At 42.3% G+C, this 243793-nt stretch overlaps 4 protein-coding genes and 1 long non-coding RNA gene across 6 annotated transcripts; 4 read left to right on the forward strand and 1 right to left on the reverse strand.

Moving 5' to 3' along the window:
• Positions 1–23576: 23576 nt before the first annotated feature.
• LOC119731412 (sushi repeat-containing protein SRPX2-like) lies at positions 23577–32319 on the forward strand. The gene is made up of 5 exons (XM_038204583.1): positions 23577–23596; positions 25537–25655; positions 25995–26171; positions 29120–29302; positions 31994–32319. Exons 1-5 carry the CDS (start codon positions 23577–23579, stop codon positions 32317–32319), a joined length of 825 nt encoding a protein of 274 aa, XP_038060511.1.
• Positions 32320–40348: 8029 nt separating this feature from the next.
• Positions 40349–88345, forward strand: LOC119731477 (sushi, von Willebrand factor type A, EGF and pentraxin domain-containing protein 1-like). Its single transcript, XM_038204659.1, has 47 exons — positions 40349–40557; positions 42101–42295; positions 43023–43223; positions 44626–44832; positions 45252–45352; positions 47094–47262; positions 48648–48872; positions 49011–49199; positions 49987–50184; positions 50522–50657; positions 51668–51786; positions 52329–52520; positions 52735–52923; positions 53797–53997; positions 56691–56927; positions 57164–57352; positions 57964–58167; positions 59566–59817; positions 60289–60537; positions 63370–63564; positions 63767–64375; positions 64912–65073; positions 65572–65733; positions 66273–66434; positions 68035–68244; positions 68647–68788; positions 69593–70113; positions 71888–72115; positions 73292–73445; positions 73932–74461; positions 74901–75088; positions 76602–76746; positions 77203–77329; positions 77737–77870; positions 78036–78255; positions 79131–79321; positions 80016–80219; positions 80525–80758; positions 81457–81627; positions 81918–82124; positions 82466–82641; positions 83201–83339; positions 83660–83848; positions 84025–84195; positions 85095–85218; positions 86264–86370; positions 87096–88345. The coding sequence occupies exons 1-47, from the start codon at positions 40527–40529 to the stop codon at positions 87203–87205; spliced, it is 9396 nt and encodes a 3131-aa protein (XP_038060587.1). The 5' UTR covers positions 40349–40526; the 3' UTR covers positions 87206–88345.
• Positions 88346–110414: 22069 nt separating this feature from the next.
• LOC119731231 (sushi, von Willebrand factor type A, EGF and pentraxin domain-containing protein 1-like) lies at positions 110415–242248 on the forward strand. 2 transcript variants are annotated; one of them, XM_038204320.1, is made up of 56 exons: positions 110415–110573; positions 137745–137792; positions 141390–141522; positions 163785–163903; positions 164243–164419; positions 167372–167462; positions 167811–167902; positions 170836–171084; positions 171799–171978; positions 185537–185734; positions 187596–187790; positions 188416–188616; positions 191853–192059; positions 192478–192578; positions 194170–194338; positions 195724–195948; positions 196087–196275; positions 197063–197260; positions 197598–197733; positions 198750–198868; positions 199918–200109; positions 200326–200514; positions 201066–201266; positions 202229–202465; positions 202704–202892; positions 203512–203715; positions 204662–204913; positions 205420–205668; positions 208613–208810; positions 209063–209671; positions 210209–210370; positions 211558–211719; positions 212242–212403; positions 213821–214030; positions 214457–214598; positions 215327–215847; positions 219125–219352; positions 220527–220680; positions 226523–227052; positions 227491–227678; positions 230909–231053; positions 231510–231636; positions 232043–232176; positions 232342–232561; positions 233437–233627; positions 234233–234436; positions 234727–234960; positions 236227–236397; positions 236687–236893; positions 237235–237410; positions 237970–238108; positions 238429–238617; positions 238794–238964; positions 239853–239976; positions 241021–241127; positions 241847–242248. In XM_038204320.1, the coding sequence occupies exons 1-56, from the start codon at positions 110513–110515 to the stop codon at positions 241954–241956; spliced, it is 10716 nt and encodes a 3571-aa protein (XP_038060248.1). In that variant the 5' UTR covers positions 110415–110512; the 3' UTR covers positions 241957–242248. The 2 variants fall into 2 exon arrangements, with proteins under 2 accessions (XP_038060248.1, XP_038060247.1); XM_038204319.1 differs by lacking the exon at positions 167811–167902 and having other exon boundaries at positions 167372–167554.
• Positions 113724–120115, reverse strand: LOC119731232 (uncharacterized protein K02A2.6-like). Its single transcript, XM_038204321.1, has 2 exons — positions 118703–120115; positions 113724–118201 (listed from the first exon to the last, which is right to left on the reverse strand). The coding sequence occupies exon 2, from the start codon at positions 117527–117529 to the stop codon at positions 114086–114088; it is 3444 nt and encodes a 1147-aa protein (XP_038060249.1). The 5' UTR covers positions 117530–118201; positions 118703–120115; the 3' UTR covers positions 113724–114085.
• On the forward strand, positions 120128–122670 carry LOC119731234. Its single transcript, XR_005271441.1, has 2 exons — positions 120128–120559; positions 121613–122670. It is a non-coding gene; the product is annotated as an uncharacterized LOC119731234 (long non-coding RNA).
• Positions 242249–243793: the final 1545 nt, after the last annotated feature.

Genomic DNA, 243793 nt, shown 5'->3' on the forward strand with positions numbered 1-243793 from the left:
TGAATTACATGTGATACGTGAACTGGTCTATTGCCTTTGGTTATTAGATAACGACAGGTGCCCTTCCTAAGTAGCAGAGAGGAGTCTTTAGCAACATTGCATGTATCTTCGTCTTATTAGTACTTTCTTCTTCTTTTTTTACCTCAGAGAGCTGGCGACGACGCAGAAGACGAAGGCGTTCCCCGCCCCCACCAGGTAACCTATAAGTGCAATTATAAGTTGAAAATATAATCAATTTCACGATTACTTTTGTTTAAAAGTAAGCTGAGCTCATGCTCTTTCGGGACTAAAATCACAAGTCGAATCGCAAGTCAATCGCAATCAGTTTGATTCAAATTGATTGCGACGGAGGCATTCCGTTGCTAATATTGATCCCCATCCTTATGATTTGGCGTGTGATTTGATTTTTGATTGAGTTGTGATAAATTGTTTTGATTACGACTCGGCAATGTACATTTTTGTGTTTTTATGTCTACTACACTCATCCTACTCGTATAGCAACTACATTGTACCACTGTATTTTCCCTATAGAGGGCGCAATTCATTCTCTAAAAGTGAACATCCACTGATCTCATGGAGATCAGTGGTTCACACACTGATCAGTGTATTCACTCGATAGCCTACCCACAGTTCCCCGCGATAAAAGCGACGTTCAACAAGGTGGACGTTTAGGATGGCGGATTGTTTTTTTAGTAAAATATCCTTGCCTAATTCTGGCATTTGTGTAGGAGTTTTTCTAGTTTGGAATTATTGTCTTCATTCTTTTTAGTCTTTTCCGTCTTCGTCTTAAATGTGAGTTTTGTATCCATACCAATCATGAACACTATATCACTTAATACAGTAATAGTGTACAAATGCCCCCTTCTGACATGTCCGTTGATCCAGTGGCGTAGCCACCGGGGGGGGGGGGGGGGGGGGGGGGGGGGGGGGGGGGGGGGCGTGGGGGTGACCGCCCCCCCATGGAACCTTGTCACCCTCCCCCCAGTGCCCCCCCCCCCCAGTGCCCCCCCCCCCCCCCAGTGGCCCCCCCCCCCCCCACTGAGATTTTGAGTTTCTGAAAAAAAATTATCATTGATCTAAATCTAAATAGTCGCGAATGATCCACATGATGACCATTGAGAAACGACCCTTCGACCGGCGACCGCGGACCACTAAGCTGACAGTGAACCGGCGTGACATAGCGCATAATGATAATCTAAAATGAGTATTAACACCCACTGCACTGCTCGCTCACACCACGGAACACGTATTATAGACAGGTGGTCCATGGGTCACACAGTTTCAGTCAGCGATATCACGCGAATCGGCCACGCACAAACTTTTTCCTCCATTCATATAAGCTAAATAATAATAATAGACCAATTAACATTCCTTGAAATCAGTGGCGTAGCCACGGGGGGGGGGGGGGGGGGGGGGGGGGGGGGGGGGGCGACAGCCCCCCCCATGAAACCTTGTCGCCCCCCCCCCCAGTCGCCCCCCACTGAGATTTTGAGTTTCTAAAAAAATTATCATTGATCTACATGGCGCCATGGGCGTCAATCCTGGGGGGACAGGGGGACTGGTCCCCCCCCCCCCCTACTTTGGGGTGGGGGACACAATATCAAATGCCCCCCTCCCCCATTTTTGAACTCGTGTCTCATTAACAGGGCCCTATTATGTACTACAATGTATCTTTTGCTTAGAAAATATTGGTTAAAGTGGTCAGAAATTGCCTCAGATAGCACCACAGAGCATTTCCTTAAGCGGGCCCCGAACCCCCACGCCGTAAGGGCTTCGCGCTTCGCGCTCGCATCAGTTCTGATCAAGGTATGTCCCCCCCCCCCCCACTTTTGAGAAGCGATTGACGCCCCTACATGACGCCCCCCATGAAATGTTCCAGCCCCCAGCTTCGTATAGGCCCTTTATAGCACCATACAGTGTTCGTGGGCCCTCCACCCTAGGCACTGGCACCGAATTCATGTTGATGCAGTTAGTTAAGTACAAAGCACTGTTCAAATCAAGCCAGGCCAAACTGGTGAAGGCCCTAGCTTCCTAAACGTGGGGACTGTTACGTACATTGTGTATTTTGATCAGAACTATTGCGAGTCTAGACGCCCTATAGACGCTCTGTCGTGCGATCTGAGGCAATTTCTGACCATTTTAACCAGTTAAAAGCAAAAGATCATCATTTAAACATTTTCGAGTTAAGAGTCAATGGGTCGTCTGTATAAAAACTAGCATTTGCTTTTACTACCCATTTTTAAGCATTTACTTGCATTTGTATGAATAAAAATGAAGCAAATGCTTTTACTGGAAAGCATTTGCTGAAAGCTAAAAGTATTTACGTTTTACTTGCTAGCTTTCGCTAGACTAGAAGTGTTTACTTCATTTCGTATGAAGAAAAAGGAGTAAATGCTTCAGATTTCAAGCATTTACTGGTAATTTTTCAAGGCTGGTTTGGGGCAACCTTGAAAATATCAAGCAAATACTTTTGCGCAAAAACTGCTGCATTTTTATATTAATCGCCCCAAAATTGACACAAAACGTTAATAAACTACATATAATACCATACACTGTATTTTGACTATCATTTATGCGCAATTTAAATACTTTTTTATTATGTATTTTATTACTACAAAAGTACAATTAGAAACGATAATTTCGCATTTTGTTCACGTTATGAGAAGTGTTAGCGTAAAATTCAGTGCGGCACAGAATGATTAAGGATAAATTTTGTCCAACGGCACCCTGGGGACTGAACAAAATTAAATCATTTGTTTAGTTTATTAGGTCACCAATCTTTGCAAACTATTTTTTTTTTAATATTTCAATAAACAAAACTCTTCTTGTGCATCGAATGTTGGTATGATTTTACCCACTTTAACACGTCTGTGATTTTTATGCAATTGTGACGTCTACAGGACACTGTGACCTTTACAATTTTCATGAATGATGAAAGTATACTTTTTTGTATTCTGCAACTGCCGAAAATGTCATCATTTTTGCTGGATTTGAGGATCAAAATGTATGTACTACTATGGTACATGTACTGCATGCATCACCTTTATTTGGACTATTACACCGTCATGTAAACCCTGTGTGTGTAATCATTCGTCCATGAAAACAATCCAACAGTAAGAAGCATTTGCTACCTGTTGTCTAGTAAATGCTGAACAGTAAAGGAAAACTTTTATTCATACGAAATCAAGCATTTGCTTTTCCTTAATGCTTGTACTCCAAAGTAAATGCTTTAACTTTTTGCTTAAACTTCCTAGCATTTACTAGTTTGTATACATACGGTCCATTGAATCAGCTGTTCTGAGCTATAGAATCTACGGAAGCGTGTATGACCATTTGCGTTACTGCGTTACTGAGATAAAATATCTTGGAAACATGGAATTCCCTGAAAGGCTATCACGGAAACGTGGAATACTGTGATAGCCTACCACAGAAATGTGAAATTCCGTGACAGGTTATCGTGGTACCGTGATAGCCTATCACAGAAATGTGGTATTCCGTGACAGGCTATCATGGAAATGTGGAATACTGTGATAGCTCATCACGGAAACGTGGAATATCGTTATAGCCTATCACAGAAACATAAAATTCGGTGATAGGCTATCGTGAAAGCATGTAATTCCACGATGGGCTGTCGTGGAAACGTAGAACCTTGTGATAGGCTAACGATATCATTGCATTTCGCTTTGTCACGATAAAACATCACGGAATGCCCAGTGTTGCTTAGATACCCTATCGCTGCATTCCACGTTTTCTTGATAGGCTATCACAGTATTCCGCGTTTCCATGATATCATATCACGGAATTCCACTTATTCATGATAGCCTATCACGGAATGCCACGTTTCCACGATAACCTACCACGGATTTCCACGTTTCCATGATAGGCTTTCATGGAATTCAGCGTTTTCTTGATGGGCTATCGCTGCATTCCGAGTTGTAAAGATATTTTATGATTGAACTCTATGTTTCCAAGATATTTTATCTCAGTAACGCAGTAAATATCATTACAATGCGCCGTGAAAATCGGCACATATTTTCCAGTGTGAATAATAATAGTCAGTTTGAAGATGGGTCCCCCCCCCTGCTTTTTAATTTGACGAAGGGCAAGTGGCCGGAAAAAAAAGAAGATGTACGAGTGCACAAAAACGGATATGCCAGTGCCCGTAATGTAATAATTGACCACTCGTGTTATGCCGACCCGATTTACTTCAGATATTTCATTACTGGTCAATTTGTATGTGTACATATCGGGTCGGTATTACACTTGTCAATTATTACATTACGGGTCGTAACACGAGCGCCCTAAAATTCACATTACGTTAACCATCATTGTCACAGACTAGTGCAGGGCCAGTTGAAAATGTGCCTGTTCGGGAGGGGCAAGTGGAAAATGTGCCTGTTCGGGAGGGGCAAATTGCTTGACCGCTGGTATTGGTTGCTTGCAGCGTTTTTGAGAACTGCCCATGCAAACAACGCACACGATTCAATGGTATAGTCACAGGTTGAACGCACACTCACATGTGCAAGTTGAACGCACATTTCTTTTTACATGTGGACAGACAATAATAGAAATGAGAAAGAAAAGTGTGATATTATTTATTTACCCATTGTTGATAATGGAATAGCCCCCCAGTGAGGTACCCATTGTTGATAATGGAATAGCCCCCAGTGAAAGTCAGCCAGCTCTTTCGCCCGTACCCCCCGTTCGTGATTCGAAACGGAGCCTGAGCAAGTGACGGAAAGTTTACAACACAGATAAGTTTTACAGAATTTCCTACATTATAACGCTTTTCAACGAAAAAAAAATCTCTAAACTGGAATAAAAGAGTAATGAATCAGTCTTAACGGCCGTTTTAAACCTTGCACAAAGTTGCAGAATCATCCAGTACTAAATGGCTCTCCGGTACGTACGATGAGTGCAGTAGACTCCACTCGCGTCCATTCCTCCCACTGAGGGCTCTCTCCAGCTGGGCCCAGTTTCACGGCGCTGCTAAGCACACGATTTTCTGCTAATACAGCCTCCGTCTATTTCATGGAGACCATATAAGCAAAAGCACAGCAAAAGGCACGCTTGAGAGGAAAAAATTGCCTAATCCAGTGACGTACAATAGAAATCTCCATGCTCGAGCGAACGTTAGCTCATCCTCGCCGTAAAAGAGTGCTTAAGGTTAGCAAATTTTTCTGCTATGCTAAGCACAACTTTTCTGCTAACTGTTAAGCAGTGCCGTGAAATTGGGCACTGCAGATCCTAAGGCCGACTTGGCTATGGCTGGAATAACACACGGCTCTATGGAAAGTGGCTGCAGCCGCTTCCATATAGGCGCGTGTGTAATTGCAAGACAGTCATTTGATAACGGCCGAAATTTTACTCAAGAAAAGAGGCAGAATGGCGGGTGCATTGTGTGGCATTGTGGGTAGGCTATTGCGTGAACCCATAGCGAATGAATTGCACCCTATAGGGATTGGCAGCAGACAGTGTGGTGGTGGACGGTGTCAAAATGACAGAACGTTTTACTGCATTATCAACCCTAACCTTTTCTGCCCAGTCTGCACCCTAGTTTGCTTGATTTAGACTAAATGTTTTTTTTTACCAAAATATCAGACACTACCCCGCCGTCTTTTGGTTCAACATGCCCGGGACCCGTCACCTATACCACTAGCGAGGCAGACGGCCGTCGTGTAGTCACCTACAGTACTCCTCGGGCCACCGACGACCGGGAACAGTCACCGTCAGGTAAAACAAAATGAAGATTGCATTGCATCAGGATCAAGAGGCTGACAATTGACGTTTACGTGCTCAATGCCAAAGTATAAAGCCTGATTGCCGTGAAAAAAAATTGTTTGCAGTTTGGCATTTTGGAGTCCTCCTTCTAAGAACCATTTAAAGGTGTATGTTCGTCCGGATATTACCAAAATTAAGTGCTTCCTAGAATTTATTTTATAGGTTTTCCCAACTATTTTAACACTTGTATCACACGAATTCCCTATATCGCTACTTTAATTTCGTCCCCGATCATCGCCCAGCTCACATCTCAATTTGAATTTCAAAAAGTCACCATATTTCATTTAATGTTCGGTGTATTTCAAATTTTTAGCATACCGATTCGTCCAAAATCTCTGAAATTTGTCTCGTGAAGCAATCGGCGTTGAATTGACAAAGCAAATTCGTTTTTTGTCAGTCATTTTCATGTTGATATCATTACATTTCGTTTCTGGTGACTTAAAACGTTACGATTAAAAATGTGCCCAATCTTTGGACTAAAGAATTGTTGCACATTAATTAAATTTTAATTTTTAACAAATAATTCCTTATAAATGAAAGAAGTTACCTGTAAGTTTTGAGTTTTCTTTGACAATTAACATTAAAATCAGAATTGGAACTTTCACAATATGCTCATTGTTTAGCATATGGAAATTAAGCATTGACATCAAACACCTTCGCAATGTTTCTCTTTGATATATGTATATGAATAAAACAACATAAATAAGATATGCCTATCAAAGAGCAATTAACATTAAGAAGGTGTTTGACCTTAATGCTAAGTGTCCATGTCTTATTGTGAAATGTCAATTCATGACTCTAATGTTAATTGTGAAATACAGAAATAAAAATTCATACCTTATACAGCTAACAACTTTTATTTATGCATAATAAGGCATGTTGAATTTATCATTGTTTTAATACGCACAATTCTTCAAATAAGTCTAACGATTGGGTGCATTTTTTATTCGTGTGCACTTTAAAACACCAGAAACGAAATGTAATGACAACATGAAAATGACTGACAAATAACAAATTTGCTTTGTCATTTCAACGCCGATTGCTTCACGAGACGAAATTCTAAGATTTTGGACGAATCGGAATGCTAACAATTTGAATTATACTGAACCTTGAATGAAATCTAGTGGTGGCTTTTTGAAATTAAAATTGAGAAGTGAGTTTGGCGATGATCGGGGACGAAATTAAAGTATTGATATGGGGAATCCGTGTGATATAGCCGGGAAAACCTATATTAGCCAGATTTTAAAGGTCTACATGGGTCACAGGAAATTCAGATAAAGTTTTTATGGACTTGCGTTACTCGAACTCAAAATGAATACTCATCTATCTAAAACAACTAATCTCCATTTGGGGTTCAGAGTCCTTAATAATTTATTTACAATTTTATAATATTTTATATAATTTTATGTATTATATATTGTATATTATTTCATATCTATATATATAAGAGAGAAGTTTACTCGCCCCCGAGACGATGTTTGCTCCTGAAAGGATCCGAGACCGCGGGCTCCCGCGGCCCCAAAATCGCTCCACGTCCGTGGAAAAATGCGGAGGGTGTCTTCCGCCGGGTCGGACGCTTCGGGTCGTCCTAATTTTCCCGTACGGACCGGCGATCCGTTTCGTCGATTTTTCGTGACTGAATTTTGCACAGGAATTTGCCGTCGTGTGCGCTTTCACGTTGACTGCCTGGTCGCCCCCCGTGCTGGCTTTTCTGCGTGTCTAGACTGTGCGAGGTCAGCGAGGTCAACGTAGGGGTTTCGTTTACGTGTTAGCCGTCGAGTGCGCTTTCACGTTGACTGCCTGGCCGCCCCCTGTGCTGGCTTTTTCTGCGTGTCTAGACTGTGCGAGGTCAGCGGCTTCGACGTAGGGGTTGCGTTTACGTGTTCTACTTGACTGTTTTGCAAAAGAGTCCACCAAACGGTAGCATGGGGTATGGTGGCCCTGAAGGGACATCGCATATCGCAAACGTGTGCGCATACGTATGCGATGTCGCGAAATTTATCGCGAATGTGTGCGCACACGTATGCAATGTCGTGAAACAATTCGCGAATATGTGCGCACACGTATGCGATGTCGCGAAATTTATCGCGAATATGTGCGCACACGTATGCGATGTCGCGAAATTTATCGCGAATATATGCGCACACGTATGCGATGTCGTGAAAGTAATCGCGAATATGTGCGCACACGTATGCGATGTCGTGAAACAATTCGCGAATATGTGCGAACACGTATGCGAATTTGTTTGCAATGTCGTGAATTTTATTGCATACCTTGTCGCATACCTTTCAGTAAAATTCCTAATGAACTGGGGAGTAGTAGCAGCTTGTCTGGAATCAAGACGTACTGTTAGATATAAATAGGGTCTGACTAATAAACCTTCGCGCGCACGCTGTTCTTCGTGCAATCGTTACTACTAGTACTCTCGAGCGCAAACTTGCTACTTGCGCAACTTTGAAACTTGCGCGCGCAAGTTTCAAAGTTGCGCGCGCAAATTTCAAAGTTGCGCAAGTAGCAAGTTTGCGCTCGACAGTACTAGTACAGTAGTAACGATTGCACGAGGAACAGCGTGCGCGCGAAGGTTTATTAGTCAGACCCTATTTATATCTAACAGTACGTCTAGATTCCAGACTAGCTGCTACAACTCCCCAGTTCATTAGGAATTTTACTGAAAGGTATGCGACAAGGTATGCAATAAAATTCACGTCATTGCAAACAAATTCGCATACGTGTGCGCACATATTCGCGATAAATTTCGCGACATCGCATACCAGTGCGCACATATTCGCGATAAATTTCGCAACATCGCATACGTGTGCGCACATATTCGCGAATTGTTTTACAACATTGCATACGTGTGCGCACATATTCGCGATAAATTTCGCGACATCGCATACGTGTGCGCACATATTCGCGAATTGTTTCACGACATTGCATACGTGTGCGCACACATTCGCGATAAATTTCGCGACATCGCATACGTATGCGCACACGTTTGCGATATGCGATGTCCCTTCAGGGCCACCATAATGGGGTGACCTTGGCAAAATATTTTTTCTCCATGGTGCGTGGCCATCAAGTGTCTTTATTCTTTCATATGCTTCGCTTGCCGCCCCTGGCCGAGTGCAACGAATACTCAGAAGGACCACACATTAGTATGCCTTGCGCGGTCTGGCCAATCGAAAGTCTACACTGCGTAGTACTTCCGAGCTATGCGTAAAACCGTCGATGGCAACGCGTACTGCAACCTGCTACACACCCTGGAAACGAGGTTGGGTCTACGGTGCTCGCTATTTGCAGCGCAAGCATGTGACGTGGTATAGTGCTCTGTTGCTTCCATCATGACATCTCCATGTATCAACCAAGGCTGACCGTTGTGAGTTCGCTGCCCGCCACGAATAATTCAGTGTCGCGTTATAATTTCAGGGGCCTGTTTTGGATCAACGAAGGATCGATGCATTGCTTCAAATATCGCGATCTTAAACGCAGTCACAAAAAAAATCGACGAAAAAGTGTCCGACCCGGTGCAAGACACCCTCCACATTTTTCCACGGACGTGAAGCCGCGGTCTCGGATCCTTTCAGGAGCAAATATTTCTCGGAGGCCGAGTAAAACTTGCTCTTATATATATAGATGGTTGAACCAACTTGAATAAAAGTCAATCGCAGACGGTCTCGCAAATTGTAAGAAGTTCAAGTTTACGTTTGTTGAAGAGTCCAATACTGAAACTTAATTATGACCTTCCTCCATGATTCAGACCGTTTGTAATTTTATGGTAACACTCAACATTTTCATTTCAAATGACACCTTCACCTTTTATTGCATTATGATTTATTGTCAAAACTGTACAACCAGCCTTCGCCTGTGTACTAAAGTAACCTTTTCACTACGTTTTCCAAATGCGACTGCCTCACAAAATGCCAATTTAACAGACCAAGGGCAACATTTACTGACAGTTGCCACGGTACATAATTATCATGTGCGTAAATCGACGGGGGACAGGGGACCCCCCCCACACACACACACACATTTTGAGGCGGGGGACATTGTTTGGTCCCCCCCACACTTTTTCTTCCCCGAATAAAAATATTGTAGCCTACAATAATGATTCTATTGCTCAGAATACATGTAGCTGATTCAATTACTCCAAACTCAAAACTTTAAAAGATTATCTTTTGCTCAAATTGGTTTTATTGGTCAGAAATTGCCTCAGATCACACCACAGAAATTGCTTTTCTATAACTGCATGTCTCCCCAACTTTATCCCCCATTTACATTTAACTCCCCACATTTTCATCCCCAACACTACGCCCTACCCGATCTATGATCGGGTAAATCAGCTTGTATTATATATAATTTAATAACATTTGCAGTTTTATGCAGATTAATACATGGGCCTACATTGCACGAAAATGTTCCTTTGAAAGTTTGAATTTGTTTCCAAGGCAATGTTACATTTTTCAATGTAAAGCTTAGTTGCAATAAAACGTCAACACAATATTACTACTTCCCACTCAGATTCAAGACGTTTGGGATTTAACTAAATACATATATAATTTTCTTTTAGTTTACAAATAATTAAAAACTTCCTTTGAAGTACCAGAAAAATCAAAATATTAATATTTCATATTATAACCTTGTTAACAATTCAGAAAACAATATAAAACTGTTTGATAGCATTTCCAGGAATAAGCTGAGATAATTGCGATGATAGACAGATAGAACAAATACAAGAAAGTTGAGCTTCTGAACCCAAAAAGAGAGGAGATAAGGGGAAAAACGAAAGGCTAATGGGATGGTGGTGGGTTACTTTTCATCGGCAAAAAAGTTTGCCTTTTCTCCGGTCATACGTCAGTGCATGGTGGAATCGAGAATGACGCGACGCCAACTTCCTGGGGTAGTCATGATGCCCCTGTAAAAAGTTGTGCCTACCTTTCATAAATGAGTAAACTTTACACAAACTTCGTGAAAGAAAAACAACAACAGATGTGGTGCCACCACAAACTCATCGTTTTAGAGGCGTCAGGGGCCTACTAACTGGCCACACATGTTGATTGGCCCATAAACCTATATAACATTATTTGGTAACACTATGACTTGCACCAAAGGACATGGGTAAGTATAACGGTAGGCTAACCAGTTATATAGGGTTCAACGTGTGTACATGTACCGGTACCTATATTATCATGCACATCTATTTAATTCCAGAGTGATTTCATAATTACAAATACACAACACACAATGGTAGCCCAAAACTCTAACATTAATTTGGACATTATTTTAAGGGCCAAGGGAATCCAATTTTACGGGGGGGGGGGGTGTCATATGACGCTTGGGACGCTGAAACAATTTACAATCACATTTTATGGCAATTTTAATAGTTTTCAATATAAGTCTTTCTTGTTTTTCTTTTCAATTCATCAGTTCTCTTTTTCTCCTGGTGGTGGGGGTGGGGGGGGGGGGAGGTGCAAAATCCCCTACCCCCTACCCGTTGCGCCACATTGACAGCAGATTGGGTCACAACACGATGTACTCTCCTCACAAAGTGGTGGTCATGTCCACTGTGACTTCACATTCAATGAATCTGTGCACCCCCTCCATACACCCCGCTGTTCACTAAACAATGGCATATCAATATCTCTGAATCCACTAAAAAAGTTAGTAGCCCTGACAACATTTTATACTTATACAGGTTGCGACACTGCATATGCCGTTGGGTCTGTCAGAAAAAAAGGCATAGGAAACACACAATGTATTTGTAGAAGTAACAACAGTCTTTCCAAGACTAACTGTTTGCGATAGCTCCACGTCTGATTTTTTTTCTCGTGAATATTAATGTCTGTAGGAATTAGCTTCATTCGTTTTATTATGTGGGCACATTTTCCCCAGGGTAGGCATAATAAGAATCCCGCCCCTTTTTTTTTTCAAAATGGCTGCCACGCCCCTAAAAGTGTATGTTCGCGATGGCGGTACTTCGTGGTGCATGTCGCTGACGGTATGTTGGCACACGGAGCCCATGGGGCATAAAGGGGGCCATGCACTGCTACCACTGATCCCTAATTGCATGTAACTTGGCACTTGATAGGCCAACTTCGTGCCCAGGGTGTCGAGCAGTACGCACCCACTACTACCTGTTCTTACTGTTGGAAACGAGGTCCGAGATAAAGCATCAAATTAAAGGTTATCTCATCATCTTTCATTGTCTGTTCAATTTATTGGGGGTAATGCAATTACTTTTGGGAGAAATTTCTTTCCGAAAAACAGGGGACAAGCACAACAACAAGCAAACAACCGAAGAAAACAAAGAAATACTGTTAAAAGAAATAAAATCACAAAAAGAAAAAGGAAAAACTATACAATTAAAAACGGCCAAAAATTATTGCACTAGCATAATACAAAATATACAGGTGAACTTTACCCAAATTACACATTACTGGCTAGTGAGCAGTGGTCAAGTAGGCCCGGTTTAAAAAAAAAAAGAACTTGTGAATTTCTCAGGTTAGATGGAATTTCGTTCCAGGAGTTTGTCCATTGTCAAATTTGTCCATTGTCCAATTGTCCATTGTCCTTGTCCATAAGTGGCGGCCGCGAGTTAATAAGTGGCGGCCGCCACATAATAAGTGGCGGCCGCGAGTTAATAAGTGGCGGCCGCGACTTAATAAGTGGCGGCTGCCACATAATAAGTGTGAATATATATTTTTGTATGTGTGAAAATATTTTTTTGTACAGCGACCGCCACTTATTATGACGACGTATGCCGCTGTACAAAAAATATTTTCACACGCACAAAAAAATATATATTCACACTTATTGAGTGGCACTATCCGTCTTCCGTAAGATTCCCAAACTCTGGACATTTTAAAAACCAGATTGAAAACACACGGTTAAAAAAAGTTTGCCTAAAAAAGCCAGTTTAACATTTGTTGGGAATAAGAGTGGGAGAATCGGAGGATCTCAGATTGTGGAAATCAGTGTTGCGGAAGCTGACCTTATCATTAATTGTGATAGACGTCAAATTCTGGAGGCCCTTGAAAAAGAGAACATTGTCCTTGAGTGTCAAATTTGTCCATTGTCCAATTGTCCATTGTCCTTGTCCATAAGTGGCGGCCACGAGTTAATAAGTGGCGGCCGCGACTTAATAAGTGGCGGCTGCTACATAAAAAAAGTGTGAATATATATTTTTGTATGTGGGAAAATATTTTTTTTAAGTGGCGGCCGCTGTACAAAAAATATTTTCACACGCACAAAAAAAATATATTCACACTTATTAAGTGGCACTATCCGTCTTCCGTAGGATTCCCAAACTCTGGACATGTTAAAAACCAGATTGAAAACACCTATTTAAAGGGACACTAGGTCCTGAATCATTATTTTTTATTTTATTTATATCAGGCTGACTTGATCCGCAAGAAGCAAAATTCAAGACACTGTCTTCATTACATCTTTTTCGTTTACATCAAACGTTTAGAAGCTGTCATTATAACACCTCACCCACAGATTCTGTGTCTTGATTAGCCGAGAGCGAGTCACATGTCACTTTCTAATTTTGCTATCTTTCTGTGCACGGCCACAAGTACTATGCGCATAGCAACCAAAGTACTATACCATTAGCAACCAAAGTACTATTTCCACGGCGCGGTATTTGTGTGCAAATGCATGCTGGTGTGCGCGTTGCGCGTTGTGCGTAGCACGTATTATTCCAAAGAGAGCGCGCCGCAGACTTGGGTTCAAACATTTCGTGAAGGGGTAGTTTTTAAGAGAGAAATACATTTTCCACCAATTTTGTATTGAAATTAAAGTTTATTTCAACTGTGTTCAGATTTAAATAATTTAAAATATTAAAATCAAGCAGAATCTGTGGGTGAAGTGTTATAAAACAAATATTGAACGCTTTATCTCGTGGTGAAGTAAAACTAGCCTCCCTCGGTGATCCATGGACCATTCTATTTTCCCTCAGCTTCGCCTCGGGAAAATAGAATGGTCCATGGATCACCTCGGGAAGCTATTTTTACTACACCACTCGAAGCATTCAATATTTGTATACTGTAATTGTTAACATAGTGCGCGTATGCCTGGCCTTCTGCGCGCTGCATGCGCGTGGCGTGCTCCGTGTTCGACGGTACGCGCGCGCTACGCTCTATTGAGTGGTTGACAACTGTGATTTTCCATGCTCTTGATCAAGCGGGAGCCTGCGAAAATGCCCGGATTGACTGCAGTAACAATGTTATTGCAGTCAACTTTTTATGAAAGCATACAATTTTATGCTGATTTATTTTTACCGCCGGAAGCCTGATATAAATAATAATACATTGTATTTCATGTTTTTGTTAATACCTGTATATTTTGGTATATACTACATACTTAACGTATACATGTTTACTTTTTGTAAAGCGCTTAGAAACACTGCGTATTAAGCGCTATATAAATGTTAATTACTGCTGGGCGCATCCATGTTTGTGCACAAACCTATGGAGACCTAGAAATTTTGTACGGCTTTTGTACGGCTATTTGCATATCTGCGTTTGTATTCTATACCAGTGCGTTATCGAAGGCAATACGCCCAAAACCGAAACGCAAGATCAGCAAATGAGCGTGTCATTTTGCTCTACGCAAACAGCGCAACGCGTGCGCGTATTCGCTGCAGATGCTTTTTGCCGTCACGTTTTTTTTGAACCGCCAATGATGTTTGCGTATGTTCTACTTGCGCGTTGCATGTAGAGTACACTTTCAAAATTCAATCCATCTAATTTCATTATGTTCTTCAAACACGCAAATGAATTCAAAATGTCTGCGCCCAGGATGGCTTCAAAGCGTCTCCGCGCGCAGAATACGCGCTACGCGCACACCAGCATCCATTTGCACACAAATACCGCGCCGTGGAAATAGTACTTTGGTTGCTAATGGTATAGTCTTACGGGTATAGTACTTTTGGCCGTGCACAGAAAGATAACAAAATTAGAAAGTAACATGTGACTCGCTCTCGGCCAATCAAGACACAGAATCTGTGGGTGAGGTGTTATGAAGTCGAATATTCACGCTACAACCTGACAACGTTCTCACTGAGCCAATTGCAGCTACGCGATGTCGCGAAAAGATCTGACGCATAGCAACTGGGCGTGCGTGTGCGTCGTGCCGCGCCAATGAGGGCGCGCGCTTCGCCGAAAAACAAAACGAACTGCTAATTTAAATTTCGTACGGTGCGTCTTAAGAAGCACCGTTGGAAAGGCCTTTTTTCGTTTATTACTTCAAAGTGACAGCTTGCCAGAGAGAATAATTTCGCAGGGAGTTTAGTCCTCTTACTATCTTTCAATCAAGTATGTTTTTCAACAATAATTACGCCAGTTACTTTTCGGATAGCTGCAAATAAGGGAATAAATGTGTGCTCCGGAGGTTTTTATCACTCTGTTTAAGACCGCTAAGAGTCTGGGTGCTGATAATTACCCGAGCCGGAGGCTCGTTTATTACTTCAAAGTGACAGCTTGCCAGAGAGAATAATTTCACAGGGAGTTTAGTCCTCTTACTATCTTTCAATCAAGTATGTTTTTCAACAATAATTACGCCAGTTACTTTTCGGATAGCTGCAAATAAGGGAATAAATGTGTGCTCCGGAGGTTTTTATCACTCTGTTTAAGACCGCTAAGAGTCTGGGTGCTGATAATTACCCGAGCCGGAGGCGAGGGTAATTATCAGCACCCTGACTCTAAGCGGTATTAAACAGAGTGATAAATTTCGACCGAGCACATATTTATTCCCATTTTATAAATACCTTTTCGGTAAACAAAAATCAAATTATTCGTTCAAAAAATCCCGATTTTGTTCAACAAGTTCACTTCATGCTTTTTGAAACATCCCTCTAGCAAAATAATGGAGTGTTCAGCTGGCGAGTAAGATGTAAACAACCCTTTTATGGAGATTGACGCGCGCGTAGCATGTTCTGCGCGATGTTGCGCAGAACGCACCTGGGGCGTTGCGTTTTGAATTTAGAACTATAAAATTATGACTCGCTGGTAGTGTTGCGCATGCCTTCGTGAGGATTGTGAACGTTCAACCAATGAAACAGTAAGAGGCACTGGATTTTTAGGAGTCCACATTTTATTGTGACACTGGAAAAGTGTTTAAGACCAGCTAGCCATGTCTTTATTATCCATTTAAGACCGGCCACGTGACGGGCTCTCGACCAATAGGAATAGCTAAACTGTCTGAGGTATTTATGAATGATGGATTATAGCTTTAAAGATATAGTCCATCATTTGTAATTTGTGCGTTTTGTTCGTTTGAAGCAACAAAAGTGCTCACTAAAGGGAACTGAAAAACTAACCTGATGAGGTTTCAGCTCAGCTTCAGCTGTATATTCCGAGAAAAACAGCATTCTAGGATCTCAATTTCAAATCATAAGTTGCTTAAATCATGTTTTGAATTGCGCCTGAATTCAGCGTCCGAGACACATTCTCGCTGAGCCAAATGCAGCTACGCGATGTCGCGCACTGATCCGACAAATTATAGCAACCGGTGGTGCGTGTGCGTCTTGCCAATGCTTGCGCGCACTTCGCCGTTGAACAAAACAAACCACTAATTTAAATTTTCCTACGGTGCGTCTTAAGATGCACCGTTGGAAAGGCCTTCTTTCGTTGATACTTCAAAATGACAGCTTGCCAGAAAGAATAATTTCACAAGGAGTTTAGTCCACTTACTATCTTTCAACCAAGTATGTTTTTCAACAATTATTACGCCAGCTACTTTTCGGATAGCTGCAAATGATGGACTATAGCTTTAAGCTGAAGTGTGCGTGCTCAATATGACGCAAACAATGCAAAAAGGACAGGCACACTCACGTGCATTGTAGGGCGATACCATTGTCCAGTATGGGTAAATAGCACTGCATACCATATTTCCGTATGTACACGTGATTGGCTACACAGGCACATGCATTTTGTAGTCGACTGAGCGACCATGGTAGGCGGTCGAATGAGCAACCTTAATTTTTGCAGGGCGATACCATTGTCCAGTATAGGGGTGAATATCTGCGCTATTTTTGGCAGCTTTTTCGAGAACCACTCGCCCAAACAACTTCAAACCCGGGAGTGTGCGTTCAACCTGTGAAAACAACACCATTGAATCGCGTGCTTTGTTTGCATGTAGTTCTCCGACTCTGTAAGCATGCAACCAAAACCAGCGGCAAAGCAATTTGCGTTCCCGAATAAGCACATTTCAGACGGGCACTGCACTGGTTTGTTTTACTGATAGATACATACTGTGGCGTCCGTGCCGGTCGGCCGCCAGAGGGCACCAGCGCGGTTCCACGGTGGAGCCGCGCAGTGGAGCCCCTGGTGGCCAGCCGGGGAAGCACGTTCTTCCAGGCGGCGCATGGGCAGGAGTATTGTTGTGGCCTCGTTGCTGAAGAGAATAGTTGTGTTTTGCAGTGTACTTTTTTGTGAGGAATAAACAGCCTAGAGCCAGCAGAAACGAGTATACCTGTGTTGGAGTCCTTTTTGAGTGCGTGTGAGGAACCCCAGAATCGATTTACGTTACATTGGTGGCAGCGGCGGCACGCAGAAGGCGGAAAACAGGTACTTTTTCAGAGATTTTCTGCAATGAAATCAGGAGATCACGGAAGTCTGGCACCCAACTCGCCACACGGCGAGGAGGCAGGCTGTAGTGCGGGCTCACGGAGTGGGGGTCCGTCTAGTGGAGCGGCCGGTAGTGCTTTCGTCACGGTGGACGAGTTGGAATTCTTCTTGCGGGATAGTCCGGGGAGTTTTGGTGGGAAAAAAGGGGAAACAAAGGGGTTTCTGGGACAGGATTTGCTCGTGAGGGAGGATGTGGGGAATGGTAACCTGGAATTTCGGCGGATATGACACCGGAGGCACGGAAGGAATATTCCTCCATCTTGGAAAACTTCGAGCAACGGTTCGGCGTGACAGCACAGATTCCGCTACACCGGGCACAGCTGTCTATGCATACGAGGGGCCGGGACGAGTCACTTGGTAGCCTAGGACAATCAATCCGACGATTGGTCTTGAAGAGCTACCCGAAGTTGCCCACGCAGGCCCGTGAGGATTTGGCGGTTGAGACTTTCCGCAATGCCCTGGGAGAAGAACAGCTGCAGCGTCACATCTTCTCCAGGAAAGTGACGACTTTGACCGAGGCAGTCACTCTCGCGACCGAAATGGAAGCATTTCTGGAGTCGCAAGCGCAGAACAGAAAAAGGAAACCGATGGCTAGGGACGTGAGGTCGGTAGCCCAGCCTCCTCCAAGTGGAGTGCTATGGGTGCCACGAATTTGGACACATCAGACGGTACTGCCCCCATCAGAAACGGCAGTCTGCCTCCTTCCAGCCACGACCACAGAAAGAAGAAACACCGAAACTTCCTGTGCTGGAGCCGGCTGTTCGGGCCAGACCGGCCTCGGGTGGGACGTCTAAGGCGAATTACGTGGCGGAGAGGATCGCGGGGTAACCAGTGCGTTGCCTCCTAGACACCGGAGCAACAGGGAGTCTGATCTCGGAGCAAATCTACAATGCCTGGCCCGGTGCCGAGAGACCGAACCTCCTTCCGTCATCTCCAGCTCTGAGGATGGCGGACGGCAGCCCCATGCCCGACAAGGGGGGGGGGGGGCAACTTCAACCTACAAGTGGGGGATCTGCGTGCAAACCACACCTTTACCGTGGCCGATATCGAGCTAGACGTGATACTCGGAATTGATTTCTTGTTAAAGTATCACTGCGAATGGCGATGGGGAGACAACGCCGTTATCATTAATGAGAAGGTGGTCCCCTTGGGAGGTGTTACGCACAAACCCATGGTGGCGAGAGTGCAGGTGATGGAGAACATGATAATCCCAGCTGGTCACGAGGCGATCCTCACGGGGCAGATAAAGACTGAACCACGGATGGGAGTCGGGATGGTTTACCCCAGCTAGGAGGCTACGGACCATTGCCAGGTCGCGGTCGCTACCGGCCTGGTTGACACAAACGATGGAACCGTGCCGGTTCGGGTTTTCAACCCGACGACCGACCCTGTAATGCATTGACCACAGCACCCGTGTTGTGTTATCCGAATACGACACATCGCTACGTCCTGGACACAGATGCCAGCTACTGCACCATCGGAGCAGTGCTGTCGCAGGAGGGAGACGATGGTGAACGAGTGGTTGCCTATGGCAGCCGCACCCTGTCTAAGGCCGAACGCAACTACTGTACCACTCGGAGAGAGTTGCTAGCTGTGGTCCATTTCGTTCACTATTTCAAACATTACCTTCTTGGTAAACGGTTCCTGCTCAGAACGGATCACGGGTCGCTGCGATGGCTGTTCAACTTCCGCAAACCCGAGGGGCAGACGGCCAGGTGGATTCAGGGGCTTGGGTGCTACGAGTTCGATGTGGAACATCGGGCGGGTAGGAAGCACACGAACGCCGACGCCGTCTCTAGAATCCCGTGTGGCCAGTGTGGGCGATCCAAGGAAGCAAGTCAGGAATGCTTTACTAAAGAAGGCCCCCTTGCTCAGCGGGACGCTGACTTGCAGTCAAGCCAGTCGCACGATGGCGGGAAGGCGCAACCAAGGGAGGTGCTGGTGGGAGCCGTTGCGGGGGCTGGGCAGGATGAAGCCACCACCACGGAGGGACTCCTGAAAGCCTGGGACCAAGAGGAACTCAAACGGGAACAACAGAGTGACCCTGAACTGGACAGGATCGTGCAGTGGCTGGGGGACGGGGTCCCCAAACCCAGCTGGCGGGACGTCTCGGCGCTGGGTGAAGTCCCAAAGTACTGGTGGGCTAAGTGGGAGACACTGCGGCTGTCCCAAGGTGTATTGCAGGTGAAGTGGGAGCAGCCCAATGGCGAACCACCGGTATGGAAGGTCGTGGTACCACGAGTGAAAGTAGACGACGTCTTGCGACTAACGCCTGACAATAGGACTTCAGGACATGTGGGGATCACCCGGACCATCGCATGGCTGAGACAGGCTCCGGTTTTCTGGAGGGGGATGCGACGCCAGGCAGAAGAGTGGTGTCAAAAGTGCCACAAGTGTGGGTCCAAGAAGTCACCTCCTCGACCTCTCAAGGCCCCACTTCAACAGTACCTGGTAGGGGCTCCGATGGAGCGCCTCGCGATTGACCTCACGGGTCGACTCCCGAGGACGAGGACAGGGAATTCTAGCATCATGGTGGTAGCCGACTACTTTACGAAGTGGGTAGAGGCATTTCCGATCCCAGACCAGACTGCTCGGACGGTCACCAGAGTCCTCGTCGAACAGGTCATCACCCGGTTTGGAGCTCCCCTCGAGATCCACACGGATCAAGGGAGGGAGTTCGAAGCCGAGCTCTTCCAGGGCACCTGTAAGCTGCTTGGCGTCCAAATGGCGTCCAAAGAGGTTCAACCGCACAGTCAAGACGATGCTGAGCCTGTTTGTTCATGAGAACCAGGACGATTGGGACGAACACCTACCGCGCCAGACACCACCGTTTCTGCCAAGGGGACAGCGTGGCCGTGGTGATGGTGGAGGCCAATGCGCTGGAGGTGCACGCCAGTGACGACGATCTCTCCTGGCAGGGGACCCCGGACCCACCTCCATTCGGACGATGTGGTCCGGCAGGACGGTCCCCGTTGTTGCTGCTGCCACTAAGAAGACGGGTAAGTCCCGTGTTGTCAGGGGGGCTGGGGGGCCGCGACCACCCGGAGCGGTCCTTCCGGCCTTCCCGCCCTGAACAGGACAGGTCGCCCGGAGCCGGGACCGGGCCGAGCGACCCTGCCAGCCACCACCCCGGCGGAGTCCTGACCGGCGGTTCCCCTGGAGCCGTGCCCGGGGCAGGCGTCCTCGCTTCAGCAGGGCAGCGGAAGCAAGCCCTGGTCGCCCCCAGCCAACACAGGCGGCAGCGGAATGCAGACGGAACCCCCGATGTCCCCCGAGGTTCCGGTCCAACCGTGGCATGGCCAGCGGAGGGTTCTGCCGGCCGGGTCTCGGGTGAGTCTTCCGGACGGGACCTCGCTGTGACTGGAGACGGCCGGCGCCCTCCACCCGGACAACACCACCAGGGAGGCCGCCACGCGCATGCTGGAACCCCTGTGCGAGCATGCGCGGGACGAATGGCGGCTAGAAAGGACAGTCCATGGAGCAGACGAGGTCGGCCACCGGCTGATGCGGACACGGGTGGTCCAAACCTATGAAGTGCCTGGGCGTCTCCTGCAGACGTACCAGGGACAGCAGTACCGCCAGCACTTCGTGGATCCCTCCGTGTCCGCTCAAACTTCACTGGGAGGAATGCTGCCCCCTGGAGCGCCTCCGCCTCCGCGCTACACCGATGGCGTCCCCCGAGAGTTCTGGGAGCAGCTGTTCTGACAAACGGAGTTCCAGCGCCGGCCGCCACCCACCAACTAAACCTTAGACTTGTTCTTTGATTTCTTGTTCTTTCCTTGCATTTTCTTTTTGTTGTTGTTTTTGTTTTGAATGCTGTAGTAATTTTGTTGTGTCATGCGCCTCCGGGCCGGGTCTTCCTGGTTGTCCGGTTGCGGATGCCGGCGCCCTGTTTGGGGACAAACAAAGTCCTCGAAGGGGGCGGTGTGGTGTCCGTGCCGGTCGGCCGCTAGAGGGCACCAGCGCGGTTCCACGGTGGAGCCGCGCAGTGGAGCCCCTGGTGGCCAGCCGGGGAGGCCCGTTCTTTCGGGCGGCGCATGCGCAGGAGTATTGTTGTGGCCTCGTTGCTGAAGAGAATAGTTGTGTTTTGCAGTGTACTTTTTTGTGAGGAATAAACAGCCTAAAGCCAGCAGAAACAAGTATACCTGTGTTGGAGTCCTTTTTGAGTGCGTTACATTACATTTATTTTGATGCTGCATAAAGGACGATACATAATTTTTTACAAAAACAAAATCCACGTACGCATATGTGTGGGCTAGGAATTCTTAAAGCTGTAGTTCATCATTTTCAGCCATCCGAAAAAGTAACTGGCGTATTATTGTTGAAAAACATACTTGGTTGAAAGATACTCAGTGGACTAAACTCTCTGTGAAATTAATCTTTCTGGCCAGCAATCATTTTGAAGTAATCGACGAAAGAAGGCCTTTCCAACGGTGCATCTTAAGACGCACCGTAGGAAAATTTAAATTAGTAGTTTGTTTTGTTATTCGGCGCAGCGCGCGCAAGCATTGGCACGACGCACAGGCGCACGCAGTTGCTATAATTCGTCGGATCAGTGCGCGACATCGCGTATAGCTTCAATTCAAAACAATTCAAAACATGATTCAGCAACTTTTGGTTTGAAATTGAGATCCTAGACTGCTGTTTTTTTTTCGGAATATACAGCTGAGCTGAAACTTCATCAGGTTAGTTGTTCAGTATCCTTCATTAGATTTTGAACACTTTTGTTGCTTTAAACGAAGAAAATGCACAAATTACAAATGATGGACTATATGTCTAACATAGCGAGCCTCCACCGTAGACCCAACCTCGTTTCCAGGGTGTCGAGCAGGCTGCAGTATACAAATATAACATGGTTTGAGGGTGGACAGTCGATATTCGCTCCCCGAGGTATTGGAAGTTGACAAACTAGTTCCCTCGGCTTTGCCTCGGGAACTAGTTTGTCAACTTCCAATACTGAGGGGAGCTAATATCGGCTGTCCACCCGAAATAAACCATGTTATATTTGTTTAATTATACCTCATACATATTTAGCGACGATTTGTTTGGTTTTTTTTCCGTTTCATAAAGGAACCTCAAACAATATTTTTTTGAAAAACTTGTCAAGTTCACCAAAAGAATCGTGTTGCTCAACTTCACTAGTTCAATTATGAAAGGTTTGCGGAAACACCATGTGTGCATAATTTCTCAACTAAGAGAATGGTTCTGAAAAGAGAAAACGGTCAGAGCATACTGACCAGAACGTCGAGTTTATACCTCTGGTTCTTTTCAGAACCATTCTCTTTATAGTTGAGAAATTATGCACACATGGTGTTTCCGCAAACCTTTCATTATTTAGTATCTCCACCATGCAAAGCCTCAAATCTTACTTCACTAGTTCAGTTCGTTTACCATACAGTGCAGATGTAAATACTATGAAGCCCGGGAAGGGACAGGGTGGAATTTTTTTTTTAAATTTCCTAATTCGTTCGCACGAATTACTAATTCGTTCGCACGAATTGCTAATTCGTTCGCACGAATTGCTAATTCGTTCGCACGAATTGCTAATATATTTGCACGAATTCCTATTTCGTTCGCACGAATTCCTAATTCGTTCGCACGAATTGCTATTTCGTTCGCACGAATTCCTAATTCATTTGCACGAATTACTAATTCGTGGGAACGAATTAGTAATATGTTCCCACGAATTAGTTATTCGTTCGCACGAATTCCTATTCGTAATTCGTGGGAACGAATTAGTAATTCGTTCCCACGAATTACTAATTCGTTCACACGAATTAGTAATTCGTCTGAGCGAATTACTAATTCGTTCCCACGAATTACTAATTCGTGCGAACGAATTAGTAATTCGTGCAAACGAATTAGCAAACTCCAAAAAAATTTCCACCCTGTCCCTTCCCGGGCTTCATAAAATACAGTAGTTAAACCCCTATGTATATATTCTTTGTACAATTTTTTTAGGAGGCATCTTTATTGCCATAAATATTCTCTAGTTTGGCATCATTGAGCTCGGGAAACTGTCGCATATGGGTAACCCATGCGACAGTCTACTACGCGTGCATATTCACGTACCCTGTGCGTGAATCCTCGAGCGTGCGCTCGGTGAAGAGCAAAAATAACATCTGGCACGTGATGGTGAATTGACCAGTGAGAGTTCGGCTATCGATCATGAATGTGTATGAGGTATAGTAATACACATTGACATCGACAGTTTTACGCATATCCCGGAAGTACGCAGTGCAAACTTCAGATTGGCCCGATGCAGACCGCGCAAGGTAATGTGTGGTCCTTCTCTGAGTATTCATTGCATTCGGCGCAGGGGCGGCAAGCGAAGCATAGGAAAGAATAGGGGCACTTGGTGGCCACGCACCATGGAGAAAAAAAATATTTTGCCAAGGTCACCCCAGACTACCGTTAGATGATATACAAATAATAAATGTTTGTTAGTGCAATGGTAAGAATAATTTCATTCGGTGACAGATGAAATGTTCCATTCTACGAGGCGAAGCCGAGTGGAATGGAACATTCACTGAATGAAATGATTCTTTCCATTGCACGAACGTGAAACATTCATTATTTGTTTTATATATCACCTGAATAAATCCTTGTCATCTGATTGGTTGACTTCTAAAAAGCCAGTTTATTCAGGTTAAAAACTGTTTAAAAGTTCGACAAGTTCATTATATTTATATAAATGCAAAATGTTCGACAGGTTAAGAACAATCAGATTCAATTTATCTCGATTTAAAACAGTGCCACCACCAGCAGAAGTGACACCGTGCAATGGAAGTTATATTCACAGTGCAATAGAACTTCCATTGCACTGTGCGCTGCGCGCCACGCGCGCGCCGTGCGTTGGTACAAATAATTCAATGACATGTGATCAACGATCCACCAATCAGATGACTGGGATTTGTTCAGGTGTTGTATAAACACTTTTGTAGAACGGCCAAGTAGAACACGTAAACAGAACCCCTACGTTGAAGCCGCTGACCACGCACAAACTTGACGCGAAGAAAAGCACAAGGGGCGGCCAGGCATTCAGTTATGAAAGCGCACACGACGGCAAATTCCTGTGCAAAACGCAGTCACGAAAAATTGACAAAACGGATCGCCGGTTCGTACAGGAAAATTAAGACGACCCGAAATGTCCGACCCGGCGGAAGACACCCTCCGCATTTTTCGACGGACGTGGAGCGATTTTGGCGCCGCGGGACCCCGCGGTCTCGGATCAGGAGCAAACATTTCTTGGAGGCCGAGTAAAACTTGCTCTTATAATTATAGATAAAATGATCGTCATATAAAACTCATCTGCATGCTGAGATGGAGTTATTGGCTGATTGTCTTGTTGAAAGTCTGGCAATAGTCTGTTGGTGATTGGAACGAAGGATGAGTAGGTTGGATGTTACTTGGCATATTTGATGGGCTGTGGCCTAAGCTTATTGCCTTTGACAAAGATCCTACTAGAAATAAAATGTTTGGACTTGTGTGATTTGAGAATATATATTTCGAAATACATTTGGGTTTGTGAAGACCAATTACTCTGTCTCAAAGGGGGATCATCAGTTGACACTAGGAGTAGAACTGTCCACGCTACAAACATGTCAACCTTCATGCAATTCAGGCATCGTCCACTTTTCATTGTGTTTATGGGCTTACTAGCTCAGAATGTTTGAAATCTCTATCTTTATTTGTTGTTGTCCTATTGGCTTTTAAGGAAGAAGAATAGGAGTCTTGAAGTGCTGATTTAGGAAAACTACATCTTTAATTAGCCTTCAAATGGCAACATGTGGGCTAATGCTTTTAAATGCGGATGCTTGACCATTCTAAAATCTAAAATATTAATTGCTTGATATTTTGTCTTGGCACTGAAATTTTTTACCTTTTGGTGCACAGATATTTTGGTTTGGATGCACAGATTCTAATGTTTCTTGGGTGGTCGCTAACAACTGCCCTTGCACCAAAGGGTTAACCGAGGTTGCAGCCAAAATGCCATTCTTGTGTGGCTGGATTCCTAGTCTGTGGAAATTACTTGTTTTTTGTTACAATCATCTTCATAAACTTTGTCTACTGTGCCATTAACACTGGCAAAGGATTCATAGTTTTATATTTTGGTTTATTAATTTAGTCGCACATCTGGGCCCACGTCTGGCAGTCGATTCAATGAAGGCCTGACTACAATCACCTACCAAGCCAGAGATGGAGCTGGGAATGTTGCTTATTGTTACATCAGGATCACTGTTAATGGTATGCCAATAACCACTCAGTCAGTTAGTAATTTGTGAATATGTACTGCTTTTTACCAATGATCTCCAAGTGCTTATTCCCCCTATTCACCAGCCAATGAGATCAGTTTTCGGCAGTGTACTTATTTCAGTGCAACCTATTCTCTGCACTTTAGGTACGTTATGTGGAGAGAGATATGTCTTGTCCAAGAATACAAAGACGATTCATGAAATTCTATTTGTAGATACAGCTATGAAAAGACTCAAAATTCAGAACTTGGATTCAGATTCGGGAGGTTTGTGGAGACCGTTTGTCTGTTAAATATGACATGAGTAATAAACGTAATTTTTTAACCTACAGTGCTGCGATGTCCAAGTGTTGGATCAAGCAGTCATAGGTCACATAGCTGCTCCAAAACAAACATAGCTGGCTCAGTCTGCACCTTCCACTGCTCGACTGGATACAACTTGGTTGGGTCATCCGCTGTCACTTGTCAGACCAACCGTGTCTGGAATAGGGGATTTCCAACATGTCAAGGTAAAGAAATAAAACCTGGATAAATTCTTTTAAAAAGCCATCTTTATGACAACTGAAGGAAATGTTGTCATCAGCAAGCATTTGAGATTACATTTTCAGGTCAGCACGTCATCTGAAATTCCCAGTTCAGTAATTTGCTGAGATCCTGAGCTCAACATCATGTCAGGATCCCAGAAGAATCACACAGGTAGTGGACTAGTCCAGAAAATTTGGACTCAATACTGTGTATGAGTGTCCCAAAATTTAACGTAAAACATGGAACAAGAAAATAGACTGGCACTTGAAACAAAAAGTCAAACACCCATTTGGTACTGCATCAGTCAACTGTGTCAAAAGAAAGATATGGTACTTAGTTTTGATTTCTACACATCTCTACATGGTGGTGCCACCAGACCACTGAATGGTCAAGCTTTTCAAACAGTTGGACATGCACTGGTCCAGTTTTACGCTTTAAAACAAAATTGCTTTGCTTCACCCTCAGGTGCAAAATTTTGAAGAAAAGTCTCCTTTAAAAATTGAATGCAGACTTCAAAATTGGCTGGTGAAATTGACTGAGGACAATTGACTTTGCCTCCAGACAATTTTTGAGAATTTTGTCCACTAAAGAGTGAATAAAGTTAGCTTGAATTTGCTCTGCATGTTTCTCAGCATTCTAGGTCCCAGTCTGGTGGTGGACCCAGGATGTTCCAAAATTAGGGTGACTAGTTGGAATCCAAGGCCAATGAACCAAGATTAACACACTTGCGTGATTCAGTGAGCTTTAATAAGGAAATTGTTGATTTTTCCATTATGTGAATACAGTAGAACATCACCATAATCATAGAGAAATGACATGATGGGGTCCACAAGAGAATGTTCCATGCGACCAATGGCATGATACTAAAAGTTTACAAAATTGAGTCCACATGTACACGTACTTGTATACATGCATTTCCTTCCATTCAATGGCAAATGAATCCAGAATGTCTATCATTCAAATGTGCATTCATTAACTCTCATTAACTGCCTGAAGATGAAGGAAACTTCCAGCAACGTAAATGAACAGTCATGTGACAAAAATGACCAACATAGCTGCTACCGCCTGGTTGCAATGTGCACGGACAGCCCACTCCACATACACACACCAGCAGCATCTTTTCCAAAAATCATGGTGCTCTTTCGTTAATGATACGAGCAATAAAACTTCATAAACAAAATACCAGAAAATGCCAAACTTTAATGCACAAAAGGGGAGAATATATAATTGTCCTGAATTAACTCTTTGAAATCTTCATTTTATATCATTGATGATTATGTATAATTTTTACGTTTTGGTGAACAGTGAATTCATAGCCATCGTGGTGTTCCTCAAGGACCGAAACTCAGCCCCATTTGTTTCCAAATTTTGATTAACGATGCAGCTCAAGGTTCCCATTCAAAAATCTGGAAATACCTGGACAAACTCACCCTCATTGAAAATCGCACAGCCTCTTGTGAAAGTCTCATCCAAAGTGACCTAAATTATCTTAAAGTGTGGGTTGATAATAACAGTCTTAAGCTCAATCCTTCGAAATGCCAAGCTCTGCAGGTGTGTTTCAAGAAAACGTCACTGTCGTTAAATGTTCTGAAAATTGGTACTGATTCACTGCGTTATGTAAGTTCTGCTAAGGTTCTGGGTATCTGGTTGCAAAATGACTTAAAATGGAACACCCATGTGAACAACATCCTTGTTAAGGCCAATAGGAAACTGTTCATGCTGAGAACATTGAAAAGATTCGGTTTTAATGTTGATGAACTGAAAGCAGTTTATATGGGTTATTCCTTCCAGTTCTAGAGTACTGTAACGTTGTCTCAAGTCTTACACGTAAACATGTCAGTGACATTGAAATTATACAAAAAAGGGTGTGTTGGGTCATACTGGTAATAAGTACACCTCTTACAGCAATGCGCTCAAGGTCGTTGATATTGACTCGCTAGAAGACAGAAGGATAAACCATTGTACCAAATTTGCTGTCGGGCTCTTGCAAAACACGAGAACATGTCCCATTGCCTTATGCAAACACATTTTCTTCCTTACCAGTGCTAGTACGTCATGATTTCAGAGAAGCCCCATACCATATTTTTTTACGCTTTTAAACGAATAACCCTTTTTTGGGAGTTAAGGATTGCGTGTTTGGGACACACACTTCCAGGTGTGTGTTTGCCTGCAGTCGGGGACCCCTGTTGTCCCTCTTTTGTTTGTGCTTTGACTTTTTGGGAAGGCCTCTCGCCTGTTTTGCGCACGTTGCCATGTTAGGGACCTCCGGGAGTTGTGGACCCTGTTGTCCTCTATTGCAAAAACAAAAACAAAACAAAACCCAATGCACTAAAAAATATAAAAATTAAAAAAAAATCTTAATCTTTTAAAACGTTCATAATGATATAGTGTAATTCATGCTAATTATTGTTGTCAATGTTTGAACATAAGGTTTTACTTAATGATTTTAATTTTAAATAAATACTGAATTCACATGCAATTTGGCCTTCGGGCCACGATTTGTGGATGAATAAACCGATCTATTTATCTACAACAGCTAGTGTTCATTATATGAAAATTTTACTGTAATAAACATTTGTCCGTTTTTTTTGTATCCACCTCAGTCCCCCCACCATCCCCTGATTCCACTGTGCACACTGATATTTCCAGGTCAGCACTTTGCATAAATTAATTTTACACATTCTCCAGGTGCACCCCAGGTCAGCATTTTGTGAATATCCCCAGGTCAGCATTTTGTGAATATCCCCAGGTCAGCATTTTGTGAATATCCCCAGGTCAGCATTTTGTGAATTTTCCCAGGTCAGAAATTCTTAATGTTCTCCTACCCTCCAAGATTCTTGGAGTGCACATGGGCTTGATGGCCCTCGAAAGTTGGAAGTACAAATATATCCTCCATTATTTTTCCTCATTTTGTGTGAAATTTCAACCCCAGTGCGAACTTGCAGCCCGTCATTGACAAATCTCGCTAATGGACAAATTTCCTGTACCAACTCCAACCGATGGAACAGTGTGTGTACGTTTAGGTGCAACACAGGGTATGGGTTGTCATCTGGTGGAAGCACCTACACAAGAACATGCAGTAACAGTTGGTCGGGAACGTCTCCAACTTGTACAGGTAAAATTCAATGATGTGCTACAGCTGTCCTGAATATACGGAATACTCAAAAATGTTTGATCATCAACCGAATATTCAAATAGCTTTTTGATGGTTTGAATATTTTGAAAACAAAAAACTACGCAGGTACATGTATGCACTAGACTGTGATACTATTTTATTCTTAAAGGTGTAGTCCATAATTTGTGCATTTTGTTCGTTTGAAGCAACAATACTGCTCAAATTCTAAAGAAGGGTACGGAAGCTTGAATTGCCTTCCGCGATACCGCGTTACCGTGATAATTTATCACAGAAATCCGGAATTCAAAGATAAATCCTTCCTCGATACCGCGTTACTGTGATAATTTATTGCAGAAATCCGGAAATCAAAGATAAATCCTTCCTCGATACCGCGTAACCGTGATAATTTATCACAGAAATCCTGAATTCAGAGATAATTCCTTCCTCGATACCGCGTTACCGCGATAAATTATCACAGAAATCCGGAATTCAAAGATAATCCCTTCCTCGATACCGCGTTACCGTGATAATTTATCACAGAAATCCGGAATTCAGAGATACCTTTTCCTCGATACCGCGTTACCGTGATAATTTATCACAGAAATCCGGAATTCAGAGATACCTATTCCTCGATACCGCGTTACCGTGATAACTTATCGCAGAAATCCGGAATTCAAAGACAAATCGGTAACGAGGAAGGAATTATCTTTGAATTCCGGATTTCTGTGATGATTATCGCGGTAACGCGGTATCAAGGAAGGAATTATCTTTGAATTCCAGATTTCTGAGATAAATTATCACGGTAACGGGGTATCGAGGAATAGGTATCTTTGAATTCTGGATTTCTGTGATAAATTATCACAGTAACGCGGTATCGAGGAAGGATTTATCTTTGAATTCCGGATTTCTGCGATAAATTATCACAGTAGCGCAGTATCGAGGAAGGATTTATCTTTGAATTCCGGATTTCTGTTATAAATTATCACGGTAACGTGGTATCGCGGAAGGCAATTCAAGCTTCCGTAGAAGGGTGCTGAACAGCTAACCTGATGAAGTTTCAGCTCAGCTTCAGCTGTATATTTCGAGAAAAACAACACTCTAGGATCTCGATTTCAAATCAAAAGTTGCTGAATCATGTTTTGAATTGGGCCTGAATTCAGCATCCAAGACGCATTCTCACTGAGCTGATTTCAGCTACGCGATGTCGTGCACCGATCCGATGAATTATAGCAACCGCGCGCGCGTGTGCGTCATGCCATCGCTTGCGCGCACTTTGCCTATTGAAAAAAAAACGAACTACTAATGGAAATTTCCAACAGTGCTTCTTAAGATGTACCATTGGAAAGGCCTTTCGTTGATTTCTTCGAAATGACAGCTTGCCAGAAAGAATAATTTCACAGGGAGTTTAGTCCCCTTACTATCTTTCAACCAAGTATGTTTTTCAACAAGAAATATGCCAGTTATTTTTGGATAGCTGCAAATGATGGACTCTGGCTTTAAGTTGCAGAGCATTATTGTCAGGTGCCACTTTTTCTTTTTAAGGTAATGATTTTGTCGACGGTGGTTCATTGTTCACATCCTTTTAGTTGGTTAAAGCCCTTAATACAGTTATAAAAATACTTAATGCAAATCAGTCTAGCACCCATATCAATTGCCACATGTACATTTTAACTGGCGCACTCTTCTTGCAAATTGACAGGCGCATACTAAATTATTCGAAAATGGACAGCCCTATGATGTGCATATGAGATTGATCATGGTTTCAATTGGTTTTTATTGTTACACATTTTTAATGTCAGTTCCTTCAATATAGGGGTGCATATTAAAATATTTATATTAAAATTTGTTTCAAGTTTCCGTCTGAAAGGTGAGATGTTTTCTGTCTCTCTGAGAACTACTGAGAAACAGTTCCAGAGCTGGGGTTCAACATTTAAAAAAGCTCTGTCACCGTAACTGGCAACGCAAGCTTAGGCAAGTTAAAGCAGTTGGTCAGATAACCTTGAGTCACATCTGACAGTGTGAAGCTCAGAGGCTGTAGGTTTGTAGGTAGGTTGGAGCATAAACATGTGATGAAGTTGAATTTGAAGAGAATGATCTGTTAAAAAAGTATAGCTTTGAAGCAAGCTGAGTTCATCAATGTGTTACGAATCAGTCACAAATTGAAGATTTGAAACAGGTGAGGGCCTGGTCTCAGATGTCTGATAATGGCCCAAGCTGAAGGTGAAGTCCATTATTGGAGATGCATCTATTTAGGTCTGTAATGATTATTTGATTGACTATTCAGCAACATTTTTCTGTTACATTGTGGCTAATTCCTTTCAGAAGCTGCAAAAGCATGGGCTTCCTAAACAAATGACAAAAAGAAAGCAAACCTCTAATATTCCACAAACGAAACTCTGGGACAAACACAGTGGAGGATGTACATGCTGAAAATAATAACTAGACCAATTATACTCCGACTCTTGAAAGCCTCTCTAAGGTCCCTCTTTCTCTTCTTTTCCCCAGGGAATACAGGTCTAGAGCTTGCAGTCTTTCTTGATGATGTAATGATGGCTGGCAAGGATTTTTTGTCAATAAAATATCAGCCACTTGATTAACTGAAACTGTAACTGAATGATTTAATCGCTTGAATAACAAATGTAAACGTCTGTGCTGCCTAACCTTTTTCAACATCGCCATTGTCTCTTTTAGATAACCGGGCACCAAGTATAACCTGCCCAAGCTCTATCTCTGTCGAAGCAGAGGACAGACTGACCAGTGCTGTGGTTTCCTGGGTTGTACCAGTGGCTTCGGATAATGTACCGTCAGGCTTGACAGTTACTCGGACACAAGGCACAGCCCCAGGCAGTCGCTTCAATCAAGGGTCTCATGCAATACGGTACAGGGCTGCAGATGCTGCAGGCAATACGCGAGACTGTACTTTCTCTGTAACTGTCAGAGGTATGTACTTGTGTATAGACCCAAATGAGATGCATTTCTCAAAGTCAATTTCCTATTCAGTTCTTATGATTGATTGATACCACAATGTGTTAACCTATACTACATTGTATTACATTGTGTTTTTTTTTTCACTGAAAAATCCATTAAACCATATAGTGCTGAGCCAGTTTTGAGTGCTACAGTTAGTAATAGGCAGAGTGGTTTGGCGAGGGTTAAAAGATTATCCAATTCTCAGAAGAGATTCTACAGAGCTTTAACTTGCAAACATGGCTATAACAAAGCCAGCTGATCGGTTTCATGTCTGTGAAGTATATTAACCCTAACTCTACCTAAAGCTACAAAATACTACTGGTAGTAAACTGTAGTATGCAGTACTTCAGCTTATAAGTGGGCACATCAATCATAGTATTTTCTAGTATTTGGTACCTGCATACATAATTTGTGTAGTACTTATATGTGGTACTTTACCCCAAATGAACTTTTTTTGGGGTTAGGGTTAAGGTGGTAAATAATATCACACCTTAACCTCATACAGGTGATTCACTACAAATGTTCATGAGTGAATTATAAAGCAGATTTCCTTTTCTTTCCTTTTTTTGTGGCCGGGATATTTGGAGTTGTATATCATTACAGTATCATTACTCCGGACAGAATTGGAATTGATTCCAAAAACATGGGACTCATCCAAATGACTTGACTTGGGTGACTTACTTAAACAACATTTTCTACATCCACAGTGATAACATGCACACCAGCCCCCCATAGTGGAAACCACCTGCAGGTCAGCTGTCCCCATGGGCATATCAAGGGGGCTACCTGCACATTTGCATGTGACACTGGGTACCAATTAGTTGGTACTGTGAGCTCTACCTGCCGGACTAGTGGATCATGGAGTGCATCTCAACCAAGCTGTCAAGGTAAATCAGACAACCAAACTGCATTATTAATTGCAATAGGAGTCTGAAATGTAGTACAATTAGCCTTATTTGTACATCTGCATTTCTATTTAATCTCTTTAACATTGAGCAGCAGAACAGTGATGTAATCTTGAATGTATAGAACAGAATAGAATAGAAAATACTTTATTAATCCATCAACATCAAGGAAATTACATTTTCTCACTGGTACAATAAAAAAAGAATTAGTATTTGGCCTATACAATTAAAGTTATACAATGGAAAACATAAACTAGAACTATGTCTGTTCGATGAACAGAACATCAGCTTTTCTGCAATTTAAAAATATATATATATATATTTAAGAAATATAGCTGAAAATGCATGAAAATCGTAAAGTAATTGACCGATTACATGATTATGACGTAACTTCGGATTTTGCATACAAATAACATTATCTTACAAAAAAGGAAATCTTCACAAAGAGATGTTGATAATTACACCAAAAAATAAATATATTTATTAACACTATCAGAGTACTAAATACACGGGTATTCAATGAATGGGGAGGTACGTATTTAGCCAGTGCGATTATTAGCCTCTAATTACTTTTCAATATAAAACTATAACCTGAGAGTTTCCTGAAGGTCAGTTCTAAAACAGTTCACTGTTGGTGAGTGTCGGTCCAGTGGCCCACGAAGGGATCGTTGCACTGACAGTGCGGTGGTGGATGATGCTCCTATCCTATACCGGCGACTTGGAGGGTTGGATGTCCTTGACCTTCGCCTAGGGCAGGAAGGTCCCAGCCAGTGGGTGGATCCGGTCAAAATTGTCAGGCCTGGATTGAACTCCTCAACAAGGAGCCCTGAAAATATTAAATACAATCATAAACACCTATCCTAGCATTTTCAGGCTAAACTTAAGTACACTTAAGTACATCAAATGGACCACAAAACAATGTGCTTATCCTCCCAAAGGGGCGTGTCTCAAAAAGCAGATTTGCCACCTTAACACATCTTCATATGCATGAGCTACAGTACATCAAAATTGATACATTCACCAATGTTTGAAATGAAATAATGGCATCAACGAATAAGGACAAATCATTTTCATACTGGCTCCTTAGACCTGGAACACCGTCAAGGGGTGCACATTTATTGACTCAAGCAGCTTGTGGTAACAGGCACCAATTCAGGCTAAAAATGTCGAATAAATCTCTAAGCAGCTACCGTAATGTTCGGAATATAAGCCACGGCTTATACCGTACGTTGATTTTGTCCATGAAAATGTTTACTGCAGCTTATACACAGGGCGGCTTATACGCCGAGCCTTGAAGAATAAAAATGAGATTTAAATTTGTATTTAATGTACTGGCACTTTAAGAAAAGATCTATTGCTGAAATAAATTATCAATCGTTACCGGACTTGAGGTACCGACAGTGGAAGCACGTCCCAAAAATGTACCAAAAGTGCAGCCTGCCGGCCGGCCGCGCCATGCTTGAGTAAAAGCTGTCTTTGTTGCATGCTGTACATTGATGTGTGGGCCACACCATTTGTTGTCATAAAGGGGTGTATTTTTTTGGGAACAATAATTACCAATATTTCTGCTGTTTCAAAAAAAAAAAAAATTTTTATGGAGTTTTTATGGATTCTTTATTTGACAATCAGTTGTTCAACATCACAGTATAAATTTTTTTCTTCTGAAAATGTATTAAAGAAATGATGTAAAATGCGAAACAGGGGCTAAATCACCCCTTACGAAATTACGTGTGGCTAATACCAGGCGCGGATCCAGGATTTTTTTAGACGGGGGGCACACTTTTAGAGCATTTGCTCTGATGACTAAGGCGAGCGCGGAGCGCGAAGCCCTTACGGCGTGGGGTCCGGGGCCCGCTTAAGGGCCCCGGGAAATTTTGGATTCTAGATGCTCTGTGGTGCAATCTTAGGCGATTCCTGGCCCGTTTCCCCCTGAATTGTTTGAGCAAAAGTTGCTAAGCTTATAAGAACTTTTTAAAATATACTCTTGTTTTTACACATTTTAAGCTACTGTGTACTTCAAAGTTGCAAACCATGTATTTTCGTCTTCATAATTTCTTGCATTGTATTTACAAAAAAAAAAGAGGAATAGCATTGACTTAGGTTGTAAACTGTTGCAACGATGCGCTGGGGCATTTGCTCCACGGACTAATTCGAACGCGGAGCACGAATGTCTTAAGGCGTGGGGTTCGGGGCCCACTGAAGGGCACCGGGAAATTTTTGATTCTATGCATTCTTTGTGGTGCAAACTGAGGCGATTCCCTGCCCCATTTCAGCAAAATCTTGTGAAGATTATGAGGATTTTTTTTTCATTATCGCTTCGGTTTGCGGTTTTCTTTATTTTTGGTTCATTAGTTGAAAATTGTTCCCTCGTATTTTAATACAAGCCTTTTAAGTTTCTTCTGTTCTTCACTTGATAACCAAGTATTTTTGACTGCATAATCAATTTCCTGCATGTTATCTTTGAAAAGGAATTGGATAGCATTAGTTTGTAAACTGTTTTAAGGATGCGTAGGGACATCATGACCCGAGGACTAATGCGGAGCTCGAATGTCTTACGGCGTGGGGTCCAGGGCCCGCTTAAGGGCCCCGTGAATTTTTTTGATAACTAGCTGCTCTGTGGTGCAATCTGAGGCGATTCCTGGCCCCTATCTCGAGTTATTTGAGCAAAATGTTTTAAGTTAAATAAGGATTTTTTTCAATGGATTAATATATGCTCTTGCTTTAACAAGACTTTTAAGTTTCTTCTGTTTTTCACTTGATAACCATTTTCGTCTGCATAATTATTTTCGTGCATTTTATTTTTGAAACGGAATTGTATAGACTTAGTCTGTAAACTTTTGCAAGGGTGCTTTCTAATGTTTTGTATCAAGTTTAATTTTTTAGTTTATCAATAAGATAACAATTTCTACGGAAATGTTCTACGGAAACGGACATGTTTTGGACTCCTTTAAAGCGCGTGGAGGTTGCCCTCCTCCTTCCCTCCATTTCTCTCACCTTCCCCTCTTTTCCCCCGTTTTATTCATTTTTTTAAACTTAATTTGACGGGGGGCACGTGCCCCCGCGGCCCACCCCTGGATCCGCGCCTGAATACGCTGACTTCAAATCTTAATTGCAGATTTTTGCGTGCTGCGGCTTATACTCTGCGCGGCCTATATTCCGAAAAATACGGTAATGCTGAAAAACCAGGATTCTCGAAATCCATAGTCACAAAATAGTAGCTGAGCTAATGCTGTAATGCTTGGAGCTATCGCTGTGTATGTGCTGTCACACCTCAAGCCTGTTGCTTCTCCCTAAAAAAGTGTGCCCAAAAATCTACAACCCCCGGTGTAATGTGAACACTTCAGTGAGCCAGTACTCTAATGCTACTTACTCAGCCTTAGAAATCCCCATACCAAACACAGGTTTAATAACAATACAAGACCACACCTTGTTTTGCATAAAATGTACATATAAGGTAACTGGGTCAAACTAAGCAGCACGTAGTTGAAAAAACTTTGTAGGACGTACACTTAACGTCACTCTGACAAGATGACAATACTAGTTAATGACTATTCAGTGTAAAAAAAGAAATTGCTCCCTCTTCTGACAATCGCCCTAGCAGCATGCAGCGGCTACATGAAAAGATAGGACACAATATTTTGCTATGAAAACTTATGAACTTCATGATTTTTTTGTGAATATGTATGAGGTATAGTAAAACAAATATTTATCATGGTTTAGTTCGGGTGGATAGTCAATATTAGCTCCACTCGGTATTGGAAGTTGACAGACGACTAGCTAGTCTGTCAACTTCCAATACCTGGGGGAGCTAATATCGACTATCAACCCTCAAACCATGTTTTAATTGTATACTACAACATGGGATGGTGACAAGGTCCTTACCATTAAGTGTGTGTGGTATTTATGGTAACTCTGCGACTCACATGTAGCACGATATGTAACAGAGGGGAAATTCCCCTTTCCCTCTTTTGTGTGGGTCATTGTGTTACCAGAATCTCAGGAATGGAATTGTTTTGAGATACAAATGTATATCTAGGGGGGATCTGTTTGGTAAAAAAAAAGTGTAGGGCATGTGTAGGGTAAAGGGAGATGGGGGGGGGGGGTACCCCTCTGTCACATATTGTGCTGGGTATACTATGCTGTAACTGTGCCAGACCCATACAAGTTGGTACATAATTAGCTAGTACATACTTTACACCTAGTACAATGATTGTAGTGGAAGTTGACATCCCAATTTTGTTGAAGTGCAAAGCATTTGCTATTGAATCATTGCATAGTGATTTTTTGTAGATTCAGAGAAGCATACAAGTAATTAATGTCAGTTTTATTCAACACACTAAAAAGTAATCTTTGTCATGACACCAGTTCTGCGATGCACAACCCTGAGTGCACCCTCCCATGGCAGCTACAGAGATTCCTCACCATGTAGTAACACCTATGGAACCTGGTGCCACTTTGAGTGTGACACTGGCTATAGCATCACTGGTAGCGCATCCAGACGTTGTGTGGTTGCAGAGGGTCAGACTACTGTATCTTGGTCGGGATCAACTACTGCATGCCAGAGTAAGTTTCTAAGATTTTCTGAGATTTTGTTTAATTCCTGGCGAGTGGCTCACAACTCTTAGTGGTAATGTTTGAAGTAGCTTGGAAATCCCATTACATTTCAGGAAAATCCCCATGGAATTAGTTAGAAACTGAAAACCAAATCCATATGTGTGACCTAGGTAAGAGTTGAACCTACGTTGCAAGCCTATGTGGAAGGCTAGGAAATATATTGTTACTTATATCAGGCTTCCAAGTTGTAAAAATAAATCAGCATATTGCATACTTTCGGCGAATTACCCGGATGACTATACAACATCGTTTTTGGTATTTTATCCAGGCATTTTGTGGCATATTGAATCCCAATTTGTGGTTCCCACTCAATCAAGAGTGTAGAAATGCATAGTTGTCAACTTTTCTACAGAGCGTAGCACGTGGTATGGTTGGTTATCGTACGCACTGTTTTTCATCAACAAAAAATGGCTGCTTTGAGCGGCACAAGATTCTAATAGGTAAGCGAAGAATAATTCAACAAATTTTCAGAAATGAAGACGCTGAAAATACCTTGAAAGCAACCAAGAAAATATTCTGCGAGTGTATCTGGCTGAGAAGAACCTACCGACAGATTTTGATATGCTAGAAAAGCTTATGCTCGCGGGTATTTTGTCGAAGTTTCAATTTTATTTGTTGTTTTTTTACATTTCTTTACCCAGGGTATGCCCAAACTGGTTTCCCATTGGGGCCCTGTATACATTACAAAAACACACACACGTACACAATGCAATTCAATGTGATGTGATGTGATGCAATGCGATTAATGCATAATTGTTATCAAGCAACTACATGTATTATAACTATTGTAAAACTATTACAACTACTTGTACAGTGTGAAGCAACATTGGTAACAGGCTTTACTATAAAGTGAATTGCAAAGTGAACACAAAGAATTTGACATATCTTGTGCCATCAACAAGTTATGGCTGTATATTGCTGATTACGGGAGGGTGAAAAGTGAAAAACAAATCCCTTTGGGAGAAAACACAGGGAAATTCCCATCCTGCTCATTATTTTTATGGCAACCAAGTTTGTTAGCTCTGTAGATCAGCACAGATTTAGATCTACTCAATGAAGACAATGAACAAATACACAATTTGCAGAAATATTACTGACTGTACTTTTTATGTAGTTCAGATTTGAATGAGGTTGGAGAAGTTTTGGTTCTGAACTGTGCATGCAAATTATTTCATATGATTGTACCAGTTACAGCAAAGCTTGAGGCATAACATTTTTTTTTTGCAAAAGGAATCTCCAGTGCCAAGTCAGCGGATTGTCTAGTTTCACAAATCTGAAGAGTGGTGTGTATAGATTTGTCACAGGCCTTGATCTTGGGCAAAAAAAGGGGCAGGCCACTTTGGCCTTGCCCCCATCAAAATTCCACAGGGTACCAAGGCCAACTCAAGGGGGCACCAAGGCCAATCATTTCAAAACCTTTAATTTACATTTATTTACATCCAGTGTATACACGCCTTTTTTCTAGGTCACATAAACAATCAAGAGTATTCAGTTCTTGTACAAATGTACACCATGTCCAGAAAAATCTCCAAAAGTTGTATTTTTCATTACAAAACTGTATTTTTCAAAAATATGCATATAGACAGGCTATACGAACAAATAAATGTGGCTGCAATGCTCCATTTTTAATACCTCTTAATTAAAGTTATAAAAAAAATGACCAGAGGTCTCCCTGCGGGTGGTAACCCAATCAAACAGTTTGCATGAATAAGGATATTGATCATATACCTTACTTATAAACAAACTGCTTTAAAAACTATTCAATGCAAGCCTACTTAAACATAAACTAAAGACTAGACTTCCTCATGTTTGAAATAAATAAACCTTTAATGCAGGTGAAACATTCATTTGGCCATGTTCAGACACCGTGTTAGCTAAAACGGTCGCTCGCCACGGGAGGTCCGTCATAAAAAATAAAACTACCAAGCGTCCAGACATCGTTTTAAGTATAGGAAGTTCAATTCGAAGCAGTTTTTCTCAGTTTCTAAGGTCACGTACAACATCCGCCTCAGCAAAAACCGCGCGCTAAAAAGAGTCTTCACTCTTCCATGTTTACAGTTCGCTACACATGGTCCGAGCCCCTCACTGTGTGATGCGTGTTGCCATTCCGTGTTTGACATCGCAGCCCTGGCCGGTCATGTAGCGTGGCACACGGTAAACATGACGACGGTCACTTGTCCACCGCGGCGATTTCCCCATTTTTTTAAGTATCGTATCGGCCTTACACCATTTGTGTTTACATTATTGGGGCTATTTTCTGTACCTTTCGTGGTGCAGAAAGACATAAAAAATGTTCTAAAAAGTTGATTGAAAACAAACATGTCATTGAACAGATTTCACTGCACTCATCAACTTGACAACTTGCCCGCAATATGTCAGTCACGTGAAAATACACGTGATATTAACGTTGCAATATTGACCAATCAACGCCAAGGTTTTCCTGGTAGTTGAATATATTAGTGTATTATGATAATTACGCTCCGGTTAGCGGTTGTTGCGTTGGCATATGTGCATAATGTACATCGTACAGTGGGATGCACCGCACCGTATCTTGGGCCGGCCGTAGCCGGGAGATCGGGAAGGGCTGCGCGCCGGGGTAGGGTGTATGAGATGACCCGCGTGTGTACGTACGAACACATCAACGATAACCATAAAAAGACGTGTATTATTTTCGCCGCGACTAGACGTTTGTTGAATGGTGTTTGTATGCACAGATCCTCTACACAATATCCGTGATGTATGATTGTCATGACGGGACATCCAGAGGTAAAATACAAACATGACAAAAGGGCACGCTGGCCAAGTTGGCCGGGACATGTGTAATTTTTGAAGGGGCATTGCGGCCAAGTTGGAAGGGCATGCGGCCATTGGCCGCGGTGGCTGCGGTATTAAAGATCGAGGCGTGTTGTCATATGCAAAGGAGCAATGTCGTAAATACATTTGTAAACAAGAATAGCCTTTTTATACCAAAGTCTTTCAGAAAATGACAATAAGTCTAGCAAACATATCGACCGAGGAGTTAAAGATGCACACATTTATTGAGAATATTATCTTGAGATGTGTACCGTCCTCCCCATACACTAGATTATTGTACTGTATGATACAGTACTACAATAATCTAATGATGACATAACTGAAGGAGAGTGTATAGGCATACCTAATCTATGTTTTCTTCACGTATTCAACGTGTGGGCCTCAACTTAAAAGTTCATCAATAATAACACCCAAACATTTACAAGAGTTCACTTTTACAACTACCATTGATACCGGTATTGACATTAGGGTCAGAACTGCAGACTTCTCATTTAGTTCCTATGAGCATGGATTTGGTTTTGCTGGCATTTATTGTAAGTTTGTTTCTGACACAACAAATTCTGACACACTAAATTCTAGTAGTTCTAGGACTGTAGTCAAGTCGTTCTCTGTCTCATTAACACTGGTAGAACTGAAGAGGGGGGGGGGCAAAAATATGACTTAACTGTATCAACGTCTGAACTAGTGTTGTGTAAACCGGACCCGAAAACAAAACCTTCGGGTCGGTTTGTCCATCATTTCAGTCAGATCAGGTCTGTTTCTGTTTTGCGTTATGATTTTTTGGTCGGATAACGGTGGTGAAGCAATTTTGGAAAACCCACGCATGGTCTGTAACATGTAGGCCTACCAGTAGGTCACATTGTGAATGCCGTACGGTGTGATTCAGTTACTGTGAGACGACGATTTTCACGCCACGCAGGTAAGTTCAACAGGCTTAACTTCAACAGACCCAAGCCAGATATTCAGGGGGTTTTTCCGGGTCAGTTTGGGTCGATTTTCTCAGGACCGGGCATAGAGGAAATTGCTTAAGGGTCCCGGTGATCTGCTTGTGGAAGTCATGGTGCCACTTTAAGCTTATTGATGAAGTGCATAGGTGGATGAGATGTTGAATATGTTCCAGTGATAGGCTGGTGTGGTCTAGGAGGGTGGAGATTTGGTTTACCCACAAATTAGTTGTCACTATTCATTTTTGCTGTTTTCTGACAGCCCAGTGTTCACGATGTTCACTTGTTTTGTATGATTTGAACCAATTAAGGACATACTGCTTGTCAATGCAGATGGTATGACCACTCAATAACATGCTGCCAATATTTATCACAGGCAATGGCAGAGTCTTTTGCCAAAGATAAATCATTGTGATACGCTTGCTTGTTTACTTGACAGATCAAGAACATGACCAATGTTTCAAATGCTCAAATCAGTTACAATATAAATGTGGATTCTGGGTTATTTCCTTCATTTCTTATCATTGTTGTTTTTGTTGTTAATTTTTTAGTCAATACTTGTCAGACGCCCACTCCAGGTGAAGGACTTGGACCGACTGATACCAGTACCTGTTCAGCTAGTAACAGTGTACCGTATGGTACCACATGTACATATGAATGTTCTGAGGGCTTCAGGCTAGTCGGCACTTCAACTATAACATGTGGACCTGAAAGTCAGTGGCTGCAAACACTGCCACTGTGTCAAGGCGAGTGGTAGACAATAACAAACTTCTTTTTGAAACATCAACATTTCTTGATCGGTTAGATCATGCACAAAAGAAAAACTGAAGTTATTTTGCCAGTGTGTTTCTGCACATCAAAGCAGGGCTGGACCACTGCAAAAGCTTTGTATCAACAGGGGACAAGCAAGAATGGTTTTTTTTTTCTTAAATACAACATAGTCCCCTAAAATGCCAAGTTGGTTTAAATTCTCTAATTTCAGTAATGAGAAATAAAATCGTATAGTCAAAATAAACGTGTTAACTGCAAATTAAACTTTTTGCCGCATTTGATCAACGACATCCATAACATGTGGCTTGTTGACAAGAACTTGGGATATGTCTTATTTCTGCATGTCTCGAATGAAAGGGAGTTCAATATACGTATATCAATTTTTTGTTCATGTTAGGTGGTCAAAATATTGATAATTGAAAATTCTGACACGGAGCCTAATTCTAAGCTCATTTGGACACATGGAGTGTTCTTGTCGGACCACTAGGTTAGTAATTGTACTGTGGATCTTCGCCCCCATGACATTTTTCCCTCTGAAAATTTCCATTCTTTCTTTTATTTTGTTTCACAGCAACCACAGAAATTCTTCAATTCTCTATGCTATTTTCCATGTAGGCCTACCTTTTATTGCCACATTTTTACATCCAATGCCAAAACTCTTTTCCGCAGTCTCAATATTTAGTGGAATTTCATTGTTTGCAGAGATAACCTGTGCAAGCAGCGACCTGCCTACCCCAGCCAATGGCATAAAGACTGGCTGTTTCAGAGACCATGTACCTTTTGGAACCACCTGTAGCCTTTCATGTAACCGTGGTTACAGGCCAACAACAACAACACAAAGGACTTGTCAAAGTGACAGTAGCAACAATGGAGTTTGGTCAGGTGGTACCATAACATGCAGCGGTAAGAAAAAGTCATCCACTTATTGTGGCAACTTCCCAGCTTTTAAATATTAATCTAACCAACAAAAACTGTTATTATCTGCCAAAGGCTGGTCAGTATAGTCAACCGTAGGTTCTTGTTTTTGGTTGTTTTTTTTCCAGCCTTTGTGCTGGCTGCTGTCGCTTTAAAGGGAATGTACAACATTTGCTTTTGCTGCAATTTTCAGAAATAAATGGATTTGGAGGATTAGTATGTTGTAGCAAATATTGTTAAAATGACTTTTTTTCACATTTGGGCTTGTAGATGCTGGAAAAACCAAGAAAACCAATCATGTTCTTGCAGTCTGGTTCCCTGACCCCACTTAAGATGAAACGGGGCAATTAATAGACTTTGGGGAATTGTAAGGTCAGAGAATCAGTCTAGCAGACTTGTACCTCTTCACAGGTGTGTAATCAATTGCAAAGAAAATGCAGAATAACTAATTATGAAAAATTCGGAGCAATTTTTGAAAATTAGCCAGTTTTCTCCAACGCTGGTCGGCCGACCAGCGTTGGAAAAATACATTTTTCTTGAAAATGTCAGCACACCAGGAGCCATGATTTTACAGGATGCTTTAGACAGTCATTCCCTAACAATCCAGTAAGGTATTTCGCGATAATTTGATCATTTCGTTTTGTGATGTTTGCAAATGTTGTATCTTCCCTTTAAGCAACTGCTCCATTTCAGCTTTCTGCCACCTGTACATTGGTCTAGTGGCCAGTTCTACCATTCCGGCCACCTTCCCATTCCGGCCACCTTCCCATTCCGGCCACCTTCCCATTCCGGCCACCTTCCCATTCCGGCCACCTTCCCATTCCGGCCACCTTCCCATTCCGGCCACCTTCCCATTCCAGCCACCTTCCCATTCCAGCCACCTTCCCATTCCGGCCACCATCCCATTCCGGCCACCTTCCCATTCCGGCCACCTTCATATTCCAGCCACCTTCCCATTCCAGCCACCTTCCATTCCGGCCACCTTCCCATTCCAGCCACCTTCCATTCTGGCCACCTTCCATTTCAGCCACCTTCCCATTCCAGCCACCTTCCATTCCGGCCACCTTCCCATTCCAGCCACATTCCCATTCTGGCCACCTTCCCATTCCAGCCGCCTTCCCATTCCGGCCACCTTCTCATTCCGGCCACCTTCCCATTCCAGCCACCTTTCCATTCTAGCCGTCTTCCCATTCCAGCCACCTTCCCATTCCGGCCACCTTCCCATTCCAGCCACCTTCTCATTTCAACCATCTTACATCCAACATCTGAATCCATGGAGCCACCTGTTAATTCCAGCAATCTTCCCATTTAAGCCCTCTGCTTGTTCCAACAATCTTCCTATTCTGACAATGTACATGTACATTAGAGATCCATTTTTTCTTCTTCTCAGTTGTAACCTGCCCACCCCTGTCAGCACCTGCTTTTGGCGCAATCTCAACCTGTTTGCGCAATGGACAAAGTAGATCTGCATCTGCACAGCAGCCCTTTGATAGTGTGTGTCAGCTGACATGCAACACTGGCTACACCCTATCTGGATCAGCCAGTCGGACTTGCCTTGTGTCAGGGACGTGGGATGGAAGTACCACCGTCTGTACAGGTCAGTCTTTCTTGGAACTATTAATTTGTGGATTGCTTTATAACGTCTCTTTTTAATCATATCTTCCACCAGAATTGTACGGCTGAAGTCCAGGATCCATACACAAGGTTGTCTGGATTTTGTTATTCAGTGACTTGATTTAACAAAAGACTTGGACTCGGACTTTGACTCAATAGTCATGACCCAGACTTGACACTGAGGACTTGTGACTCCCTAGTAACATTTTTTTTTTAAATTATTGATTATATTAAAAATAAGAAGAAAATTGTTGTTCCTAAATGTGTTTCTTTTTCTTTCTTTTTTGAGGGAGGGGTTTATCTTAAATTTTTAAGTTGTCAAAAACTCCAACATGATTTTCTTTCCTTTGAGACTAGTACCATATCCAAATGTCAGTAACTCCTGATTCTCCTTGCACATAGATGTTACTGAGCCAGTGTTGCTGTGTCCTGCAAATCAAGTTATATTCGCCAGGGAAGGGCATCGACTTGTCTCAGTCTCTTGGAACTGGGAACCCTTCACAGTAAGGAATTATGTCAAATTTGTTAGTTATAGAAATTAATTACTGGAAAAAAGAAAAGAAAAGAGTTTTGACAAGGAATTCTAGACTTCCTTTCAGGAAATTCACGTTGTGGTGCGCACACATATTCTATTTTGTTTGGCATAGCGTGGGAGTGAAGCCTTTTTGACTTCATGTGTACAGATGCCTACTGTGTTTCATAAGGGGAACACATCTGAGCGCTGGTTGGCAATATGTACTCAAGTGTACTCAGATAAAAGCCTAGCTGCCAACTATTACAATTTTTTTGTAATTATTACAAATTTTTTGTTAAATTACAAATATAAGAATTGCCACTAACAAATTACGAATTTCCCAATTTCTACCTAACGAACATAAATACTTAAGTATCGTTTTTGCCTGTAAACTAATAAGTAATGCGGCCAATGTGTTGTGCGCAGTGGAGAGGACCAGTACATGTGCGCCTCGTATTTATCACGTGTGGATGTGTGTAAGTCGACTACTTTTCAGTGATGATCGTGAGCACATTGGTCACTTATTGCCGGGATGAGATCCATCAGTGCGAGATTTTGATCATGGAATTTAATAAGAGTATGGTTGGAAGAATGTTAATAGAATTTGAGTTTATCACAACGTCCAGAAAAGATAAATCAGCATACGTTTGCAAGGTGTGTTGGCGGTAGCTTGAGTTACTCCAGCTAACATGCTCATCAGGAATTCACATGTAACATTACATTACATTAATGTTACATGTGAATTCCTGATGAGCGTGTTAGCTGGAGTTACTCAAGCTATGTTGGTGGGATATTTTTGTCGCATACAGTGGCCCTAATTTAAATGTGTGTAGAAACATATGAACTCGAAATTCAACATCGATAGCATGCATCTCAGAAAAATAGCACACATGCTATTATTGTTATTATTGATTTGACTTCAACAAACAAATACAGACAGTAAAACAAAATCAATTAAAAAAAAGATTAAATTTATTTTTTAAATTAAACTTAAAAAAAAAAATTATCCTATGGCCTACAGTACATAATTAATCACAACAAGAACGGTATGCATCTATGTGTATGTGTATACCATGTACCTATATTTGATGTTGGTAAAGCTGGTACATACACTGTTAATGTACGCGCAGTTGAAAATAACTGCGCGGGTTGATTACTAATTTGGATTTTAAAATGTTGGCAGCTATGTAAAAGTGCTGTTTTGCATATTTACTGCTGAAGGGCATAGTAAGGAAATGAATCCAAAGAGTGCATAAGATAATGCGCATGTTTTTAAAAACACTGTGTGAATTGGAGTTTATGTTTGTGCACCATTCTGTGGAAGTTTTAAGAACTTGCCAACAGTTATATTTTTCATATCTTCACTTGTATTCCTCTCCACACCATGCATTATAGAGTGAAGGATCTCAGCACTCTAAGTCAATCTGGGGGATACTTTGAAAAGGAAACTAAGAATTGAAAAATAAATGAAAGATGCCAGTGTGAAAGGACACATTCATTGCATCCCCTGGATGGTGCGTATATATATGGCAAGGACTACACACCATCAATTTTATCTGAAAGATCAAAAACCCAGTGCAGCAGTTTCCATTTAAACAAAATGTTGATGGCTGCACTAGCTCTCAAACGTTCCTTAGCTACAGTCTTGTTTAAATGGCACTAAGGACTGATTTATTACAAATTCATATGAAGATACATGTAGCTAATCTAAGAGGTCATTTTACTTTTAGGGCACAGATGCTGGCCACGAGATCACCGCTGTGTTGCTTTCCATCAACTCAGAACCTGTCACTGGCTCTAAGCCCACCACCTTTGAAGAAGGGATCTACAGACTTGTCTACGAGGCTACTGACAGCGCTGACAACACTGGGTCATGCTCTATGCAAATGGAGGCCAAAGGTCAGAGCTTGCTTTTCTTACAATCTCTTTGTTTAAAATGAATCGGACAAGAAAGTTTGGTCACAAATTTTCTTTTAATGAGTGATGTCAGATTGATATGCTCAGTTTTAACTCTTTCAGCATGGAATTGATAAATATATGGCACTATTTTAAACAGATTAATTGGATTGCCAGTGTACAGAGTAAAGTGACCTTGGTTCTTGAAGGGAGTATATTTCTTCCGCACCTTATTTGCCAGCTAGGTTTAAAAAAAAGGTAAAGGGGACAAACCTGTGTTCACAGGAACGGAATGCCCATCTCTCGAAGCGATTGGGCCAGACTTGAATCCATGAAATGCTGCTGTGGGGGATCGCCGCACCTCCTCCACAGCGAGTCTGTTGCCTTCCCAGCATTGAATAATGCCAGTATCCATTTAACACCTGTGTTGAGAGGAGTAATTGAGGTAAAGCGCCTTACTCAAGGGAACAACACGCATGGCCAGGGCGGGGCTCATGAGGCCTGTGCTCAACCGCTAAGACCACAAAGCCAATTTGCAATGGATGGAAGAAATCAGAAATCAATTTGTCTTTTCTTGTTTTAAGTTCTGTTGCTCTTCATGAAGGTTACGCTCCAAGTGCGCATTGATAAAAAAGGGTATTGAAACTTGCTTGAAGTGGGAAAATTGATGCCCTTGTGGAACAAAAGAGCTAAGGAATTGACTCTGATTGTCACCAAAACCAACAAACGAGTCAAATGTCAACAGAGATACTTCTGACAGTCAGTACTTGTATAATTAAGGAATTTTGTGACCGGGGGTTGTAAATTTAATAGGTTTTGCCCTTCACACGTCAACGTAATTTAACAAACACTGTTTATTCAGTGTCATTCAAGGCCTTGCAAGAATAAAATTCACAGGTTTACTCAGATGGGAATTGAACCCATGACCCGGTTGATGTAAGTTTGTGCTGCTATATCAGATTCAATCCAGCTAACAAATCCCACAAAGCTTGGTGGTTGAGTGGTAAGACATCTGCACTTGTGGGTTCAAGTCCCATCCCTGTAAGCTTGTGATTTTTCCTTGCAGGCCTTCGGACAATAAATCCAGAATGTTTATGAAATAATATCAGTGAAGGGTAAAACCCAATATTAAAAGAACATAATAGTCACCTATAAAATACCTGTATACATGTATATAAACATACCAAACAGAAGAATGTATCAAAATACAGAGCAAAGAGTACTCTCTACTGCATAAACATTATGTGATAAAAAGGTCCAATGATTTTTTTTATCGGATCTGATCACATTTTTAATCCAGTGGAAAGTCCGATGGCCAAGAATTTGTTTTTAGTTCAGATAAAATAGTCTATCTTGCCAAACTGATGCTTCTTTTTATTGTTCCACAGTGACACGATGTCTGGGTCTTCAAACCCCCACCAATGGTGAGCTGCGCCTGGCTACCGGGCACGGCTCATGCAGCGAGGGCGTTGTGTATGGCTCCCAGTGTGACATCAGCTGCGAGACTGGCTACTCTCTGTCAACAGGGGGCTCCAGTCTCAGGAGAAAGTGCCTGCGCCAAACAGTCGATAGTACCCAAGGCTACTGGAATTCCTCCCAGCCAACGTGTGAAGGTTGGTTACAAAGTTTGTCATCATTTGAATTTTTCTATCCAATCTGAGTTTTGTGATGCTCGCTAAGCCAAATCTATAGTGTGTAGAACGTTTTCTTCTAGTTTGAGCCATTTTTTCCCCGTTTATATTCAAATGCAGCCAACACTTGTCCTTACCATGCCATTGCCAATGGCTACATCAGTGGTTGTGCTGGGGACTCTGCCACCTATGGAGACTCGTGTCAGTTTCACTGTGACCTGGGTTATAGGACAAGCAATGGACAGAGTTACCGTGTACGCCAGTGCCAAGCTGACAGCTCCTGGAGTGGTCCTCACTTTCAGTGTACAGGTAAGAATGATGAGACTTAGGCCCAGGGCCCAATTTGCTCTAGTAAAAAATCAAACAATTAAAACTAGTTGCACACCACATGCATTAGATGATGTTTTGGTTTGTAACCTTTTATTTTTTGCTAAGCATGTATCAGGCCTCACAGCGAAATCTTTAAAAGAAGTGTTTCAGAATTTGGCAGTTTGCAAGAAATGTGTAAATTTATCTAGTGTGGAGAACTTGAGGTAAGCAGTGCGCTATATTTCTGCTAGCTCATGCAGGAAAATAGCACGGTTTTGCATTCTAAAAGTAGTCTGAAAATTTGGGACTCTCAAGATCAATACTGTGTATGAGAGTCCCAAAAGTTAAGATAGTGAAAAATAAGAAAAAAAATTCAAGAAAATATTCTAGCACATGAAACAACCAGTCCTATACCCTTAAGTACTGCATCGATCACTCTCTGGTGCAAATTGTTGAAGAAAGGTGTCTTTTAAAAATTGTGTTGAGACCTCAAAAGTGGGTGTTGAAACACTGAGGACCTTATCTTTGCCTTTTGAAAAGTTGAAAGTTGAAGAATTTTGTCCGCTGATGAAGGGCGAGTAAAGTTGGTCAGATCTTGTTTTGCATGTTTTTCTGCACTAAAGGTCCCAGTTTGTCTACAAAACCTATAAATGCCTATATTTTGGCGCTTGAAAAACCTTTAAAAATCTACATTTTGTTCTGTTTTGTAGTAATCCCCCAAATGTCACCTTCATGATATTTGTCATGGCTGATAACATTTCACACATTTTTTTCCTGTGCCCTCCAGTGTTAGTGACATGTGCTGGTCTCTTCTCCATCCCTCATGGTATGGTAGAGCCTGCTGTCTGTAGCCAATCACAGACATTGCCTTACAACACCATATGCCACTTCACCTGTGGTGATGGATTCCGTCAGGAGGGGCCCAATACTAAAACATGCACGGACCATGGTTCCTGGGACAGTCTTCAAAATGTTGTCTGCATTGGTAAGTGTTTAAGACAAATGATTCACAATACATCAATGCACCACCAAGCATTTGTCTACCTTACAGTCAGCATTCTGCATTTACTATGCTGCAGTTATTTATTTACCCATTATTTTTTACAGTAACACATAAACACGTTTTGCGTTCTCTCTGCAATGAAAAGTATTTGTCAAGGCTATAGTCATTGCTTATTCCTACAAAAAATATAAGAACCCGTTGCACTTCTGCCTGCTATTTCTTGCTAGAAATCTGAGAATTCTAACCAAAACATATCTTCCTTGTGAATAACTAATAGTTGTGATCAAAATGAATAAGTAATTTCTGCAAATAAATTCAGATGAGCAGAGGCCCAGATTCACCGTGGACTGCCCACAACACGTTACTGTCAACAGTGAATTGGGGACTACCTCAGGGACAGTGACCTTTGACGTACCGACTGCAACAGACAACTCAGGTTTTGTTACAGTCACAAGGTGAGCTAGGCTTATAACCAGGCCTCTGCAGATTTATTGTGGAGTCATTTCCTTCAGGATTTGATGTATTAGAAGTTTTAAACTGTAATTTAAAAAAAAAAAATAAAAAGTCGATGAAAACGGCATGTAAAAATTATCCCAAGCATAGTTTTAACCTCTTTCACCAGTCGTTAATGGAGTGTTTCGACAGTAACACTGATCGGAGCCTTTTCCGGCTGGATAAATGTAAAACATGCAAAAATCACTGTGTCGCACAGTAATACAGTGTGTGTGTGAAGCGTGCGTGTAGTACATAGTAGTGCACATGATGATATGAAACGGAACATACGTACCGTGCCGCCCACTAGCACACGGCGGGTCAGGTACGGGTAGCCTCATCTGTTTACAGTGGATAAAGTCCAACATGTGCAATTTTCAGAGGGTTCAGATTTAGTTGCATAAAATGCAATGCTTTAAAAATCCTGATGATTATCTTTAGGATAGTGAAGAGAGCTTTTAGGGATACATTTTACTGGCATTTGTTGGAAGAAAAAGATGATAAAGCCCGATTCATTTCCCATGTACGTTACGAATACAAGTGAGGTAGTGGAGTTGTGTGGTTGAATCATGGACATGATTGAAGTGTGTCATGAAAGGTACCCTTAATTGTCTTTCAGACTTTTTCCTCGACTTTCTCAATTAAGAAGTGAACTTCTTTGTTGATGAGTCCGTTATGCTAACTGTAGTTCAGGCTTTTTGATTTTATGAAAACACTGACCATTGTTTTCATCGTAAATTTCCTTTGGATCAAAATGAAAACAGGTGTCGGTGTCCAGAAACTGGGCATGAAGTGTATTGTACATACCATTTTATATGTGTAACTGCAGCGTAGCCCAGATTTCAGACACATATTTTTGTTGGGCCTATTTCCCAATTGTTCTCCCCATGCCAGTCTCATCTTTATCTAACATTCTTAAGAGAGTACTCCAGATATTATGTGTTTTAAAGCTACCCTGATTTGCCTGTTGCAGACAAACTGGACACTTAGCACCAGGCAGCAGCTTCCCAGAAGGTAGAACTACAGTCACTTACTTTGCTGCGGACCCAGTGGGTCTCTCTGAGCAGTGCGATGTCATTGTTACTGTTGTAGGTGAGAAACTGTACATTGTATAAACTGTATCTGTGATCTTGTTAACCTGTATGTCTGAGGACTTAAGATGATGGGTTTCCTATAATAACAATAACCTGAGGATCTGAGGCAAGTCCTGAGGAGGCTTTTGTGTACAAAATGTATGGGACAATACTGGACAATATGTGATCCCAGCTCCTGTTCCTGCTGTTCAAATAGCCGCAGGCAAAAGATGGAGCTTTGATGTTTGGCAGACTGCGGTTATTAGCAGTGGAGGGAGGGGATTTGTACATTTTTGAGGATTTGGTTGCCATCCACGTTGATTATGCTCCACTTGATTGAGCTCTTGTCGGATGTTTTTGAGGCATATTTGATCCCTTCACGTGCGTATGACTCAATCCTGTTGTGTATATCAGGGATGTAGTCCATCAATGTGTTGCAAATCATGGCTCACATTAACATTTACAGAGCCCTTTCTCACCCTGTCCCTCACCCTGTTTGGCTGGAGTTTTATGTCTCTTGTTATAACCTTCTTTGTTCCCACTTTCTCTCCCGCCTCCAAGTGTATCGTTGCGAGAGACTCCAAGCACCACCTTCAGGCTCTATTCACTGTGATCATGCTAGTTCCATCGCTGGTACCCGATGCAGCTTGGAGTGTAATACTGGTTATATCTTGAGTGGAACGCGTAGCAGAACCTGCCTGTTAACCAGTGACGATACAACCTACTGGAATGGAGAACCTACTGTATGCACAAGTAAATAACTTCCAGTATCATTGTGGATTGTGCAAACCAAGTTGACGGTTGAGTAGGTCATTGGTTTGTCTTTGTCAGAAAAGGTTTTACAAAATTTATTCTAATGCCTCCTTAAAGTAAATTGATTATTGAATATTGGTGTTCTTAATCCCAAGTGTGACATATTTTTTTGCCACACACAACTGATAATTAAACCTTTGACCTTTGTTTTCAGTTGTGAGATGCCCGTCTCAGCCGGCCCCACCCAACTCTGTCAAGTCTGGCTGTAGCCTCCCATCAGAGCCATACGGCACTGAGTGTTCTTTCTACTGTGTGAATGGTTATGAGGCTCAGACTAGTGATGATGGAAGGTCTCGCTGTCAGGCTAATGGCACCTGGTCTGGAACTGACCTTGTCTGCGAGGGTAAATAAGTCCAAACAAATTATCCTGAGCATGATTAAATTGTACTAATCAAAACATTGATTTTCACTCTTTGGTTCTTTCCATGCTATCTTTTTACACATCAGGGGATACCAGTTCATGGTGTTTTTAATAGCAAATCTCTAAGAATGCACTTGTCACCAAACTTTGTAGGTCAGGATCCACCCACATAATAATACCAGAGTCTTGTATTTTGCACATATCTACCAACAATTAAGTACTCAAGGCGCTGGAAATGAAGTCAGTTCTACATGGAATTTTTAGGTTGTGTGTTATATATTAAATTAATCAGTTTTAAGACATGATTCAAAAATGTGATTTTTTTTCAGAGAAGATAAAGTTGACAAGTTTGTGCCTTTTTTTACAGTTTGGCAAAATTTGGGATATTGCTGGTAAACACTGCAACAAGTTTGCTCGATTACAACAATATTTGTGGGCAATGTTGGTCACCAACAAAAGGACAAATTTAGCTATCATATAAGTGTTATAATTTAAAATTTTTGTCATTCATCTCTCCCATACCCCCCCCCCTCGCAGAAATTGAACTTCTTTATTGATGACTCCATTACTCTAACCGTAATTCAGGCATTTTATGCAATGTTAACACCGACCATTTTTTTTTCATCGTAAAATTTTGTTTGAATCAAAAATAAAGCAGGAGTTGGTGTCCGGAAATTGGGCATGAAGTGTATTGCACATGCATGTACATGTGTGTAGCTGCAGCGCGGCCCAGATTTTGGACACGTATTCTGTTCGGCCTATTTTCCGATTTTTTGTCATATGCCAGTTTCATCTCTGATAACTGATTTTGCCCCCACTCATTCATCTCTCCCATACCTCCCCCCCTCCTTGCAGAAATTGAATGTCCAGTCCTGACATCTGGTTCTGGCATCAACGTTTCCCCACCATCCTGCTCAAGCCGACCTGTGTTTGGCAATAGCTGCATGTTTTCCTGCTCACAAGACGGCTTCAGAGTTGAACCAGTGGAAAATGCCTATGTCCACTGTGTGGGCAATGGGAGATGGTCTGGGGACATATCCCAAATTGTCTGTGTAGGTAAGTTAGGACATAGGAAGGCAATTCTGTACCGACTCTTGACATAGTTGACTTTTTTTTGTTAGGTTTAGTCAGTATCACCATCTCTCTGTTTGACCATCATACTGTGTCTGATTCCTCAAACATTGTAATTATCAATAGACAAATCCGGCGGCAGCCATTTTCTGCGGTAGCACCAGGCTCGCGAGAGTCACGCTCAGGTAGTACACACGCACTCCACGCTGCATCGACCAATAGGAATACCAAAATGTGCGCACGCCTTGTCTTTAAGAACGTGTGCAGCTTCCGCTTTTAATAGCGTCACACCACCGCAGAAAAAGCTTTAAATTGTGGTCACTGGATTCCAGTATACCTTATCTATATATATAAGAGAGAAATTTACTCGGCCTCCGAGACGATGTTTGCTCCTGAAAGGATCCTTGTCTATATATATAAGAGAGAAATTTACTTGGCCTCCGAGACGATGTTTGCTCCTGAAAGGATCCGAGACGGCGGTCTCCCGCAGCACCAAAATGGCTCCACGTCCGCGGAAAAATGCAGAGGGTGTCTTCCGCCGGGTCGGACACTTTGGGTCGTCCTAATTTTCCGGTACGGACCGGCGATCCGTTTCGTCGATTTTTCGTGACTGCGTTTTGCACAGGAATTTGCCGTCGTGTGCTCTTTCACGTTGACTGCCTGTCCGCCCCCTGTGCTGGCTTTTTCTGCGTGTCTAGACTGTGCGAGGTCAGCGGCTTCAACGTAGGGGTTCCGCTTACGTGTTCTACTTGGCCGTTCTACAAAAGTGTTCACCAAACGGTAGTCTGGGGTGACTTTTGCAAAATATTTTTTTTTCCATGGTGTGTGGCCACCAAGTGTCCCTATTGTTTCCTATGCTTTGCTTGCCGCCCCTGCACTGAGTGCAACGAATGCTCAGAAGGACTACACATTATTAGTATGCCTTGCGCAGTCTGACCAATCGAAAGTCTACACTGCGTAGTACTTCCGGGCTATGCGTAAAACCGTCGATGGCAACGCGTACTGCAGCCTGCTCCACACCCTGGAAACGAGGTTGGGTCTACGGTGCTTGCTATTTGAAGCACAAGCATGTGACGTGATACAGTGCTCTGTTGCTTCCATCATGTGTTTACAGCTCCATGCTTCCACCAAGGCTGAGCGTTGTGAGTTCGCTGCCCGCCATGTATATTTCAGTGTCACGTTATAATTTTGGGGGCCTGTTTGGGGTCAACGAAGGATCGATGCATTGCTTCTAATATATCGCGATCTAAAACGAAGTCACAAAAAAATTGACGAAAAAGTGTCCGACCCGGCGGAAGACACACTCCACATTTTTCCACAGACGTGAAGCCGCGGTCTCAGATCCTTTAAGGAGCAAATTTCTCGGAGGCCGAGTAAAACTTGCTCTTAACTTGAATAAAAGTTGAATCAACTTTTTCTCGCAGACGGTCTCACAAATTGTAAGAAGTTCAAGTTTACTTTTGTTGAAGAGTCCAATACTGAAACTTAATTATGACCTTCCTCCATGATTCAGACCGTTTGTAATTTTATGGTAACACTCAACATTTTCATTTCAAATGACACCTTCACGTTTTATTGCATTATGATTTATTGTCAAAACTGTACAATCAGCCTTCGCCTGTGTACTACAGTAACCTTTTCACTACGTTTTCCAAAAGCGACTGCCTCACAAAATGCCAATTCAACAGACCAACGGGAACATTTACAGACAGTTGCCATGGTACATAATTATCATGTGCGTAAATCGACGGAGGACAGGGGGAACCCACCCCCCACCCCCATTTTGAAGCGGGAAACATTGTTTGGTCCCCCCCCCACTTTTTCTTCGCCGAATAAAAATTGTAGCCTACAATAATGATTCTATTGCTCAGAATACATGTAGCTGATTCAATTACTCCAAACTCCAAACTTTAAAAAATCTTTTGCTCAAATTGGTTTTAGTGGTCAAAAATTGCCTCAAATCACACCACAGAAAGTGCTTTTCTATAACTGCATGTCTCCCCAACTATATCCCCCATTTACATTTAACTCCCCACATTTTCATCCCCAACACTACGCCCTACCCGATCTATGATCGGGTAAATCAGCTTGTTTCATATAAAACAAATACCATTTGTTAAATAGAATTTGAGATGGTGGTTGCTCATGAGCCTCAAGTCTAATGTATGCTTGGTAGGAGAGGGAAAATGGAGTTCATCATAATTCATAGTACCAGCATTTTTGCTTGGTCAGGCACTGTATTTGTTAATTTTAACTGGTTGCAGTGAACAGGGCCAAATTGAGGTGATTATAGGCCCAAAGCACCAGTTCTTACCTGGGCTAGCTGTCACAGGAGGTTTGCTTTGGATTTTGATGACACATTGTGCCTTTGTTTTTCGTCAGCCCTCAGATTTGTCATAGGCTCTCGATACACTGCCTACTGGATAATCTGGCCCTGCCTGTGATGGTGCAAGGATCATCATAACTCTAAAAATTGTGGCTTCTGGTTTGCAGATTGTTTGACCTGCAGCAGTGCACATTTATACCTTGGGCCTGTGAGTAACTAAAAGAGGGTATGTTTTCCTCAAACACTTGTGTCGGGAAAAAGTATTCTCCTTTTGTCACTCACAGTCCCTCTGGTGCACATATGTACACTTGTTACTATATCGCCAGTCAGTAAAATTTATTTACATCACTAGATGTGGACAGTCCTGACCTTAACTGCCCATCTGCCTTGACTGCCTATGCTGAGAGAGGGTCCACTGCAGCCCAAGTCAACTTCCAGGTCACCGCTTCAGATAATAGTGGCCAGCAGCCTACAGTGACCTGTGACCCCGAGTCAGGACAATTTGACCTGGGTCAATATTTGGTCTCGTGCATCGCCTCAGATCCAGCTGGTAACGCAGCGACTTGTTCCTTCCAAATTGAAATTGTGGGTGAGTTATTCTATAGTTGTTTCCTTTTTTTGTAACATTTTTGTGGATTCATGGGTAGTAGAACCAAAATACTAGGCCCAGGTTTATCAACTTAACTGTAGTACAGTACATGCACTCACTATTCATTGTTCTAAGTTCTTTACTAGAAGAATTGCACTAATTCACACTCTGCACCTGAACAAAGGTGAAGAGAGCATATTGTTGGAAATGTTAATATATGTTTTATCATTGAACAGAGCGCACTTGCACAGCCCTGCCCATCCCAGCATATGGGGATTACATAGGGGACTGTTGCCACGTCTATGGCTGTGTGTGTAGCCTGAAGTGCATCAATGGCTACCAATTGATCGGGTCCAGGCAAGCCTCCTGTGAGTTCAATGGCACCTCTACATACTGGCAACAAGATGACACACCGCACTGTCAGTGTAAGTTAGAAAATTCTTATTTACCCACAAGAATCTGACATTGGTAAATGCATTCAATAAAAGCGTTGCTTGAGTTTACACACTTTGAAGTTTAGCGTATGACAGCATACAATCATTTCAGACTCGGGTACTCACTCAACAAGAAAACAAAAGAGATGATCAGTGCTCAAGTGCCATATAACAGCTGTGTGCCCGCACTTTCTAACATCGTTTTTTTCTTGTTCCTATACCGGTAGCTAAAAGGCTGTTGTTTTATGTAGCTCTTAGCCTATGTGTAAATCGTTGTTTGACAATGTCTGATATATGAAAACAAAAAGCAAAGATGAAAACAAAATAGAAAAAGCTTAACTAACCTCTGAATAGATGAGAGATTTGATGAGTTACCACCAAATCATATTTCATGCAGATTTGAGTGAAGCAAATTTGTTAGGGTGATGGTGTGTCATTATTCATAGTAACAGATTAGGATAGGTGTCAATGTAACAGGGACAGGAAAAAATGGAACCCATATGAAATATTTAATGTTGACAACTCTAATTCATACTGAACTTTGACCTGTGAACTGACTCGCCATTAACAAATAACCGTGTTTGTTATCATTCAATTTTCAGTGATCACTTGTGAGGCCCTGTCACTTCCCGATGCCGTACAGGTCACTCCATCCATATGTACTGCTGGTAGACCGTTAGCTGGTACCCTGTGCTTTTTCTTTTGCCCACATGGACTCAGTCTGGTTGGGAGCGTGTCTCAGGTGTCCTGTGGAGGGGAAGGACTCTGGGACGTGGAGGCTGGAAACTTGCCCACAGATTGCGAAGGTTTGGGAGACTATCATATTCTAGATAAGAATGTGACATTTACACGTTGAAATGTTTAAATGAAAAAAAATTCCAAATCCGTTTACAAATTTTCCAAAACATTTAAACGAAACCCAAATTGTAAAAAAGGACCTAAATTCACCATTGAATGCAGTCTTCCTTTGAGATAAACATACATAGCACAAATGATTTACAGTGTTTTCAAACCTATTTAATTTACTAAACTGAGCACTTCAAAGCTTGATTACATTTGGGGCACACATACCTAGTTAAGTTGTTACTTTTTCAATGACTGCCAATGTTGATTTACAGGTATCATGTCAATCACACCGGTCAGCTGACTATCACAGCCTTTGTGAATGGCTAAACGTTTAAACGGTTCTTAAAATATTTGCCAAATGTTTATAAGTCACATCCCTAATTCTAGAGAAAGAAATCAGGATTGTGAACCCAATGCATGTGGAGTTAACAGTCATTTAATTGTGTATTGTACTCGATCCAAATATCCATAAGGGTTTATGTACAATAATTAAGAACTATTGCTGATGTGGTACTGAATTATGCAGGTGGTTCACATACATGTACTTTTGGGGTTTGGCTGATGGAATAATGGAATACACACGATGTTGGTCGTACAGCGACTTTATTCGAACAACTAGACTACCGTAATTACAAGAGAGAATTCGGAGACATGTGTCTCGTTTGATGGTTGAAAGAAGAGTGAGCGAAGAAAGTAATAAAGGAGAGTGAGTGAAGAATCTAATAAGTAAGGTGGGGCTGACTATCCAATTTAAAAGCAATAAAAACTAGAGACCAAAGGAATGTACTAATGGACTTTGTGGCTAGGTGATAAAATGTGGTAAGAGGGACAAAGTAATAAAAGTGGGGCTTGGCTCAGTAATAGTAATCAATCAATTAGGGAGATTGATACCATAGGGTCATAACTTTTACCCACCACTGGACTGTTGCTGGGGGCAATGTACGAGGGGTTAAAAGTTCACAAATTAAGCTATAATTATATGGAAGAAAACGCTACATACTCTTTGCTCTTTCAAACAATGAGGTTGCAAAAGTGTACTTGCGCCTTAAATTTAAGAACATGTGCAACAGACATATACAATTGTGGTGCCACCTCAGTAATTAATGTCTTCTATGAGTATATGGTCTCCAGTGAGCCTATACTAAACTACCATTTATATGTAAGACAATAAGCTGATATTTACTTGTGTCTGGACTTGATAAAGCTGCTCAGAGGAAGTATAGCTTGGCAACTTGTGAGCAAAGAGTAGCCAGCAACATGTTCCAGGCAGTATACATGACCAGCCCTCTTGGCTTGTAACCCTAATTTTTTTGCGGAGACAAATAATTTCTTACAAATTACCTTTTTTTCAAAAACAGATCGCATTCCCCCTGTGCTCACTTTCTGCCCTGGACCCATCTACGCCACCCGAGGAGGTGAGGCTGGAGTCTCGGTGACCTTTGACATCCCAACAGCCCGGGATAATGACCTGTCTGGTACCCTGACTCTGGAGACCTCACCCTCCGGCATCACCTCACCACACTCATTCAGTGAGTCCACTGAGGTGTCTTACACATTCACAGATGAGGATGGTAACTCCGTCACGTGTACCTTCAGAGTTTACGTCTTAGGTGAGTGCTTGGAACCAGTAGAGTATGACAATGGTGGATTTCAAGATACGTCCTCCCCCGCAAAAAAAATGCTCACAACAGCAACTTAATTTCGGGGAATGTTGAGGAAACTGTAGTGATCAGAAGCTTACATATTTAGCATACACTGTTTTTTTTTACACAGCACAAACATTTGCACGACATAGATACCTTAAGTTTTAGGTAGAAGGTGAGATTAGTATTCAGGAGGTCCCAGGTTCACATTTGGCTCCCGTCATTCTTTATTCTCATTTTGACCATGTTAGACTAAAGGCTTGTTGATGCTTGATGTGAGCAAAAGTCAGTTTGTGATGTCATGGCAAGTATTCCCAGTGTTGATTCTCAAAAGCAACACATTTTAACTTGGGCCAAATTTACTTCGCATTTGTAGTGTGGGATGTGGAACCGGCTTTCAGGTTACATATTTCTTATCTCTACTTATACATAATATAGATGATCTTGAGCCTGAAGTCATCTACTGCCCAGACGACTATGCCATCACAGCCCGGGACATACTCACCGAGGTGACCTGGGATGAGCCCATTTTCCGTGACCCCTTAGGTCATGACCTTGTGGTTAGCAACAATGTGGCAGAGGGGCATACAGCCATCTTACCGTGGGGGCGACACACAGTGGTGTACACGGCTATCAATACAGACAATGGACAGAAAGCTGCGTGCCAGTTTGCTATTGATATAACACGTGAGTAACAATTGTGAATGATGGTTTGAGTTATGTGCTTTGGGCACATTTGAGTGACTGGCATTGATCAGTAAGACTTGTTGATTTTGCGTAACACTGAGTAAAACCAAGTAACAGATATTAAGCAATTCATTTGGGACTAACTGTTACAGATATTAAAGATGCGTTCCCTGTGCTATTTCCAAATTTCACCTCGAAAGTTTTTTCACTTGCTACTTTCCTAGCAATGTAAAAGTTTGTCCCTTTTGTATGAGACATTGAACGAAAAAAATGCACCGACATTTATAGTTATTGAATTATTTCTTCACAATATTTGAATTATTGGCTGCCAGACAATATTTTGGCTCTCGCAGGGCGGGTTCTTTTGTGCACAAAATTAAAGCCCTTTTTCAGAGGATGGCAGACGCCCAAAGTCGGAATAAGGTTGGGGGGGGGGGGGAGCAAAGCAAATTTTTTCCCAAATATCCTTAACTTTTTCATTATATTCTCAATTTATCATTTTTCCGAACGTGAGCAGGGGAGCATTTGCCCTACCCCCCCCTCCCATCATAGTAACAGCAATATGGCTTGGCACCTCTTTTTCCCTTTTTTTTTTTTGTCATTTTCCAGGCCCCCCCCCTTGCCCCCCCCCCCTCGCGACACCCATGAGTGAAGTTGTAAGTGTAAAAGAGTAAAACTTTGAAAATTAAAAGCAGTGTATTTCAATACTGAGTGTAACACTTTAATGATTAAAAAGATTTTTTTTTTTCCGATTTTTTTTTTTTTCTTTAAATTGTTCTATCCCAAATCCCATAGACTTTGTACACGTTTTGTTCCTCGCGGCATTTTGGACCTAAAACAATCTCATATTTTAATGAAACTTGTCCCATGTAAAGACCCCATACATGTAGTGCCATTGTGTACCGAAGTGATGTCACGATGACGTTATCATGGGTCACGTGACGTCATCTTCAATATGCAAACTTTAACACCCTATATCTAGAGAACTGTAAGTCCGAATGAGTTGAAACTCGGTGTATAGGTAGACCGGAATGTGTTATAGACGAAAATTAAAATGACGTCATCGTGTGATTTTACATCAATTTTTGAAGTTTTGGACCTTTAAGCCATATCTAATGAACGCAATATGCTAAATTCAAAATTCTTTTTATATTATGTTTGTTAGGTAACAGGCATACTCTCAAAATTGTGAAAATAATGTGACGTCATTATGACGTCATGAAAATGCTATTTTTTAAAACTCATATAAGGGAATGTCCAATCATCATGAAACTTAGTGGGTGGGTAGATAATAGTACTAGTACAAAAAATGTGAAATGATGTCATGATGACGTCATCGGTAGATTTTCTAAGATTTTTTAAATATTTACAATTTTATTCTGCTTACAAAACACTTTTATTCATCGTATTGGCTTCAAACATACTAAATTCAAAATTCTTTTGTATTAGGTTTTTTATGTAATAGGTATCTGCACAATCTTTTTTTGAAAAATATGTGACACGATGACATCATGAAAAATGTGATTTTTCAAAACACATATAAGGGTAAGTCCGTTTGACTTGAAACTTGGTGGGTAGTTGGATAGTGTTAATAGTATGCAGAATCTGAAAGTAATTTATGAGGATGTCATCATCAAAGTTTTTTTTATTAATTTATAATTTTTTAACATTTTCTTCTATAATGTTTTAATGCATTTTCAAATATATATTTCTTGAATATAAATATTAAAAAAAAGAAAATGCGGGAAAGCACATGTCCTGTTCATCGAACAGGCAAAGACCTCTGGTTCTTTTTATTCCACCCCAAATCCTATTGACTTTGTACACGTTTTTTAACTGGGGCACTTTGTAACTCGTATTCAAATGAAACTTTACCTCATAGGCCCCATAGTGAGTTTATCATGGGTCACGTGACGTCATCTTAATTGTGCAAACTTAAAACACAAGAAAATGTCCGATCATCATGAAACTTGGTGGGTAAGTAGATACTAGCACAAGTACTCAAAATCAGAAATGACGTCACAAAGACTTTTGTTCATCTGTTTGGCTTCAAACTTGGTATAGACTAAATCACAATAAAATAATGAGCACTGCCAAGTGACATCATGATTACTTCATCATGGGTCACGTGACATCATCTTAAACTTACAGACTTGAAGACCCTATATCTGAAGAACTCTTAGTCCGATTGGGTTGAAACTCGGTATGTAGGTAGATCGGGATGTGTTAAAGGTAAAAATTGAGGTGATGTCATCATGTAGTCATCGTGTGATTTTATAGCGTTTTTTAAGTTTTGAAGATTATCACCATACCTCATGGACCCAACATGCTAAATTCAAAATTTGTTTGGTATTAGGTTTATTTAGTGATAGGTATCTGCACTTTCTTTTTGAAAAATGTGTGACGAAAACGTGATTTTTAAAAACACTTATAAGGGTAAGTCCGATTGTCTTGAAACTTGGTGGATAGGTAGATACTGTTAAAAGTATGCACAATCTTAAGTGACATCATGATGACGTCATCACCTTTTAAAAAAAATTAATTTATCAACTTTTTAACATTTTTTTCTATACAATAATTTGACAAAGTATTTTTTTGAAAGTATTTTTTTACACGTATTATTTTTAAAATGCGGAAAAGCCTGTGTCCTGTTCATCGAACAGGCATAGCTCTAGTTGTTGTTTAATTTGTTCATAAATGGACAATTTGGAATTCTTGATAAACTAGCAGAACCTTACATGTGGGCCAGTAATACCCCACAATTTTCTCATCAGTTGGGAGTTGTCATGCGCTTATTTTCTGTAATGTTGCCCCTGTTCCCAATGGTCACAGCCAACAGCTGTCCGCCTTTGCCCAGACCCATGAATGGTGCCCTGTCCTGTGTGCCATCTGGTCTCATCTGCAGTGCCTTCTGCAATCAGGACTACCAGTTTGCCCGATCGCGTGGCCGGACTGTCCCAGACCAGTATGCCTGCGGAGTGATGTCAGGAAAATGGATACCCCATGGCCGGGTTCCAGATTGCTCTAGTGAGTAATCATTTCAAACAAATATTTTATTAAAATGATTATTTCTGCAGATTTTTTATGGATTTCTACATATTGTATTAAATCTCAAACCTGCTCTTCTAACCATTCACAAGATCCTAGTCAGGCAAAATAAGGCTGTGGTTGACATGTAATTGATTTGTTACCGTATGATTATAACTTTGCTCATTGTCAAAATCACCAGGACGAAGGGGTGATGCTAACCTTCCCATGAGCCTCATGTACTTTTCTGGAGATTGCAGCGACCAGTCCACACAAGACAGCATTGCATCGGCATTTATCACTATGATTGAAAATTCCCTTTTCATGGACGCCTGCACACTCACTAACAAATGCAACATTGAGAATGTGCAAGTGCATTGCGGGGCAGGAGGTCAACGTCTTGGGCAAGGCCCCGGGATGCACCGGCGTCGCCGGAGGGGCACTATCACAGATGACCAGCGTAGGAGCGAAGATGCAGTGTGGGGCAAGCTGTTTGCAAGATTAGATGCCACGCATATCCAGAGGCAAAAGCGAGACACTGATATCAACTTTGGTGTTTTGATCAGCTTTGACCTGAGCAATGAGATTGACTATGAGACAGGGATGGAGAGCCAGGATGCTGTCATCGCTGCAGAATCTGAGCTGAAGGACCGAGCTGATGGTCTGATGGCAGCGATAGGAAATGGGAGCTTGCTGGCTCTGAATATGACGGGCATGAACTTAGAAGTAGACACAGACACGATGTCATACGGTGACTCAGTGGTGATCTGTAAGCCAGGCTATATTCTCAGTAATGATTCGCTCTACTGCAGTAAGTATCATTGAGTTGTCATTAAGTCATTTTTGTAGTTGTCTGTGTTATTCTATATATTCAACTCGAATTCTTGAATTTGTGTTTTTTGGGAAATAAATTTTCATTTGTGGATATTTCAAAACCAGATCAATGGTGACAAGATTTCATAAATACATTAAACTTCTAATTGAAATTTGAGTTTTTTCTAAAATGGTTTTCAGTTTTATGAAATGACATATTGATTTTTCCTTGAAGTTGTGAGATGTATTGTGACATTCAGACACATAAGTAAATGAAATGCTAGGAGTCACTTAGTGTAACTGATTTGTTGTTCACAATGTTTGTAATAAATACTTTTCTTCTGATATTCAAAAATATAAAATTGACACCACATTGTCATGCCATGTTTGGTTAATATTTCAAGTAAATTTAAAGAAAAGTCATGGTAATATTCTTTAATTGAACACCAAGTGTCACACTTACTTTTGCACAATATTGTTAATATTATGAAATGGTCGCCCATCCTTATATTTGACTTGTATTTTTTTCCTAAGCTGCGTGTAGTTCTGGGACGTGGTACAACAAGCTCACAGGGGAGTGTGATTACTGTTCCAGAGGGAGTTATCAGAACCAGCAGGCTGCACAGTCATGCATAGAATGTCCCCCTGGAACAACAACAGCTACTGAAGGGGCCAAAAACAGCTCCTCGTGTGTAGGCAAGTGCAATGTTGGTGGAAAACTCTGTTGAAAGTTCACCAAAAATGAAGCGATGTAAATTTCCAAAACAACTGGGAGTTAATTTTAGACTGAGTTTTATAAAAATGAGAGTACTTTGCAAATAAAGAGAACTGCAAATAATTGTGAAAATTGAAAATACTTTAATAAGATACATGCAGTTGTTCAAATTGACTTAAATCAACACATGGTTCTAGGCCGAAAATCTGAGTACTGTGGGGGAAAAAAAACAAGAAGAAAATCACAAAGTGAGAATGAAACAATTTTCCGGTCCTGATTTTGTACTTGATGTTTTTTTCCCAAGTTCTGGTGCTTTAGCTCATGGTTTTTGCGAGTGTGACGGAAGTTGGGGGCAGCATTGGGGCAAGTCCGCTGTTTGAGGGTATTCTTGGGGCCATTGGAATCCTTCCAAGATCTGGCCATTCATTTTATGACTTGAATTGATTATAATGGGACATCATGCCTTGATTCTCAATTAGAGGAGTGCCCAGTCGGTACCTTTTCTACCAATGGTGTCATTCCTTGCTTCAAATGCCTGATTGGTCATTTCCAATCCCTGCCTGGCCAGACGTCGTGCCAACCATGCCCAACTGGTACTACAACCCTCGACTATGAAGCTCAGACAGTGGACCAGTGCCTTGGTAAGTGGACAGATTTCATCAGGTCATACCTTGCTGTGTAACTATGCATAGCCACCTAAATCCTGCACATCATTTATAGAATGAAACTACAAAACATTTGGGTAGTATTTGGCAAGTGAGGGGCAGGGTATCAATCCAGTTACTGTTTCGTTTGCCAAGCCAACAGTGAGTAAAAGTATACATTGGCACTGACATTGACTTACAGGAGTAGCCTTCGATGGGCTGACAACCCTACCGGGGGGGGGGGGGAGAAATGTTGTCAGTAATTGTGGTATTCTGAGGAAACTGAAGATAAACAGCAGCCTGATAAGCCATAATTGATCCACACGCTTGACTTACTACTATAAACTCGGGCAGTATACGCAGCTTCCCTAGTTTGAGTCATTCTCAATGTTTGACCAGTGTACCTCATCCCCTCTATTTAACATTGCAGTAAATGAAGGGATGGGAACCAACCTACTGTGGTCCCGCAGAACATGACCTTTCTCTGCATGCATGCATGCATAAGTTCTTATATGTAATTCCTTCTGTCTGCTCAGAAATCTGCCCAGCAGGCAGTTACTCCGACACAGGACTTGCCCCGTGCCATCCATGTGAACGTCGTTACTACCAGCCTAATAACCAGAAGCGTCACTGTGTACTATGCCCTGGAAGGACTACCACATCGGGCAACGGGTCCACCAGTCTAGAACAGTGTATTGGTAAGCACCCTGACTAAACAGTCAAGGCACCACACTGGTCAGTTCAAAAGCATTTTTTAAACTGACCAGCATTAGAATAATCTCTCTTTTTATTTTTTTAATATTCAATAAAATAAAAAATTGAATGAGTAAATGAGCTTAGAAACTTTTCAGTTCAAAATGTGCTTGATGGTCCAAGGGTTCAGTTTATGTTCTGACTTCTAACTTCTTTCATCGCTCAAAACACCTATATTTGTGATCAGTTAGTTTTTTATTTAGAGCAACTTTGTCTATAGAACAGATTAAATTTTTATGCTGGGATCACTAAGCAGATATCTTCTAACAGAGCTACGCCTGAAACTAAAAAACCCCAAAATATTCTAATCCTTCTCAAACTTGACAAGTAATGTACCAAAACGATAACCAATACTTAACCTTTAAAAAAGGGAGTCTTAAAAAAACAACAGTCTTTCCAAATTCATATCATGATAGGTAATAATTGAACCCTTTCTGAAGTGTATACTAATAGCAGTTGGGTTCCGGGTCTTGCTTCCTCTTAGCGTTTCTTGTCTTGAATGGTTTAGTATGAGTCAATGAAAGACAGGACAAAGGGGCAGCTTTTCAAATGGTTCTTCCCTCATCTCTGGTCAGCATTGGAACTGATTTACAATAATTCTTTAACCGTAGTTAAACGTTTAAGTTTAACAGCTTAAGCACATTAAATGGATTGAAGCAAAAAGAAGCTAGTAACTTGACGATAAATACAATAGAAGAAAATGGGAAATGGCAGCATTTGATGATTTCCCATGTACGCTTGTGTGACAACTGCCATCTTAGAAATATCGTGAAATTCAATATTAAACATATCAAACTCGATATGTCAGACTAAATCTTTGAAACAATAGGATACACCATCCCATAATCTAGATCCTATCTTAGTATTAATGTTACAACACACAAAGTTAGATGGTTGAAGTGATACAACTGTAATTATTATAACCAAGAAGTTGGATTAAAAACTTGATCAAATCATGAATCTCTAAATAGTAATATATATAAAGTGATAAACTACTATTAATTCCAATAATAGGAGGTGTGATAAGTGAATCATGACAGAACAAACCAGAGTTATGTCCCCCATAGGTATTGAGATTAGCTGTAGAGGTCATGCATATTAAGAACAGGTGACATGGGAACTAAGAAAGAAGTATAAAGGTACCGGTATATGGACTCAGTGCGCCTGCAAGCATTTTCACCACTTTTGGGAGCCCCATGGACGAGACACACGGGTGTGCGTACTGGGTGACGCATATATAGCTCCAAGTATGCATGACTTTATTGTGAATGTGCACAAAACCACAGCGTATTCGCATGAGCATCAGCCATCGTTGGTAATGCCTTCAAATGCCTCTTCTGATGTCTCCCCCCGCAACTCTCCCTTTCTTGCCTTTGAGAGGGTACTCGTGCACGGAGTGCATAGTATAAATCTATAAAATAGGGAGGGGAAAGTTCATTCATAGCTGTGACACATGCATAGCTTGGGATATCCCGGAACCTGAGGATTCGACAACTAATCTAGGATAGGGTTAATCTGTAGACAATGATCAATATGTCATTATAGATATGGATGAGTGTGCCAGCTCACCGTGTGACCACCAGGCTACTTGTGTGGATCTGATTGATGGTTACCGATGTGACTGTCCACCAGGCTATGAAGGAGTCCACTGTACTGATGACATTGATGACTGTACAGACCATCGATGTGTCAATGAGGCAACATGTGTGGACAGGCTGATGGGTTACTTCTGCCAGTGCAGTCCAGGATTCATAGGTCAGACAGTAGTCCAGACATCACTCCCATATATATGGCAGCTTGTTATAACAGGACTCTTTTTAGTTGCGTTTCATTTTTTTTTTCTTTCAATATGAAAGTTGAACCATACTGAACACTTTGTGAAATCTGTGATGTTCATTGCAGTGAAAATGGCAGGCAATGTATTTGATGATCACATGCTGTAGTTTATGCTCTTCAGCAAAAGTATTCTTGACATTCAGAATTTACATTTCGTGCAAAATTGTTTTTGACATCAACTTCTCATGTCTAGTGAAATCATTAAAAAGATTCTTTTGAAGAAATTTAAAAATGAACGTATCACACATGGACGGTTTGAAAATCTACCTAATTTGCTATGCCAAATGCAACCCTGAAAATTTCTCTGCATTGTGTTCTCAGGCAATTTTTGTGAGATGAACATTGATGAGTGTGCATCCACACCTTGCTTAAATGACGGCATGTGCCTGGATGAAGTCAACGGATATCACTGCCAATGTATGCCAAACTACCACGGGCTACATTGTGAACTAGAAATAAACAGGTGAGAATCACTGATGACATCTGTCAATTTACCAAGGGAACCAATCTGAATGGGTTTGCAACCCGTTCAGATTGGTTCCCTTGGTAAATTCTGTCAGAATCAACCATGTCTATAATATACACAGAGTCAAGTTTGAACTGGTGACAAGCAGGTGAGAAATACTGACGACATATGTGACCGTAAACTTTAGATATGAATGTGAGAATCAGCAATAACGTCAATCAATTTACTGTGAGGTCAACTTGTAAATGGGATGTAGAGAGGTCGTAATCACTATGATGGTGTAGGTTGTTTTCTGAAACCTTCACACTGAGACATTTCATGGGAGGGATTTCAAAAGGGATCTTGTCAGTCTTTTGATTATCGGTTTAATATGTGTGAGGTGTAATAAAACATATACAACGCGGATAAAGGGAAATAGTGCGAAGTTCCTGGTTCCTTGGTGTTGGCTGATTTTGACAACCTGCCAACAGGAGTTGGACAGAGAGTCAAAGCAGCCAATACTTCCTGGTTCCTTGGTGTTGGCTGATTTTGACAACCTGCCAACAGGAGTTGGACAGAGAGTCAAAGCAGCCAATACTTGTTTGTATAATATTAACATGTGTTGTTATCGGAATGTTGGATCATACTGACTGGTACAATGAGTTTAGCCTCTGGTTCTACCAACTATTTTCCTTTTAGAGTTAGTCCCTTCACTTGGTGTACCTTGAAATCTATCCCATATTGCATTTGCCACCAGATAAAGCTTCACATTACATTGATATGTGTATTGATCCATTCAATACACTTTGATTTTGTCCACAGCTGTTCTCCTAGTCCTTGCCAACATGGAGTATGTCAACTCCGTGATGGTGGGTACCAGTGCCAGTGTGCTGCAGGATACAGTGGCATTAACTGTACCCTTGACATCAATGAGTGTTTCAGTGGTCCATGTTGCAATGGAGCAACGTGCCAAGATATGGCCAATGGTTACAACTGTGTCTGTGCAGTGGGTTATGAAGGCACTCACTGTGAGAATGGTGTGGACTGGTGTGCTGAGTCGCCGTGTCATGATGGCTCAACCTGTGTGAACCTTGGTTCGACATTTAGCTGTGTCTGCCCTGCACACCGATCAGGCGAGTTGTGTGACCAGACCCCTTGCCAGAATGACGCTGTCTTTCAGGTGAATGCAGACGACACATATAGATGTTATTGTGAACCCGGCTTTATTGGCCACAACTGCCAGATTGACATCGATGAGTGTGCGTCACAACCTTGTTCCAACGGAGGTACTTGTGTCGACAGGCTCAATACTTACCTGTGTGATTGCCCTCCTGGATTTGAAGGTCAGTTTCAGTGTTGTACTCGAGTACTACTCAAGTACTTTTTTTGGAGTACTCGTACTCGTACTCGTACTCGAATGTCAAAGTACTCGTACTTGAAATGACGGTACTCATACTCGGGCAGCAAAGTACTCGTACTCGACATGTCGAAATTGTACTCGATCATTAAAGTACTCGTACTCGAATAGCAGTACTCGGGGGAAAAAATGTTATAGCTTCGCTTACCATGGCCTTATTTGATCGATTCTTTCAGTTGGAAATTGTTGATTGGCGTGTTGAGATTTCCTGATTTTCCTCTGTGCAAGTCCGGACAAACACATTTAACAGCTAGCCGTGAGTGGGTCTGTATATCGGTCTGACTGGGCCTGGGCCAATTACGCACAATAACCATTTGCCGTGTGGCCGTATTCGGAAATGCAAGTACTCGTACTCGTACTCGTACTTGGAAGTACTCGTACTTGTACTCGTACTCGTACTGGTACTCGGAAGTACAAGTACTCGTACTCGGAGATCCGTTCTTGTACTCGGAGGTACAAATACTTGTACTCGTACTCGGCAACCTTAAAGTACTCGGTACTCGGAAAAATGTACTCGGCTACAACACTGGTCAGTTTCCGTAATCCCATGCTCTAGGTGTAATGTTTGACCAGTCAGCCTGATATGCATACCCTCAAGATGGGGAGCAATTAGAGGATAGAAAACCTAATCAGTAGAGAATCCAAAGAATTTGGAGACTGTTCTTTGCTTATCAGAGGATTATCTTGGCATATTGCTTGGAATTTGTGGCTGCTTACGCCTGGAAATAGTGTCTGTGCAGTAAACATGGGTTGTTCTCAGGCGCGGTTCTACGGGGGGGCTAGGGGGGACTTTAGCCCCCCCCCCAATTTTTTTGTCTAGCCCCCCCAAAATAAAGTCCGTAAAAAAAAAAATTGCATTAGCAAAAAGAAGGATTGTGATGTACATGCGAACGGTCTCCCCCTAAAGAAATAGTCGTGACAAGGGTGCATTTGTAATTAATATAGTGTGAATGATTTTAGGATTTTATTGGCGCTCCCCATTGAAAATATGGCATGAGGCCCCCCCCCCCCTCCCCCCACCTATTGATTTTCGGAGGCCTAAGTGTCTGGAGAAAATAACCGGTCTACATTTCACCCACCCTGCTAGCCCCCCCAAAAATATTGGTTCTAGAACCGCGCCTGGTTGTTCTCTTACAGAGAATATTTTAAGGGTTTAGGAGGGTCTTCTAAGAGCAAGGCTTAAATCTTGTCCCCTGCAGTAAGATGACAGACCATAAACATGCAAACTTAAAAATTGCGGCAAGTAGGCTTTAAAATCAAAGAAAAAAAATCACCGAATCAAGATGTCAACACAAACACCAAACCAGTTTATTCTTTCTTTGAATGCCAAATATAAACGCATAAGTCATTTCTAATAAAATACAATGTTTAGCTCCTTATACAATCATTGCACCTAAAACATTCTAAAGTGTGTTGTTTCAAACTCAGTCGAAGTTACTTCACAAATGCTGTGATGAGTACAAACTCACCATCTGAATCTGAAGGCTACCTGTTTCCTGTTACTTAAATATCAAGTCATGAATGTGAGAGGGCTTAGTTTTTTCAAACCAATGACCCCAACAGGCTGGCAGTCTTAAGAAAGAGAAAGAGAAAGGTCCTGCTAGACGCTAGGCCCTCTATGATACAATTTGTCTATTTCAAAACATTCCAGACAGTAAGAAGTTTGCAACAGCTTTATTATTATTATTATTATTTTTAAGGAGAGGCATGCACAGTTGACGTCAACGAGTGTTTGTCTAATCCCTGCGGAGCTGCTAACACCTGTGAAGATGACATCAATGGCTACGCCTGCCTGTGTGGACCAGGATTGACTGGTACCCATTGTGAGGATCACCTTGACTACTGTGACCCCTCTGCATGCCAGCATGGGGCCACATGCAGTAATACAGGCACAGGGTACCGGTGCACATGTGCTGCTGGTTTTACAGGTATGGGTGTGTGGACATTCATGGTTGAAGAACTTCATGTGAACATGTTTGATGTTGCAGCTAGGGGCTGGTATCACTGCAAGAACACCATGATATTTTCACCAACCACTGAAGTGATTGCCCAACCAAGTGTCAGACTCAAGTGCAATATTTGTGTACTTACACATATGACGCATGCAGCTGGGACAGGCAGTGTGACATTTGAGAGGCACACAAGCTGTTGTGCAAGATGGTCAGGCTTTTGATGTCCAGCCACTGCTAAAATGAACACTTGATTTTTGGTCGACTGAACTGTTGCCATTTTCTCAGAGACTTTAAGCGGAAGATGCAGCACAGGCAAGACCATAGCCATTGGTTTGGCAGGGGGATGGGAGTTGAGAGCTAGGGGGATATGTACCTCCACATTAACTGGTGGGGTGCGCCATATCATTAATCTCCTACATTTTTGTGCTTATCACAAAAAACCTTGATAATGACTTCCTCCTTTCAATATGATGACTAGAAAGTAACAGTAGTTGCTAAAAACACAAAACTATGCCTACGTAGTTGCACTGAATCCCAAAGCTTCAATTTAGGACATTATTTATACCCAGTGACTCGGGCAGTCAGGCAGTCAGTCAGTCAGGCAGTCAGTCAGTCATATGGGTCATTAATTCAGTCCTTCAGAAGGCAGTAAGTTGGCCCTTTGGGTCCAGCAACAAAATACTGATAAACAAAAAAAATGGAAAGAACACACAAACAGTTGTTCAGTAATGTCAAAAGTGCAGATATGTACATTATGAATACATGCACAAAAGTGTCAATTATGAACAGTGCCTAGAGTCCAATGGTATCCAGCTAATGACTGTGCAACAATGTAATGTGGAGGCCATGATATATGCTCATGGTTTGTGATATTATAGTTAACAAATTTCTGCTCAAGTAACCCTGAAGGCAGTGGATCATTAGTTGCTAGTAGAAAGGCACCATCCTGTGCTAAGAACGATATGAAAGAATGCATGCATCTGCAAGTGTCTTGTCAATTGAAAGGCAAGACTAGAGGTCTGCCGTGTAGGCAGCGTGGACATTTTTGATGGTTAACTGCAAAGAGCCCCACTCAGTAAAAGGGTCATTAACTGGCTTCACTTTTAATTTTGACATGTTTGTTTTTCCCTGTCAATTCTTCATCAAATGTAGGTCCAGACTGTGAGACCAACATTGATGATTGTATTTCTAGGCCGTGCCAACATGGTGGCTTCTGCGTGGACCTTGATAACAGCTTCATGTGTTTCTGCTTAGCTGGATTCATGGGACCACTGTGTGAAATGAACATTGATGATTGTACACCAAGGTAATGGACTAGTTCCCTCCTCACTTCTGATAAAGACAAAATAAATGACATGTACTCAGACTGTTGAACACCTGTGCCACTGTATGTTTAGTGCCTATGTGAAGAAGACACTATGGGTTTGTTTATGGCTTGTGTGATTACGAATATAATAAGCCATGCCTCTTTGCACCATGCCCTCATTCACAGTTTAATAAGTACAACAAGATTTTAGGGGAAGTGGTGCAGAAAAATAGGGACTCATGGAAAATAGGAAAGCTTGGGATTTTCACCGGGAAATTTCTTGTTTAAATCATGGGACACATTTTATTCATGCTCTAATTTTTTTCCTTTGGGAACTAACTTGGAGTTGTTGAAGCCAACAGACTGTCTGATCTCTGATCCTGCTTTTTGACCTTTGATGCTTTGACCTGATATTGATTTATGAGCATTTTTTATAAAGTAAAACTACAAGAAATATTGCCTAAAATCTTGTCCTTATCTTTACAGTGCTTGCCATAACAATGGCACTTGTATGGACAGCATCAATGACTTTACCTGTGTCTGTCCGGATGGTTTCACTGGTGCCCATTGTGAGGAAGTGGTCAATTATTGCCACAGCAGCCCATGCCAACACCAAGGGGTATGCCAGAATGACCCACCGGCTGCCTATAAGTGCATGTGCTCACCAGGATTTGTTGGTCATGACTGTGAGGACAACTTTAATGAATGCTCTTCCTATCCATGCATAAATGCACTTTCCTGCGTAGATGGTGTCAACAGCTACACATGTGTCTGCAGTGAAGGATATACTGGCCCCAACTGCGAGGAGGAAGTTGATGAATGTGTCAGCGGACCGTGTGAGAATCATGGGACGTGCCTGGACTTGGTGGCTGGGTACAGGTGCATGTGTGTTGCCGGGTATACTGGGGTTACCTGTGAGCAAGACATAGATGATTGTGCGGCTGTTTCATGTCACAACGGGCTGTGTGTGGATGAAGTTAATGGCTTTCAGTGCTTTTGTCTACCGGGTTGGACAGGTAACTTCTACACAATTCCTCATAGCTTTTTTAATGCTGAGGAAATAGCTTCTTTTTTTATTTTATCTAAAGTTGGGCCAATTTCATGGCTAGGGTTCTACAAACTAACAGTGTAAGCTAACTAAAGCAGACAAAACATTTGCATATTTCGTTGATGAGCAAGAAATATTGGCTTGTATATTTGCATAAAAACTGGTTATCAGGCTAAAAACCTTATTATGTAAATTACTTGGGAGTGGTTCCAATCTTAGAATGTAATTTTTGTGAGGAAATCATGTTTTGCTGAGCAGCTCATTACAATTTGGTCACTAATTTTCCACCATGCTCCGATACTCCGATTATATATTTATTGGTAGATATTGTAGCCACTGTTGTATTTTGTTGACAACTACTCTTTTCCTACACTTGACAACTGGTGCTTTGTAATTTTGATTTTCAGGTCAGCTTTGTGATGAGGATATAGATGAGTGTGACTCAGCTCCCTGCCTACACAGCAGTGAGTGTCAGGATCAGCTCAATGCCTATATCTGTCAATGCTCACCAGGCTACAATGGTACCAACTGTGAAGAAGAAGTCAATGAATGTGTCAATGTTCAGTGTCAGCATGGAGGCACTTGCATGGATAAGGTGGGTCTGCTTGGGTGTTAGTTGATTGTATACAAAAGTGTGACACTGGTGGTCCTTGGGTATTGGCTGATTTAGACTACCTCCTGATGAGGAAGTCAATACAAGGGATCATTCATTTTGTACTATTTTCCTGAAATTAGCCACGTTGTAGTTGTGTCAATGGCGTAAATCTGTGTCGTAAATCTATGTTGAGGACTCGGAGGATGACACGTGAAGATTTTGTTTCGTTTTTTCGTAAGAGTGTGCCTGAAAATGTAGGTAAGAAACTAAGGGAATTTAATGTTTAAAAAGAATTAGGGTGTAATTTTTGGGGGGTTTTCTTTTCTTTTTTTTTGATGGGGGGGGGGGGGGGGACAGCAATCACACAATCCGTTCATAGTAATTGGCCCCCAATATGGATAGCAATATAACATAGAGTTCTTGTACAAAACAGTGTCAGAATTTTGTAAGTTTTTCTACTTTTTAAAAAGTTTTTGACCAAAAAGGTATTTGGGAACGTCTGGTTGAAACCAGGTAGGGGCCTGGTCGCCGATAATGACCCTTGCAATCACATTATTGCCAACCAGGCCCATACCCGGTTTGAAATCAGATGTTTAAAAGTGTCCTACCACACTATAATTCCCTTAATTATGAATTCCAATCATACATAATATACAGGGTAAGTAACAAGAAATGAAACCCAAATGGCAGGACCAATTCTTGAATGAAGTTTTGCCTGTGGCACTTTCAAAATCTAGGATATGAAAGCCCAAATAATGAGCTTTCTTTTACAGGGCGTCCTGAAAACAATGGTGCATGTAATCCCCTCCATTTTTGCTAATTTACAACCAAAATTTTCTGTGGATGTTTACACCATCTTCAAGGTAATAGATTTAGCTTGAGAATATTGTTTGTTTCATTGAGATTGCTTTTGTAAATCCAAAGATATGTTTGAATAACGGCAAAGCCAAGAAACCCATTTTGTGCCACTTTCTGTGAAGCAGTTAAAATCAGTATAGTCCTAGTCTAAAACCAAATCACTTTACTGTTAGTGATTTTAACATTTTTAAGGAGAGTGTGCAATATTTATTTATATTTAATTGAACTCTTTCATTGAAGTTTTAAAGAAGTGAACCTGTCTGTACTATTAAATTGTTTCATCATAAGAACAAAACCCTATATTGTCGTGTGAACGGAATGTTTGTCTCACACCCATAGGGATAATCTTATCAAAAGAATGTCTGATCTTTGAAGCACTCGCTTCCTAAAAGTGGCACAGAATGGGTTTTTTTTTTGGTTTTGCGGTTATTCAGCATATCTCTGGATTTACAAAAGCAATCTTAATTAAACAAACAGTATTCTCAAGCTGAATCTGTAACCTTGAAGATCATGTAAACATTTGCAGTAAATTCCGGTTGTAAATTGGTGAAAATGGCGGGTTTACATGCACCATTATTACATTTTCTTGTCCATTTTATGTCTACAAGTATATAAAAAGAAGTCAATATGAACATTTGAATGATTTACTCACTAGGTTGCCGCTTTTGATTGCGCTTGCCTCTATGGCTATAGAGGGCGCTATTGTGAGGAGGAAATCAACGAGTGTTTATCCAACCCATGTCAAAACGGAGCCATCTGCCTTGATGAAGTTGCCGCTTTCTCCTGTGATTGTGTAACTGGTAGGTTCCAGTTTAGCAACCAGCTAAGGTTGAGTATCATGTGCCTGCAGTGCACTCACAACCCAATTACAGCTGAATGTGCACAAACCAGTAGTATCTGTAGGTGCTGGAAGCTTAGGACAACGTCAAAGGCACTGAAGTGTTTGGTCCCTTTCTCTTTTTTCACTGTTGACTTCGAGACAGAGTCCATTGAAGGTCTTTTACAGTCACCTACAGACTAAGGGTTGTTCTTAAGTACCATTTCTGGTTCTCATAAATGCCATCTACAGCTCCTGCATGTGCCCCTTCATGTTAGTTTAGACATCTTTGTTTTGTAGCTCAATGAAATTGGCCGTTGGTCAAAGTGAAGACTTGTGTTGTGTAAGGCTTATTCCTTGGCACAAAGACAAATATTAGACATTGCATTGCATAGCCATGTAGTTCTGATTTTTATTGAACTGTCTGCTTTGTCTACAGGTTTCACTGGTCCCCTGTGTGATGTGGAAGTGAGAAGTGACCCGTGCACCAGTGCCCCTTGCAGTAACGGAGCTTCCTGCGTAACCGAAGGCAACAGTTTCTTTTGTACCTGTGTAGATGGATACAGGTGAGCTTAGAACACATCAGCCACTGTCTCTTGATTGGCCGATTTTTACTATTTTACCTGGACTACCCACAGCGGCATTGTTCTGAAAAGTACTGTATCCATAGCAACTGAGTTTTTATAAATTAATTGGCAGCATTTGTACAACCATGTGACCCTTACATTTATATATCAGTACAGTTGATGCGATGTGATGTAGTGACATAAAATGAAAATCTAAAATGTTATTTTTTAAACACGTCCCACCTTGATGTGATTGAAGATCATGGCAGGATCCCCATAAGACAGACTATATTACTGGTTGAATAAACTGAAATGGAATTAGATAGGAATCTTAAACAAGTGATACATTTTTTGACATAAAAATAAATCCAAATAATTATGCAAATGTGTGTGTTTTTGTTCAACAGTGGGGAACTATGTGATGTGAACGTTGATGAATGCATGAGTCAGCCATGTGAACATCATGCATTGTGCATAGATGACCTCAGTGCTTACCAGTGTGCTTGCCTACCAGGATACGTTGGCGTTCATTGCGAAAATGGTAACATTCATTCACTTAAATGCACAGTTATAATGGGAATTAGCAATGACCTTTAAAGGCTTTGAATAGCATTTCTTCAAAATTATTTCTTCAAAGTGAAATGAGAAAAACGTCTTGATTAACTTACCAAGTATTATGGCTCTTTTTCTTTCTTACTATTGATAGAATTATCAACGGATTTTGACCTGGTATTCTCCAACAACACTGCATCAGACATCATCCAAGTCACCGGCGTGACCTCTGCTGGACTGTCTGAACTGTCCCTTACCCTGTGGTTTAGATCATCGGCCTGCACGGATGACATCATCATGGCAAAGTTATCCACTGCAACGACCAATGTCCTTGAGATCAGAAATCCATGCAGCCTGCTGCTGTTGCTTCTTGGGTGAGTTACAATGGGTAGTCTGACATTTCAAAAACAAATTCTCCTGTAACTTCATTCTCTCGCTAAAGCGTGACATACCTTTTTGTAAAGGCTTTGTATTTTAGCTAATTAAAGAAAAAGAACTACAAAGTTGAGAAAAGTTATTGACTGGAGTGGGGTTTGAACCTGCAACCTCGAGATTGCCTTTCCAGTGCTCTACCATGTGAGCTATCCAGCCGTATATGTTGGCGGTTCCCCATTTTGTCAATGAGTTTGTTCAAGGATCACTATTCAGAAGCCATAGACCCGTATATGCCATGTAGCCAAGGATAACACCTTAATTCACGATGCTAGCAACAGTAGCCATGTTGGGAACCCGGGAAATAGCAAACGGGCCTTGAGGATCATTCAAGAGGATTCGCTGCTCTTTTATTCATTTTCAAATAAACCACAATGGGAAACTGATCAGGTGCATTATAATAATTTTTTTCAATGTTGAACAAAGAAAATGAATGGAGCAGTGTAATGGCATATAATGAAACGTACATCACATTTTATTGCATAAGTTACACATATTATGATGCATTTCACAAAAGTTACACCTTGCGTTAGGTGTTGATAAATGGATGATGTTACTGTCTAGTTATGATGGTTTTAACACCCATCGTTGCTCAAATTAAGATTGATACCAGCTGTATATTTCAGGTTCATGAAATTCTTCAACATTCAGCAACAATTCAGTAACACAAAGGCTCCTTTGCACCCCTTTTCCCCAGCCTTCACTTGTCTCGTCTGAGTAAGCCATGATATGTCCTCTTCCATTCCTGCAGATAGACATTTCATCAATGCCATTGATGTAAAGAACATTGCCATTCCTCCCTATGTTTTTATTCAAGCCGCAATGTTGGTGTGGGGAGCCGGAGAGATTTCTGCGAGGGACGTTGGCACAACATCATGCTGGTCTTGAAACACCCGACTAATCTAGAGTGGAAGCTGTACATTGACCAGTCATTGGCAGCAGAGGGCACTGTCTCAACCCCCACAGGAAGTTTTCCAAGTGGCTTGTCATTAACCATTGGCCCTTCGGGTGAGATTTCTATGGAGTTTTGGAAAACAAAACTGTACTGCAAGGAAAATATTGAGCAGCTGATATATTACAGATGAGATATGTGAAATCCTTTTGGGCTGCTTGAAAATTGCAAGGAAAGTGATCACTAATGTAAAGTTGTGAAGTCACGACTAGTAGTTGCACCTAACATTTTGCAAAGTCCAACACACTTGAGTTGTGGACATTTTGTAGTGTCTATTTATTTATGATATGAAATAAAGGTGTGCATGATGAAGTTAGCAATTATTGTTTTCAATGTTGAATATGAGTCTTTTTTGTAATGATTAATTGAAATCTTGCTTCATTGAGGTTTTGATGACTGCAGTACTTGGGAGGAGGATATTGAGTTTTTAGATGCACAGTGAAATGTTTAAATAATTCCTAATATTTCCCACACTATATAGTTTCTTCAGCTTCCGAACTCTACCATATTGTATACTTGTAGAATCAGAACAAACCTCATCGCCAACACTTTAAAATTATCAATTTTGTATTTATGCTTATATGGTGCACACTACAGCAAAAGTTTTTAACTTGGGATTCTAGGATACCTATAAACGAAGGTGTGCTGCAAGTAAATTGTGTTGCAAGTCTAGTAGTTCCTGATGACTTTTGTTTGCATCAAGATTTGAACATGTATCAGAATTTGACCAACTACAGATGTTGTTTTCAGACTCTGAGACTGGTCCTGGTGATTGTCAGTTGGAGCTGAGTGGCCTGAACATATGGCAGGAGGCCCTAAGTGAGGTGGAGGTGACAGATGTTGCTGCCTACTGCGTACCGATCACACCTGGCAATGTGTTTGCATGGGGACAAATGATGGCGCTTCCTGGGGCTGGAATCACACACACATTGAGGGCGCCATCAATGTGCGATGGTAGGTAGAAACCATTTCCCTCCACAAAAGTGGGAGAAAGTTTAACACATTTTGAGGACATTGATTTGTTGGACATTGATTTGTAGGAACATTTATCCTTAAGATATTGTTTTGTGGGAGCTTTTTTACATTGAATAATTTTTGCAAACATTAAATTCACTTCCATTGTTGCTGTCCTCGCTTGGTGATCATAAGGGTCAAATGCAATTGTATTTTGCACATGACTGTTTTCAGCTGATTTAGCTTTTGCTTAGTTTAAATTATGTCAACTCTAACAAACTGTCCTCGTTTTTCTGTCACTCAAGATTATAATGAATGTTCCAGCACCCCTTGTGAATATGGCGGGTTGTGTGAGGACCGGCTTGATACCTTCTTCTGCCATTGTACTGAGGGTAGGCTAGGAGACAGGTGCCAGACCATGCTTGATTTATGCCTGCTGAACCCCTGCCTTAATAATGGCATGTGTCAGAGTGACTTGTTTGGGTTCAGGTGCCAGTGCCCTGTGGGATACACCGGCAGGGTGTGCGCAAACCAGATTGGTAAGTCCTCCTTGGGCCACGTCCCAAGTATAGAGCACTGTCAATACGGTGTGTTGAGAGTATCACAACTATAAAAGCTTGTGAATATGTGCAGTGCAAGAAAATAGACCTGCATATGTAACATTCCACTCCAGGACTTTTTAGAGCTTCACAAATAATGTACATCTCAAGGACCATCTGTTATGAAGTGTCTATTTCTATACAATCTTTCTACAGTCTTGCCACTATGTGCTGCTTATTTGATCCACATGACTTGCTTCTCTGATGCTAAAGATTGACTAAAACTCAGTCGTAAATATATCCAGGATATTTACATGAATCACGCTTATCCTTGGGTGTAATGTTCATAGGAACCACCCAGAAATACCCAACATCCAACAATGGGCAGTGACCAGTTGTCAGCCCACATAAAGACAAGAAAAGTTTCACTGCTTAGAAGAGCTTTTAAGACTTTGAAAGTAACCAGAATAAAAAATTGTTTAAATGACAAAATTGCCTATAAAAATGATGGTGTTGCATTAAAAGGAGGAAGTTAAGTAAAAAGATGAAGATAGTGAAAATAATTTCCCAGCTTAAATTGTTCATTTCCACAGTGCAATGCGAGTTCACTAGGTGGGGACTGTTTTCATCAATATAGTATATATCTTCGCAGTGTTTAAAGTAGTAAACCACGAGAGGATTTTTTGTTAATTTCACAGTTGATGGCCAGTGGAGTGTATGGATGTCTTGGTCCCCATGTTCAAAGACATGCGGGACTGGCAGTCAGCTCCGATTTAGGTCATGTGACAACCCGGAGCCCCAGAATGGAGGGGCACAATGTCTGGGGGCATTCTACCAGTCAGAGGAGTGTAACACAGACAGATGCCCCAGTAAGTCATGAGTAGTATGTTTGTAATCCACTCTGGTGAAAAACATGTCATGAATGGATATTGTGTTCACAAACTTCAGCACTTCTGGCATTTCCTGGTTTTACTTAGTCGTTAACAAATCAGGAAACTTAATTTTAAAAATGAAACAAGACCTCAAACTTTACTTGTAACTAATCACAAGTAGGGATCTATTTTTCATTTTCTTTTTGATAATTTACCCCACGAACCAATTTCAGAATTGTCATCAATTTCTGGCAAACCACATATAACTGAACAATTTTCATCCTTAGCCTGTCCAGTTCTGCGGAGTCCGCTGCGTGGCTTCATTGATTGCAATGAAACCGACGATGGGGAATTTTCGTGTCATATCTGGTGCCGGGACAGCTATGTTTTCAGTACACCACCACGGACCGAGTACCGGTGTGGTCCCAGTACTGACTACCTGTGGGACCACAATCCTGAGAACAGCCGCTCAGTTCGACTGCCAAGCTGCAGCTGTAGGTCTTTTTGTGTCTTTTCGCATGTAGACAAGTACTTTCCAAAATCCATCCCAAACACCAGTCAGAAATATCAGACAATCGGTTTTAAACATAATGACAAAATTGAAAAATGTTCCCTGATAATCTACGGGTTTTTTATGCGTCTTTAAATTGATCAGACAATATTAGAATGGCCAAATTGCCATTAAGAGTTAATTTGCATTTTCTTGTTGCCGGGTAACACAACACCCTGTACGACTCACAAGTGAGTCTGTAGGATCACTTGTTGCAGCACAGAGTCACTCTCATTATTGTCATTGCTATCCATACTTGTCACTTTCCTTTTTATCACATGGCAGTATTGGTTCCCCGCGTTGCCATTGCTGCCAACATCACCGTGACATATCCTGATCTGCACTGCGGCTCACTGAGTGATCAGCGTGACATCTACGATGGGGCTTCTGCTACCCTGCACAATTCCACGCAGGGGGCCTCAGGATGCCTGGCACTAAACACCTGTGCTGCTAACATCACCGTGAGTATATCCATTAACCCAGCAGGCATTTGTGCTTGGGATCGTCCTTCATCCTCAGACATCCTGCACTGCATAGGATACCAATGACACATTCTACACACTGCCATCAGACAGAACAGGGGTTTAGTTAAGTGTTTATTAATAGAAGATTCTGGAAACTGATTAAATTCTCTTTACCATACCAAGACCACATCCCGACCATTGAAGGAGTGTGATGCTGTTGTATTGGTCTAAATGGAATATTCAAAGACAGTAGCCATTTTTTCCAAGTTGAAAAAAAGCAATTACTGGCAAAATGTCTTACCCTGAAACACATGCACTATATATATGTAGGACCTTTTCAACAAAGTTACCAGCTAAGGACCACACATTTTCACAGAGCAGGCCATAAACAAAATGTGCGTGGCCACCAACATGAGATTTACACGTAGGAGAGTTAATGAGTGAAAGATTTTACAAAAGTTGACTTGATGTTTCGAATCGTGTGCTTTGCTTTTTCTTCAGGAGAAACTTTCCTCCGTTTTATTATGCAAGCCTTGTTTTTCTAACCTTGTTCCAGGTCTCCAATTGTGACACACAAGATCACCGCACCACCAGGGCTACCGTGCGGAAGAGAAGCTCACCATCCCCAGTCAAAGTGACTATTTTGTTCACCATGGCTGACCATACTTCAGTTGGCCATAGTGGTGTTCCTGACAGTAAGTGGCTATTCAGCCTTGCTTTGCACATTGCTCCCCTTCAAATTTTTGGATCAAGTTTAAAGAGTTGGGTTTTGGTTTTATTTAAAATCAAACATGAATTAGGAAAGTTGAATAGATTTCAAAATCAAGAATATTTTGCTGCCCCCTGTTTTGTGAAAAGGGCTGGTTTTTAATAGATGAATAGTATCACCACACATTAACAATCATTTATTCATGGGGAAGTGTCCAACATAATTGGCAGTGAATAGCACAGACAGGTTCTGTTCATAGTTTTCCATTAATCCTTTTGACCTTTTCTTCCCCTATGTCTTATGTAGATAGTTCAGTATTAACAGAAATGGATATCAGATCCACCCTTGATGAAGTGACAGAACTCATGCAGCAGGGGCAGTTTGGCATCATGTACCATGGAGAAGTGTCACAGCCTGACATTGAGACTATTGCTGAAGATGGTTGGGATGTCTGTCCACAAGGGAGTGTGGAAAGTGAACAAGAGGGGCTGTGTGGTGAGTACAACATTTCACCAGCCTTGTGTGCATTGTATATGATACTAGTCTGGGACAGTGCACTTAATGTTTCTGAAGCTTGGACTAGTTCACTATTTATTCACTAGCATAATTAGTGCATTGTACGTCATTTTTGTTTTGTGCTTTTCCTCTTTTGTTCGCTTGAATTTCTGCAGTTCAGTGCAGCCAAGGTTTAATCTGGGAATGGGATGCCTTCCAGCTTGACTACGTCTGCAAACCATGCCCTGTCAACACCTACAAAGTTGAACAGAAGAACGTCTGCACAGACTGTCCACATGGAATGGTGACAAGTGGTCCTGGAGCTACCAACATCAGCCAGTGCTTTGGTATGCATTCCTTTGTTGTCAGGGCTTAGAAGTCCTGGAAATGGTTATCCATGCTTAGGAGTCTTGTTGCACTTATACTGGACTGCTAGCCTGTGCTGTTCTCATAATTGTGCATAAACACTTACTCACATTCAGACTCACTCAGTGTAACCAATTACAATCTGAGTGTTCAAGTACTCAAGCTTGCACCACTGTTCATACCCAAATACTAGTTTCTGTGCTCATTCTCATACCCAGGTCATATTCTGTTTGTCAAAATGTACAGCCTAAGGAAAGAAGTAGTCACACACATTTTGACTCATACTCCAGAAGAGTTTTACTGTTCTATACTTATACACTCGTACTCATCAGAACCCAAAGGGTTACAATCGCGCTTGATGTGTACTATTGGCAAAGTACTCACCTGTTGATTTGTTGTAGCATTGAGTAGTGATGGCCTGTTCATGTTACTGTGTTTCATACCCCCCCTTCTTGTGTAACTGTTAAGTATACAATCAATGATTTATTTGAATTTGTTTGATTCAAAACTTTATCTTGATTGTAGATGTTTTGTACACAAGTTCTGACCCGGTCGCTCTTGAGAAGCTTACTCTATAAAATGTGTTAATAACTTTTTAAAGACTTCAACACTTAGTCTAAATTGTCATATTTTTTTTTCATTTTTCTCCTAAATTGAACTGACCTGAACGGTAACATTGCCTCAACAGCTATTGGATTTTTGGTAAATGGACGCAACTTCTGTTTTAGATTGAGAATTAAACATGTGCCCCACTCATTTCATTTATATACTAGCCTTTTGTATCAGAATGCAGCAACCTTTGGAAGTCTAAACTGTCAGATGGTGTATACTGCTTTGAATAATTCTGTATGTATATTTTCATTTGCATTTCCTTACACAGAGACACAGATTGGCAAGGATCCTGATACTGAGACAGTGAATTTCGAAGTGGTTGCCATTTCCATGGCCTGTGTTGGGCTCATTCTGATCATTGCCACTGTTGGACTGGTTGTCTGTAAGCTGAAGTGAGTTGAAATATGCAGGATACCATCATTGCTTGAAACAAGTGTAGTAGTTTTACCAATAATGGCTTCACTTGATATGGCATGGTGGGGTATATGGTGAACTGGCTCAGTTCTAAACCCACGCCCAAATGTAAAGCACTGTTTGCACTCATTGCTACTAATAAATCTGTCCATTTTGCTGAGACCATAAGCAATAAACACAACAAAGAGCATGCTTAATTTCAAAGGCACAATTTACTTTAATATATGACAAACAGTAAATGATCTCCATGTGTACACAAGTGTTAGCAGATCATCCCTGCTTTGATGATTTTCTTGCACAATAAGTCAGTTCGGTATTCCAACTGCTTGTGTGCACATCAAGATGTGACAATTTTTCTTTTGGTATAAACATTTCATTGTATCCGTGCAAAAGCATAACGGGGTACCAGCAAAATTGAAGAGATTGTCGTGTTCTGAAGTAACATTTTCCAAAAATGTTTTGACAGCGAAGTGTTATGAGGTGTCTGGTGTCTTCAATCTTTCGTGGGAACAAAAGTTTCCATCTCTTTTCGATAGCACGAAAAATTACACAGAATGCAGATTCAGTTACCATGTCCCCCATAGCCTTGTGTGCATTTATCTGCCGCGTTTATCCCAAAAATAAATCGTCAAATCTTGTTGTGTACCAGACTATTTTGGAATACCAAACTGGTTTATTGGCACAACTTCTTTTTTGCTGCCCATTAGGCCTTGGCATGAAAATGCCTCCAGACCCCCCAAAAAATGCAATTGAAAGATTCAATTCCAAAGTTCTTATTTAGAATTTAACAAAAACTTAATCATCCACTCACAAGAACTGCTTCTGTTCCTTGCTGAAAACAACTGGAGGAAGGTTTAACCTGGTTCAAACATTTATCTCAGGCTTTTTTATGACTTATTTTGTCATGTGACAATCGCACGCACTAGATTAAAATAGTTGCTTGTCTCCAAGCATTCTAAATGCATTCAAAAATGTTGTTTTGTACATAACCACAAGTACAAAATTTGTACATTTTTTGTATAGGAAGCAGAAAGTGACCAAGAAATTGTCCATGGTTGACAAGACTTCCCCAGTTCATGTCATCCCTGACATATTCCAGACAAGCTCAGCAAGTCTTGAGATCAAGCAAGGTACTACTTATTATCAAAAGCAGCTAATGACAAAATGTTTAATTTCCTATCATCACATTAAAGACAATCAAACAACAAGTAATAGTATCCAGGGACTGATCTAGCTTTCAGGAAGGGGAGGGGGGGGGGGGGGGTGAGTGAATGCGTGCTAGGGGGGTGCGGGGGCATGACCCTGGAGAATGTTGAAATCTGTGATGCTTTCTCCTGCATTCTAAGGCAATTTGAGAAACATTTCAGAACTTTTTTTTTGGGGGGGGGGAAGTCCGCCATTGCTATCATACATTCATTGAAATTGAGGGCCAAAACAATTTATAGGGATCTTTACAGTAACGTTCTTAATGAAAAAACCTGAAAAAAAAATATTAAAAACCTCACACAACATGCAATATGGATGCATGGAAGCAGCGGCATAGCCAGGGTTGTCATCCAAAGTGGGGAGGGGGCAGGCTTGATGTTGCAGTGAAGGGGCGCCCACTTTCATACCATCTGAAATGTAGACAGGGTTTTTTTACCGGACGCTCGGCTCTATAATATCTAAAGGTGATGGGGGGTTCACATCACCATTCAATCAGGTCTGGTTTTTATGTTACATGCATCGTGCAATTGGGACAACTGAATTATACAACTTGATTTTAAGACATCATGAACAGTTGATAGGAATAACTTCTACTCAACCAAGGTGTAAGCTTATTCAGATTTCAAAGAAGTTTCTCATTTATATGTAGATGAGCCAGCTTCTAGCCCTATTGGTGAGGCCCTTCCAGGAGGCACACACACCTACTCAGATGAGCAAGACTTGAGTGGAATACTGAAACTCACCCAAACCAAACTGTAATCGGATCTCCCGCAGACTGGACAGACAATATTCCTGGAAATTCAACATTGCTCAAGTATCGTTTAGTGCAAAACGCATGTACTGCATGTCTAAGCTTTATCCATCTATACTTAGGTAGCTCTGGCTTTATTTTGTATCACTGTTAGACATTTTATAGTCTTTGCCAGTCCAATGAATATTTACAGTCAACATAAAATCATTGCAGTATAGCTGTCATTGGGACAAGCAGATAATTATGCAAATTAAGACATCTCTGGAAATCTGAAGAGGATGTTCATTATATTTTATGATTAAATAAGAGATGGCACTGAGAAACCTGACAAGTACAGTCAAGTACAGTAGGTGATGAAGGACACACTTCGCACTGTTGATCTTTTCTATGATGTACACAAGGCAAGAAATTGCTTAATGGTCATTCTGTGTCTGCGCTACTTGTCAGTTTGTACCATTGAAGGAGTACTTGTGTACAGGGTCCAGAGCCAATTGTTTGTTTGTTGCTAGATTAGTTCTGTAAAGGATCAAGTAGTAGTACATGTCATATTAATTGCAGTAAAATTGATTGCTGTTGTACACATATTAAATTTTGTAGTATTCAGAATGACTTGCAGTGTCAGCCAATTCGTCAAGGATAGATTATGTTCAATTTTTATTAGATACTTTTTATTTGAATATGTAGTTGTAGTCGACTGCTAAAATAGCTGCCTTTTCACTGTAAAACTTTTGCCTTAAAAAAACTTTTGCCTTCAAAATGTTCTTGTGTATGTTTCAATATTTTTTTAGATATAAGATACAATTAGTTTTGTGTACAAGTACATTTGTATCCAACCTTTTAGTAATTCTTATGATCTAGACTGCCTTATACATGATTGTGCGATTTTTGTTATACAGGGTGCCCCCCCCCCCCCCCCGTCCTGCAATCAACCCTCTTTTTTACATCTTTTAAAAAAAATCATCACAAATATTGACATTTGACAAGTTTATTTCATTAGCTTTTCAACACCGAAAAAATCCATCTAAATTGGAGAAATATTTATTGAGTTATGGCCAATTCAAAACCACGTTTTTTATTTTGTCCATGTCTCAATTGTCACTTATTAGGAATGTAATGGATTTGGGTTGAGGGTAGTTTTACTTTTTTTTTTTACATTTTATAATCTTTATTTGTTTCTTTAAAATGATTTTTAAAAAATCTTTTGCAACAATGGTCAATTATCTTTTTAGAAAAGGACTATTTTGTTTAACATCTTAGATGTTTACTTTCTGCTCTGCCCTCTTCTAATGGATGTCTCTTTCACGGAAGCAAGTTTTGGCCGTTATTGTGGCAGTCAAGCATCAGTCACAAAAAACAGATAAAAGTACAAGACTTGACAATCACATAAGAACTGTGGTAAAGGAAACAATAATGGCGATGATCAAAAGTGCTGTAATAGAGCACAGGAAAAGAATTTGAATGTGAACTGGACGAATTAGGAAAACCTGTGGACACATAGGTCTAGCCAGCATTGGTAGGGAGGTATTTGCACACTATTGTGCGATAGTGTGCAAGATTGACGAATTTGAACAGCGCCCCCATTGGAATATGTACCAGGCCCCCCCCCCCCCCCCCCCCAACTTTGTGATTTTACGGAGGCCAAGTTTTTTTGGGAAAAAACCTGTCTTCATTTCAACACTGATTTGCTGATTAAAAAAAATCTGCCGGGCCTGACCCTCCCCCCCCCCCAAAAAAAATTCCTAGATCCGCCCCTGTAATAATATGGATTTATTTCAATTTCAGTTTCAATTCTTTATTACCCAGTAAATGACATATCGTACGAGGCACAGCACCTCCATTTAATTAACCTAGCCAGCTTTACCATGCAATTAGATTTTGCCACTTAAACATGTACACAGATATTGCCACCTATGCATAAAAATATATACACAGTTTTATATCCGCAATAAATGAAGCATATCTCAGAGTTGACGTTTTTGTGGATAATTTCCCCTCTCATGTAGTTTTGTAGTTTGAAGCATTTAAATTAGCATGTACGGTTTTCATTTTTTAAAACCACATTGAATTTTGAAGACGTTTAAAACCTTGAATGTCCTTGCACGATAGAAATGACAGATTTTTGCCATGTTTTAATATTTTGAGCTTTTAATTGCCCGTCAATTTGTCTTCAAGAACAATAGAGGACATCTTTAAGTTTGCAATTAACTATTTCCGCTCTCCGTAAACACGTGGATTCGTCCCTAATCAAATTTCGCGCCAGATAATGGGTGATGATGTAGCCTAACCATTTTTCTTGGATTTGTTCTTAATTTGGAAATTCCAATGTAAATCAGTGCTATCAATGATCATCAATTTTAAAAACTTTTTTTGATTAATAACAAAAACGAAACCCACCAAAAGTGGGAATAAACACATATTCAACATACTGGTTCAATAGACTGGCTGCTAGCTTGTTAAAACCGAGAAATATCGCGCCCGGCATAATATCAATAGTGCGCCAGCTATACTGAACACCCCCGGGATATAGTGTGACGTCCCACAACTGCTGGATGGGGCTAGCTATGTAATTTTGTATACGAGTTTAATTCTGTGTACGAGTTGGACGAGTTTAATTCTGTGTACGAGTTGGACCACGTACGAATTGTCCTGTGTACGAATTGGCCTGTATTCGGCCTATGTACACGTATACATTCATGCATGCATACTCGCCGTGGCCAAGCTGTGGGCACAGGTGACATCAGGGGCATGTACGAGGGGATAAAGCAAGCCACAGGTCCCTCCATTAAAAAAAATGGCGCCTCTGAAATCCAAGTCCGGAGAAGTCATCACCGACAGCAGCAAACAGATGGAAAGGTGGGCTGAGCACTACATGGAGTTATATGCCACAGAAAACACAGTGTCAGAGGAGGCTCTGAATGGCATCGTAAGCATGTCTGTGATGGAGGAGCTTGACAAGGACCCCACGCAAGGGGAGCTCAGCAAAGCCATTGACAGCCTCGCTTGCGGCAAGGCCCCGGGTGCTGATGGGATAACTCCTGACATCATCCAACTTGGGAAACCAACCCTTTTGCCACATCTTCACGACCTCCTCTGCCTTTGCTGGAATGAAGGAGCCGTCCCCCAGGACATGCGTGACGCCAAAATCGTCACCCTGTACAAGAACAAGGGCGACCGCAGCGACTGTAACAACTACCGCGGCATCTCTCTGCTCAGCACTGTGGGGAAGGTCTTCGCACGCGTTGCCCTTATCAGGCTCCAGCTTCTGGCGGAGCGCGTCTACCCTGAGACACAGTGTGGCTTCAGGGCAGCAAGATCCACGGTGGACATGATCTTCACCCTTCGACAACTGTAGGAGAAATGCCGTGAACAGAGGAGACCTTTGTATCTCGCTTTCGTCGACCTCACAAAGGCCTTCGACCTTGTTAGCAGAGATGGTCTCTTCAAGCTGCTTGAAAAGATTGGTTGCCCTCCAAAACTTCTCAGCATCGTGACATCATTTCACAACAACATGCAGGGTTCAGTCTGTTGTGATGGAGAAACTTCAGAGGCCTTCCCAATCCGCAGCGGAGTGAAGCAGGGCTGTGTTCTTGCACCGACCCTCTTCGGAATTTTCTTCTCTCTCCTGCTGTCGTTTGCATTTGGCTCATCCCCTGAAGGTGTCTATCTACACTCAAGAGATGATGGAAAACTCTTCAACCTTGCCCGCCTGAGGTCCAAGACGAAAGTGACCAGTGTACTCCTGAGGGAAATGCTATTTGCAGATGATGCAGCTCTAGCATCACACACAGAGACAGGGCTCCAGCAGTTGGTGGACAGGCTCTCTTATGCATGCAAGGAGTTCGCCCTCACCATCAGCATTAAGAAGACCCATGTCATGGGCCAAGAAGTCGAAACCCCACCCTCCATCTCTATTGACAACAAGACCCTAGACTGTGTGGGCACCTTCACTTACCTCGGATCAACAGTCGCCAGCAACCTGTCACTTGACGTAGAACTGAGCACCCGTCTTGCCAGGGCCGCCACAGTGATGGCCAGGCTGGCAAAGAGAGTGTGGTCTAACAAGAACCTAACTGTGCGCACAAAACTCCAGGTCTACCAAGCATGCGTCATCAGCACTCTGCTATACAGCAGTGAGGCCTGGACCACCTACACCAGACAAGAAAAACGGCTGAACAGCTTCCACCTGCGCTGCCTACGCCGCATCCTTGGCATCACATGGCAGGACAAAGTCCCCAACACGGAAGTCTTGGAACGTGTCCACTACACCAGCATGTTCGCCATGAATTGAGCCAGCGCCGCCTCAGATGGCTCGGTCACGTCCACAGGATGGACTCCGGTCGTCTCCCAAGGGCCATCCTGTATGGCGAGCTTTCGTCAGGCTCCAGGCCAATTGGTCGTCCGAACCTACGCTTCAAGGACGTCTGTAAACGCGACATGAGGCAGGCTGGCATAGACCCCAACAGCTGGGAGGAAGCCGCCAAGGATCGCAGTGCTTGGAGGCAGACAGTCGCCGCAGGGATCCACCGCGCTGAGGAGAGGCGCACCTCCTTGCTGCAGGAGAAGAGGCAGAGGAGGAAATTGCGAGTAGCAGCCCCCACCCCTGAGTCAGTCCCCTCTCCTTTCGTCTGCGCTAACTTATTTGTAAAAAAAAAAAAAAGTCAAATATCAGCCAGATAATTTTATAAGCATGAATAAAATTGTTAGTTATATGTTTTTTACCCTCGCAAATCTTTTTTTTTTGGTTGCTATCATGCTTCAAATTCAAAATGGGGGCCAATGTAGTGGCCCATATGGGCGCCTTATTGGGAAATAGAAAAACGTCATTTACCAGCCATATACATGTAATGTAGCCATGTGCTCTCTAGGAGGTAGAATTTCCTGCATGGGTACATCTAATTCTACCTCCATGATCTGACTTCTTCCACTGCGCTGCCCTGTACCGGCCTTTTGAGTATGATCCTCAGCCGATATGTTTGCCGCTCTCGGCCGGTACAAGGCCGGTCTTGCTCCAGTATTTCAACGGCAATTCACTCACTGAACGAACAACCTACTGGTATGCAGCCTGTCAGCCTCCAAAGTTAAACAAAGAGTTCTAAGCGGATTAGTGTCTATTGTGTAAACATGGTGTAAACAAGCTTCTAGACTCTATTTTTCCCATAGATGGATGGCTGGCATATATTTATTCATTACATTTCGTTTTAGCGCATAACCTAAGAGTTTGGTTTCTATGAAAGTAAAATTTACCAAAAGAAAAAGGAAAAAAAAACTTCTCTCCAAGGGCCTCAATTTTTGTCCCGCTCCCCGTTCTGTGAACCAGGTTCAGCTCAGCCAAGATCTCACGGAATACTACCGTAGAATCCGTCTGCGTGAGTTTTTCCTGGACAGTGAACCGTGCGAGCCAGAGCCTTTTCGAGTCAAGAGTTCATGGGTACCCCCCAAGAATCGTGTGCCAGCCATAGAGACATACGTTCAAGTTATCAATTCCCAAGTCACTAACCCGGACAACTTCCCCCACAGGACTCATGATAATCTCCCCAGAGAGGAGCGCCTGGCTCTCAACTCCTTGCGCTCTCGCACCGACATCATCATCAAGCCAGCAGATAAAGGTTCAGCTGTGGTCATCATGGATCGTCAGCAGTACATTGATGAGGCCCATCGCCAGTTGGATAATCGCACTAACTATACCCGCCTTGACTCTGACCCCGCAGGCACTTTCTGTCGAGATATACAACAGGTACTTGACGATATGCGATCACGTGACCAGTTGTCCAAGAAAACTCACAAATTTCTTTCTCCCTGTGATTGTAGGACTGCCAGATTTTACCTTCTACCCAAGATTCACAAGGCTGGCAACCCCGGTAGACCCATCATCTCCGGTAATGGCTCACCCACGGAACGCATCTCCCTGTTCATTGACAGTTTTCTCAAACCCCTTGTCCCACAGATTTCGTCATACATTCACGACACCCCAGACTTCCTACGCAAGCTTGAAGGAATCAAGGACCAGATTCCCAGCACAGCCATCATTGGGACTTTCGACGTCTCATCTCTGTACACCAACATCCCACATGAGGAGGGTGTTCGTGCTTGCTCCTTGGCTCTGGCCAAGGCAGGACACACGACTCCTCCCATCAGTGATGTTGGCACCCTCATGAGACTTATACTAACGAAGAACAATTTTTCCTTCCTTGGTGAACACTATCTACAGGTACACGGCACTGCAATGGGCACTCGCATGGCCCCGTCGATGGCTTGCCTCTTCATGGGCGACCTCGAAGAACGCATTCTTGCCTCGGCCCCATGTCGCCCTTGGATCTGGTGGAGATATATTGATGATGTTTTTTTCATCTGGACCAGTGATGAGGACAGTCTCTTGACCTTCACTAACCACATCAATTCCTTCCACAGAACCATCAAATTCACATCGGAGTTCTCGGCTCACCAAACCCACTTTCTGGATGTCACCATCCGCAAGCAAGGCAACTCACTAACCACTGACCTGTATTCCAAACCCACAGACACCCACCAGTACCTCCACTCCTCCAGCTGTCACCCCAGGCACTGCAAAACTGGCATAGCGTTTAGCCAGGCACTCAGACTCAGAAGAATTTGTTCTAATGATTCCGATTTCTCCCGCCATACACAGATACTGAGGAACAACTTGGTGGCCAGGGGTCACAGCTCTCGCCAAGTTCATCGTGCCATTGCCAGAGCTAAAGCTATCCCCAGAAATCTAGCTCTCACGGGAAAGGCCCCTGATGCCATGGCCAAACCCATGATTCCCTTGGTTACCACGTTTCACCCCAATCTCCCTCCCCTTCGCAAAATCACTAATGACAATCATCATATCCTCCATACTTCAGATCGCCTTGCCCGCGCCATCCCCAACGGCCCCACATTGGCTTACAGGCGTCCTCGAAATCTACGGGACTTGATTGTTCGAGCTGAAGTCCCTTCCTTAGATGCATCCCCTCCCACCCAGCATGGTACTTTCAAGTGCAGTTCCAGATGTGTTGTCTGCCAGATTCATATCCAGGAGTCTGACTCCTTTTCTGGCCACTCTTCTGTCACTACCCACAGAACCATTGGTAACATCACTTGTAACACCTCTAATGTCATATATCTCATTTCTTGCAGGGTCTGTGGAGTGCAGTATGTAGGTGAGACTAAGAATACGCTCAAGAAGCGTTTCTATGCCCACCGGTCAACGGTCAACACCAAGAAACTAGACACCCCTGTTGGTCATCACTTCAACCTGCCTAACCACTCCATTTCTGATATGATTTTGCAGGGCATTGAATCTCTTGGCCATCGCAAGGACTCAGTTCGCCTCAGCAGAGAGAAAGTGTGGATGAATCGTCTTCGAACTATTCAACCACATGGTCTCAACATCCAACTTGGAAACGACTAATCCTTTTCTTCCTCCATTGTCTTCTGTTACAGATAATCCACCTGGTCTTCCTTGTTTGTGTTTACCCATCTTCCCCCATCTTTCATACCTTTCCACCTCCATACTGTTCCCCCCCCCCCCCCACATCATCCCTTCACTCTCACACTCTTTTGTCCGTTCCCACTCCCTGTGACCTTTGATCCTTCCCCTTTCTGGTCCCTCCCCTGTTTACACAAGACCCCTTGTGGTTTGCCATCTCCCTTTGTTTCTTTGCTCTCTCATCCACCCTCCCCTGCATCTTTCCACACCTTTCACACCTAATCCTCCTTTTGTGTTTCTTCTTTCAGCCCTGCATGTTTGTGTGCACCCCCATGTTAATGTATGTACCTCTGTCATTTCTGTTTTAGCCTCTGAAGAAGAACTTGCTAAGTTCGCAACGTCAGGCCACATTAATTTTAAGAAAAGAAAAAGGAGAAAGTAACCCCTAATTATAACCATTCGCCTGTAACTGACTCCCGAGGAAAGTGGCCAGTTAATCTCTATAGCAGTTCCGCCCTTAAGGCCTTTTGTTGACCGTGGAGGATTAAGCAGATTAAATACCCCTCATTGTTGGGTCCCAGATGCTGGACCTGCAATTATCAGGCATGAACTCAATATGTCACCTGGGTGGGTGGGTGCCTCAGCCAGAGTCTGGCTGGTTGCTCGCCAGTTTGAAGAGGATTAAACTAACCGGCCGAGCTACCGGCTGGCCTGTACTTAAGCCGGCCGGTGATGGAAGCTCGGCCTTACTACGGTCACTTAGACCACCATCTTGAATTTGGAACATGTTCGCAAGTAAGACAAATCCAGATATGCAATGAAGTCTCAAGTACATAATCTCGGCAGTTTTCATTCATACACATCATTTACATCTATGGCCGATATATGGCTATTCAAATTTGACCGTTTCTGGCAGCCATATTGGCAGCCATCTTAAATTTGGTTCATGGTAGCAAAACGAAAGATTGCTTAAATAAAATTTGTAAGGGTTAAGAGCATGTATTTAATTTTTATATGTATGCATTTATCATATTATTTGGCTAATATATATCATTTTTCTCACATTTGACCGCTTTTCGAGGCCATATTTGCGGCCACATTTGCCGCCATCTTGATTATTTTTGAGGGGGGGGGGGGTTTGCGGGGGAGGGGGGGGGGGGGGGGGGTGTGCACGGGGGGTCCCCATACATACTCCCCTAATAGGAGTTTTTCTAGTTTAGAATAAAGTGTACATTATTTTGTTTCTGCTCTATTTTTTTTTCCGTCTTCGTCGTAAATGTGAGTTTTGTATCCAGCCTAGCTCTAGCTCTATATGCTTTAAGAGACAACGTAACGTTAGGCGATAACTAAAAGATTGTCTTGGAGTTCAGTGACCTGTAACGTGGTACTCGCACTGGTCTTGTTTCGTGCCAGCATCCGGGGCGCTGGCCACACGTCCAAGTATGATAGCCACTCGGGCCTTGACTAAAGGCACCCTCAGTGGGGGAGTCCATGGAGACTGTCTCTTCTCAGGGATCTACTCCAGACTTTGAATCTGCTGGGCCGTCCCACAGTGGGCCAGAATCGCCTCAAAGTGTGTCAAAATTCAAATTTAGTGAATACCACATTTTCAACTTTTTAAACTTGTTTTGGGAAGAAAACATCCTAAAGAATATTTATTTTGTTGTAAGTGTTGATAGTGTCTCATACCCCTGTAAACATAAAAAGTGCGAAATCTGCTCTTAAAATGATAAAAGTGGCAACTTTGAAAAACGTGTTTTGATTTATATGAAGGAGAAAGTCAACTTGTTACTGCCTGCAGTTCTTACCTATTTGGTTCTTACCAAATTAGAAAATGAAATATTCAAAATGTTAAACAAATTTACTGTTTGGAAATTATGATCAGTAAATTTGACCAAAAAACACCAAAAAGTGAATTTGTTAAATAAAATTTGACTGATAGTTAGGATTCCCGCCGATTCCTGCCAACGTTACCACCCACGCATACGCTTTACAGAGATGCCAAGTTTTTTGCCAAGGCCCAAGGGCAGCTCCAAGCACTATTTGACTCGGAGCACCACCGTCTCAATCATCAATGCAATATATGACCTATTTTCGATAGGCCGAACTGAAAATTTATTAAGAAAGTGCCAGGAAACTTCATATCACCACAAAGCTTAGTACATGTATGTTCATTCATTGTATGACGCGCCAATTAAGTCCACAAAAAGATTGTCCATGCATGCACCGTTCTTTCTTCGCTTGCACTCACAGAAGAAGGAACGGCTAATCCTCCCCTGTTGCACTGACTCAGGGGAAGACATGTTGACAGCAAAACTACCCATCAAATTACTTACATAATGTTGCACACTGTGCTGTGTCTAACCCAAGTATTATTTACAAAATCGTAATGGCGGGAGTAAAATATCATTAATGAACCATGGGGTATTTTATCCGCTTCGAAAATTGGAGAAGGAATGGAGGAGGAGGGGAAGGTGGCGGAGAATTAAAATCTGTGAGGTAAAATTGACTATACAAGTTGTTTCTTCAGTGACTGCATAGCAATTTTTCCTTCCCGCCTAAACTTTCTACCTCTAGAATGTAAATAACCAACCCTACTTCTCATTGGCCCATAGCCAGGCCTTGTCAAGTGTCGCAGAACAAGGTCTCTTATTGCTATTGTGGCAGGCGAAATTGCTCATCGTATTGTCGAACCCTGGAAACTGGCGGACAGCAAGCCTAACAGTTTCGGCGTACTTTAACAATTCGGGGGCACGCTGCGGATGTTTTTGCACAAAAATGGCCATAAAGGTATGGAAAGAGGAGTCCCACTTATCAAATGTGTCGATCTTTTTGCGCTGCAGGGCAGAGGATTTGCGGACAACCTTTTGGTTGCCCTCAACTACAAGGGCGAATTCCTCGTCCTCTGCCCGAGCAATGGCGGCTGCTGCAGGCTCCTGCCATTACGATTGTATTTGTAAATATTACTTAGGTTAGACACAGCACAGTGTGCAACATTATGTAAGTAATTGGTTAAAATTTGTGGCTGTTGATTGGCTATTCTCCTGTTTACAGGATCCCACTTTTGTCACAAAATTGTCTATGGGTTTTCATGTACAAAGTTCTCCATAAGATTTATCCAGTACCATCATAAATTGGTACGTTTGGCGTTCTTCCACTGGCGCGTGTGTAATTGCAAGCCGTAGCCAAGACAGTCATTTGGATACGGCCAAAATTTTACTCAAGAAAAGAGGCAGAATGGCGGGTGCATTGTGTGGCATTGTGGGTAGGCTATTGTGTGAACTCATAGCGAATGAATTGCACCCTATAGGGATTGGCAGCAGACAGTGTGGTGGTGGACGGTGTCAAAATGACAGAACGTTTTACTGCATTATCAACCCTAACCTTTTCTGCCCAGCCAGCACCCAAGTTTGCTTGATTTAGACTAAATATGTTTACCAAATACCAGACACCACCCCGCCGTCTTTTGGTTCAACATGCCCGGGACCCGTCACCTACACCACTAGCGAGGCAGACGGCCGTCGTGTAGTCACCTACAGTACCCCTCGGGCCACCGACGACCGGGGAACAGTCACCGTCAGGTAACGCGAAGATGTGATTTTTTTCACCCTTTTGAGTTTTGTCAACGTCTTCTTTATGCTGCATAAATTTACATAAAATAGGTATGCATGTTATGTAATCTACGCTGCTTCAGGACGCCATACTTTATAGCTCTAAAACAAAACGAAAATAGTCTACGGGTGTTTATTAAGTGGACGATCACGTGCCCCGTAGCTTACTGACCAATAAACATCCACAAACGTGATTGATGATGGGCAAATACCAATTCGCAATGTATCACCGTGGTATAACAATTGTACTTGTTGCACATGACTGTATCCTGCACTCTCCCCTTCGGAGCCAAAACCGCTTATTTAAGGCCAGCAATTATTTTGTTGGCAGTTGATGTTTCTGGCACAGAGTAGCGTTTAGGCCGAGCCGCTGAATCTGTTCGACTGATTCCGGATCCGCCATGGTTCGCCCATGGTTCGACGGAGAGTCCGCCGGGAGCCTGCGAGCGAACGTCTGATAAAAAAGCGACCTCGTCCGCAAGCCAATCGGAGCTTACAGGCTGTATGTCATTACAATCTTAGGCAGAAATGTGTCAAAGACTGCTACTGGGCCAAAACAAAAAAAGTCAGCTGACCTATTAATCAACATGGCGGCCTCCAGAGAGCGAAAGATTCTGATCTGGGTGGGTCAGGCATGTTCGTCAGTTTTGAAGTCTTCCAGCGTGTCGACAGAGGAACACAAGACTGAGGCCGGTTGTTGTTTGTGTAGGCCTAACCCTTTTTTCAGCTCTCCATTGGTTACGGGTAAAGTTGCTTTGGTTACGGGTAAAGTACTTGCGGTCCTGTGTCGAAGATTATGTTCATCACCTACGACATCGGTTTGCCAAAGACACGATACTATAGCCCCACTGAATGAGCACAATAAATTTGTGGTTTATTTGAAAAAATTTGGAGAGGTAAGTTGTCTATGGTAAATTGCCAAATCAACTCGCATTAAAAGTTGATGTTAAACCTCAAACTTAACCGCGTCCGAATCTGTCTTGCGCTGTTAACTTGGTGTTCATCGATTATACTACATAGCGGGAACATGCTGACATAGACCATAGATGAATAACGTATAGCCGTATATAGCTGCAGAAGCCGTCTCGGACACGGCCCTTTCATAATCCATGGGCTTTTCTTTTCCCCTCCCCCCTTTTTCCGGGGGGGGGGGCAAGCGCCCCCTTGCCCCCCCCCCCCCCCCCCCCCACGCCCATGCATTCATTGGAAAGTCCACTGGCAACAAGCTTCGAAGCCCGTCGCATCAAGGCTGAGCCTGTATACTGCCAAATTTACCAATGCCCTACATTTTTTCGGGCAAACAGGACCCATTTTGGACCCTGATTTTATCAAATCTGCTCTTAGATAATAGCCCAAAAGCTAGGGAGATGATCCTCGGCTTTATTCGCACTATTTTTAAACTAGAATGTCTCAGTTTTTACAAAAAATTGTGGGGTCACTTTTTATGCAAACGACTCGCGTAGAAATGTTTGAAACCCTAATCAAAATTATTGCGCCCGCTGTCGGTCTTATCGCGCCATTCTGATATATCTTCTGTCTAGCCCCCCCCCCCCCCCACCACCACACCGAAAAAAAATAGTAATTAAATACTGTTTAAAAATGTGCTCCTTTATTCAGAAATTCATGAAGCATAATATCCAAACTGATTGGATGTTTCCAAAGTGTCTTTCCCATTTGCAAAAGTTCTTTTTAAAAGCCCATCAACAAGCTTCGAAGCCCGTCGCAGCAAGGCTGAGCCTACTGCCAAATTTACCAATCCCTACATTTTCTCGTGCAATTAGGACCCATTTTTGGACCCTCATTTTATCAAATCTGCTCTTAGATAATAGCCCAAAAGCTAGGGAGATGATCCTCGGCTATATTAGCCCGATTCGACCTATTATTAAACTAGACGGTCTCGGTTTTTACAAAAAAATTGTGGGGTCACTTTTTATGCAAACGGCTCGCGTAGAAATTTTTGAAACCCTAATCGAAATTATTGCGCCCGCTGTCGGTCTTATTGCGCCATTCTGATATATATCTTCTGCCTAGCCCCCCCCCCCCACCACCACACCGTAATATAGGTTTTCTCGGTCAATTTCGGCAAATGAGCAGCCAATTTAACCACTACGCTATTCTATTTCGCGCGAAATCAAATGCTACTGAAAAGGGTCATTCGATTTCGTTTTATGACCAGTCAAATGTACTGTTGCGTCATTTGATTTAACAAAATAATCATGCAATTCAACAATTCAACAAAGCAGCATTCAAATTCGCAGGAGCTTTTTGTTTTTGAGGCGTGTGTTTAGTCATTCAAATTCATTTTTGGGCAGTCATTTCTGGAATTTGTGCAATCTAAAAAACGCTTTGTTAAATTTTTGTTTCCTTAAGAATGTTGAAGGCATAAATACGGTTCACTTTTTGGCACTTGAGTCACTTTGCCGATGTACTTCGAAGACGAGCTTTCGCTACAGTTTTACACGCATATTTCTAGAAATGGCAGCTCGTGGTCGCTACGCTAGAGTGGCCCAGGTAGATCGAGAAAGGTTGATTGAGGCCTTCGAGGGAAACGAGCAAGACTACCTTCAGCTTGCGGTCAATTTGAACATCAACAAGTTCACAGCCAGATCAATTGTTGCAACATATTTGAGGACTGGTAGGCGAGAGACGCTGGCAAGAGGAGGAGCAACCCACAGCAAGATGGATGATGACATGCGAAACCATCTGCAAGGCATCCTTGACGCTAATCCCGTCTTGACACGTCAACAAATGAAGGCTAGTTTGAGTGAGCATCTGCCAGAGAAGCCCCAGGTTTCTACTGCCACCTTAGCCAGGGCCTTGGATGGGATGATGATTACACTGAAACTAGTGGAGGACGTCCCTGATGCAAGAAATTCCCCTGAAGTTCTTGATCAACGCGTCCAGTATGGTGAGTGGTTCCTGCAGCATGGTGTTCTGGCGCATCTAGTCTTCATTGACGAGACATGTTATAACGTCTGGACTCGACGCTCCCAGGGTAGAGCTCCACGAGGGATCGCTGCAAGACGAGTCGTCGACAGACAACGAGGGAGAAATTGCAATGTCACCTTCGCTGCTTCTAGTGAAATAGGCTTGGTGCACCACCGAATCGAATTCGAAACTGTGACGCGAGAGAGATTCGAGGAGTTTCTTGAGGACACAATTCAAGAGTGTGATGCAGTTTTCCCAGACGACGAACCCATTTACCTCATATACGACAATGCGAGGCCTCACGTGCGAGCCCAACTCCCTGAAGGTGCCAACCCAATGATCCAGCTGAAGCACCTCCCTCCCTACTCCCATTCCTGAACAGCACGGAGATGGCACACTCTGCATTCAAGGCTGCAGTTAAACGCATCCTTGGGTTACCTGAGTGGCAACAACGTGTCGGAGACAGACAGGCTGCCCAGCAAGCAGGAATGAACATGCAGCAGTGGAGGTGCGATCTCCTTCAACAAGCAGCCATCCAGAGCGTTGATGCCATCACCCAAGTGAAGTGCATGCAGTGGTACAACCATACCCAAACATATATGCCAAGATGTCTGGCACGCCAACAGATTGATGGTTGAGGAAGAAACAACATGAACAATAAAAAAACCAGGAAAAACATAAAGAAACACCCCATTCAAACACAATACAAAATTAGGTCTTGGTCAGTTAAACAATAAAGATCCCCCCCCCCAAAAAAAAAAGAATGAAGAAGAAAACAAAGAAGAAGAAAAAACCTCATTGGCCCCATGTAAAGTCTACTGGAAGCATAAATAAAGAAAACAAGGTTTGCCTGAATTAAAGTGAAGATACGAAACAGTTGCCTAGTACAGTTTATCTGTTTATTCGTATTTCTTTAGTCGTACTTATTTGAATTCTCTTTAAGCAAAATTGATTGCCTCTTTACGAAATTGAAAAAAAATAAATCAGTAAAATCTCCAGTCGAACCAGCTTTGCTAAATTGAATGATGATTGTGTGTCACGAAAAAGAATGAGATATGATAAATTGAACACAGTGCTAAAGAAATTTGAATGTCTCAAAACGAAATTGAATGGCCGAATTCTGAATTTGAAACGCAGTAACAACTGGAGAGTCAAAACAGCTTCAATTCGAATGCACGAAAATTAAATTGGCTGCTCATTGGCCGAAATTGACCGAGAAAACCTATAGTAATTAAATACTGTTTAAAAATGCTCGTTTCTTCAGAAATTCATGAAGCATAATGTCCAAACTGATTGGATGTTTCCAAAGTGTCTTTCCCATTTGCAAAAGTTCTCAGTTTTTAAAGCCCATCAGCCATTACTCATTAGAAACACACTCTTGGAAAAAAATGGTCCAGTTAACTCATTCTTTATGATGGGACTTGCGGTTTTGCCGAAGTCAATTGAGCGTGATCGGCTGACTGATAAGGTTTACGCACAAAACCACGAGCCAATAAGGTTTTGTATAGAAAGCTGGCCGAACCCAACCTCGTCCTCAGGGCTTACTTTATTTCCAACCTGGTTTCCAAAAGTAAACCCTGGATAGGAAACTTTCTTCCTGTATCCTGATTCGATACCGCAATTGGCCAGTAATGGATTTTTATCGTGTACTTGGTGTTATTATTCACAACGTGCAGTACGTGTTTTCGCGATCATTTGTCCATGCCTTCTCGAAAATACTAATTTCCTTTCCAATATGGTCATATTAATATGAAATATAATACTGCATGTTGTCTCGATAAAATCGTAACAGTTTAATTTGAAAAATCGTGTTTTTGTAACTCACGCCATGCTCGCGCTGCGACGAATTGACTCTGTTTTTACCCCAGACGCTGCATACAAAAACAAACGCTAATGTAACGCATATCCAGGCACCAGACTATTCCTTATTTGCATACATGTTCAAAAATCTTGCACATGCAAATGATCCAATACCAGGGTGAGAGAGCAGGTAGTGATGGGCGCGTACTGTTCGACACCCTGGGGACGAGGTTGGGCTGAACCACTTTTTGCGTGAGTGTGCCGGTAATGCAGCCCTGCGGATTACTGAGCCTGCGAGGGTATTAAGGGGCCATTCAGAATTTTCAATGTTTTAAAATTTCGATCTTTTTTCCAAATTGTGGGTGGGTGGGTCAAGCTAAATAATTGAAAATCGAAATTCACTTTCCATGGAAAAAAGAAAAAAAAGAAAAAGAAAGAAAGATAGATCTCTTGACTTGTCTGAACTACGCGCAAGCGTTCCGATATCGCAATGCGTGTTTCTTTTCCAACCTCGTCCCCTGTATGTACTGTCAGTGGCGTAGCCAGGAATTTTTCAGTGGGGGGGGGGGGGGGGGGGGAACATTTCATGGGGGCGTCATGTAGATCAATGATAATTTTTTCAGAAACTCAAAATCTCAGTGGGGGAGGCGACTGGGGGGGGGGGCTGTCGCCCCCCACGGCCCCCCCCCCCCCCCCTGGCTACGCCACTGCAGGTCATACAGTTAAAGTTTATGTTAACTTGTATGAAAAGTCAAAGAAAAGTAACTCCCATGATTTATTTGACACCAGGTTTGTGTTAACTTGCCGGTAACGCCCTAAAAAATTATCCAGACAAATATGTTTATTTTGTAACATTTTCTGTTCGTCTGTCGGTCTTCTATGCTGTTATGTTTACTTTTAGGTACCTTCAATGGTACTATGTTTAATTAACCTGTTCATTTGTGTAATTAAACTAATAACGCACATATAGTTGCCAAATATGGCACTAACAAGTTTGAGGTCGGCAATTTCCTCTTTAAAAATCTGGGTACGTCGGGTTACCGTACACACAATTGTCCTGGAAACAACAGTACCAAAGTACAGAAAGTCGTACGCAAGAGCTCCCCAGCAAGTATCGTTGACGCCATTATGATTCCAAAATTTCTCACTGTGTCACACAGCTCCAAAGGTGTCGAATGTTTTGGCTGTTCTCATTATGCACCCTCCCGCTGATGTTTATGGCATGTTGACGCAATCCGGCGGGAGGAAGCACTCGAGATGGTTCGGAATAAATCAGGTATTTGTGACGTCTGGGTCTGCCGGGTTCATTCTTTAATTATAATATCAATGCCGTTGCCATGGGGATGAACCCACTTTATGATTACGTGAACTTGGGCTTTTGTTCGTCATAAATATTGCCAACTTGTATGCCTATTGCTCATCGAGGGTAGTTTCCCTAACCTTTTTGGCTGCTATTTTGAACCACATCACGCCAGCCCATGAGTAAACAGACCTCTCTATGGCCAGGCTATCATGGCTGAACATACACGGAAATGGAACACTGTAAAGGAAACGAAATATTCCCCATGAACTTGTGATTTCCAATTATTTTATTTCCTCAATCAAATTTGTGATTGGCTTTTCAGAGACAGCATTAGTCCACGATCAATTAGGGCCTAAAAAGCGATATTAAATGCTCCGTTTTGTTCCACTACATTTTGTTGATCATCGTTTTGCGTAGTCTGGTTCCCAGACCAAAAGGTTCCGACTATTCCTGATGAATCTTAGGTCAGGTAGCCTCCGGTAATACAATGTATTACAATTTACATCACGTGACTAAAACGGGAGGAATTCCTCCTTTTTCCGAAAGTTACCGGAGTTTGCCGAATTCATTTCGTCGACAATCGGATAGTGTCAGAGTATTTCCGAGTATAATATATGTTTTATTAACTGCTAATTGCTTATTAAAAACTAAAAAAAACTAGTTGATAATTAATATCCATTGCTTTTATTTAGAAAACTTGAAATTCAACGACGATTTTGCACTCGGATCGTATACGAGGGGCAAACTTTTTGCTGCGTCGTGCACTAGTTTGAATTTGACGACCGTTACCGGCATTTTCCAAAACGCGGCTTGGCCTCAATTCGGCTCCGCCTGCTAACAGTGCTGTTTGGGTGTCCAACATTGAAGATTCCAGGTTAAAATTAGTCAATGTTTTTTTTACAGAAGTATTAAACTGTATGATATATGAAGCAAGCGATTTATTTTTAAAACAATTATCGGAACATTAAAAGCTTTATGTGATAAAGCGAATTCGGAAACGAAGTCGAGCTTTAAAAAAGGGCCGTCAATGTCGTCATGTTTCTTTTTAGCCACGGAGGCTGCCTGACCTACAATTTAGACGTGTAGACGTCGGGGGAAATTGTCAGGTCGGGGAACCAGACTATTTTTGCGCAATTCGGCGCGTTCAATCTTTTTCAATTTTTTTTTGATTTGCGTCAGTTTTGGCATTTAAACAGTAAATGTCAAAAACAGCAACTTCAATGCAGTCAAGTATTGTGAGTTTACGTGAAAAGTGTTTTTAAGAAATTGAAATTGTTTCCGTTTTTGCATGAGACAAATCTGTGTCTTTAATGCTGTATCAATGTCGGATTCAGATTATTCATTTCTTCAAAGGCAAAGTGTGTTAGCATAGATTTTTTATTATACCCCAAATTCTAGGTATCTAACTAATTCTTTTGCTCTTTTTTGGAATAAAGATGATAATTTTTTTGATATGTGGTTGCGAGAACCATTATTTTGTTTGGCGCCAAATGCATGATTTATCACTCCGGAGTTCAAGTGCGCAGTGGCGCCATATACTTGGCGTTCGCTGATTGGACGAAAGGCATGAGCTCAGCGCGTGATACCAACGTGATACAAGCAATAGTAGACAAAAACCACGCCATAAATAAACTGGGGAAAAAATGTTTGCGCAACGATGGCACAAAAAGGACCTTTGTTTTGTAGGAATGCTAACTGCCTGGGAATTTCCAGATGTGAGAAATTCCGTGGCTGAGAAAATTCTAGAAAGATATGGATTGCGGAACACATCCGGGGGAAAACCGGCATTTTTTAAGCTTTCGCAACAGGTTGACGTGGACAGAAATTGGATATTTTTTGCTGCCAGTAAAACTGAACCGAAGGCTGAGTCATTGTAGCCAAAATCAATATATCGTCAACGAAATAATAACCTTCCATATGGATACTAAACTATACATCTGAACCATTTTTGTTTTAAAGAGCATTAGACTGGAAAAAAAGAGATACCTCTATCCAGATTCATGCAGTGTTATAGGGGATACAACATGACGAATCTTTTTTTAAAGAAATGTATAAAAAAGTCACTCTTTTTACCATTTTTGTGTTTTTGTTTTTGGTAAACATTTACTATTATGGCCTCGAAATTAAAATGGTATTTCTATTAAGACGAAAGCCATGGGTACAAGACTGATAAATATGACAGATCTTTTAATGCAACTAACTTCAGAACAAACGCTTCCTATACGGTGAATTATGGTGAAAATGCCACAAATTTGTGGTTATTTTGCAAATTACGAAATAACGCGGATAATTACTTACTGGAAATGGATAAAAAAAAAGTCACATAAAAAGTTATGTCCGTCTCCTACTTCAGTATTTCCTTCCTTGAACGAATGTTATATTTTGGAGTCTTAATATTGCAATTTCTTTGCTGGATTGCTAATTATTTCTGCATAAAATGGACAAAATAAATAAAGAAAAGATACATTTAAAACGTGTGTATATTAATAACCAACGATCTATATTAATAAAAATTCCATCATATAAAAAAAAGTTGATTCAGTAAAACCGTAAAGATGGACAAATGTACTTAGAAGTATCCGAAATAGAGCATCAGCTTTTGTATGAGGTTGGAAAATGCAGTCACAAAGCACCCCGACGTTCCTTCGTTGGAGGAAGTGCAATCCATGCAAGGGAGCCATACTAATGGTATAACAAATATGATATTTATGTATTTTGTTTTGAAAATAAGGGCTTCGAATCGTGAATGTTGAAATGTATTTCTTATGGTTGAAATAATTAATGTTCAGGTTAATGTATAAACGAATGAATATCGAAATTTCTTGATAATATTTTGTTATATCATATATTTTGTGTTGTAATTTAATTCGGATTCAGTGACTATTTTCAAATGGTTTAAACATCTTCAATTATTCTTAAGTTATTTCAAATTATTTAAAGTCTAATAAAATATTTTACTTTAAGTTTATGGGTAATGGGTTTTAAAATTCAACGTGTTAGCATGTACACGTTCAATAATTTATTTGGTCCAAATTATGAAATGCCGAACATTTCGTTATGAACTCGTCTACACAAAACTGGTGTATTGTACGTCCTTCAATTCTTACAGACGGGGGGGGGGGGGGGGGGGGGGCAGATCGTAGATATTGGCAAAGACTCTGCTGGCGAAGACAGAGAGACCTACGACCCACGTCTGTGACGTAACGTTCTTCAGAGATTGTGCGCAATCACGGCGTTTTGCGTGGAAATCGCGAGTGCCGAAAAATGACGCGCCGCGTCTTTTTTCGGCACGTGCACCAGAAAAGGTCAGGTGTGTGTGTGAATTCAACCGGGAGGCACCATTCTGTATACAAGACACAAATACCGTCTAGAAAACCCAAGTAGAGAGATATTACCAAGTGTTCAAACAAAACGTGCAGCACAAACTATATGAACTGGAAAAGTTGTTCAACTTAGCATAGCTCGGTTGTGGTTTTTCATTAAAAGGAAGAAATTAATATGAATTTGTTTTGTGTTTCAAGATCGAACCTAAACGAATCATCTCAGATACGTTTCATACATCTACAATAGACAAAGTTATGACAGTGTCAGATCGGTATCTTTTTAGAGGCTCGACCTATCTGTCAGTATATGTTTCTACATTTGTATCATCATTAGTAAACACAGTGACTGCATAATAATGTACACATGGTTCAAGGAGCAAAATGGAAGTAAAGACAAATACAAGCATTTTTTTGCAAAACAAATTTTGCCCCGCTCTAGAAAAAAATCCTGGCGACGCCCATGCATATTCATAATACACAAACCGACAATTTTCATTTTCAGACGAGAAATGAAACATGTACGTCATGTAGGCCTACGTGTATCCAATCGCTATAAAAACTGGACTATTCAACCACTTGACTCCAAGACTACAAGGACCGCAGCCTGTGATGTGATGTCTGCCTAAACCTGATGTTTCCTTTCGCTCGTACCCCCCGCCCTGCAAACAGGGCGGGGGGGGGGGGGGGGGGTTACGAGCGAATTTGTTTCTCAGCTACCTCACGTGACAGGCACAACCTCGTATGTCACATGTCATCCACCTCATCCAGAAAACGACAAAACCACGGTCATCTTCGTTGCTTCCAAAACTGCAACCTGTCATTCCCCAACAGCATATCAGCTGGCAAAACACAAGAAAACTGAAGGTCACCAGTGCAAAAGAGGAAGACCGACAACTTCACGCCATCACTGAACTAGACACACATGTACATGGTGTTCAAGTACATGTACATGCAAGTGCATGTACATGTACATGTTCAGTTTTTTATTAATCGAAATTCCGGAGAGATCAGGCCACCGGATAACTGAGACCGTTACATCGGGTAATGTTATCGTATAGCGATAACCCCGTTACGCCAATGAATGGGCTAATCCGGCCCACTGTGTAGATAGACCAGATGCATGAAAAGGCTTCCAGTGAATAGCCACTTTGAATCATTTGAATCATAGAGGAATAGGTTCCTCCATGTTTGAACATCATTTTGCACGCTCTGGGACCAGCTTTACTAAGCTTGTCTTGTCTTGTTTATAAAATAATGGGGACAAATGGCTGTGTAGTTTGTGACTTAAGGAGACCACACGAGAGACCACAACAACAACAGTAAGTTTCATCATGCTTCAGCCTTGTATATAAGGGACATTGCGTCCTGGAGGGCGCCCATTTGGGCTACAAAACGCGTTTTAAACGAAAAGATGTTACTATTGGAACACGGATCATTTACAAATGGTCAGTGATTGGAAAGAGCCGTAAACGTCCACTCTGAAAAGGGGCACTTCGTCCTGAAATCCCCGAAAAAAAGTGTATTGGTGATGTGTGTATTATGTGTCACGTACACACACAACGTCTACCGTACATTGAATGGACACGGCTGGAAATACGTATGCAAACAACCTTGTCCCCAGGGTATTGAGCAGTACGCGCCCATCACTACCTGCTCTCTCACCCTGGTATTGGATCATTATTTTGCATGTGCAGGATTTTTGAACACGTATGCAAATGAGGAACAGTCTGGTGCCTGCATGTGCGTTACATTAGTGCTTGTTTTTGTATGCGGTGTCTGGGGTAAAAACAGAGTCAATTCGTCGCAGCGCGAGCATGGCGTGAGTTACGAAAACACGATTTATTTTAATTAAACTGTTACGATCTTATCGAGACAACATGCAGTAACACATTTCATATTAATATGAACAAATTGGAAGGGAAATGAGTATTGTCGAGAAGGCGTGGACGAATGATCGCGAAAATACGTACTGCACGTTTTGAATAACAACACCAAGTACACGATAAAAATCCATTTCTAGCCAATTGCGGTATCCAATCAGGATACAGGAACAAAGTTTCCTATCCAGGGCTTACTACTGGAAACCTAGTTGGAAATAAAGTAAGCTCTGGGGACGAGATTGATATGCATATGGCACAAATCCTCCGCCGCGTCAGAAGTAAACAACCGGGATATTTCGTCTTTTCTCAGGAACAGTGCGACATTAGGTTAGTTTCCTTTTAACCAGACCTTTGAAATAGGATATGTAAACAGAGTCCAAAACATACAAGTTTCGGGAATTTCAGGCCATAATATATCTCTTTCAAGGCATACTTCCTACATTGTGAAATAATACTTGATAGGCCAGCGTGCCGGGACCTGCTTGCTCTATGCAATAGATTGTCGCTTACATGTTATGTGGCGCCAATCTTTTGTTGACAAAATTCAATGATTGAAATATGATGCATATACATGTAGACAATGGCCCAAACCGGCAGTGCCGTGTCGAACAGAAGTAAAAGCAAGGGGATTTCCAAAGCCAGACATGTTTATTTGCTATGTATGACCCGGATCGACATTGAATTCTTGTAATATGGTATGGAAAACAATCATTTTGCCTAATGTGCACGAAGGGCTTCCGGAGTACTTTTAGGCCGGGTGATCCAGGCGAAACACGTGACATCTTTGAACCAATTAGATGGCGGGCCAGTTACCTCACATCCCTTGCCCAACTCGGCCGGGAAAATCCCCTTTCGTCAGCGGGGACGCCTTGGCATTCTTCCAATAGTCACGAGATCAACGCGAGGACTCGGTGCGGGGCAACTCTTGAAATTGTTGGGCAGTTGTAGGCTTGAAGAGATTCCAGCGGTGAGGTGCAAGCAAGTGTCTGCGCCCCGTGAATAAATGCGCAGCCATAGCTGTATCCTAACGAGTGTCAGGAGATGGATTTGAAGACACTGATCATCGCGTCGTTGATTCTGCTTCTCTTGATAGCTCCTGCAGGTAAGCTGTGTTTTGTAATGTTTTATTCTTGTAACCTTAATAATGGCTTTTATATGTCGTTTGTTGACTAGGTTATGGAAGGTTGAGTTTTCTATGTAGAAACAATAGATCGAGAAAAGAGTCATTGTGGGCATGGAGGTAAGAAATGCTGTGGGCAGGTCAAATGTATCTGTTGATGAAGGATCAGGAAAGAAAACAGTTAATACCAACTGAAGTGATCGAATGGCCCAGCTTGTAAGTTGGGATGCAGGCAAACCCAATCACACGTTCCCCATGTTCCCGGAAGTATACGACATTCGATAATTGAATTGTTTTATGGCTTAATCTTATTAAAACCCCGTACGTACGTAGGGTCATTAGCAATTACCCTGAAAAGAAACTGAAACCGATTATCGAAACCTTGCTCAAAGTAAAGATGTAGGCCTACCCTGCAAATTTATTCTGCTTGGAATGATGTGGTTTGGTTTATGGAGGAAATACATAGAAGTTATAGGGGGCCAGCGGTTGGGCGCGCAGATAGACTTTATTGTATGTACCATATAGAGCAATTTTTGTACGTGCATTAGCTATGATATCCAGTTATAAGACCTAACAATGTGTGCGCTGCTGCTTACGTTTTCTCTCTTTTCTCAAACTGTTAGTAGCTACTAGCTTTAATAGCTTAGTTGGACTATACTTCAGATTTTGAGCAATTATGTTCCGGTGTCACATGAATATCCGACTCCTATGAAAATCGGACCCCTATTTCTCTATTATTGGTTGATCCCTCGCACGTGACAGGTCACTCTCCGGAAACGATCCTAAAAATAGCGTAGTGTCGTACTCACGCGTGCGCATTACTACCAATGAGTCCACATTTCATGGAGTCGGATATTCACGCTACACCGGAAATAATACACAAAAATTAAATGGTGTTAAGGCGGAATATCTCGTGATGCCAGTTGACTATTATGCCGCGGCAGTTATAGACGCGGGTCGAGGCCCGAGGGTAGGATAACTATTATTAACAAGCTGATTTACCCGATCATAGATCGGGTAGGGCGTAGTGTTGGGGATGAAATGTGGGGAGTTAAATGTAAATGGGGGATATAGTTGGGGAGACATGCAGTTATAGAAAAGCAATTTCTGTGGTGTGATCTGAGGCAAATTCTGACCACTAAAACCAATTTGAGCAAAAGATCATCTTTTAAAGCTTTAAGTTTCGAGTAATTGAATCGGCTACATGTATTCTGAGCAATAGAATCATTATTGTAGGCTACAATTTTTATTTGGGGAAGAAAAAGTGGGGGGGGGAACCAGACAATGTCCCCGCTTTAAAATGTGGGGTGGGGTGGGTTCCCCGTCCCCCGTCGATTTACGCACATGATAATTATGTACCATGGCAACTGTCTGTAAAGTTCCCGTCTGTTAAATTGGCATTTTGTGAGGCAGTTGCATTGGAAAACGTAGTAAAAAGGTTACCGTAAACACAGGCGAAGGCTGATTGTACAATTTTGACAATAAATCATAATGCAATAAAACGTGAAGGTGGCATTTAAAATGAAAATGTTGAGTGTTACCATAAAATTACAAACGGTCTGAATCATGGAGGAAGGTCATAATTAAGTTTCAGTATTGGACTCTTAAACAAACGTAAAGTTGAACTTCTTACAATTTGCGAGACCGTCTGCGAGGAAAAAGTCGATTCAACTTTTATTCAAGTTGGTTCAACCATCTATATAAGAGGAAGTTTTACTCGGCCTCCGAGGAATGGTTGCTCCTGAAACTGAAAGGATCCGAGACCGCGGTCTCCCGCGACGCCAAAATGGCTCGACGTCCGTGGAAAAATGTGGAGGGTGTCTTCCGCCGGGTCGGACACTTTTTCGTCGATTTTTTTGTGACTGCGTTTAAGATCGTGATATTTGAAGCGACGCATCGATCCATGACCTTCGTTGATTCCAAACATGCCGGCCTAGGCCCCCTAAATCATAACGCGACACTGAATTATACGTGGCGGGCAGCGAACTCAAAACGCTCAGCCTTGGTGGAAGCATGGAGCTACAAACACATGATGGAAGCAACAGAGCACTATATCACGTCACCGGCTTGTGCTTCAAATAGCGAGCACCGTAGACCCAACCTCGTTTGCAGGGTGTGGAGTAGGCTGCAGTACGCGTTGCCATCGACGGTTTTTACGCATAGCCCGGAAGTACTACGCAGTGCAGACTTTCGATTGGTCAGACCGCGCAAGGCATACTAATGTGTAGTCCTTCTGAGTAGTGCACTCGGCGCCGAGGCGGCAAGCAAAGCATAGGAAACAATAGGGACACTTGGTGGCCACGTACCATGGACAAAGCATATTTTACCAAGGTCACCATACTACCGTTTGGTGAATACTTTTGTAGAACGGCCAAGTAGAACACGTAAATGGAACCCCTACGTTGAAGCCGCTGACCTCGCACAGTCTCGACTCGCAGAAAAGCCAGCACAGGGGGCGGGCGGCCAGGCAGTCAACGTGAAAGCGCAAACGACGGCAAATTCCTGTGCAAAATGCAGTCACGAAAAATCGATGAAACGGATCGACGGTCCGTATGGGAAAATTATGACGACCCGAAGTGTCCAACCCGGCGGAAGACACCCTCCGCATTTTTCCACGGACGTGGAGCAATTTTGGCGCCGCGGGAGACTGTGGTCTGGGATCCTTTCAGGAGCAAACATCGTCTCGGAGTAAAACTTGCTCTTATATGTATTATAGAGAGAAGTGTCCCACCCGGCGGAAGACACCCTGCGCATTTTTCCACGGACGTGGAGCAATTTTCGGGCCGCCCGCGCGGTCTCGGATCCTTTCAGGAGCAAACATCGTCTCGGAGGCCGAGTAAAACTTGCTCTTATATATATATAGATGGTGGCGCTGTTCCTGATGCCGCTGTGGACGGTGATTCTGTCCCCAGGAGATAATGTCCCCAGACTACTTTGCCATTCGCTTGTACCCCCCCCCCCCGCCCTGCAAAGAGGGCGCTGGTTAGGGCTGATGAGCTTCACAGAATGTTGTGATATGTGAAGGAGGTACAGATTGACCTTCGCATGCAGCTAGCTTCGCTCGTAGGGCTGATGAGCTTCACAGAATCTTGTGAAGGAAGTGTTTAACGTGTGGACTGACACAAGCATGTAACAGTCTAGTAACGAACAGTGCTGCTTTATTGTATGCTCTAGAACGTATGGAACACAGGGATGGCTTGGCTAAAACTACGGGGCACTATAATTGCCATATGATCTGTCTAATGCCATAACATCTCCCTTTGTTTGGAGTTAAATGTCTTGCCCATACATTTTTTCCATAACAACTCCTTTTTTTTCTTTTTTGAACGGCAACAACAATATTTTGCAAACAGCTGGATAAACACTAAAGCTAAGAGTAAACACTTCACATGCTAATAAGTACAGAAAATGCTGAAAAAAAAGCATAAGTAACAACAAATGTCTGAGTTCATTTGTGGGAGTTTTGTAACAGTTCTCCTTATGACCGTGGTCGTTTAGGTCACGTAGTCCTTTAGATATTGAGGACGCTTGGAGATTCTGCCGGACCTAGTAACCACCTGTGGCTCACTGTGAGAGTCTAATGATTTTGCCATTGGGTCAGGTGTTGTGGGAGCTATGTCCATGATCAGGGCTTCACTGTCAGATGGCTTTCTGGTGTCGTGTGTAACCAGTGTGTCCCTGAGGTGAACTCTGTTTCTGCGGTACCGTCGCCCATCCACCTCAACAATGTAGCTTCGAGGGGCAACCTTGTCTTTGATGACCCCAGGTTTCCAAGGAGCATGGTCGACCTGAGGGCGGGTTTTGACCCTTACAGTTTGGCCAACTACCAGCTGTGGGAGTGGTTTGGCAGTGCGGTCGTAGAATTTCTTGGCCTGTTGTCTCTTTCGCGCTATCTGGTCTGGCACAGCTTCCTGGATTTCTGGTTTGTACAGTGTGTTGTTGCACGGCATAAGGGTTCTGCTTCTGGGTGACATGAGGCGTTGGACCGGAGAGCTGTCCATCCTGGGTGTTGGAGTGTTACGCCACTCGAGAATGGACTGCCACATGTCTCCACCATCGCGTTTGGATCTTCTGATGAGACCTTTTGCGATCTTGACGGCGGATTCAGCTTTGCCATTGGCTCTGCTGTGGTGAGGGCTTGTAGTGATGTGGCGAAAGTCCCATTCGCGAGCAAACTGCCTGAACTCACGAGAGGCAAGGTTTGGCCCATTGTCACTGATCAGCGTAGCTGGTATGCCGTGTGTGGCAAAGACTGGTTTGGTTTTCTTCACCAGAGTCTCCGTGGTCATGTCCTCCAGTTCCACAACTTCTATGAAGACACAGTACGACTGACCGTCTAGCTCGAAACAGTCAGTGGCAACAACTTGCCACGGCACTGTGGGTAGGGGATGCGTCATTAGAGGCTCTTTGCAGTTTGCTGGTTGGGCCTTCTGACAAGTAGGGCACTTCTGAATGGCTTCAGTCAGTTCCTGGCTCATATGTGGCCAGAACATTATCTCACGGGCTTTGTTGATGCTGCTCTGGATCCCTAGGTGTGATGCATGGGCTCTGACGATAAGATCACGTCTCATATTGGTGGGTATCACAACTCTGGTGCCTCTGAAGATGATACCATTCTGTGTGGCTAGCTCATCCCGGTAGGGCCAATACTCGCGGATACATAGGGGTACCTCCTGCTTGTTGCTTGGCCATCCCGTAATGACCATGTTTGCCAACGTTTGGAAAGTTGTGTCTCTGAGAGTCTCCTCTTGGATACGCTGGAGTCTCTCGTCTGAGACAAACACGTCAGCCTCCATGTTGATTTCTGCCAACTCCTCCTGGAAATGGCATTCTTCTGCAACCTGGAAGATGACATATGGTGGCGTGTCACTTGTGACTTCTCGTTGAGGCAGCGATGCTCGTGAGAGGGTGTCACTGATGTACATTTCAGGTCCAGGCTTATACTCCACGTTGAGTGAGTATTTCTGCAACCTGAGCCGCATCCTCTGTAAGCGCTTGGGATTGGTGAGGATGGGTTTGGTGAAGATGGGCATGGGCGGCTTATGGTCAGTCTGGATCCGCTCGTTGCTACGTCCTAGGATGTACTGGTCGAAACGCTCTGCTGCGAAGACAATGGCTGGACATTCCTTTTCAATTTGGGCGTAGTGGCGTTCACTTGAAGTGAGGCTGCGTGACGCGTATGCTATTGGTTTGCCCTCTTGGGTGAGGACGGCTCCCAACCCCACGTCCGAGCTGTCACACTCGATGGAGACCTCTTTCTTGATGTCATAGAACTGCAGTACAGGGGCATGTGTGGTCAGTTGTTTGATTGTGTCCAGCGCCTTGTCATGCTGGGGCATCCAATCAAACATGACATCTTTGTCCGTAAGCCGTCTCAGTGGCTCACAAACTGCGCTGAGTCTGGGCATAAACTTGGCCAGATAGGTTACTACTCCAAGCAACCTCTGTACTCCCTGTACGTCTGTGGGTTTGGGCATCTCTTGCACCGCTCTGACTTTGTCAGGATCGGGTGCCAGTCCTTGGGCGCTGATGACGTGGCCCATGTAGGCAACACTTGGCATCTTGAACTTGATCTTCTTGGCGTTGAGCTTTAGCCCACGCTCTCTGGATCTGTTCAAGAGGGCTATGAAGGCAGTGTCGTGTGACGCTTCTGCTTCTTCCTCTGTGTCACCAGTGCCGTATATGATGATGTCATCAGCGATGACTTCAACGTTGTCTAGCCCCTCTAGGGCTACATCCAATCTCCGCTGGAACTCTTCAGGCGCTGAGGAGATTCCAAATGGCATTCGAAGCCAACGATACCGACCATGGGGTGTCCAGAATGTGGTCAGGTAGCTCGACTCCTCGTCTAGAACGACTTGTAGGAAGCCGTCTTTGGCGTCAACGACCGAGAAGACTTTGGCCTTTGCAAGTCTCGGTGCCACTTTCTCAATAGTCGGTATTGGGTAGTGGTTCCTCTTGATGCCTTTGTTCAGGTTCTGGGGGTCGAGGCAGATGCGGAGCTTGTTGGGTTTCTTCACGACCACCATGCTGCTTATCCAGGAAGTTGGCTCTTCAACTTTCCGGATGATTTTCTCTTGTTCCAGACTCTGGAGCTTTGCTTTCAGCTCCTCTCGTATTGGGATAGGAACTCTGCGTCTGGTGTTCTGTACTGGCTTTACCATCTCATCCAACTCGATGTGATAGTGTCCTGGAAGTTTGCACAAGCCTGTGAATATGTCCTTGTATTCTTGCAGTATGTAGTCCTTAGTCAGGGTTGGTTCTTTCCTGACTGTGTGAACTACATGCTCCTGGCTGAATTGCAGCAGTTCCAATGCCTCGCTGGCTCTGCCTGACAGCAAGGATGTTGGTGCTTTGTCCACAACCTCAAAGTGAATGAGTTTTGTCGTTCCATTGTCTGTCTTACACCGGAGTGTAGTTGCTCCAGTGGGCTTAATGACTGACTTGTCATACAGCCTCAGTTTTGCTGTTGATGGCTGCAACGGCTCTGTTGTCACTCTCTGGTAATCCTGAAGTCTCAGTGTGCTGCATGTAGCACCAGTGTCTATCTGGAACTTCAGGACTGCTGGTGTGCCACCTGAGCGAGGTCTGGTCTGCAGATTGACAAAGTACTGGGTGCCCTTTGAAACCGTATGTATGTTGTAGATGCTCTCATCACTGCTGAGATCATCTGCGTCAGCGGCAACTTGATGAACTTTCTGCTTAGCGTTCTTCTTTGGCCATGCTTTGGGTTTGCCACTTTTGTCTGGTCCTGCTGATTGGCACACCTTTGCAAAGTGGTTTTGCTTGTGACATTTAAGGCACTCGTGTCCGTAGGCTGGGCACTTCCCACGTTGGTGGCTCTCTCCACAGTACTCGCATGTTGACTGCTTGTGCTGCCGGCTTTGTGATTTGGGCTTAGATTTGACCTGATGCACTTTTTCCTCTGTCTTCTCCATCAACTGGAGACATATGAATTCCTCGAAGTCAAATTCGACACTTAAGAAGCTTCAACAAATGCTGTGCATCTGCCCTTAGAGTTACGTGTGTGCCCTTATCTCATACAAGGTCTGTGAGGTGTTCGTTCATCCATGAAGAAGGGCAATGAGCTGATGGAATATCCCACTTTCAAAGCAGGGGTGGGGGAGTAGGCTGCATAAGAGGAAGTGGTTGTTGAACATAAACAATTGGCGACACAAGTACTGATATGGTGACTTCCTTTATGACTAAAAAAAAACAATTTATCTGCATGTATTCCTGTTTTATTTTATTTCACACACGTCAAACAAGGCGTATGGATAAGACAATTATAACATACAACATAAAACATCAAAGTACACAATACAATTGCAATGGCTATCAGGAACAACTAACATACGTACATGTACATTCATATACATGATTTTTAACATAAAATAGTTCGAATTTGTTGGCAAAAGTAAGCTCTGGCAATGAGATAAATGTGGCTAAAGATATGGCAGCTCTGACTTCCTCTGATTGGGCGGTCTATTGTCTCAAATCACCACAGTTTTTGCTGTTGGCCACGTCTTCTCCGCCACAGCTTTGATGGGCTCACCTCTGTCAAGGGCACAGTAGTCTATATTTTTCTTCGTCCTTAATTCCATCGGATTCTAATAAGGAAAGAAAGGAATTAAAAAACATTTATAATTTATTTTTTCCTTTTCTAAACATAGAAAATGCATACGGGGTCTTCAGCTCGTTAGGCCATTGCATGAACATAACAGTAAATTGCGTTCCTTTTTAAGTTGATACCTCCAGCCAAGTTCAACTAGGCTGCCAAACATTACAGAAATATCTACATTAATAATATTTAGTAAATAAAACGTGTGCAATTAGTGCACACCATTGTTCACCCACGTACAAACACTGTCTAATCACACCTAAACAAAAGTGGATTTGGCCAGAAATCACAGCGTGCCTTGCTCAAGCCACGCACGGCGTGCCAAGAAAGCTGCTTCCATCGCATAAGAAGCCAACTTTTACATCACAGTTACAATGTCTTCTGATAAAGTATCTTCATATTTTTTTAGATGCAGAGAATCTTTATACTGTAAGCTTGAGTATCATATAGTTTTTAGAGTCCCTGAGGAATTGTAAAGGGGAGAACTTACCGGAGAGAAACAGCAAGTTGGCAGCACAGCAATCGGAGTAGGTCGATTATCATCTGTTGATCGTACACGTTCCAATGCAGTTTCAAACAACGCTTCTGATTAGCGCAAAACTTTAGGCTGAAATGGACGGGCTTTAACATTGGCCAATCAACTTCATTTTTACATCAGCTTTGGACAAACTCATGCTGTTTATTTTATAGCTCGAAAAAAAGAAATCGGTAGAGGGCGTCCAGAGTTGTGAGTTCATATGAGCCGCGTTGTGTGACAGGATTCTTCGTGAACATCGTTTTTGCATTGTAAAATTGGAGATACCGACTGTTTGTACTTGAAAAATGACGGATCTTTAAAGTAATTAAAAAATAATCTTAAAATATCATTAAAAAGAGGAATAATGAGCTTTCAATTTGCCGAAAGAACGAACTTGAAAGCATCGAGGGTTCAAAAGTTATGCTCTCAAAAAGGAAAAAAATTGTGCGTTTTTGGAGGTTTTTTGGAGGATTTCCACTTTGCACAAAATGCAGCGGAAGCCTGTCGCTTAGGTTGCGCTAAGAAATTCATATGGTAGCGAAGTGGCTTCACTGCTTCTACAGATATCGAGGGCCTTGGTAAGTGTCAGTTTTGACTCTCTGAGCAGTCTTGCGCGTGTTGGATTGTCTCTGATGCCAATCACAAGCCGATCTTGCAGCATTTCGTCTTGGAGAGCACCAAATTTGCATGTTGATGCTAATTTGCGTAAACGGTTGAGATACTGTTCAATGTTCTCGTTTGCGTCTTGAGTGGCCGAGTTGAACACATAACGTTCATAGATTATGTTTCTTTTAGGCTCAAAATGCTCACCGAAATTCTCGAGGATTGTTTTAGAGTTTTGTTTCTCTTCCTCAGTCAAAGGCAGGTTCTCGTATACTTGGTAACATTCTTTACCCATTACTGAAAGCAGGGTAGCAACTCGAATGGTGTCTGGTTTTCCTGTCAGTCCAATAGCTATTTCATAGTTCTGCCAACTATTTCTGAAATACTGCCAGTTGCTGACTATATCGCCTTTCACATCCATCTTTGATGGAGCCGGAATCAGTGACTGTGCCATAATGACAACACAGAATCACGATTGTCCTATGCATATAGAAGTATGGCCGTACGTGGCAAGTACAGGCCACCGTAGATGACTGTCCGTGCGTGGCGAAAACTACGCGGTGAATAAGGTCAACTTTTAGCGTTCCCAGCGACTGCCTACATGAGTCACAGGGCAAAACAGTTGATCCTAGCGATGCTATAGTCAAAAGTCAGACACAGTTTCTTACGTTTGGTGAGCTTTTTCACGGGTGAGCAGGGTTTTCAGGCCGACTTCTGACACCATGTTTAACGTGTGGACTGACACAAGCATGTAACAGTAACGAACAGTGCTGCTTTATTGTATGCTCTAGACACGGCTGTTCCAGCGCAAAATAATGGCGCCCTCTGTCGTTCTAATCGCGCCAATCGAAAATCTCCGTAAAATGACGTCACCGACACTCTTCGTGGGTCGGGCCAAGCGAGTTTCGTATCATGAATATTTATATCTGGGAATATTTGGAATGTCATTGGTAGATTAATCGGTCAAAGTTCAAAATGTTTCTTATTCACAAGGCTGTTATTTTCCCCTTATTTCCATATATGAATATCAGCTCATGAATATTAAATTACTGAAAACGGCGTCCGTCAAAACTGGTGTTCGACCGAACTGATTATCGCGGTGTGCGGTCATGTGACAAATTTGTCACATTAAAAGGTGTTTTTCTCCAAACAAGAGGTTTTCCCCGATGTAAGGCCCACATCAACTTTGTTTTGGAGATACGTGCTGCATATGTGTCCGGTTTGAAGGTAAGGCCAGCGGTAGATTTGTTGATATTTAGGTGCAAAAAGTGACATATTTTCGTGTGTGCGCGGAATGCCAAACGGTCGAGTTGGTTGTAAAGCGTACATGGTACGCGCGTGTGTATCACGCATAGCCCAAGCGCTTGATGGTTTAGAGACAACTCGACCGTTTGCGTGTTCATGTATTTGTACGGGCACGCGTGCGGATCTAACCCGTACCTAGGTTCGTGCATGTGTGGACGAAGTTCCTCAATTGGCGTGATGCACATGTACATGACATGACATGTCGTGTATTGTGCTACAACTTTGTTATACATGGGAAAGATTTCCATACATAAATTACATCCACATGATCAACTAGGCCTTAATTGGAAGGTAAAAAAAAATGCTATTTGCACGATTCAGTATAAAATCAATAAAAACAATACGAACAGGTCATGACAACAGAGAGAGAAAAATGCCCCCCCCCCCCAAAAAAAAATGAACATTTCATAACAATTTGATTCTGACATGAACAGGGTGAAAGTAGTTAACATGTCGGACTAAATCTTTTTTAATTGTACATGCCACCTTTCGTGTTCGCAGAACTTATTCTGGCATGTCTCACGTTGAATTTATTTCAGGCTTTGCATATTTATTCAGTAATGCTTAGCCAAATGCCAAATCCATTTTCATGTAAACACATTAGTGCCTCAGCTTCATGGGGACATGAAAAAATTGGCAATTCTAAATTGAGGTGTTTTGTTTCTGTGTGATCCTGTACCATACAAATGGATCTTTTTTTTCTAGATCACCAACCTTCCCAAATTTTCCAGCCACTTTAGACTTTGCACAGGCCTTATTGTGCAGTGTGCACCCCCCCCCTGATAAAGTAATGGTGTCATGATACATCATGTACATGTGACATGCACCACTGCTTTAGTGTTGGCGGTACATGTAGAACTTTGAATGTATGGCTACATTTCTCCCATGCCCCACCCCCATCCCACCCCCTAATAAAAGCAATTGTACATGTGATCCTGTTTTCTGAAAAAAAAGCATTTTGTTATGATTTTTCAGGAAGTTTGCAGTATCATTCTCCTGACAAGAGGGTTTCTCGTATCTTCTGGAGCTCTGGTGAGATGGTGGTGTGATGAGCCGTTGACTTCTCGTGATGAGCCGTAGCGTACAGTGGAAGTGAATCTTTCATCCCATATTTGTGCATGGAGGATCAGGATTACACAGACATGAGCATGTGTTGGGTGTATTTTTGGTAACTGAATGTGTGCAAAACTGTGTGATGCCATGTGCACTGCTAGATTTGAACAAACCCTGCACCACCTTGATCCGACACATTAAGAACTTCTATTGTCTACTTGCCAAGGAATCACTCTGGAATTTAAGCTCAGGATTCACACGTCACACATGATCACTCGCGATGGACTAGTTCTCGCTCCCATAATATCGGACATGTTTACATTTTAATGCCCATTTATGGCCATTGACTGGATCACCTCTGCACATGTGCAGTACAATTTTGTTTTTTGGAAAATGATATTTACATTCTGATTTCTCGTGCATGGCCATCGCAAAACTGACTCGTACATGTACCATAAACAGTAGGCAAAATGGTCATGTCTCTACTGAAACTGCATTAATGACAACATTGTTGCCACTTTGAATGGGCTGGATCCATGCTTACATTATCATTGTGATTTTGTACATAAGGGCAGAATTGTGACCTAGGCTAATTTGTATACATTGGTAGGAATTCCTCCAGGACTACTGCGAACGACACTCCCAAGTGCCAAAATTATGAATTGAAATACAACTGGATATTAACTTTCACTGAAAATCAACTAATTGTTGACACTACTAAAATGCTATTATTACATTAGATATTTTTATCGGCGCTTTTTTTAAAGTAAGTCAATAGGCTACTAATAACAAGTTTTAAGTTGGCCTTCTTTTCCATACTTTAAAACAGATGAGACTTTTACGTGTACATTGTATGTGGATTGCTTTTTTAGGTGTACTGTGACCAATGGGAGACCAAAGGATTTCACTAAATTGGCCGCCAACTTAAATAATGAAATAAAGTAAAAAATAAATATTACCCTGCCAGTTTTTAAATCTAATATTCAATTGGAGTCTGCCTTTGCTTGTGCCACATGCAATGATTGGCTGCAGCCTCTACTATCTCTGGGGGAATGCGGCAATCTCTATATATGCTGTGTGATGTCATGTGGCCATAGATTTCAGCAACCTTGCTGGTTACTTTTGCTTCTTGGAAGGGTTCTGGACAGAAGTGTTGTGCTGACCTGACTCGAAACTGTAACCGACCCAACCAAAAAACAACTTTGTGTTTGGTCGGGTCGGTTTGTCCGTCATTTCAGTTGAGTTGGTCAGTTTTGTGTTTGAAAATTTGCGGATCGGGTCGGATCGGGTCAATTCAAAACCCGAAATAAACGGGGACAAAAGATGGAAACAGTTTGGAAATTAACACAGCGCAGGATTTGGATTATATCTATAATGGTTCGCATCGGTTTGGCCTGTAGTGGACCCGACCCGAAGCAAAACACTACTGGACAGGGAGGTTTTCGAAGTTTTCAAGGTTTGGATGAAGCTAATCTGGGGCACTTGTGGACATATGTAGGACTGCATTTGCTCGAGTTTTCCTAATAGCCCGAACAGTCCTGAATCCTGGAATTTTAATACGCTTCCCCCCCCCCCCCAACCCAGGGAGTTAGGGTTAATGAAAAATGTTTGAAGTGATAAGTGTTGCACCCGTAGTGGTTTAACTTCATGAATATTGCTGTTCAAATAGGGGCAGGATATTGTTTCTTTTATGAAATGTTTAAACAATTTCAAGCAAACTTGGAGCATTACATTTGTTCATATAATCATAAGGCCGTCTGACCTACAGGAGTCTGATGTAGAAAGCTCATCCTGCTTAATATTATTGGTGTTCGTACAAAATTATTTGTATTCTTAACATGCATGATCTGGCCGGAGTTCTGCTGAATATTTCCCCCACAAACCACCGGCCTGTGACTCTCAGCGCACGGTTTCGCTGCGCTGCAGTTCAGCGGGTAGGGCAGTGCGACAACGCCGTGTTAACGCCGCGCGTGCCCCGGTGGTGTGTGCATGCGTTCACGCCCTACAGCTATTGTGCCGTGTGATGTGCGTGTATACCGCACGGTGTTCGTGAAAAGTGGCTGTATTTTAACGGTTCTAAAAAAAAATCTACCGCTGGCCTTCGAATGAAACTTCATGAGTCATTTAAGATGGTCCTTACTTACAAGAAGTGACCAAGGAATATTTGGGGAAAACTTGGTATCAATAATAAAACGGGATTTTCGTCGGGGATTTTTAACAACTTCCAAAACAAACAGCGACAGAAAACCTTACGCACGAAGCGTAATCAAACCTGATTTTTACAGGTATTTTGAACTTTATGGGCCAGCTCAATCTCCCAATGTGTGGAAACTCACGTTATCTGTCAGAATTATAGTATGGCACCATAAGACCTTGTGTGAGTCATGATTTAGGGGCAAGTTTGGGGCATGTTTTTCGTGTTTTGTTTTCGTGAAAATACTGCGCAATAGTCGTAGCCTTGTTGCCATTTTGTGATTGGACAATGAACGACGTTCATTTGATGGTGTATTCGTATCTCCAGTGCAAGTAGCTGCAAGCGCGGTCGCAAGTAGTGCTGCTTACGCATCTGGGATCCGCCGTCCGCACTCATTATACAATACGTTTAGAATCATTTGAGTGATGGTCTGTTTTCATAAATGAACATCATGTAAAGAAAATAAATTTCCAATTTTCCAAATGATTTATGATTACATTTTTAAAAAAAAATTAAAACAATGATTGAAGAGAAAAGCAGGGATCAATTTAATACGCATTATATGTACATAAAATTAATAAATTTACATTCATAAAATATTTTTTTAAAGAAAGCATGAATATAGATGAATAATATAAGTTTCTTTTTTTAAAGAGAGAAGTAATTCTTCCATTCCCAAAGTTTATGCACAAAATTAATGTCCAACGAATCATTGCAGATAGCTTGCAATGTTCATTTAAATATCGAGATATATACACAGTAGGGTTTCGTGAAATGATTTTTCTTTTCCCCCTTTCTGTATCATTATGTGAACGAAATGTGTCACAGAAAACCTGTGCAGAATCGGGCCTTGTACGATGAACATGTACATGCGGCGCCCGTACGTGTACATGGTACCGTACGTACTTGCGTACATGTACTTCAACGTCGTTAATTGACCAATCACAAAATGGCAACAAGGCTACGACTATTGCGCAGTGTGAAAATTTAGGACGCCATCTTGAATTTCCAAAATTGCATGACGTCATCACTTTGATACACTGGAGTAAACAAACGCTGTGCGGACAAAATTGCTCAAGTTAATTACGTTATGTCTATGGGATTGAAACGGCCGTGTAGAACGCATGGAACACAAAAATGGCTGGGCTAAAACTACGGGGCACTATAATTGCCATATGATCTGTCTAATGCCATAACAGTAAGTACAGATTGACCTTCGCATGCAGCTAGCGTGCGCTACGCATGATGGGCGCCGGAAGCTAGTTTGTGCGACGCGTTCTACGTCACAGGTCACGCAAATCTATCCAATGAGAGCTCAAATGACGTCAGCCCTGACCGGCGTCCTGTTTACAGGGCGGCAGTCAGTTAATGCCGTGTCACGCGTATCTGCTCTATTTTCTCGTCCACACAACTGACGGCAACGCGAGGCCAGCGAACGATGGCCGTAAAAAAGTATTCAGAAAATTCGCAATTTTCATGGCAAACCACAACCGATCCAAACAAAGTTGTTTTAGGTAGTTAAAGACCTACTTTATACATCTATCAAAGTATTTTTTTTTTCTCAAAAAAGGATTTCGATGCATTTTGACGATATTATTTCACGGACAAATCGACTAAAATTACTTCATGAGATTTCCGGTTTTTTCGAGAATGACGAAAGTCTCCCAAATGTTGAGGTAATCAAACGAAAAAGTGAACCTTCATCTACAAAAAATCTCGTGAACGTGATGTCGTTGTTATATTTTGCGAGAAACCAAAACACGGTGTGACCTTGTAACCCATACGCCCACTGATTGGTCGAGCTCGCGCTCGAGTATGGCGTGCTTATATTCATAAGTCATTCATTGTGCGCGAATAGTATACAAATATTGAATGTTTTGAGTGGTGTAGTAAAACTAGCCTCCCGAGGTGATCCATGGACATTTTATTTTCCCGAGGCGAAGCCGAAGGAATATAGAATGGTCCATGGATCACCGAGGGAGGCTGGTTTTACTTCACCACGAGATAAAGCATTCAATATTTGTTTTATAACACTTCACCCACAGATTCTGCTTGATTTTAATATTTTAAATCATTTAAATCTGAACACAGTTGAAATAAACTTCAATTTCAATACAAAATTTGTGAAAAATGTATTTCTCTCTTCCAAACTACCCCTTCACGAAATGTTTGAACCCAAGTCTGCGGCGCGCTCTCTTTGGAACACTTACGTGCTACGCGCAACGCGCAACGCGCACACCAGCATGCATTTGCACACAAATACCGCGCCGTGCAAATAGTACTTTGGTTGCTAATGGTATAGTACTTTGGTTGCTACGGGTATAGTACTTTTGGCCGTGCACAGAAAGATAGCAAAATTAGAAAGTAACATGTGACTCGCTCTCGGCCAATCAAGACACAGAATCTGTGGGTGAGGTGTTATAACACGTGCTATTCACAATGTTTTCAGGCCAACGTACATGTACGTCTATCATGAAATCTCGCAAAAGTCTTTCAACCCGCGATTTGGACCAAACATTAGAAGTCTCCCGCACGAGTTTCACATGAAAATGAAGCGTATTCTTTCCTCTATCTACTAAGCCTTGCAATTTGGTTCGGCCTAAAAACTATCGGCCCTCGATTTTGTTGATAAAAATATGATTTTGTTTGACAGGCCTTAACACTTTATATTTGTCAAAAGCAGTTATTTTTGTTATCAAAATAAAGCACACGATTTTAACCTTTCACGTATATAGCCATCATGGCCAAACAGTGCATGTATCGAGGCACTGTTTTTTTTTTTTTGTAGTCTCGAATAAATCTCGTAAAATCCCGTGTACGCTTTTTGTGCTTGATCTTGGGACGAAAAACTGAGGTCAAACAGGGCTGTGTGCGTGACACGGCTACTGACTGGCGGGGGGGGGGGGGGTTACGAGCGAAGCAGCTAGCGCGCGCTACGCATGATGGGCACCGGAAGCTAGTTTGTGTGACGCGTTCTACGTCACAAATCTTGCAAATCTATCCAACTAGCGGGATGCCGCGCTTCGCGCGGCACCCGCTAGATGGGTGGAGTTGACTGTTTCGTAATAATTACTGTATACAGTGAAATCTCGATAATAACTCCAATAACTCCAAACAACTGTTAAGTCAAATAAAGAATCAGACGCTCTGCTGCACGCGAGCCTATTTGGGCTCGCCATCAGTCTCACCTAAGTTGTATTTGCGTTTAGCAACGTGCGCGCACATAACATTTCCTGTGGAGATTGTGCGAGGGTCCAGGACATATTGTCAATATAGGGGAGGGGCTAGTTAGGGTGAAAGGTGCTAGTCGGAACGCCCAATTTCCGTACAACCCGTCAACCATGTCACAAATATTTCCGGGGATGGGGAGAAATATTTCCAGGGACGGGGAGAAATGGTTTTTGTTATAGAGGGGAGATGGTGATATTGAAATCGCTGATATTGTGGAGGTTTATGTTTGTGCTGGGATTCATACCGTTTAAATGTTGTTTTAAATTGCGCACCGATTAGGAAGGTCTTGCTGTCAACAGTTGTATGAAATTAAGTATTTATTGCCGACCGATTGTCTCATGCAATGTCTCATTACATGTATATAAAGCTCATAACTAATGTTGTGCTGGAATATTGTCCAGTCAAATTGAACATTGATTTTTCAAGGTGCCAAACCATAAAGGACGTATACACCAACTGTACAATTAGGTAGTTTAGATGAAACGCGGTTTGATCTTGACCTTTACAACGTCGTATTCATAGTTCTCACTACAGAGGAGAGGAGGGGGAAGGCAGTGGGGATGGGGGTTGGATATTGTGTGGCCTATTTACATGGGCGTCGCCAGGATTTGTTTTCTAGAGGGGGCAAAACATATTTTTGCCAAAAAAATGCCTGTTTTTCTCAACACATTCTCCATTTATCAGTTTTAGAGAAGGGCAGGGACATTTAGCCCCCCAACTCATTAAATTTAAAATTGAACTCATTTTTCCCCTTCTTTTTTCTTTTTTTTTTGCTTTCGGGGGGGGGGGGGCAAGTGCCCCCTGGCCCCCCCCCCCCCCTGCGACGCCCATGCCTACTTATGTTACACCTGTGAATGGTCACTTATATTTCCGGGGAAGTGGGAAACAATTTATATTCGTTATGGTGAAGGGGGTGTTTTTTATGTATTAAGTAGTAGTTAATGTCATTATAACAGTTCGTGTTTTTATTATGGTGATGGGGTTGTAGAGCAAAGTATTGTAACACGTTTATTTGCAGAAGAGAGTAAAACTATAAGAAAGGACATATTGGAGCACTTCATAATTATGTCAAGCACCACATGTTAAATGTATTTATTACAAAACTGTGAAAATGAAATCAGGTACAATGCACACACAAATTTTTTAGTAATAATGTATTTGCATTCAATACAGGGTAGTACTTTGACAAAACTCAGGGGATATAATTGTAGCAAATTTTCGGAGCGATTTTCGTAAGGGACGTCGGTCCAGGCTTGTTTAGCATAGGCAAAAACATTCCATGAAAGACTTTCAAGCGAGACGGGTAATCATTCCATAATTATTCTTGGATACAACTAAGCCAAGGATATAACTTTAAAAAAGGATGGACATAAAACAGCAGAAAAGAGTGATTATTTTTGCACTATTTCATTTTCATGACTTCTAAATAATAAAATTATGGCTAGAAGAAAAATGTGTTTTGAATGGGTAAAGAGAAAAAGCACGTCACGTCTTCGTCTTGAGTCGAGATTCTTGCTTTGGGAACTGGTTGAAGCATGCACTGGAGCATGCTTGGAGCATGGTTGGAGCTGGTCATGTGATGTGGGTGTCATCGGGAGTCCTGTGTAAAGGAGTAACAAAGAAAACTTGTAAAAAAATACATCGGCTAACAATAGCTACAAATAAATTGTTCCTGCGCGGTTTGTGCCTTACGATTCTGCGCGCCGTGCGTGCTCACGGGTGTCGGACGCTTCGCCCCATTTCCACGTCGCCCCATGTCACTTCGCCCCTAACCACTTCGCCCCATCCCCACTTCGCCCCATCCCCACATCGCCCCATCTCCGCTTCGCCCCATCCCCACTTCGCCCATTCCCCGCTTCGCCCCATCCCCACTTCGCCCCATCCCCACTTCGCCCCATGTAGTATAAAAAAGGGAAGGCTAGGGGTGCAGACCAAATAAACTGCCAAAGACCCCAGATAATAAATGCTCCCAATTCTAGAAACTCAGGAAAAATACAAACTCTCTGATGAGGTGCTCGAGACACAGATGAGAGAAATGATGGCTTAAATAAAATCATCAGCCGCTGGATTCAAAAGAATCCCGTAGGTATGGGTCAGTGAGTTCAAAGGAACTCACTGCCTTGAGGAAAATGTTCCGTCAAAATTTGTCTGATATGTGAGACTTACAACTTCATTGATGAGATTGGTTCCTCCAAGAGTGAAATTAGGATGTCAAAGGTATTGTCGTTCTCAGATAAGTGGGAGACGGGTTGGTATAGCCGGGTTGGGAACAAAGTTGGATCTTTTACTTCAAGCTTTTTTCTCGGTAGGGGAGAGCCTAGCTTGAGAGGTTGGTTATGAATTGTTCATTTGGTGATGGGCTAATTCTTTCCGTTGGTTAGCAATTAGTGAATCTATTGAAATAGTTTTTTTTTAAGCCAAAAAAATAGATGAGATTTTTTTTTTTACATGTAACGGCTGGGGTGAAGTGGGGATGGGGCGAAGTGGGGATGGGGCGAAGTGGGGATGGGGCGAAGTGGGGATGGGGCGATGTGGGGATGGGGCGAAGTGGGGATGGGGCGAAGTGGTTAGGGGCGAAGTGACATGGGGCGACGTGGAAATGGGGCGAAGTGTCCGACATTCGTGCTCACAGCACATCGCGCAGAAATCGCCATCTTTATTTTCGGGTTGCGTGTTTTCGCTGTGCTGTCATCGTAATTTCCCCCCCCCCCCAAATTTCTCTAAAAAAAAATCAAAACCCGGCCCTCTATCTATGACATACCTGTTTATTGAGAATGTCTCCAACTATTTTGGTCGGGCTTTTTTAAAGTGGATTTTGTTCCCTATAGGAACCGGGCCCTTCTACTAAATACTACACGATCTGACGATCGCCATGTCCGAGGCCCACGCGATTGGGTCACACTTTTCACAAACAACAATTGTCATTGCCAGCAGTGGTGTTCGAAAGAATACTTATAATCCTTTGCCAGAGGTGTTCGAAAGAATTACTACTAACTATAATCTATAATGTGTCATAGCACAAACCGGACTTACCATTGAAAGAGAAAATTGTAGCATAATCAATGCATCAAACGACCATCAAACGAAGCTAGTAGTGCTGAGAAAATGTGGGGCAAGCATGCCTTCAGCTTTGCATGTTGCATGGAATACCGTTGCATGCGCTGCAGCGCATGCTCCTCTATACGAACGTATACGTATACGTGGCACGACAGGTGTAGCGTGAATATCCGACTCCATGAAATGTGGACTCATTGGTAGTCCTGCGCACGCGTGAGTACGATACTGCGCTATTTTTAGGATCATTTTGGGAGAGTGACCTGTCACGTACGTGCGAGGGATCAACCAATAATAGGGAAATAGGGGTCCGATTTTCATAGGAGTCGAATTTTCACGTGACACCGGCCCGTACGCAAGATGGCGGCCGGCTTAATGGGGAAAGGAATTCTGGGAAATATGGGGTGAAAATAGCCGGGCCCCGTTCCGCATCCCCCGCAGCCAACAGGCGCGATGGGGACGGGAGACCGGTCGGAGACCGGTCGGGAAAATGGCAGCGCCCCCGAATCATTTTCGCGATTGTAGTATAGATGAGAGCTCAAATGACGTCAGCCCTGACCAGCGTCCTGTTTGGCGGGGGGGGGGGGGGGTACGAGCGAAACTTTGCCAGGGTTGTCTAAGATGTTATAGGTCATTCTGTCCGCCTTGCACAACGGAGATTATGGTTTCCAACGGAGAATATGTTCCCCAGGGGATGTGGTCCGCCAAGCGCGACTCGCTGGAACTACTTTACTATATTTATCTAATCGTCCCCAGCTCATTATAAGATCACTCCTGTTGGTCAAGAAACATTACGAGTATGAGAAAAAAGCTGAACCACTCCTGTCGAGACGCCCTGACCGCTGTCAACACCAAGCTGGACAAAATCCTGAGTGCCATCGAGACCATGGATGCCAGGCTGTCTAGACTGGAAGTCAGTCTTCATGACATCGATCATCGTGTCAGTGGTAACTCCAAGGACATAGATGACCTGAAAACAGCCATCGAAATGCTTGAGAATAAAGATAGAATACAAACAGCAACACTCAACAACCATTCCATCGCACACCACTTGGAAATCAGCAAACTAGAGGACCAACTTGACGATCTACAGAACCGGAGCAGGAGAAACAACATCGTGATCCACGGTGTACCCGAGGGATCAGAAAAAGATCAATCCTGCGAGGACTTCTTGGCAGGTTTCCTGTCAAGTCACATGAAGCTGGAGGGGGGGCTCAGACATCGAAATTGAGCGAGCCCACCGTACGCCGGGACATCGAGTCAGAAGCGCCCACGGATGATCCACTGCAAGCTGCTGAGATACACGGATAGACAGTTCATCCTCAAGCAAGCGGCCCGATCTCTGAAGAACAACCCCTACAACGGATCGAACATTTACATCAGCGACGACGTCACGCCGAAGATCAGGGAAACCAGAAAATGTCTAAGAAAACACCACCTACAATCCATCAGACAGGATGAACGATTCCAGTTCGCTTACATTCCGATGTCGGTCCCAGCAGTGATCACCTACAAGTTGAAGAGCGGCCCATTCAAGACCTTTCGACTGGGAGAAGCAAGCCCGATCGCTTAGCTCCGTAAACTAGTTACATTGTACACGTACATACCTAACACCACCCAAATCCCATCATCGGTCCAACCACTATCATTTAAATAAGGTATACTTTCTTTCTTAATAATTAATTTGTGTTTTTGTTACAAACCATCATCTTTGGAATGTGCCTTGCCAAACCCTGTTTTTACGTCTTGAAATAGTTTATACTGAGCTCACACTGTATAGATATCATGCATCTCTTTTGCCCAATTGTATTTTTTATACTTCAGTCCATGTTTTTCCCGTACTTGCAACTTCTTATGTGGACTCTGTTGTCAGCCATTTTTTTCTCCCACAAATTCCCCATAACGTTACGTATAGCGCTTCTTCCTACAGAAAGCTAGATAATACCTCTTTGTATTTAATCAGTCCATCATGTCATCGTATTCAATTTGGACGCTTCAAAAACAATGATTGACAACGCCAGCAACCGCAGTAGCTCTAGTTCAGTAGATGATGCGGAGTTCCGCCTCAATGATTATGTCCTTAACGCCGATATATTGAATTCAATAGAACCAACTGAGTCTTTAGCTAGTCCATATGGGGCTCAATATTTATCCGAAAAACAACTTAGAGCAAAAACAAATGAATATGAAAATGAAGCTTTTTCAATGTTTCATATAAATATTAGAAGTATTCACAAAAATTTTGACGATCTTGTGATTACATTAAATGAAATACAACACAATTTTCATATTATCGGTTTAACTGTAACGTGGCTTAAAGGTATCCCTCATACGATATTATCTATTCCCGGATATGTATGTGAACATAAAAACAGGAAGATTCAAAACGGTGGAGGCATCATGTTATATATAAAAGACTCATTACAATATACTGTAAGGTCGGATTTAGTTAGTACTTCTGAATGTTTTGAATCCATATTCATTGAAATAAGAATTCCCCACAAGAAAAATGTTATCATAGGTTTAGTTTACAGACCGCCTGGTCCTTCTGTTTCTAATTTTACAGAGGAAATGGATGAAATACTTGAAAAAATAACCTTAGAAAAGAAGATCTGTTATTTTTTTATGAGATTTCAATATCAATTTGCTCAATTGTGATTCTCACAACCCAACGCGTGAGTTTTTAGATACTCTATATTCCCACTCCTTTCGCCCCACAATAGACAAACCAACAAGAATAACGCGTAACACAGCTACCCTTATTGGTAACATTTTCACTAACAGCGTAGATAATCATCAGGCAGCAATCATCACCTCTGAACTGAGCGACCACCTGCCTATTGTCTTGTTTGGTTCGAGTCTCACAAAAGTCAACAAATCTAAAACGTATTATTGGAAAAGAGACACTAGTGATTACAATATCTCATCATTGTAAAATAAGCTTCATGCAGTTCAGTGGAATGAAATTGTTACAGCTGAAAATGTGAATGATTCTTATTTGCAGCTAATTACCAAATTAAATGAGGAAATAGATATATATGTTCCTTATAAGAGATTTAAAACTAAGAAGACAATGAACAACCCCTGGATAACCAAGGGATTACTGAAATCAATTAGGCGAAAAATCAAACTTTATAAGTGTTATTTACATAACCCAAACGAAAGCAATAAAAAGAAATATAATAACTTTAGGAACAGGTTAACAAAACTCAAACGGATAGCAAAGAAAAACTACTACTCTGCTTCATTCGAAAAGGTCAAATGTAATATTCAAAATACCTGAAAAATTATTAACAATGTATTAAACAAAAACAAAAAGAAGTCGTTGGGTCCCGATTCATTTCTTATAAATAATACTGTACTAGATGATCCAGAACAAATTGCTGAACACTTTAACGAATTCTTTACAAACATTGGTCCTAATTTAGCATCCAAGATTCCTAATTCCCAATTAAACCCTACTGATTTTATTGAAGGTGATTTCCCAAATTCTTTTTTTATGACTCCAATAACAAACGATGAACTTTTGAAGTGTATCAACGGGTTGCCCGCTAAAAAAAAGTCCAGGTCACGATAACTTAGACACTTACCTCATTCAACAAATTTGCGGTTTTATTGCTGAGCCCTTGTTGAAAGTTTTTAATTTATCTTTATCGACTGGAATTGTACCAAATGAATTAAAAATTGCAAAAGTAATGCCTGTATTCAAAAACGGTGACCCTCAATTAATTTGCAACTACCGCCCTATTTCAATATTACCATGTCTCTCCAAGGTACTTGAGAGACTAGTTGCAAATCGCCTAGAAATCTTTATAACTAAGTACAATATTCTATGTGACTCTCAGTACGGTTTCCGTGCTAACTTCTCAACTCAGATGGCCCTTGTTGACCTTGTTGACAAAATCAGCTCATCCATAGACAAATCAAATCACACCATAGGCTTGTTCTTAGACCTTTCTAAGGCCTTTGACACTATTAACCATGACATTTTACTTTCAAAACTTAACAGGTATGGTGTTAGGGGGAAGACCCTGGACTGGTTTAGAAATTATCTTTGTGACAGGAAACAGTTTGTTGAATGGAAAAATAATAAATCAACCCTTCAGTCAGTTACTTGTGGCGTACCACAAGGCTCAATCTTAGGTCCATTACTCTTCCTTATATATGTAAACGATATTTGTAACTCTTCGAAATTGTTATCTTTTATTTTATTTGCGGATGACACAACCGTTTTCCTTAGTCACTCTAATTTAAATGAGCTTGTTTTAATTATAAACAAAGAACTTAAGAATGTCTCCATGTGATGTGAATGTAACAAATTGTCGGTAAATGAAAAGAAAACATGTTTAATGTTATTTTCAAAAAAGTACATTGATGTTGACATTAATATTCATATTAATAAATCTAAGATAAGCCAAGTAGATCATTTCAAATTTTTAGGTGTCATAATTGACTGTAACCTTTCATGGAAATTACAGTGCCAAAAGGTTCACATATCCATTTCCCAGTTATTGGGTGTACTACGTAAGCTTCGACATACACTACCTAGAAATGTCCTCTTCTCTATTTATAATACACTTGCATTACCCCATCTTCAATATGGAATTCTAGCATGGGGAAATCCCCATAGTACTTATTTGAATACATTATTAATAGTACAGAAGAAGCTGATGAGAGTCATCACAAACTCCGGTTTCAGAGAACACTCTGCGCCCCTTTTTAGACAATATAAAACACTGAATATATTTGAACTGAACAAATACCATCTAGGAATCCTAATGTTGAAATTCGAAGGCAACTACTACCTACAAATATCAGGTCCATGTTTGTGAGGAATCTAGATGTCAATTTACATAACACAAGATCAGCCAAAAAAATTCACATTGGCAAGGCTAGGACCACATCATTCATGAAAACAGTTAGACACCAAGGCCCTCTTCTTTGGAATCAGCTTACCCCTATACCATTCTTTCGGACTGTGCATAAATTCAAAAGATATTTAAAAAACCTACTAATTTCCGGTATTATATAAGACGTGCACCCATAATTCGCATTTGTACAAGTCACACTCCATCATAATCAAATGTTATATTGTAAATAAATACATGCATATTTCAATTTCCATCAGTTTTTCGACTATTATGCCAAGTAAATAATTAATTAATTAATTTATTGACCACTGTTTTAAATTATATCTATAATTGTTGTTTATTTCATAAGTTATTCACTAACGGGACCAGGCTCTGTATAAGCTTAGGCTTTTTTCCTGGTTCCCCCATCTGTCACCATTTATGTTAAATTGATCAAAGTGTTGTACATGTATTATTATTCTAGTAAGTTAAGTTATTGTTGTAGTAAATAATCTGTTGCATTTGCATTATATTAATTTGTGACAAATGGAAATAAAAACAATACAATACAATACAATATTATCGCAAGCTCTGTACTACAGAGCTTGCGATAGTACCGTACGGCCAGACGCAGTCGGGCTATTTTTACCCCAGACACTGCATACAAAAACAAACGCTAATGTAACGCGAATGCAGGCACCAGACTATTTCTCACTTGCATACACACGTGTTCATCTTGAGGTAGCAGACCAGTAAATAAACTTCCATAGACCCCAATGGTAAATGCTCCCACTTCAAAAATTCGGGAAAAATACTCACAACTCTCCAAGGTGTTCGAGACGCACATCAAATTAAAGCTTATTTCATCATCTTTCATTTTCTTTTCAATTTTCGGGGGGTCAACTGATGACTTTTAGGAGAAATTTCCATCTGAAGATGATCACCCCTGAAAATAGTCCTGAAGCCCATCGCCATTTTGAAAAACGATGCCTACACTCCATTGCAAAATAGAGCGCTTTTAGGGTCCAAATTACATCAAAATTACACAGAACTGCAAGCTCCCAGTCCTGTGCACGGCTTCCACCCATATTTTTTACAAACCCTCAAGTTCATGGCCCACAGCATGCCCAAATACCGAAGATTTTGAGGGCATGCAAATCGTGATTTGGCCGGCGCAGGCAATTTCGGACCGATTTACTGGTCTGCACCCTATAATCATGCACATGCAAATGATCCAATACCAGGGTGAGGGAGCAGGTAGTGATGGGCGCGTACGGCTCGACACCCTGGGGACGAGGTTGCCGTGATAGCTAACTGTCCCCAACCTCGTCCCCAGTGCTTACTTTATTTCCAACCTCGTTTCCAGTAGTAAGCCCTGGATAGGAAATTTTCTTCCTGTATCCTGATTCGATACCGCAATTGGCTAGAATTGGATTTATATCGTGTACTTGGTGTTGTTATTCACAACATGCACATGCTTGCACGTGCAAAATCATCCAATACCAGGGTGAGAGAGCAGGTAGTGGTGGGTGCGTACTGCTTGACACCCTGGGGACGAGGTTGGCCTGTCTCTATAATTATTATTTTGAAGTTCAAAGAACAATAGGGATAGGGAACCGGACTAATTATAAAGTATTTCATGGTCCTAAATTCACAACGCGCCGCCACAGCTGCATTCTGCTTGACATCGCGCAGTACGCGTGACGCGCGCGCCAACATCCATAAAGGAATTAGTTATGACTATACTCGCGAGCTGGACACTCCATTGTATAGCTAGAGGGGTGTTTTGAAGAAAGAAAAACATGAAGTGAAGTTTTTGAACAAATTCCCCTTTTTAGGAAAACAAGGCTATACTCTGAACAGGTTAATAGATCACGTTTAAGTTAAGTAGATTTGTTAAGTAGATGTTTAGGCTTAACATTGTCAATTGAATATCTAGTATCTAGGCCTAACGCCTGCATTATTGTATATTTTCTGCAAATTCATCTTGGTGTTAATGGTCACATTTTAGTTAATCAATGTAACTCAAATAAACCTGTAAGGGAAAATGACTTTCAATCTATATTTATACAGTTGAACCAGGAAAACCTCCAGAGTCCATAGAAGTAACCATACGAAAGAAGACCATAGGCCTACAGCCAAAGGGGGTAAAGAGAGAGGAACAAAACAGAAAAAAAATATGATGATAATGTTTTGTTTCTTAGACCTGTGGAATTTACTGATAATTTACTCGATTTATCTCGAGTGAACAATATCTGAAGTAGTGAAAAATATCTCGACAGCAATTTGAGACAACAATTGGCCGAAGTGAGGATAAGTCGACCATCTCCTAATTGAACAGCATACCGTGGCCTTCATTTAATCATTGCTGTCCAGGCTGCTGTCCCTCTCTTCGCCCGTGTTGGCTGCATAATGGTTGCTCCAGTTAATTTGAAAGTAATATTTATACTTAAAACAGCAGAAACACGATATTTTAGAGAGGTTTGACAGGAGTGTTCGTACTTAAAGGCATTAGGCTTATAGTCTTGCGCTTTTAATTTGCCTCATTCTTGCTTCTGCGCATCCGCGCATATAATTTGAATTACATGTGATAAGTGAACTGGTCTATTGCCTTTGGTTATTAGATAACGACAGGTGCCCTTCCTATTAAAGTAGCAGGGAGGAGTCTTTAGCAACATTGCATCAGTATCTTCGTCTTAGTACTTTCTTTTCTTTTTGACCTCAGAGAGCTTTTGGCGACGACGAAGACGAAGGCGTTCCCCACCCCCACCAGGTAACCTATAAGTGCAATTATCAGCCAAAGTTGAAAATAGAATAAATTTCACGATTACTTTTGTTTAAAAGTAAGCTGAGCTCATGCTCTTTCGGGACTTAAATCACAAGTCGAATCGCAAGTCAATCGCAATCAGTTTGATTCAAATTGATTGTGACGGAGGCATTCCGTTGCTAATATTGATCCCCATCCTTATGATTTGGCGTGTGATTTGATTTTTGATTGAGTTGTGATAAATTGTTTTGATTACGACTCGGCAGTTTACATTTTTGTGTTTTTATGTCTACTACACTCATCTTACTTGTATAGCAACTACATTGTACCACTGTATTTTCCCTATAGAGGGCGCAATTCATCCTCTAAAAGTGAACACCACTGATCTCATGGAGATCAGTGGTTCACACACTGATCAGTGTATTCACTCGATAGCCTACCCACAGTTCCCCGCGATAAAAGCGACGTTCAAAAAGGCGGACGTTTAGGATGGTGGATTGTTAGTAGTAAAATATCCTTGCCTAATTCTGGCATTTGTGTAGGAGTTTTTCTAGTTTGGAATTATTGTCTTCATTCTTTTTATTCTTTTCCGTCTTCGTCTTAAATGTGAGTTTTGTATCCATACCAATCATGAACACTATATCACCTAATACAGTAATAGTGTACAAATGCCCCCTTCTGACATGTACGTTGATCAATAAACAGGCCCAGATTAAGTGTTTCGTATAGGCCCTATATAGCACCATGCAGTGTTCGTGGCCCTCCACCCTAGGCACCGGCACCGAATTCATGTTGATGCAGTTAAGTACAAAGCACTGTTCAAATCAAGCCAGGCCAAACTGGTGAAGGCCCTAGCTTCCTAAACGTGGGGACTGTTACGTACATTGTGTACTTTGATCAGAACTATAATGCAAGTCTAGACGCTCTATAGACGCTCTGTCGTGCGATCTGAGGCAATTTCTGACCACTCTAACCAGTTAAAAGCAAAAGATCATCATTTAAACATTTTCGAGTTTGGAGTCATTTGATCAGCTGTTCTGAGCTATAGAATCTACGGAAGCGTGTATGACCATTTGCGTTACTGCGTTACTGAGATAAAATATCTTGGAAACATGGAATTCCCTGAAAGGCTATCACGGAAACGTGGAATACTGTGACAGGTTATCGTGGTAATGTGAAATACCGTGATAGCCTATCACAGAAATTTGGAATTCCGTGACAGGCTATCATGGAAATGTGGAATACTGTGATAGCTCATCACAGAAACTTGGAATATCGTTATAGCCTATCACAGAAACATAAAATTCCTTGATAGGCTATCGTGAAAGCATGTAATTCCACGATGGGCTGTCGTGGAAACGTGGAACCTTGTGATAGGCTAACGATATCATTGCATTTCGCTTTGTCACGATAAAACATCCCGGAATGCCATGTTGCTGAGATACCCTATCGCTGCATTCCACGTTTCCACGATAGCATATCACGGAATTCCACTTATTTATGATAGCCTATCACGGAATGCCACGTTTCCACGATAACCTACCACGGATTTCCACGTTTCCATGATAGGCTTTCATGGAATTCACCGTTTTCTTGATGGGCTATCGCTGCAATCCAATTAGTTGTAAAGATATTTTATGATGGAACTCTATGTTTCCAAGATATTTTATCTCAGTAACGCAGTAAATATCATTACAATGCGCCGTGAATATCGGCACATATTTTCCAGTATGCATAATAATAGTCAGTTTTGAAGAGCGCCGCCATTTTGAAGATGGGTCCCAGCCCCCCCCCCCGAAAAAGAGTACGAGTGCACAAAAACGGATACGCCAGTGCCCGTAATGTAATAATTGACCACTCGTGTTATACCGACCCGATTTACTTCAGATATTTCATTACTGGTCAATGTGTATGTGTACATATCGGGTCGGTATTACACTTGTCAATTATTACATTACGGGTCGTAACACGAGCGCCCTAAAATTCCCATTACCTTAACCATCATTGTCACAGACTAGTGCAGGGCCAGTTGAAAATGTGCCTGTTCGGGAGGGGCAAATTGCTTGACCGCTGGAATTGGTTGCTTGCAGCGTTTTTGAGAACTGCTCATGCAAACAACGCACACGATTCAATGGTAGTCACAGGTTGAACGCACACTCACATGTGCAAGTTGAACGCACATTTCTTTTTACATGTGGACAGACAATAATAGAAATGAGAAAGAAAAGTGTGATATTGTTCATTTACCCATTGTTGATAATGGAATAGCCCCCTAGTGAAGTACCCATTGTTGATAATGGAATAGCCCCCAGTGAAAGTCAGCCAGCTCTATCGTCCGTCCCCCCCCCCCCCCCCCTACAAACAGGACGCTGGGATACTCTGATGAATTCACGCTCTGATTGGTTGGATTTTGCGTGACCTGTGACTTGAGCGTCATTACGGTCATGACTCTGCATTCGCTCGTACCCCCCGCCCTGCAAAACAGGACGCTGGGATGAGCTTCACAGAATCTTGTGAAGGAAGTAGCCTATGATATAAAGCATCTGGCTGCAGCTGTTCAAGACCGCAGTTAGACAGTGTGCGAAATGCTATCCGAAAACTTCCCATACAAACGCGCACATTCCATTCCGGATGTGAATTCTGTTTCATTGCGGACCACGTGGACAAAATTTTGAGCGTCGCATAATGCAATCCGACCGTTCGTGATTCGAAACGGAGCCTGAGAAAGTGACGGAAAGTTTACAACACAGATAAGTTTTACAGAATTTCCTACATTAAAACGCTTTTCAACGAAAAAAAATCTCTGAACTGGAATAAAAGAGTAATGAATCAGTCTTAACGGCCGTTTTAAACCTTGCAGAATCATCCAATACTAAATGGCTCTCCGGTACGTACGATGAGTGCAGTAGACTCCACTCGCGTGCTCCGCATGGAGGGATTCTACTCGGAGAACATCCCTCCCTCCCACTGAGGGCTCTCTCCAGCTGGGCCCAATTTCACGGCGCTGCTAAGCACACGATTTTCTGCTAATAGAGCCTCCGTCTATTTCATGGAGACCATATAAGCATAAGCACAGCAAAAGGCACGCTTACTTAAGAGGAAAAAAATTGCCTAATCCAGTGACGTACAATAGAAATCTCCATGCTCGAGCGAACGTTAGCTCATCCTCGCCGTAAAAGAGTGCTTAAGGTTAGCAAATTTTTCTGCTATGCTAAGCACAACTTTTCTGCTAACTGTTAAGCAGTGCCGTGAAATTGGGCCCTGCAGATCCTAAGGCCGCTCCGTCCGACTTGGCTATGGCTGGAATAACACACGGCTCTATGGAAAGTGGCTGCAAGACAGTCATTTGATATAACGGCCGAAATTTTACTCAAGAAAAGAGGCAGAATGGCGGGTGGATTGTGTGGCATTGTGGGTAGGCTATTGCGTGAACCCATAGCGAATGAATTGCGCCCTATAGGAATTGGCAGCAGACAGTGTGGTGGTGGACGGTGTCAAAATGACAGAACGTTTTACTGCATTATCAACCCTAACCTTTTCTGCCCAGTCTGCACCCTGGTTTGTTTGATTTAGACTAATTTTTGTTTTTAACCAAAACGTCAGACACTACCCCGCCGTCTTTTGGTTCAACATGCCCGGGATTCGTCACCTACACCACTAGCGAGGCAGACGGCCGTCGTGTAGTCACCTACAGTACTCCTCGGGCCACCGACGACCGGGGAACAGTCACCGTCAGGTAAAACAAAATGAAGATTGCATTGCATCAGGTTCAAGAGGCTGACAATTGACGTTTACGTGCTCAATGCCAAAGTATAAAGCCTGATTGCCGTGAAAAAGATTGTTTGCAGTTTGGCATTTTGGAGTCCTCCTTCTAAGAACCATTTAAAGGTGTACGTTCTTCCGGATATTACCAAAATTAAGTGCTTCCTAGAATTTATTATTATAGGGTTTCCCGGCTATTTTAACACTTGTATCACACGAATTCCCTATATCGCTACTTTAATTTCGTCCCCAATCATCGCCCAGCTCACATCTCAATTTGAATTTCAAAAAGTCACCACTAGATTTCATTGAATGTTCAGTGTATTTCAAATTTTTAGCATACCGATTCGTCCAAAATCTCTGAAATTCGTCTCGTGAAGCAATCGGCGTTGAATTGACAAAGCAAATTCGTTTTTTGTCATTCATTTTCATGTTGATATCATTACATTTCGTTTCTTGTGACTTAAAACGTTACAATTAAAAATGTGCCCAATCTTTGGACTTATTTAAAGAATTGTTGCACATTAATTAAATTTTAATTTTTAACAAATAATTCCTTATAAATGAAAGAAGTTACCTGTAAGTTTTGAGTTTTCTTTGACAATTAACATTAAAATCAGAAATGGAACTTTCACAATATGCTCATTGTTTAGCATATGGAAATAAAGCATTGACATCAAACACCTTCGCAATGTTTCTCTTTGATATATGTATATGAATAGAACAACAGAAATAAGATATGTCTATCAAAGAGCAATTTTCATTAAGAAGGTGTTTGACCTTAATGCTAAGTGTCCATGTCTTATTGTGAAATGTCAATTCATGACTCTAATGTTAATTGTGAAACACAGAAATAAAAATTCATACCTTATACAGCTAACAACTTATATTTATACATAATAAGGTGTGTTGAAATTATCATTGTTTTAATGCGCACAATTCTTCAAATAAGTCTAAAGATTGGGCGCATTTTTTATTTGTGTTCACTTTAAGTCACCAGAAACGAAATGTAATGACAACATGAAAATGACTGACAAATAACGAATTTGCTTTGTCATTTCAACGCCGATTGCTTCACGAGACGAAATTCAAAGATTTTGGACGAATCGGAATGCTAACAATTTGAATTATACTGAACCTTAAATGAAATTTTGTGGTGGCTTTTTGAAATTCAAATTGAGAAGTGAGCTTGGCGATGATCGGGGACGAAATTAGTATTTATATAGGGAATCCGTGTGATATAGCCGGGAAAACCTATATTAGCCAGATTTTAAAGGTCTACATGGGTCACAGGAAATTCAGATAAAGTTTTTTATGGACTTGCGTTACTCGAACTCAAAATGAATACTCATCTATCTAAAACAACTAATCCCCATTTTGGGAGTCCCATTTGGGAGTCCTTAATTATTTATTTACAATTTTATAATATTTTATATAATTTTATATAATATATATTGTATATTATTTCAAATATTATATATAAATTTAATAACATTTGCAGCTTTATGCAGATTAATACATGGGCCTACATTGCAAGAAAATGTTCCTTTGAAAGTTTGAATTTGTTTCCATGGCAATGTTACATTTTTCAATGTAAAGCTTAGTTGCAATAAAACGTGAACACAATATTACTACTTCCCACTCAGATTCAAGACGTTTGGGATTTAACTAAATACATATATAATTTCCTTTTAGTTTACAAACAATTAAAAACTTCCTTTGAAGTACCAGAAAAATCAAAATATTAATATTTCATATTATAACCTTGTTAACAATTCAGAAAACAATATAAAACTGTTTGATAGCATTTCCTGGAATAAGCTGAGATAATTGCGGTGATAGACAGATAGAACAAATACAAGAAAGTGGAGCTTCTGAACCCAAAAAGAGAGGAGATAAGGGGAAAAACGAAAGGCTAATGGGATGGTGGTGGGTTACTTTTCATCGGCAAAAGTTTGCCTTTTCTCCGGTCATACGTCAGTGCATGGTGGAATCGAGAATGACGCGACGCCAACTTCCTGGGGTAGTCATGATGCCCCTGTAAAAATATGTGCCTACCTTTCATAAATGAGTAAACTTTACACAAACTTCGTGAAAGAAAAAAAAACAACAGATGTGGTGCCACCACAAACTCATTGTTTTAGAGGCGTGAGGGGCATACTAACTGCCCACACATGTTGATTGGCCCTTAACCTATATAACATTATTTGGTAACACTATGACTTGCACCAAAGGGCATGGGTAAGTACCGATAGGCTAACAAGTTATATAGGGTTCAACGTGTGTACATGTACCGGTACCTATATTATCATGCACATCTATACTACAATCGCGAAAATGATTCGGGGGCGCTGCCATTTTCCCGACCGGTCTCCCGTCCCCATCGCGCCCGTTGGCCGCGGGGGATGCGGAACGGGGCCCGGCTATTTCCACCCTATTTCTATCTCCTATTTCCCATAATTCCCTTCCCCATTGGACCGCGCCGGCCATCTTGCGTATGGGCCGGTGTCACATGAAAATTCGACTCCTATGAAAATCGGACCCCTATTTCCCTATTATTGGTTGATCCCTCGCGCGCAAGTGACAGGTCACTCTCCCGAAATGATCCTAAAAATAGCGCAGTATCGTACTCACGCGTGCGCAGTACTACCAATGAGTCCACATTTCATGGAGTCGCATATTCACGCTACACCTGTCGTGCCACGTATACGTATACGTTCGTATAGAGGAGCATGCGCTGCATGCAGCGCATGCAACGGTATTCCATGTGTTCTTATTCCTCCATGATGCAACATGCAAAGCTAAAGGCATGCTTGCCCCACATTTCCTCAGCACTACTAGCTTCGTTTGATGGTCGTTTGATGCATTGATTATGCTACAATTTTCTCTTTCAATGGTAAGTCCGATTTGTGCTATGACACTCCAATAGTAGATTATAGTTAGTAGTAATTCTTTCGAACACCTCTGGCAAAGGATTATAAGTATTCTTTCGAACACCACTGCTGGCAATGACAATTGTTGTCTGTGAAAAGTGTGACCCAATCGCGTGGGCCTCGGACATGGCGATCGTGTAGTATTTAGTAGGGCCCGGTTCCTATAGGGAACAAAATCCACTTTAAAAAAGCCCGACCAAAATAGTTGGAGACATTCTCAATAAACAGGTATGTCATAGATAGAGGGCCGGGTTTTTATTTTTTTAGAGAATATTTTTTTTTTGGGGGGGGGGGGGGAAATTACGATGACAGCACAGCGAAAACACGCAACCCGAAAATAAAGATGGCGATTACTGCGCGATGTGCTGTGAGCACGCACGGCGCGCAGAATCGTAAGGCACAAGCCGCGCAGGAACAATTGATTTGTAGCTATTGTTAGCCGATGTATTTTTTTTTACAAGTTTTCTTTGTTACTCCTTTACACAGGACTCCCGATGACACCCACATCACATGACCAGCTCCAACCATGCTCCAAGCATGCTCCAGTGCATGCTTCAACCAGTTCCCAAAGCAAGAATCTCGACTCAAGACGAAGACGTGACACACCTATTCTTTCCAGTTCATCTGCAAGATTCCTGCTTTTTCTCTTTACCCATTCAAAACACATTTTTCTTCTAGCCATAATTTTATTATTTAGAAGTCATGAAAATGAAATAGTGCAAAAATAATCACTCTTTTCTGCTGTTTTATGTCCATCCTTTTTTAAAGTTATATCCTTGGCTTAGTTGTACCCAAGAATAATTATGGAATGATTACCCGTCTTGCTTGAAAGTCTTTCATGGAATGTTTTTGCCTATGCTAAACAAGCCTGGACCGACGTCCCTTGCGAAAATCGCTCCGAAAATTTACTACAATTATATCCCCTGAGTTTTGTCGAAGTACTACCCTGTAATGAATGCAAATACATTATTACTAAAAAATTCGTGTGTGCATTGTACCTGATTTCATTTTCACAATTTTGTAATAAATACATTTAACATGTGGTGCTTGACATAATTATGAAGTGCTCCAATATGTCCTTTCTTATAGTTTTACTCTCTTCTGCAAATAAACGTGTTACAATACTTTGCTCTACAACCCCATCACCATAATAAAAACACCAACTGTTATAATGACATTAACTACTACTTAATACATAAGAAACACCCCCTTCACCATAACGAATATAAATTGTTGCCCACTTCCCCGGAAATATAAGTGACCATTCACAGGTGTAACATAAGTAGGCATGGGCGTCACAAGGGGGGGGGGGGCAAGGGGGGCACTTGCCCCCCCCCCCTGGAAAAGCAAAAAAAAAAAAAAAAAAAAGGGGAAAAAATGAGTTAAATTTTACATTTTTAATGAGTTGGGGGGGCTAAATGTCCGTGCCCCCCTCTAAAACTGATAAATGGAGAATGTGTTGAGAAAAACAGGCATATTTTTGGCAAAAATATGTTTTGCCCCCTTTAGAAAACAAATCCTGGCGACGCCCATGTAAATAGGCCACACAATATCCAACCCCCACCCCCACTGGCTTCCCCCTCCTCTCCTCTGTAGTGAGAACGATGAATACGACGTTGTAAAGGCCAAGATCAAACCGCGTTTCATCTAAATTACCAAGTCCTTTATGGTTTGGCACCTTGAAAAATCAATGTTCAATTTGACTGGACAATATTCCAGCACAACAGTAGTTATGAGCTTTATATACATGTAATGAGACATTGCATGAGACAATCGGTCGGCAATAAATACTTAATTTCATTCAACTGTTGACAGCAAGACCTTCCTAATCGGTGCGCAATTTAAAACAACATTTAAACGGTATGAATCCCAGCACAAACATAAACCTCCACAATATCAGCGATTTCAATATCACCATCTCCCCTCTATAACAAAAAACATTTCTCCCCGTCCCTGGAAATATTTCTCCCCATCCCCGGAAATATTTGTGACATGGTTGACGGGTTGTACGGAAATTGGGCGTTCCGACTAGCACCCTTCACCCTAGCTAGCCCCTTCCCCTATATTGACAATATGTCCTGGACCCTCGCACAATCTCCGCAGGAAATGTTATGTGCGCGCACGTTGCTAAACGCAAATACAACTTAAGTGAGACTGATGGCGAGTCCAAATAGGCTCGCGTGCAGCAGAGCGTCTGATTCTTTATTTGACTTAACAATTGTTTGGAGTTATTGGAGTTTAAATTATCGAGATTTCACTGTATACAGTAATTATTACGAAACAGTCAACTCCACCCATCTAGCGGGTGCCGCGCGAAGCGCGGCATCCCGCTAGTCTATACTACAATCACGAAAATAGTTGGAGGGCGCTGCCATTTTCCCGACCGGTCTCCCGTCCCGCCCGCGCCCGTTGGCCGCGGGGGATGCGGAACGGGGCCCGGCTATTTCCACCCTATTTCCCATAATTCCCTTCCCCATTGGGCCGCGCTGGCCATCTTGCGTATGGGCCGGTGTCACATAAAAATTCGACTCCTATGAAAATCGGACCCCTATTTCCCTATTATTGGTTGATCCCTCGCACGTGACAGGTCACTCTCCCGAAATGATCCTAAAAAAAGCACAGTATCGTACTCACGCGTGCGCAGTACTACCAATGAGTCCACATTTCATGGAGTCGGATATTCAACACCTGTCGTGCCACGTATACGTATACGTTCGTATAGAGGAGCATGCGCTGCAGCGCATGCAACGGTATTCCATGCAACATGCAAAGCTAAAGGCACGCTTGCCCCACATTTCCTCAGCACTACTAGCTTCGTTTGATGGTCGTTTGATGCATTGATTATGCTACAATTTTCTCTTTCAATGGTAAGTCCGATTTGTGCTATGACACATTATAGATAATAGTTAGTAGTAATTCTTTCGAACACCTCTGGAAAAGGATTATAAAAGTATTCGTTCGAACACCACTGCTGGCAATGACAATTGTTGTTTGTGAAAAGTGTGACCCAATCGCGTGGGCCTCGGACATGGCGATCGTGTAGTATTTAGTATGTAGTAGTAGGGCCCGGTTCCTATAAGGGAACAAAATCCACTTTAAAAAAGCCCGACCAAAATAGTTGGAGACATTCTCAATAAACAGGTATGTCATACTCATCATAGATAGAGGGCAGGGTTTTGATTTTTTTAAGGGAAATTTGGGGGGGGGGGGGAATTATGATGACAGCACAGCGAAAACACGCAACCCGAAAATAAAAATGGCGATTACCGCGCGATGTGCTGTGAGCACGCACGGCGCGCAGAATCGTAAGGAACAAACTGCGCAGGAACAATGTATTTGTAGCTATTGTTAGCCGATGTATTTTTTTTACAAGTTTTCTTTGTTACTCCTTTACACAGGACTCCCGATGACACCCACATCACATGACCAGCTCCAACCATGCTCCAAGCATGCTCCAGTGCATGCTTCAACCAGTTCCCAAAGCAAGAATCTCAACTCAAGACGAAGACGTGACACACCTATTCTTTCCAGTTCAACTGCAAGATTAAGATTCCTGCTTTTTCTCTTTACCCATTCAAAACACATTTTTCTTCTAGCCATAATTTTATTATTTAGAACTTAGTCATGAAAATGAAATAGTGCAAAAATAATCAATCTTTTCTGCTGTTTTATGTCCATCCTTTTTTAAAGTTATATCCTTGGCTTAGTTGTACCCAAGAATAATTATGGAATGATTACCCGTCTTGCTTGAAAGTCTTTCATGGAATGTTTTTGCCTATGCTAAACAAGCCTGGACCGACGTCCCTTGCGAAAATCGCTCCGAAAATTTACTACAATTATATCCCCTGAGTTTTGTCGAAGTACTACCCTGTAATGAATGCAAATACATTATTACTAAAAAATTCGTGTGTGCATTGTACCTGATTTCATTTTCAAAGTTTTGTAATAAATACATTTAACATGTGGTGCTTGACATAATTATGAAGTGCTCCGATATGTCCTTTCTTATAGTTTTACTCTCTTCTGCAAATAAACGTGTTACAATACTTTGCTCTACAACCCCATCACCATAATAAAAACACCAACTGCTATAATGACATTAACTACTACTTAATACATAAGAAACACCCCCTTCACCATAACGAATATAAATTGTTGCCCACTTCCCTGGAAATATAAGTGACCATTCACAGGTGTAACATAAGTAGGCATGGGCGTCGCAAGGGGGGGGGGGCAAGGGGGGCACTTGCCCCCCCCCCCCCGGAAAAGCAAAAAAAAAGAAAAAAGAAGGGAAAAAAATGAGTTTAATTTTAAATTTAATGAGGTGGGGGGGGGGGCAAAATGTCCCTGCCCCCTCTAAAACTGATAAATGGAGAATGTGTTGAGAAAAACAGGCTTTTTTTGGCAAAAATATGTTTTGCCCCCTCTAGAAAACAAATCCTGGCGACGCCCATGTAAATAGGCCACACAATATCCAACCCCCACCCCCACTGGCTTCCCCCTCCTCTCCTCTGTAGTGAGAACGATGGATACGACGTTGTATAGGCCAAGATCAAACCGCGTTTCATCTAAATTACCTAATTGTACAGTTGGTGTATACGTCCTTTATGGTTTGGCACCTTGAAAAATCAATGTTCAATTTCACTGGACAATATTCCAGAACAACATTAGTTATGAGCTTTATATACATGTAATGAGACATCGCATGAGACAATCGGTCAGCAATAAATACTTCATTTCATTCAACTGTTGACAGCAAGACCTTCCTAATCGGTGCGCAATTTAAAACAACATTTAAACGGTATGAATCCCAGCATAAACATAAACCTCCACAATATCAGCGATTTCAATATCACCATCTCCCCTCTATAACAAAAACCATTTCTCCCCGTTCCTGGAAATATTTCTCCCCATCCCCGGAAATATTTGTGACATGGTTGACGGGTTGTACGGAAATTGGGCGTTCCGACTAGCACCCTTCACCCTAGCTAGCCCCTTCCCCTATATTGCAATATGTCCTGGACCGTACCCTCGCACAATCTTCGCAGGAAACGTTATGTGCGCGTACGTTGCTAAACGCAAATACAACTTAGGTGAGACTGATGGCGAGTCCAAATAGGCTCGCGTGCAGCAGAGGGTCTGATTCTTATTTGACTTAACAGTTGTTTGGAGTTATTGGAGTTTAAATTATCGTGATTTCACTGTATACAGTAATTATTACGAAACAGTCAACTCCACCCATCTAGCGGGTGCCGCGCGAAGCGCGGCATCCCGCTAGTCTATTAAATTCCAGAGTGATTTCATAATTACAAATACACAACACACAATGGTAGCCCCAAACTTTAACATTAATTTGGACATTATTTTAAGGGCCAAGGAAATCCAATTTTACGGGGGGGGGGGGGGGGGTCATATGACGCTTGGACGCTGAAACAATTTACAATCACATTTTATGGCAATTTTAATAGTTTTCAATATAAGTCTTTCTTGTTTTATACTTATACAGGTTGCGACACTGCATATGCCGTTGGGTCTGTCAGAAAAAAAGGCATAGGAAACACACAATGCATTTGTAGAAGTAACAACAGTCTTTCCAAGACTAACTGTTTGCGATAGCTTCACGTCTGATTTTTTTCTCGTGAATATTAATGTATGTAGGAATTAGCTTCATTCGTTTTATTATGTGGGCACATTTTCCCCAGGGTAGGCATAATAAGAATCCCGCCCCCTTTTTTTCAAAATGGCTGCCACGCCCCTAAAAGTGTATGTTCGCGATGGCGGTACTTCGTGGTGCATGTCGCTGACAGTATGTTGGCACACGGAGCCCATGGGGCATAAAGGGGGCCATGCACTGCTACCACTGATCCCTAATTGCATGTATTTTGGCACTTGATAGGCCAACTTCGTGCCCAGGGTGTCTAGCAGTACGCACCCACTACTACCTGTTCTTACTGTTGGAAACGAGGTCCGAGATAAAGCATCAAATTAAAGGTTATCTCATCATCTTTCATTGTCTGTTCAATTTATTGGGGGTAATGCAATTACTTTTGGGAGAAATTTCTTTCCGAAGATGATCACCCCTAAAAAAAAACCCTGAAGCCAACGCCACTTTGAAAAACGGTCCGTGGCAAAATAGAGCGCTTTTAGCCGTTCAAGCGTCGCGATAAACGTTCTTATTTCGTGTAAATACTCAGTAAGCCATATAATCCACGGTCAATTAAAAAAAAATAGGCCTATATACTTTTTTTAATTTTTTTTAATTTTATTTTATTACCTTCATTGCACAAATACATTAGAAATGTGATGCAAAAGGGTAACCCCGAACAGGCACACAGGCCCACTAAATGGGGACCCTTGTTCACACATCAAAACCGAAAAACAGGGGACAAGCACAACAACAAGCAAACAACCGAAGAAAACAAAGAAATACTGTTCAAAGAAATAAAATCACAAAAAGAAAAAGGAAAAACTATACAATTAAAAACGGCCAAAAATTATTGCACTAGCATAATACAAAATATACGGGTGAACTTTACCCAAATTACACATCACTGGCTAGTGAGCAGTGGTCAAGTAAGCCCGATTTAAAAAAAAGAAAGAACTTGTGAATTTCTCAGGCTAGATGGAATTTCGTTCCAGGAGTTTGTCCATTGTCAAATGTGTCCATTGTCCATTGTCCTTGTCCATAAGTGGCGGTCGCGAGTTAATAAGTGGCGGCCGCCACATACTAAATGGCGGCCGCGCTGCGTATTGAAAATTTTTGATAAGGAACTCATAAGGAATAAGGATACGCAAAGGTGTGACAGGGGCTTTAATTACTGCTGGGCGCATCCATGTTTGTGCACAAACCTATGGAGACCTAGAAATTTTGTACGGCTTTTGTACGGCTATTTGCATATCTGCGCTTGTATTCCATACCAGTGCGTTATCGAAGCCAATACGCCCAAAACCGAAACGCACGATCAGCAAATGCGCGTGTCATTTTTCTCTATGCAAACAGCGCAACGCGTGCGCGTATTCGCTGCAGATGCTTTTTGCTGTCACGTTTTTTTGAACCGCCAATGGTGTTTGCGGCGTATGTTCTACTTGCGCGTTGCATGTATAGAGAACACTTTCAAAATTCAATCCGCATCGTATTTCATTATGTTCTTCAAACACGCAAATGAATTCAAAATGTCTGCGCCCAGGATGGCTTCAAAGCGTCTCCGCGCGCAGAATGACGAGTTAGCGCTCTAGTAATTTAATATAGCTCTATGGTTTGAACCCAAGTCTGCGGCGCGCTCTCTTTGGAACAATACGCGCTACGCGCACACGAGCATCCATTTGCACATTAATACCGCGCCGTGGAAATGGTATTTTTGTTGCTAATGGTATAGTCTTACGGGTATAGTACTTTTGGCCGTGCACAGAAAGATAGCAAAATTGAAAGTAACATGTGACTCGCTCTCGGCCAATCAAGACACAGAATCTGTGGGTGAGGTGTTATGAAGTCGAATATTCACGCTACAACCTAACAACGTTCTCACTGAGCCAAAAGACCGCTTGCAGACGCGTTCGATAATCGACGCGCGAAGGCGCGCGACGCCATGTTGTGGGTCAAGCGCATATCTATCCATGCACATTTTGTCCCACAACATGGCGTCGCTCACATTCGCGCGTCAATTATCGAACGCGTCTGCAAGCGGTCTATTGCTACGCGATGTCGCGAAAAGATCTGACGCATAGCAACTGGGCGTGCGTGTGCGTCGTGCCAATGAGGGCGCGCGCTTCGCCGAATAACAAAACGAACTGCTAATTTAAATTTTCTACGGTGCGTCTTAAGAAGCACCGTTGGAAAGGCCTTTTTTCGTTTATCACTTCAAAGTGACAGCTTGCCAGAGAAAATAATTTCACAGGGAGTTTAGTCCTCTTACTATCTTTCAATCAAGTATGTTTTTCAACAATAATTACGCCAGTTACTTTTCGGATAGCTGCAAATAAGGGAATAAATGTGTGCTCCGGAGGTTTTTATCACGCTGTTTAAGACTGCTAAGAGTCTGGGTGCTGATAATTACCCGAGCCGGAGGCGAGGGTATCAGCACCCTGACTCTAAGCGGTATTAAACAGAGTGATAAATTTCGACCGAGAACATATTTATTCCCACTTTATAACTACCTTTTCGGTAAAACAAAATCAAATAATTCGTTCAAAAAATCCCGATTTTGTTCAACAAGTTCACTTCATGCTTTTTGAAACATCCCTCTAGCAAAATAATGAAGTGTTCAGCTGGCGAGTAAGATGTAAACAACCCTTTTATGGAGATTGACGCGCGCGTAGCATGTTCTGCGCGATTTTGCGCAGAACGCACCTGGGGCGTTGCGTTTTGAATTTAGAACTATAAAATTCTGACTCGCTGGTAGTGTTGCGCATGCCTTCGTGAGGATTGTGAACGTTCAACCAATGAAACAGTAAGATATGGTGGCCCTGAAGGGACATCGCATATCGCAAACGTGTGCGCATACGTATGCGATGTTGCGAAATTTATCGCGAATGTGTGCGCACACGTATGCAATGTCGTGAAACAATTCTCGAATATGTGCGCACACGTACGTATGCGATGTTGTGAAACAATTCGCGAATATGTGCGCACACGTATGCGAATTTGTTTGCAATGTCGTGAATTTTATTGCATACCTTGTCGCATACCTTTCAGTAAAATTCCTAATGAACTGGGGAGTTGTAGCAGCTAGTCTGGAATCTAGACGTACTGTACTACTGTTAGATATAAATAGGGTCTGACTAATAAACCTTCGCGCGCACGCTGTTCCTCGTGCAATCGTTACTACTAGTACTGTCGAGCGCAAACTTGCTACTTGCGCTAGTTTGAAATTTGCGCGCGCAAGTTTCAAACTTGCGCGCAAATTTTAAAGTCCCGAACTCCCCAGTTCATTAGGAATTTTACTGAAAGGTATGCGACAAGGTATGCAATAAAATTCACGACATTGCAAACAAATTCACATACGTGTGCGCACATATTCGCGAATTGTTTTACGACATCGCATACGTGTGCGCACATATTCGCGATAAATTTTGCGACATCGCAAACGTGTGCGCACATATTCGCGATAAATTTCGCGACATCGCATACGTATGCGCACACGTTTGCGATATGCGATGTCCCTTCAGGGCCACCATAGTGAGAGGCACTTGATTTTAGGAGTCCACATTTTATTGTGACACTAAAGAAGTGTTTAAGACCAGCTAGCCATGTCTTTATCATCCGTTTAAGACCGGCCATGTGACGGGCTCTCGACCAATAGGAATAGCTAAACTGTCTGAGGTATTTATGAATGATGGATTATAGCTTTAAAGATATAGCCCATCATTTGTAATTTGTGCGTTTTGTTCGTTTGAAGCAACAAAAGTGCTCACTAAAGGGAACTGAAAAACTAACCTGATGAGGCTTCAGCTAGCTCAGCTTCAGCTGTATATTCCGAGAAAACAGCATTCTAGGATCTCAATTTCAAATCAAAAGTTGCTAAACTCATGTTTTGAATTACGCCTGAATTCAGCGTCCGAGACACATTCTCGCTGAGCCAAATGCAGCTACGCGATGTCGCGCACTGATCCGACAAATTATAGCAACCGGTGGTGCGTGTGCATCTTGCCAATGCTTGCGCGCGCTTCGCCGTTTAACAAAACGAACTACTGATTTAAATTTCCCTACGGTACATCTTAAGAAGCACAGTTGGAAAGGCCTTCTTTCGTTGATTACTTCAAAATGACAGCTTGCCAGAAAGAATAATTTCACAAGGAGTTTAGTCCACTTACTATCTTTCAACCAAGTATGTTTTTCAACAATTATTACGCCAGCTACTTTTCGGATAGCTGCAAATAACTACTATAACTATAACTGGACTATAACTTAAGCTGAAGCGTGCGTGCTCAATATGACGCAAACAATGCAAAAAGGACGGGCAAACTCACGTGCATTGTAGGGCGATACCATTGTCCAGTATGGGTAAATAGCACTGCATACCATATTTCCGTATGTACACGTGATTGGCTACACGGGCACATGCATTTTGTAGTCGACTAAGCGACCATGGTAGGCGGTCGAATGAGCAACCTCTGCAAGGCGATACCATTGTCCAGTATAGGGGTGAATATCTGCGCTATTTTTGGCAGCTTTTTCGAGAACCACTCGCCCAAACAACTTCAAACCCGGGAGTGTGCGTTCAACCTGTGAAAAAAACACCATTGAATCGCGTGCTTTGTTTGCATGTAGTTCTCCGACTCTGTAAGCATGCAACCGAAACCAGCGGCAAAGCAATTTGCGTTCCCGAATAAGCACATTTCAGACGGGCACTGCACTGGTTTGTTTTACTGATAGATACATACTGTGGCGTCCGTGCCGGTCGGCCGCCAGAGGGCACCAGCGCGGTTCCACGGTGGAGCCGCGCAGTGGAGCCCCTGGTGGCCAGCCGGGGAAGCACGTTCTTCCAGGCGGCGCATGCGCAGGAGTATTGTTGTGGCCTCGTTGCTGAAGAGAATAGTTGTGTTTTGCAGTGTACTTTTTTGTGAGGAATAAACAGCCTAGAGCCAGCAGAAACGAGTATACCTGTGTTGGAGTCCTTTTTGAGTGCGTGTGAGGAACCCCAGAATCGATTTACGTTACATTGGTGGCAGCGGCGGCACGCAGAAGGCGGAAAAACAGGTATTTTTTCAGAGATTTTCTGCAATGAAATCAAGAGATCACGGAAGTCTGGCACCCAACTCGCCACACGGCGAGGAGGCAGGCTGGAGTGCGGGCTCACGGAGTGGGGCCCATCTAGTGGAGCGGCCGGTAGTGCTTTCGTCACGGTGGACGAGTTGGAATTCTTCTTGCGGGATAGTCCGGGGAGTTTTGGTGGGAAGAAAGGGGAAACAAAGGGGTTTCTGGGACAGGATTTGCTCGTGAGGGAGGATGTGGGGAATTGTAACGTGGAATTTCGGCGGATATGTCACCGGAGACACGGAAGGAATATTCCTCCATCTTGGAAAACTTCGAGCAACGGTTCGGCGTGACAGCACAGATTCCGCTACACCGGGCACAGCTGTCTATGTGTACGAGGGGCCGGGACAAGTCACTTGGTAGCCTAGGACAATCAATTCGACGATTGGTCTTGAAGAGCTACCCGAAGTTGCCCACGCAGGCCCGTGAGGATTTTGCGGTTGAGACTTTCCGCAATGCCCTGGGAGAAGAACAGCTGCAGCGTCACATCTTCTCCAGGAAAGCGACGACTTTGACCGAGGCAGTCACTCTCGCGACCGAAATGGAAGCATTTCTGGAGTCGCAAGCGCAGAACAGAAAAAGGAAACTGATGGCTAGGGACGTGAGGTCGGTAGCCCAGCCTCCTCCAACCCCTGCCGAGGAACCCAAATCTACCCCCCGGGCCGTGTATACACCAGGTGCGCATGCCCAAGTGGAGTGCTATGGGTGCCACGAATTTGGACACATCAGACGGTACTGCCCCCATTAGAATTGGCAGTCTGCCTCCTTCCAGCCACGACCACAGAAAGAGGCAACACCGAAACTTCCTGTGCCGGAGCCGGCTGTTCGGGACAGACCGGCCTCGGGTGGGACGTCTAAGGCAAATTACGTGGCGGAGAGGATCGCGGGGTAACCAGTGCTTTGCCTCCTAGACACTGGAGCAACAGTGAGTCTGATCTCGGAGCAAATCTACAACGCCTGGCCCGGTGCCGAGAGACCGAACCTCCTTCCGTCATCTCCAGCTCCGAGGATGGCGGACGGCAGCCCCATGCCCGACAAGGGGGGGGGGGGGCAACTTCGACCTACAAGTGGGGGATCTGCGCGCAAACCACACCTTTACCGTGGCCGATATCGAGCTTGACGTGATACTCGGAATTGATCAAATTCTTGTCAAAGTATCATTGCGAATGGCGATGTGGAGACAACGCTGTCATCATTAATGGGAAGGTGGTCCCCTTGGGAGGTGTTACGCACAAACCCATGGTGGCGAGAGTGCAGGTGACGGAGAACATGATAATCCCAGCTGGTCACGAGGCGATCGTCACGGGGCAGATAAAGACTGAACCACGGGTGGGAGTCGGGATGGTTTACCCAAGCTAGGAGGCTACGGACCATTGCCGGGTCGCGGTCGCTACCGGCCTGGTTGACACAAACGATGGAACCGTGCCGGTTCGGGTTTTCAACCCGACGACCGACCCTGTAATGCATTGACCACAGCACCCGTGTTGTGTTATCCGAATACGACACATCGCTACGTCCTGGACACAGATGCCAGCTACTGCACCATCGGAGCAGTGCTGTCGCAGGAGGGAGACGATGGTGAACGAGTGGTTGCCTATGGCAGCCGCACCCTGTCTAAGGCTGAACGCAATTACTGTACCACTCGGAGAGAGTTGCTAGCCGTGGTTCATTTGGTTCACTATTTCAAACATTACCTTCTTGGTAAACGGTTCCTGCTCAGAACGGATCACAGGTCGCTGCGATGGCTGTTCAACTTCCGCGAACTTGAGGGGCAGACGGCCAGGTGAATTCAGAGGCTTGGATGCTACGAGTTCGATGTGGAACATCGGGCAGGTAGGAAGCACACGAACGCCGATGCCGTCTCCAGAATCCCGTGTGGCCAGTGTGGGCGATCCAAGGAAGCAAGTCAGGAATGCTTTACTAAAGAAGGCCCCCTTGCTCAGCGGGACGCTGACTTGCAGTCGAGCCAGTCGCACGATGGCGGGAAGGCGCAACCAAGGGAGGTGCTGGTGGGAGCCGTTGCGGGGGCTGGGCAGGAAGTGGGAGACACTGCGGCTGTCCCAAGGTGTATTTTCAGGTGAAGTGGGAGCAGCCCAATGGCGAACCACCGGTAAGGAAGGTCGTGGTACCACGAGTGAAAGTAGACAATGTCTTGCGACTAACACATGACAATAGGACTTCAGGACATGTGGGGATCACCCGGACCATCGCACGGCTGAGACAGGCTCCGGTTTTCTGGAGGGGGATGCGACGCCAGGCAGAAGAGTTTTGTCAAAAGTGCCACAAGTGTGGGTCCAAGAAGTCACCTCCTCGACCTCTCAAGGCCCCACTTCAACAGTACCTGGTAGGGGCTCCGATGGAGCGCCTCATGATCAACCTCACGGGTCGACTCCCGAGGACGATGACAGGGAATTCATGAGCATCATGGTGGTGGCCAACTACTTTACGAAGTGGGTAGAGGCGTTTCCGATCCCGGACCAGACTGCTCAGACGGTCACCAGAGTCCTCGTCGAACAGGTCACACCCGGTTTGGAGCTCCCCTCGAGATCCACACGGATCAAGGGAGGGGGTTCGAAGCCGAGCTCTTCCAGGGCACCTGTAAGCTGCTTGGCGTCCAAAAGACCCGCACCACACCATTCCACCCCAAGTCCGACGGAATGGTGGAGCGGTTTAACCGCACAGTCAAGACGATGCTGAGCCTGTTTGTTCATGAGAACCAGGACGATTGGGACGAACACCTACCGTACGTGATGATGGTGTACCGCTCCTCCCAGCACGACGGCACAAAATTCACGCCCAACATGCTGATGTTCGGCCGAGAAGTCCGACTTCCGTTGGACCTTGTGGTTGGCCAGCCGGAGAAACCAAAGTCAGGCGCAGCAGAGCACGAATATGTGGAGGGGTTGAGGACAAAGATAGAGCGCGCCCACGAGTTTGCCCATCATCATCTGCGGAAGAGCCAGACATATCAAAAGTGACATTACGATTGTTGAGCAGAAAGTGCCAACTGTAAGCCCGGCCAACCTGTGTGGTTGTATACCCCCTCCAAGAAGGTTGGTCGCGCGCCTAAGTTGCAGTGCTGGTGGGACGGGCCCTTCGTGGTGATGCAACGGATTGACGACGTCACGTTCCGCGTGCAAAAATCCCCTCGAGCCAAAGCCAAGGTTGTTCATTCCAACGGGCTTAAGCCGTATCTGGCCGACGCCGAAGTGGACTGGTGGAGGCACGTAGCCCAGAACCTGCCAAAAGGGGGACCGCCACCAACCCAGGACCAGATTCATTGCCCACACTGTGACAAGACGTTCGGGAGGAGGGGGAACTTGCGGAGGCACCTAAACACCGCGTGTGTGGCGCTCCACCCGAAGCGCCCATACCCCTGCCAGAGAGGGTGCGGAGTTCGGTTTTTTTAGGGCCGATGTCCGCACCAGACACCACCGTTTCTGCCAAGGGAACAGCGTGGCAGTGGTGATGGGGGAGGCCGATGCGCTGGAGGTGCACGCCAGTGACGACGACATGGGACAGGCCCCGTCCCCGCCTCATCTCTCCCGGCAGGGGACCCCGGACCCACCTCCATTCGAACGATGTGGTCCGGCAGGACGGTCCCCGTCGTAGCCGCTGCCACTAAGAAGACAGGTAAGTCCCGTGTTGTCAGGGGGGCTGGGGGGCCGCGACCACCCGTAGCGGTCCTTCCAGGCTTCCCGCCCTGAACAGGACAGGTCGCCCGGTCGGCGGAGCTGGGTCCGGGCCGAGCGACCCTGCCAGCCACCACCCCGGCGGAAGCAAGCCCTGGTCGCCCCCAGCCAACACAGGCGGAGGGCGGAACGCAGACGGAACCCCCAATGTCCCCTGAGGTACCGGTCCAACCGTGGCATGGCCAGCGGAGGGTTCTGCCGGCCGGGTCTCGGATGAGTCTTCCGGACGGGACCTCGCTGTGACTGGAGACAGCCGGCGCCCTCCACCCGAGCAACACCACCAGGGAGGCCGCCACGCACATGCTGGAACCCCTGTGCGAGCATGCGCGGGACGAATGGTGGCTAGTCCATGGAGCAGACGAGGTCGGCCACCGGCTGATGCGGACACGGGTGGTCCACACCTATGAAGTGCCTGGGCGTCTCCTGCAGACGTACCAGGGACAGCAGTACGGCCAGCACTTCGTAGATCCCTCCGTGTCCGCTCAACCTTCACTGGGAGGAATGCTGCCCCCTGGAGTGCCTCCGCGCCCGCGCTACCCCGATGGCGTCCCCCGAGAGTTCTGGGAGCAGCTGTTCCGGCAAACGGAGTTCCAGCGCCGGCCGCCACCCACCAACTAAACCTTAGACTTGTTGTTTGATTTCTTGTTCTTTCCTTGCATTTTTTTTTTTGGTTGTTTTGAATGCCGTAGTAATGTTGTTGTGTCATGCGCCTCCGGGCCGGGTCTTCCTGGTTGTCCGGTTGCGGATGCCGGCGCCCTGTGTGGGACAAACAAGTTCCTCGAAGGGGGCGGTGTGGCGTCCGTGCCGGTCGGCCGCCAGAGGCCACCAGCGCAGTTCCACGGTGGAGCCGCGCAGTGGAGCCCCTGGTAGCCAGCCGGGGAGGTCCGTTCTTCCGGGCAGCGCATGCGCAGGAGTATTGTTGTGGCCTCGTTGCTGAAGAGAATAGTTGTGTTTTGTGGTGTACTTTGAGGAATATACAGCCTAGAGCCAGCAGAAACAAGTATACCTGTGTTGGAGTCCTTTTTGAGTGCGTTACATTACAATTATTTTGATGCTGCATAAAGGACGATACATAATTTTTTACAAAAACAAAATCAACGTAGGCATATGTGTGGGCTAGGAATTCTTAAAGCTGTAGTTCATCATTTTCAGCCATCCGAAAAAGTAACTGGCGTATTATTGTTGAAAAACATACTTGGTTGAAAGATACTCAGTGGACTAAACTCTCTGTGAAATTAATCTTTCTGGCCAGTAATCATTTTGAAGTAATCGACGAAAGAAGGCCTTTCCAACGGTGCGTCTTAAGACGCACCGTAGGACAATTTCAATTAGTAGTTCGTTTTGTTATTCGGCGCAGCGCGCGCAAGCATTGGCACGACGCACAGGCGCACGCGGTTGCTATAATTCGTCGGATCAGTGCGCGACATCGCGTATAGCTGCAATTCAAAACAATTCAAAACATGATTCAGCAACTTTTGGTGTCGAACAGGCTGCAGTATACAAATATAACATGGTTTGAGGGTGGACAATCGATATTCGCTCCAAGAGGTATTGGAAGTTGACAGCCGAGGGAACTAGTTTGTCAACTTCCAATACTGAGGGGAGCTAATATCGGCTGTCCACCCGAAATAAACTATGTTATATTTGTTTTACTATACCTCATACATATTTAGCGACGATTTGTTTTTTTTTCCATTTCATAAAGGAACCTCAAACAATATTTTTTTTTAAAAACTTGTCAAGTTCACCAAAAGAATCGTGTTGCTCAACTTCACTAGTTCAATAATGAAAGGTTTGCGGAAACACCATGTGTGCATAATTTCTCAACTAAGAGAATGGTTCTGAAAAGAGAAAACGGTCAGAGAATACTGACCAGAACGTCGAGTTTATATCTCTGGTTCTTTTCAGAACCATTCTCTTTATAGTTGAGAAATTATGCACACATGGTGTTTCCGCAAACCTTTCATTATTTAGTATCTCCACCATGCAAAGCCTCAAATCTTACTTCACTAGTTCAGTTCGTTTACCATACAGTGCAGATGTAAATACTATGAAGCCCGGGAATTTTTTTTTGAAATTTCCTAATTCGTTCGCACGAATTACTAATTCGTTCGCACGAATTGCTAATTCGTTCGCAGGAATTGCTAATTCGTTCGCACGAATTGCTAATTCGTTCGCAGGAATTGCTAATATATTCGCACGAATTCCTATTTCGTTCGCACGAATTCCTAATTCGTTCGCACGAATTGCTATTTCGTTCGCACGAATTACTATTTCGTGGGAACGAATTTGAAATTCTTTCGAACGAATTAGTAATATGTTCCCCTGAATTAGTAATTCGTTCGCACGAATTAGTAATTCGTTAGCACGAATTAGTAATTCGTTCGCACGAATTCCTATTCGTAATTCGTGGGAACGAATTAGTAATTCGTGCGAACGAATTACTAATTCGTTCCCACGAATTACTTATTCGTTCGCACCAATTAGTAATTCGTTCGAGCGAATTACTAATTTGTGTAAACGAATTACTAATTCGCGCGAACGAATTAGCAATTCGTGCGAATGAATTAGTAATTCGTGCGAACGAATTAGCAAACTCCAAAAAAAAAATTTCCACCCTGTCCCTTCCCGGGCTACATAAAATACAGTAGTTAAACCCCTATGTATATATTCTTTGTACAATTTTTTAGGAGGCATCTTTATTGCCATAAATATTCTCTAGTTTGGCATCATTGAGCTCGGGAAACTGTCGCATATGGGTTTAAACCCATGCGACAGTCTACTACGCGTACGTATTCACCCTGTGCGTGAATCCTCGAGCGTGCGATTGGTGAACAGCAAAAATAACATCTGGCACGTGATGGTGAATTGACCAGTGAGAGTTCGGCTATCGATCATGAATATGTATGAGGTATAGTAATACACATTGACATCGACAGTTTTACGCATATCCTGGAAGTACGCAGTGCAAACTTCAGATTGGCCCGACGCAGACCGCGCAAGGTAATGTGCGGTCCTTCTCTGAGTATTCATTGCACTCGGCGCAGGGGCGGCAAGCGAAGCATAGGAAAGAATAGGGGCACTTGGTGGCACGTACGCACCATGGAGAAAAAAATATTTTGCCAAGGTCACCCCAGACTACCGTTATAGATGATATACAAATAATAAATGTTTGTGAGTGCAATGGTAAGAATAATTTCATTCGGTGACAGATGAAATGTTCCATTCCACGAGGCGAAGCCGAGTAGAATGGAACATTCACCGAATGAAATGATTCTTTCCACTGCACGAACGTGAAACATTCATTATTTGTTTTATATATCACCTGAATAAATCCTTGTCATCTGATTGGTTGACTTCTAAAAAGCCAATTTATTCAGGTTAAAAACTGTTTAAAAGTTCGACAAGTTCATTATATTTATATAAATGCAAACTGTTCGACAGGTTAAGAAAAATCAGATTCAATTTATCTCGATTTAAAACAGCGCCACCACCAGCAGAAGTGACACCGTGCAATGGAAGTTATATTCACAGTGCAATAGAACTTCCATTGCACTGTGCGCTGCGCGCCACGCGCGCGCCGTGCGTTGGTACAAATAATTCAATGACGTGATCAACGATCCACCAATCAGATGACTGGGATTTATTCAGGTGTTGTATAAACACTTTTGTAGAACGGCCAAGTAGAACACATAAACGGAACCCCTACGTTGAAGCCGCTGACCACGCACAAACATGACTCAAAGAAAAGCATAAGGGGCGGCCAGGCATTCAGTTATGAAAGCGCTCACGACGGCAAATTCCTGTGCAAAACGCAGTCACGAAAAATTGACAAAACGGATCGCCGGTTCGTACGGGAAAATTAAGACGACCCGAAATGTCCGACCCGGCGGAAGACACCCTCTGCATTTTTCGACGGACGTGGAGCGATTTTGGCGCCGCAGGAGCCCGCGGTCTCGGATCAGGAGCAAAAATTTCTTGGAGGCCGAGTTAAACTTGCTCTTATACTTATAGATAAAATGATCGTCTTATAAAACTCATCTGCATGCTGAGATGGAGTTATTGTTTTATTGTCTTGTTGAAAGTCTGGCAATAGTCTGTTGGTGATAGGAACGAAGGATGAGTAGGTTGGATGTTACTTGGCATATTTGATGGGCTGTGGCCTAAGCTTATTGCCTTTGACAAAGATCCTACTAGAAATAACATGTTTGGCCCTCCGACTTGTGTGATTTGAGAATATATATTTCGAAATACATTTGGGTTTGTGAAGACCAATTACTCTGTCTCAAAGGGGGGATCATCAGTTGACACTAGGAGTAGAACTGTCCACGCTACAAACATGTCAACTTACATGCAATTCAGGCATCGTCCACTTGTGTTCATGGGCTTACAAGCTCAGAATGTTTGAAATCTCTATCTTTATTTGTTGTTGTCCTATTGGCTTTTAAGGAAGAAGAATAGGAGTCTTGAAGTGCTGATTTAGGAAAACTACATCTTTAATTAGCCTTCAAATGGCAACATGTGGGCTAATGCTTTTAAATGCGGATGCTTGACCATTCTGAAATCTAAAATATTAATTGCTTGGTATTTTGTCTTGGCACTGAAATTTTTTACCTTTTGGTGCACAGATATTTTGGTTTGGATGCACAGATTGTAATGTTTCTTGGGTGGTCGCTAACAACTGCCCTTGCACCAAAGGCTTAACCGAGGTTGCAGCCAAAATGCCATTCTTGTGGCTGGATTCCTAGTCTGTGGAAATTACTTGTTTTTTGTTACAATCAGCTTCATAAACTTTGTCTACTGTGCCATTAACACTGGCAAAGGATTCATAGTTTTATATTTTGGTTTATCAATTTAGTCGCACATCTGGGCCCACGTCTGGCAGTCGATTCAATGAAGGCCTGACTACAATCACCTACCAAGCCAGAGATGGAGCTGGGAATGTTGCTTATTGTTACATCAGGATCACTGTTAATGGTATGCCAATAACCACTCAGTCAGTTAGTAATTCGTGAATATGTACTGCTTTTTACCAATGATCTCCAAGTGCTTATTCCCTCTATTCACCAGCCAATGAGATCAGTTTTCGGCAGTGTACTTATTTCAGTGCAACCTATTCTCTGCACTTTAGGTACGTTATGTGGAGAGAGATATGTCTTGTCCAAGAATACAAAGACGATTCATGAAATTCTATTTGTAGATACAGCTATGAAAAGACTCAAAATTCAGAACTTGGATTCAGATTCGGGAGGTTTGTGGAGACCGTTTGTCTGTTAAATATGACATGAGTAATAAACATTATTTTTTAACCTACAGTGCTGCGATGTCCAAGTGTTGGATCAAGCAGTCATAGGTCACATAGCTGCTCCAAAACCAACAGAGCTGGCTCAGTCTGCACCTTCCACTGCTCGACTGGATACAACTTGGTTGGGTCATCCGCTGTCAGTTGTCGGACCAACCGTGTCTGGAATAGGGGATTTCCAACATGTCAAGGTAAAGAAATAGAACCTGGATAAATTCTTTTAAAAAGCCATCTTTATGACAACTGAAGGAAATGTTGTCATCAGCAAGCATTTGAGATTACATTTTCAGGTCAGCATGTCATCTGAAATTCCCAGTTCAGTAATTTGCTGAGATCCTGAGCTCAACATCATGTCAGGATCCCAGAAGAATCACACAGGTAGTGGACTAGTCCAGAAAATTTGGACTCAATACTGTGTATGAGTGTCCCAAAATTTAACGTAAAACATGGAACAAGAAAATAGACTGGCACTTGAAACAAAAAGTCAAACACCCATTTGGTATTGCATCAGTCAACTGTGTCAAAAGAAAGATATGGTACTTAGTTTTGATTTCTACACATCTCTAGATGGTGGTGCCACCAGACCACTGAATGGTCAAGCTTTTCAAACAGTTGGACATGCACTGGTCCAGTTTTACGCTTCAAAACAAAATTGCTTTGCTTCACCCTCAGGTGCAAAATTTTGAAGAAAAGTCTCCTTTAAAAATTGAATGCAGACTTCAAAATTGGCTGGTGAAATTGACTGAGGACAATTAACTTTGCCCCCAGACAATTTTGAGAATTTTGTCCACTAAAGAATGAATAAAGTTAGCTTGAATTTGCTCTGCATGTTTCTCAGCATTCTAGGTCCCAGTCTGGTGGTGGACCCAGGATATTCCAAAATTAGGGTGACTAGTTGGAATGCAAGGCCAATGAACCAAGATTAACACACTTGCGTGATTCAGTGAGCTTTAATAAGGAAATTGTTGATTTTTCCATTATGTGAATACAGTAGAACATCACCATAATCATAGAGAAATGACATGATGGGGTCCACAAGAGAATGTTCCATGCGACCATTGGCATGATACTAAAAGTTTACAAAATTGAGTCCACATGTACATGTACTTGTATACATGCATTTCCTTCCATTCAATGGCAAATGAATCCAGAATGTCTATCATTCAAATTTGCATTCATTAACTCTCATTAACTGCCTGAAGATGAAGGAAACTTCCAGCAACGTAAATGAACAGTCATGTGACAAAAATGACCAACATAGCTGCTACCGCCTGGTTGCAATGTGCACGGACAGCCCACTCCACATACACACACCAGCAGCATCTTTTCCAAAAATCATGGTGCTCTTTCGTTAATGATACGAGCAATAAAACTTCATTAACAAAATACCAGAAAATGCAAAACTTTAATGCACAAAAGGGGAGAATATATAATTGTCCTGAATTAACTCATTGAAATCTTCATTTTATATCATTGATGTTTATTTACATGTATAATTTTTATGTTTTGGCGAACAGTGAATTCATAGCCATCGTGGTGTTCCTCAAGGAACGAAACTCAGCCCCATTTGTTTCCAAATTTTGATTAACGATGCAGCTCAAGGTTCCCATTCAAAAATCTGAAAATACCTGGACAAACTCACCCTCATTGAAAATCGCACAGCCTCTTGTGAAAGTCTCATCCAAAGTGACTTAAATAATCTTAAAGTGTGGGTTGATAATAACAGTCTTAAGCTCAATCCTTCGAAATGCCAAGCTCTGCAGGTGTGTTTCAAGAAAACGTCACCACCGTTAAATGTTCTGAAAATTGGTACTGATTCACTGCGTTATGTAAGTTCTGCTAAGGTTCTGGGTATCTGGTTGCAAAATGACTTAAAATGAAACACCCATGTGAACAACATTCTTGTTAAGGCCAATAGGAAACTGTTCATGCTGAGAACATTGAAAAGATTCGGTTTTAATGTTGATGAACTGAAAGCAGTTTATGTTGGTTATTCCTTCTAGTTCTAGAGTACTGTAACGTTGTCTCAAGTCTTACACGTAAACATGTCAGTGACATTGAAATTATACAAAAAAGGGTGTGTAGGGTCATACTGGTAATAAGTACACCTCTTACAGCAATGCGCTCAAGGTCGTTAATATTGACTCGCTAGAAGACAGAAGGATAAACCATTGTACCAAATTTGCTGTCGGGCTCTTGCAAAACATGAGAACAATGTCCCATTGCCTTATGCAAACACATTTTCTTCCTTACCTGCTAGTACGTCATGATTTCAGAGAAGCCCCATACCATATTTTTTTACGCTTTTAAACGAATAACCCTTTTTTGGGAGTTAAGGATTGCGTGTTTGGGACACACACTCCCAGTCCCAGGTGTGTGTTTGCCTGCAGTCGGGGACCCCTAAGGTCCCTCTTTTGTTTGTGCTTTGACTTTTTGGGAAGGCCTCTCGCCTGTTTTGCGCACGTTGCCATGTTAGGGACCTCTGGGAGTTGGGGACCCTGTTGTCCTCTATTGCAAAAACAAAAACAAAACAAAACCCAATGCACTAAAAAATATAAAAATTAAAAAAAAAATCTTAATCTTTTAAAACGTTCATAATGATATAGTGTAATTCATGCTAATTATTGTTGTCAATGTTTTAACAGAAGGTTTTACTTAATGATTTTAATTTTAAATAAATACTGAATTCATATGCAATTTGGCCTTCGGGCCACGATTTGTGGATGAATAAACCGATCTATTTAGCTACAACAGCTAGTGTTCATTATATGAAATTCTACTGTAATAAACATTTGTCCGGTTTTTTTTTTTTATCCACCTCAGTCCCCCCACCATCCCCTGATTCCACTGTGCACACTGACATTTCCAGGTCAGCACTTTGCATAAATTAATTTTACACATTCTCCAGGTGCACCCCAGGTCAGCATTTTGTGAATATCTCCAGGTCAGCATTTTGTGAATATCTCCAGGTCAACATTTTGTGAATATTCCCAGGTCAGCATTTTGTGAATTTTCCCAGGTCTGAAATTTTTAATGTTCTCCTACCCTCCAAGATCCTTGGAGTGCACATGGCCCTCGAAAGTTGGAAGTACAAATATATCCTCCATTATTTTTCCTCATTTTGTGTGAAATTTCAACCCCAGTGCGAACTTGCAGCCCGTCATTGACAAATCTCGCTAATGGACAAATTTCCTGTACCAACTCCAACCGATGGAACAGTGTGTGTACGTTTAGGTGCAACACAGGGTATGGGTTGTCATCTGGTGGAAGCACCTACACAAGAACATGCAGTAACAGTTGGTCGGGAACGTCTCCAACTTGTACAGGTAAAATTCAATGATGTGCTACAGCTGTCCTGAATGTACGGAATACTCATAAATGTTTGATCATCAACCGAATATTCAAATAGCTTTTTGATGGTTTGAATATTTTGAAAACAAAAAACTACGCAGGTACATGTACATGGGCGTCGCGAGGGGGGGGGGGGGGGGCAAGGGGGGGCACTTGCCCCCCCCCCTGGAAAAGCAAAAAAAAAAAAAAAAAGAAAGAAAAGAAAAAAGAAAACAGTGTGTGTACGTTTAGGTGCAACACAGGGTATGGGTTGTCATCTGGTGGAAGCACCTACACAAGAACATGCAGTAACAGTTGGTCGGGAACGTCTCCAACTTGTACAGGTAAAATTCAATGATGTGCTACAGCTGTCCTGAATGTACGGAATACTCATAAATGTTTGATCATCAACCGAATATTCAAATAGCTTTTTGATGGTTTGAATATTTTGAAAACAAAAAACTACGCAGGTACATGTACATGGGCGTCGCGAGGGGGGGGGGGGGCAAGGGGGGGCACTTGCCCCCCCCCCCCCCTGGAAAAGCAAAAAAAAAAAAAAAGAAAGAAAAGGAAGAAAAAAAAGAAAAGAAAAGAAAAGAAAAAGAGGCGCGAAGACAAATTGGTGTAAATTGAATGAGTTTGGGGGGGGGGGGGGCAAAATGTCCCTGCCCCCCTCTAAAACTGATAAATCGAGAATGTGTTGAGAAATACAAGCATTTTTTGGCAAAAAAAAAAAATTGCCCCCCTCTAGAAAAAATCCTGGCGATGCCCATGTACATGTTTGCACTAGACTGTGATACTATTTTATTCTTAAAGGTGTAGTCCATAATTTGTGCATTTTGTTCGTTTGAAGCAACAATACTGCTCAAATTCTAAAGAAGGGTACCGAAGCTTGAATTGCCTTCCGCGATACCGCGTTACCGTGATAATTTATCACAGAAATCCGGAATTCAAAGATAAATCCTTCCTCGATACCGCATTACTGTGATAATTTATCACAGAAATCCTGAATTCAGAGATAATTCCTTCCTCGATACCGCGTTACCGCGATAAATTATCACAGAAATCCGGAATTCAAAGATAATCCCTTCCTCGATACCGTGTTACCGTGATAATTTCTCACAGAATCCGGAATTCAGAGATACCTGTTCCTCGATACTGCGTTACCGTGATAACTTCTCACAGAAATCCGGAATTCAAAGACAAATCGGTAACGAGGTAGGAATTATCTTTGAATTCCGGATTTCTGTGATGATTATCGCGGTAACGCAGTATCAAGGAAGGAATTATCTTTGAATTCCAGATTTCTGTGATAAGTTATCGCGGTAACGCGGTATCGAGGAAGGAATTATCTCTGAATTCAGGATTTCTGATATAAATTATCACGATAACTGGGTATCGAGGAATACGTATCTTTGAATTCTGGATTTTTGTGATAAATTATCACAGTAACACGGTATCCAGGAAGGATTTATCTTTGAATTCCGGATTTCTGTGATAAATTATCACAGTAACGCAGTATCGAGGAAGGATTTATCTTTGAATTCCGGATTTCTGTTATAAATTATCACGGTAACGTGGTATCGCGGAAGGCAATTCAAGCTTCCGTAGAAGGAAGCTGAACAGCTAACCTGATGAAGTTTCAGCTCAGCTTCAGCTGTATATTTCGAGAAAAACAACACTCTAGGATCTCGATTTCAAATCAAAAGTTGCTGAATCATGTTTTGAATTGGGCCTGAATTCAGCGCCCGAGACACGTTCTCACTGAGCTGATTGCAGCTACGCGATGTTGTGCACCGATCCGACGAATTATAGCAACCGCGCGCGTGTGCGTCATGCCATCGCTTGCGCGCACTTTGCCTATTGAAAAAAAACGAACTACTAATGGAAATTTCCAACAGTGCTTCTGAAGATGTACCATTGGAAAGGCCTTTCGTTGATTTCTTCGAAATGACAGCTTGCCAGAAAGAATAATTTCACAGGGAGTTTAGTCCCCTTACTATCTTTCAACCAAGTATGTTTTTCAACAAGAAATACACCAGTTATTTTTGGATAGCTGCAAATGATGGACTCTGGCTTTAAGTTGCAGAGCATTATTGTCAGGTGCCACTTTTTCTTTTTAAGGTAATGATTTTGTCGACGGTGGTTCATTGTTCACATCCTTTTAGTTGGTTAAAGCCCTTAATACAGTTATAAAAATACTTAATGCAAATCTGTCTAGCACCCATATCAATTGCCTCATGTACATTTGAACTGGGGCATTCTCCTTGCAAATTGACAGGCGCATACTAAATTATTCGAAAATGGACAGCCCTATGATGTGCATATGAGATTGATCATGGTTTCAATTGGTTTTTATTGTTACACATTTTTAATGTCAGTTCATTCAATATAGGGGTGCATATTAAAATATATATATTAAAATATGTTTCAAGTTTCCGTCTGAAAGGTGAGATGTTTTCTGTCTCTCTGAGAACTACTGAGAAACAGTTCCAGAGCTGGGGTTCAACATTTAAAAAAGCTCTGTCACCGTAACTGGCAAGGCAAGCTTAGGCAAGTTAAAGCAGTTGGTCAGATAACCTTGAGTCACATCTGACAGTGTGAAGCTCAGAGGCTGTAATAGGTTTGCAGGTAGGTTGGAGCATAAACATGTGATGAAGTTGAATTTGAAGAGAATGATCTGTTAAAAAAAGTATAGCTTTGAAGCAAGCTGAGTTCATCAATGTGTTACGAATCAGTCACAAATTGAAGATTTGAAACAGGTGAGGGCCTGGTCTCAGATGTCTGATAATGGCCCAAGCTGAAGGTCAAGTCCATTATTGGAGATGCATCTATTTAGGTCTGTAATGATTGTTTGATTGACTATTCAGCAACATTTTTCTGTTACATTGTGGCTAATTCCTTTCAGAAGCTGCCAAAGCATGGGCTTCCTAAACAAATGACAAAAAGAAAGCAAACCTCTAATATTCCACAAACGAAACTCTGGGACAAACACAGTGGAGGATGTACATGCTGAAAATAATAACAAGACCAATTATACTCCGACTCTTGAAAGCCTCTCTAAGGTCCCTCTTTCTCTTCTTTTCCCCAGGGAATACAGGTCTAGAGCTTGCAGTCTTTCTTGATGATGTAATGATGGCTGGCAAGGATTTTTTGTCAATAAAATATCAGCCACTTGATTAACTGAAACTGTAACTGAATGATTTAATCGCTTGAATAACAAATGTAAACGTCTGTGCTGCCTAACCTTTTTCAACATCGCCATTGTCTCTTTTAGATAAACGGGCACCAAGAATAACCTGCCCAAGCTCTATCTCTGTCGAAGCAGAGGACAGACTGACCAGTGCTGTGGTCACCTGGGTTGTACCAGTGGCTTCGGATAATGTACCGTCAGGCTTGACAGTTACTCGGACACGAGGCAGAGCCCCAGGCAGTCGCTTCAATCAAGGGTCTCATGCAATACGGTACAGGGCTGCAGATGCTGCAGGCAATAGGCGAGACTGTACTTTCTCTGTAATTGTCAGAGGTATGTACTTGTGTATTCTCAAAGTCAATTTCCTATTCAGTTCTTATGATTGATTGATACCACAATGTGTTAACCTATACTACATTGTATTACATTGTGTTTTTTTTTTCACTGAAAAATCCATTAAACCATATAGTGCTGAGCCAGTTTTGAGTGCTACAGTTAGTAATAGGCAGAGTAGTTTAGCGAGGGTTAAAAGATTAGTCAATTCTCAGAAGAGATTCTACAGAGCTTTAACTAGCAAACATGGCTAACAAAGCCAGCTGATCGGTTTCATGTCTGTGAAGTATATTAACCCTAACTCTACCTAAAGCTACAAAATACTACTAGTAGTAAACTGTAGTATGCAGTACTTCAGCTTATAAGTGGGCACATCAATCCTAGTATTTTCTAGTATTTGGTACCTGCATACGTATTTTCGTAGTACTTATATGTGGTACTTTACCCCAAATGAACTTTTTTGGGGTTAGGGTTAAGGTGGTAAATAATATCACACCTTAACCTCATACAGGTGATTCACTACAAATGTTCATGAGTGAATTGTAAAGCAGATTTCCTTTTCTTTCCTTTTTTTTGTGGCCGGGATATTTGGAGTTGTATATCATTACAGTATCATTACTCCGGACAGATTTGGAATTGATTCCAAAACCATGGGACTCATCCAAATGACTTGACTTGGGTGACTTACTTAAACAACATTTACTACATCCACAGTGATAACATGCACACCAGTCCCTCATAGTGGAAACCACCTGCAGGTCAGCTGTCCCCATAGGCATATCAAGGGGGCTACCTGCACATTTGCATGTGACACTGGGTACCAATTAGTTGGTACTGGGAGCTCTACCTGCCGGACTAGTGGATCATGGAGTGCATCTCAACCAAGCTGTCAAGGTAAATCAGACAACCAAACTGCATTATTAATTGCAATAGGAGTCTGAAATGTAGTACAATTAACCTTACTTGTACATCTGAATTTCTATTTAATCTCTTTAACATTGAGCAGCAGAATAGTGATGTAATCTTGAATGTATATAGAACAGAATAGAATAGAAAATACTTTATTAATCCATCAACAATAAGGAAATTACATTTGCTCACTGGTACAATAAAAAAAAGAATTAGTATTTGGCCTATACAATTAAAGTGATACAATGGAAAACATAAACTAGAACTATGTCTGTTCAATGAACAGAACATCAGCTTTTTTGCAATTTAAAAAAATATATATATATATTTAAGAAATATAGTTGAAAATGCATGAAAAATCGTAAAGTAATTGACCGATTACATGATTATGACGTAACTTCAGATTTTGCATACAAATAACATTATCTTACAAAAAAGGAAATCTTCACAAAGAGATGTTGATAATTACACAAAAAAATAAATATATTTATTAACACTATCTACTAAATACACGGGAATTCAATGAATGGGGAGGTACGTATTTAGCCAATGTGTTTATTAGCCTCTAATTACTTTTCAATATAAAACTATAACCTGAGAGTTTCCTGAAGGTCAGTTCTAAAACAGTTCACTGTTGGTGAGTGTCGGTCCAGTGGCCCACGAAGGGATCGTTGCACTGACAGTGCGGTGGTGGATGATGCTAGTGTGGCGGATCTCGATTTTCTCGAGAAGTGACGGTCTCGAGAACCCTCCAGACGAGCGGCAGTCCAGATGGTCCTAGGGCGATAATCCGTTTGGAGACTGTCTGTCGCCGCACGTAACTAATTTCCCCTTATATTGTTCGAACGATAAATCTACCCAACCAGACAATAAGTGGGACCCAGACACACAAGCTAAAGCTTCAAGAAGTCTCTTTATTCAGCCATGCAACAACTGCAGTTCCTTTACTAAAAATGCCTCAACAAAAGGCAAGTACTTAAAAAGATGAGGGTTTCCTTAAGGGGAAGGGTTTCCTTAAGGAAAGGGGTTTCCTTAAGGGAAGGGATTTCCTGAAGGGAAAGGGAGTTTCTCAAGGAAGGGGGTTTCCTAGGCTCCAGACGACCCTCCGAGGTCTCCCGAAGGCAGATGCCGATCCTCCTGATGAGCTCGACCCTTCGTCTCCCGCGAGGCAGTTGTCATTCCGGATACCTTAGAAATGGGTTCCTCAAGGAAGGGGGTTTCCTTAAGGGAAAGGGAGTTCTTTAAGGGAAGGGGCTTCTTAAGGGAAGGGATTTCCTTAAGGGAAAGGGAGTTTCTCAAGGAAGGGGGTTTCCTAGGCTCCAGACGACCCTCCGAGGTCTCCCGAAGGCAGATGCCGATCCTCCTGATGAGCTCGACCCTTCGTCTCCCGCGAGGCAGTTGTCGATCCCGATACGTTAGGAAATGGGCTCCCAAGGGAAAGGGTTTACTTAAGGGAAGGGGTTTCCGTAAGGGAAAGGGGGTTTCTTAAGGGAATGGATTTACTTTAGGGAAAGGGTTTCCGTAAGGGAAAATAAGTTTCTTAAAGGGAATTAGTTTCCTTAAGGGAACGGATTTCCTTAAGGGAAAGAGACTTTCTTATCGATAGTCAACAGTAAAAGTGCTTCACTAAGATCTGCCAAGTATGTCTTCTAAAGCAAATGGAGAATTCCTGCACAGAGGTGACAAGAATAAACCCAAATATGCTGTCTTCAATCGAACGAGTATTAAGCTTCACTTAATCAAGTAAATCCAAGGATCAATTCCACAATTGCACCACTATTTATAAAAGAAAAGGAGTGTGTAACATTAACAATACAGCAGCTCAACACTCACGGTAAGATTTGCGGTCACTCCCCGACACAACACTCTGTCTGTCTCCACGAGGCTTTTCTTAGACTGCCACTCTACGGCGCGCCAAAACAGTCTGGCCAGAATGCGCGCGAACGCTGCCTTATATACCCCATTCTAAAAATAGCGCAAAAGCTATGGCGGGCAAACGAAACATATAAAAAGTATGGAGCGCCGAATACATTTCGTTACACAGCCCCCCTCTCAAGTTCAGACCGTCCCGGTCTTTAAAACTAATACAACTTCAAAACGAAATGAAGAAGGCGCTCGTCTTATACAATATAAAACAAATGTTTTAACTTTATACAAATATAAGGCGCCTTGACTGCAAAGGCAATCCTTAAGGTCTCCTTAAGGACACTCACTTAAGGCACTAGATAATGAACGATCTATATCAAAAATAAAGTACAAGCCACTCTTCTGGGGTTTACTTAAAGGTAATCGAAAGGTAAATCTTGAATATAAACTTCCTGACCTGAAGGCAAATCTTTCCTCAACGTAAACAGTAATAAAACCTCTCTCCTAGCGACTTCATAAAAATGTAACAAGATGTTCTCATAAAGTAGATAACATTTTAACAATGCAACTTTGTTTTTCTCTTCTTTCTAATAAACACCTTAAAGATCACAACAGGCAATAATAAGGCACAATCTTGAATACAAAATGTTCCTTCTTTACACAGTTACCTACTGCAGTAATATCGCACACATTGATCGTTGGTGACACTTCTTCATATAAGTTTACAAAAATAAAGTCTCTGTTTTCGAAACAAACGCAGGAGCTAACTTGCTCCAGTTATTTCACAAAAGGTAAAGAAAATAAACACAATCAACTTCAAAGTACAAAAAACTACAAGTTATAAAAATATCCTTAATGTGATCAAGTTTCGGCGAACGAGCTATCTTTAATCAAAAACAAAACCGGCTTCGAAGGTCACGTCGTAGATCCTTTCTGTTATTTCTTCTGAGATCTTGACCCCACCATGGAAGATGCTGCGTGTCGAAACTTCTTGCAGTCGCTGCACCCTACCCACCATCATCCTCTCCAAGTCGGTCGTAGAGGCTGGCTTTGCAGTGGCACCAGGGTCACCATCAACTTTATACATCCTTGCAGATGCTGGCTTGGCTTCCAGCTGACGTCTTGACTGCTCAGAACTACTCAGCAGTTTCAGCGTACTTCCCTTCAATACTCGGCCTACATCTACTCGAGTAGAAACATGCTCAGGTGACAGGCTTCCTTCGCTCTCCTGGCTCTTGGACTTACTATTTATCTGTAAGTCGAGGCTGTCCTCACTGTCGCTGCTCGACTCCAATTCTTTCGCAAGCAGTTGTAGCATGCCTCTGGGTTTCCCCCGGACAGGAACACAAGGAACAGCAGGAACCTCGCTGCTTGGGCACTGGTCAATCAGGGAATTTGATGCAGGGGATAGAGATCAAGTGTTCCGGGGTACTTGGATTCTGGTTGATGCCACTTGCCGCTTTCCTTGGAGAATCTTTTGGAGTCGTTGGAGGTGTCTTGTCCTTCCTCCTTGGTGTGTTCTGGCGTTTCTTTGGATCTGGTTGCTCCCGCGGCTCTGACTGCTTCCGCTTAGATCCGGCCTGGGGTACTTGAGTTGGAGTTTTTGATACTTCCCTAGGTGGTCTGGTCTCCGTGTGTGTACCCTTCCTACCCTCTCTCGACTTCAGTGCTGTATCCTGTTTATCCTTACTCATCCTGTGGTGTCTTTCGTCCGTGGTTTCTGCAGGAATGTCCGCCACCTCATCCACGGCTGACGGATGGTGCTCACGGTAGTGGGCTCTTAAGTTGTCCTTCCGAGTGTAATGACGTTCACAAAGATTGCAGAAGAACATTATCTTAGTTTCATGCATCTGCGCATGCTTCTCCAAGCTCTTCTTGTATACAAATGATTCGCCACAAACGTTGCAGCGAAGGATCTTCACCTCGTGCCAGTCTTTTGGCCTGGTAAGACAAAATTGAAACAAAAATATGGCATTTGTTATTATCAAAATGGCGAGTGCAAATCTTTCCCACTACTACCCTTACTCCAGGTATCGTTTGGGGCGCTTACGTTCCCTCTTAGGATTCCTTCTTCCCACCGAACCCATTCCTTGGGGAGCAATATTAAACCCTATCTCCTTCGACTGTCCGTGTGTTTTTAGCCTTTCAGAATGCTGTATGTCTTCCCTATTTTGCTGGTTTTGTGAATTGGCCTTCTTGGCCTTTCCAGACGTAGACCCTTCAGGCAGATCTTGTGTCTCAGCCCATCCAGGTAGGTCCTGCGACTCAGCCCCAATAGGCAGGTCCTGCGACTCAGCCCCTTCAGGCAGGTCCTGCGACTCAGCCCCTTCAGGCAGGTCCAGCGACTCAACCTCTTCGGGAAGGTCCAGCGACTCAGCCTCTTCGGGATGGTCCAGCGACTCAGCCCTTCCAGGCCATGCACGTTTCCAGGGATCTAGTGGTTTCCCCTTGTATGGTTTCAATCTGTCACAGTGGATGACTTCAGTTTTTCCTCCACGCCGCTTTTGAATCCGGAACGTTACATCTGAAAGTTTGTCTTGAATCAGATATGGGCCTTCCCACCGACATTGTAGTTTGGGCGAGATTCCCTTCTTCTTTGCAGGGTTATACTTCCAGGCAAACTGGCCTGGCAAGTACACCTCCTTGCACGTCCTCCTGTTGTAATTAAGTTTCTGTCTTCTAGCGCTTTTTCCAAGCTGTTCCCGAGCTCTGTCATGTGACGCTTGGATCCTCTGCCTCATTTCCATCGGATAGTCTAGGTACGCTCCATCACTCGCCTCCCCATTGAGTGGAGGTTGTTCCGTAGTGAGATCTATCGGCAAATGTACTTCGCGGCCAAACATCATCATGTTTGGGCTTTCTCCTGTCGATTCCTGCGGGGTAGTCCTGTAAGCCATGGTGGCGAAAGGCAGTCCCCGGTCCCAATCCCTTGAGTCACCAATTGCCTTCATGTGTGTGGCAACTATATTGACCAATGTACGGTTGAACCGTTCTACTAATCCGTCACTCTTCGGGTTATATGGTGTTGTCCGAGTTTTATCAATCCCCAAGATCTCACACACCTTAGCGATCAGCCTAGATTCGAAATTCCTTCCCTGGTCGGTATGCAGGGTTTGGGGGACCCCGAACCTACATACAAATTCTTCCACGAACCTTGAAGCGACAGTTTCCGCCTGCTCGTTGGGCAGGGCATATGCTTCAAACCACTTAGTAAAGTAGTCTCCTATGACAAGGATGTAGCGGTTGCCGTTCTGTGTTACGGGAAACGGTCCAACAATGTCCATAGCCACACGTTCCATAGGTGTTCCCACCAGATGTTGTTGCAAGGGTGCCCTTCTCTTCTTACTCGGAGACTTCCTGCGCGCACAGAGATCACATTGCCTGATAAACGATCTGGTATCTGTTGCCAGTCCTGGCCAAAAGAATTTCACCCGCACCTTTGCCATTGTCCTCTTACAGCCAAGGTGTCCACTAGTTATCCCTGAGTGAAGCTCCTGCAGGATTTCCTGGCGTAACTCAGGTGGCACAACCGTCTGCCATCGCACTTCACGTCCACTGTCTGATTCCCAGCGCCGCACAAGAACTCCTTCTTGCATTTCAAATTGATCCCATTGAAACCAATACGCCTTTCTTATCCCAGATTCTGCTGATACTGCTTCCCACTCTGGGCGTGGTTCTCCTTCCTCCTTGTACATCATGATCCAACGCATCGACTCGTCCTTGAGCTGAGCAGCCCTCCAGTCCTTCCACGTTGTCTTCGGTACTAAGCCGACTGCGCACGAATATGCTTCGCGTCCCTTGGTTTCCTTGGATGGATCCTCTGGATCCTGGTCCTCCGTATGATTTTCTCTGCCACATTGTGAGCACGGCCTCCGAGACAAGCTGTCTGCGTTCTGATGGGATCTTCCCGCACGGTGCACAATTTCAAAGTCGTATTCTCCTAAAACCTGCAACCACCTCGCGACCTGACCCGAGGGGTCCCGGAAATTTGTCAGCCACCTTAATGCGCCATGGTCCGTCCTAATGGTTATCCGTCGTCCATAAATATATGGCCGGAAATACTTCACAAAAGTGACCACCGCGAGCAGTTCCCGCCTTGTTACGCAGTAATTTATCTCGGCTTTCTTAAGGACCTTACTGGCGTAGGCGATAACGTGCTCCCTCCCATCCAATTTCTGTGATAGCACTCCTCCGATCCCGAAGGCGCTCGCGTCCGTGTCCAAAATGAGCTCACTGTCTGACTGAAGGTATGTGAGGATGGGAGCTCTTGTGAGTCGTTCCTTAAGCTCATCAAACGATTCCTGGCATTTGGCTGTCCAGTTGAAATCTCTTCCCTTTTCGGTCAACTGATGCAGTGGCCTCGCGATTTTAGCGAATCCCTCCACGAATCTCCTATAATAGGATGCTAATCCGAGAAAGCTACGAACTTCCTTCACTGATTGAGGTTTGGGCCACTCTTGTACAGCTCGAATCTTCTCCTGGTCCGTTCCAATGCCCTCTGATGATACGATATGACCTAGGTAATGGACTTTTCGCTTGAAAAGGTCACATTTGCTTGGCTTGAGCTTAAGCCCAGCGTCCAAGAGGCGTTGAAACACAGCCTCCAGGCGGCTAATTTCTGCAGGGATGGATTTGCTAAAGACTATCACGTCGTCTAGATAAACCAGAAGGGTCTCCCAGTGTAAGCCACGCAACACACGCTCCATTAGCCTTTCAAAGGTGGATGGCGCATTACACAGCCCAAAGGGCATAACGCGCCATTGGTAAAGACCTCCCCTGACGACGAAGGCAGACTTCTCCTGAGCTTCAGGATCAAGGGCCACCTGCCAGTATCCAGAGGCCAGGTCCAGGGTTGAAAACCATTGTGCACCAGAAAGGGCATCGAGTGAATCATCAATCCTTGGGATTGGATACGAGTCCTTTATAGTAAGTGCATTCAACCGCCGATAGTCGATACACAGCCTTTTTGTGCCGTCCTTTTTTCTCACCAAGACCACGTTTGAAGCCCAGGGACTGTTTGAATGTTCGATTTTTCCCCCTTTGAGTAACTCTTTAACCTGTTTGTCGATTTCCTCCTGTTCTACTGCGGGGTATCTTCTTGGTCTCTCACGTAGGGGCCTGGCATCCCCTGTTTCAATCCTATGCCTGAATACCTCTGTTTTCCCAATATCGTCAGCGCCCTTGGAAAATATTCCCTTGTATTTGCACAACAAACGTGCAATCTCCCTATGGTACTCCAGAGGTACCCCATCAATGGCTCTTTCATATAGCTCTTCCATATGTTCTGGTATCGGCTCAGCGGGACTCGCTGCTTCTGTGTGTTGACGTTTCTCCACGTCCTCCTCTGTCACCGAAGCTAAGTATCCGGCAACGCTCCCTTCCTTCACGACGCATGTTCGCCTCCCAGGGTTGAATACCCGAATCGGTAACCCGTCCTCCTGAGGTTTCACTAAAAGTCTCGCTACTATGAGTCCCTTGGCTGCAAGTTCACTCCCTTCGGCTGGCTCCATCAGACCCAATCCAGAGAATCCTGCGACCACTCTGCCGGTAACCAGGGCTTCATGCCCTCCAGGAACCGTGGTCGTTTCCTGCACGATGACTCTAGCACACAGATTTGCTCCTTCTTTGTCCATACAGCGGACCCTTTCCCCGTTCAGGTCCAGCACGGAATTTCCAAAATCCAATTTCCCGTTAGTGGTTCTAAGAAAATCAATTCCTAGTATCCCTTCCACAGCAACGTCAGCAAATATTGCATGTACAGGGCAGGTTGTCCTACCCACCCGAATGTCAAGCCAGGCACTCCCAACAGCGTTAACGGGGCTTCCATCTACGCTATATAGTTTCCCTCCGTCCGTTGTGAGTACCGGCCGTGCCTGGGGTTCCATCCTGTTATACAATGCTGTCGACAAGACAGTATCAGTTGCCCCTGTATCGATCAAAAGATGAGCCTGCAGTCCCCTGACAACCGCAGACACGAACAAACCCCCCATTTGTCTGAATGATCCAATAATTGCTCCCTTTGTTTCTCGCTGCTCGCTTACAAAGGCTTTTGTTTGTCCTCCACCATCACTTCCTTCGTTGCTTGGCCCTGGCTCTCTGGCAGCCTCCCCATGGGCCACTGGGATGGCTGAACTCCGTTTCCCTGCCGTGATGTTCTCCTCTCATTAGGCTCAGGACAGTCCCTGGCGAAATGTCCCTTGCGTTTACAATTGTAACACGCATCCTCTGCACCTGCCTTGCGACGGCTATATTTGGCTTCCTTGGCTTGCCTTGCGCCCAAGTCCTTTTGGGATGGAATTTCCTTCGTCCCGGTCCTTTCCTGTAAAAGGGAGTGGATACTCCTAATAGCCTGGCTCATTTCCTCCCGATTCTCCTGAATCTCCCTCTTCAGGCTCTCCATTGACGAATTCCCTTCCGTTTCTATCACTCTGGCGTACTTCCTTGCTTTGTCTCCGGCCCTTCTTTCTTCTGTCCTTAGGAAGCTCTCAGTCGCCAAGGCGGCTTTGATCGAATTGTCTAGCGTATCAGGCATCGACCTGAATATCCCTTCTCTGATAGCTCGGTCGGTGATCGCGTCCATAAAGTGTCCTTTGGCAAGGCGCTCCTTGCTTTCATCCGAAAATTCTGGGTATGCCAGTGCTGCCAATTCCCTTATGCTCTGCCCGAGTTCCTGAAGACTTTCTTTTTCCCCTTGCCTACGATGGCGCAATTCCATTAGGTGAAAATCAGCCTGTTGGCCCGGTCCAAACCTCTGGTCTAGTCGACTAAAGAGCTCCTTGAGTGAGGGCTCCTTACCTCCTGATTGGCACCCGAGTACCTTCAGGGCAGGACCCTGAAGACTCGCTGCCAGGAATACAGCTGCCTGTTTGTCGTCCCAGCCATTGGCTTTACGACATGCCTTGAAATGCTCCTTATAGTCCTTCCATGGGACCTTTCCAGTAAACCTATCAGGGCAGATGTTGGGTTTCTTAAGCACGCCTTCCTTTGGTGCTTCTGTTTCCTTATCCAGGGGTGGCGACTTGCCCTCATCCTTCTCCTTTGCTGGTTGCACTGTTTTGGCTGCAACCTCTTTCTCCTTTCCTGTTATCGACACAACTGTGTTAGCAGGAGTCCGTAATCCCGTCCTAGGAGTTGTCCTGAAGGTGCTGGAGACTGCAGGGCTTGGTGTATCGAAAAACAACTCTGGGGTGTCCACCCCTGTCATCCCTTCTGGACTCTGTTTTCTTCCTCTTTCCTCTAGTAAAGATCGCATGCTGATGAGCTCCTCTTCGAGAATCCTCTTGTCCTCAAGTGCGTCCCTCAACATGGTCTCCCCTCTGTCTGCCTCGATCCGAAGAATAGCTATTTCCTCCTCAAATAGTCCAATGTCCTTAGCATCCATATTTTAAGTCCAGTCTCCCCTATGTGGTAAGTAAATCTATCGTAGGGTTGGTTAAATGAAACCAATGAGAATAATTTGTTACGCCTTATCCCACTTCTGACACCAATGTGGCGGATCTCGATTTTCTCGAGAAGTGACGGTCTCGAGAACCCTCCAGACGAGCGGCAGTCCAGATGGTCCTAGGGCGATAATCCGTTTGGAGACTGTCTGTCGCCGCACGTAACTAATTTCCCCTTATATTGTTCGAACGATAAATCTACCCAACCAGACAATAAGTGGGACCCAGACACACAAGCTAAAGCTTCAAGAAGTCTCTTTATTCAGCCATGCAACAACTGCAGTTCCTTTACTAAAAATGCCTCAACAAAAGGCAAGTACTTAAAAAGATGAGGGTTTCCTTAAGGGGAAGGGTTTCCTTAAGGAAAGGGGTTTCCTTAAGGGAAGGGATTTCCTGAAGGGAAAGGGAGTTTCTCAAGGAAGGGGATTTCCTAGGCTCCAGACGACCCTCCGAGGTCTCCCGAAGGCAGATGCCGATCCTCCTGATGAGCTCGACCCTTCGTCTCCCGCGAGGCAGTTGTCATTCCGGATACCTTAGAAATGGGTTCCTCAAGGAAGGGGGTTTCCTTAAGGGAAAGGGAGTTCTTTAAGGGAAGGGGCTTCTTAAGGGAAGGGATTTCCTTAAGGGAAAGGGAGTTTCTCAAGGAAGGGGGTTTCCTAGGCTCCAGACGACCCTCCGAGGTCTCCCGAAGGCAGATGCCGATCCTCCTGATGAGCTCGACCCTTCGTCTCCCGCGAGGCAGTTGTCGATCCCGATACGTTAGGAAATGGGCTCCCAAGGGAAAGGGTTTACTTAAGGGAAGGGGTTTCCGTAAGGGAAAGGGGGTTTCTTAAGGGAATGGATTTACTTTAGGGAAAGGGTTTCCGTAAGGGAAAATAAGTTTCTTAAAGGGAATTAGTTTCCTTAAGGGAACGGATTTCCTTAAGGGAAAGAGACTTTCTTATCGATAGTCAACAGTAAAAGTGCTTCACTAAGATCTGCCAAGTATGTCTTCTAAAGCAAATGGAGAATTCCTGCACAGAGGTGACAAGAATAAACCCAAATATGCTGTCTTCAATCGAACGAGTATTAAGCTTCACTTAATCAAGTAAATCCAAGGATCAATTCCACAATTGCACCACTATTTATAAAAGAAAAGGAGTGTGTAACATTAACAATACAGCAGCTCAACACTCACGGTAAGATTTGCGGTCACTCCCCGACACAACACTCTGTCTGTCTCCACGAGGCTTTTCTTAGACTGCCACTCTACGGCGCGCCAAAACAGTCTGGCCAGAATGCGCGCGAACGCTGCCTTATATACCCCATTCTAAAAATAGCGCAAAAGCTATGGCGGGCAAACGAAACATATAAAAAGTATGGAGCGCCGAATACATTTCGTTACACTAGGCTCCTATACCGGCGACTTGGAGGGTCGGATGTCCATGACCTTCGCCTAGGGCAGGAAGGTCCCAGCCAGTGGGTGGATCCGGTCAAAATTGTCAGGCCTGGATTTAACTCCTCAACAAGGAGCCCTGAAAATATTAAATACAATCATAAACACCTATCCTAGCATTTCAGGCTAAACTTAAGTACACTTTAGTACATCAAATGGACCACAAAACAATGTGCTTATCCTCCCAAAGGGGCGTGTCTCAAAAAGCAGATTTGCCACGTTAACACATCTTAATATGCACGAGCTAAAGTACATCAAAATTGATACATTCACCAATGTTTGAAATGAAATAATGGCATCAACGAATACGGAAAAATCATTTTCATACTGGCTCCTTAGACCTGGAACACTGTCAAGGGGTGCACATTTACTGGCTCAAACAGCTTGTGGTAACAGGCACCAATTCAGGCAAAATATGTTGAATAAATCTCTAAGCAGCTACCGTAATGTTCGGAATATAAGCCACGGCTTATACCGTACGTTGATTTTGTCCATGAAAATGTTTGCTGCGGCTTATACACAGGGCGGCTTATACGCCGAGCCTTGAAGAATAAAAATGAGATTTAAATTTGTATTTAATGTACTGGCACTTTAAGAAAAGATCTATTGCTGAAATAAATTATCAATCCTTACCGGACTTGAGGTACCGAAAAGTCATTAACAAACAGTGGAAGCACATCCCAAAAATGCACCAAAAGTGCAGCCTGCCGGCAGGCCGCGCCGTGCATGAGTAAATAAAGCTGTCTCATTTTGTTGCATGCTGTACATTGATACATTTGCTGTACATTCGTTGTCATAAAGAGGTGTACTTTCTCGGTAACAATAATTACCAATATTTCTGCTGTTTCAAAAAAAAATAATACTTTTATGGAGTTTTTATGGATTCTTTATTTGACAATCAGTTGTTCAACATCACAATATAATTTGTTTTCTTCTGAAAATGTATTCAAGAAATGATGTAAAATGCGAAACAGGGGCTAAATCACCCCTTACGAAATTAATGGATTCATCCATAAAGAAGCCTGCATCCTTATCGTGTTGATGGGTTTCGAAGAAAATACGATTGAAAACTGGATTTTTTTGACGTTACTTCTCGTCAGTAATCACAACAATTTGATAAGTTTTGTTGTAAAAAAGGACCTGTTTATTCTTGGGACAAAATAAATCAGCATCTGTTGCCACAAAGCAAGATTCAGTCAGACAACACACGATGGGTTGCATACTCCGAATGCTGCGGGAAAATGTTGTTATTCGCCGGCACACGTGCTGCCGGGCCATGCGCCAACTTTTAGGCCGGGGACTGGCCGGTGTCCAGCTGGCAGCAATTCCCGGTGTTTATTTCTCATCATTAATTTCCATACATTTTTTTAACGAGTATCGACTGTAAATGTTTTGATATAACTTTTGTGGCCCTTTTTATAGCTTTCGTAGCGTAAATGGAACTGGTCAAAAGCTTTTGACTTCAGAATTTGGAGGCCTTACAACATTGAAACCGCTGTGGTCGGTGCGGCTTATACGCTGGTGCGGCTAATACGCTGACTTCAAATCTTAATTGCAGATTTTTGCGTGCTGCGGCTTATACTCTGCGCGGCTTATATTCCAAAAAATACGGTAATGCTGAAAAACCAGGATTCTCGAAATCCGTAGTCACAAAATAGTAGCTGAGCTAATGCTGTAATGCTTGGAGCTATCGCTGTGTATGTGCTGTCACACCTCAAGCCTGTTGCTTCTCCCTAAAAAAGTGTGCCCAAAAATCTACAACACCCGGTGTAATGTGAACACTTCAGTGAACACTAATGCTACTTACTCAGCTTTAGAAATCCCCATACCAAACACAGCTTTATTAACAATACAAGACCACACCTTGTTTTGCATAAAATGTACATATAAGGTAACTGGGTCAAACTAAGCAGCACGTAGTTGAAAAACTTTGTAGGACGTAAACTTAACGTCACTCTGACAAGATGACAATACTAGTTAATGACTATTCAGTGTAAAAAAAGAAATTGCTCCCTCTTCTGACAATCGCCCTAGCAGCATGCAGCGGCTACATGAAAAGATAGGACACAATATTTTGCTATGAAAACTTATGAACTTCATGATTTTTTTGTGAATATGTATGAGGTATAGTAAAACAAATATTTATCATGGTTTAGTTCGGGTGGATAGTCAATATTAGCTCCACTCGGTATTGGAAGTTGACAGATGACTAGCTAGTCTGTCAACTTCCAATACCTGGAGGAGCTAATATCGACTATCAACCCTCAAACCATGTTTTATTTGTATACTACAACATGGGATGGTGGTCCTTACCATTAAGATTGTTTGGTATTTATGGTAACTCTGTGACTCACATGTAGCACGATATGTGACAGAGGGGAAATTCCCCTTTCCCTCTTTTGTGTGGGTCATTGTGTTACCAGAATCTCAGGAATGGAATTGTTTTGAGATACAAATGTATATCTAGGGGGGATCTGTTAGGTAAAAAAAAGTGTAGGGCATGGGTAGGGTAAAGGGAGATTGGGGGGGGGGGGGGGGTGGTACCCTTCTGTCACATATTGTGCTGGGTACACTATGCTGTAACTGTGCCAGACCCATACAAGTTGGTACATAATTAGCTAGTACATACTTTACACCTAGTACAATGATTGTAGTGGAAGTTGACATCCCAATTTTGTTGAAGTGCAAAGCATTTGCCTTTAAATCATTGCATAGTGATTTTTTGCAGATTGAGAGAAGCATACAAGTAATTAATGTCAGTTTTATTCAACACACTAAAAAGTTATCTTTGTCATGACACCAGTTCTGCGGTGCACAAATCTGAGTGCACCCTCCCATGGCAGCTACAGAGATTCCTCACCATGTAGTAACACCTACGGAACCTGGTGCCACTTTGATTGTGACACCGGCTATAGCATCACTGGTAGCGCCTCCAGACGTTGTGTGGTTGCAGAGGGTCAGACTACTGTATCTTGGTCGGGATCAACTACTGCATGCCAGAGTAAGTTCCTAAGATTTTCTGAGATGTTGTTTAATTCCTGGCCAGTGGCTCACAACTCTTAGTGGTAATGTTTGAAGTAGCTTGGAAATACCATTACATTTCAGAAAAATCCCTATGGAATTAGAGACTGAAAACCAAATCCATATGTGTGACCTAGGTAAGAGTTTAGCCAAGGTTGGACGAAGTCTTCATTGCATTACGACTGACGTCCAGGATGAGAATTCTCTACATAAGACCTCCCAAAATTTGGACCAGATTTTTGTTACGCTTTACCTCGTTATTTTACGCCTACATTTTCTATGTGTCCTTCTCTATTGATCCAGGGGTTCAGGAATTCCATATGTGATGCTGACCGACATTAATCAGGAAAATAAACTCTAAAGCAACGTTGAACTTGTACGTGTTTGTAGTCTCTTTTCATCAGTTTTATTCCCGAGTCGTACGTCATGTACGTGCACACGAAAGCGCGCACGCACGCTAGCGCCCTCATTTGTTTAGTTTTGGTTGGAACAGTGACGTCACACCAGCCAACCGACGTCACAAAAACGCTCAACCAATGACCAAAGCCGAAACATGTTTCTGGTAACTGGTGCGAAAACACGCTTGGTCATTGGATTAGCGACCGCGCCTTCAAGTAAGTGCGCATGCGTATGAGGATGGTTACTAAGCAAATCAGGCGTGCGCACTGCATATTCACGCTGCATAGTCTGGCTCCCAGACCAGACGTGATAGCGTCGAGAATAATTGTCAGGTCTAGGGAACCAGACTACACGCTGCACGGACGTACGTCATGTACGAGTAGAATAGACTCGGTGGTGAGAAACTGATGAAAAGAGTCTACAAGCACGTACAGGTTTAACGTTGCTTTAGAGTTTATTTTCCTGATTAAGGTCGGTCAGCATCACATATGGAATTCCTGAACCCAGCGGCCCAATAGATAAGGACACATAAAATACTACGACGTAAAAATTGGCTTCTCCAACAAGGTAAAAATATTGAAAATATTGGTCATAAATTTTTTCGCCCAGTTTTGAGCACTTCATACCCTGGACTCCCTCCGTTACGTAGGGAGGAAAGGGAGCATGGGGGGGGGGGACAGCCCCCCAATGAAACCTTGTTGCCCCCTCAGTTGCCCCCCCCCCCCCCCCCCACTGAGATTTTGAGTTTCTAAAAAAATTATCATTGATCTACATGACGCCCCCCTATGAAATGTTCCAGCCCCCCAAGCGCCCCCCCCCCCCCCCCCCCCCAACTGAATCATTCCTGGCTACGCCACTGCATGCCACGCAGGTAAGTTCAACAGGCTTTACTTCAACAGACCCAAGCCAGATATTTAGGGGTTTTTTAGGTCGGTTTGGGTTGGTTTTCTCAGGACCGGGCATGGAGGAAATTGCTTAAGGGTCCCGGTGATCTGCTTGTGGAAGTCATGGTGCCACTTGAAGCTTGTTGATGAGGTGCATAGGTGGATGAGATCTTGAATTTGTTCCAGTGATAGGCTGGTGTGGTCTAAGAGGGTGGAGATATGGTATACCCACAAACTACACATTGTCACTATTTATTTTTGCTGTTTTCTGACGGCCCAGTGTTCATGATGTTCACTTGTATGATTTGAACCAAGGACTTATACTGCATGTCAGTGCAGATGGTATGACCACTCAATAACATGCTGCCAATATTTATCACAGGCAATGGCAGAGTCTTTTGCCAAAGATAAATCATTGTGATATGCTTGCTTGTTTACTTGACAGATCAAGAACATGAACAACGTTTCCAAATGCTCAAATCAGTTACAATATAAATGTGGATTCTGGGTTATTTCCTTCGTTTCTTGTCATTGCTGTTTTTGTTTTTAATTTTTCAGTCAATACTTGTCAGACGCCCACTCCAGGTGAAGGACTTGGACCGACTGATACCAGTACCTGTTCAGCTAGTAACAGTGTACCGTATGGTACCACATGTACATATGAATGTTCTGAGGGCTTCAGGCTAGTCGGCACGTCAACTATAACATGTGGACCTGAAAGTCAGTGGCTACAAACACTGCCACTGTGTCAAGGTGAGTGGTAGACAATAACAAACTTCTTTTTGAAACATCAAAATTTCTTGATCGGTTAGATCATGCACAAAAGAAAAATTGAAGTTATTTTGCCAGTGTGTTTCTGCACGTCAAAGCAGGGCTGGACCACTGCAAAAGCTTTGTATCAAGGGGACAAGCAAGAATCTTTTTTTCTTTCTTAAATACAAAATAGTCCCCTAAAATGCCAAGTTGGTTTAAATTCTCTAATTTTAGTAATGAGAAATAAAATCATATAGTCAAAATAAACGTGTTAACTGCAAATTAAACTTTTTGCCGCATTTGATCAACGACATCCATAACATGTGGCTTGTTGACAAGAACGTATAATCAATTTTGTGTTGATGTTAGGTGGTCAAAATATTGATAATTGAAAATTCTGACACATAGCCTAATTCTAAGCTCATTTGGACACATGGAGTGTTCTTGTCGGACCACTAGGTTAGTAATTGTACTGTGGATCTTCGCCCCCATGACAACCACAGAAATTCTTCAATTCTCTATGCTATTTTCCATGTAGGCCTACCTTTTATTGCCACATTTTTACATCCAATACCAAAACTCTTTTCCGCAGTCTCAATATTTAGTGGAATTTCATTGCTTGCAGAGATAACCTGTGCAAGCAGCGACCTGCCTACCCCAGCCAATGGCGTAAAGACTGGCTGTTTCAGAGACCATGTACCTTTTGGAACCTCCTGTAGCCTTTCATGTAACCGTGGTTACAGGCCAACAACAACAACACAAAGGACTTGTCAAAGTGACAGTAGCAACAATGGAGTTTGGTCAGGTGGTACCATAACATGCAGCGGTAAGAAAAAGTCATCCACTTATTGTGGCAACTTCCCAGCTTTTAAATATTAATCTAACCAACTAAAAACTGTTATTATCTGCCAAAGGCTGGTCAGTATAGTTAACCGTAGGTTCTTGTTTTTGGGTTTTTTTTCTAAGCCTTTGTGCTGGCTGCTGTCGCTTTAAAGGGAATGTACAACATTTGCTTTTGCTGCAATTTTCAGAAATAAATGGATTGGAGGATTAGTATGTTATAGGAAATATTGTTAAAATGACTTTTTTTCACGTTTGGGCTTGTAGATGCTGGAAAAACCAAGAAAACCAATCATGTTTCTGCAGTCTGGTTCCCTGACCCCACTTAAGATGAAACGGAGCAATTAATAGACTTGGGGGAATTGTAAGGTCAGAGAATCAGTCTAGCAGACTTGTACCTCTTCACAGGTGTGTAATCAATTGCAAAGAAAATGCGGAGTAACTAATTATGAAAAATTCTGAGCAATTTTTGAAAATTAGACAGTTTTCTCCAACGCTGGTCGGCCGACCAGCGTTGGAAAAATACCATTTTTCTTGAAAATGTCAGCACACCAGGAGCCAAGATTTTACAGGATGCTTTAGACAGTCATTCCCTAACAATCCAGTAAGGCATTTCGCGATAATTTGATCATTTCGTTTTGTGATGTTTGCAAATGTTGTATCTTCCCTTTAAGCAACTGCTCCATTTTAGCTTTCTGCCACCTGTACATTGGTCTAGTGGCCAGTTCTACCATTCCGGCCACCTTCCCATTCTGGCCACCTTCCCATTCTGACCACCTTCCCATTCCGGCCTCCTTCCCATTCCGGCCACCTTCCCATTCCGGCCATCTTCCATTCCGGCCACCTTCCCATTCCAGCCACATTCCCATTCTGGCCACCTTCCCATTCCGGCCACCTTCCCATTCCGGCCACCTTCCATTCCGGCCACCTTCCATTCTGGCCACATGCCCATTTCAGCAGCCTTCCCATTCCATCTACCTTCCCATTCCAGCCACCTTCCCATTCCGGCCACCTACCCATTCCAGCCACCTTCCCATTCTGGCCATGTTCCCATTCCGGCCACCTACCGATTCCGGCGACCTTCCCATTCCGGCCACCTTCCCATTCCGGCCACCTTCCCATTTAGCCGCCTTCCCATTCCAGCCGCCTTCCCATTCCGGCCACCTTCCCATTCTGGCCACCTTCTCATTCCAGCCACCTTCTCATTCTGGCCACCTTCCCATTCCAGCCGCCTTCCCATTCCGGCCACCTTCCCATTCTGGCCACCATCCCATTCCGGCCACCTTCCCATTCTGGCCACCATCCCATTCCAGCCACCTTCTCATTCCAGCCACCTTCCCATTCTGGCCACCTTCCCATTCCAGCCGCCTTCCCAATCCGGCCACCTTCCCATTCCAGCCGCCTTCCCATTCCGGCCGCCTTCCCATTCTGGCCACCTTCCCATTCCGGCCTCCTAACCATTCTGGCCACCTTCCCATTCCGGCCTCCTTCCCATTCCAGCTGCCTTCCCATTCCGGCCACCTTCCCATTCCAGCTGCCTTCCCATTCCAGCCGCCTTCCCACTCTGGCAACCTTCCCATTCCGGCCACCTTCCCATTCCGGCCACCTTCCCATTCCGGCCTCCTTCCTATTCTGGCCACCTTCTCATTCTGGCCTCCTTCCCATTCCGGCCACCTTCCCATTCCGGCCACCTTCCCATTCCAGCCACCTTCCCATTCTCAGTGGCCACCTTCCCATTCTGGCCACCTTCCATTCCGGCCACCTTCCATTCCGGCCACCTTCCATTCTGGCCACCTTCCCATTCTGGCCACCTTCCCATTCCGGCCACCTTCCCATTCTGGCCACCTTCCCATTCCGGCCACCTTCCCATATTCCGGCCACCTTCCCATTCCGGCCACCTTCCATTCTGGCCACCTTCTATTCTGGCCACCTTCCATTTTAGCCACCTTCCCATTTCAGCCACCTTGCCATTCCATCCATAAATTCCCATTCCGGCCACCTTCCCATTCCGGCCACCTTCCCATTCCGGCCACCTTCCCATTCCAGCCACCTTCCCATTCTGGCCACATTCCCCTTTTAGCCACCTTCCCATTCCGGCCACCTTCCCATTCCGGCCACCTTCCCATTCGAGCCTCCTTCCCATTTAGCCGCCTTCCCATTCCAGCCGCCTTCCCATTCCAGCCACCTTCCCATTGTGGCCACCTCCCCATTCCGGCCACCTTCCCATTCCAGCTGCCTTCCCATTCCAGCCGCCTTCCCATTCTGGCAACCTTCCCATTCTGGCAACCTTCCCATTCCGGCCACCTTCCCATTCCGGCCACCTTCCCATTCCGGCCTCCTTCCCATTCCGGCCACCTTCCCATTCCGGCCACCTTCCCATTCCAGCCACCTTCCCATTCTCAGTGGCCACCTTCCCATTCTGGCCACCTTCCCATTCCGGCCACCTTCCCATTCCGGCCACCTTCCATTCCGGCCACCTTCCCATTCCGGCCATCTTCCATTCTGGCCACCTTCCCATTCCAGCCACCTTCCCATTCTGGCCACCTTCCCATTCCGGCCACCTTCCCATTCCGGCCACCTTCCCATATTCCGGCCACCTTCCCATTCCGGCCACCTTCCATTCTGGCCACCTTCTATTCCGGCCACCTTCCATTTTAGCCACCTTCCCATTTCAGCCACCTTGCCATTCCATCCATAAATTCCCATTCCGGCCACCTTCCCATTCCGGCCACCTTCCCATTCCGGCCACCTTCCCATTCCAGCCACCTTCCCATTCTGGCCACATTCCCCTTTTAGCCACCTTCCCATTCTGGCCACCTTCCCATTCCGGCCACCTTCCCATTCCAGCCTCCTTCCCATTTAGCCGCCTTCCCATTCCAGCCGCCTTCCCATTCCGGCCACCTTCCCATTCTGGCCACCTTCCCATTCCGGCCACCTTCCCATTCTGGCCACCTTCCCATTCCAGCCGCCTTCCCATTCCGGCCACCTTCCCATTCTAGCCACCTTCCCATTCCAGCTGCCTTCCCATTCCGGCCACCTTCCCAATCCAGCCACCTTCCCATTCCAGCCACCTTCTCATTTCAACCACCTTGCAGCCAACATCTGAATGGAGCCACCTGTTAATTCCAGCAATCTTCCCATTTAAGCCCTCTGCTTGTTCCAACAATCTTCCTATTCTGACAATGTACATGTACATTAGAGATCCATTTTTTTCCTTCTCAGTTGTAACCTGCCCACCCCTGTCAGCACCTGCTTTTGGCGCAATCTCAACCTGTTTGCGCAATGGACAAAGTAGATCTGCATCTGCACAGCAGCCCTTTGATAGTTTGTGTCAGCTGACATGCAACACTGGCTACACCCTATCTGGATCAGCCAGTCGGACCTGCCTTGTGTCAGGGACGTGGGATGGAAGTACCACCGTCTGTACAGGTCAGTCTTTCTTGGAACTATTAATTTGTGGATTGCTTTATAACGTCTCTTTTTAATCATATCTTCCACCAGAATTGTACGGCTGAAGTCCAGGATCCATACACAACGTTGTCTGGATTTGTTATTCAGTGACTTGATTTACCAAAAGACTTGGACTCGGACTTTGACTCAATAGTCATGACCCAGACTTGACACTGAGGACTTGTGACTCCCTAGTAACCTTTTTTTTTTAAATTATTGATTATATTAAAAATAAGAAGAAAATTGTTGTTCCTAAATGTGTTTCTTTTTCTTTCTTTTTTGAGGGAGGGGTTTATCTTTAATTTTTAAGTTGTCAAAAACTCCAACATGATTTTCTTTCCTTTGAGACAAGTACCATATCCAAATGTCAGTAACTCCTGATTCTCCTTGCACATAGATATTACTGAGCCAGTATTGCTGTGTCCTGCAAATCAAGTTATATTCGCCAGGGAAGGGCATCAACTTGTCTCAGTCTCTTGGAACTGGGAACCCTTCACAGTAAGAAACTATGTCAAATTTGTTAGTTATAGAAATTAATTACTGGAAAAAAGAAAAGAAAAGAGTTTTGACAAGGAATTCTAGACTTCCTTTCAGGAAATTCACGTTGTGGTGCGCACACATATTCTATTTTGTTTGGCATAGCGTGGGAGTGAAGTCTTTTTGACTTCATGTGTACAGATGCCTACTGTGTTTCATAAGGGGAACACATCTGAGCGCTGGTTGGCAATATGTACTCAAGTGTACTCAGATAAAAGCCTAGCTGCCAACTATTACAATTTTTTTGTAATTATTACAAATTTTTTGTTAAATTACAAATATAAGAATTGCCACTAACAAATTACGAATTTCCCAATTTCTACCTAACGAACAAAGATACTTAAGTATCGTTTTTGCCTGTAAACTAATAAGTAATGCGGCCAATGTGTTGTGCGCAGTGGAGTACTTGAGGACCAGTACATGTGCGCCTCGTATTTATCACGTGTGGATGTGTGTAAGTCGACTACTTTTCAGTGATGATCGTGAGCACATTGGTCACTTATTGCCGGGATGAGATCCATCAGTGCGAGATTTTGATCATGGAATTTAATAAGAGTATGGTTGGAAGAATGTTAATAGAATTTGAGTTTATCACAACGTCCAGAAAAGATAAATCAGCATACGTTTGCAAGGTGTGTTGGCAGTAGCTTGAGTTACTCCAGCTAACATGCTCATCAGGAATTCACATGTAACATAACATTACATTAACGTTACATGTGAATTCCTGATGAGCATGTTAGCTGGAGTTACTCAAGCTATGTTGGTGGGATATTTTTGTCGCATACAGTGGCCCTAATTTAAATGTGTGTAGAAACATATGAACTCGAAATTCAACATCGATAGCATGCATCTCAGAAAAATAGCACACATGCTATTATTGTTATTATTGATTTGACGTCAACAAACAAATACAGACAGTAAAACAAAATCAATTAAAAAAAAGATTAAATTTATTTTTAAAATGAAACTTACTTTGATTACTAATTTGGATTTTAAAATGTTGGCAGCTATGTAAAAGTGCTGTTTTGCATATTTACTGCTGAAGGGCATAATAAGGCAATGAATCCAAAGAGTGCATTAGATAATGCACACATTTTTAAAAACACTGTGTGAATTGGAGTTTATGTTTGTGCACCATTCTATGGAAGTTTTAAGAACTTGCCAACAGTTATAGTTTTCATATCTTCACTTGTATTCCTCTCCACACCATGCATTATAGAGTGAAGGATCTCAGCACTCTAAGTCAATCTGGGGGATACTTTGAAAAGGAAACTAAGAATTGAAAAATAAATGAAAGATGCCAGTGTGAAAGGACACATTCATTGCATCCCCTGGATGGTGCATATATATGGCAAGGACTACACACCATCAATTTTATCTGAAAGATCAAAAACCCAGTGCAGCAGTTTCCATTTAAACAAAATGTTGATGGCTGCACTAGCTCTCAAACGTTCCTTAGCTACAGTCTTGTTTACATGGCGCTAAGGACTGATTTATTACAAATTCATATGAAGATACATGTAGCTAATCTAAGAGGTCATTTTACTTTTAGGGCACAGATGCTGGCCAGGAGATCACCGCTGTGTTGCTTTCCATCAACTCAGAACCTGTCACTGGCTCTAAGCCCACCACCTTTGAAGAAGGGATCTACAGACTTGTCTACGAGGCTACTGACAGCGCTGACAACACTGGGTCATGCTCTATGCAAATGGAGGCCAAAGGTCAGAGCTTACTTTTCTTACAATCTCTTTGTTTAAAATGAATCGGACAAGAAAGTTTGGTCACGAATTTTCTTTTAATGAGTGATGTCAGATTGATATGCTCAGTTTTAACTCTTTCAGCATGGAATTGATAAATATATGGCACTATTTTAAACAGATTAATTGGATTGCCAGTGTACAGAGTAAAGTGACCTTGGTTCTTGAAGGGAGTATATTTCTTCCGCACCTTATTTGCCAGCTAGGTTTAAAAAAAAGGTAAAGGGGACGAACCTGTGTTCACAGGAACGGAGTGCCCATCTCTCGAAGCGATTGGGCCAGACTTGAATCCATGAAATGCTGCTGTGGGGGATCGCCGCACCTCCTCCACAGCGAGTCTGTTACCTTCGCAGCATTGAATAATGCCAGTACCCATTTAACACCTGTGTTGAGAGGAGTAATTGAGGTAAAGCGCCTTACTCAAGGGCACAACACGCATGGCCAGGGCGGGGCTCATGATGCCTGTGCTCAACCGCTAAGACCACAAAGCCAATTTGCAATGGATGGAAGAAATCAGAAATCAATTTGTCTTTTCTTGTTTTAAGTTCTGTTGCTCTTCATGAAGGTTACGCTCCAAGTGCGCACTGATAAAAAAGGGTATTGAAACTTGCTTGAAGTGGGAAAATTGATGCCCTTGTGGAACAAAAGAGCTAAGGAATTGACTCTGATTGTCACCAAAACCAACAAAAAGAGTCAAATGTCAACAGAGATACTTCTGACAGTCAGTACTTGTATAATTAAGGAATTTTGTGACGGGGGTTGTAAATTTAATAGGTTTTGCCCTTCACACGTCAACGTAATTTAACAAACACTGTTTATTCAGTGTCATTCAAGGCCTTGCAAGAATAAAATTCACAGGTTTACTCAGATGGGAATTGAACCCATGACCCGGCAGATGTAAGTTTGTGCTGCTATATCAGATTCAATCCAGCTAACAAATCCCACAAAGCTTGGTGGTTGAGTGGTAAGACATCTGCACTTGTGGGTTCAAGTCCCATCCCTGTAAGCTTGTGATTTTTCCTTACAGGCCTTCGGACAATAAATCCAGAATGTTTATGAAATAATATCAGTGAAGGGTAAAACCCAATATTAAAAGAACATAATAGTCACCTACAAAATACTTGCATACATGTATATTAACATACCAAACAGAAGAATGTATCAAAATACAGAGCAAAGAGTACTCTCTACTGCATAAACATTATGTGATAAAAAGGTCCAATGATTTTTTTTATCGGATCTGATCACATTTTTAATCCAGTGGAAAGTCCGATGGCCAAGAATTTGTTTTTAGTTCAGATAAAATAGTCTATCTTGCCAAACTGATGCTTCTTTTTATTGTTCCACAGTGAGACGATGTCTGGGTCTTCAAACCCCCACCAATGGTGAGCTGCACCTGGCTACCGGGCACGGCTCATGCAGCGAGGGCGTTGTGTATGGCTCCCAGTGTGACATCCGCTGCGAGACTGGCTACTCTCTGTCAACAGGGGGCTCCAGTCTCAGGAGAAAGTGCCTGCGCCAAACAGTCGATAGTACCCAAGGCTACTGGAATTCCTCCCAGCCAACGTGTGAAGGTTGGTTACAAAGTTTGTCATCATTTGAATTTTTCTATCCAATCTGAGTTTTGTGATGCTCGCTAAGCCAAATCTATAGTGTGTAGAACGTTTTCTTCTAGTTTGAGCCATTTTTTCCCCGTTTATATTCAAATGCAGCCAACACTTGTCCTTACCATGCCATTGCCAATGGCTACATCAGTGGTTGTGCTGGGGACTCTGCCACCTATGGAGACTCGTGTCAGTTTCACTGTGACCTGGGTTATAGGACAAGCAATGGACAGAGTTACCGTGTACGCCAGTGCCAAGCTGACAGCTCCTGGAGTGGTCCTCACTTTCAGTGTACAGGTAAGAATGATGAGACTTAGGCCCAGGGCCCAATTTGCTCTAGTAAAAAATCAAACAATTAAAACTAGTTGCACACCACATGCATTAGATGATGTTTTGGTTTGTAACCTTTTATTTTTTGCTAAGCATGTATCAGGCCTCACAGCGAAATCTTTAAAAGAAGTGTTTCAGAATTTGGCAGTTTGCAAGAAATGTGTAAATTTATCTAGTGTGGAGAACTTGAGGTAAGCAGTGCGCTATATTTCTGCTAGCTCATGCAGGAAAATAGCACGGTTTTGCATTCTAAAAGTAGTCTGAAAATTTGGGACTCTCAAGATCAATACTGTGTATGAGAGTCCCAAAAGTTAAGATAGTGAAAAATAAGAAAAAAAATTCAAGAAAATATTCTAGCACATGAAACAACCAGTCCTATACCCTTAAGTACTGCATCGATCACTCTCTGGTGCAAATTGTTGAAGAAAGGTGTCTTTTAAAAATTGTGTTGAGACCTCAAAAGTGGGTGTTGAAACACTGAGGACCTTATCTTTGCCTCTTGAAAAGTTGAAAGTTGAAGAATTTTGTCCGCTGATGAAGGGCGAGTAAAGTTGGTCAGATCTTGTTTTGCATGTTTTTCTGCACTAAAGGTCCCAGTTTGTCTACAAAACCTATAAATGCCTATATTTTGGCGCTTGAAAAACCTTTAAAAATCTACATTTTGTTCTGTTTTGTAGTAATCCCCCAAATGTCACCTTCATGATATTTGTCATGGCTGATAACATTTCACACATTTTTTTCCTGTGCCCTCCAGTGTTAGTGACATGTGCTGGTCCCTTCTCCATCCCTCATGGTATGGTAGAGCCTGCTGTCTGTAGCCAATCACAGACATTGCCTTACAACACCATATGCCACTTCACCTGTGGTGATGGATTCCGTCAGGAGGGGCCCAATACTAAAACATGCACGGACCATGGTTCCTGGGACAGTCTTCAAAATGTTGTCTGCATTGGTAAGTGTTTAAGACAAATGATTCACAATACATCAATGCACCACCAAGCATTTGTCTACCTCACAGTCAACATTCTGCATTTACTATGCTGCAGTTATTTATTTACCCATTATTTTTTACAGTAACACATAAACACGTTTTGCGTTCTCTCTGCAATGAAAAGTATTTGTCAAGGCTATAGTCATTGCTTATTCCTACAAAAAATATAAGAACCCGTTGCACTTCTGCCTGCTATTTCTTGCTAGAAATCTGAGAATTCTAACCAAAACATATCTTCCATGTGAATAACTAATAGTTGTGATCAAAATGAATAAGTAATTTCTGCAAATAAATTCAGATGAGCAGAGGCCCAGATTCACCGTGGACTGCCCACGACACGTTACTGTCAACAGTGAATTGGGGACTACCTCAGGGACAGTGACCTTTGACGTACCGACTGCAACAGACAACTCAGGTTTTGTTACAGTCACAAGGTGAGCTAGGCTTATAACCAGGCCTCTGCAGATTTATTGTGGAGTCATTTCCTTCAGGATTTGATGTATTAGAAGTTTTAAACTGTAATTTAAAAAAACAAAATAAAAAGTCGATGAAAACGGCATGTAAAAATTATCCCAAGCATAGTTTTAACCTCTTTCACCAGTCGTTAATGGAGTGTTTCGACAGTAACACTGATCGGAGCCTTTTCCGGCTGGATAAATGTAAAACATGTAAAAATCACTGTGTCGCACAGTAATACAGTGTGTGTGTGAAGCGTGCGTGTAGTACATAGTAGTGCACATGATGATATGAAACGGAACATACGTACCGTGCCGCCCACTAGCACACGGCGGGTCAGGTACGGGTAGCCTCATCTGTTTACAGTGGATAAAGTCCAACATGTGCAATTTTCAGAGGGTTCAGATTTAGTTGCATAAAATGCAATGCTTTAAAAATCCTGATGATTATCTTTAGGATAGTGAAGAGAGCTTTTAGGGATACATTTTACTGGCATTTGTTGGAAGAAAAAGATGATAAAGCCCGATTCATTTCCCATGTACGTTACGAATACAAGTGAGGTAGTGGAGTTGTGTGGTTGAATCATGGACATGATTGAAGTGTGTCATGAAAGGTACCCTTAATTGTCTTTCAGACTTTTTCCTCGACTTTCTCAATTAAGAAGTGAACTTCTTTGTTGTTGAGTCCGTTACGCTAACTGTAGTTCAGGCTTTTTGATTTTATGACAACACTGACCATTTTTTTCATCGTAAATTTCCTTTGGATCAAAATGAAAACAGGAGTCGGTGTCCAGAAACTGGACACGAAGTGTATTGTAGGCCTACATACCATTTTATATGTGTAACTGCAGCGCAGCCCAGATTTCAGACACATATTTTTGTTGGACCTATTTCCCAATTGTTCTCCCCATGCCAGTTTCATCTCTATCTAACATTCTTAAGAGAGTGCTCCAGATATTATGTGCTTAAAAGCTACCCTGACTTGCCTGTTGCAGACAAACTGGACACTTAGCACCAGGCAGCAGCTTCCCAGAAGGTAGAACTACAGTCACTTACTTTGCTGCGGACCCAGTGGGTCTCTCTGAGCAGTGCGATGTCATTGTTACTGTTGTAGGTGAGAAACTGTACATTGTATAAACTGTATCTGTGATCTTGTTAACCTGTATGTCTGAGGACTTAAGATGATGGGTTTCCTATAATAAGAATAACCTGAGGATCTGAGGCAAGTCCTGAGGAGCATTACGTGAATCTCCCATTTGAGCTAGACCCGAGTTTGCCTATGACAAACTCGGGTCGTACCTACCGATTTCAGATTCAGCAGCTTTCAACGCGATCTCTCTTATCTGATCAAGAGTTAACGAGCCGTGAACAGGTGATGTATGGTGCCTCTGCCTGTGAGCTTACTGACAAAAAATATCTACCAAAGTCTACTAGGTTCTTGTTTATAATCTAAAGTATTTGGAAAAGTGTCAAAAGTTATTGTGTGAGCAACTTTGAATCATAAAAATCGATCAAATATATCTCGAGATATCAAATAAGAAACAGTCCGACTTCAGCCATGCTCTTCAAGGTTTCCGTTATTTGACACCACCAGCTCATGGTCACTGGCCCTGGGGAAGGGGGTGCCAGGGTAAGTGTTTATCTTATAATTACTTTACTGATAACAGCTGATAAGAGTCACAGTGAAATCGGTAGGTACAGTTCAGGGGTTTTGGCAAATGGGAGTTTCACGTAATGGGCTTTTGTGTACAAAATGTATGGGACAATACTGGACAATATGTGATCCCAGCTCCTGTTCCTGCTGTTCAAATAGCCGCAGGCAAAAGATGGAGCTTTGATGTTTGGCAGACTGCGGTTATTAGCAGTGGAGGGAGGGGATTTGTACATTTTTGAGGATTTGGTTGCCATCCACGTTGATTATGCTCCACTTGATTGAGCTCTTGTTGGGTGATTTTGAAGCATATTTAGTACTGATCCCTTCACGTGCGTATGACTCAATCCTGTTGTGTATATCAGGGATGTAGTCCATCATTGTGTTGCAAATCATGGCTCACATTAACATTTACAGAGCCCTTTCTCACCCTGTCCCTCACCCTGTTTGGCTGGAGTTTTATGTCTCTTGTTATAACCTTCTTTGTTCCCACTTTCTCTCCCGCCTCCAAGTGTATCGTTGCGAGAGACTCCAAGCACCACCTTCAGGCTCTATTCACTGTGATCATGCTGGTTCCATCGCTGGTACCCGATGCAGCTTGGAGTGTAATACTGGTTATATCTTGAGTGGATCACGTAGCAGAACCTGCCTGTTAACCAGTGACGATACAACCTACTGGGATGGAGAACCTACTGTATGCACAAGTAAATAATTTCCAGTATCATTGTGGATTGTGCAAACCAAGTTGACTGTCGAGTAGGTCATTGGTTTGTCTTTGTAAGAAAAGGTTTTACAAAATTGATTCTAATGCCTTCTTAAAGTAAATTAATTATTGAATATTTGTGTTCTTAATCCCAAGTGTGACATATTTATTTTGCCAAACACAGCTTGATAATGCTACCTTTGACCTTTGTTTTCAGTTGTAAGATGCCCGTCTCAGCCGGCCCCACCCAACTCTGTCAAGTCTGGCTGTAGCCTCCCATCAGAGCCATACGGCACTGAGTGTTCTTTCTACTGTGTGAATGGTTATGAGGCTCAGACTAGTGATGATGGAAGGTCTCGCTGTCAGGCTAATGGCACCTGGTCTGGAACTGACCTTGTCTGCGAGGGTAAATAAGTCCAAACAAATTATCCTGAGCATGATTAAATTGTACTAATCAAAACATTGATTATCACTCTTTGGTTCTTTCCATACTATCTTGTTACACATCAGGGGATACCAGTTCATGGTGTTTTAGCAAATCTCTAAGAATGCACTTGTCACCAAATTTTGCAGGTCAGGATCCACCAACACAATAAAACCAGAGTCATGTATTTTGCAAATATCTACCAACAATTAGGTACTCAAGGCGCTGGAAATTAAGTCTGTTCTACAATGGATTTTTTAGGCTGTATGTTATATATTAAATTAATCAGTTTTAAGACATGATTCAAAAATGTGATTTTTTTTGTCAGAGAAGTTAAAGTTGACAAGTTTGTGCCTTTTTTTACAGTTTGGCAAAATTTGGGATATTGCTGGTAAACACTGCAACAAGTTTGCTCGATTACAAGAATATTTGTGGGCAATGTTGGTCACCAACAAAAGGACAAATTTAGCTATCATATAAGTGTTATAATTTACCATTTTTGCCATTCATCTCTCCCATACCCCCCCTTGCAGAAATTGAATGTCCAGTCCTGACATCTGGTTCTGGCATCAACGTTTCCCCACCATCCTGCTCAAGCCGGCCTGTGTTTGGCAATAGCTGCATGTTTTCCTGCTCACAAGACGGCTTCAGAATTGAACCAGTGGAAAATGCCTACGTCCACTGTGTGGGCAATGGGAGATGGTCTGGGGACATATCCCAAATTGTCTGTGTAGGTAAGTTAGGACATATGAAGGCAATTCTGTACTGACTCTTGACATAGTTGACTTTTTTTTGTTAGGTTTAGTCAGTATCACCATCTCTCTGTTTGACCATCATACTGTGTCTGATTCCTCAAACATTGTAGTTTATCAATAGACAAATCCGGTGGCAGCCATTTTCTGTGGTAGCACGAGGCTCGCGAGAGTCACGCTCAGGTAATACACACGCACTCCGGGCTCCTTCGACCAATAGGAATGTCAAAAATGTGCGCACGCCTCGTCTTTAGGAACATGTGCAGCTTCCGCGTTTAATAGCGTGACACCACCGCAGTAAAAGCTTTAAATTGTGGTCATTGGATCCCAGTATACCTTATTTCATATAAAACAAATACCATTTGTTAAATAGAATTTGAGATGGTGGTTGCTCATGAGCCTCAAGTCTAATGTAGGCTTGGTAGGAGAAGGAAAATGGAGTTCATCATAATTCATAGTACCAGCATTTTTGCTTGGTCAGGCACTATATTTGTTAATTTCAACCGGTTGCAGTGAACTGGGCCGAATTGAGGTCATTATAGGCCCAAAGCACTGACCAGTTCTTACCTGGGCTAGCTGTCATAGGAGGTTTGCTTTGGATTTTGATGACACATTGTGCCTTTGTTTTTCGTCGGCCATCAGATTTGTCGTAGGCTCTCGATACACTGCCTACTGGATAATCTGGCCCTGCCTGTGAAGGTGCAAGGATCATCATCACTCTAAAAATCATGGCTTCTGGTTTGCAGATGTGTTGTAGAACCCGTACTGACCTGCAGCAGTGCACATTTATACCTTGGGCCTGTGAGTAACTAAAAGAGGGTATGTTTTCCTCAAACCCTTGTGTCAGGAAAAAGTATTCTCCTTTTTGTCACTCACAGTCCCTCTGGTGCACATATGTACGCTTGTTACTATATCGCCAGTCAGTAAAATATTTACATCACTAGATGTGGACAGTCCTGACCTTAACTGCCCATCTGCCTCGACTGTCTATGCTGAGAGAGGGTCCACTGCAGCCCAAGTCAACTTCCAGGTCACCGCTTCAGATAATAGTGGCCAGCAGCCTACAGTGACCTGTGACCCCGAGTCAGGACAATTTGACCTGGGTCAATATTTGGTCTCGTGCATCGCCTCAGATCCAGCTGGTAACGCAGCGACTTGTTCCTTCCAAATTGAAATTGTGGGTGAGTTATTCTATAGTTGTTTCCTTTTTTTTGTAACATTTTTGTGGATTCATGGGTAGTAGAACCAAAATACTAGGCCCAGGTTTATCAACTTAACTGTAGTACAGTACATGCACTCACTATATTCATTGTTCTTGTTCTTTACTAGAAGAATTGCACTAATTCACACTCTGCACCTGAACAAAGGTGAAGAGAGCATATTGTTGGAAATGTTAATATATGTTTTATTATTGAACAGAGCGCACTTGCACAGCCCTGCCCATCCCAGCATATGGGGATTACATAGGGGACTGTTGCCACGTCTATGGCTGTGTGTGTTACCTGAAGTGCATCAATGGCTACCAATTGATCGGGTCCAGGCAAGCCTCCTGTGAGTTCAATGGCATCTCTACATACTGGCACCAAGATGACACACCGCACTGTCAGTGTAAGTTAGAAAATTCTTATTTACTCACAAGAATCTGACATTGGTAAATGCATTCAATAAAAGCGTTGCTTGAGTTTACACACTTTGAAGTTTAGCGTATGACAGCATACAATCATTTCAAACTCAGGTACTCACTCGACAAGAAAACAAAAGAGATGATCAGTGCTCAAGTGCCATATAACAGCTCTGTGCCCGCACTTTCTAACATCGTTTTTTTCTTGTTCCTATACCAGTAGCTAAAAGGCTGTTGTTTTATGTAGCTCTTAGCCTATGTGTAAATCGTTGTTTGACAATGTCTGATATATGAAAACAAAAAGCAAAGATGAAAACAAAATAGAAAAAGCATAACTAACCTCTGAATAGATAAGAGATTTGATGAGTTACCACCAGATCATATTTCATGCAGATTTGAGAGTGAAGCAAATTTGTTAGGGTGATGGTGTGTCATTATTCATAGTAACAGATCAGGATAGGTGTCAGTGTAACAGGGACAGGAAAAAATGGAACCCATATGTGAAATATTTAATGTTGACCACTCCAATTCATACTGAACTTTGACCTGTGAACTGACTCGCCATTAACAAATAACCGCTATTGACTGTTACAATTCAATTTTCAGTGATCACATGTGAGGCCCTGTCACTCCCCGATGCCGTACAGGTCACTCCATCCATATGTACTGCTGGTAGACCGTTAGCTGGTACCCTGTGCTTTTTCTTTTGCCCACATGGACTCAGTCTGGTTGGGAGCATGTCTCAGGTGTCCTGTGGAGGGGAAGGACTCTGGGACGTGGAGGCTGGAAACTTGCCCACAGATTGCGAAGGTTTGGGAGACCATCTATCATATTCTAGATAAAGATGTGACATTTACACGTTAAAATGTTTAAATGAAAAACATTTCAAATCCATTTACACATTTTCCAAAACATTAAAACGAAACCCAAATTGTGAAAAAGGGACCTAAATTCACCGTTGAATGCAGTCTTCCTTTGAGATAAACATACATAGCACAAATGATTTACAGTGTTTTCAAACCTATTTAATTTACTAAACTGAGCGCTTCAATGCTTGATTACATTTGGGGCACACGTACCTAGTTAAGTTGTTACTTTTTCAATGACTGCCATTGTTGATTTACAGGTATCATGTCAATCACACCGGTCAGCTGACATAATGAGCATGCATCAGCCTTTGTGAATGGCTAAACGTTTAAACGGTTCTTAAAATATTTGCCAAACGTTTATAAGTCACATCCCTAATTCTAGAGAAAGAATTCAGGATTGTGAACCCAATGCATGTGGAGTTAACAGTCATTTAATTGTGTATTGTACTCGATCCAAATATCCATAAGGGTTTATGTACAATAATTAGGAACTATTGCTGATGTGGTACTGAATTATGCAGGTGGTTCACATACTCTATGCTCTTTCAAACAATGAGGTTGCAAAAGTGTACTTGTGCCTCAAATTTAAGAACATGTGCAACAGACATATACAAGTGTGGTGCCACCTCAGTAATGTCTTCTATGAGTATGGTCTCCAGTGAGCCTATACTAAACTACCATTTATATGTAAGACAATAAGCTGATATTTACTTGTGTCTGGACTTGATAAAGCTGCTCAGAGGAAGTATAGCTTGGCAACTTGTGAGCAGAAAGTAGCCAGCAACATGTCCCAGGCAATATACATGACCAGCCCTCTTGGCTTGTAACCCTATTTTTTTTTGCAGAGACAAATAATTTCTTACAAATTACCTTTTTTTCAAAAACAGATCGCATTCCCCCTGTGCTCACTTTCTGCCCTGGACCCATCTACGCCACCCGAGGAGGTGAGGCTGGAGTCTCGGTGACCTTTGACATCCCAACAGCCCGGGATAATAACCTGTCTGGTACCCTGACTCTGGAGACCTCACCCTCCGGCATCACCTCACCACACTCATTCAGTGAGTCCACTGAGGTGTCTTACACATTCACAGATGAGGGTGGTAACTCCGTCACGTGTACCTGTAGAGTTTACGTCTTAGGTGAGTGCTTGGAACCAGTACAGTATGAAAATGGTGGATTTCAAGATATGTCCTGAGAAGCTCTAATTGGCCTCCCACCCCCCCCCCCCCCCCCCAAAAAAAAGAGCTCACAACAGCAACTTAATTTCGGGGAATGTTGAGGAAACCTTAGTGATCAAAGCTTACATATTTACACACACTGTTTTTTTTTACACAGCACAAACTTTTGCACAATAAAGATACCTTAAGTTTTGGGTAGAATGTGAGATTAGTATTCAGGAGGTCCCAGGTTCACATTTGGCTCCTGTCATTCTTTATTCTCATTTTGACCATGTTAGACTATAAAGGCTTGTTGACGCTTGATGTGAGCAAAAGCCAGTTTGTGACGTTATGGCAAGTATTCCCAGTGTTGATTCTCAAAAGCAACACATTTTAACTTGGGCCAAATTTACTTTGTATTTGTAGTGTGGGATATGGAACCGGCTTTCAGGTTACATATTTCGTATCTCTTCTTATACATAATATAGATGATCTTGAGCCTGAAGTCATCTACTGCCCAGACGACTATGCCATCACAGCCTGGGACAAACTCACCGAGGTGACCTGGGATGAGCCCATTTTCCGTGACCCCTTAGGTCATGACCTTGTGGTTAGCAACCATGTGGCAGAGGGGCATACAGCCATCTTACCGTGGGGGCGACACACAGTGGTGTACACGGCTATCAATACAGACAATGGACAGAAAGCTGCATGTCAGTTTGCTATTGATATAACACGTGAGTAACAATTGTGAATGATGGTTTGAGTTATGTGCTTTGGGCACATTTAAGTGACTGGCATTGATCAGTAAGGCTTGTTGATTTTGCGTAACACTGAGTAAAACCAAGTACCAGATATTAAGCAATTCATTTGGGACTAACTGTTACAGATAAAAGATGCGTTCCCTGTGCTATTTCCAAATTTCACCTCGAAAGTTTTTTCACTTGCTATTTTCCTAGCAATGTAAAAGTTTCTCCCTTTTGTATGAGACATTGAACGAAAAAAATGCACCGACATTTATAGTTATTGAATTATTTCATCACAATATTTGAATTATTGGCTGCCAGACAATGTTTTGGCTCTCGCAGGGCGGGTTCTTTTGTGCACAAAATTAAAGCCCTTTTTCAGAGGGTGGCAGACACCCAAAGTCGGAATAAGGTTGTTTTTCCATTAAAACGAGACATGCAAGTTGATTTTTTTTTAAAGAAAGTTAGGTATGCAACTTAAAGTGATACTGAGTTTAGTCATGGGCATCGCCAGGATTTTTTTCCGGGTGGGGAGGGGGCCAAAGTAAATTTTTTCCCAAATATCCTTAACTTTTTCACTATATTCTCAATTTATCATTTTTTCGAGCGTGAGCAGGGGAGCATTTGCCCTACCCCCCATCAAATTAACAGCAATATGGCTTCGCACCTCTTTTTCCCTGTTTTTTTAAATTTTCCAGGCCCCCCCCCCCTCGCGACACCCATAAATGAAGTTGTAAGTGTAAAAGAGTAAAACTTTGAAAATTAAAAGCAGTGTATTTCAATACTGAGTGTAACACTTTAATGATTAAAAAGATTTTTTTTTTCCTATTTTTTTCTTTTTTTCTTTAAATTGTTCTATCCCAAATCCCATAGACTGTGTACACGTTTTGTTCCTCGCGGCATTTTGGACCTCAAACAATCTCGTATTTTAATGAAACTTGTCCCATGTAAAGACCCCATACATGTAGTGCCATTGTGTACCGAAGTGATGTCACGATGACGTTATCATGGGTCACGTGACATTATCTTCAATATGCAAATTTTAACACCCTATATCTAGAGAACTGTAAGTCCGAATGAGTTGAAACTCGGTACATAGGTAGACCGGAATGTGTTATAGACGAAAATTAAAATGACGTCATCATGACGTCATCGTGTGATTTTATATCAATTTTTGAAGTTTTGGACCTTTAGGCCATATCTAATGAATGCAATATGCTAAATTCAAATTCTTTTTGTATTATGTTTGTTAGGTAACAGGCATACTCATAAAATTGTGAAAATAATGTGACGTCATTATGACGTCATCAAAATACTATTTTTTAAAACTCATATAAGGGAATGTTCAATCGTCATGAAACTTAGTGGGTGGGTTGATAATAGTACTAGTACAAAAAATGTGAAATGACGTCACGATGACGTCATCGGTAGATTTTCTAAGATTTTTAAAATATTTACAATTTTATTCTGCTTACAAAACACTTTTATTCATCCTATTGGCTTCAAACATACTAAATTCAAAATTCTTTTGTATTAGGTTTTTATGTAATAGGTATCTGCACAATGTTTTTTTAAAAATATGTGACACGATGACATCATAAAAAATGCGATTTTTCAAAACACATATAAGGGTAAGTCCGTTTGACTTGAAACTTGGTGGGTAGTTGGATATTGTTAATAGTATGCAGAATCTGAAAGTAATTTATGATGATGTCATCATAAAATGTTTTTTATTAATTTATAATTTTTTTACATTTTCTTCTATAATGCTTTAATGCATTTTCAAATATATTTCTTGAATATAAATATTTAAAAAAAGGAAATGCGGAAAAGCACATGTCCTGTTCATCGAACAGGCATAGACCTCTGGTTCTTTTTATTCCATCCCAAATCCTATTGACTTTGTACACGTTTTTTAACTGGGGCACTTTGTAACTCGTATTCAAATGAAACTTTACCTATGTGAAGACCCCATAGTGAGTTTATCATGGGTCACGTGACGTCATCTTAATTGTGCAAACTTAAAACACATAAGAAAATGTCCGATCATCATGAAACTTGGTGGGTAAGTAGATACTAGCACAAGTACTCAAAATCAGAAATGACGTCACAAAGACTTTTGTTCATCTGTTTGGCTTCAAACTTGGTATAGACTAAAACCACAATAAAATAAGGAGCACTGCCAAGTCAGACATCATGATCACTTCATCATGGGTCACGTGACATCATCTTAAACTTACAGACTTGAAGACCCTATATCTGAAGAACTCTTAGTCCGATTGGGTTGAAACTCGGTATGTAGGTAGATTGGGATGTGTTAAAGGTAAAAATTGTGGTGACGTCATCATGACGTCATCGTGTGATTTTATAGCGTTTTTTAAGTTTTGAAGATTATCACCATATCTCATGGACCCAACATGCTAAATTCAAAATTTGTTTGGTATTAGGTTTATTTAGTGAAAGGTATCTGCACTTTCTTTTTGAAAAATGTGTGACGTCACGATGACGTCATCGAAAACGTGATTTTTAAAAACACTTATAAGGGTAAGTCCGATTGTCTTGAAACTTGGTGGATAGGTAGATACTGTTAAAAGTATGCAAAATCTAAAGTGACATTATGATGATGTCATCACCTTTTTTTATTAATTTATCAACTTTTTAACATTTTTTTCTATACAATAATTTGACAAAGTATTTTTTTGAAAGTATTTTTTTACACGTATTATTTTAAAAATTCGGAAAAGCCTGTGTCCTGTTCATCGAACAGGCATAGCTCTAGTTGTTGTTTAATTTGTTCATAAATGGACAATTTGGAATTCTTGATAAACTAGCAGAACCATACAAGTGGGCCAGTAATACCCCACAATTTTCTCATCAGTTGAGAGTTGTCATGCGCTTATTTTCTGTAATGTTGTCCCGTTCCCAATGTTCACAGCCAACAGCTGTCTGCCTTTGCCCAGACCCATGAATGGTGCCCTGTCCTGTGTGCCATCTGGTCTCATCTGCAGTGCCTTCTGCAATCAGGACTACCAGTTTTCCCGATCGCGTGGCCGGAGTGTCCCTGACCAGTATGCCTGCGGAGTGATGTCAGGACAATGGATACCCCATGATGGCCGGGTTCCAGATTGTTCTAGTGAGTAATCATTTCAAACAAATATTTTATTACAATTAATATTTCTGCTCATTTTTTATGGATTTCTACATATTGTCTGGAGATTTTTTTGCAAATGTGGCTGTTCTTTTTATTGTAGATTTTGTATTAAAATCTCAAACCTGCTCTTCTAACCATTCACAAGATCCTAGTCAGGCAAAATAAGGCTGTGGTTGACATGTAATTGATTTGTTACCGTATGATTATAACTTTGCTCATTGTCAAAATCACCAGGACGAAGGGGTGATGCTAACCTTCCCATGAGCCTCATGTACTTTTCTGGAGATTGCAGCGACCAGTCCACACAAGAGAGCATTGCATCGGCATTTATCACTATGATTGAAAATTCCCTTTTCATGGACGCCTGCACACTCAATAACAAATGCAACATTTCGAACGTGCAAGTGCATTGCGGGGCAGGAGGTCAACGTCTTGGGCAAGGCCCTGGGATGCACCGTCGTCGCCGGCGGGGCACTATCACAGATGACCAGCGCAGGAGCGAAGATGCAGTGTGGGGCAAGCTGTTTGCAAGATTAGATGCCACGCATATCCAGAGGCAAAAGCGAGACACTGATATCAACTTTGGTGTTTTGATCAGCTTTGACCTGAGCAATGAGATTGACTATGAGACAGGGATGGAGAGCCAGGATGCTGTCATCGCTGCAGAATCTGAGCTGAAGGACCGAGCTGATGGTCTGATGGCAGCGATAGGAAATGGGAGCTTGCTGGCTCTGAATATGACGGGCATGAACTTAGAAGTAGACACAGACACGATGTCATACGGTGACTCAGTGGTGATCTGTAAGCCAGGCTATATTCTCAGTAATGATTCGCTCTACTGCAGTAAGTATCATTGAGTTGTCATTAAGTCATTTTTGTAGTTGTCTGTGTTATTCTATATATTCAACTCGAATTCTTGAATTTGTGTTTTTTGGGAAATAAATTTTCATTTGTGGATATTTCAAAACCAGATCAATGGTGACAAGATTTCATAAATACATTAAACTTCTAATTGAAATTTGAGTTTTTTCTAAAATGGTTTTCAGTTTTATGAAATGACATATTGATTTTTCCTTGAAGTTGTGAGATGTATTGTGACATTCAGACACATAAGTAAATGAAATGCTAGGAGTCACTTAGTGTTACTGAGTTGTTGTTCACAATGTTTGTAATAAATACTTTTCTTCGGATATTCAAAAATATAAAATTGACACCACAATTGTCATGCCATGTTTGGTTAATATTTCGAGTAAATTTAAAGAAAAGTCATCGTAATATTCTTTAATTGAACACCAAGTGTCACACTTACTTTTGCACAATATTGTTAATATTATGAAATGGTCGCCCATCCTTATATTTGACTTGTATTTTTTTCCTAAGCTGCTTGTAGTTCTGGGACGTGGTACAACAAGCTCACAGGGGAGTGTGATTATTGTGCCAGAGGGAGTTATCAGAACCAGCAGGCTGCACAGTCATGCATAGAATGCCCCCCTGGAACAACAACAGCTACTGAAGGGGCCAAAAACAGCTCCTCATGTGTAGGCAAGTGCAGTATCGGTGGAAATTAATTTTACAACGAGTTTTATAAAAATGAGAGTACTTTGCAAATGAAGAGGACTGCAAATAATTTTGAAAATTGAAAGTAGCTTAATAAGTTTAATGCAGTTGTTCAAATTTACTGAAATCAAAGCATGGTTCTAGGCAAAAAAAATCTGAGTAATGTCAAGGGCGGATCCAGAACACAATTTTGGGGGGGGCCAAAAAAAATTTTGGTCCCCCAAAAAAGTGGGTCAAAAAAATTACGGCGTGGGGTTCGGGGCCCTAGCGGGCCCCGAACCCCACGCCGTAATTTTTGGATTCTAGATGCTCTGTGGTGCGATCTGAGGCAATTTCTGACCACTTCAGCCAATGTTTTTTGAGGAAAAGATGGTGGTGTACTCATTGCCTGCCTTTATTGCGATGTCACATTAAAAAAAAAAAAAAATTGGTTTCGTTTTGGGGGGGGGGCCATGGCCCCCTTTTTGGGGGGGGCCATGGCCCCCTTTGGCCCCCCCCTGGATCCGCCCTTGAGTAATGTGGGGAATCAAACAAGAAGCAATTCACAAAGTGGGAATGAAACAGTTTTCCGGTCCTGATTTTGTACATGATGTTTTTTCCCAACTTACGGTGCTTTAGGGCCCCCCCCCCTCCAAAAAAACCGTCTTCAGTTTCTGGTATGCGCACGGGTCACTGGCAACGTAGCCATGTGGATCAGCAAAATTAAAAAGTTTTTTTTTCAATGTAAGATGATGTCTCAAAACCGCCAAACTCACTGGTTTGAGTGGAATCCTGCTGCTTCACAATTTTAACGTGTTTTAAGATAGGGTTACGATCGAGTATAAGCTTTATGTGGCCTTTCTGGGCTCCCATACATTTTGCACTAAATTTAGTCGGGCACCATTTGCAGTCATCAGCCGACATTTGAAGCAAAAAAGAGGAAAAAACCCCAAAAGCTGCGTCACCCCTCCACTTTTGCTCCGTATGGGCAAGCTCCATACCAGAAACGGAAGACTTTTTTGGGGGGCCTTAGCTCATGGTTTTTGCGAGTGTGACGGAAGTTGGGGGCAGCATTGGGGCAAGTCCGCTGTTTGAGGGTATTCTTGGGGCCATTGGGATCCTTCCAAGATCCGGCCATTCATTTGTGACTTGAATTGATTATAATGGGACATCATGCCTTGATTCTCAATTAGACGAGTGCCCAGCCGGTACCTTTTCTACCAATGGTGTCATTCCTTGCTTCAAATGCCTGATTGGTCATTTCCAATCCCTGCCTGGCCAGACGTCGTGCCAACCATGCCCAACTGGTACTACAACCCTCGACTATGAAGCTCAGACAGTGGACCAGTGCCTTGGTAAGTGGACAGATTTTATCCGGTCATACCTTGCTGTGTAACTATGCATAGCCACCTAAATCCTGCACATCATTTATAGAATGAAACTACAAATCATTTGGGTAGTAGTTGGCAAGTGAGGGGCAGGGTACCAATCCAGCTACTGTTTTCTTTGGTAGGCCAACAGTGAGTACACATATAGTGGCACTGACAGTGACTTACAGGAATAGCCTTTGATTGACTGACAGCCCTAGGGGGGGGGGGTGTTATCAGTTGTGGTATTCTGAGGAAACTGAAGATAAACAGCGGCCTGATAAGCCATAATTGATCAACACACGCTTGACTTACTACTGTACTCTGTCAGTATATGCAGCTTCCCTAGTTTGAGTCATTCTCAATGTTTGACCAGTGTACCTCATCCCCTCTATTTAACATTGCAGTAAAAGAAGGGATGGGAACCAACCTACTGTGGTCCAGAACATGACCTTTCTCTGCATGCATGCATGCATTAGTTCTTATATGTAATTCCTTCTGTCTGCTCAGAAATCTGCCCAGCAGGCAGTTACTCCGACACAGGACTTGCCCCGTGCCATCCATGTGAACGTCGTTACTACCAGCCTAATATCCAGAAGCGTCACTGTGTGCTATGCCCTGGAAGGACTACCACATCGGGCAACGGGTCCACCAGTCTAGAACAGTGTATTGGTAAGCACCCTGACTAAACGTCAAGGCACCACACTGGTCAGTTCAAAAGCATTTTTTAAACTCGGACCAGCATAAGAATAATCTCTCTTTTTATTTTTTTAAATATTTTTCAATGAAATAAAAAGTTGAATACATAATAAGTGAGCTTAGAAACTTTTCAGTTCGAAAAGTGCTTGATGGTCCCAGGGTTCAGTTTATATTCTGACTTCTAACTTCTTTCATCGCTCAAAACACCTATATTTGTGATCAGTTAGTTTTTTATTTAGAGCAACTTTGTCTATAGAACAGACTGGATTTATATGCTGGGATCACGAAGCAGATATCTTCTAACAGAGCTACGCCTGAAACTAAAAAAACCCAAAATATTCTATATTGAATGGTTTAGTATGAGTCAGTGAAAGACAGGACAAAGGGGCAGCTTTTCAAATGGCTCTTTCCTCATCTCTGGTCAGCATTGGAACTGATTTACAATAATTCTTTAACTGTAGTATTAGAAGATAATTAGAACATTATAGAATGTTTAACAGCTGATTTTTAAACGTTCAAGTTTAACAGCTTAAGCATGTCAAATGGAACGAAGCAAAAAGAAACTAGTAAGTTGACGACAAATACAATAGAATAAAATGGGAAATGGCAGCATTTGATGATTTCCCATGTACGCCTGTGTGACAACTGCCATCTTAGAAATATTGTGAAATTCAATATTAAACATATCAAACTCGATATGTTAGACTAAATCTTTGAAACAATAGGATACACCATCCTATAATCTAGATCCTATCTGAGTATGAATGTTACAGCACACAAAGTTAGATGGTTGAAGTGATGAATCTCTAAAAAGTAATATATACAAAGTGATAAACTACTATTAATTCCAATACTAGGAGGTGTGATAAGTGAATCATGACAGAACAAACCAGAGTTATGTCCCCCATAGGTATTGAGATTGGCTGTAGAGGTCATGCATATTAAGAACAGGTGACATAGGAACTAAGAAAGAAGTATAAAGGTACCGGTATATGGGCTCAGTGCGCCTGCAAGCATTTTCACCACTTTTGGGAGCCCCATGGACCGGACACACCGCGTGTGTGTACTGGGTCACGCACATATAGCTCCAAGAATGCATAACTTTATTGTGAATGTGCACAAAGCCACAGTGTATTCGCATGAGCATCAGCCATCGTTGGTAATGCCTTCAAATGCCTCTTCTGATGTCTCCCCCCGCTACTCTCCCTTTCTTGCCTTTGAGGGGGTACTTGTGCACGGAGTCCATAGTATAAATCTATAAAATAGGGAGCGGGTTAAGTTCATTCATAGCTGTGACACATGCCTAGCTTGGGATATCCGGAACCTGAAGATTCGACAACTAATCTAGGATAGGGTTAATCTGTAGACAATGATCAATATTTCATTATAGATATGGATGAGTGTGCCAGCTCACCGTGTGACCACCAGGCTACCTGTGTGGATCTGATTGATGGTTACCGATGTGACTGTCCACCAGGCTATCAAGGAGTCCACTGTAATGATGACATTGATGACTGTACAGACCATCGATGTGTCAATGAGGCAACATGTGTGGACAGGCTGATGGGTTACTTCTGCCAGTGCAGTCCAGGATTCATAGGTCAGACAGTAGTCCAGACATCACTCCCATATATATGGCAGCTTGTTATAACAGGACTCTTTTTAGTTGCGTTTCATTAATTTTTTATATTTCCTTTCAATATGAAAGTTGAACCATACTGAACACTTTGTGAAATCTGTGATGTTCATTGCAATGAAAATGGCAGGCAATGTAAACACTGTTTGATGATCACATGCTGTAGTTTATACTCTTCAGCAAAAGTATTCTTGACATTCAGAATTTGCATTTCGTGCAAAATTGTGTTCAAGTGACATCAACTTCTCATGTCTAGTGAAATCATTGAAAAGATTCTTTTAAAGAAATTTAAAAATGAACGTATCACACATGGACGGTTTGGAAATTTACCTAATTTAGAAACTTAAATTTTCATGCAACCCTGAAAATGTCTCTGCATTGTGTTCTCAGGCGATTTTTGTGAGATGAACATTGATGAGTGTGCATCCACACCTTGCTTAAATGACGGCATGTGCCTGGATGAAGTCAACGGATATCACTGCCAATGTATGCCAAACTACCACGGGCTACATTGTGAACTCGAGATAAACAGGTGAGAATCACTGATGACATCTGTCAATTTACCAAGGGAACCAATCTGAACGGGTTTGCAACCCGTTCAGATTGGTTCCCTTGGTAAAATTTTGTCAGAATCAGCTATGTCTGTAATAAACACAGAGTCAAGTTTGAACTGGTGACAAGCAGGTGAGAATCACTGACAACATCTGTGACCGTAAACTTTGGATATGAATGTGAGAATCAGCAATAACGTCAATCAATTTACTGTGAGGTCAACTTGTAAATGGGATGTAGAGAGGTCGTAATCACTATGATGGTGCAGGTTGTTTTCTGAAACCTTTATACTGAGACATTTCATGGGAGGGATTTCAAAAGGGATCTTGTTGTCTTTTGATTATCGGTTTAATATGTGTGAGGTGTAATAAATCATATACAATGCGGATAAAGGGAAATAGTGCGAAGTTCCTGGTTCCTTAGTGTTGGCTGATTTTTGACTACCTGTCAACGGGAGTTGGACAGAGAGTCAAATCAGCCAACACTTGTTTGTATAATATTAAGGAGTGTTGTTATCGGTATGTTGGATCATACTGACTGGTACAATGAGATTAGCCTCTGGTTCTACTAACATTTTCCTTTTGGAGCTAGTCCCTTCACTTGGTGTACCTTGAAATCTATCCCATATTGCATTTGCCACCAGATAAAGCTTCACATTACATTAATATATGTATTGATCCATTCAATACATTTTGATTTTGTCCACAGCTGTTCTCCTAGTCCTTGCCAACATGGAGTATGTCAACTCCGTGATGGTGGGTACCAGTGCCAGTGTGCTGCAGGATACAGTGGCATTAACTGTACCCTTGACATCAATGAGTGTTTCAGTGGTCCATGTCGCAATGGAGCAACGTGCCAAGATATGGCCAATGGTTACAACTGTGTCTGTGCTGTGGGTTATGAAGGCACTCACTGTGAGAATGGTGTGGACTGGTGTGCTGAGTCGCCGTGTCATGATGGCTCAACCTGTGTGAACCTTGGTTCGACATTTCGCTGCGTCTGCCCTGCACACCGATCAGGCGAGTTGTGTGACCAGACCCCTTGCCAGAATGACGCTGTCTTTCAGGTGAATGCAGACGACACATATAGGTGTTATTGTGAACCCGGCTTCACTGGCCACAACTGCCAGATTGACATCGATGAGTGTGCGTCAGAACCTTGTTCCAACGGAGGTACTTGTGTCGACAGGCTCAATACTTACCTGTGTGATTGCCCTCCTGGATTTGAAGGTCAGTTTCAGTGTTGTAGTACTCGTATGCGGTACTCGTACTCGAGTACTACTCTAGTACTTTTTTTGGAGTACTCGTACTCGTACTCGAATGTCAAAGTACTCGTACTCATCGGCGGCGGAACACTTTTAAAAGTGGGGGGGGGGGGCAAGGTCCAGTTACTGTTCCCGGAGCAGGATTAAAGCAATAAATCAAAGCAAATGGGAAAAGTGTGAAGTTGGTCCAAAACGAAAGTGTGACCTACGTAATGTCTGCTAACCTATGCATGTGGACTATTCCTACCGTAATTTTCGGAATATAAGCCGCGGCTGGATTTTGCCCATGAAAATGTTTACTGCGGCTTATACACAGGGCGGCTTATATGCTGATATCGAGCCTTGAAGAATAAAAATAAGATTCACATATGTACTGGTATAAGAAGAGAGGTGTTGCTGAAATGAATTATCATTTAAAAAGTCATTAACAAACCGAAACCAAGGTACCGAGCGGTAAAAAAGACGGCGAAAGCTGTCTTCAACGCTTGTGACCAGCCGTACGTGATACCATGGGTGGTGTGCAGCTAGCTGCATGCTTTCCCCCAGCGGACCACACCATTTGTGGTAACGAAGGGGTGTACTTTCTTGGGAACAATAATTACCAATATTTCTGCATTCAAAAAAAAAAACGAAAAAAGACGACTAATGCTTTTTATGGTGTTCGAAACATTTCTTTATTAGATAAAAAGTTGTTTAACGTCACAGTATATATTTTTTTCTTGAAACGAATTCAAGAAACGATGTAAAACTCAAAACAGGGACTAAATCACCCCTTACAAAATTGATGGATTCGTCCATAAAAATGTCAGCATCGTTTCCTACGGCGCTAAAGGGTCTTTGGTTTTGACTATTTTTGAAGAAAGTAATGATCGAAACTTGAATTTTTTACGTTACTATTCGCTAGTAATCACAAAAATTTGAAAAGTTTTGAGGTAAAAACGGACCTGTTTATTCTTAAGACAAAACAAGTCAGCATCTGTTGCCACAAAAGCAAGATTTGTAGCGCTCCAGTCAGACAACACACGGTGGGTTGCATACTCTCTCACGTACTGCGGGAAAATGTTGTCATTCACAGGCGCGGCGCAGGCTGCCTGGCCAGCCATGCACTAACTTTTAAGCCCGGGGACCGGGACGGGGCAGCCGGCAGCAGTTCCCGGTGTTTATTTCTCATCATCAATTTCCATATTTGTTTGTAAGAGTATCGATTGAAAATGATTTGATATAAATTTTGTGGCCCTTTTTATAGCTTCTGTAGTGTAACTGGAACTGGTTCAGAGCTTTTTGACTAGAATTTTTTGAGGCCTTACAAAATGGAAACCGCTGCGGTGGGTGTGGCTTATATATGCCGACTTCAGATCTTAATTTGCAGATTTTTGCATGCTGCGCCATACACCGCTTGGCTTATATTCCGAAAATTACGGTATATCCCTATTTTTCGTATCATATTTCTAATTTTGTGTCGCCATACTCACTTGGGTATAAGGTCTATTGTCAAATTTCAACCCCAACCAGGGGTGTCAATAGCTTTTCAAAAGTGGGGGAACATACCTTGATCAGAACTGAAGCGCGAAGCCCTTGAGGCGTGTGGTTCGGGGCCCGCTTAAGGGCCCCGAAGAAAATGCTCTGTGGTGCAATCTGAGGCAATTTCTGACCACTTTAACCAATATTTTCTGAGCAAAAGATACATTGTAGTACATAATACTATTAATAGGGCCCTATAAATGAGACACGTGTTCAAAAATCTTTTTTACCTCTTGTATCATTTTAATTAACCTCGTTTTTTTAAAATCGCTCCTGGTAAAAAGTGGGGGGCAAAATAGCTACCTATTTAAAAGTGGGGGGGGGCAACTGCCCCCTCTGGACCTCCCCCCCCCCCCCCCCCGGGGGGGCAACTGCCCCCTCTGCCCCCCCCCCCCCCCCCCCCCGGTTCCGCCGCCGGTGCTCGTACTTGAAATGACTGTACTCGTAATCGGGCAGCTAAGTACTCGTACTCGACATGTCAAAATTGTACTCGATCATTAAAGTACTCGTACTCGAATAGCAGTACTCGGGGGGAAAAATGTTATAGCTTCGCTTACCATGGCCTTATTTGATCGATTCTTTCGGTTGGAAATTGTTGATTGGCGTGTTGAGAAATCAAGATTTCCTGATTTTCCTCTGTGCAAGTCCGGACAAACACATTTAACAGCTAGCCGTAAGTGGGTCTGTATATCGGTCTGACTGGGTCTGGGCGAATTACGCACAATAACCATTTGCCGTATGGCCGTATTCGGAAATGCAAGTACTCGTACTCGTACTCGGACTCGGAAGTACTCGTACTCATACTATACTCGTACTCGGAGATCCGTTCTTGTACTTGGAGGTACAAATGCTCGTACTCGTATTCGGCAACCTAAGTACTCGGCAGTACTCGGTACTCGGAAAAACGTACTCGACTACAACACTGGTCAGTTTCCGTAATCCCATGCTCTTGGTGTAATGTTTGACCAGTCAGCCTGATATGCATACCCTCAAGATGGGGAGCAATTAGAGGATACAAAACCTAATCAGTAGAGAATCCAAATGAATTTGGAGACTGTTCTTTGCTTATCAGAGGATTATCTTGGCATTGCTTGGAATTTGTGGCTGCTTATGCCTGGAAAAAGTGTCTGTGCAGTAAACATGGGTTGTTCTCTTACAGAGAATATTTTAAGGGTTTGGGAGGGTCTTCTAAGAGCAAGGCTTAAATCTTGTCCCCTGCAGTAAGACGACAGACCATCAACATACAAACTTAAAGAATTGCAAGTATGCTTTAAAATTGAATTTAAAAAAATCACCGAATCAAGATGTCAACACAAACACCAAACCAGTTTATTCTTTCTTTGAATGCCAAATATAAACGCATAAGTCATTTCTAATAAAATACAATGTTTAGCTCCTTCTACAATCATTGCACCTAAAACATTCTAAAGTGTGTTGTTTCAAACTCAGTCGAAGTTACTTCACAAATGCTGTGATGAGTACAAACTCACCATCTGAATCTGAAGGCTACCTGTTTCCTGTTACCTAAATATCAAGTCATGAAAGTGAGAGGGCTTAGTTTTTTCAAACCAATGACCCCAACAGGCTGGCAGTCTTAAGAAAGAGAAAGAGAAAGGTCCTGCTAGACGCTAGGCCCTCTATGATACAATTTGTCTATTTCAAAACATTCCAGACAGTAAGAAGTTTGCAACAGCTTTATTATTATTATTATTATTTTTAAGGAGAGGCATGCACAGTTGACGTGGACGAGTGTTTGTCTAATCCCTGCGGAGCTGCTAACACCTGTGAAGATGACATCAATGGCTACGCCTGCCTGTGTGGACCAGGATTGACTGGTACCCATTGTGAGGATCACCTTGACTACTGTGACCCCTCTGCATGCCAGCATGGGGCCACATGCAGTAATACAGGCACAGGGTACCGGTGCACATGTGCTGCTGGTTTTACAGGTATGGGTGTGTAGACATTCATGGTTGAAGAACTTCGTGTGAACATGTTTGATGTTGCAGGGGCTGGTATCACTGCAAAAACACCATGATATTTTCACCAACCACTGAAGTGATTGCCCGACTAAGTGTCAGACTCAAGTCCAATATTTGTGTACTTACACATATGACGCATGCAGCTGGGACAGGCAGTGTGACATTTGAGAGGCACACATGCTGTTGTGCAAGATGGTCAGGCTTTTGATGTCCAGCCACTGCTAAAAGAACACTTGATTTTTGGTCGACTGAATGTTGCCATTTTCTCAGAGACTTTAAGCGGAAGATGCAGCACAGGCAAGACCATAGCCATTGGTTTGGCAGGGGGATGGGAGTTGAGAGCTAGGGGGATATGTACCTCCACATTAACTGGTGGGGTGCACCATATGATTAATCTCCTACATTTTTGTGCTTATCACAAAAAACCTTGATAATGACTTTCTCCTTTAAATATGATGACTAGAAAGTAACAGTAGTTGCTAAAAACACAAAACTATGCCTACGTAGTTGCACTGAATCCCAAAGCTTCAATTTAGGACATTATTTATACCCAGTGACTCAGGCAGTCAGGCAGTCAGGCAGTCAGTCGGGGAGTCAGTCAGTCATATGGGTCATTAATTCAGTCCTTCAGAAGGCAGTAGGTTGGCCCTTTGGGTCCAGCAACAAAATACTGAAAAACAAAAAAAATGGAAAGAACACACAAACAGTTGTTCAGTAATGTCAAAAGTGCAGATATGTACATTATGAATACATGCACAAAAGTGTCAATTATGAACAGTGCCACCTAGAGTCCAATGGTGTCATAATGACTGTGCAACAATGTAATGTCGAGGCCATGATATATGCTCATGGTTTGTGATATTATAGTTAACAAATTTCTGCTCAAGTAACCCTGAAGGCAGTGGATCATTAGTTGCTAGTAGAAAGGCACCATCCTGTGCTAAGAACGATATGAAAGAATGCATGCATCTGCAAGTGTCTTGTCAATTGAAAGGCAAGACTAGAGGTCTGCCGTGCAGGCAGCGTGGACATTTTTGATGGTTAACTGCAAAGAGCCCCACTCAGTAAAAGGGTCATTAACTGGCTTCACTTTTAATTTTGATATGTTTGTTTTTCCCTGTCAATTCTTCATCAAATGTAGGTCCAGACTGTGAGACCAACATTGATGATTGTATTTCTAGGCCGTGCCAACATGGTGGCTTCTGCGTGGACCTTGATAACAGCTTCATGTGTTTCTGCTTAGCTGGATTCATGGGACCACTGTGTGAATTGAACATTGATGATTGTACACCAAGGTAATGGACTAGTTCCCTCCTCACTTCTGATAAAGACAACAATTACATGTACTCAGACTGTTGAACACCTGTCACTATGAAAATGTACACGGTTAAAAATGCAGTTTGACGGTTAAAAAGCAAACCACCGCGTTTCAACCACAATTTAACCGTGTGCATTGAGTCTTAATCCTTAACCCCATTTTAACCGTGTTTCCACCGATCACTCACACCCATACCGCTTCATTGTTATGCAGTACTAATCCTCTCGCCGCCCGCGCTCTGGCCAAACAAAGGGTCACTCATTTTAACCGTGTGTAAAACCATGCTCTGTAAACCGCAACGTACCGTTAGGTAAGACTTCTTGACGCCTTTATTATATCCAATTAAAGCGTGTCAATTGTTATTGTGTCAATCACCTGGTAAAGTCTGCGTGTTCGCTACGTGCTAAACGGTCTTTTGTTGCAATTGTTGGTCTTGAACAACGACTGTGTTGATGGTCCACATAATTTGAAGGGTATGAGACCGCTACCAAACCGCGCGTCCAGGGGTAAGTAGATGGCCTGATTATCTTAGAAAGGCTTAGTTGTAATTTATGAATGGCATGTTTTTTTTCTAAACAGACACGAATTGTTGCGCCAATGGGCCGCACTGGCATAATGGCGATCTTTAGGCCAACAAAACAAAAAACACCTTTGGTTCGGGTCACCCGACCGACCCCATTTTTGAAAGCGATAAATGCGACCCCACACAATTGTATGGGTTTATTAGAGAACAAAACTATTACTATATCGACTTTCGATCGAAATTGGTCAAAATCGCCGACCGCCAAAATGATTTATAGTCATGATCAGCAAGTGAATTTGTTTTCTGTCTTATTATCCAAAAGAAAACATCGTGTTATAGTTTGCATGTACTTCAAAACTTCGTCAATGCAGTCCAAAAAGTCTGGTCGTGTGTACGTCTCATGTTCCTGTGCGTGCGCCATGCAGGGCGGGGGTTACGAGCGAAGTTCTGAGCTAGCTAGCTGTACAGCAGCGCGGTATTGCGTGACAGGGGAAATTCCCACGAAAATGTCCGTGCCTATACAAGCAATTCTATTGGTTGACCGCGAGTTACACGGCCGTACAGACTTGACGTCATGCATCATGGAAACCGATTTTTGATGAAATTGTTGTTTGAAATTGTGGCAGAAATCATGGAAACAAAGTGTCCTAACGATCATTTTTTAAAACTAAACGCTTTCAGGTTGCTGAAAGCAAGTCTTTGTTGACATCGCATTAGCCAATAGAAAAATTCGTTATGCTATATCATTCTACAATGGCCACGTGGTTAGGACTTCACTGCGGCGTACGTATACGGCTCTCGTGCACGTAAGACGGCAATATTTGCTCTACACATCGGAGAATGCGAACATTTTCCAAAAAAACAAAAACAGGAGATTTCTTTCAGTGGAATCTTAAAATGACATTCAAGGAATTCTTTGTGAAAATCCATAAGGCCCCCCCCCCCCCCAAAAAGTCTCCGGTTTCTGGTATGCGCGTTGCCGTGGCCGGCCATGCGCGTCGGCAAAATCAAAATTTTTTTTTTTAATGAAAAAAAATGTCTCAAAACCGCCAAACTCACTGGTTTGACTGAAATCCTGCTGCTGCACAATTCTAACGTGTTTTTAGGTAGGGTTATGATCGAGAATAAGCTTTATGTGGCCTCTCTGGACTCCATATATTTGCAGTGAGTTTGCAGTCGGGCACCATTTGCAGTCATCAGCCGACATTTGAAGCAAAAAAATCAGGTAAAAACAAAAAAAAAGCCCCGTCGCCGTACCACTTTTTGGGCAAGCTCCATACCAGAACCGGAGACTTTTTTTGGCCTAAGTTGACGACGATTTTTTTAATTGATATCGCCGCAAGAGTCCAACCTGACGAACCATGGAAAAGCGCAAGCGTAGTCTAGAGAACGTCGGCACGACAGTGGTTGAAAATTGTCCCTTGCTCCGTGGTTGATGAACTTCCGAACGTCTTACGATAAAACCTGTCTCCAAACTCATCTCAAAATACATAGATTGTGGACCAATTAAACGTACATGTATTGGCTCCCGAGAAAAAAAATAAAATAAAATGTCATGCCGACCGACGACTCAATAGTCGCAGTGTTTACGATTTTGTGACAGGAGTACGCACATTGTTTGAAGTCTCTCTACTTATCCACTCAGGATCACAGATGGAAAACTTGTGGGCATTATTTTGGTCGTTCTGGAACTACACTGTATATCGTTCCGATCATGCTACTTCGGCTCTCGTGTATCTCCGCTTTTGGACCTATCTTGCTTTTTGGACCTAAAATGAGAACCGATGCGTCAAATGTCACGAAACTTGACGCTAGATGTCGCAACCACCTCCCAAACAACATATATTAAGAAAAAGGTCCTTGTTTAAAAAAATAAAATGTTATGTGCAAAAATGATAAATGAGGGCATTGGACACATCACCAAAGCATAATATTGAAATTTTGCTTTTTGGACCTAAAATGAGAACCGATGCGTCAAATGTCACGAAACTTGACGCTTGATGTCGTAACCACCTCCCAAACAACATATATTAAGAAAAAGATCCTTGTTTGAAAAAATAAAATTTTATGTGCAAAAATGATAAATGAGGGCATTGGACCCATCGCCAAAGCATAATATTGAAATTTTGCTTTTTGGACCTAAAATGAGAACCGATGCGTCAAATGTCACGAAACTTGACGCTAGATGTCGCAACCACCTCCCAAACAACATATATTAAGAAAAATGTCCTTGTTTGAAAAAATAAAATTTTATGTGCAAAAATGATAAATAAGGGCATTGGACCCATCGCCAAAGCATAATATTGAAATTTTGCTTTTTGGACCTAAAATGAGAACCGATGCGTCAAATGTCACGAAACTTGACGCTAGATGTCGCAACCACCTCCCAAACAAGATATATTAAGAAAAAGGTCCTTGTTTGAAAAAATAAAATTTTATGTGCAAAAATGATAAATGAGGGCATTGGACCCATCGCCAAAGCATAATATTGAAATTTTGCTTTTTGGACCTAAAATGAGAACCGATGCGTCAAATGTCACGAAACTTGATGCTAGATGTCGCAACCACCTCCCAAACAACATATATTAAGAAAAATGTCCTTGTTTGAAAAAATAAAATTTTATGTGCAAAAATGATAAATAAGGGCATTGGACCCATCGCCAAAGCATAATATTGAAATTTTGCTTTTTTGACCTAAAATGAGAACCGATGCGTCAAATGTCACGAAACTTGACGCTAGATGTCTTAACCACCTCCCAAACAAGATATATTAAGAAAAAGGTCCTTGTTTGAAAAAAATAAAATTTTATGTGCAAAAATGATAAATGAGGGCATTGGACCCATCGCCAAAGCATAATATTGAAATTTTGCTTTTTGGACCTAAAATGAGAACCGATGCGTCAAATGTCACGAAACTTGACGCTTGATGTCGTAACCACCTGCCAAACAACATATATTAAGAAAAGGGTCCTTGTTTGAAAAAATAAAATTTTATGTGCAAAAATGATAAATGAGGGCATTGGACACATCGCCAAAGCACAATATTGAAATTTTGCTTTTTTGACCTAAAATGAGAACCGATGCGTCAAATGTCACGAAACTTGACGCTAGGTCGCAACCACCTCCCAAACAACATATATTAAGAAAAATGTCCTTGTTTGAAAAAATAAAATTTTATGTGCAAAAATGATAAATAAGGGCATTGGACCCATCGCCAAAGCATAATATTCAAATTTTGCTTTTTGGACCTAAAATGAGAACCGATGCGTCAAATGTCACGAAACTTGACGCTAGATGTCTTAACCACCTCCCAAACAAGATATATTAAGAAAAAGGTCCTTGTTTGCAAAATAAAATTTTGTGTGCAAAAATAATAAATGAGGGCTCGCCAAAGCATAATATTGAAATTTTGCTTTTTTGACCTAAAATGAGAACCGATGCGTCAAATTTCACGAAACTTGACGCTTGATGTCGCAACCACCTCCCAAACAAGATATAAGAAAAAAGGTCCTTGTTTGAAAAAATAAAATTTTATGTGCAAAAATGATAAATGGACCCATCGCCAAAGCATAATATTGAAATTTTGCCTTTTTGACCTAAAATGAGAAATAAACAACACAAAATTTCAATATATTTTTAAGACATCGTGTTATTTTTGAACTACGAAAGCTATACAAAAAATGGCCACAAAAAGTGATTAAAGCTTACCTTAAAGTATTTACGTTCGATAATTCTTAAAAAAATAATGGAAATATCAGGTCGTGCACACCATGATACACCCCGCAAGTCAAGTACGGGAAACTGGCCAACACTGTCATGACAAATATACAACCAGTACGACCTCGAAATAAATTCACGAACACGGAGAATACATACAAAGACAAGACTGATCAAGTTCCGTGAATTAACTTGCAAACAATTCCGTGTTTTCTTGGCATTTCAGTCCGCCGTACCTGTAATACACCGCGCGGCTGGCATAGCGTGCATAGACTGGTTACCGCATTTTCATCATGCCTTCCTTGGCCCGGCGGTGCGGCGGGAACACGGTCATCGCACGTGTTCTTATCGTCACCGCGACATCGAATTGCGAACTCGTACCGTTAGGCCTAATGCAAAGCGAACCGAAAATAACGGAGTTTATAGGCTGAAAACAAGTTAGTAAGTAGGCGAACAAATTAATACCACCATTTTTGACACATGTTTTGTGAAGACAGAAAAGACAACATAATTTTTTTAATTTATTCGTTCATTTATTAGTATTATTTTTTTTAACTTGCCGAAACAATGTTTAGGGTAGCGGCTTAAATAAATAGGGTGGGCCTAATAGTAATAAAACTGTTCCGTCGTACGGACGACTACAGCAGCGCGCTGACGGCTGCCGCCAATCTATACTCTGCGTCCGACCTCGATTGGAGGGGGACGAGCCGTTTATATCGGAAATGAATGCGGGAATCAATGTGCCTGTTGCTAGCTTGCGCCACATTACTTGCAGCCGACTAAGGCAACAAACTTGTCAATCACAAACCGTTATGCACCATTACTTGATGAGCCATTAGCCACCTATTTATTACAGGATTATCACCTTACACAAAGCACTTAGCCTGACCGTGCGGGATTAAAAACCGCAAAGGCAAAGCGCCCGAAAACAACCCCATTTTAACCGAGAAGCAAGACTGGATGTGAGGGATTAAATCCGCGAAACTGACCGCAGAGTTAATGAGCAACTCTGGAAGCCAAGTCCCGAAAAGACACCTGTTTTAACCGTGTACTTTTTGGTCCCATTATTTAACCGTGTTTCAATCGTGTGCCGGCACGGTTAAAATGTGTGGTTTCCATTTTTAACCGTCAAACTGCATTTTTAACCGTGTACATTTTCATAGTGTGTGCCACTATATGTTTAGTGCCTATGTGAAGAAGACACTATGGGTTTGTTTATGGCTTGTGTGATTATGAATATAATAAGCCATGCCTCTTTGCACCATGCCCTCATTCACAGTTTAATAAGTACAACAAGATTTTAGGGGAAGTGGTGCAGAAAAATAGGGACTCATGGAAAATAGGAAAGCTTGGGATTTTCACCGGGAAATTTCTTGTTTAAATCATGGGACACATTTTATTCATGCTCTAATTTTTTTCCTTTGGGAACTAACTTGGAGTTGTTGAAGCCAACAGACTGTCTGATCTCTGATCCTGCTTTTCGACCTTTGATGCTTTGACCTGATATTGACTTATGAGCATTTTTTATAAAGTAAAACTACAAGAAATATTGCCTAAAATCTTTTCCTTATCTTTACAGTGCTTGCCATAACAATGGCACTTGTATGGACAGCATCAATGACTTTACCTGTGTCTGTCCGGATGGTTTCACTGGTGCCCACTGTGAGGAAGTGGTCAATTATTGCCACAGCAGCCCATGCCACCACCAAGGGGTATGCCAGAATGACCCACCGGCTGCCTATAAGTGCATGTGCTCACCAGGATTTGTTGGTCATGACTGTGAGGACAACTTTAATGAATGCTCTTCCTATCCATGCATAAATGCACTTTCCTGCGTAGATGGTGTTAACAGCTACACATGTGTCTGCAATGAAGGATATACTGGCCCCAACTGCGAGGAGGAAGTTGATGAATGTGTCAGCGGACCGTGTGAGAATCATGGGACGTGCCTGGACTTGGTGGCTGGGTACAGGTGCATGTGTGTTGCCGGGTACACTGGGGTTACCTGTGAGCAAGACATAGATGATTGTGCGGCTGTTTCATGTCACAACGGGCTATGTGTGGATGAAGTTAATGGCTTTCAGTGCTTTTGTCTACCGGGTTGGACAGGTAACTTCTACACAATTCCTCATAGCTTTTTTAATGCTGAGCAAATAGCTTTTTTTCATTTTATTTAAAGTTGGGCCAATTTCATGGCTAGGGTTCTACAAACTAACAGTGTAAGCTAACTAAAGCAGACAAAACATTTGCATATTTCGTTGCCGAGCAAGAAATATTGGCTTGTATATTTGCATAAAAACTGGTAATCAGGCTAAAGACCTTATTATGTAAATTACTTGGGAGTGGTTCCAATCTTAGAATGTAATTTTTGTGAGAAAATCATGTTTTGCTGAGCAGCTCATTACAATTTGGTCACTAATATTCCACCATGCTCCGATACTCCGATTATTTATTTATTGGTAGATATTGTAGCCACTGTTGTATTTTGTTGACAACTTACCCTTTTCCTAAACTTGACAACTGGTGCTTGGTAATTTTGATTTTCAGGTCAGCTTTGTGATGAGGATATAGATGAGTGTGACTCAGCTCCCTGCCTACACAGCAGTGAGTGTCAGGATCAGCTCAATGCCTATATCTGTCAATGCTCACCAGGCTACAATGGTACCAACTGTGAAGAAGACATCAATGAATGTGTCAATGTTCAGTGTCAGCATGGAGGCACTTGCATGGATAAGGTGGGGCTGCTTGGGTGTTAGTTGATTATATACAAAAGTGTGACACTGGTGGTCCTTGGGTATTGGCTGATTTAGACTACCTCCTGATGAGGAAGTCAATACAAGGGATCATTCATTTTTTACTATTTTCCTGAAATTAGCCACGTTGTAGTTGTGTCAATGGCGTAAATCTGTGTCGTAAATCTGTGTTGAGGACTCATAGGATGACACGTGAAGATTCTGTTTCGTTTGTTCGTAAGAGTGTGCCTGAAAATGTAGGAAAGAAAATAAGGGAATTTAATGTTTAAAAAGAATTAGGGTGTAATTTTTTGGGGTTTTTCTTTTCTTTTTTTTTGATGGGGAGGGGGGACAGCAATCACACAATCCGTTCATAGTAATTGGCCCCCAACATGGATAGCAATATAACATAGAATTCTTGTACAAAACAGTGTCAGAAATTTGTAAGTTTTTCTACTTTTTAAAAAGTTTTTGACCAAAAAGGTATTTGGGAACGTCTGGTTGAAACCAGGTAGGGGCCTGGTCGCCGATAATGACCCTTGCAATCACATTATCGCCAACCAGGCCCATACCCGGTTTGAAATCAGATGTTTAAAAGTGTCCTGCCACACTATAATTCCCTTAATTATGAATTCCAATCATCTATATATATAAGAGAGAAGTTTACTCGCCCCCGAGACGATGTTTGCTCCTGAAAAGATCTGAGACCGCGGGCTCCCGCGGCGCCAAAATCGCTCCACGTCCGTGGAAAAATGCGGAGGGTGTCTTCCGCCGGGTCGGACGCTTCGGGTCGTCCTGATTTTCCCGTACGGACCGGCGATCCGTTTCGTCGATTTTTCGTGACTGCATTTTGCACAGGAGTTTGCCGTCGTGTGCGCTTTCACGTTGACTGCCTGGCCGCCCCCCGTGCTGGCTTTTCTGCATGTCTAGACTGTGCAAGGTCAGCGAGGTCAACGTAGGGGTTTCGTTTACGTGTTCTACTCGGCCGTTCTGCAAAAGTGTTCACCAAATGTTAGTATGGGGTGACCTTGGTAAAATATTTTTTGTCCATGGTGCGTGGCCACCAAGTGTCCCTATTCTTTCATATGCTTCGCCTGCCGCCCCTGCGCCGAGTGCAACGAATACTCAGAAGGACTACACATAAGTATGCCTAGCGCGGTCTGACCAATCGAAAGTCTACACTGCGTGATACTTCCCGGCTATGCGTAAAACCGTCACTGGCAACGCGTACTGCAGCCTGCTCCACACCCTGGAAACGAGGTTGAGTCTACGGTGCTCGCTATTTGAAGCACAAGCATGTGACGTCGCGTGATAGAGTGCTGTTGCTTCCATAATGTGTTTACAGCTCCATGCTTCCACCAAGGCTGAGCATTGTGAGTTCGCTGCACGTCACAGTCAGTGTCGCGTTATAATTTCGGGGGCCTGTTTTGGATCAACGAAGGGTCAATGCATTGCTTTGCGATCTTGAACGCAGTCACAAAAAAATCGACAAAACGGATCGCCGGTCCGTACGGAAAAATTAGGACGACCTGAAGTGCTTGATTTGGCGGAAGAAATTCTCCGTGTTTTTCTATGGACGTGGAGCCATTTTTGCGTCGCGGGAGACCGCGGTCTCGGAACCTTTCAGGAGCGATTATTTCTCGGAGGCCGAGTAAAACTTGCTCTTATATAGATGGTTGACCAACTTGAATAAAAGTTGAATCGACTTTTTCCTCGCAGACGGTCTCGCAAATTGTAAGAAGTTCAAGTTTACGTTTGTTGAAGAGTCCAATACTGAAACTTAATTATGACCTTCCTCCATCATTCACACCGTTTGTAATTTTATGGTAACACTCAACATTTCCATTGCAAATGACAACTTCACGTTTGATTACATTATGATTTAGTGTCAAAACTGTACAATCAGCCTTCGCCTGTGTACTACGGTAACCTTTTCACTACGTTCTCCCGGCAATGCGACTGCCTCACAAAATGCCAATTTAACAGACCAACGGGAACATTTACAGACAGTTATCAGGGTACATAATTATCATGTGCGTAAATCGGTGGGGAACAGGGGGACCCCCCCCCCCACTTTTTCTTCCCCGAATAAAAATTGTAGCCTACTATAATGATTCTATTGCTCAGAATACCGTGTAGCTGATTCAATTACCCCAAGCTCGAAAATGATGTTTAAAAGATGATCTTTTGCTCAAATTGGTTTCAGTGGTCAGAAATTGCCTCAGATCACACCACAAAAATTGTTTTTCTATAACTGCATGTCTCCTCAATGATCCCCCATTTACATTTAACAGCCCACATTTTCATCCCCAACACTACGCCCTATATACCCGATCTATGATCGGGTAAATCAGCTTGTACATAATATACAGGGTGAGTGAGTAACAAGAAATGAAACCCAAATGGCAGGAGCAATTTTTGAATGAAGTTTTGCCTGTAGCACTTTCAAAATCTAGGATATGAAAGCCCAAATAATGAGCTTTCTTTTACAGGGCGTCCTGAAAACAATGGTGCATGTAATCCCCTCCATTTTTGCTAATTTACAATCAAAATATTCTGTGGATGTTTACACCATCTTCAAGGTAATAGATTTAGCTTGAGAATATCGTTTGTTTCATTGAGATTGCTTTTGTAAATCCAAAGATATGTTTGAATAATGGCAAAGCCAAGAAACCCATTTTGTGCCACTTTCTGTGAAGCAGTTAACATCAGTATAGTCCTAGTCTAAAACCAAATCACTTTACTGTTAGTGATTTTAACATTTTTAAGCAGAGTGTGCAATATTTATTTATATTTAATTGAACTCTTTCATTGAAGTTTTAAAGAAGTGAACCTGTCTGTACTATTAAATTGTTTCATCATAAGAACAAAACCCTATATTGTTGTGTGAATGGAATCTTTGTCTTACACACATAGGGATAATCTTATCAAAAGAATGTCTGATCTTTGAAGCACTCGCTTCCTAAAAGTGGCACAGAATGGTGTTTTTTTTTGGTTTTGCGGTTATTCAGCATATCTCTGGATTTACAAAAGCAATCTTAATTAAACAAACAGTATTCTCAAGCTGAATCTGTAACCTTGAAGATCATGTAAACATTTACAGTAAATTCCGGTTGTAAATTGGTGAAAATGGCGGGGTTTACATGCACCATTATTACATTTTCTTGTCCATTTTATGTCTACAAGTATATAAAAAGAAGTCAATATGAACATTTGAATGATTTACTCACTAGGTTGCCGCTTTTGATTGCGCTTGCGTCTATGGCTATAGAGGGCGCTATTGTGAGGAGGAAATCAACGAGTGTTTATCCAACCCATGTCAAAACGGAGCCATCTGCCTTGATGAAGTTGCCGCTTTCTCCTGTGATTGTGTGACTGGTAGGTTCCAGTTTAGCAACCAGCTAATGTTGAGTATCATGTGCCTGCAGTGCACTCACAACCCAATTACAGCTGAATGTGCACAAACCAGTAGCATCTTTCTGTAGGTGCTGGAAGCTTAGGACAACGTCAAAGGCACTGAAGTGTTTGGTCCCTTTCTCTTTTTTCACTGTTGACTTCGAGACAGAGTCCATTAAAGGCCTTTTACAGTCACCTACAGACTAAGGGTTGTTCTTAAGTACCATTTTTGGCTCTTTTTCATGCCATCCACAGCTCTGCATGCGCCTCATCTTAGTTTAGACATCTTTGTTTTGTAGCTCAATGAAATTGGCCGTTGGTCAAAGTGAAGACTTGTGTTGTGTAAGGCTTATTCCTTGGCACAAAGACAAATATTAGACATTGCATTGCATAGCCATGTAGTTCTGATTTTTATTGAACTGTCTGCTTTGTCTACAGGTTTCACTGGTCCCCTGTGTGATGTGGAAGTGAGAAGTGACCCGTGCACCAGTGCCCCTTGCAGTAACGGAGCTTCCTGCATAACCGAAGGCAACAGTTTCTTTTGTACCTGTGTAGATGGATACAGGTGAGCTTAGAACACATCAGCCACTGTCTCTTGTTTGGCCGATTTTTATTATTTTACCTGGACTACCCACAGCGGCATTGTTCTGAAAAGTACTGTATCCATAGCAACTGAGTTTTATAAATTAATTGGCAGCATTTGTACGACCATGTGACCCTTGCATTTATATATCAGTACAGTTGATGCGATGTGATGTAGTGACATAAAATGAAAATCTAAAATGTTATTTTTTAAACACGTCCCACCTTGATGTGATTGAAGATCATGGCAGGATCCCCATAAGACAGACTATATTACTGGTTGAATAAACTGAAATGGAATTAGATAGGAATCTTAAACAAGTGATACATTTTTTGACACAAAAATAAATCCAAATAATTATGCAAATGTGTGTGTTTTTGTTCAACAGTGGGGAACTATGTGATGTGAACGTTGATGAATGCATGAGTCAGCCATGTGAACATCATGCATTGTGCATAGATGACCTCAGTGCTTACCAGTGTGCTTGCCTACCAGGATACGTTGGCGTTCATTGCGAAAATGGTAATATTCATTCACTTAAATGTACAGTTATAATGGGAATTAGCAATGACCATTAAAGGCTTTGAATAGCATTTCTTCAAAATTATTTCTTCAAAGTGAAATGAGAAAAACGTCTTGATTAACTTACCAAGTATTATGGCTCTTTTTCTTTCTTACTATTGATAGAATTATCAACGGATTTTGACCTGGTATTCTCCAACAACACTGCATCAGACATCATCCAAGTCACCGGCGTGACTTCTGCTGGACTGTCTGAACTGTCCCTTACCCTGTGGTTTAGATCATCGGCCTGCACGGATGACATCATCATGGCAAAGTTATCCACTGCAACGACCAATGTCCTTGAGATCAGAAATCCATGCAGCCTGCTGCTGTCGCTTCTTGGGTGAGTTACAATGGGTAGTCTGACATTTCAAAAACAAATTCTCCTGTAACTTCATTCTCTCGCTAAAGCGTGACATACCTTTTTGTAAAGGCTTTGTGTTTTAGCTAATTAAAGAAAAAGAACTACAAAGTTGAGAAAAGAAATTGACTGGAGTGGGGTTTGAACCTGCAACCTCGAGATTGCCTTTCCAGTGCTCTACCATGTGAGCTATCCAGCCGTATATGTTGGCGGTTCCCCATTTTGTCAATGAGTTTGTTCAAGGATCACTATTCAGAAGCCATAGACCCGTATATGCCATGTAGCCAAGGATAACACCTTAATTCACGATGCTAGCAACAGTAGCCATGTTGGGAACCCGGGAAATAGCAAACGGGCCATGAGGATCATTCAAGAGGATTCGCTGCTCTTTTATTCATTTTCAAATAAACCACAATGGGAAACTGATCAGGTGCATTATAATAATTTTTTTCAATGTTGAACAAACAAAATGAATGGAGCAGTGTAATGGCATATAATGAAACGTACATCACATTTTATTGCATAAGTTACACATATTATGATGCATTTCACAAAAGTTGTACCTTGCGTTAGGTGTTGATTAATGGATGATGTTACTGTCTAGTTATGATGGTTTTAACACCCATCATTGCTCAAATTAAGATTGATACCAGCTGTATATTTCAGGTTCATGAAATTCTTCAACATTCAGCAACAATTCAGTAACACAAAGGCTCCTTTGCACCCCTTTTCCCCAGCCTTCACTTGTCTCGTCTGAGTAAGCCATGATATGTCCTCTTCCATTCCTGCAGATAGACATTTCATCAATGCCATTGATGTAAAGAACATTGCAATTCCTCCCTATGTTTTTATTCAAGCCATAATGTTGGTGTGGGGAGCCGGAGAGATTTCTGCGAGGGACGTTGGCACAACATCATGCTGGTCTTGAAACACCAGACTAATCTAGAGTGGAAGCTGTACATTGACCAGTCATTGGCAGCAGAGGGCACTGTCTCAACCCCCACAGGAAGTTTTCCAAGTGGCTTGTCATTAACCATTGGCCCTTCGGGTGAGATTTCTATTGAGTTATGGAAAACAAAACTGTACTGCAAGGACAATCTTGAGCAGATGATATATTACAGATGAGATATGTAAAATCCTTTTGGGCTGCTTGAAAATTGCAAGGAAAGTGATCACTAATGTAAAGTTGTGAAGTCACGACTAGTAGTTGCACCGAACATTTTGCAAAGTCCAACACACTTGAGTTGTGGACATTTTGTAGTGTCTATTTATTTATGATATGAAATAAAGGTGTGCATGATGAAGTTAGCAATTATTGTTTTCAATGTTGAATATGAGTCTTTTTTTGTACTGATTTATTTGAAATCTTGTTTCTAGTTTCTTCGGCTTCATTCAAACTCCACCATATTGTATACTTGTAGAATCAGAACAAACCTCAACGCCAACACTTTAAAATTTTCAATTTTGTATTTATGCTTATTTGGTGCACACCACAGCAAAACTTTTTAACTTGGGATTCTAGGATACCTATGTAGGAACGAAGGTGTGCTGCAAGTAAATTGTGTTGCAAGTCTAGTAGTTCCTGATGACTTTTGTTTGCATCAAGATTTGAACATGTATCAGAATTTGACCAACTACAAATGTTGTTTTCAGACTCTGAGACTGGTCCTGGTGATTGTCAGTTGGAGCTGAGTGGCCTGAACATATGGCAGGAGGCCCTAAGTGAGGTGGAGGTGACAGATGTTGCTGCCTACTGCGTACCGATCACACCTGGCAATGTGTTTGCATGGGGGCAAATCATGGCACTTCCTGGGGCTGGAATCACACACACATTGAGGGCGCCATCAATGTGCGATGGTAGGTAGAAACCATTTCCCTCCACAAAAGTGGGAGAAAGTTTAACACATTTTGAGGATATTGATTTGTTGGAACATTTATCCTTAAGATATTGTTTTGTGGGAGCTTTTTTACATTGAATAATTTTTGCAAACATTGAATTCACTTCCATTGTTGCTGTCCTCGCTTGTTGATCATAAGGGTCAAATGCAATTGTATTTTGCACATGACTGTTTTCAGCTGATTTAGCTTTTGCTTACTTTAAATTATGTCAACTCTAACAAAATGTCCTCGTTTTTCTGTCACTCAAGATTATGATGAATGTTCCAGCACCCCTTGTGAGCATGGCGGGTTGTGTGAGGACCGGCTTGATACCTTCTTCTGCCATTGTACTGAGGGTAGGCTAGGAGACAGGTGCCAGACCATGCTTGATTTATGCCTGCTGAACCCCTGCCTTAATAATGGCATGTGTCAGAGTGACTTGTTTGGATTCAGGTGCCAGTGCCCTGTGGGATACACCGGCAGGGTGTGCGCAAACCAGATTGGTAAGTCCTCCTTGGGCCACGTCCCAAGTATAGAGCACTGTCAATACGTTGTATTGAGAGTATCAAAACTATAAAAGCTTGTGAATATGTGCAGTGCAAGAAAATAGACCTGCATATGTAACATTCCACTCCAGGACTTTTTAGAACTTCACAAATAATGTACATCTCAAGGACCATCTGTTATGAAGTGTCTATTTCTATACAATCTTTCTACAGTCTTGCCACTATGTGCTGCTTATGTGAACCACATGACTTGCTTCTCTGATGCTAAAGATTGATTCATAAGTACCTAAGACAGTTTACATATTCCTATTGGTCGAGAGCCCGTCACGTGGCCGGTCTTAAACGGATGATAAAGACATGGCTAGCTGGTCTTAAACACTTTTCCAGTGTCACAATAAAATGTGGACTCCTAAAAATCCAGTGCCTCTTATCGTTTCATTGGTTGAACGTTCACAATCCTCAAGTAGGCATGCGCAACACTACCAGGGAGTCAGAATTTTAAAGTTCTAAATTCAAAACGCAACGCGCCAGGTGCGTTCTGCGCGACATTGCGCAGAACATGATACGCGCGCGTCAATCTCCATAAAAGGGTTGTTTACATCTTACTCGCCAGCTGAACACTCCATTATTTTGCAAGAGGGATGTTTCAAAAAGCATAAAGTGAATTTGTTGAACAAAATCGGAATGTTTTGAACGAATTATATGATTTTTTCTTACCGAAAAGGTATTTATGAATGGTGCTGATAATTACCCTCGCCTCCGGCTCGGGTAATTATCAGCACCCAGACTCTAAGTGGTCTTAAACAGAGTGATAAAAACCTTCGAAGCACACATTTATTCCCTTAATAAAACTCGATCGTAAATATATCCAGGATATTTACATGAATCACGCTTATCCTTGGGTGTAATGTTTATAGGAACCACCCAGAAACACCCAACATCCAACAATGGGCAGTAACCAGTTGTCAGCCCACATAAAGACAAAAAAGTTTCACTGCTTAGAAGAGCTTTTAAGACTTTGAAAGTAACCAGAATAAAAAATTGTTTAAATGACAAAATTGCCTATGAAAATGATGGTGTTGCATTAAAAGGAGGAAGTTAAGTAAAAAGATGAAGATAATGAAAATAATTTCCCAGTTTAATTTGTTCATTTCCACAGTGCAATGCGAGTTCACTAGGTGGGGACTGTTTTCAGCACTATAGTATATATCTTCGCAATGTTTAAAGTAGTAAACCATGAGAGGATTTTTGTTAATTTCACAGTTGACGGTCAGTGGAGTGTATGGATGTCTTGGTCCCCATGTTCAAAGACATGCGGGACTGGCAGTCAGCTCCGATTTAGGTCATGTGACAACCCGGAGCCCCAGAATGGAGGGGCACAATGTCCGGGGGCATTCTACCAGTCAGAGGAGTGTAACACAGACAGATGCCCCAGTAAGTCATGAGTAGTATGTTTGTAATCCACTCTGGTGAAAAACATGTCATGAATGGATATTGTGTTCACAAACTTCAGCACTTCTGGCATTTCCTGGTTTTACTTAGTCGTTAACAAATCAGGAAACTTAATTTTAAAAATGAAACAAGACCTCAAACTTTACTTGTAACTAATCACAAGTAGGGATCTATTTTTCATTATCTTTTTATAATTTACCCCACAAACCAATTTCGAAATTGTCATCAATTTCTGGCAAACCACATATAACTGAAGAATTTTCATCCTTAGCCTGTCCAGTTCTGCGGAGTCCGCTGCGTGGCTTCATTGATTGCAATGAAACGGACGATGGGGAAATTTCGTGTCGTATCTGGTGTCGGGACAGCTATGTTTTCAGTACACCACCACGGACCGAGTACCGGTGTGGTCCCAGTACTGACTACCTGTGGGACCACAATCCTGAGAACAGCCGCTCAGTTCGACTGCCAAGCTGCAGCTGTAGGTCTTTTTGTGTCTTTTCGCATGTAGACAAGTACTTTCCAAAATCCATCCCAAACACCAGTCAGAAATATCAGACAATCGGTTTTAAACATAATGACAAAATTGAAAAATGTTCCCTGATAATCTACGGGTTTTTTATGCGTCTTTAAATTGATCAGACAATATTAGAATGGCCAAATTGCCATTAAGAGTTAATTTGCATTCTCTTGTTGCCGGGTAACACAACACCCTGTACGACTCACAAGTGAGTCTGTAGGATCACTTGTTGCAGCACAGAGTCACTCTCATTATTGTCATTGCTATCCATACTTGTCACTTTCCTTTTTATCACATGGCAGTATTGGTTCCCCGCGTTGCCATTGCTGCCAACATCACCGTGACATATCCTGATCTGCACTGCGGCTCACTGAGTGATCAGCGTGACATCTACGATGGGGCTTCTGCTACCCTGCACAATTCCACGCAGGGGGCCTCAGGATGCCTGGCACTAAACACCTGTGCTGCTAACATCACCGTGAGTATATCCATTAACCCAGCAGGCATTTGTGCTTGGGATCGTCCTTCATCCTCAGACATCCTGCACTGCATAGGATACCAATGACACATTCTACACACTGCCATCAGACAGAACAGGGGTTTAGTTAAGTGTTTATTAATAGAAGATTCTGGAAACTGATTAAATTCTCTTTACCATACCAAGACCACATCCCGACCATTGAAGGAGTGTGATGCTGTTGTATTGGTCTAAATGGAATATTCAAAGACAGTAGCCATTTTTTCCAAGTTGAAAAAAAGCAATTACTGGCAAAATGTCTTACCCTGAAACACATGCACTATATATATGTAGGACCTTTTCAACAAAGTTACCAGCTAAGGACCACACATTTTCACAGAGCAGGCCATAAACAAAATGTGCGTGGCCACCAACATGAGATTTACACGTAGGAGAGTTAATGAGTGAAAGATTTTACAAAAGTTGACTTGATGTTTCGAATCGTGTGCTTTGCTTTTTCTTCAGGAGAAACTTTCCTCCGTTTTATTATGCAAGCCTTGTTTTTCTAACCTTGTTCCAGGTCTCCAATTGTGACACACAAGATCACCGCACCACCAGGGCTACCGTGCGGAAGAGAAGCTCACCATCCCCAGTCAAAGTGACTATTTTGTTCACCATGGCTGACCATACTTCAGTTGGCCATAGTGGTGTTCCTGACAGTAAGTGGCTATTCAGCCTTGCTTTGCACATTGCTCCCCTTCAAATTTTTGGATCAAGTTTAAAGAGTTGGGTTTTGGTTTTATTTAAAATCAAACATGAATTAGGAAAGTTGAATAGATTTCAAAATCAAGAATATTTTGCTGCCCCCTGTTTTGTGAAAAGGGCTGGTTTTTAATAGATGAATAGTATCACCACACATTAACAATCATTTATTCGTGGGGAAGTGTCCAACATAATTGGCAGTGAATAGCACAGACAGGTTCTGTTCATAGTTTTCCATTAATCCTTTTGACCTTTTCTTCCCCTATGTCTTATGTAGATAGTTCAGTATTAACAGAAATGGATATCAGATCCACCCTTGATGAAGTGACAGAACTCATGCAGCAGGGGCAGTTTGGCATCATGTACCATGGTGAAGTGTCACAGCCTGACATTGAGACTATTGCTGAAGATGGTTGGGATGTCTGTCCACAAGGGAGTGTGGAAAGTGAACAAGAGGGGCTGTGTGGTGAGTACAACATTTCACCAGCCTTGTGTGCATTGTATATGATACTAGTCTGGGACAGTGCACTTAATGTTTCTGAAGCTTGGACTAGTTCACTATTTATTCACTAGCATAATTAGTGCATTGTACGTCATTTTTGTTTTGTGCTTTTCCTCTTTTGTTCGCTTGAATTTCTGCAGTTCAGTGCAGCCAAGGTTTAATCTGGGAATGGGATGCCTTCCAGCTTGACTACGTCTGCAAACCATGCCCTGTCAACACCTACAAAGATGAACAGAAGAACGTCTGCACAGACTGTCCACATGGAATGGTGACAAGTGGTCCTGGAGCTACCAACATCAGCCAGTGCTTTGGTATGCATTCCTTTGTTGTCAGGGCTTAGAAGTCCTGGAAATGGTTATCCATGCTTAGGAGTCTTGTTGCACTTATACTGGACTGCTAGCCTGTGCTGTTCTCATAATTGTGCATAAACACTTACTCACATTCAGACTCACTCAGTGTAACCAATTACAATCTGAGTGTTCAAGTACTCAAGCTTGCACCACTGTTCATACCCAAATACTAGTTTCTGTGCTCATTCTCATACCCAGGTCATATTCTGTTTGTCAAAATGTACAGCCTAAGGAAAGAAGTAGTCACACACATTTTGACTCATACTCCAGAAGAGTTTTACTGTTCTATACTTATACACTCGTACTCATCAGAACCCAAAGGGTTACAATCGCGCTTGATGTGTACTATTGGCAAAGTACTCACCTGTTGATTTGTTGTAGCATTGAGTAGTGATAGCCTGTTCATGTTACTGTGTTTCATACCCCCCCCCCTTCTTGTGTAACTGTTAAGTATACAATCAATGATTTATTTGAATTTGTTTGATTCAAAACTTTATCTTGATTGTAGATGTTTTGTACACAAGTTCTGACCCGGTCGCTCTTGAGAAGCTTACTCTATAAAATGTGTTAATAACTTTTTAAAGACTTCAACACTTAGTCTAAATTGTCATATTTTTTTTTCATTTTTCTCCTAAATTGAACTGACCTGAACGGTAACACTGCCTCAACAGCTATTGGATTTTTGGTAAATGGACGCAACTTCTGTTTTAGATGTGCCCCACTCATTTCATTTATATACTAGCCTTTTGTATCAGAATGCAGCAACCTTTGGAAGTCTAAACTGTCAGATGGTGTATACTGCTTTGAATAATTCTGTATGTATATTTTCATTTGCATTTCCTTACACAGAGACACAGATTGGCAAGGATCCTGATACTGAGACAGTGAATTTCAAAGTGGTTGCCATTTCCATGGCCTGTGTTGGGCTCATTCTGATCATTGCCACTGTTGGACTGGTTGTCTGTAAGCTGAAGTGAGTGAAATATGCAGGATACCATCATTGCTTGAAACAAGTGTAGTAGTTTTACCAATAATGGCTTCACTTGATATGGCATGGTGGGGTATATGGTGAACTGGCTCAGTTCTAAACCCACGCCCAAATGTAAAGCACTGTTTGCACTCATTGCTACTAATAAATCTGTCCATTTTGCTGAGACCATAAGCAATAAACACAACAAAGAGCATGCTTAATTTCAAAGGCACAATTTACTTTAATATATGACAAACAGTAAATGATCTCCATGTGTACACAAGTGTTAGCAGATCATCCCTGCTTTGATGATTTTCTTGCACAATAAGTCAGTTCGGTATTCCAACTGCTTGTGTGCACATCAAGATGTGACAATTTTTCTTTTGGTATAAACATTTCATTGTATCCGTGCAAAAGCATAACGGGGTACCAGCAAAATTGAAGAGATTGTCGTGTTCTGAAGTAACATTTTCCAAAAATGTTTTGACAGCGAAGTGTTATGAGGTGTCTGGTGTCTTCAATCTTTCGTGGGAACAAAAGTTTCCATCTCTTTTCGATAGCACGAAAAATTACACAGAATGCAGATTCAGTTACCATGTCCCCAATAGCCTTGTGTGCATTTATCTGCCACGTTTATCCCAAAAATAAATCGTCAAATCTTGTTGTGTACCAGACTATTTTGGAATACCAAACTGGTTTATTGGCACAACTTCTTTTTTGCTGCCCATTAGGCCTTGGCATGAAAATGCCTCCAGACCCCCCAAAAAATGCAATTGAAAGATTCAATTCCAAAGTTCTTATTTAGAATTTAACAAAAACTTAATCATCCACTCACAAGAACTGCTTCTGTTCCTTGCTGAAAACAACTGGAGGAAGGTTTAACCTGGTTCAAACATTTATCTCAGGCTTTTTTATGACTTATTTTGTCATGTGACAATCGCACGCACTAGATTTAAATAGTTGCTTGTCTCCAAGCATTCTAAATGCATTCAAAAATGTTGTTTTGTACATAACCACAAGTACAAAATTTGTACATTTTTTGTATAGGAAGCAGAAAGTGACCAAGAAATTGTCCATGGTTGACAAGACTTCCCCAGTTCATGTCATCCCTGACATATTCCAGACAAGCTCAGCAAGTCTTGAGATCAAGCAAGGTACTACTTATTATCAAAAGCAGCTAATGACAAAATGTTTAATTTCCTATCATCACATTAAAGACAATCAAACAACAAGTAATACTATCCAGGGACTGATCTAGCTTTCAGGAAGGGGGGGGGGGGTGAGTGAATGCGTGCTAGGGGGATGCGGGGGCATGACCCTGGAGAATGTTGAAATCTGTGATGCTTTCTCCTGCATTCTAAGGCAATTTGAGAAACATTTCAGAACTTTTTTTGGGGGGGGGGGGGAAGTCCGCCATTGCTATCATACATTCATTGAAATTGAGGGCCAAAACAATTTATAGGGATCTTTACAGTAACGTTCTTAATGAAAAAACCTGAAAAAAAATATATTAAAAACCTCACACAACATGCAATATGGATGCATGGAAGCAGCGGCATAGCCAGGGTTGTCATCCAAAGTGGGGAGGGGGCAGGCTTGATGTTGCAGTGAAGGGGCGCCCAATTTCATACCATCTGAAATGTAGACAGGGTTTTTTTACCGGACGCTCGGCTCTATAATATCTAAAGGTGATGGGGGGTTCACATCACCATTCAATCAGGTCTGGTTTTTATGATAAATGCATCGTGCAATTGGGACAACTGAATTATACAACTTGATTTTAAGACATCATGAACAGTTGATAGGAATAACTTCTACTCAACCAAGGTGTAAGCTTATTCAGATTTCAAAGAAGTTTCTCATTTATATGTAGATGAGCCAGCTTCTAGCCCTATTGGTGAGGCCCTTCCAGGAGGCACACACACCTACTCAGATGAGCAAGACTTGAGTGGAATACTGAAACTCACCCAAACCAAACTGTAATCGGATCTCCCGCAGACTGGACAGACAATATTCCTGGAAATTCAACATTGCTCAAGTATCGTTTAGTGCAAAACGCATGTACTGCATGTCTAAGCTTTATCCATCTATACTTAGGTAGCTCTGGCTTGATTTTGTAACACTGTTAGACATTTTATAGTCTTTGCCAGTCTAATGAATATTTACAGTCAACATAAAATCATTGCAGTATAGCTGTCATTGGGACAAGCAGATAATTATGCAAATTAAGACATATCTGGAAATCTGAAGAGGATGTTCATTATATTTTATGATTACAGTCGACTCTGGTTAGTACAAACTCTGTTAATACAAAATTCTGGTTATAACAAACATAAAGCCTTGGTCCCGACTGTGCATTTATATGCACAATGAATGGGACTGATGTTCCTCTTAATACAAAATTCTGATATAACAAACAATTTGGCTAGGTCCGAACGAGTTCGTTATAACGAGACTCGACTGTAAATAAGAGATGGCACTGAGAAACCTGACAAGTACAGTCAAGTACAGTAGGTGATGAAGGACACACTTCGCACTGTTGATCTTTTCTATGATGTACACAAGGCAAGAAATTGCTTAATGGTCATTCTGTGTCTGCGCTACTTGTCAGTTTGTACCATTGAAGGAGTACTTGTGTACAGGGTCCAGAGCCAATTGTTTGTTTGTTGCTAGATTATTTCTGTAAAGGATCAAGTAGTAGTACATGTCATATTTATTGCAGTAAAATTGATTGCTGTTGTACACATATTAAATTTTGTAGTATTCAGAATGACTTGCAGTGTCAGCCAATTCGTCAAAGATAGATTATGTTCAATTTTTATTAGATACTTTTTATTTGAATATGTAGTTGTAGTCCACTGCTAAAATAGCTGCCTTTTCACTGTAAAATTTTGCCTTAAAAAAACTTTTGCCTTCAAAATGTTCTTGTGTATGTTTCAATATTTTTTTAGATATAAGATACAATTAGTTTTGTGTACAAGTACATTTGTATCCAACCTTTTAGTAATTCTTATGATCTAGACTGCCTTATACATGATTGTGCGATTTTTGTTATACAGGGTGCCCCCCCCCCCCCCCCGCAATCAACCCTCTTTTTTACATCTTTTAAAAAAAATCATCACAAATATTGACATTTGACAAGTTTATTTCATTAGCTTTTCAACACCGAAAAAATCCATCTAAATTGGAGAAATATTTATTGAGTTATGGCCAATTCAAAACCACGTTTTTTATTTTGTCCATGTCTCAATTGTCACTTATTAGGAATGTAATGGATTTGGGTTGAGGGTAGTTTTACTTTTTTTTTTAACATTTTATAATCTTTATTTGTTTCTTTAAAATGATTTTTAAAAAATCTTTTGCAACAATGGTCAATTATCTTTTTAGAAAAGGACTATTTTGTTTAACATCTTAGATGTTTACTTTCTGCTCTGCCCTCTTCTAATGGATGTCTCTTTCACGGAAGCAAGTTTTGGCCGTTATTGTGGCAGTCAAGCATCAGTCACAAAAAAAACAGATAAAAGTACAAGACTTGACAATCACATAAGAACTGAGGTAAAGGAAACAATAATGGCGATAATCAAAAGTGCTGTAATAGAGCACAGGAAAAGAATTTGAATGTGAACTGGACGAATTAGGAAAACCTGTGGACACATAGGTCTAGCCAGCATTGGTAGGGAGGTATTTGCACACTATTGTGCGATAGTGTGCATGATTGACGAATTTGAACAGCGCCCCCATTGGAATATGTACCAGGCCCCCCTCCCCCCCCCCCCCCCCCCCCAACTTTGTGATTTTACGGAGGCCAAGTTTTTTTGGG

The sequence above is a fragment of the Patiria miniata genome, unplaced genomic scaffold (assembly GCF_015706575.1).
Source record: "Patiria miniata isolate m_02_andy unplaced genomic scaffold, ASM1570657v1 HiC_scaffold_23, whole genome shotgun sequence".
NCBI classification, from domain to species: domain Eukaryota; kingdom Metazoa; phylum Echinodermata; class Asteroidea; order Valvatida; family Asterinidae; genus Patiria; species Patiria miniata.

Excerpts from the sequence above, each read along its gene's own strand:
- LOC119731412 (XM_038204583.1), top strand. The coding sequence starts at position 23,577 with ATGAATGTGTATGAGGTATA. Across the intron at positions 23,597-25,536 it reads ATGAATGTGTATGAGGTATA|TCGCACATCTGGGCCCACGT; the intron begins GTAATACACATT and ends TTATTAATTTAG. Across the intron at positions 25,656-25,994 it reads CATCAGGATCACTGTTAATG|TGCTGCGATGTCCAAGTGTT; the intron begins GTATGCCAATAA and ends TTTAACCTACAG.
- LOC119731477 (XM_038204659.1), top strand. The coding sequence starts at position 40,527 with ATGTATGATTGTCATGACGGGACATCCAGAG. Across the intron at positions 76,747-77,202 it reads CTCCTGTGATTGTGTAACTG|GTTTCACTGGTCCCCTGTGT; the intron begins GTAGGTTCCAGT and ends CTTTGTCTACAG. Across the intron at positions 80,759-81,456 it reads GGTGTGCGCAAACCAGATTG|TTGATGGCCAGTGGAGTGTA; the intron begins GTAAGTCCTCCT and ends TTAATTTCACAG.
- LOC119731231 (XM_038204319.1), top strand. The coding sequence starts at position 110,513 with ATGGATTTGAAGACACTGATCATCGCGTCGTTGATTCTGCTTCTCTTG. Across the intron at positions 197,261-197,597 it reads TCAAAATGTTGTCTGCATTG|ATGAGCAGAGGCCCAGATTC; the intron begins GTAAGTGTTTAA and ends AAATAAATTCAG. Across the intron at positions 202,466-202,703 it reads CTTCCAAATTGAAATTGTGG|AGCGCACTTGCACAGCCCTG; the intron begins GTGAGTTATTCT and ends ATTATTGAACAG.
- LOC119731232 (XM_038204321.1), bottom strand. The coding sequence starts at position 117,529 with ATGGAGAAGACAGAGGAAAAAGTGCATCAGGTCAAATCTAAGCCCAAA.